The 260,901-nt window shown below is 36.4% G+C and overlaps 1 protein-coding gene and 4 long non-coding RNA genes across 6 annotated transcripts; 2 read left to right on the forward strand and 3 right to left on the reverse strand.

The window, feature by feature from the left end:
* The first annotated feature begins 8,198 nt into the window (after window positions 1-8,198).
* Window positions 8,199-21,372, forward strand: LOC138111628 (uncharacterized). The gene is made up of 3 exons (XR_011151405.1): window positions 8,199-8,284; window positions 8,807-8,953; window positions 19,237-21,372. It is a non-coding gene; the product is annotated as an uncharacterized lncRNA (long non-coding RNA).
* Window positions 21,373-45,805: 24,433 nt separating this feature from the next.
* Window positions 45,806-53,937, reverse strand: LOC138111625 (uncharacterized). The gene is made up of 4 exons (XR_011151402.1): window positions 53,773-53,937; window positions 52,067-53,253; window positions 46,602-50,979; window positions 45,806-46,510 (listed from the first exon to the last, which is right to left on the reverse strand). It is a non-coding gene; the product is annotated as an uncharacterized lncRNA (long non-coding RNA).
* A 97-nt stretch (window positions 53,938-54,034) lies between these two features.
* On the forward strand, window positions 54,035-84,574 carry LOC138111626 (uncharacterized). The gene is made up of 3 exons (XR_011151403.1): window positions 54,035-54,135; window positions 77,487-77,766; window positions 83,872-84,574. It is a non-coding gene; the product is annotated as an uncharacterized lncRNA (long non-coding RNA).
* LOC138111627 (uncharacterized) lies at window positions 60,456-75,981 on the reverse strand. The gene is made up of 3 exons (XR_011151404.1): window positions 75,875-75,981; window positions 72,611-72,728; window positions 60,456-63,180 (listed from the first exon to the last, which is right to left on the reverse strand). It is a non-coding gene; the product is annotated as an uncharacterized lncRNA (long non-coding RNA).
* A 23-nt stretch (window positions 84,575-84,597) lies between the features above and the next one.
* Window positions 84,598-205,665, reverse strand: PRKD1 (protein kinase D1). 2 transcript variants are annotated; one of them, XM_069017728.1, is made up of 19 exons: window positions 205,239-205,665; window positions 143,066-143,204; window positions 127,451-127,582; window positions 126,582-126,742; window positions 123,820-123,843; window positions 113,643-113,853; window positions 111,964-112,041; window positions 108,886-109,090; window positions 106,343-106,466; window positions 105,500-105,577; window positions 104,653-104,932; window positions 102,277-102,329; window positions 101,136-101,208; window positions 100,045-100,151; window positions 99,456-99,617; window positions 98,038-98,136; window positions 96,737-97,004; window positions 87,820-87,905; window positions 84,598-85,618 (listed from the first exon to the last, which is right to left on the reverse strand). In XM_069017728.1, exons 1-19 carry the CDS (start codon window positions 205,416-205,418, stop codon window positions 85,400-85,402), a joined length of 2,679 nt encoding a protein of 892 aa, XP_068873829.1. In that variant the 5' UTR covers window positions 205,419-205,665; the 3' UTR covers window positions 84,598-85,399. The 2 variants fall into 2 exon arrangements, with proteins under 2 accessions (XP_068873829.1, XP_068873830.1); XM_069017729.1 differs by lacking the exon at window positions 123,820-123,843 and having other exon boundaries at window positions 84,600-85,618.
* Window positions 205,666-260,901: the final 55,236 nt, after the last annotated feature.

Consider the following 260,901-nt stretch of genomic DNA (forward strand, 5'->3'; position numbering starts at 1 on the left):
TGTCTAGAAAAGGCTATAAAAAAACCAACAAAAAACCCAACACCTGTAATGCTAAAAGACTCAGGCTTTTGTCTGTTTCTAATATTACTTTTCTGCCTAATTGCCATCACTGCCACGTACATTAGGCCCTTTTTCAGCAGGGTTAAAACAGGGCCAGTGATGAATGGAAAACTGATTGTACTGCTGTCAAACTTGAATGTGAGGCTTATTCTGGAGATAGAAGTATGAGGAAAAGGACAGAGAATTGCACTTCATTAAAGCTCTACCAAGCTGATTGGAGTGGAGGAGGTAATTGAGATTTAAAGTGGCATTCCCATCACACTGTCCCTTTTTCAACTTAACAACTGTCATTCAAGCCACATAGGGCAACAATTGGCCAGATTTCCCAGCTCTTCTGAGTAATAAAACAGACACTCACCTTCTGGCTATTCGTTTTACTTACTTTGTTCTAATTTCCAATTCATGTGTCATTAGTGAACGAAGATTGACAAGAAATAGCTTTGACCTCACAGATTTGACCTTCAACCTCAGAGACCCAACTCTAGACTGAACATAGGTTGGAATATGCTAAGAAACACCTTTCCTTTGCACAAGAATGAATGGCAGTTTTTTTCATCATTGTACCACCCCCTGCTTGCCACTACATTTAGACTATGAGACATGTCAACTGCCTGTCACAATTACAATAGACACAGCAAATCAGAATTTTACCCAAATCCAAGGGGAACTTCCTGAACAAAGAGTAAATTTTACTGCACAGATTTTGGAGACCTCCAATTTGTGCAGGCATAATGAATGCAGCCAACAGACAAATAGGTAGTTGTTAATTATCCCAGCAATTTCTTTTTTTTAATGTGCTAAAAACACAGAATGTTAAGCCTTCATATTTTACACTGTTACCTGATGATCTCATCCCCTTTGAAAAGATGGTAATCTGAAGGAAGGCATTATTATTGTAAGTGTCCATGACAGTAAGTTGCATCAGAATAATCCTTATATTTTTTATCATTTAATAACGTGTCAGAACAAAACCAGATTCTACGGCATCTTTCACAGTGGACTGAAGTTGTCTACCTGTATAATAGTCTTTTTGGAGTAACTTAATCTTTTTGTTTTCTTCACGTAATTATCCCAAAGCTTGTGTATACTAATTTAGTGTCATATTACTTATCAGAGCATTTTGTGGATGAATAATAACCACAGGGCAAGACCTATGACCTTAATAAGAACCTTCAACGAATTTTGGAGCAATTTGTGCTGTTTGCATAGGGGTCTTTTAAAGCTCTACTGTTCTGTGCAGAAACTTGATCCCTATTGTACTTAGAACATTGTTTTTGTTCCCTCATATTTAGTGAATAAATATTTGGATGGTCCTGGTATTAAGCACCAATAAACACAATAATTGAATACAGCAATTCATTGTTGTTGGGTGTTTAAGAAGTTGATTGTGGTTGTTTTGTTTTGTTTCATTTCCTAAGATGAAATATTTTGAAAACACAGGCAGGCTTCCTTAATGCATGGACTTTCACTTTACCAAGATGTGCAGTCATTACTCTTTTTCTTTTTCCCCCTATGTAATATTAATTTTTCTATGTATAAAAGCCCCAACATGGACAGGTTACTGCATTGACTCCAGTCTAATGGGAGACACAGTCATTTTGTTTGCTTCTATAATATTCTTTCTTCTATTATAAAATATATTTGCATAGCTTATTGTGTTGCTCTCTGTTTTCTGAACTCCCCATTCACATTGCTGAAGAAAATAAGAATAAAATGTACTCTATTTTCTAACAGAAGGAGCTATAAACTTTTGTGAAGTCTAACAGTTGTCAGCATGTCATTTATAAATACTGTTACAATCCTCTACCTTCCTAAAATTTAAATACAATTCAAAGAACTGGCTTCTATTGAAAGGCTGTTATTAGCATATAAATACAACAGAATTATTTTGGAATAGTACACATATCCCGAGTATGACATGGTAAAGAATTTACTCATAATTATAAAACCCATGAACTCTATTGAGTGTATAATGCTGGTCTTTGTTGAAACCCTGTTACAATTGTGTGAGAAACATGCTTTTGTGTTGATGAAAATAAATTACTTTACATCATTCAGCTTTGTTTGTCAACTTAATTATTACACTGTTAAAATATTGCTTTGCATTAATCAGAGCAGAGCAGTTTCCTTTTATATAGTTTCCTTTTCCCAGGGGTAAATTTTAATGCTCTGAAAGGTCATCAGAGGTCAGGACTTCTTGACTATATCTCAACAGTGCATTTCTGGTCATCAAAAGAAATAAGCCTCTGACCACTGGTAGCTGCTGTAGGGGTTTCTTTTATCCTGCACCTGTGACAATTACCCTGTGTTAGTGAAGCTAACAGGAGTCAGGTTGTAGGTTAAGGGTCAGGGCACTGTCAAGAGGAAGTTAGTCTTCAGTCCACTAAATCTGTTATCATTTTCATCTAATGTGACATCCATCTGTCAATCAGGGAATTTAGGCGATTGTCTTATTCTAAGTGCTGCACTTTATGCCTCAACCAGCTCACATTTTACTGCTTTTCCTATAATTACATTTTTCTACCTTGGAAAACCCATCTGCAAAATAAACAGGGAAAATCTTACTCAATCATTTTGAAGATCCAGGCTTTTTATGCTAAAAGCTGTTTCACTTACAAAATTGAGTGATTCCTCTGCAAAGTTTTATATTCATTTAATTTTCATTGTTATGGCTTTTTAACACACAGAAAGAGAATAAAGCTCCTCTAACTACATGGATATCAAAATAAGTTTGCATGTAAAATTGCCTAATGCATACCAATCAAAAGGCCGTATGCCTCATACCTTTCTCAGAAACACCTTACCTCTCAAACACCACAAAAACAACATGCTGTAGGTTTGAATGGCAAGGATAAGTTTTTACAATGGACTTCTGAGAAATTATAAGATAACATATAGCTAAAATGACTACTAATAAGCAAAGATTTTTAATGTCTCCAGGTACAGAACCACAGAATGAAGTTCAAACTCTGTTAATTCGAATTCAGTGCTGGTCAATTTCAAGTACATGAACAGTGCCAGCCAGATACCAAAACACATAGCTAAATAGAAAGGCATAAAAAACCTAGGTGTCAAGGTAAATGCTCTGCTGAATATGAGTGGGATTGCTCTTACACCTCAATTGAGACATACTTTTAATTGCTTTGATGAACAAGAATCTAAATAGTTTGCCAAGCATAAAAATCGTGGTGTGGTTATATGATGCATTTGAGCCAATCTAACAGCTTGTTACCACTGAAAAGGATAGTAATGTTCCCCCTATTTCCTCCCCCTGCCTTCCCACCCCAGATTAGTTTTCTGCTGGGTTAGCAAATTTAATTGCCTCACCAAGTGGTTAGGCAAGCATGCAAGCCAGTGTAGGGACAGTGACAAGAGTATATGGCTGGAGCGAATGTTATTGGCACGCCATTACACAGATCCAGTCATATAATTAAACTGGAGTTTCTCCTTTCACTTTTCCAGAAATTTCCCTTTTTAAAAATTACACCTAACCAGTAAACAATTTTATCAACAAACTCTCTAGGACGTATGCTGCTACAATTTTGCTGACAGAAAAGGTGATAAATATGAGATACTCTTACAGATTCTAGAACGGAACCTGTCCCCATACAGCAGCAATATTAATATTAACATTAACTGCATTACAGGATATTTTATTAGCAGTGCTTGGAAGAAGATTAGGATTCTCTTGTATATTAGAGATGGGAAAATCAAGGCATTGAAAGGGGAAAAAAAGTGCCATAGAAGTGATTATAGAAATATAAAAGGACTCCAATATTAGATCCATTACGAGACTCTGTGCTCTAGGTGACAGTATTCTCGCTATCAAATTTGTCAGCTTATCTGTATATTGATAATGTCAGATGTTTAATTGCTCCAGAGCAGGCTGGGTTCCTCTCAGCACACATGCATTCTTGCACTCTTCTACTCTTACCAGCATGGTTTCCTGGTCTGTCCATACTCTGTGAACTCTCTATTGAAGGGTTTCTCTCCAACTACTCAAGGTTTTCCTTTTTGTAGGATTTACTGTACTTGTTTTCATCTAATTTCTCCAGAGATGAGTTAGATATGCTTCCCTTCCTGCCACAACCCCATCATTTAACTCTTCCTGACTTCTGGCTTTCATCATAGGCTTTTCAATTGATTCTGTAAGTGGTTTTTGATCGACTTATTTTTATAAAACCTTGCTTCAACCCACCATTCAATTCTGTTTCTTGAAGAAGCCAATGACTGCAGAATCCATTGCAGTCCCAGAATGGGTACACAAACAGGACTATTCACACAAGAGAGCAGTTGTGCAGAGCTGGGTGCAAAGAGGTATAGTTAATTTTAATATCTTGTCCTCACACTGTGGTCAGATTCTTGTTGGGTCATATACATAGATGTGGAAGTGGAGAAACACTTCTCCTTTTCTCATTATAGCTATAACTCTGTAAAAGTTTCAAGGCAATTGGTAGTTGTTAAATTACATGTCTATGTGGCTTGAGGGTGGTCTACCACAGTCTGGTCATCTTCTCACTTCAGAGCACCCTACATGCTCATAATTCCTTGATAGATTGAGTTAATCACATAGTAACAATATAGATTACCTTTGGTATTTGACATGCTGATATGGGATTTATGGATGAATCATGATGGAATTGTAGGTACCATTTAGAGCATTAAAATATATGTTTTAAAACTGTAGTAGCATTTTTTAAAATAACTACAGGCTGCAATTTCCATACTCAAGGCCATAGGAAGAACTATCCAAGAAATGTATTTCATAGTAAGTTAGCTTGTTTGTTGATAGTCAAATTCAGTGGAATATTTCAGAGTAAATAAGTCAAAATAAGTTCCTTATGCAAAAAATATACTGATAATAATATGAATCATCCCTATTAATACTGTATTTTGTTTACAGAAAAGCATTTTACAGTTTTGGTACTAGCCTGGTACCTCTTATATGCTACATGTACTACATAAGTGCAAATAAAATTATAGTACCCCTGCATGTTTGGATGTCAATAATTTTCCATTAAATTTCCAGGAAATCTCCTACCTGGTATCCCTGAAATACCATTTTGTCATCCTCTCTCTCTATGTCTCTTTTATGACTAAATTAAAACCACACCCATTTATGTCTTTTGCTGTAACTCTTTTGGAAATTAGTAAATTCCTTAGACAAACCATTAAGGCTGAGCAAATCCAAGTAGGCATTTTTTAATTTTTTGAACACTGACAGGGCCTCTTGAACACAGGGGCAGTGACCACCTCTCTAGGAAATCTGTTCCGGTGTTTGACCACTCTCTTGGTAGAGAAATGCTTCCTAATATCTAATCTGAATCTCCCCTGGCACAGCTTTGAACCATTTCCACACATCCTGTCACTGGATACCAGGGAGAAGAGCTCAGCTCCTGGTATTCCCTTTCCCTCCTCAGAAAGCTGTAGAGAGCAATGAGGTCTCCCCTCACAGCCTCCTTTTCTCCAAACTAGACAAGCCCAAAGCCTCCAGCTGCTCCTCATAGGACATGACTTCCAGACATTTCACCAGCTCTGATGACCAGGGCTTGAGCCTGACTCAAATATGGTCTATCACTCCCATCCTCAGCTGGACATGGAAAAGAACATATAAGGGGAGGCTCCTGCTTTGAGATAAGGGCCGGGAGTGGTTGCTCACCAATTACCATCATGGCAAAACAGACTCAGATTGGGGAAATAATTCTAATTTATTACCAATTATATCAGAGTACAATAACCGCAAATAAAAATAATTCTTAAAACACTTTCTTCCTACCCTTCCCTTCTTTCTGGGCGCAACATCGCTCCTGATTTTCTCTACTTCCTCCTGCCCAGTGATGCAGAGGAAGAGGGAATGAGGGTTGTGGTCCTTCATCAAGTGTTGTCTCTGCCGCTCCTTCTTCCTCAGTGGGAGGACTCCTCACACTCTGCTCCTGCTCCAGCACGGGGTTCCTATCGTGGAACACCATCCTCCATGAACTTCTACAATATGAGTCCTTCCCACAGACTACAGTTCTTCATGAACTGCTCCAGTGTAAGTCCCTTCCATGTAGCTCAGTTTTTCAGGAAAAGGCTACTCCAGTGTGGGTCCCCCGTGGGGTCACAAGTCCTGCAGAAACCCTGCTCCAGTGTGGAGTCCTCTCTCCGTGGGGTCACAGATCCTGTCAGGAGCCTGCTCCACCTTGGGCTTCCCATGGGGTCACAGTCTCCTTCAAGCATATCCACATGTTCTGACACAGAGTCCTCTAGGGGCTGCAGGTGAATTCCTGCTCCACTGTGGTCCTCCATGGACTGCAGGGGCACAGCTGCCTCACCATGTTCTGCACCACGGGCTGCAGGGGAATCTCTGCTTCAGCAGCTGGACCAACTCATGCCCCTCCTCCTCTGTCTGCAGAATTGTTCCTCTCACATATTCTCACTCCTCTTTTCTGACTGATGCAGGTGTTGCGTTGTTTTTTTCCCCCTTTCTTAACTATGTTATCCCAGAGGCACTAGCACCATGACGGATGGGCTCAGCCTTGGCCAGTATAAGGTCCATCTTGGAGCATTGGCTCTATTAAATACAGAGAAAGCTTCTAGAAGTTTCTCACAGAAGCCACCCCCATAGGCCCCCTGCTACCAAAACCTTGCCACAAAAACACAATACAACAACAACAACGTAACTAATACAAAAGAAAAAAACACTTATCCACTAACACAAATATTATTTGTGTTTGTAGTTTCAAGGTAACCACACATTTTCTATGAACATCTTATGTAATTTTTCATGGATTTAACTTTAATAAAAGAGTCTGATGTTTGGTAGACTGGTTCCAGTGTGTGACTAGTTTTGAAAGAAAGGTTTACAAGAGCTCATTCAAATTATCTTAACTTTCTGAACTTCATATTTGTTGGCTACTGAAGTATAATAGCTTATGAATTATTATTATTATTATTATTATTATATGAATAACACAAATATTCTACTATATATATTGGTGTAACTGAAAAGAAAATCTGTGCTAGATCTTAGTGGCTGTGAAGTCACAAAGTCACTTTGTCAGTGATAGCTTAAGCTGAGAAAGTGAAAAAGCACCCAACTAATATGAGACCAGCTCAGGAACACCATCACTTCCTCAGCTTTAGCACTTTGAGACTGCATATAGACCTAATGATTCCTATGGCTTGATGGAAAGTTGTGCAGCCTAGTTTTATGTCCAGAAGAAAAAAATTATCTAGAAATATATATGCACTAAGTCTTATGTCCATATTTGGTTGTCATAGAAGGAATAATTAAAATAGCATTGATTTGGCTTTTTTTGTTAGGTTCTCACTACTGTCTGACAACAATTGTATAGGAAGCCATTAGGGTCTTCTGATATCTGTTGTATTTGTGCAATTCCTCCAATTAAATGAGGAATATCTGACTACATTTAGCCTCCAGAAACTTTGGGACTACTGCATTTCCAAGCAACAGTTAGTTTTACACATTGACTTTTAAAATTGTGACTACCATGGATTTGCAGAACCTAGTCACAGGTTCTGTATTAATAGGTTAAAAAATAAGGTTTTAATACACGAATTCTTCATGGAAATGGTCTGTGACAATTCTGCCCTTGCACAACAACTGGCCTCACATTCTTTGATTTTTTACATTTAGCCAGTATTTGGAAGTCCCCAAAGGTACAGACTGTCTCATTTGTTTATTAATAGTGCATTATCTAGAGTAATTAGGCAACAATAACAAGAAAGAATAATTATAATTATCTCTGGCATAAAAAGATACTATTTATTCTCATATGTTTGGTTGGAGAGAGTGAAATTTACTTGTGATAATGTTAGTGTACACTTTAATGACTAACTTCATGACAAGTAGTAAGAGGTTAGATTTCTAAGAAGTAAGGCTAAGTAGTCAGAAAACAGTAGAAATTGCAACTAGGCTTTGAAATAGCTGACTCTTCAATGTTTTGTGATTAGGTTCCCATCAGCCCAGCAGAAAACCATCAAATTAGATGGAAATAGGATATGCTATCAGCTGCAAGTAGTCATCTTTTTATTAGCTCTGCAACAACCAATCAGGCACTTCACAGTGTGCAACTGTAAAAAAATATAAATCTCTTTTTTTGTTAGAAAGAAAACCCTTCTTTATGAATCTACACATGCCCTTTAATAAGCTGTAGATGTCATTACCAATAGCATATTATTCTTTATTTTTTCAAGTTTCTTTAAGGGAGCAGACTGTCAGGTATGTGAGGCATGGAAACAGAAGTCCTCAATTTATTCACTGAATTGTTGCACTGTATGTCTTATTTCCCTATCCAGTTATGATTGTATGCTAGAGGCAAGTGAGGGTAAGTCATATTTTTCCCATTAGAAATCTGTGTTGAGACTACAAGCAATTACAACAGTCATTACCTACTGTAATGATATCTTTTTAATTTTGCAAACACCCAGCCATTAAAACAGGACTGAAACAAAAAGTACTTATTTTACATATGTCTGCTAATGGTTGTCCAGAGGTAAAAACCTTGAGGGAAAGATTTTAAAATAACATGAGAATTAAAGGGTTTCAATTACTTGAAATATTCATATCTAAGAAGTTAACTCCCACTGCAAACAAAGAGGAATGTAAGCTGCTCCAACACAGCTTGGGCAGTTTAACTCTACAGCTGTGAGTCACAAGGTGGCCAAACTCACAAGGTAAGACCTAGACAATCATAAGTCTTACAAGTCTTATTATCACAATTCCTCCTCATTTGACTTCTAGTGGGAGGAAAAGTACATTCCACTTCTGTAGCTCAGTCTCCCTGCCAGGATGACTTTTTACAGTGGAAGCAAGTTACATTGACTGAAGATCCCTCTTGTTAATTTGGAGTGGACATTAGTGTCCTAAAACTTCTCTGGTATGCACAAGGTAGGTTTCTTTTCACTTCCATTTGACCATGTTCAATGCACATTTTATGCCAGCCATTTAGTTATTTTCTGTAATCAGTAGAGAATAAAATTATTCCAAAGAATAAATCATTCATCTGGCTTTGATCCTGCATGGGGAAAGAATGAATTGTACTCTAGAGATTTGTAGCCCTGCATTTTTGTAGAGGGAGAACTGACAAATTGCTTAGACAGTTTAAAGTTAAGTGAGATGAATCCTGCCCATCACTCCTGACACACACCCTCAAAAGATATATTTCAGCTCCTTGAAATCAGTAGGATTCAAGCCATCTAAATAATTTTTAGAATTTTTGTCATTCATCTTAAAATCTACTAGCTCTTCATTTGTGTGAACAAACGCACTTTTTTATCTCACAAGAACACTATGAATTTAAATGCAGTAAACACAGTAGAGCAGACAGTAATCATTGCAATTGAGGTCAGATACCTTGTGTAAATTCCTAATCAGTGGTATTTGGAAGAAATAAAAAAAAAGATTTTATATTTAAGCAATTAGTGAAAAACAGAAATAAGTTGTTTTTTCTTGGTGGCTTCATAAGTAAAACCTCTATGCATTTAAAATATTTGATCCCCTTCTGGTCTGAGCAACAGTTCTTCTCATCTGTGGTAAGGAGGATGTGTTAATACAGCCTTTTTTTGAGCCTTTGTGATTATCCTCTAATTATGACGCTTACCTATGACTCATGAGTGAAGGCATTTGTGCATAGATGATAGATATATATTAAACATTTACTTCTAGACAGTGTGCTACTTCTCATTATTAAATCAATGCTGGGAAATTGACTTAGGAGTGCACTGGCAGAAATAATTTCCACCTATAAAAAGATGTCACTTAGGAGGAAAAGTTCCTATTAAATCAAAATTTCCTCTGTTCTGGTTACTTTTGCTGAGAAGTGAAAGTCAGAGTCATCTTCATCCAAGAGGAGTAGGATTTTTGACTGTAATACTGAAAAGAATACATAAAATATGCATGGCAGTCAGGAACACTTGTTTCTCAGGAACTGTGTCTCTTTCCAGTCACAAGGTCAATGTTTGGTTTCTAAGCTTTAGCATCCACTTTCTTCTTTCCCTGCCATCATTTCCTCCTCCATTAATTACCATGTTCACTGGAATCCTAGTACATTTTTTTAAGGGAAAAAGTTTCTCTTAAAATTTCTACAGGCTGGCCAGCACTGAGAGAATAGTAGATAAGGAACTTAAACCTGGGTCCTCTGTATAACAGTTGGATTGCCTGACATGAAGGTTATCAGCTATTCCCTTTCTTCTTTCTCATACGGAAAGTTTTGTTTTGTTCCTACAGCATGAGAAGAAAAATAAATGAAATCTTGTAAAATTTTATGGGATAGAAAAATTTTGTGGCTCATTTTAACACTGATTAATTGTACCCATTAAATATTAAGTGGTTTATTTTTCATTCAATAACCTTCATATGATTATCACAAACTTATCCTTATATCATCCTTGAAAAAAATCCAGTACTTTCTGTAGCCCTTTGTGACATGCTATTTTCATGTATTAGGTCAAGATTATTGTTCATTAGGGAAGAGAAATGTTAATTTGAAATCTGTCTCCTCCAGAGCAACAGTGTCTCTATGAGACACCTGCAGAGCCCTTCAAACCTTATTCCATAACATGTACAAGTTTTGTTCTGAATGTAGATATGAATATACCTTGGGTATTATTTACTGAATGAAGCTCTACACTCATTACATGTCATTTGAACTACATTTATTTAAAAGAGGACCAGTAAATTTCCTACACAAAAGAATACACCTCCATATTTCAAGCTTTCATAAATTTAACTTTAGTTACAAAGTAGAAAATATAGTTCCTATTTGAAATAAATGGACTATTGTTAGTTTTAAAAAAATCCATTTATCCTTTCATATTGTTCCTCTTTATCTTGGTTGATTTCTTTTTTTAAGTTCTGTACATCCTCTTCATAATCCTACTGGAATTCCACTGCTACTGCATTTACAGCCATAGCACACTTGCAGAATTCCAAAAGGTCTATTTTCTTCCATTTAATGTAGCAAAAAGAAATCTTGCCTGAATATAAAACATATCTGTTTTGATTATGCAAACTGTTGTGTGTAATTTTGCATCTTCTTTTTATATCATGTCCATTGAATCCATTTTAAAGGGAAATCATTTTCTAGACTAAAATGTTATCCTAAGAGCAGCTCCACTTTTGCTGACATGATTATGATTAGGAAATGTAGATCACTGCATATGAATACATTTGAAAAGAATTTTTCATATCTAAACTCTACAAGAGAACAAAATAGACCACAAATAAATAATCAAGCAGCTTTTATAAGTTTAAAAATAAGTCATGTATTTCAAAATTTTAAAAAAAAGTAACCAGTTTGATCTGAACAAAAACATATCTAATTTATAGCGGAGAGAATCCAGCAACATCATTTTTTAATTGGGTAGTGGAAGTGTTGAGGTGACAGGGCTGAGAACAGGTAAATCATCTAGGAATTGAAATGCTCTAAGACAGAAAGCCAGCTGGTGTAGTGCTTCCTTTGTGTCAGTGATCCATGTTGCATTCTGTAATAGGAACTGTTCAGACAGTCTGTTGCACAGCTGTTCTTCCTTAGAAACAAACAGCCAGGTCTGTTAGTGGTATCACTCTGCAGGTATTATAATGACAGTAGGGTTTTTTGGTTTGGATTATTTTATTTTATTTGAAAGTGGTATTCAACTTTTCGAGGAGTATCTATACAAGGACATAAATTTAAGTTTCTTTATGTCACCATTCATGCTGGATTAATTACTTCTAATATGTCTGTAGAAGGAAAGTGTTAGAGGTTGTCTATTTTTTAATGTATTTTTAAGTGTTGTTATGATTTGTGTATATGGGAGGATTATTTTGGTGGTAAGTATTATGTAATATTAGAAATAATGCTAAAGCACCTGCACTTTGATGATTTTATCTGAAGTTTCATTTTCACAGCCCACATTGGGTTTCTTCTCCATCACTTACTACTGCAGTGGTGCAAGGAGATAGAGAAATCCCAAAAGACATGTTATGTTTTTCAAACTTACTAAGCATATCCAGAAGAGGAAGATGCTCCTAGGGTAACTCTGACTCTTCCTGTGCCTAAGACTGATCTGGATCATGGACTGCCAGTTATTAAGGCAGGTTTAGTCCAGCAGTCCAAATATTTTTAAGAAAATTGGCAATGCTCTACACTCTAAACACTGTGAAGTTATTTTCCTCCAAAGCATAGAATCAAATCATAAAGAATCATAAATATTTTTAAAGTCACAAATGAACTGTGTCACACCACTAATTAGCTGATTATTTTAAAAACAAACACAAAATTAATTATGCCTGCTAGTGAGAGGGGTTTTTTTCCCTCCGTGTAGTCCTTATGGAAGGAATCTGGAGAAACAAATTGTGATGATATTCAATAATGGTATTCTGGGACTGGGTTGACACACAGACATAGCTGTGTGTAAAATAAAGCTTAAAGTCATACTGAGATTTTAGTCTATGCTGGGGATGAAATAGGAATGTGTTGAGTTGAAATACAAGGTGACATGGTTGATACTGGGCTTGAAATTCTCTGGTGAAAGAAATGACTGACATTATTAGGACTGAAAGGAGTTATGGAGTAGGAGACATTACAGATGCTATTACCAGCAGTGACTACCAGTGTTAATCCACAACTAGACAAAATTCTGTTTGCTGTAATGCTTTTTTCTTGGCTTCCACACCACTAATGCAGACAGGATGTCTTCTTTGCCATTCGTTTGCCTCATCACTTTCAGACAAACAAACTGATCGTGTGGTCTCTGTGCTACACTTATGCCAGAGGCACCACTAAGTGGAGGCCACTGCTCCTTTTATCTAGTGCTCAGTAAGGCAGGAAGCAGAGCTGCCACAATCTCAGCCAGCTACATTCCAGGTGTTAGAACAAACTAGAAGAGTTGCTGGTACAAGCTGACACAGGATTGTCTGTCCTTATCCCTTCCACCCCTGGGGTACCTTGTTGAATATTCTTTTTTTGAGCGCTAAAATTGATACCACAGTACAGACTGGTGTTTGGACCCAAATTTTGGGACTCAGTACTATGCAGACAGGAAAAAATTTCTTAGGAGAAAGGACAGAAAAAACATATTTGCAGTTTAACTGCAAAATTTTCAATCTCCAACTCCAGGTGATATGTATGCATGTTCCTGATTTCACTAAGCTACAGTATGTGTACATCCAAAGTAACTCAGAATCTAGATCTAGGAACCCCAGGGAATTCATGCTCAAAAAATTTAAAATGTGGGATTTAGCAGGACTCTCACTTATTTTATAGCAAGTTTCTCTGCAAACATTTTAGTTAAAACTAGATTGCTGTTTGTGAAAAAGTTGGAGGCTTTGAAGAATCAGTTCTATGATCAAAATAGACAGCTGTTAGGTACGCCAACATAAAAAGAAGCCTCTTATACTATTGCATTTATTATGATAAAATTTTTGGCAGAAATAGGACAACAAGGATACAATATCTCACATGGTGACAGTGCTAAATTGTCATTAGCCAGATAGGAGAAATCATTACTGTTACTTCAGAAGTGAGAAATTAGGGATTTAATCCAAAACCAGCTTGAGCCTGAAAAACACTATTGCAATAAGCACGTAGAAAGGAACTTAAGGTGCAAAGTACCAGAGTGACACTGACGGTTTTGCAGAGTCAGTCAAAACAATCAATAATATTAGGGAAGTTTTGAAGGGTCATGAAGGAAGAGGAGAAGGTGGTTATTTCTTTTTGTTTTAAGTGTTGTTTTAAGAAGAAAGTGTTGATAGATGGATAGAATTAATTATTTTTCTTTCCCAAGTTGCCTGCAGAAGTACCATTGTTTTAAACCAATAAGCTGATCACCAAGGATCTCAAAGGAGATAACTAAAAATGTGCACTTGTGATGGGATGTTGATATGTAAGGAGAATGTTTATCTCAAGAGGCTTCTGATAGTTTAGAACACTTTGGTTTAGCTGTTATATGGCAGTGAATTTAGCAAAAATTGAGAAGGGAGTTCATGAGGCATTATCTTTCCTCCATCCCTGGGTATGAACCATGATTATGTAAAAAGTTCAATGCTGTGTTCCCTGTGGGTTTGCTAATTTAGTTTGCTATGGAATACACTCTAAATCCAGTTTCTGTGGCTTTTACATTTTTTACATAAATAATAGTGATCCTATATATGATAGGTAAAAACCGTTTTCTTCTCTATTTTTACCCTTTCACACATGTTTTGTGCAATTATTAGGACATGATCTAGAATGACATAGGAATGATATGAACTGTTTTCTATCAGCCACAAGGTCATAGTACTGAATAATAAAATATATTTGGAAGTAAAAGTTCTGTGTTTATTAAGTTAAATTCACAGTTGACTGGAGGTAGATAAAGACTATTACTTTTCTCTCTCAATACTCTGGGAATTTTCTTATCATAGTTATCAAGAATTAAATTATTCTGAGGGTAATTTTGATAGATGCTGTCATTTTTCATTTATTGTGTATTTGATTTATCATATGTAATGCCAAATAGAAAGTAAAAAATCTATAAAAAAACATAATCATCTAATAGGTGATTTAATTAGTGCATGTATGGAGAAATGTAATCTCTGGTAATTATCTATAATTATGTTTTCCTTCCAATTTAAAATAACTTGTCTTTTTCAGTAGGGAACAACCCTCTTTTTCACTTTTCACCACCTTCCCTAACATTGATTGCCTTTTTGTCAAGAAAGAGTGAACCACTTGAACTAGAAGAAATATCAAGGAGTTAGTAACTGGTTATAGTTATTCAGGGACAGAAATACTTTATATGGAGGTGAAATAGGTTATTTAATCAATGGCTATCAAGTAAAACAACAATGTAAATTATTAAAGAACATCTTCCCAACACCGAGATCTATTGCATCATTCAGAAGTCTCCTGTAGGAAAGTGGCAGAATCTTTAGTGTTTAATTTGTAACATGAATCTGGTGCTCCTGTTCATGAATCTGCTCTCTGACAGAGATGATGGCGGAAATGGAATGAGGACATAGGAGAAGAATTAACTTGGATTTGTACTGGGGAGACTTACAAGGCACTTAGGAGAATTTGCAAGGCTAGTAGGGCACAAATGTAGATAGATCTGAGTAGAATCTACAGAGGTGTAGTAGAGATGGGTTGAAACCTTGCATGCATCTGAGCATAATAACACACTAGCACAGATAGCAAAGAATTATTACAATTCTGAAAGAAATATGTGAGAAATTATCAAAATATGAAGAGGCGTGTCCAGCAATAGCCATAAAAAGCCTGCATAAGCATTTAGAAATATATGCCCCAAATCCTGCATTCACAGATATGTGAATTGTCGAACTTGTTACTGAATTCCTATAGTAATGGAAATGTAAAAAATTCAGTATTAGAATAAAAAGATGGAATATCAACATTTCAGTAGGTTTCAATTTAAAATTTTGTATTGTATTATTTATGCATTCCTATTTCAGCCTTAGACAATCAAAAATATTCCACCTGAATTTTCTTGGGTAATATAAGATTTTTATTTTCCATATAACATACAAATTCTCTTCCCTGTGATACTGCCAGAGCCCTTTATTTGAGCCTATACCTACAGTGGGTCTCTAAGCTTTTGAGGCATTCAGCCACTCTGAAAGACATGAATATTGAATGATTTCCATAAGACAATCTGTTAACAGTAAAACTAAACAAATACAAAAAACTGATGAACAAATAGTTACAAAAAGTGAAATAATATCAAAATCAAATAATTTAATTATGTGTTTCCTAATCAGAGACAAATATCTGGGGTTTGATTCTGTTTCTGAAAGTTGAATGATTTTCACTTTAAAAATTTGATTAGGATGGAAATATACTTTGTCTCCCTCTGACTGAATTGAACAGATATTCTGCTTCAATGACTGTGTTCTTGACTTATGCTTGATGTTTGGTATTAAGAGAGAATTTGTTGGGCATCTACTTCTAGTGGCATAGTATACCGTTAAGGATGAAGAGGTAAAGATAATAATGCAAACACCAGAGAAGAAGCTTGAGATTTAATTTTGAATGTGCTAGAGATATTATCAAGATAATACAGTTAAGAATAAAGGCAAGAAGTTTCTGTTTAATGAACAAAGGTATAGCAATAATGAATAACATATAGTTTACTTTTAAAAGTAGCTCAGATCACAAAAAAATTAGGATTATTAACTGTCCCAGAGTAAATCAGGGTGTTCATAGGCATAATGAGAAATTGGGCCAGTTAACATCTTCATGGTTTCATTTACCTCTGTCAGCCAAGAATCAGCAGTCAATGAGACAGGTGTGTCAAGACCAGACACTGTGTAAAGTGTTTCAACGACTACATTGAGAAAATATTCAGCAAATTTTCATACCCATATGGTCAGTGATCTATACTGGAGTTCTCCTCCCTCTGTTTCTGAAGACCCAAGAGACAGGCCATGGCACAGCGTGTCTAACGCTGGTTCTTCACTCTGGCCTCTTTCTTGACATAGTTTTTAGATGGTGTTACTCAAGCCAAGGCTTCCTTACTTTCCAACACTTTTTGCACATAAAAGTGAGATTGAGAGTCCTACAAAATCTTTTTCTGAAGAATTTGCAACCTTTTTAAAGAGGAAACCTAAGGGGAAGGGGTTGGATGGGTGAAGTGTTCTCAGAAAAGGCCTTTGCAGTAACTAGTTCTTAGGCAACAGGCATAGATGACTGCTATCATATATGAGTAAATGCAGCTTGAAATGTAACTCAGTTGTTTATATTGACTGGGATGTCTCTTTTCCAATATTAAGTAGCAGAATATTTTATCTGATGCTAATTTATGATTAGTTAATATTTTATGCAGACAACAGATCTTATCTGTATTATTGCCAAAAAAGTGTTATATTCTAACAGTTGGCTTTTAAGGAAAATAGGAACCTGATTTTGGAATATGTAGGACAGATTAAAAAATTTGGAATAATGAAAGATTGTAAAAGCTGCAGAGGGATGTTTCAATTTGACATCCAAAACTCTGCATAGGTGGTTGAGAACCGTTAAATAACAGTGCTCCTGAAAAGATGGCTTCAATCATTTTAGAAAAGACTGGTGCTTGAAATTCACACTAGAAGCATAGAAGATTTTTTTTTTTTAATTATTAATTCCTATTTTTCATGTTATTTGGTCATGACATCCTAAGATGTCCGGAGCATCAATTCAGTAAGTGTAGTGAGTTAAGCCTGGCTGAATGTCAGGCATCCAACAAAGCCACTCTGTCATTCCCCTTCTCAGCTGGACAGGGAAGAAAAAAATATAGCAAAGGTTCATAGCTTGAAATAAGATCTCAGAGAGAGATCACTCACCAAATACTGTCATGGGCAAAACAGACTCAGCTGGGAATATCAACTGAATTTTACTACCAACAAAATCAGAGCAGGATAGCGAGAAGTAAAATAAATCTTAAAAAATACCTCTCCCTCACCCTCCCTTCTTCCCTAGCTCTTCCTCCTCCCCACCAGCAGTGCAGGGAGATGGGGACTGGGGATTATGGTCAGTTCATCACTCATTGTTCCTGCTTCTGTTCAGGGAGTCCTTCCCCTGCTCCAGTGTGGGGTTCCTCTCACAGGTGACAGTCTTCTGGGAGCTTCTTCAACATGAGTCCATCCCATGGGCACCAGTTCTCCACATGCTGCTGCAATGTGGGTCACTCTTCCATGGGGTGCAGTCCTTCAGGCACAGCCTGCTCAAGCTTGAGTCCCCCGCAGGGTCACAGGTCTTACCAGGCCACCTGTTCCAGCATGGGCTCCTCTCTCCGCAGGTCTGCAGCTCTGCCAGGAGCCTTCTCCAGAACAGGTTTCCCCTGGGTTTATAGCCTTCTTTTGGGCATCCACCTGCTCCAGTGTGGGTCTCCTCCATGGGCTACAGGTGGATCTCTGCATCCCACGTGGATCCCCATGGGCTGCAGGGGCACAGCTGCTTCACTGTGGTCTGCACCACAGGCTGCAGGGGAATCTCAGCTCTGGAGCCTGAAGCACCTCCTTCCCCTCCTTTTCCACTGACTTTGGTCTCTGCAGCACTGTTCCTCTCACATATTCTCAACCTTGCTCTTCTCTGGCAGCAATTACATCTGCACCATATCTTTTTTTCTTTCCTTCTTAAGTATGTTACCACAGAGGTGTTACCGCCATTTCTAATTGGCCCGGCCTTGCCTGGCAGCAGGTCCATCCTGGAGCTGCCTGGCACTGGCTCTGCAGGACATGAGGGAAGCTTCTGGCTGCTTCTCACAGAAGCCACCCTTGTAGCTCCCTCTGCTACCAAAACCTAGCCATGCAAACCAAACACAGTAAGATTTAGAAATACTATTCATTTCTAGACTGAATTTACTTAGGGCTCATTTAGATCTGATTTCTGTTTTGCAAACATCAATTAAATAGTTCATCCTTTCCCCCGATACCTGAAGAATCTACAGATAAAAATTATTTTCTTTTTAACTTTTAATTTGCTTGGTTAGACAAACCAGCAAGGTCTTTCAATACTGTTTAGAAAAGATCAGCTCACCAATCATCTGTTCATCTACTAGTGTCTCCTTGCTCCTTTTCACTTTGAATTTACCTTTCCTGCATATTGGCGTCCAGAATTATCAATGTGTTTCACATGAGATTTTATATATTTATAATAAATACATAAATATGTATATATTTACATAAATATATATTTATATAAATCTATATTTACATAAATATATATATTAGTATATATTTATTTATACTAATTGCATTGCCCAAATTAGTGGAAATGAGGTCAGACTCATGTTTTGCATTGAGGGACAGAGATTATGAAACTCAAATATCAAACAAAAATTGTTTCTTCCCTTCATATATTCCAGGCATTATATATGAGAAACAGAATCACACCAAAGAAAATATATTAATTTACTGTGTTATCCCTGTTTGCTGAATTTCTCCCTAGCTACTTTGAGGTGCTTTTTTTTCTTGCTTTTGGGCTATGAATATCAATGAGTGTTTCATATTTTTATTTCTAAAATATCAGTTCAGTTCTCTGTAAATTTTCAATATTGTGCAGCTCATGTAATTGCATATAACAATAAATCATGCACCTTTATCATACCACTTATTCCTACTCAATGAATATATAACTGTCAAGAAACAACTATGCCATCATATTTCAGTTTCAGTAAAAAAAATCTTATTTTATTGTGGCTTTCACTCATTTCCAGATGTCCTCCCTTCCTTGAAAGAGACAAGTCTGGGCGATGCCAGATTAAGATGAAATATCATCATCGCAACATATTAATTTTTCTTCAAAGATCTTAAAATAGCTTTCTTATGCTTTTGCTGGAACATTTTTCATCTCGCTTCAAGGGGAAAAACATGGATAAGAAAATCAACATCATAACTTCAAATTGAGTGGTATATCCTCAAAATGTGGGCTGCAAGTTTAACTGCAGTGGCGCAAACACTGTGCAGAAGTAAACAAATACATCCTGTTATACTGGAGAAACATGTCCTTTTGGAGTCTGCACCCTTTTTACATAAGTAACAAGATGAATGTTAATAAGTAATATTTTCTAGGCATACTTATGAGATATATGCAAATAAGATAAAAAGGCAAACTTCTCTTGTGCACATTTGAACACTATATAGTCTTTTCTGAATAGGATGTATAATTTTTTAATTCTTAGAGATATATCAGCACAAATTTTGCTTGGAAAAAGAGCTTATAAAAACACTCATCTCATAATCACTGAAGTTATTTTCACTGGTCTAGTATATGACAGTATCTACTTGTCTTAGTTCAAATAAGAGAACAGTGTTAGACTAATAACACATATGGTATGAAGTTTTACAAGGTAACTGTAGAGACATTTTCAAACAACCTAAAATGCAAATAGAAGATCAGTGCTATGTTATACAGGAAGATTTTAGGATATATGAATGTATCTGTAATTATATTTTGTTCATATGAAATACTTTATTTAAAAAAAGGACTTCAGGCTGGGATTACAGTGCCACATAATTGAAAAAGAAGGAATTGAAAAGTGTTTGTATTTTCTGGCGCTTTCATTATCAGTCAAGATAACAGTGAGTTAGTGGAACACTACCAAGAGAACAATCAAGTGTGAGAAAGCAAACAAAAAAAACCTATGTAAAACCACATTGGCAGAGAAACACCAAGTTCTGTCACTCTAGGCTTTTTATTTCAATGCTGAAGAATGGAAATAGCTAATTTGGATTTTTATTTCTGATTTTTCTGTCATATGCAGAACATATAACAATTATAGTTAAAGTCTCTTGACTCATTTCAGCAGTTGTGTTCTGGCCATATCTCTCCCTGAAGGATCGCTCATTTTGTTGCTATAATAACCAACCTCAGACTTAATCTAAATACAGATTGGATTATTCTAATTATTTTTGTTAGTGAGGAGACTTTTTCATCATTAGCATACTGTAACTTGACATTATGGTGTGTTTCTCAAGACGTTCAAGACATAAACGTGCTTCCTGATATCTCACTGCAGACCAGAAAGCTCATGTTCTTGTGGCAAGTTTTGTCCCTCCTGGCCTCACTGGGGTCTTCACCTGGCCTGTGCAGTTGAAAAAGGAGGGCTGAGAAATTAATGTGGTACAACCTCCCAGTTTAAGCATTTGCCATTTTCATGTGTGTAGAGTAATTCACAATTAACTTTTTATGGTCAAGTGCAAATACAAGCATTTATTCATGACAGCTGAAGCAGACAACATGATTGAAAATGTTTATAGAAGACAGAAATGCTGAGATGGAAGGAAGAAAGCATATGTCATTTGCTTACACTAAGGATACATGAGGTGCATTGCTCTCTTTCACTTACCCAGCCAATTTTATGTCCTTCCTGAAAATGTGGCATTCAGGGCCATGGAGAGAGAAAGCTGCTGTCTGAGATTTCCATCAGAGAATGCTTTCAGGAGCACTCCCAAGGAGCCACCTTCAGAGGTATATTCACATTCTGGGGCTCAATTTCTGTGAGACATGATATTTAACTGCTCACAACCACTAAAAGTGGCAGAAAGAGGGAGAGAAGTATGAGAGTATAGGAAAATACTGCTTTTTTTCTTTTGGCAGCAGTAATCTGTTATGTCAAGATAACTGCCTTTGAGATGGAAATCTAATTCCTCAGCACCCTGAGATAGCCACATTTGGGAAGAGTATACTTGCTCATACAGTTCATCTGCTTTTTGAAGTACTACTATGATTCCAGAAAGTTTAAATTTTTTTTCTAGAATACCACAACTATAAAATAATGAATAATTCAGTAAAATGTCATAAGTAATAATAAAACCATAGATGACAAGAAAAATTATTAGCAAGTTGTGGGTGCAGGGGATTTTATGTGCCCTGAAATTTTATATTAAACTTAGGCATACAACACTTACATGGTACCAAATATCTTTTTCCTTGATATTCTAAAATTTTAGCATGCGGACACAAAGATTCATTCACCTCGAGAGTTTGCTAGACTCAATCCAGACGTTGTGTTGTGGAGGCAAGAATGGATGGAATGCTGAAATTACAGAACCATGTATGTGAATGATTGGAATCTGTTATATTAAGACAAGGTCCATTCTGTGCTACAGTGAAGAACCTCCCTTGCTATCACTGAGTTTACCTTTTTGCCATGACTGTCCAGTGTCTCTTGCCTTTCCCTTTCTATAAATAGTGTCCTCCCACCTACCTACCCACATGCCTGGCCAGGAGATACTTATCCCGTTCACTGCTTTGAGCTTGGGGGGTTGGTTAAAAGCCCAGCCAGGAAGCACACCCTGCTTTTTCTAACAGTACACATTGCTGTTAAATAGTTGGCATGCTAGAAAAGATGCTCTGCAGGCTGCACGAAGTCCTTGAGCCGTATGTTATGCAGGTCTGTTCTCCAACTCAATTTTGTTTATTTCTCTGTGTGTCAGTGGTAGGATATGGAACTGTGATCTCTTTTCTTATTTAAATATATTAATGTATTTCAAAGGCAGAGGGCTTTTAAAAATCATTATTTCATTGGTGTGTTATCACTTATTTTTAATATGAATTTTTATATATGGTAGTTAGTCATCTCAGAGTAAACAACAGATGTATACACCTATATTATGGTTTAACACTGACATTACTACTAAACAATAATAAGAAAATATGTCAGAAACTTTAATGATTAATAAATATGACAAGAAGAAGAAACACTCAAAGTTCAGTTCTGCTTTCAGAAAAATGTCTGAAAAAGGCATGTACTTCTTTTCAGGACATTCTAAAATGCCAAAATTCCTGATCAGACAAGTCTATATTTGCTGCTATACATGAAGACTAATTTAGCACAGATTTGACTTTTTATCACTATTTTCCCCCAGATCATGTTTTCCCCTGCTTCCAGGGTAAAGGAATAACAAAAGAAAAAGTTATTCCTACAGTGTAGCAGCTACAATAAAAGTGTATAGATTTAGTCCTGAATAAAAAGAAAGGCTTGTTAACACTTGAAACCAAATTTTCTTTGCACTCTAGGAGTTTTACACCTCACTGTTGCTCAAACCAATTTAGAGCATTACCTATAAGGTATGAAACATGACCTGTTACCTCTGCTAAAGGAGTTGAGTCAGTTCAGCCCTTGTCAGTGAAAACACAGCAAATCAGTGACTCGGATAAGGAGAAAGTAGCAGTAACTTAGGAAACAAGTGAAATAGAGTCGGTGTGGATGACTGTAGCACCTTCTAAGAAACTAGTGCAGGGCCAGAGGACAGATCTGACCATCTCAGGATATTAAGGGACATGTACTGAAACTTAACATATTAATAAAATTATTTTATTTCAAACATAGGCATACTGCATGGTATAAGTTTGGTAGGAGATAATCAAGGCCATCATCCATCAGGATGGAAGTAATTTTTTATAGCTGGTTGGAGATGATGGAAAACATTCCATAAATTATTGTGTGGTAGCTTACTGTCAACAACATACTCATGAGCACTTATGACCTGAATTGTTTAATTGTGTGTGTCAACCCACTAAGCAGCATGATTTAATACTTTCCAACATGATCTCTTTTTGTTCTCTGTAATCTCTAACAGAACTGTGATTTTTAATTTGACTATCTGGGCAGGGGTAACTCAGCAAAGAAGTAACTTTTTAATAATTGTGCAGTATAGGGATAACAATCAGTGTATTAAAAAGTTCTCTCTAGATATCTATATACATAAATATACACAACATTGGATTTATTAATTGAGAAAGATTATTTCAAAGTATTGCAGGACTGTAGAGGCATAAAAACCCCAAGTCCCGTTGATCAACTAGATGAAGTGTTTTATTCACTATAAGCAAGAAAAAAAGTTTACTTTTCACTTTGCAACTAACAAACCACAACAGAATAAGAGTAACTGGACTTAAGAAGCAGATAGCAGGAAACCTTAGCTATGGAAAGATGAAAAATATCTTATCAGCAATGTAAGGTGTTACAAACTATTTTCCTGTCGTCTACTCCATATTTGTATTCTTTCTGAGTGGTACAATGCAGCATAAAAGTGTGTTGCAGGCAATTCTTGCAGAGCATGAGAAACATAAGTTCAGAGGGTAAATCGTTCATCTGCACACACCCTTAATGCCTCTCAAGTTGTCCAAGTGAGGGATGTTTACAGATAAGACAAAACGATTATGTAAAAGCAAGTCCTATCACATCTGCAGCTGACTGCAGAAAACTTGCAGCCTGGAGCAAAGTTTAGCATCCATTTAGAATGAGACTACACCATAGAGATATATATTTTCAGTAACTGAACTCCATCTATGTTTCATGTTCTAAAACACTCTGTATTTTGTGAATTTTTAATATAACTCTGTTCCTCACTAATGGTTTTCCCCCATATGGCAGCTTCCGCAGATTCCAGGTTCCTAAAGCACAAGAAAGGTTTTAGAATTATATCCTACACCATGTATTGATACATTAAAACTATTTATTAGATGAATGAGGAAAAATGCTATTATAAAATGCAATTTCAAATCTTGCTTAAGCCTGTCAAGAAGGAAAAATAATTCCGAGTTGTAAGTGTAAGAACCACACCAATCACACTACTTTGTTGTTGTTTGCATTTTTGGCATGTACATTTATGTGCTTCCAATTTTGGTTTAAAATACATTTACAGAACAAAGGATCATCCTTTTGTTCTGACTGTACACATTTTTACAGTTTGGTAATTAGACTCTAAGGCACTTCAGCCTTGTGTCTTTACTCTTGTGATCATTTATCAACTCCCTGCTTCAGTCTGGTAATGTTTATGATGGAACAATGAAGTGTCATTCTGCCTTAAACACAAGGTACAATAGTACCAGTAGTGAATGGATATGATAGCTCTACTAGTGAGTAAATAACCACTGTCAGAAAAGTTATCTCCCTCTGCACAGCTCTTACCCCTTATCTGGAGGATGCGAAGGAAATCATTTAGAAAGTGTCAAATCAATGTTCAGTACTCGGCTCAGTATTTTTTATCTTATTCATCAATGCCTTGGATGAAGGTGCAGATCCCTCCTCAGCAAGTTCACTGGTGACACCAAGCTGGGAGGAGTGGCTGATACCCCAGAGGGCTGTGCAGCCCTGCAGAAGGACCTCAACAGATTGGACAGATGGGCAGAGAAGATCCTTCTGAAATTCAGAAGGGTCCTGCACCTGGGGAGGAATAACCCCACGCACCAGTATTGGCTGGTGGCTGACATGCTAGAAATCAGCTCTGAGGAGAAGGACCTGGGGGTCCTGGTGGACAACAAGCAGTCCATGAGCCAGCAGTGTGCCCTGGTGGGGCAGCAAAGCCAGTGGTATCCTGGGGTGCACTGGGAAGAGCATTGCCAGCTGGTATAAAGAGGTGGTTCAGCCCCTCTATTCAGCCCTATTGAGGCAATATCTGGAGTGCTGTGTCTAGTTCTGGGGTATTCATTACAAGAGAGACATGGAGCTCCTGGAGTGAGTCCAGTGGGGGCTACAAAGATAATTAAAATACTGGAACATCTCTCTTATGAGAGTAGGCTGAGGCAGCTGGGCCTGTTCAGCCTCGAGAAGAGATGACTGAGAGGGGACCTCATAAATATCTATCAGTATATGAAGGGAGGGTGCCAAGAGAATGGATCCAGGCTCTTCTTGGTGGTGCCAAGCAATAGAACAAGAGGCAACAGGCAGAAACTGATGCACAGGAAGTTCCACATGAATGCGAGGAAGAACTTTCTTGCGCAAGTGGCTGAGCATTGGAAGAGATTTCCCAGAGAGGCTGTGGAGTCTCCCATACTGGAGATATCTGAGATCCATCTGGATGCAATTCTGTGCCATGTGCTCTAGGATGTCCCTTTTTGAGCAGGAAGGTTGGACCAGATGACCCACTGTGGTCCCTTCCAACTCATTCTGTGATTCTGTTATTTTGTGAAATCAAATGAGCATTCCCAAAAGAGGGATGATTTAATGAACTCATCCTTGTTCAGTTTTAATCTGTTGTTATAACTTTTTCCATTAATTGTTGAAAAGATTTCAATTTACCTTCACCTCAGTACTTTACAACTAACTGGCAAAGAGGAGGTTTTAAACTTACTGGATTTGAGCTGCAAGTGACTTAAGCACTTAGGAGAATTGTATTATATAAGTTTAGGTTGATTTAAAATTGTGAAAGGAGTTTCTGAGATGATAAAGAATCTTTTAACTTTTGTATGCTGAGTGTGAACGAAGACTACTAAAGGCCACAGAAAGTCAGAATCCTTGTTGGCAAGCTATTTTTAAATAAACATGGACAGTATATTTCAAATTGAGACTGTAAAATTTGTTTTACTATACTCTAGGCATTTACCATTTCTATACATCTAAAAATGTCTATTTTCATGTGACACTATATTTAAAGAAATATATGTAGCTAATTTACATACATCTGTGCAGGTAATCCCAACAAATTTCTGGGTTTTGCATTACAGCGTGCATTATTAGAAAAGCTAATTGCAATCTAAAAGTTTATTTGAAGCCAGGGAAACTACTGACATAAAGGAAGTTAAAGTAATCAGTGATGGCAGTAACATATATATATATATATATATATATGATATTTATGAAATACTGATTTCCACTACTAAATAAACACTGCACACTTTATAATTTTTTTTCCAAAATGGATGGTAAGGGTGTGATGGTATTGGTAAAGGTGATTGTCCCATTTAAGAAAGTTTTTTCCAGAAATAACATTGCTGTGGTTGTCAGGCCCACTTGGTGAGGTACAGATAGGATACAATTCAGGTTGCCTAACTTTAGCAGCCTAGGAGAATCCATATTCCAACCTAAGGGGTGGCATCCTCTGTGACGAACATCTTCAGAAGGCAGCTGACACCTCCTTTCTCAGGTAGCTGGGGAATTACCCTTCTGGAGGTGGTTCTTCCATTGACTACAGGAAAAGCTTAGAAGATTTATGCAAACAAGATGCTTAATTTTCATATATAAAATTACATGGAATAAATGTCATCATCTGACACACTTTTTCCAAAAATAACATAATCGTCATAAGTAGTAGTTTATTAATAGCCCCATTTACAGCAGTAGGGTGATCCAGGTGCTTTAAGTGCAGAAGTGCCTAAATTTTTTGCTGGACCTTGGTTTAAATCTGCATGTTGTGAGCATCTTTCCTCTTTCAGTTGCTGAAGTTTACCAACCCCACACTGCTTTCAGTAGCTGCCATCCTTAGTTTTCCTGGCTGAGCTGCTGTTGAGATTGCTTTCTAGGCTATTAAAATTAAAATGAGCCAGCATAAACCACTGAAATAACAGATCGTTTCTGCTTGCCTGCTTTGCTAACCAAGTCACTTTGAAATAAATTAGGGAGTGATCACACAAGTAATTTAACCAGTGGATCTGGCAAGGCACTGTTCTCTGGCAAGAGGATGGCAACAAACAGTTGGGGGTTGGCTGGGGTTGGTAATCTCTTCAGCTGGTCCTGTGGGAGCAGTAATGCAGAAACAATTACACAAAGCTCCCAACTGTATCTTCTTTTGAGGGCCATCATTTGTTTTCATCCAATAGTCTTCAGTCCCCTCATTTAGCACCAGAAATAATGCTACGGTCTCCTATTTCTCATGTAAATATAGGCAAAAGAAAGAACTTCATATTCTAAGTAAATAAACCTCACAGGATATGACACATTTAGACACATTTGTATTAAGAGTATGCAACTCTAAATCATAAGGAAACAAGTTCTCAGTTTACAGATTGACTTTTTACTGAAGTTTTTTGTAGAAAAAGAATGCCTTAGAAATTCAAAACAGTGAGATACTATAGGAGAATTCCTGGAGTTGACATAGACTCAGAAAAATAAAAGAAAAACAAAAAGAGAAAATGCTTTACAACTGTTTTTTTTTTTTTTCTTGGCAAAGTCCTCTTGGATGTTGACGAGGAAAAATAAGAGTATATTTCTTTTTAATTCTTCCGATATAAAATGTTTAATAATGCCATTTATTCATTAAATTGTGTGTTAATAAGTCTATTGCTGGGAAACTTGTTCAAAAAAGAAAATCTATAGTTTTTGTGTTGGTAGTGTAGCTATTTGACATTATTTTTATTCTTGAAGGAATCTAATTCTTTGACACAAGAAAGATATTCTGTTCAGCTCTTTCCTGCCCTTCCAAGTGCCATCCTATCTTGTTGCTTTATGAATTGTGTGAATGTAATCTTTAGATGACTTGATAATCTATAAACAATTTTTCTTTAAAACCTGTTTGCTCAGATTTTAAAGTTCATAAGATATCATCTATCTTATGTGATAAGATATCATCTATCATAAGATATCATGTACCTTATCTATCAAGTTTTGCATGTGTAATTCTTTGCATTTTAGATAATTCATAATTTGCTTGGATTTTAAAATAGTGTTTCAAGTGTCTTGCAGTCAAGAGTTACACTTTTTAATGAATAAGTATATTTGCCAGCATACAAAATTTATTAATTATTACTGCATTAGGCATTTTTACAAAATGATTGAAATTTTCTGATATGACGTATAAATTATTTGGCAAATCTCTGAAAGGAATTCTACTTGACACAGCTGTGAAACTACTTTAGGACGTTAAATCACTTCCACACTTGCGAGGTCCTTAATTGTTTCTATCATATATTAAAATTGTTCTCATAATTGTCTCTAATCACACAGAAAATGTGAGCCATCAATTTGCTCAAACTAATACTAGTTACTTTTGGCTAAATGTTTTTGTCTTGTGAAGAGAGTTTATATAATTTTGTACTATACTTCTATGATATAAATTTTGCACTATTTCTAATTAATGTGAGCAGTCAGAATGCCACACTCTTTTCTCACTGTGGTGACTAGTCTTTGCTAGTAATTGAATGGTAGCCTTAAACAAGGTGAGGTCATGAAGCTTATTTATCTGACACCATGAATTCTATGCCTGTGTAAGAGGGAAAAAGGATGTTTTTTTGCCCTCAGGGTATTAGTCATGGTCCATAGGTTCGTGGGAAAAATGTAGGAAGTCTCAAAAGTTTGTTCCTATTATTTCAAATTTTCTTAGACTCCATTTGAATCCCAAAGTGAATTTTCTATTATTCCTTTGAAGGGTGCATAGGAGGGTACCAACAGTCTTTGAGGAGCAACACCTGCAGTTGCATTCAAAGGCATGACTTTTTCCAAGCAGTTTCTGAGCTGCCTGGTATTGTCCCAGGAAGGATAAAGGCCTAGGTTTTTTACCTGACTGGCAGAACATTCCACCACCAATAGAACTCTAAACATTGTTTTAGAAGTAATGAGTCCTGCTGGTTTCATCCTGCAAGACCTTGAAATCCCACAGGGCAATGTGGTTAGAAATAAAACAGAAGGCTGAGGCTTTTAATGAGTTTCCTATCCACAGATGCCATCAAGCTTTTATACTATTCATTTTATTTCTACAGCTTCAACAAAGGAACCCTGAGTTGTGGGCAATACTCTGACAAGTGCAGTTCACAAACTCGGCAGAAATCTAGAGTTTAGACAATAAAAGATCATTGAAAGAAGTAAAAGAAAATCAAAATAATAAAAAAAAATGAACTTAAATATGGGATACTTTACTTACAAAAAGTGAACATAGTGCAATTCAGACAAGCTAAACTGCTTGGAGCATAGAATGAGGACATGTCTACACATTTCCATGATGTTTACAGAGGTTATGATGACAAAGAAAAGTGAACTGAATAGGGCCAATGAGAGGTCAGTGTACGTTTTTGGGATGTTCTTAAAGCCATATTAAATTGACAATTCTCTTGAATCTGAATTCTCTTGGATCTGAACTATTTGAAGTCTTCTATACAGTCAGAGAAAATGAAGAATTTAATGAAGAAGCAGTATGTCTCTTACGAGATGATGAGGAGGAGAGCATCTGTACCTATATACAAGAATGTAGAATATGCATGTGTGGATTTGGGGTGCATTACATTTTATATTACTTTTTCCTCATTTTACCTAAGGAAACCATCCTTTTCACTTCTTTCAGGCCCTTCCTTATAGGAAGATTGCGGCCTGGAATCAATGTGAATAAAGAAATACATGGTCCATGGATCCCCAGTCCAGATTGAATAATATCATGCTGATTGTCCTCAATTTATCCCTAGTAAAATATGGAAAATTTTGTGCCTGTAGGATAAAAAACCTCAACATGGTGAAAAATGTGCCTTTCATCTTATCCTCTCAGCCTCTGTTAAGATACAAATGAAAATTCTTGTTGATAAGCACATAAATATTTTGTTCTCAGTAGTTTCTTCCTGCCATTGTCATGAACAAGTCTATGTTGAATGCTTTTGGGAGGATGGTCCAAACCAGTTCAAATGCCAGAAAATACTTTCACTGTAACATGAAAAGGGTTATTTTTTTAAGATTCCCAGTACAATTTTGCAGTCTTTGGAATTTTCACCAAAAGATATAAATCCGCTATAAAGCAAATATCCATCAAGAGTTTTTCTTTTTGAGACATGCACATCAATGATTTTTAGATGATAAACTTTTGATGACATAAAAAATAGACATTTCTGAAAACAATAACAGTATGGACTCCTTGCATATGTGCAATGCACTGTTCTCTAAATTTCAATATTTGTCTTTATTTTAGTTTTCATTGATACAAGAAAAGATGCAATTGGTAAAAAACCTTTATGAGTTGTGGAGAGCTATCAGAACAGATTATAAGTATGAGAATCTTTTCCTGTTCAGCATTAAATTCTGAAAATGGTATTTACTTCATATCTAGATTTATATGTCTATGATTTCAGCTGTGGACTGCAAACACTGAGTCAGACTCAGCCTATTGACTCAGTCATGGCCAAGTAGGTTGAAAAGAAGAGATGAGTTTGAATGCCTCAAACTTCTGTGTACATTCACTCTAAGAATTTTCCAGGGCTCTCAGAAGCACTTAGTATTTACAGCTCCACATTTTGGCACTTCTCAATTCTGAACATCTCTCATTCTGTCTTCTGTTAGTATCTTACACTAATTAGCTGTACAGTGTTTAAATTTTACTATTATTGAAAGGAGACTCTCATTCCATCTTCATGTTCTCTTTGAAATGTCTTTTTTCTAATATCATGTGTTTAAATAAATCATGTGATGCTGTCATAAAGACAGCAATGGAAGAATTGACTTTTGAAGAATATATATTGTGTATATGCTGCATAACCATATATGCATACATAGACATACGTACATGTACTATACATTACTATTACCAAACCTCATTTGTACTGAGCAAATTAATGCAGTATTGTAGTGGTTTACCTTTTTAAATTAAAAACTTCCAGCTGTTTATAAATTAAGCAGCACCTAACATATAATGCTGCCAGTAATGACTAACCAGATATCTGCTGGTATTTTCCAATATTCGTTATGTATTACAGCTTTTAAAATAAAATTGAGATTACTTAATATTAAATATATAGCTTGCAGTTACACATTCTTATCACACTCCCTAAATCCTTACTCCCATATTTCTGTCTGCAAAGCTTAATTCAACACTTTTTGAAATTAATTGGCACTTTTAGAATGAAATTTTGGCATTTCTCAAATCTGAACATCTCTCTGTTAGTATTTTCCTAACAATGAGCAAATCATGCAAATCATTGTAGCATCTAGTTCTGTACAAAAGTCTAAAATTTCTGACCTATAGCTGAATCTACAGCAGCATATGTGTCTGCTCGGCACTCCAGTTCCTTCAAGTAGGCTCTGGTTTGGTATGAGAACCCTGAGCTCAACATTTGGTTTTGACACTGGTATTTGGCGCATAGACCAGTTTTCTAGAAATGTCCACAGTGCTTATTATAATTTGATAACATCCTGAAAAAGGTACTTAATATTTAGTAATGTGAATGAAGGAAAATTAGTATTAAAGTAATAATGGTTAAAAAATGTTCTGCTTTGGCCTTATATGGCTGTTTCCGGTAAAGCCATAAAATTCCTTCTTTGTCTTTCAGTGACCTTCACAGTGAAATAAAAGGAAATAAAATATTAGAGAAGGTAGAATGACTAGTTTTAGAAAAATATGTTGTAAATTATGTTTTTTCTAGTTGAGTGCAAGTTTAGTGCTAACTAGTATTTTGAACACTTACCATGATATATCAAACAGCATGTGCTTTCTATTTATATTGGTTACCAATCTCAATATTCAGAGGAAGAGTGTATAAAGTTAACAAGCAATTATTTGGCAAATTAGTACTCAACAACCCTGAGTAAATAGGAAGTTTGAAACCTATCTGTTATACAGCTACTTTAATTTGCATAGCACACTGGTGTGTTTGCTTTGCAAATACTTTGCAATGAATCATCATTTGTACTATACAGTCCAAAGAAAAGCAATCAAAATTCACAGCAAGACAATGAAATTAATTATAACTGTTGAATTCTGTGGTGGTAATTCCTCCTCATGCAGGAAGATTAATTGCATTGCACTTTCCTTGCACTCCACTAAATGATCTGATGAATGTATAATCATTTACAGATTTTTCAAATGCTGAAAATTGATTACCTTTGATTAGCTCTGATCTGCACAAAGAGCTCTGACAGAGTATCAGTGAAACATTACAACATTACAGACAAAGTAACAAATGATTTAATTACCAGTGTGCTTATTAATGTTAGATTCCCTGCAGTGATCCTGGCAAATCAGGGACCTGTAATAGACCTGTGGGTTTCACTGAATTCCATTAGGGTTTAAATAATATTTCTCACTATTTCTCAAATCCTTCTTTTCATGGCTTCTTAATAACTCTAATTAATTCTAATTTGCACAAAAATCCATTGCATCTCCATAAACTTTTAATTAGATGTAAAGTAAGATAAGTCACTGCTGTCAGAGACTAGGGAAAATGCAAACTGTGGCTTTATATGCTTCCAAATAAGTTTTTTATTAACAAAAGATATTTCTCTGCAAAGCTTTTTAATGAAAGTTTAGAAATAATTTTGAATTAGGCGTGTGTTTCAGCTATACACTTTCAGTTGCAAACATAATAATAGTTGCTTATAGATGAAGCGAGTGGAAAAAACAGGATGGTAAAATGTTTAGCTGACAAAATGGTAAACATAAATTTAATACTTTTTTTATGTATTGCCAATATATACATTCACTCATTTTGTTAATTGTGGTAGATAAAACACTCTGATTAAGCAGCTACACTGTACACTGAAAGACTATTTGAAAATTAAATAGCAAAGGAACACTAGCCCAGTTACAGACCATGCTGAATGTTGCTGGCACAAACAAATCAGGCTTTTCTATGCTTATACTCGTGAACACTTAGATCAGTTCAGATTGGCAGCTTCTGTGGTTTTCCCTGGTTTTATGTCATTATATATGACATTAAATTATTATGAAGCAATGACAATGAAAACCCAGATGATCAGAGAAGTCAAACAGAGCTAAAATTAAGCTCTGTTTCTGCAAGTGTTTCTTAGAGAAAAAAAAAAACAAATGTAGGTAATTAAAAGCTTATTTAGCACTGAAGCACCAATACATAGACAACTTATAATAATATTTTTGTATTTCAGTTTTGTAGGAAAGGAGGGACTGTAATACTGCAGGTGTTACTTTGTCATTCATAATGCACAAGACGGAAAACTTAAAAAATAGAAATATTCAGCCCCCAGTGTGGATGATTACATTTATTACATTCACTGCTGTCAGCAGCTGAAAAGCTATCCATCACACTGAAACAGCGATGAGAGTCAGAAGTCTCTTTTTGTGGAGAAATATTGAAGTCAGATTGTTGATGTCAAAAGTCAAACTCTAGTTCAGCTATCTGTTTTATGAATCTGACTGAGACACATTGTGCCTGTGTTCAAACTGATATCTAGCAGAGCTCATTTTAGCAAATGTGTGATTTAGAAGTCAGAAAAACATTTGTACCAGCAAAATATTAAGAGGAAACTGATAGGGCACTCAACTGCTTTTATATTTAAATATCACATCATTCAATAATAATGCATCATTTATTTTTCACTGATTGTTATAAAACTTGCTGTGTATGATACAATGATGTTATCGTACTTGCATACAGTAACCACAAAAATATTTTGTGTGCACAAAAGCATTTGAAATATGACCACTTTTACTAAACTAATGTAGTTTTTCTGTTGATGAGAGTATAATTTTTTTCAATTTATTTTGGATACACATACATAGACATACATACACACACATACACACGTGTGCGTATATATATATGAGAGATGATACATTCAAGTAGTTCCAAAAGGCAAGCAGAAGACTTACATGGAGGTATACTGACATAAGGATGAAGCAGTGCACATATAATAGCTGAATGAGAAAATCCAGTGCAGACATGATGAGAAAAAAAAGAATGTTTTAAGCCCTTAGAGCCTGATTAACGTTCACCATTGGAATTATCTGTATTTGCCGACCGCAGCTACCACTGTACTTTGCTAGCATAGGAGAAATTCTTAGAAAAGCAATACTGAATAAAAATGTCTAAATGTACTTTCAACTCTCTAATTCTTCAGGTATGACTTCTGAAAAAGTGAATAAATCAACTGCTGCTTTTCATTTCATCAGAATTTTTAAAACAAATTTACAAATAATTGGGAGGAAAACAGGTTCCAGATAATAAACTGTATTCCATTAAAAAGCACTAAAAATAAAACAAGAAATGTACTCACAGCTTGGGGAGTACTACTTAATATGAGTATCTTCAGTAGTTTACATTGAATATTTTAAAAGCGTTTCTTAAGGAAGGTGCTTTCTAGCTGAGAGAAAAACGTATGCGCTACACGTTATTGAACTTGCTACCGTCACCGCAGATTTTGTTCTGTTTAACAAAAACAAGCACAGTTTGTGAATTCAAGTCAGGGAGTTCCTTTTATTTTTGCTAATTTCACCATCCTTTCTCTTTTTAAGCACAGCCCTCAGGGTACATGATGTAATGGTCACCATTATAGTACAGAACAGGAAAAAAGGGTATCATGAAATGCAGAATTGAATGGTATTCTTAGAAAAGAAAAATGTATGCCAGATTTTTTCCAAGGGAGCTCTACTCAAAAACAAACAAATATGCAGATACTGTAGAAAGCTTCTTGAATCATCATTAGTGGTTAGAAAAAAAATTGGCAGAAAGAAAGTGGACGGTTTAAAAAAAAAAAAGCAAGCCAAAATGGAAGGACTAATTCAATGATACCAGATGTAACACATGACTGTGGGGATTGAAGGGTCATGAGTTTGAGTCAAAACTCAACTTCGAGTTAATTGGCTGGCAGTGGGGCTGCACAAATTGCAGAGATAGAGTACTTGTTTCCTAGTGCAGGAGGTCAGCCTTCTTATGCATTTGCACCCTTTGCATGGCATCCAAGAACTAACACTTTTATTTGCTAGAAAAGAGTTTGCTTGCTTGTCATCTTTTTAAGGAGAAGAAAAAGAACTGGCTGAGCATAAAACAGAATGACACATTTAAAAAGATTCAAAAGCTGCTCTGTCTTGAACTACATGTATTTCCTTCTTCGTTTTTTTGTCTCTACAAACAATCCAGAAAACAAATGGTACACAATAGTTTCAGGGAATATTTTAACCCAGTGTTATGAATTCATTGATATGAAAACCATATATAAAATATGTAATCTTAACATATTTTCCCTTTGAAAAGACCAATATAGTTCTTTCCACCTTATCCAAGTTGAAATGTTATTATGCTTAAAAGAGGAAAATAATTGCGGTTACTGACTTTGCTGGGGGAAAAAAATATAATGTTCCTTAAAACATTTAAATGGGCAAGTGGGAAGAATTTTTTTTAAAAAAAAGCTTCTAGCTGTGTGCGTGGAAACTCTGGCTATGTGCCTGAGACATACAGCAAAAAACAACATATGGAACTCACCAGTTCCTAAAATCCCTTTCCACAAAATTCATGCCACTCCTCACCACAATAAAATGACTCACAGAGGGGTGTGTTTTATGCCTCCCAGGCAGAACTCCCTAGTCCACAATTAGTCTATCTATTGAAAGGCCAAAATACCTTATTGTTTTACTTGCTGTATAATTATCTGTTATGATGAACTGTGATTCTAAGGACTATTGTCCCTAGGCTTGGATCTGTGTGTGGAGCAGTTCCCTGGCTGAGACCCAGGAGTGGACCTTCCATTTAGAATCCATGCCTGAGTGATTTCTCCAGTCTCTCCCTGGCTGGCTGAAACAGGGACTGTTTCTGCATGATTTCTTGGGTTGATGAGACGCAATTATGCCTTAAATGAAGTCATTCATGTCTGCCATTTTGTTTGCATATTTTTCAGCATTCACCTGTTATTAGACCTGTTTTTAAACTGTAAACTAGTTTCAAGTAGACTTTTGTGTCTAATGCGGTTTGGTAATCAGAAAAAAATATATATGTAATGTTTTCTTCACAAATCACTCAAGCAGGAAATCTAATAGAGTGATTTAGAAGTAAAATAGCATTTAAGAATGTCCCAGACATTTCATTTCTGAAGTGATAATGTATAAAGATAATAATCTTGAGATATTAAGTAGGATTTTTAATGTGTATTCTTTAAATAACCTTATCTGGTAGAGAAGATTGCCAAAACAGTTACTTTACACCATTTAAATCTGGTAATGTTGGCAGTGTAAACAAAATACTACTTTAATATTTAAGAATATATTTGTGTGTACAGCAAGATATTGTGTGCCATTTTTCAGAATTCCTTTAATGTCTTTAAACAGCCAGATTTTCTTTTGCAAAGCATTTACTTCTGATTGCTCTTAAATTATTATAAAAATTCCTTCACTATGTATAGAATCTTCTAAGTAGTTAACAAATAATTTTCTGCTTTCATTCTCAGTGTCTGGTAAAGCTTTTCCACAAAGCAGTTTCCAAGGTGATGTTAGGTACAATGCTGATAAAAGGTAGCCATGCCATGAAAACAAATACTGTAGAAAGAGCTTTGTCAATTTGTATTAAGCTGGATATATTTTATGCTAATTTACCAAATCTTTTGTTGATTTGTCAGGCTTCTGAATGCTTTTATTTTTTTTAATGAAGATGAGTGAATTTTGATAGATGCAATTTATGTCTGAGTATCTCCTCCCAAGAAACAAATTGCTTTGTCACATTTTTCCCAATGGTAAATATAAAAGACAAAAAAATATGTAATCCTGACAGATCTTTATGTAATTGTAAAGCTTAAAACACAAACCAATTTTCAGATATTTGAAGGAATTGTATGTGTAGATCACTGATTAAAACTGTAAATGTGCTTAGAAAAAATTCCTCTTTTCATATTGAATAATCCCTATAGCTAAATATAATGAAATTAAACTGACAATATAATCTTTTTTTTTTTAAGTTTATATAAAACATTGGAAGGAAGTCGTGAGTACTTCTAAGTGCATAATTTATCAGGGTAGAAAAGGGGTTTTTATTGTTGTTGTGGGCTGTTTTTTTAGAAGAGACTTGTACTAAGGTGACCTCTACTGTTTAAAAAAAAGGCTTGCAAAAGCAGCCCTCTCTTAAATCATCCAACAATCCGAAATTGCCAAGACGGACATGGATACTGCTGTGCTTAAAACTATTTATTTAATTCACTGCCGTTTGGATTACTACAAATGATTTTAAGGTTTCTTTCTCATGCATTGGAAAGTTCCCCTGCCATTTACTTCCTAGCCATTTGCGTGCAGATTCTGCCTGTACTGGGATCTCTGCCATTAAATTTTCTTCACACTGAAGGGTTTTCTCTGCTCCTGGCGGGGCGAAGTCATGACCCAGAAAAAAATTGATTCATGAATTCTCAGGGTGCAACTAAAGAAGAGAGGAAATATGCCTTGGCTGAGCTCCTACTAGTGACAATTTAAAACCTGTAATTAGTTTGGATTCAAGCTGCAAAAGGAATCTGAATTTAAAATGCATTAATTCAAACTGATATATTAACTTTAACAAAGTAGATCAATTATTATGTAGAATCATTATTACAGTCTGTTTTGCTAACTGTTGGATTCCAGACTTTATTAACTTAGATTTTATTAGAAAATGCAAGTAATTGCTTGTGAACACTTTATCTATGTGATGGTTTTCTTGGTGAAAAAGAACTTTTTATTGGGGTTAGTTAGCTTTAACACCTCAGTTATGGATTCTATTTTTGTAAATTCCCATCATCCACATGCTGCACAATGGTTGAGGCCACTTACCCCCCGCTGATATCAGGACCCCACATCCCCTTTAGCTAACTCCCTGACATTTCTATGAACTACACAGCTGAAATGTTATACAGTAATTAATGTTGATCCTAGCACACACACAGCCTCCAGTACAAATTAGGATAGAAAAGGTTATCATAATATTTTGCTAGACTGTTTGGTAGACTTGAATTGCTCCCTGTGGGGGACAAACAAGAAAAGGTATTTTTAAGGTTTGCATGCTGGAGGAGCATCCAGGTATTCTTTTCAGATAAAGTAGAAACTGTTTTGAACATTTGGTCTGGGAAATGTTAGTCTTGCTATTGGCATGTTTTGATACTTGTGTGGTTGCAGTCCCTTAGGAGCAGTTTGCCTGTGGTATGTGTTTTCAAAGATGAAACAATGTATGATGACTAAAACTCTGAACCAAAGCTCTGTTATCTTGTGGAGTTCAAATCCAGGTACAACCAGCAGCTGGATCCTCTCGGACTGTCAGTGGTGTCTGAAAAACACTCAGAGACTAAATAATTTAGATTACACCATTCTGACCTGTATAATTGTTTAAATGAGTAATGCAGCCACTAACTGAAAGAGGTCAACCATCTGTAGAGGAAACATAGAATTTGGTTTCATTTCCAAACAAACTTTTGAAGCGCCATACTGTGGGAGGTAGGGAAAAGTCTGCTGACAGATCAATGGCTTATCTGCTACACCAAGGTTAAAACTTCTATCACTTGTAGAAAGCAATGTTAATAGAAAATGCTCCTGAGAGAGTAGGCTTAGCACAAATAAAACTTGATCCACTCAATATGCCATTAATTGTCTTTTTTAATTTTTTGTGCTCTACAATGAATGTGCTTTAAACAGTTGTGATTAATATTGATGGCTTCTCATTACTAAGGAAGACCACAACCTTATTTAAATATTTGTGAAAAATTAGATTCAACATGGAATTGCTGGGTAGTATATAGCCTGTCAGTTTTCCTTTTTTAGGGAAGAAAAAACCCTACAAAAATTGCTGTTACATTAGAAATTACAATTTCACATCTCCTCCGAATATGTGAAGAGAACAGGTTCCTCATCCAGAAGCAGGCATTTGTGCACGTGTCCTGAATTTTTTTATTTAGCCCATATAAGTGCATAATATTTGCCTTTCCACCTTGAAATGTCTATTTTCATGAATAAAAAAAGAATTTTGCATGCGTAAGGATATTTTTAAAAAATTTAAATCCCAAGGTACAATTTGCCCCACCAGTTTGTGCACAGCAAACTCAATGTGAAACATTCCCAATGACTAATGTCATCTCTGTAATTTTGATAGCATATATAGTGGCATCAAAGTTTTTCCCTGTCATTTCCTGTCTTGATTTTTTAATTTTTTTATTAGAGAATATACTTTATATGCAGGCTGAACCTCACTTAACACTGCACAAGATTGCAACTCGACAAACATATATTATTGAATGATGCCATTCATCACATTCAGAAACAGAAGTGAAGGCCAATTTCATTTAACAGACAGTGTGAGGATTGCTGCAGAATGCACAAATGGTACTTTGTAAATGTTGCACCACTCATTTATTAAGGCTCTCTTAAAAGATAACTGTTCTTTGGAGACACAAGACAGAGTAAAAGATTTCATACTGAAATTAAAGGAAACATGTTTTTCCCCGAAAACATGCTCAGACTCATATAAGCTCACAGAAACCAATACAAATTGATGAGTTGGAGAAATCCATTATGATTTCACACCCAGTGGTGAACTCTGTCCTTTTATATGGGGAACAGAGTAAAGTTTGGATTTATCCCAAAGCTATGGTTACCAATCCTCCTGCAAAATTCTTATATAGAGGAGGCTAGAACAATGTTCTCAAAACCTAATACAATAATGATAAAAAAGGACCATGTCTGTGCCTGAAAAAATATTCAACCTTTTCAGGTTAGGACCGGCTTACTCTGACCCAGACTATTCTAGTAGGAAATATTCATCACAGGTCTGAGAATTAATTTGTCCCTTTATTTACTTTATCTCTGAATTCTTTGCAGCTCAGTGCCCTAACCTGAAGAAGTAAGGACTAAATTATGTCCCTCCTAAGACTGCCTTGTCACTAGATGCAGGTTTAAATATAGGAGCCCAGAACCTATATTCTCTAGCTTCTGGTTAAATATGTTAGCCATTGTAACATAATGTATCAGAAATATTTTGGCCCCTAGAGATACAGTGAGACAAAACAGAAAGGGATAATTTGAGAGTCAGTGAAGAATGAGAGAATGAGCTGTAAATCTCAGTATTTTGTAGGCACCTATGTCAAGACTTTAGAGAATCTTGACAGGTGTGTCACAAGGAGTGTATCACAAATAGGTCATATGAGGCATTGACTGGGAGTAGGTATATTCCAGAGATGGACATACAATCCTTGTTTTCGTAAAGCAATGGTGTCTTGTTAATCTTGACAATTTAAACTCAGAACCGTTCTACCAAAATTCAGTCATTCAAGAATTGAAATTGAGTCACTGTCCTATAAATATTACCCCTCAATAATCTATATCTGACATTTCAGAGGAAGGTGAAATTCCAGTCACACACCGATAATTCATTTGTGTGTCCTGCAGTATCACCCAGGCCAGGCATTAGCATAGTATTATCTTAGAAATATTTGAGCCTTTTTTAATAGACCATTTTTCTGAAAAAGTTTTAGAAATGGGTTGTGGGATTTCAGCAATACTTTCTATAAGAAAATTTCAAATAGATATCCTTTTATGCCAATACATAGATCATATTTTTTTAAGTTTAAAATTTTGAATGTAAAAGCATAAAATATTACTTTATTGGCACAAATATATTATTTTTGCTACCATAAATATTCTGTATTACAACACACTAAAAATTATGTAAATAATCAGATTCTGCTAATTACATTATCTTAAGTTAGAGTCAGTTGAGATAGTTGGATTTTAAATAGTGTGACTGAAAAAAAAATCTATTCTTCAATAGAAAGCTTTTGTAGGTAAGCAGGAATAGTCATCTGTATAAAAGATAAAATAGGGGCTAAGCGCTTCAGGGAATTTGCAAAATTGCTGCCACACACTCTGAGCACTTGACAGCTTGAACCACCCAAGCAAATGAGGTCTAAGGAATGGATATCCAGCAAGTATAAAAAGGCAGCATGATCTTCAAAATGGGCCATGTGAGGGAAGCAAGCAGTGACAGGTAATGACGTTCAAGCAACAGATCTTCACTGCCTGTTCTTCATTCTTTCCTAAATTACTGTGTTTCAATAGAGTAGACAGATAGATTCATAGAGGTACAAATTAGGATTGAAATTTACAGTCCCCATAATGACATCTGTGAACATGAAGTTCTTAAAGAGTTCCAAATATGGCATTTAAATTTGGTGATTTGGTCTTTGCCAAAAGCAAGTAGATAGATGGTAAATAAGTGGCAGATTTTATCGTAAAGAGGTTTTTTGTGGGTTTTTGTTTGTTTTTCTTGGTAATGGTGAACATAAAAATGATACTAATGCTTTATCTGGTAACTAGTAGCCACAAATTAGATTCACCAAATTCACTCTTAGAATATGAATATATTTTCTGATCTAGGTAAGGGGATCTGCTGTAAGTTCCAAACAGAAAGCAGACTATTTAAAAAAATACATGCATCTTTTAGTTCTAGTAGCAGAAGTACATGAGCAGAAAACAACGTTTATTCTATTTTGTGGTACATTAATCTCTGCTAGTTTACACAGTTTCTGCCAGTTCTTGAATATGTGCATTCCTAAACTAAGGTTTATGAACATCATGAGGAACACATGCAGTGCAGCTGATGTTTGTCATTATCTGTTTTATACATCATCAAAATCATGATGTAGGAGTGTCATGTTATGGTACTATACTGCCACATTTAAAAGATGGATATTTTAAAAGATGGATCTTTTAGGATCCTTTAAAATATTTTAATAGATTTCCTATCTGTTAATTGATAAGCCAGTTTTCCACATCCTGTTTAGATGGAAAATCTCAGGATATTGATGTGACATGATAAGCTCAGTTTCACATACCACCTACTAGAACTGCTTTTCATTCCTATAAGCTTACCTGTCAGGTCGCATTAGAGGAGATGCAGGTTGATAATTCAGGGTATTCACCAGTGTAGTACCCACTTCATGGTTAGTTAGGGCATTGGCCATCTATTTTGTATTTTGAAAGGATAACTTTCTTTTAAAATGATGTGCAGAAATGCAAATTAAAATAGACTCATATAGTTGTGATGACACTTTTTCCATTTGTTACAGTCTTCGCAATATTTTGTATTTTTCTTCAAGCATAATTTTGGACACATTTAAATATAAGAGACACTAAACTGTCATTTAAAAAAAAGTGTTTTGGTGAAGTGCTGGAAGGCCTAAAAGACTCAGGCAAGAGTAGGCAAATGAAAGGAACCAAAACTTTCTAGTTTCACACAAAATATTTTTATATTATTTTAATTTAATGTAATCATAGTACTGGATTATTGACAGTGTGTACTAAGGGTACAAAGTCCTGGAAAATGAAGATTGCACAATCTGCTGCATAGCTCACATTGGTAAGACACCATTTATTTTTACAGTGTTTTATTCTGTAAAGATAAAAAATGAGTAATGATCTGGAGATTCTATAAGAGAATACAATTTCTTTAAAATCAATACAGCATGAAAAAGAGATAAAATTTAATTTCTAATGGGAAGAAATGCTGGTGTATAATTGCAGTATACATTTGTATTTGCTGCAGACAACATGCCTTCTCCTTTAAAGTATTTTAAGAACTGTTTAAGCCTCTTTTAAGTTACCAAACCTGGGACCTCTTGTACAAATCTGTGCCATCACATCAGCATGTAAGTGCACTCTGCATAAAAAAGGATGGGGATTGATTTAGGCCGCACTACGGAGCCAACCCCAGGCTGAGAGTAGCTTTATTCTCTGCTTGTTTTCTCAGCTTTTTATTCATTTGCAATGAGGGAGTGTGGTGCTTTTTTGAAAATGACTCTCTTGATGAGGCCTCTGATTGTAAAGTACTTTCAAACTGGGAACTTCACCACCTTTGTTGCTGAGTGGATAACTTTTCCATTAAAAAATATGAACCTGCTTTCCACCAGTCCCTTTCCTCCTTTTCATTATTGTTCATGTGCATCGAAAGCGACTTTCCATAGCAGACCACTTACAGGAAGCTAGCAAAAAAGATACCTGTGTTCCAGTGCAATTGCATGATAGCAACCAATATTTTCATAGCCAGATGGTACTAATAGCAGTTCTCTAAATGCAACTTGAGTATTTATCTAATCCACTTTATCTCTGCAGATCTCCTATAGGCTTCCCATCCTAATTTCATCTCCTTACAGTACCCGCACACCCAGCATGGAGATATGAAACAATTCAATGAATTTTAGTTACAAAAGTAACTGATTTAATGACAGACTTTTAGTGAGAATTTGTCCCTGGAAATGCTATCATTTCTGCAGACTACTCCTCACTACCCACCCTACTTCCGCTCTTTGGATGTTTCTGCCTAGACCGAGCCCACATTGCCTTACTCTCTTGCTCTCTCTCAGAAATCTCTGTTTCCTTCCTCATGAAAATTGGATGTTTTTTTCTCATCATGATTTGGAATTTACCTCTTCTATACACTAACTGTTCTTCCTACTATTCTATGGCTGTAGCTGTCAGATCTTCAAATCAATGGTAATTTACCAGTGAAAAAAGAGATAGATACTTAACATTTTAGCAAAAGTTTGGGCAATATTTAGCACTTGAGTGTTAAAAGAAGTGAGAATTCAAATTGTCAGCACTTAGCACTTTCATTCATATTCACTAATCTCAGGAAATTATGTCCTGAGAAACCGGCACATACTTAAAATTAAAACAGGCTGTTTAAAAAGGAGTCTGCATGGCATCATATTTGTCAGTATTCAAAGTAGAGATGATTATTTTTCTTGTCTTTATTAGATTGGTAGCTGCATCTCTTAATAATTTATTGCCTCTTTGTTTGCAACATCCCAGGACAAAATCTCTCACAACCCATTATTGGAAGACATTACCAAACTCTGTCAAATTTGGATGTCAGATTATGTTATACATTATAAATTACAGCAGCAGATGTTCTTTTAAAAAGTTGTGGTTTCTTTAAATGATCTAGCTGATGCAACTCTTTGAGTCACTGTGGTGAGAGACAAAATTGATGACAGGCTGATTTAATGGTGCACTTTTTAACCAACAGTTTGAAGAGATTAGGAGGTTGTCAGAAAGATATCAAGAGAGGTAAAGGGATTAATTTCAAAAGTAGTTTTAAATTTTAAAAAAAAGAGTTTATTTGAAAACTCTTTTATAGGTGGGAGTACCTCTATGGAAAATGGGCCATGAAGAAAATTTTTCATTTAGTATTTTCTTTTCTTTTTTTCTTAGGCAGATGATTTCTGGATGCTCAGTACCCTGCTAATTTTCATGGAAAAATGTAATGTGAACATTTCTTGGCAAACACATTAATCTGTTAGTTTTCTTAAATATTTCTTCATCCCTGGAATGTTTAAGCCTTAACAACAATAAAAGATATCAATCAAGTCAATAGACAGGAACGTGTTTGGTTTGACAGCTAAGTATTTTAAATAAAACGTGTAATTGTCATTAAAGAAATAGAACTGAAGATAGAAAATTACAATTAAAATATTTTCTTTTTAAATCTGTTGCAAAGTAAATTAATGTGCAGGAAATGTTAATTAAAATGTGTTTATAATTTTGAAAGAATTTATCAGAAAATGCTGGCATGGAAGATGGGATATAGAAAGATTGATAACCTGTGATGCAAGACAGTGAAGTTTCCAATGTTATAAACAAGCCCGTGCCTTAAAAATAATATCTGCAGGTTCACTGTTATTTTTTGGAAGGAGAAGGGCTACTCAAACATACAAAAGAAGAGGACTGGGAACTCTCAGAGAATTTTACTCCTGGAGTTTCCATGTAGTGGCTTAAATTGTATGAGTCATTGTCCCAGGTACTACTCCCAGAAATAAAGTTGTTCAATTCTTTTCCATTAAAAGAACTATTTTTTCAGCATGTTATAGCTTAGCCAAAATTTAGCAAACTTACCTGAACCCTACCCAGATTTCTATCTGAAATTTGACATTTCAGTATTTTGCTTAAAGCTAATTATATTAAATTATTTGTGTGTGCATATATGCATCTGCATATATATTAAAAAAAAAAAAAAAAATGAAGTAAAACAGAGCTGCTGTTTCTAAAATAAGTAGATGGAAAATAACCACCACAAGCCAAACACACCCGCACAGAATTCGGTTCATGTTAAAAAATTACTGAATCACTGTAGTTCATTTGTTCAGATGCTCTAGTACATAGCACCTCATGTACATTTAAAGTACATATTGAAATTTGTTTAAAACTCACACTGCTTCACTGACTGTGAAAAAAAATCTGAGTTCACACGTAATCAGAGTTCTCCTCTCTGGGCAGTCCATCTCCAACCTGAGAACAGAATCTGGCCTTCCAGACCTCTACGTATCCCTCTTGGTTGGCAGGCAATGTGGGCAGAGGTGGGTATGGCCTGACCAATGTAAGCATTTGCTCAAAATATGCAAAAATATAGCCCAAAACCAGAGGAAGTAGCAGAAGCTCGAGCAACACATTTACGGATGGGAACAGGATCCGTATGATGATATCAGGTAATTGCAGAGGCAGGGCTGAAGGGAGAATTGGATCGGGCATGACCAGGAAAAAGTGAGAAGGAAGAAAGGAAAGAGACAAAGGCAGAGTCAATTGATCATTATGTTCTACAGTTCGAGTTAAAAACAGATGTCCTGAGAGCCTCTCTCTACTGCAGGTAAAAAGCAGTTATGATGTTAACCATTTCATACATGGACCAGGGTTGGTTCACATAAAGAGTAGTTACTGTGTTGATGTTTGATACCAGAAATTCCATAGATTCAGAAGTCTTCTTCTTGACAGGAAAGTCCTTTCCTTTTTTAAGTTAGAAACTGAGACATGAGATACTTGCTTTCTCAGTTAATGAATCAAAACAACTAAAGATACTCTATTTCCTAAATGTTGCAATTAATAGTTTAATATAAATGCATAGTGATGCAGCCATTCACCAGATGATCCTATCCAATTTCCTCCAGAGTAGCCATATCTTTTTCAGTTAAACCAATAATTGCTTTATACCCAGGTTGTCACTTACAGAGCAGGGATAATAACACTATCTATCTTCACAGAACTTTGTGGAGATAAATTAATTAACTTTTTTATAGCATTCAGATGCTGCAGTAAGTGTATCAAAATACAAAAGGAGAAATTTGTGGTGAAAAAAAGGAGATCACTCTTTGAATAACTAGTCAAATACTGAATAAATAATCATTCATCAAAAGAGGCAGAGGGTGTACAAAAATAGAGAGGCTCAAGCAAAGAAGCAGAATCATGATACATGCATAAAGGGGCCAAAATAACAGTGCTGAAACTATTACAGTTTTAGCATTACAACAGTTTTATTTTCTTTTTATAACCTCTTTTTAAAACCTCAAGGCTATTATTCTATATGTCTGTCCCTGTATGAAGAACAAATAGGACCCACTATAGTAGAATACATGTTTTGGAATCTTCCTTTTATATATGTTTACATCATATTCCTGTGAGTTCAGAACACAGTTCCTATGTTTCTTTGATTTTACTTGTTTAAAGTTTCATGTGAATATTCTATAAAGTACAAAAACTACTCTGGTCTTCCTTTTCCAGCTTTCATGTACTCCATCACATTACTTATTTTGTCCCTGTTTTAAAGGAGTGAAAACTAGTAACCTGTAAAAGAAAATAAGAGTTGAAAGGTAAAGTACTAATACCAAGTAAGGAACAGCCATATAGGAATTGGGAAGTATTCCCTGTGCATTACCTGGGAAGTGATGTAATGCCTTGTGTTCCAGTCCATGCATGCACGTAGCACATTTAACAGCAAAGGAAAAGGGAGAATGAGACATAGGCTCATTTACCTATATGCCATTGCCCTATGCTTAAACACCAAAGATAGTAAAGTGCACCATTAAGTATGTTTGAAGTGATGCAGCTGTAAGCAGAGCAGTGCTCTTTCTAATAATATATCTGTATTCTTAAAATTATCATCTTCAGCCTACTCCTACTGCCATGCAACATCTACAGCAACTGTTTGAAGTTTTCATTAATGCAGAATTTAACAAACTTATTTGCTATAAATTCTACTGTTCTTTATTTTTGCTTGCATAATGCAACCTCTTTTGCATCCTGCCACAATTTCTCACAAAGACAATGTAAATGACTGCAGTGTGAAAGCAAGCATAATCTTTTAGTTCACTAACCAATAGATTATTTGGATCTCAACCTTACTTAATCACATTCAGATTACCACAGAATGGAGTCATAAATAAGGCTTTCAAATATTTTGGCAGAACACATGCTGTCCCATCCATTATAACTCCCAGAGTGCTCCTGTATGGCTGTCCCCTATCCTGTGCTGATAAGCACACCAAAGCAGAGGTTGTGCTGCCTCCAGAAACACACTCAGAATCATGAGTTGGCCCAGGGCCCCTCAGCCTGTGCTGTGCCATCACCCCACCACCACCGACACTACTATCGTTACCACTTACTGTTCTTGATATTTCCATACCACCTGACTTCACATACTGCTCAGTATTTTTTAGCACTCATCATCCAAATGCTGTAAAACCCACCATCCAAGTGCTTCAAAATATATATGCAATATACATATATATATACCCCCACACTACCCACAAAGGAGTAGCAGAGCTGTAGACAAGCAAAACTGAGACAGCCAAGACAGAATGACTGAGCGGAAGGCTGGGATGCAGAGTAAGAATCCAGAACATTCTTTTTGAATGCAGAGATCAGACATAGCCAGAGGTGAATCCTTGGCCAGAACAGTCTGTAGTAAAAGTGTTCTTTCTCCTGTACTTGCTAGAAATCTGTCCAGTATCACTGAATAGGATTGAAACCTTCATTTCATGCCTGGTAATAAGACTTACAAGTATCTCCAACTGATTCACTGAAGTTTCAAGTACCGTAGGTAGTCCTAAAACAATAGGTTTGTTGTAAAACTCAGATATTTCAAATATTATCAGCAGTGACTCTGAAGACTGTTTGGGCTATAATTCAGTCAGACTGTTCTGCTGAATATTTTTCATGGAAATTTAATGTACTGTGTCCACTATGTGAGGTTGTTTAGTCTAAGCTCTAATGGACATAAAATATAATGTGATAAATTTGTCCAGAATAGCTGGTATACTAGTACCATTTGGAGTTTAGAGGTACAAAGGGGTCAAGTGTGTACGTGTCTGTAAGACCTAATATTTTAGACCAATCACAAAAACTCAGGACCTGCAGCTCAAGGAATCTGCACTTAAATTGAAACTGCCTACTCAGGGTTTTGGCTACAACATCTATGGCAACTGTCAGTTTCTAGGGGTATTACATCACTGTTTCACAGGTGATACACATTTATTTGATTAGGACTTTAGCAAATGCATCCCAGAATAAAAAGAAAATATTAATAAAAAATATTTGCCTTCTTAATACTGCACTGCTGTTTAAAGGATAACATAAACTACTTTTTTTTTAATGGTGTATGACTGGTATGTAGCGTTCCTTAAAACTTCCCCCAATTCAGGTATAGACACCTTTTTCATTCTTTTAAAAATTTAGTTGGGGATAGGAGGGTTGGAGGATTTTAATTTGTTTGTTATTCTCAGAACAAGTGCAAGAGAGAGTAAAAAGAAACTTGTTCTGTAGTTGTCTAATCATGCTCGGTTCAAACTTTTTCATAGAATTTTCAGTACTCTCATATTAAGCTAAATTCTTATGGAATTAACAAATATGACATGGTTTAACTCCTGAGAAGTCAGTAAGCATGGTGGGTTAACTCTGAAATCTTAGTAGCTACATGTCTGTATTTCGAGTGACCCTCATTGTCCCTGCTCCACCTCTCTGCTGGAAATGTTATCCCATAATCAATTTGCAAAGCAACAAGAGTAGATGATATTAACTGGGGATCTGTTTCTGGGATCACAGACTCACTTGTGAAAAACTGCTGTGGGAAAAACCAAGGATATCAAGTGCAAGAGGACAAGAAATAAGAATCTGATCAGATTCCGTATCCAAAGCAAGGACTTTGTCTTGACCATCTTCCTAGCCAAGAAATCAGTTTCAGGGAGTCAGCAACAGTAGTTTTCTAAGTCTACAGTAAAACAGGATGCTACAGCATGTTTTCTGTTCAGAAACAGTAAGTCTGCTTCAATCGGGTTTTAAATGTCTTCCTAGTCCTGACATAATCCTAGCTGCAGGCTTTGTTGAACCAACTGGTGTTTATTTTGAAACTGACATCTTAATTCCCATAATCTGACTGCTCGTTGTAGGTCATTATCTCACCAGCAATGTGCTGACCACTATACAAAAAGGTGGAAAGAGTAAAGAACCTTCAAATGATATGTTAAAAGTCGTACAATTTTGTTTGAATTACTGTGAAAGTTGTATTCATGTTTCTGTTTTCAGCTCCACTCATCAGTTGTTTGTAACTATGCTAGAAAAGATTCTCTCCTGGCTGGAGCCCAGCAGATTGGTGCTCAGCTTGAGAGGAACAGTATTATTTAACTTTGAAAATATTTATTGATTCATGTTTTAATTAGCAGTAAAAAGCAATTTGTTTATTTTCAGAACACTTTCCCCCTCACATTTAAGGGCAAATTCTACTCGTTTTGTGTTTCACTTGCATAAAGGTGACATTTTCATAGATGCTTGCTTGGCACAAGGCAGAATCATGTACTTGGTATCCTGCCCTTGCTTTTTGAAAGATCCAGAATTGGCAGCTATGGTTATGCGTAGGGGGTTTTTGCTCTCTCTATAATTTGCTACCCAGATCAAATATGGAAATTTTTAACCCATATTTTGTGGCTTTATTGCATTTATGCATTTGTAGGTGTTTTTCCTGTAATATGCTTTGTTCTGACATTTAAACACAGAACAGATATGTTTGAAATGCTTATGCTTAAAATACTATTCATCATGTTTCTAAGTTTGTACAGTGCATTCCAATGAATAGTTAACATTTTGGGTCCCAAAATAATCTCTACAAAGCACCATTTAATGTAGAAGCCAGGAAAAATGGTGGCAAGTAAATTCAGGTTTAAATGATACTGTATTATTATCCAAAATCATGCATTTCATCTATCTCAGCAGCATTCAGATGAGGAACTTTTAACAATGTCACTAATGTTACTGGTACTTGCAATGAATATAAAGTACTGATAGAAAGTATTAATTATTATCATTGCAGGCTTGAAAGTTGAAGCAGTGTTATTTTATATGACAAATGCTTTGAGCATCCAACATTGCTTCTGAAACATTAGAACTGGGCAAAATACCCATGAAAAAGGTATCATTTATTTGTTTTCAACAACAGAAAAATAAAAAAATCTATTTTCTAATCTGCAATTGATTCAGAACAAAATAATGACATTTTCAAAATAGTGAACTTTCATTATTCATTATTTAGTTATTTTCAGAAACTTGAGAAATATGTCCTTCAATACCCCTGTTTTCACTCATGAGTACTTTAAAACCCTGATGAACTATATGGACACTGGGAGGTAGTAGGTTTTTTGTACATTAGAGTCATTCTTACCAGAAAAATATTTTTAACCATTCTTTATGCATTGGAAAACAGACGTTCAGACCAGTGAAGGCATATGCTTTGTATAGCACAAGTACAGGTACTCTGATCTTTTGTGTTGTGTTGCTGCAGTGCACAGCTGACTATCTTGTTTCTTTGCTGATTGTTTCCAGTGTAGAGGACATGAAAGAGAAGCTAATAGGTATGCCCACTGTCCAAACCACAACGTGCTGCATTAATTCATTGGTGGCTATTGAAGTGCACGTACCAGGATGTGAAATGCAAAGCTCCGTTTCACTGACCAGCTCCCCTGATGGGGTGGCAATCTCTAGCAGAGAAACACAGCATCTAGCTAGGGGCAATAAGGTTTCTTCCTTCCCCCACTGCTATGAAAAAGAATACAGGTGACAACACAAGGCTCGCTGGACAGCTGTTTACAGAGCAGATGTTAGGTGAGTTGAATGCCACAGTCTGAGTGACTGCAAAGAAGTTCCAGCAACCATGGGTGCATTTTTGAGAACCTTCTGATCATAAATGCCCATTCACAGGAGAAGATAGTCTCAGCAACAACGATGTCAGAATGTCTGGTATATCTTCTCAATCATCACTGCAACTTCTGCAAGAGAATACAGAACAAAAACCTAAGTGCCTGATGACAATCTTCAGAGGTCCTATACTCATAAACAGTGGTCTAATTTTCAGTAATACCTGTTATCTCATGCAGTTAGTTACAGGTTTTTAGTGCTTTGCTGAAAAAAAGTTTGTGAGTTTGAATTAATTTATGGATATATCACTCTCATTTTGACCCACTGGGTGAGAATCCCTGTGAAACAAATCAGTGCACTCAAAATTCTTTAGATTAAATTTATATTCTTTTTCCATAGACAGAGGGGAAAAAAAGAAAAAAATATTGCTATTTTCCTTATTTTGAAGGACAATAACTCCTCTTAAGGCTTTCACTTGCTCATCTCCCCACTTCAACCTCAGATATTTCTAACATTCTGCTGCTACCTTTGTCTAGCAGAGAGGTTCCAAAGCTGCCATTCAAAGTGTTTCTCTCCCCACAGATGGGAGCAGATCTATTATCCATAGCATCATCAGTCTTTGTCAGCCAATCTGTCAGCTATGAAGTCATAAATTACAGCATCCAAAAATTCTTTCTGTTCATGCTTCTTCACTATTATTTAAAAAAATATTTTTAAAATATTTATTTCAGTCAATATAAATAAAAATCTGCATTTAACACTTCTTACAGTAAGATTCCTCTTATTCCACCATAAATCTCTAATGGTGGTGATGGAATGGCATAATCTTGGGGATTAGAGCATGTCTGACTAGAAACAAATGCCGTGAGTTACAGTTTACAGTTTCCTCTAAGTGAAGAGTTTAGATGAGAAAAAGGGTTATTTTGTGTCTGAACGTTGCATGTTTTAGCCATACTGTGTAATTCCATGCAGTTCCACATCTACTAAACACAAAAAGAACAAACAATTTTCACCTACAGGCCTATACAGGCTCTGTCTCCATTAGTGCCAGAGTTTGTATTCAGTTCTGCTGCCATTCCTGTAAAGGAGCTTCAGAATCACTGTGTCCATCACAATGCCACCACACAGACAAGCAATATATATGTGCAAGTTTCTCAAGCCCTCAAAGCTGGCTAAGCAGCTTGCCTGCACTGCCAGCAGGGTGTTCTTGATACTCACACGTATTCCTGAACTGTTTGGGCCATCTCTCTGTACTTCATCTCTCTATACTAATCAAGGCAATCTCTATTAATCCCTTCAGATAAGATCCACCTCCAATCATTCCAGTAGTTCTCTTCAGCAGCTTCAGAATGATCTTATGTCCAGTGACTATGGATGACCACAGCTACACACAGTAGTAAAATGATCCTGTCAGTTTCTTGTGCAAGGGCATTCGCAGGTACATGGCTTTTCTGGAAATACGTGATTAATCCAAAGTTGGTAAAGGAGAGGATTGTCTTTGCTTTTTCATCTATCTTTTGGCAATGAACATGAGTCAATTAAATATAAGAAGTGTTTCTCTTCCTCTATTTTTTCCAGATAATGATTTATCATATATGTTTCATTACATGTCTCTAATTTCACTCCTTAGTATCTTGATGCAGTCCCATGGAACATTTGGATTATGAATACCTCCCTCTTTTGTCACCAGAAAATTTCAAAACAATTTTTTTTTTTTTTTGGTCAGTGTTATTAATGAAAATGTTAAGTAGCACCAGATCCTGCTCAAGTCCCAGGAAAAACTGGAAATCTGTTAGCTTAACCATTTGTTTTCAGACCAAGTAATTCTTGTCTCTCTTTTAGTAATCATACATCACTTTTATTCATTTTCCTCTTATGTCTGTCCAGTTAAATTAATCACTAGTTAAGATATCCTCAGATTGTTTATATAATCTGCTACATTTCCACATGAAAATGAGTGTGATGATTAGTTTGTTGAAATGCAGTGGCCTGAAGAAATTCTGCACTGTCCTTGTGTCTCACTAACCTTGTTTACTCAAGTCCTAGAAGTTATTGGTTCTTTGTTTTCTTTCCTCTACCTTCTCTTTTTCGATTGTCTTCCATGTAATTCTCATTAGATCTCTCACATTATTCCAGAGAGTTAAATTCTATCTTCTCAGTCTCTTCTTCCTGATTGTAGTCACATTTCTTTTCCATGGCAAACTCTAGATGATGCCTTTTCTTTCTGAACACAGTAGCCTGGTTAAACGCTTTTTATATCACAGAGAAACAAATTATTCGCCAAGTTTCTCCTCCGACATTGATGATACCTGAATTTTGTTCACGAAGCAATATACCTGAAGACTGCATGTGTTCAAGGTCCTTTAGGAGCATGATTAACTCCTTGTGGCACAAGTATTCTAGGGCTATGATAAATTTATAAAATTTAGGTCATTTATAAAGAATCATAAATGTTATAAAAATTCTTAAAAAATATTTTCCTGGTTATTTCTTAAGTCAGCAAATCTTTGGCCTCTTGGATATATACAATGAAGAAGGAAAAAATGCAAATTGACAATTGTCTGCATATATTTATACAGAGGCAATGCTCCCATGCATGGGCATATATATATATGCACATACATATACATATGCATATAGATGTATATAAATGTATAATATTCCTAAACTAGTTACTCCAAAGCAGTTAGCATGCAGATTTCCATGAGGTGTCACACTGCTTGCAGAGAACTAGGTAAGAGACTACTATATAATTCACAGCTCTGAAAGATTATGTAGCCAAAGAAAGAAGAGATCAGCTTTAACATGTCTTTTTAATTTTAATTTATATATCTGTTGGATATAGTTGCATTATTAAAGATCCAGCCTCTGGAAGGACACTTTTAATAAGAGTAAATTAAATATAGTTCAAGTAAAAGTTTTACCAATGAAATGCATGGTCATCAAGAAGACTCTTCAGAAATTTTGTCTCTTTCCTGCTCCAATAATGTCATTGTAACAGTCAGTGAATTGGGTTGTTTTATGCAATACAGCAGGTATCATTTTACCATGTAATTCATTATTCTAGTTTAAATGCAACACTGTTGATGATCTGGTCTGTAGTTAACTTGGAGTAAATCACCAAGGTAGCCACTCACCTCCCCTTTTGCTACTGAAAAAATAATTGGAAACACCTGAACCTTCAGGGTGAAATAGAAGAGCAAGGCATTGCCACCAGTAACCCCTTATCTGGAGATATTTCATGCAATGCTGCAACAGGAGGAGTCTACTGAACTTTGAGCCAATAAGTGAGTTAACTCTAAACTTCTCTGAGACATACAAATGAAGGTTGCAACTGCAATTAGAATATTTCAAGTATATGATTTTGGTTATTTTGCATTTCTATTACACAGTCAATATATTTATTGTGGGGCTTTCTTAACTTGGAAATATCTGATTTACACTGCTTAAGTTAAAATTTTTTGTCAATGTAGAACCTTTGGAAGGAATATCTGTATTCACTCACAAGGGATGAAAGGTGACTGAAAACATGGTGCAATGGCATGGACTTACTCTAGTGTGTTTATACCATACAAATTGAGGTCATGGAAATATTTTGAACTTGCTCTGAGTTACAATCTGAAAGCGCTGGCTAACAAATACATATGAAAATGCTGCTTTGAAAGAAGCAACGTGAAAACAATGTATAACCTTTCTCAAAGGGGAAAAAAAAAGTGTGGAAAAGAAAGAGCATGCAATATACCCATGTTACCAAAAAAAGCATGATTTGTTTGTTACCAAATATAGGGCAATTCTTCCAACAAGGTTTCAGACTTAAATTTGTTTTTACCAATGCCTCTTTCCAATAAAAGTTGGATGTCAAAGCTAGAACAACAATATGAAATTTAAAGCAGGTGTTTTCTAAAATAATGTTCACTGAATCCTACTAACTTTGTACTCAGGAGAGTGCACATATCCACACAAAGAGAACATATTTTCTTTAACTATCTTTAGGACTTTTCTCTTAATCTTGCAAGTATTTTTCACCCTGCATTTTCTTTCCATTTACTTCTCTATTGAAAAATAAAACTCAAGTTTCCACAGTATTTAGCTACACTATCAAAGCTGAGCTTTATAAGGTTTCCTGTATAATGCATGTCTCTTAAGGATTTCAGTTCTATTTTATACAGTTCATACTAACGAGATCTCTGTTTTGGGAGAATAGGGCCAAAAAGACATTCTTCTTGGTAAAGAAGGTACTTCTAAAGATACTATTTCATAATGAAATATAGACATACATGAAATACAGAATTTTACATATTCACAGAAGCTCATAATCAAAATTGGTTAATAATGAATTTATAATGATTTAAGTAAATTTATATTCTGAACCTGCCCCTACATTTTGAATATCACAACAGCTTTTAATATCTGATCCCTAACTATTTCCTCAAAGCTGTCATAATTTTATTAGACTATTTATTATTATATTCACTGAAAGGCAGCTATTTAATAATAATTAACATGTCTTCCAATATAAAAGATGAAAACATCTTTTGAAAAAAACACTGCTCTACTTTTATTCCATTGCAGTAGTCTTAAAAAGAACCATCTTCTTCCTCCAACTGCATATTTTTAAAATTATGGAAGAAAGAAAACAATGTTTACTACCTTTTTTTCCCTTTTTTGCCTGTTACATTTTTTTCATGGTGGTGTGAAAATTCATACTATCTGACATATATAATGCAGTCAATTTTTGAGAAATCAAAAATTATATTGGTCATCTCTCTTTCTTTCCTCTTTGTAATGAAGATGTCATTTTAAATCAAAGCTTTCCGTTTATAAAAGTAGTGATTTAGTTTTGATAGCAATATGGTGTCATTCAGAACACTTCTCAGCATTCCTACGGTGAATGCAGAAATTTATCTTGACTTAGTCCATAAATGCCCTCTGGTGACTATCTCAAAAAATGCAAGCAGTTTGTCCTTAGATATTACCTTTTTCAATCACCAGCACGGTAGTTCAGCCAACTAATGTTGAAATCATAACAGAAAATAAGAAAATAGACATTTTAGAGATAAAACTTCTATGTGTAAAAGGCTTTCTTTAATTTCTGTTTGGTATGTCAAGCCTGAGGTTTTAAGGGAAGAAATGGCAAGACTGACCTGATGCAATTCTCAGTTCCTGTGGACTTAAAATGCTGTTCACAAGAAAGTTATGATAGAAAACCTTAATTTACTTAAATAGCAATTTGAAAAATAGAGATGCGGCCAACAGGTCAAAGAGAAAGCAATGCTGAGAATTTAGAAATCAGAAAAAATGTCCATAAAATGAATATTAAAACATTTTTTGAACTATAAAAAGGTTTATATAAAGGTCAGACTAATAAATTGAACTGAAGCAGCTTTCCTCAAAATATCAGGTAAACTACAAAATTATTTACACATATTAGAGCTTGTTAGTTCTTTCTTTACCTGACAAATTTCCCTATGTATTATAGATCATTGTTCTCTAGATTGCAACAAAATTACTGAATTTGATACCATTTCATCACCTGTGCATAGAGAGCACTTAAAGTTATAGTTTGCTCTTACAGTGTGTCAATACTTCATCTCTTGGATTTTATCAACCTAATATAAATAAATATTTGAAATTTTCATTTGTAAAACTTATAGGATCAATAGAAAAATCTCCAGCTTATAAATATGCACTGCATACTATTTAATTTGCTCGCTCAATTGAAAATTTTCCTCGGAAGGGTTCCTCTATTTGACATCTCATTCAAGGCAATTCTGGAAATCTTTCTAAGAGAAGGTCAAGAAAAGCTTTCCAGGTTAGTCTGAAGATGCACAGAATGAAGGCAATAGCTCAGAACTGTCAGTAGAAAGAAAACTAAGAATTTTAGAAGTTGGAAAGGTAAGGGTAGGAAAATATGCCATTACCCCCACCTGATGGGCCGGTAAGAAAAAATGTACTGTGTCAGTTCCCACAACTCACTAGGACATTCCATAGAATGGATCAGGTGAATAAATACATACATGTTTTATGCTTTCCTTAGAAACATTCTAACCAAACACTGCATACCCTAATAGAAACTAAGAAAAAAAAAATCAGGTTACTCTATCCTCATTTAATATTTTTCCCTTCAAGCACTAGACATGTAATTTAAAACAATATAAAATGCATTGAATTTGCTGAGACTAAAACAAGATAGCCTGAGGGCATCCAGAAACATTCCAGCAATGAGTTCGTGGAATGCTTTTGTAACAGTTGGTTTAATCCAAAATATCTGTATTGAAAAATAATTTCAAATTTACGATAGCCTTAACCCCATTAAAATAATGCACTCTCATATGTTGGAATAAATATAAAAACAAAGAAAAAAGTCATACCTTGCAATTCAATTCTCTTTGGGGAATCTGGCCAAGAACAAAAAACCCGTTGTTGTTCCATAAGTTAGCAAAGAAATGCTCTTCTTTTACAATGCTCTGATAATATACCTAGAGAATAACAGCACTCAGCAGTCACATTGAGTACAGATTTCATTTGCTACATTATTTCAAATGCATCATTAAACAATGAAAATCATGTCTTATAAAGATATCTTAGCTGTGTCAACAAGTTAATCTTAAGAAAAAGGTTTCATTTTTCCTGTGTGTGACAAGATGCCAAACCATGATGTTTCCTAAAATACAAGATTTACTATACTCAGTGTTCCTAAATCTAAATATGTCCAGAAAACTAGTTTGCTTGACAAGCATAAGCACTGTCATGACAGACAAAAAACCCAATACAAAACAACAGCAAAAAACTATATACAAAAAAAGACCCAAACCCCTAAAACTGTGCCTATACTATTGTAAGTACAAATGGAAACATCGATCTTGTGTGTTAACTTTCACTATTTTAGAAGTTAGCTAAATTATCAGAAGGGCTAAATAAGCCTTAGTATTGATTGAATAAAAGAAAATAAAATAGGTGGTTTAAGTGCCCCATGACTGTTCCTTTCACTAAGAAATAAAAATAATTTCCTTTAGGACTCTCTGTGTTATCTAGTGTCAGGGCTTGGGACATTAAGATAGGTGGAACTAGATGATCATTAAGGTCCCTTCCAACCCAGGCCATTCTAAGATTCTATGATTCAGTGTTTGTGCAGGAGGCAATTGTAATAGGCACGTAGGTAGGTAGGTAGCTCTCTAAATCCTTCAAATGCACATAAAAGTAGCTCCTGTAGCCATGAGTTTTACCACTTTCATCTTCATCTTTCCCTAGTTTCTCATGTTTAGGTAAATTCACAAGTTGTAGAAATTTCCTTATAAGATGTTTGCAGGTTCTGTCATCCCTTCCTGTTTTTGTCACATATCTTCCTTAGGGTGATGCTGACAAATAATACTGCTTATTAGATATGGCAGGTGGAATGAAAATATTCCATGTAGACTGTACCCCCTGGAAATGATCAATAGCTTTATTTTTACATTGCATGTGTTTTTGGTGTGCCATTGTTATAGACAAAGGAACCCTGCCCAGTATGAATACCATACTTTTATCAAGATGAATCTGGAATGCTTCCTAGGTTATACATCTGCTTGCTCCATCTAATTTACATATCAGAAGATATGCTGACCAGGGGATATGGAGAGTAATTATATGTATTACAAGTTGTTAGGCTACTATTTCTACAACTGGCAAAGACTCATCACCACCACCCCCTAAATCTAAATAAGCTTCTGGTGATCTGGCTGTCAGAAGCAAGTTAGAATGCTTGTGTGCCAGATACAACTGGCTCTACTGTGTTTACATGCTATCGTGGACATATTGCAAGATTGTCACAAAGTAAACATTTTGCCACTGACCAGAGGACAATAGCTTTTAAACATCCTAACATTATATGTTGCACTTAAGATTCTTTATCCTTCCTGACAGCTTCCCATTTCTTTACTAATTGTTTTTCATAAGCTGTGTTCATCTAGTTGATGAGCTCTGGACAAAAAGCAGTGGTCGAGGCAGATTGAAAATAAATGAGTTGCCTTTAAGGAACAGTCTCTTACAGTAGCTGCTATAGCTGGTTGTCCTGTCCCTCCAAACACACAGGGACAGTGTCAAGACAGGAGAACACCACTGTTTGCTCACAGTGTGCTTCATAAGTGAAATGGCATATTAAAGTGAGGCCAACACTACAGGAAACCACCTAAGTTTTGCTACTGTGAATGTTGCTTGACACATGTCCAACAATTAAGACAATAATTATTGGGTAGTATAATAACTGGTACCTTAGTTTTAAAGAACTTTAAATTGGTTTGAATCTCAGCTGTCAAATGGTATTTGTCAGTACTCAGGTGAGTTACTAGAGAAGAACTAGGTTTTGCATGTTTCCCTTGAGAATCCAACACAAAACCTGACTTTTCTTTGTTTTTCCTGCTGTTCTTTGTTCTTCGTGCCCCATCAGGAATGCTGAAACATTAGCCCAGGTCTTTTATACACACACAGAGTAAGTGTATATCATTATACACAGTGTCAGATCCAGAATGCTTGAAAAAAGATTAGCAGGGAACACGCAATCTAAAGTAAGTAGATGTGTTGGTTAGCAGTGACTGCGTCTAAGGGGCAGACTGTCATTTTGTAGAGAACACCTTGGTGCAACCACTTAAACATGCACTTGTATATAAACCTTTTGGCATGAATCTGAATTTGCTCTGAATTCCAAAGGTCGAAATTCTGCTTGCTACTGACTAAATGAGAAATGTAAAATTAAAATTCTGACAGAGATTTTCAAAAGTATCCAGTATTTTTAAGTAGATCTAAATGATGATTTAGCATCAGCAGCTTAGCAGAAGGCATTGCTCCATCTACTTACCCTGCCACATGTTTCCTTCAGAGAAGTAGGACACTAAAATTGTCCTTAACTCGCCCTTAAAGGACTGGTAAGGAATGCAGGATGTCCAGCAAGAGATCTTTCATGTCTATGCTGTTGAAGAAATCAGGACAAAGTTTACCCCCGGTCTGGGTTCAGATAAGAGTCGACAATTTGATTTGATATGGACACACTGAGATTTCTTTGCTTGTTAAAAGTGTATGCTCAGAAAAGCACATTTCTTGAGAATAGGTTTCCTCAGTGATGTGCTAATACACACTTATGTTCTAAACTTCAGTAGCCACTTTTGAAAAATAGCCTTTATCTTTGGAACCATTTGTATAAATGTTTCAAGTTTGTAGGTTTGGCTTGTACAAAGAGAATGACAATAATAACTGTCACAGAAAGTCCCATAGCTATGACTTGTATGTAACAGTAGTCAATATTGAAACCTTGTATTAGTGGTGATAGGGTGTAGCTAGAAAACTTTCATTCATTGATTTAAGCTTTCGTATACATTAACGTAATGACTTCTACAGAGAAAGCTTATGGTAGTTGTTTAGTACAATATGTATTTAGTACATATGTTTCTAATCATACTTAAGAACCTTATTTCTCCATAACAGTTGTGAAACATGCACAATCATCTAAAGAGAGGATACACTATTCTGTTTGATAATGAAAAATGTCTTGAATACTTAGGTCAAAAGAAAAACATTATAAATTCAACATTGAATTAGGTATATTAAGTTCTTTTTATTATCTTAAGTAGTCAGAAATCAGTCAGAACCAAAGTATTCCAAAAGTTCAGGGTCCTGAGAACATTAGAAAGTAATTGATATTGCACTCTACAGTAGGTAAAGAATTTCTTATTTATCCAGTAAGTCACCACACTTCCCTTATCTAATACTTTCTGTATATACATGAAGAGATTATTGAATTGATTCTCCTGTCAGAGGTGGTGTGATGTCTGATCATGAGGTGAAAGAAAATTTGAGTAGGCTACACAAATTTGGATCAGATGTGCTATATAGCTCCCATAAAAGTTTTGCAATCCTCATGCTCACAAGCTTTTCTCCTTCTTGTTTTTCCTTATTAGATACGATCTTTAGAAATATGAGGTGTTCAGTGTTACCACGTGATCTTGTATCAGTACAACATCCAGCTTCCAGCATGGAATATCATTTTAGAAGCTAAGAAAATGTAAAATTTAATTTCCTCAGCCAAGTTAACCATGTGCTGGATGTTAGCAGACATCTATAAAAAGCTACCAATAATACAGAACTGGGTTTGTAGTATTGCATCTAGCAAGAAATTTTAGCTACTCTATTAGCTCTTTATAATTATAGCTGGTTTATTTGCTATATCTGGAGATTATTGAATATAGTACCTACATTATTTGAGAGCCATCCAATATGAGCAATCACATCCATTAATCTTTGAATTGCACAATATTAATCTAAAAAATATTAAGATCTTAGTCTAGAAATGGAATTTGGCTGTACAGGTGACAAATACATTTTAATGGCTAAAGTGCCTTCAGTTAAAAGAAGTCTTATTTCAGGCTTTACAGATTTATTTTTATTCTTCAATAAATAAAATAAAATATTAAGTAATTACAAAAATTAGATACAGTATTTCAACATTGTTTTCTGTGACTCTGATTCTGTTCCATGATTGTATTCCAGAGGCAAATTGTTATACATTATATTACCGTAAGTTTTTCCTTTTAACTTTGGAAAAGTTGTTCAGAAGACTTAATAAGATTTGATGCAAATAATTTGTGAGATACATTAGAAAGTTTCGTAATTGTATTTAACTAAATCCTCTTAAAAAAAGATCCCACAGCATTACAGATTTGCTAGGTATGGTCCAAACAGTTTTAGAATTATTTCCTCTTTATTTTTGAGAAAGTAAATTGCCCCACTATCTATACTGTGACAAGACACTGAACTGTACTGAACCTTTCTAGGATGTGTGTGTTAGTCCAAATAACTATAGAACTATAAACACTGATGATGACTTATTAACTGCTTCTTTGGGATGTGCAACAGACAGAAGTTGCCCTAGAAAAATAATTTTTTCTTGACAGTGATATCTAAAATATAATGCTGTTTATTTTAGTACAGGGTGCTCAGTGTGCATTCCAGATATAAAAGGCTTGTTGTTAAAAACATCCATTTACAGGTGTGCAATGATCTAAGAACAAGAAGTAGGGGTGAGACCATTCTGAAGGTGCAGACTATAACGAGAGGAATTACCTTTTCTCCTTCCGCATTTCTTTTCCTTATCAAATATTTGCAGTGCCTCAATTCACGTTAAGTATCATTTATGTCTACACACATATATATTCATATGTACTTAAATGAATAAAATGTAAGATATGATCACTTAAGGGAACAGGATACTTTAATTACAGCATTTTAGCGGTGTTAAAATTCTAAGAAACATCTGGAAGATCAGATAAAAGAGATAAATGTTTAGCTTTGTTATGAGTAACACACTAACATACAATTAGGTTTTAATGGTTGTAACTTAACAGAACTGTTGTATGAAATATTTTGTTTAGCATTCATTAAAAACTGCTAATGTACTTGTGGCTTTTCATGGACTATATTTTTATGCATATTATTAGTGGAATACAAATATGCAAAAACCAAACAGTTTGGTGCTATAACGTGAAAAGAAATTTACACCAATCTTATTTTTAATTTGTATGGGAACAATTTTACCACAAATTCCGTATTTTAATAATACTATCCCAACTCTATTTTTTAAACTCATTTTGTCACTGTTTTGTAACAGAAACACTGTAAATATTATAGATGTGGTAAACTATTATACTTGTTTTCTTATAAATGAAATGATCTGTGCCAACACTGACAAAATGAATTAATGTGTTACTAAGGCAACAGTCACATTATATGCTTTCTCTTTCACAGTATGCGGTAGAGCATATGGTTTACTCTTAATGGAACACTAGCTTCTCATTAACATACCAGTAGCAATGTCAGAACTTACAAACCAGCATAACAGAGAAATGGAAAAACTTATAAATTAGACCCTTTCAGTATTATTGAATAGAAAATGACTGATGTTCCAAGGTACAATATTTAGCTAATACAGTGCCCTTTTCTGCATCTTTCTTCTCAAAGGAAAGAAAAACAAAAAAATCCCAAAGCAAGAAACCCACAACTTTTTCTTGTTACAAATGCAAATATTGAGGTCCTGTTCTACTTTAAAGTGATTGACATTCTTATCATTTTTAAAAACATGTTTCAATATTTCTCTTTCTTATGCCATGTTTTACATAAGCTTTGTCTTCTCAAGAACATATTAATACCGACATCTTCATGGGGAAATAGAAGTGCTCACTTCTATAATGGATTATCCCTACAGTAGATACAGTAAAACAAACAGTAATTGTAAAATGAACTGTGAAGTTTCCTTGACCATTCAGGATCATGCAAAAGAAATGGATATACCAGTTCGTTGGATCATCCTGTGGGAACAAAACAATCCATGAGATTCTCATCGGAGTGATTTGGTGTTGGCTAACATATTAAAACCAGTTTCCCCAACTGGAAAAGTTACAACTAGTCTATGCACACTGAAGTATTTTATCTTTTTTGCCTAATGTCTTGGGAGTGTCTGTGGCAGGACAGCACTAGGGGGTAAGTGCGTGCTGTGAGGAGAGACTCTATAAATTTTTCTTATTTTATGCCTTTATAAAGAGATCGAGTGTGAATTCTGAGTGTGACTGACTATGGCAACAGCAGAATTAAAACTCCATGAGGAGGTACTTCTAGTTTAAAAATCCATAACAACTAATCTTTCCCTCTGGAAGTTAAAAAAACCCCTCCAATAATGAAGAAAATACGTATCTATACTGTATTTCTTTTGCTTCAGTACTCTTATGGCTACATCTCAACACATCAGTGATACAGACAGATGATGACCTGGTCGTAAGTGCTTGTCTTCTAAGTCACTGCAGGGGTAAAACTTGAACTGTCTAAGGCTGGGTCAGTTCAGGGTTCCATGAGAACTGAAATCTGAAGTTGAAATTCCAAATATTTGATACTACAAACTATTGAATCTCTAGTCACTTGGTAGGCTGCAAAACATACCAAGGAAAAGAAAGTGCCACATCCCACTGGATTCAGCATGAATCATTATTTTTCCTCACAGTGAAACTCTTACTTCAGCAGTAGCTGGTCCAGTGAATCAGAGAAATTATATAAAATAACTCTAGGAGGATCACCACAACCTTGTCCTCTATGTTATATTAGTTTAAAAATCATAACTATAGGTGCGTTTTAGAAGTTTGAGTGTTACACTGTGTTGAGAGCACAAGAAAATCTTGATTAAAAAATTATGTGTCATGAAATACAACTATACCATTTCAGACAGACATTTAAAGTAATGAAAGACCAAAAGTTTGCTCAGCTTAGTCTGATGACAATCTTTTTCTTACTTATTATCAATTAATTTTTGAACCCCCTTTTTCATTCTTATTCTTTCATTTGTGCATTTCTTTTAACTCTGCAAAATGCTCTTTTGTTGTTGGTGATGTTTCTACAAATAATATTTAATGACCTAAGCTCCTTAGAGTCAGCAAACAGTAACCACAGGCTGAGACCAAAGAAAGACAAGGCTCCATAGTCCGAAAGCAAGAGCTGTTTATACCCAGGTGCTTGTGGGGGTGTGTGTCTGTGTGTGTGTGTGTAAATAAACACAGTAAGGCATACTTCATTTGTGGAATCCTATTCTTCCACTGAGAGGAAGTCATCAACAAAAAAAGTGTAATTATCAGACTAGCCTAGCTTCTCTTTTTTTCAACTGTATTGTGTATCTGCACCTGAGTGAACCCTTATCTCACCTCATCGAGGACACCTAAGCTGAGTATCAGTTTAACGTCAATAACACAAATTGTTACTGCAATTAGTTCTACACTAATTTGGCAGTGATGTCTGTCCTGTATATATTTTTACTAATAGAAGTAGTACATCCATATCATTTGTAGAATATAAACAGGTTAAGGAGGAGGAAGCTTTGCAAACTACTTCAACTTTATGAAACAAAAAGATAATTTCCCTAAGTACAAATTGCTTGTTAGCTCTATTCTTTCACAATCAACCTCTGCTAAAGAAGCATTCATTTTTAGCATTCACCTCTGCACTTCAGCATTACAGGAAGTACACTACCATTGAACAGTAATGCTGCTAACCCCTTCCACTTCAGTAAAAATAAAATGCAATGGGTAGTTTATTATTTCAGTGTAGACTCATCACTTGATCTGGTCACTCCCTCACTGGACTATACCACTTCTACAGGGAGAAATGAGTGTTTGTGAAGAAGTTGCACAGTTATTTGTAATTGCTTTACAATACAGTACATGGTAATAAATGTCTCTGAATGAAGTAACTGATTCAAAGAGATAATTAAAACATATGTCTATCTGACTCCAGTTCCTGCCAGTTTTATGTGGCCACTATGCCGCCAGCATCTTTGTTATGTTTAGACAAAGAAACTCTGTGTGGCACTAACAATGAACAATCTATGTTGTTTTAACAATACTTAAGGCAATTGATGAAATAAACATTTGGTCCAAGCTGGAGAATTACAATACTCTTGTAATTCTGGTGAGGTGCATATACTCTACAGTGGTTTATTTTCCTAGGACAACATTATTTCATTGTCTTTCTGCTGGTGTTAAGACTTAAAGTCTTAGCTTAGGCATCATGCAATGCTAGGTATTCTCTTCAAGAGAGAAAATTAATTAGAGAGCAAAGGAAGCCAGCATGCTTATCATTTGATCAGGTCATTGACATAAGTGCTTCGCACCTTTTTAAAGCCAAAAGCTGTCTTGTACACCTGCTCAGAGGTCTCATCAATTTTATTTGAGCAAGGCAGTTTTTTTAAGCTTGTCCAAGGAAAAAGGTGGCAATTTTGACGGAGAAGGGAAAAGAGAGAAAGATGTGTTGCAAGCTCTTTATCTTGATCTCATTGTTTGTTTCTGCACTGATGTATGTAACAAAACAAAGAGGATTTAATCACGGCAAACAGAGGACTATTGGCACCCAGAGGGATCTCATTTTCTCTCTTACTAGTCTATTTCGTTTCAGGTTGCAACATCTTCTTTTCAGCCTATCCATGAGGCCGAGTTTCTTACCTGGGGCTTAAACTTGTGAGGCGTGAAGCTCTTTTGTTTTGACAGGTGCTCTTTGCTACACATCAGCCTGGCATTGGTGGCACTAATACACAGAACAAACTCAGATATGCTAATGACTGCAGTTATCAAAATTCTGTTACAATTCTGAGTTTTATTAGTTTACTTCAGTTTTAATTCCTAGCATAAAGTGGTAAAAACAAATTGTGCTGATACAAGAGTAAGAAAGATGGTTGTTCATTATGCCTTGCATGGATTTCTCTGGTTTCTAGAAAATCTCTGGAGTAATAGAAATATCATATACTAGTAAGAATCAGACCATATCCTCTGTCATAGGATAGCTGCATGCAAGGTGTTTCAAATGTAAAGAAAATGTGCAGAGGGAACTTAAAATAGTCCTATTATTGTATGGGTTTCAAACTATTCCAGAAAAAAAATTGGTTTTTGCTGACCAGCTGCCCTGAGCCTTACATATTATTTGCACATTTTGATCCCTAACTGGTGGAGTAGAAGGTGGTAATATAATATTAATATAATACCAGCAATAAATAATAACACATCTTTAAGAAGAAAAGGTGGACACGAAGGCCTTAAAGTTGTGAACCAATATCCTTGCCTTGCCTTGCCTTGCCTTGCATTACCTTCCCATGCCTCCCTCCCTTACAATGCCTTCCTTTCCCAGAATCCTTCATCACTTATATATTCCTAGATATATCTTAGGTACAATTCGATGATTAAATTCTAAATATTTCTTTTAATTTTTTCAATTATATTATGTGGAAGTGATGTACACCTTGTCTTTTTGTGGTTTAGAAGGAGGTTTTAGATCTCACACTGTGGGGGCAAAAAGCCTGAAGAAGCAAGGAATATCGGGCATGGACAAAATGTAGGAAAAAAGAAAAGAGAACTCTCTAGGTAGAGGATAGAAATTAAATTCAAGGTACAATATAGCAAAATTATTGGTAAACACTAATTCAATTACAATTTTTTTGATTGCTCTAGTGATTTCAATCCAGTTTTAGAAGAATGATTATCCCAGTGGTTTGGTAGGGTTTTTTTTTTTCTATGCTTTTCTTTGTATTTTGAAATAAAAATGCAGCTGTGGAACCTTGTGAAAACAAGAATGCATCACTTCTCTGGAAGCTATTCAGATCTTAGTGTATCTGAACTGTCTATAAGAGGTCAAAAATTTGGTAACTTGGATCTGATGTCATCAAAGGTTTTTATTTTTCTCACCTCTAATTTTATCCTATTAGTAAACTTTGGGAAAAGGTGACATTTCATTGTCCCACTACAACATCAGCTAGAAAGGTGTGTCTTGTCATCCCCATTTCAAATAACTATGAAAGATTATGTCATAGAATCTTTAAGGATGGAAACGTCCTCCAAGATCATCAAGTCCAACCATTAATACTGCCAAGTGTACCACTAAAACAAGTCCCCTAGTGACACATCTACATGTTTTTTGAACACATCCAGGGATAGTAACTCCACCACTCCCCTGGGTAGCCTATTACAATGCTTGACCATGCTTTCAGTGAAGAATTTTTTCCAAATATTCAATTTGTGTATACTTAAGATATTTATCAGATATACAATACATGTGTTTCATAATCTTGCCCCTTTTAATGAACTGGCTTGCCTACTATGATTAAAGCAATCAGAGAAAATCTAGGTAAACCTAAAACCAGTGTGAAGTACTGCTTGTCAAAAACAGTAGGGTTTCAGGCCTCAACTTTTTTTCTTGGAAAAGAAAAGTGATTTTTTTTTAATCTATCTGTGAAACACAAGTTTGTTAAACTCTCATGGTTTGTTTTTTGTTTTGTTTTGTTTTGTTTGTTTGTTTTGTTTATTTGTTTTGGTGGTTTTTCACTTGTGGTTTGGCTTTTTTTTTTGTTGGAAGGGTACTCTTGACACTTGAAAACAAAATTCTGCATAAACAACTGTTTGGATGCCAAATATTTGATCACTTTTATTTACAGCTTCCAAGAGCTACATTCATACAGACTCCTACAAGGGAGAAGGGGCGTTTATTAAGACTTTGACATCTGGAAGGGAAATTTTGCCCAGGACCACCAGCACAGTACTTGCCTATGGCTGAACTCCTAGGAGATATTTTAACTTAATGCTGGCAGGTGCTCCTCTTTCAAGGTTTCATCCTGATGCCCCATGTTTACTTATATTAGGTACTTTGGAAGGATGAAGAGTGGAGAAAATGCTGATGAGATTTGACCTGTGATTCCAGAGTTCTGGGTGTTGGTGATGTGCTTTTTAAAATAGGCATCAGTTTCTCTCAGTGAATTGGGCAGGAAGGAGAGAGGAAAGCCTTGCAACATTACCCCAGTTCTGTTATTTTCAGGCAGCTCTGTTTAAAGTCACAGGGTTTTGTAGCCTTGTATGGGCAGATGGACCTAAAATCTTGTAATCCAGATTAAAATTTACATCAAAATACAAGCAAGAAGCAGCACTAGTAAATGTGACAATTCATTAAAATTAGAGAGAAACTGAGCCTACTAGGCTTGTTGGTAAACAAGCCTGGAGTACAGGGAAATGTGCCTCAAAGTGTGTCTATGTAAAGCCTGGAATCAAAGTGTGCTTCAATGGCTTTCAGGTACAACTTGCACTACTGTTGGTGAGCCTTTCATGACTGTTAGATTGGTCTCCAAATCAGGTTTTGGCCAGGAATACAGAGATTAAAACTAATTGAAAAATAGTCCACTGTTCACCAATAAATGTTTATTTTGTTTGCCTGTTTGTTGGTTAGCTGATTTTTTACACTGAAGCTCTTGGATGCAAGTGCTTTCAGCTTGAGGGATGATTGAGGGCACAGCTGATTTGTCAGGCCTGAAGATCAGGGTCAGCAGAAGTGGAGTTTTATTTCAGAATGTGGAATGTTTTCCTTTTTTTTTTCTCTTCTAATCAACTCTAAAACATAAACATAAGGACAGGAAAAAGAAATGTATCAGACAGAAGCTAAGGCCTGAAGTTTGTGGAAAAGAGTTTTTCCATAGGTACTATACCAGCCAGCTTCCAGCCTCTCAATGAGGTTTGGGGGGGAGGGTGGGGGCTTGAAGTTCTGTCTACAATATTCAATCAAAAGGTTTTGCCCTTGATAGGGAGGATAACTAGGATGAGGTTCTACATCCATCATGTGGAAGAAATTAGAGTGGCTATATGTATCATTTCTTCAGGAGTAAAAAAAAAAACCCTATTGTCTTAATAAACCTTGGCCTTGTTCTTTTGTCCTGTTGTTTTCTGGACTTGTCATTGAGACCTTGCTTTTGCACTTCCTGCACACTACTGCCTCTCTGTTCCATCTTAACTCAGGCTAACGCAGCAAAGTCTCTTCACAGCAAGGTTGACCTAGTTGTTTCACAACCCTTCCAGATTTTTTTAGTATGCAACACAATACTCAGTTTGGTTTGTCTAGTTATAATTATTTGCTACTTTGATGGGGTGCTGTATTAATCCCATATTCTCCTTGCAAAAATGCAAATAATGTGTGAATCTATCAATGCATAATTTCCGGAATGTAAACATATAGATAATCACATTGGATTGCAAAACCCACCTTGTTTTCAAGTCTAAGATGTGTTTCCCTACTTTCCCTTTTCTACTTTTATTCTCAGGACCGTAGGCACAAGACCTGTAACTATAAGCTCTAGTTGCTCTAAGCAGTGGAGTCACTACTTGACAGCAGTTTGCTTGCAAATTGCAGCAGGTGGAATGAGAAGCTTGGAGCTGATGAGGCATTCTGCTGAGGGAAGGCATAGAGTCTTTCCCCGTCTTCCTGAAGACAGATGAATTTCCAAGATTTTCATAAATAGGGACAGATTAAAAAAAGGCATTATATTTAGGATATTTGTTCTTTTTCCAGAACTTTATATCTCCTCCCTTGTATTAAGTAAAAACCAATCCTTTTTTAAAAAAGGAGGACAAAACTTTTGCTACAATGAAAGTTGATTGCATCATTGATTTGGCACTTGAAGGGTTAAATTGTAAACCGGAGAGCTCACTTTTCAGAGAGATTCTAGGACTTTAGGTAACAATGGAGTTTGAATTTACTGCTGGGATAGGAAGTAGAACAGCAAGGTTCAGCTTTTCTGAGGGAATCTAAGAGTAAGCCAAGAGGCCAGAAGGTTAAAGGGCAGTGCTCAGGCTTCCCATCAGTTCCAGAGACTCCAAACATTCAGGCATTCAGTGGCTGGATTCCCTCATGACATTCAGATGAATGGCCAGTAGGAACGAAGAACTAAAACTGGTCCTGCTTTCAACTCTGTAACTTGTGCCCTCCCTTATTAATTTAAATGGAGTTAATAATCAAAGAATAATTCTGCTGAAAGTGATAGGCAAGAAAAAATAAAAACATATTTTTTCAAATAACTCTGAGCATTATTCCCTTTATTTTGAACTGCAAGCAGAAATGCAGATAAACCCAGTGCATGTACAGAGAGCTCTGACTCCATTGTCTTTGGCCATGAATGTGTGCAGTAAGGTGTATTTTGCGCTAAATATAGCAGTTTAGAGGATGTAGCTTATTAGAGTTTTTCAGAACATGTAGTTTAGAGGGTTTCCTGAAGCTGAGAACAAGGTTTAGGAAGTTACAGCAGTAAGACTAGAGGTTAGGAAAGAAGAGCTGTTGTAGCTCATCATTGTGCAGTAGAAAGACTGATTAATATTATAACATTTATTAATGACTCCAAGCAGCTAGGGACTATCCTGTGTGCTGCTTTTGGCTAGGATGAGAAATGTATTCTGAGTTCTTTTTCTGGTTGATTACAAAGACCATGCACAATTTTTTATTTCCCTTTTCGTTGTAGATAACAAAAAGGTGAGAACATCTTTGTTCATAATTCCATTTGCTTATCCAGCTGTTAAATTTTTGCCCCATTTAATTTTTGACAACATTACATTACATTTAGGCTGTTTCTTTGATGAATAAAATAGCACCATGCTGTAATTTTTCCTCCTGGAATCCTGATGGTCTCTACACTAGTTTACTTTTAGTCCCCCTGTGTTTATTTGGAATTACTATGCTCCTTGTATTATACATTCTGAGTGATTTTGTGTGTTTTGAGCAATGGCTTCTATAATTTCTGATTTCACAGAATCATAGTGTGGTTGGGGCTGAAAGGAGCTCCAGAGGTCATCTAGTCCAATCCTCCTGCTAGAGCAGATTGACACAGAACAGGTTGCACACCACATCCAGGCAGATTTTTAGTATCTCCAGAGAAGAGGACTCCACTGCCTCTCTGGACAATCTGTTCCAGTCACCCTCTGTGTAAAGAAGTTTCTCCTCATGTTCACACAGAACTTCCTGTGTTTTGGTTGGTGCCTATTGTGCCGTGTTCTGTTGCTGAGCACCACTGAAAAGGGTCTTTTGACACCTGCTTTTAAAATATTCCTATGCATTGATAAGATCTGTCATCAGCATTCTCTGCTTCAGGCTGAACAGGCCCAGCCCCCTCAGCCTTTCCTCACAGCAAAGATGCTCTAGTCCCCTAATAGGTTTTGTAGCCTCTGCTGGACTCTCTCCAGTAGCTCCATGTATTTCTTGATCTGGGCCGCCAGAACTGGACACAGCACTCCAGATGTGGCCTCACCAGGGCTGAAGAGAAGGGGAGAATCACCTCCCTTTCTGTTTTAGTAGAGAAGTTTTTGTACCCAGATTTCACATGGGCACTAGCATGCTTATAGAAAATTGTATGCAATCCTTCTTACAACAGCATTTTCATCAGAATTTTTAGTGCAGAGCAGTTCATTACCCCCTTCATGTTTTCATGGCCTGGTTTCTTTACAGTGAGACATATGCACAGCTCCTGACCTAACCCCACCAGAAAGTCAAAATTTGAGCCCTGCTTTTCTTCTATTTATTCAACCCTCTAAAAGTTCACCTTGCAACCAATGAACAAGTGATAACCTAGGTGTTTTATTCATACCTAGAGGGACTTCTATGACAGAGTTCGACTGTCTTGCAAACAGCTCACTGAAATCCTTGTAAAAATAGATTTTTGACAGCTTCTGGTTGTATTTGCAGAAGACAAAAGATCTATTCATAATCTCATATGCTGTGGCATATGAGAAACACAAGTTTGACAGCAGATATTAGTAACAAGGGATTTTTTAGTTCATTGTTTTTTTTGGCAGGAAGTAATGGGGGAGACAAAAAAAAAAAAAAAATCTGTAAACACCAGATCTATATAATGAATTTTTTAAACCAAAGCACATGAAATTTAGCTCCCTGGGTGCTGAAGCAATATGTATAAGACTAGTTACTATGATTCACAAAGAGCCATCTTGCTGCTTAAGTACACTTTCAGCTTCAGCAGCTGTTTTGATTCATAATCTGTTCTGTAGCAAGGTTTATTTTAAAATACCAAGCAGGAGACAGGGCATTCAAACATCAATTACTTAACCAAGAGGATTCAAACCTGAAGTGCTTAAAACTGAAATGAAACACATGGCAAATATTTTGCTTCCTGTCACACAAGGGATTTGATCCTGCAAGCTGTGTGAGTGCAAAGCTCCACTTCGTCTGCAGTTAACAGGTGAAATTCTGGCATTGTTTTCATCAACTGAAATCTTTATTCACCCTTCACAGGACCAATTCAACCACAGGGATATTCTCAGAGCAGGGTAGGGTAAGGTCTCAGAGCCTTTAAACTCTTGTAATTTTAAGTTGGATTCCCTGCAGGCTTGTAAACATAAAATAATTTAATGCTACTCTTTAGAGATGTTGGAAGAATGACAATGAATGTCATACCTTCAGCCTCTGGGAAGGAGCATCTGAATATTTGCATTTGGCTCTTGCAGCTGTGAGCTAGTCCACATCAGCCCTTCTCTGACACTGCATTCAGGTCCTCATGCAAGTTAGTGGCAGCCTATATATGGCAGAATAAAATAAAATTTTAAAATAAATAAATAAAGCCCCCAGCCTATTATATATGGATATATATTATATTCCTATAGCCCCTCAATCCTATTTCCAAATCAATATATACTTATCAGAGAGGAAAATGCTTGCCCAGTATCTCCTAGCCTCTTCCTGTGTTTGGAAAATCCTGATCTGCCAACCTAAGCAAATAAGTCACCAGTGAAGCAGCATGAAGGACCCTTTCACCATGCCTGGGATCACTGGCATGCGAGGATTGCCTGGATAAATGATTTGCAGGATCAGCTCAGGCAACATCTGGAATTGCCAAAGCATTCAGACATAGAGATGGTCAAGAGGAACTTATACGGGGCACTCAAATTATTTTGTTAATAGTGCCATCTCCTGGTAGCAATTTGCTAAGATAATCCTTGCCCCCACAAATTTCTTACACTTTCTATTTTAGTACCATAGCCCTGAAAAGAGGTAAACAAAGTAACTTAGATTGCTCTGTCTGCTAATCTTTGTTTTCTTATTTAATAAGGAATATTCAAAGAGGAAACAAGCTTTTATTAAACAGCAATGTCTTTTAGAACAGAACTTTCAGGATATAGGCCCAGTGCTTTTGGAAAAGATTGGTTTTTTCCTGCTCAAGCTGCTTTCATCTATTTCTTTCATAAATATCAAACAATATAAAATCAAGTTAGATGATGCTGACAGAAAGCAATGAGTCTGCATACTGATGCAGGTCCTAAGACACCACATTTTGGGGAAGCAATAGTGCAATTCAGAGTGGGTTAAGAATATTTGACAAAGGAACTGTACACTGGAAGAGACTGATGGCATGCCTAAGTCGATAAGAAATATGTCTTCAGATTTTGAATGGGACTAGTAATGCTTGAATGCAGTGTCCAGAGCCTTACAATGGCTCACTTTTCAGAAGATCTAAGAAATAAAGCATGGTTGAACTTAGAAATATTAAGACATCACAGTGGAATAAGTGAAATATACAAGTAATGGATCTAATTCCATGATACTGCTGGGGAAAACAGTTTTTCTGAACTTAGTCAGTAACTTCTTTCACTGATACAGAAGGATTAGTACAGTTGCATTGTGGCTAAGGTACTGTAAATTTGTTTTCTTTAGATCTCTTTCTGTTCTGGTGCTGCCAGACTAGGCTGTTACTGTGACAAAAGATGCTTAACTGAGATGCACCTCAATGCTTTATATGAACAGAAAGAATATATAACAGGAGGGATGGCAGTTTGATCTTCACATGACTTCTGTAAAGATCAATAAAATAAAGTCTGCAAAGTGCTTATATAGTGTAAAGTTCAGAACCACACAGTAGGTAACCTGTGATATAGTGCCTGTAAACTGGAAAAATTTTTAGTGAAGGTGAATTTGGCTTTTACTGCACATAGATTTGATACACAAATTTCTGTAGGATGACAGGTAAGCTACCTTTGCAGAAACAGCCTCATGAATGTATGGGTAACCTCCACTTACAAGCAGGAAAGGACATTTATTCTGTATAAGGACTTCATTGTTGCAGATTCCATTTTGATGTATTATTTGTTTTTCTTCACATTTCTATGCTCAGAAACCAGCATTAAACTTACTCCACCCAGTACTTGAACAGTGTTATCATACCCCAAAGTTTAATCAGCCAAAACCTCTGGTTTTTTGACTGGATGAAAGCAGTCTTTCATTTTAATTTGCCACCTATTTGTCCATGTCTTTCCATGCTTCCATCCTGTTGCCCTCTTCTCAATCTTCCCAGCCAAAGAGAAGAAGGAAATGCAAAGGTAATCCAGTTCCAAACTGGCCACTTCCAGACTGCAGCTGGTTTACCCTGACAAGTGTAAAGATGCTCCAACAGAAAGGCTCTGCTGGAAGTAGGTCCTATTCAATAAATTCATAAAGGAACCCAACTATGGCCAGTTTTGGAAGCAGTCCCATGAGAACCATGCTGGAAGATATTCCAGAAGAAGACACTATTTCTATTACCATGTGATGCCTAATGTGCAGCCAGCTAAAATGGTAGTAAAAGAAATAGGGAAAACGTTGCCACAAGTAGTGTGTGGATTACAACAGAACAATTTGCAAGCAAATGCAGAGGTGAACTGCACATCTACTGGGAAAGGTCAAATTATGTAAGTGGCAGAATTTTTACTTGGGTAACTCTAATGGTAGACAGATGTGAGCTATACATTAAATTACTCGGTACAGTTGGGTATCTAGTTGTGCAAAAAACAGCTGAAGAGAGACTTTCAAACATACTTAGGGAGACATTATAATCAAAATGTAAACTGTCAACATTTTCAATATATAGTAGGTGCCACATACTGGAAAGTTTGAAAGCAAAACATATATGGGACTGAACAGGAAGAATATCAAGAAGTAAAAAGTAAGCAGGTAAAAGAAGTCTAAGAGCAATAATCAGCTCATATCTACTTGTAGGTAGTTGAATATCCTACCCTTCTTTTTGTGTTCCCAAGTGTATCTCATAGTTTAGCTGTGGTTTTTAACTTGCATTTCCAAACATGCGTCTTTATTTCAAAGAAAAATCCCTTTGATCTAGAGATAAAAACACTTTGTTTTCCTTCTCTGGATAGAAATTAACCAGATTAATTTTTACTCATGAATATATTTTTTCTTTGCCCAACTTTTCTAAGGAACTTTCAGTATCTTATTTATAATCAACTTGTTTAAAGATTTTTTTTTAATGCAAGCTAAGCTTTTTACTTCACAGCCACTCTTTGCCCAGCACTAATTATCAGTTAAACTGCTAATCATTTAAATGAATGCATCTTACTACTGTCTTATGGATTAATGCTTTTGAACAGAAAGTGGGACATTCAGCAGTCTTCCTATGCAGCATTATTTTATAAGTTAGTTGGAAGTGGCTGCCTGTAAGTTGCTGGCAGCACTGCTCCATAACCTCTGCTGGCTAGAAGCTGCCAGAAGTACTGTAACTTCTAGCTGGTGGCATCTGCTTCATTATTTTAAAAGAACTTATAGCTTTTTTATGCAAATGGAAGGCGGGGGGGGGGGGGGGGGGAACGACGTTTTTGTTCTGAAACACAGAGTAATTAGCAGCAGTGGCAACTCCAAAATATTCTGACGTCAAACAGAAGGAGACTTAGTACCTACCTTAACGTGAATTACTGCGTTTTCGCATTAAAAACGTCCTGGTAGGCTGGAAATTATTACATACTTCTCTACGCCTAAGGCTTTGTGAAGACAGAGCGATCGCTGGCCTTGAGACCGGCGTGGGCCCCGCTGCGCCGGGAGCCGCCCGAGGCAGGTGCCGGGGCTGGCCAGGAGGTGGCGAGGCACGCACGGACACGCGCGGCTGCGGCGGCTCCTCCGGGCTGCGGCGGCTCCGGGCTGCGGCTCCTCCGGGCTGCGGCTCCTCCGGGCTGCGGCTCCTCCGGGCTGCGGCGGCTCCGGGCTGCGGCTCCTCCGGGCTGCGCCGGCTCCGGGCTGCGGCTCCTCCGGGCTGCGCCGGCTCCGGGCTGCGGCTCCTCCGGGCTGCGGCTCCTCCGGGCTGCGGCTGCTCCGGGCTGCGGCTCCTCCGGGCTGCGGCGGCTCCTCCGGGCTGCGGCGGCTCCGGGCTGCGGCTCCTCCGGGCTGCGGCGGCTCCGGGCTGCGGCGGCTCCGGGCTGCGGCTGCTCCGGGCTGCGGCTCCTCCGGGCTGCGGCGGCTCCGGGCTGCGGCGGCTCCGGGCTGCGGCTCCTCCGGGCTGCGGCTCCTCCGGGCTGCGGCGGCGCCGGGCTGCGCCGGCGAGCGCCGCGCTCCCGGCCGGGACGTCCCAGGGAATTTCCCCGCTCTCGTTTCTTCTCTGAGGATGGCTCCTTATTCAATATTACAGTTCAAAAATAAGGTCTGCAGTGGGTTGGGAATAAGAAGTTGTTAATATGTATCGATTAAAAAGAAAAAAAAAAAAAAAGAAAAAAAAAACAAAAACAAACCCAAACAAACAAACAAAACAAAAAACAACAACAACAACAAAAAAAAAACCAACCAAATCCACATCCCAAAACCCCTAAAGTATGAAAAGATATTGGTAATGGAGTAAAATCACACAACCTCTTATTTTACAATTATCATGCAAATCAGACAACATAAGCTAATGGTTACTGGATGGCTCAGAGAATTGGCAATGCCCTGGCATTTCTGTCTTTGATCACTGGTTTGAGTTCAATCTAGTATTGGCTCAAAAGAGGTTGCTTTGGTGGTTTCAGGCAAATGCATGGTTGTTCACATAATAAAATGATGACAGCTACTTGGCAAAGAGATTTGAAAGAGGAGGCTAAGGCTTTGTCTGAACAGTAAAGTTGGGCTACTTATGAGAGTTTAGTTCAAGTGATAATATTGTCTGGATCTACCCATACTTGTATACCTATTTTTTGTATGAGTAGGGATTTAACCACTACGGTTATAAGATACTTTTGTGCTCATATAAGAATGTCTACTTTAGAAGCTGTGCCAATAGAATTTTACTGGTAAAAGCCCCAGCTTAGCCATCAAGAGTGCAAATATTGAGAGAGGATTAGAGTAATAAATTAATTTCAACACTCTTAAGGCTATGAATACATGAATAAGTCTGCTTGAAACAAATTAAACCAGGAGTATGTGAACCAAGATTTTAAATATGTGTGATAGGAGAGCTATTAAGCATGCAGAATATTGCAGCATTTATAATACTAGTCCTGCATCCTCTGCAGTACCTTGCCTTTTCACTCTGTTGTCTCCTTCCCAGAATTAATATCTTCATATGCTGTCTGCTATAAGAGTGGAAGAGCTGGAAGGCAGTCTCCTTCCTTCTGTCCAAAAGCTGCCTGAGCCTCCTCAAAAGCAAAAACGTGTAGCAGATCTACAGTAAATGTGGAAACAGTGGGTCTGTGAGATGCAGAAGGCACTGGGTGGATGCAAGGGCTTGTGCAAGAGCAAAGCCCTGAAGCTTTTAAAGGAAGGGCAGGGAGGGCCCTCTGCCCCAGGAACTGGAGCCCAGCCACAAGATGCTTCCAGGGACAAACAAGGTCAGTTTTGACTGGAAGGTTGGGAAACAAGGCACAGAAGAAATTGTATTTCTAGTACAGTTGCTGAGAACTCTGTCCTCTTGATTGAAAGAGTAAATTATCTTATGTAACCATACTTTTTATTCATATAGCACTGTGAAGGATTTTACTGCTATCACCAATCACTGACAGACAAGTCTCTTTGTGTGTGCATTCATTACTACCTCGAGCTCTACATTTTGCACAGGGATAGGAGATGCATAGGTGAAGTTTAATCTAACATACCATGAAACTATATTCTGCTTTGTCACAGTACTTTGTTAGTAATGTGCTGAGAGATTTGTGCTAAACAAGGCTGGAAACCTATGGATCTGCCAGGACTAACTAGTGCCTGTCATTAGGACTTCAAGGGCTGTGCATTTATTGGGCAGTCAGCCTATGGACACTGTGACCTTTGAGGCAACTGTGGTTGTAGTTACAGGGAGTCTGTGTATTTACAGGTACTTCAAATGTGTGACAAAGATATTTTTTTGTAAATGGATTGTAATTCACACTTTATGGACACAGTATACCCTTTGTCTCCCACAGAACATCTCATATAAGGGTCTTTGGATGCATCTAAGTTAACTGGAAAGGTGAGAATATATCACTTAGTATGCCTGCCTTTTTATTGGCTTTGGGTTCAAGGTTACTGCTCTCTGTGCCCGAGTCATTCATTTACTTTCTTTGTCAGTTTGCCATCTACAAATGTAGCTAAATATAGAAACATGAGAAGCTGACTGAGAATATTGTACATTCCTGCATATTTTTGAATATTGCATTTTCCACGTGTCAGTAATCCACAAGAAGACTGGGATATGTTAGGTTAATATCTGTCTGTGTAGGTGCTCTTGTACTGAGACTGATTTTTTATTAATGGGAGCTAGTTTAGAGCAAGCCAGTTCATGCATTCAAACCTATGCTACCCCAGCTGTGAAGCTCAAGCAGTTGAATCCTTTCTCACAGGCAAGAGGCTAATAGTTATAAATTGTCAGAATATGTGAAAATATTGTGCATGTCAGTTGTTGCAAAAAGGGGAACAGGTATACTGGATACCCGGCAGTTTTGCTTTGTGGTCTTCCCAATTTCTATGTACGCATTCAGCCTCCTCATCCTAAAACTTTCTCTGAATTTCCTGAAATGTTGTGATCTTGAAAAGCAACAGTCTATGGAATTTTTCCTTCCTGTTTTACTGAGTTCTGAGAACGAGAAGGGCTATTTCAGCTTTAAATAAATACTTCCTGATGACTCTTTGCTTCAGTAGGAACTCTTCCAACTTTAATGTTAGTGTATACGCATATACATACATCTGCATTTTTTAGCCAAGAGAGGCTGTTTTCAGACCACAATGAATATGAAGAGGCCATTATCAGAGTCAAAGCAGTTAACCTTAAACTGGCCCATTTTCCAGATGGAACTTGATGTGCAAAACTTCCCATTAGGATAAAGGCGAAGTCAAGTTCAACCCAGGAACATAAAAAGTGCTCCTTATTAAGATCTCATTTCCCTAAGAAAGACTACAGTAATTATGTTTTACTAGTAGGTCTCATTTTGCCTATTAGAGGTTTTCCAGTCTGGAGCTGTGAGCCAAATGCCTACTCTAACTTTTCATCACTTAGTGCCATGCATATTCTTGATTGTACTTCCTTTTGGCAGATGACAGAGTAAAGCCTGTGGATACATACATTTTACGTGAGCATGTGGTTTTTAAATCACCTTAATTATTGTTTTTATTAAGATTCCTATTCATAACATATGCAGGGATCAGCTGTGGTGAGCACAGAGATACAATGCCATGAGCAAAAGTGGCAAGCTTAGAAATCCCAGCAGTGCCTAATTACTCTCTGAAGACCTTAAATCTTATTTCAGAAGAAATCAGGAAGCCTGAAACACCTAGAAACCCTTAGGGATTCATGCTTGCAAACATAATTCACTTTTGAGAAATACAGTTAAGCACTCTGATGCGTGACTTCTGGCAAACTCAGCTACAGTAGCAGAATGCCCTCAGCCTCCTTCCTGCCCTTTCCCAGATGTCAGAGCCAGCAGAATGAAGCATCACAGCTCTAATTCACAATTGGACAAATTAACTTAAACATTAAGATAAAAACTGTGCTTAGATTCTTCTGAGTGTCAACCAGAAGAGTCGAAATATTCTATTTTTGCTCTGCTATAAGGCCAGTAACAAACAGCTGGAGGCTGAGACAGTAACATCTTAAACTGCTGCAGCTGTTTACTTGGTAAATGTGAGCCATGTCCCTCAAGTCAATTTTTGTTTTTTTTAAGAATGTGTCAGTTAAGTTTCCATGTATTAAATTCAGTGACCTAACTGCTCAAATAGCTCATGTTTTTATATGCCTAAGTCAACAGAAGAACCAGAACATCTACTTGCTTTTCAAAGGGTAGTTATTAGGACTCTGAAAAAACAGTCCCCATTAAAAGTGTCAGAGGTCATTACCAGTAAGTCACTCTTCATTTTGGAAGTTATACAGAAAACTATTTAAGTTATAGTTGGCAAATGTATCATAAATTTATATTGAAAAATAGTTTGTCTTGATAGAAATACTTCAACAGAATCTGCCAATTTTTGTCAAATTTTGGCAGCACACACATGCTTACAGATTTCGGCATTTGCCTTAAAGGCACATTTTCATCATGCCTGTTTTCCTTGTAGCTCTCCTGGTTGGCACCCTGCCTGGCAGACTTCTGCAGCGTGAGGCCTCAGGTTCTCCAGACTCACAGAAGAGATAGAATTCCCTCAGTTTAGGGCCTTAGTGCTTGCATGCCCAAGCAAAACACTTCATTTCATGGAACCTTTCAAAAGAGCAAGTTTTCAGTCTGAAACTGAAGTAGACTTTTATTAAATTCTTATTTGTGAACAGCTGATGTTCAAGTTTGTAGATGTGCTTAGGCAGCAAAATAGTTTATGCTTCTTTTCATGTGTGCTTCCTGTTCTTCACCAAAATAAAACAATGATCCACCAAGAAGCACAGACAAATATTAGCTCACCCAGTAGACTCCAATTTCAGCATTGACTCATTCCAGTTGCTAGAAACAAGGTAATCAAAAAACAAGGTGAAATTGCATCCCATTCACATGCAAATTTGTCACCACTGGAAAGTGCCTGGTCTACTAAGACAGTTCCTCTGGTTTACGTTTGATTTGGTTGAGTTCTTTCCCATCTGGCTCATGGCATGGGAAAACCCCGGGAATACTAGATTTTAGTTCAGATGCCACAGGTCTGGTGAGGCAGAAGGTGGCCAATACAGTGCGTGCCTGCTTTCCTTTGTTGAATACATTATGGCCTATTTTTCTAGGGAAAAAAAATAGTTTCTACATGAAAGTAGCAAGTTTAGCTAAGTTTGGGATGTTACATAACTACAGGTACTAGTCTCTAGAGTATGTGCATGAAGTAGAGCTTTTCCAGGATGCCAATATTTTGCTAGACTAGCTGAATAATACTGCACCATAATCCATAACTACCCAACTCTGATCTTTTGCCCAGTCTTATGGACTGAAGTAGTATATGAGGGTTAACCTACCTAGTGATTAATTCTTAAAATGTGCCTAGTAGGTTTTTTCCTTTTTCCCCAGTTTGAAAGGATGCCAAGTATCTGTATCAGCTTGTTAACATTTTCCCCATCACCTCTACAACTTCAATGTCCAGGATAAATTCAGGATAAATGCAGAAAGAGGTGTTGGTTTACCCAATAATGTAAAACAAATAATCTCTCAAATAAAAAAGACTGTTATTAACACAAAATACAGATAGCTATTGCCTTGACATGAGAACAGGATGTACTGCTTTCACCTGGGGAGGTGAATCTCTAGGAAGGCTTTTCAGGAGTGAGGTCTAGAAGAGTAAGAAAAGGGAGGATGAAAAACAGGGAAGGTAGAATATCCAACTGGTTTTGCAGAGATCCTGCTAAGATGAGAATGAGGAGGACTGATATATATCTGAGACAATGGGAAAGAAAGGCATACTGACAGGAATTCCCTTCCCTCCTGTGATGTGAAGATGTGGATGGATGGATGGATGGATGGATGGATGGATGGATGGATGGATGGATGGATGGATGGATGGTCACACATGGCTGAGCAGCTGCATGACACTTGAGCTGTACAAATTGCACAAGTGCATGCTTTTGCTCGCTTTGTTTTAGTTAAACTACCTGGACAAGACACTGCATAAACTAAGTGTATCTGAATGACTAAGGATTGTAGAAGTGAAAATGGCAACTTAACATAAACCAGAAGTTCTGACTTCCAAGTATATGTTGGATACTTCTCTGCATTTCACAGCTAAGTTTTGACACAACACGTCTTCAGGTGTATGATAACCTGTGCACACGTGCTTGATATGCATAGGATATGGTGTTGCACAGCAGGAAAGGAAATACCATCAACAGATCCTCAGGTCAACACTTATATGCAGCATAATCACTTGGTTTTACTCCCATGATGCATGTGCAGGAACTGTTGGCCTAATGGAAAATGGTAAAGGCCATGGAAATATTACCACAGAATAGCTTACCATTCTCTTTTCCCAAGTAAAAAAAGCAAAGGAAAATTATACAGGACAACACAACCCCAGATTTGCTTCAGCACATTTTGATGCTGGTGTGTCTGGAAGAGCAAGTTTCCATTTAGGCTAAGAGTTAGGAATCAGTGAATTCATCTGGCTGTCTGAAATGCAAACAGTTCAAATTTCACAGTGCAACATTTTTGAACAGCAGCAGGGAAAATTTTAATGTTTTATATTGGCTAATGGCAGATCATTATTTGAAAAGCAATGAATAAGTTTCTTAAAGTGATGAAGCAAGCTTCAGTGCTCAAAAACCCCCACAAAAACAAAACAAGCATGGAGAGGAAAGGAAGTGAAATATTCCCCTAGTAATAAGAGTTCCTTGGAAATCATGTTAAGTAGCTAGTCAGAAAGTTTCTCAGGATAGAAATTCATTTATACTTTTGCCTTTGCTCTGTTGGCAAACAGTTTATCAAAAGTGCTCCATGACAAAAAGGTTTATTAACATAGCCCTGTGCTTAGCAAACCCATGTACATGCTGAGGATTTTGATGGAAGAAATCAGCAGACACTGGGGTTTAGCTAAAGTACTCAGTCGTCTTCTTCCTTCACTAAAAGTTGCACTCCTTTTATTTTTGTCACCCAGCTTCTTAAGAGATGCTGTTGCAAGTTGCAGTGGTTTGCTATCTCTCTTAATCTGTACACTACTGTCCATGCTTAAGAACAGAGTGCCAGTATGCTATTTGGTATTTCTGAGAATTCATCTGTGTTGCTAAAAACTACCTTTGCTCAAGAGCTGGTACACTAATTGTAAATGAAACCAAGTCACTAATAAAATCCCAACTCACCTGAATTTGTCAGTAGGAAAGCAGAGCTCTAAATCTGTTACTGATTGGGAATGACACAACAAAATTAAGGCACTTTTGTGAGTCCTGGCTCCTTATGAGCAGTCATGATATCAGCATCTGAACCAAGTCTATACAACTCTGGTAATTTTCCTAATTTCCTTTAAGAAAAATTAGTTTATTTGACTTGACCCCTGGAGAGCTCATAGAATGGAATATATATAATCTTTATATATATGTTGAGTCCACCAGTGCACCTGTAAGTGGACTTACTTTTAAATATACACAAGTACATACATTTTACTGATAGAAAATTTGATAATCAGCCCAAGTCTAATTTTATGTTTACTTTACAGTCAACTGATGATTAAGCTTAAGGCTGAAAGAAAAATAAACAATGGCCAATCATTAGCCAATTTTCAGTCTTATAGGAACTTCCTGACAGAAAATATAGACATGGCAGAAAATACAGCATGGCAGAATAATCAACACATTCAAACTTGCCCAACAAGAGCTGCTTCAGAAGATGTCACAAGGCCAGGATTATCACAGACCTTCTTTAAAAACTGAAGTAGAAAAGGATTTCTTTTTTTGGCCGTGGGAGTAGGGAAAGAAGGTAGGGAGGAAGGAGAAGATATTTATAAATAATTTTTCACAATACTTTTAAATTTTCTAAAATATTTTTTTTTTCTTAAAAAAATTTTCTTAATTTCCTCCACAGTACATACTATCCAGCAGAGGTGCAAAATACCTAGGAAAAATTCTTCTGACTTTCGTCATGTTATGTATCTGGGAAAAGTCTTCTCAGGACAAAACTCTTCTACGATGAAAGAATGGATTTATCTACTGAAGAGCTCATGATTCTAACAAAAAGCCAAGATTTGAGCAGTGGAGGTTTATCATATGTGGCTATTAGCTCTTATCTTTGCATACTTCTGCTTGCCATCCAATGTATTTTTACATTTTTAACCTCAGTCTTCAATACCTATACATGAACTGGTTTTTGCCAAGATAGACCATGGGGTAGAATAAATTTCAGCTTTTCTCCAAGTTACTCTGTCATGTGTTTTTATAGTGCAGCCTGAACATCTCTCACTGCTAAAACTAAATGGCTTAGTGTTGGCAGTCTATGTATTTGCTAGAAATGACGATTAGTATCTTCAAAGTTTTCAGGGGAAGAAGAGCAAGAAAGATCTGCAGTACCTTTTCAGTTCAGTGGAACTCAGTGGAAAAGCAGAAGCAGCACATTTCTCGAAAAGCTAAACTCCCTTCAATGCATCCTCAACTTCCCAACTCCCTCAGTATGCTTCAAAACTGACTGAACTTCTGATACAAAATCAGTCCAATTAGGTTCTTATAAAATATGTGTGATAGGTACAGAGGTTATCCAGCAGCATTTTCCCACCTACCTCCACACTGTCTTCTAAATGATGAATTATTTTATTCCATGTACTTCTGATGCCACTCCAGGAATACTTTAAACAAAAAGTTTAATCAATGAACCTGTTTTAACAAGACTTTTATTGAAAACATACACAAAGTCAACACTATTTAGCTTCTGAATGTACATATTAAAGAATATTCATATTAGAGAAGAATATTTTAAGAAAAGGGGAAATACAACTGACATTCTGCAGTATATATTTTACTAAGGCATTTAGGCTTAAGAGCAAGTTTACTGTGTGTATGCGTATCTACATGCACAACCACACAAATACAGGTTATCTGATTTGAAACTGTACAATTCTATGCAAATAATTCTTTTTTGCCTTTCCTATTTTTAGAACACTAAATAAAGCTTTTATCCAAATGGTAGAAGTTGTTCACAGAACAGCAGTTATAATCTACTCTTCAAGAGTTTGCTTACAATTACAATACTAACAATGCACAAAAAACCCCCAAGATCTTCACGGGAAAGTTCTCTCTTACCAAAATGAGGCTCAAGTAAGAAAAGCACTAGTTTGCAAAGGCACCGTGGAGACAGGTTTTAATACATTAAATACAACATGAATCATTCACAATAACAAGTTTAGTGTTTCTGGGAACTTTTGTAAATACAACACAGTTGGTCACACAAAAATGTTTCTGTTGATTTGTCTTGGCAACTCAGATATATCAACAGTGTAACAGCATAACAGCTTTGTTCCCATCTGACAGAAAATAATGGCAGTTCTGCAAGGCAAACGTTAAACCTGACCGTATGTATTTATTAATTCCACAGTGTTTTGACAGATTATAGGGGATGCAACTTAAAGGATGCTGACACGCTCACTGAGGGCTTTCATTTCTGTTTCTTCTAGCCTGGTGTTTTCATTACGGTTAGCACTTGGGCTGATGAGGTGTGCTGGATACTGCAATCCATGTTCTTCTGAATACTGTTCCCACCGGGAGTCATCACTTTCATGGGTGATGTAACGTTCCCCCATTTTACATTCCAGTTCCCTCAAATCTAACCAGGTTTGGTAGTCCTGAAAAAGAATAAAAGTATTACTTTTAGATTTCCTAAAATAAATTATATTCCCTTCTGCTTCAGTAATATGCAAAGTGCTATTAACTCAGCTATCTAGGGGTCATCTCTATTGCTCTAGAATGGAAAAAATCTTATAATACATAAACATGAAATCTGCCTAAAGATATAAATCTCATCTCTAGAGGATTTTTTGATAACTTAATTTTATTAAACTCTGTCACAAGTATAGTATTGAGATATTACAGGTTGTTTCGCAAAATGCACAGATATGTATAGATTGCCATATTGTCTAACTGAGGCATGGTGGTAAAGCAATTCCTCACACTAGTCACAAGACGAATAAGGAAGAAGAAACATCTTTAAATCATACATGTACATTCTAGTGATCTGTATCAGATAGTCAAGGCAGTTGAGTCTGCATCTCAGTAGATGTAGAATATAAATTCAGCTTGGGCTAGAAAAAACTCCATTTCCAAACTTGGGCAGTTACTGGTGTGCTCAAAGAAACGTATACATCTAAACATTAAGGTAGTTTGGAACTCCCTGTTGACAGTCAAATGTAAGGCTGAAGTGAGTTAGAGTCTCATGCTTTTTACACCATCATGCTCTGCAGCCTCCCATCTGGCAAAAGTATACAAGTTTAATAATTTCTTTTCTTATTCCCACCCAAAGCACACATGAAGCTGCAGTAATAGAGCCAATCCTAGCCCCATCCAGACTAATCTCTCCTCATGATCCTGTATCCAGTTTTTTCTCCATCTTGTCTCAGCCTAAGACACAATCCTGACCACCCAGCCAAAGCACCAGAAAGCCCAAACACTATAAATGCATAAAGCTTTCATCTTTAGTATCTCATATGCTTTGGCCCATTTCCTACAGTCATCCTCTCAGAGAACACCACTAAGTCCCACTGCCCTGTAACCCTGCCCTGTAAGGAAAAATAACCATTGTTATCTTTCCTTAGCCTGCAACGTAGGACTCTTCTAGACAAGAGGACTCATCCCATCCTTGGTCCTAGAGCTGCTGCTGAACTGCCTCATCTTAGCTCACCTCCATTCACTATTGCACAAGCAATAAATGTGGATGCAGAGGAGAAGGACACATGAGACAACCAGCATCCTTGCTGCAGACCTTAACCCAGACACTTCTGGTTCCCAAAGACTCAGGCAACTACATTCTGGAATGGTTGCCAGGGAGCAGAAGAGCAGTCTTGGAGGAAAAAACTAGTGAGGGACAGGAAATCTGAGATGAAGAAAGCAAGCTCCAGGTAAATGTCCCTGAGAAAGGTGGGGTGCAGCATGGGAAGTTACAGCCCTTTTGCTCCTATACCAGAAGGTCACCATACACTTTGAGAAACAGTATCAGCTATAAGATACCAGAGTAGGATCAGTTTTCTGGTTTGATAAAGATTCCTTTGGGATTGGGGATTATGTATCTGATCTACACCATGCCCGTGCCATGATTACATTCTTAGATGCAAACAAAGATCGCTTGGGAGATCTCACAGGCTGATGTATCTGTCTGGCCTCAGCCTATCCTCATCCTCAGGGAGGGACACAATGCCCTGGTCTGGGCTGTCCCCAGGCTTCCCTGCTCCTTAGGGATGGTAGGACAGGCCCCAGCTCCTCACTGCACTATCTTAGGCCTTGAATTTGCAGTGATTTGGCTGCTGCCAGGAAAAAAAAAAAATTACCATATGTTGAGCACGAGACAGAGGCTGCTAGCATCTTAGAAATTCCTTACATCTCAGTTTTTAGTTGAAGAATTCAGTTGAATGTAGCTAATGTATTTTCCTGGAAAGCATACAATTTCACTAGTTTTTGTGATGACTGTTTTTGTGATGACTGTCGAATAATTTTAATAAGAAGTGAATCAGAGTAAACTCCAGGCAGTGAAATAATGTAAGTCAAATGACTACAGGAGGTTTTTTTATATACATAATTTTCTCAGTAGACAAATATGATAAAATATTTTTGTAGTGTATTTTGAAAGCATGAGACTGTCTAGTATTGGAATCCAGTATTTCAGAAATTAATGAGAAACTATAGGTAAATTGGTGAATGAGCATGAGGTTCTAAGGATCTGAAAACATCTTCAGGTTTTTAGATTTTCTTAGATCCTGCTGTGCTTAAAGATGAAGATTTGTTATATATTTAGAGTCTAAATGCATAAGTAAAACCATGAAATTTGTAGAAATACCTGTAACCATGGGTGGCTTAACGTTTTATCCACACTGTAGCGCTTTCTCATTTTCACTTGCAACAAATTATTTATGAGATCAATAGCTGAAAAAAAATAATATTGGAAAATGTTAGTTTAAATGTATTTGTTTCAACTAGGACATGCAAAGAGAGAGCTACACAGACATCATAGTTGTAATAAGTAGGCAGTAAACAAGATATATGTATATTATTTCTTTGAGACTTTCAGTATCACTTTTAGCTGACAGCAGCACCTTCCCAGTCACTGAGTGGAGAAATGAGGTTTTGTAAATCACCAAGTCTTGCACCAAGTCTGAGCATTGCTTCTACATGCTAGTCAACAGACTACAGTTTCAGAAACTTCTTTTACAAATTTCATCATTTCTATGGTTTTGGAGTCATTGGTTCACTGAGGTTCACAGAATCACAGAATGGTTTAGGTTGGAAAGGTCCTTAAAGATCCAACTCTCCTACCATGGGCAGAGACACCTTCTACTAGACCCAATTGCTCAAAGCCCTGTCCAACTTGAACACTTCCACAGATGGGGCATCCACAACTTCTCTGAGCAACCTGTCCCACTGTATCTTAGAGTCAAGAATTTCTTCCTAATAAGCAACCTCTTCCTAATAACCAACCTAAACCTATCCTCTTTCAGTTTAAAGGAATTAGCCCTTGTCCTATCGCTACACGTAAAAGGTCTCTCCAGCTCTCTTGTAGCCTCCTTTAGGTAGCTCAAGGTGCTATATGGTCTCCCTGGAAACTTCTCTTCTCCAGGCTGAACAAACCCAACTCTCACCATGCAGGTATGTGTGCTGTGGTTCCTGAAGGGATTAGGCCCATGAGCCAATGAACAGTACATGGAACTGCAATGAACGACCCATTTGGAAAAATCTCTGGAATGAGACTGGTGAGCTTTGAATGCAATTACAAAAAACATTAAAAAAAAAAAAAAAAAAAAGAGGTTATCATGAAAGGTTAAATCCTATTAGGTGGTGCTAAATGTTCAGCATGTGTGCTGGTAGAAAGTTACTGTTATTACAGAACAACTGACAAGCCACAGGGAATGATAATATTCCAGCAATTTCTCCATTTCATCACATTATCCCTTGGCATGTCCAAAGCATGCTGGTTGACATCTTTATTTCTCTGTTCATATCATGGTGACAGGGAAAAATGGTCTTTAAAGTAACACAGACACATGGCACCACTGAGGGGCATTGGGTCTGAAACATGTCAGATGGGTATTGTCGCCAGCTGGGTATTGAAGGAGCTGAATAATCTTCTTTTCTGTTTTAAGATTACAAGATGGGACAGAATTCTTTGAACCAATTACCTCTGGGATTGTATTTCGTACAACAATATGGAAAAGCTTTTCTTTATTAAGAGACTTCCTCTCTGCAGGCTCAATTTGCCGTCTTGGACTTTATGTGTGTTTCTGCCACAGAGAAGAGCACAATGAAAACAATGTCCAGGAAAATGGAATGCACACAGCAGTCTATCTGAATTTATGCAGTTAGTTTGACAGACAAACCTATTCTTAGCAATAGGAGACTATCACTAAAGCAACCCTGACTTCCTGGTGATGAAAACTGTCTTGGAAATCAAAGCAATTGTGGGAATGAGAGAAAACAAATCTAAGGACTTTTGACAAAGAAAGCATTGCCAGAGGCTCAGAGCCACTTTTCCTGGAACAGATGGTCCTAATTTTACTTTTCTGTTGTGGACAAACAGATTCTTATCTACTGTCTCTTTTAGCATCAAGTACAGTTATGGTAAATTTTCTAACTCATGTTTATTGTGTTCCCTCTCAAAATGCTGGTGAAATGGATATGGGATAAGAAAGTCAGTGGATATCCAATAGGACCATTACTGACAGATGATATAATTCTTAAAACTCATTTGATTTCCAAAACAGTGCTGTTAATCTTCTTCTTTATTGGTAAGAGACATTCTCAACTTCCAAGCTATGGGGAAGAGATTGGAAAGTCAGTCATACATGACCGTTTTGATATCAAAAAGTAGTGACATTGGTTTTATCTGATGTTTTGAAGAGGAAAACATAGTCCCTTACCCACTACAGTATATCTGGGTATCACCTAACATCAGCATCTTCTGCAACTGTCAACTTACCCTAAATTCAGCAGAATTACAGTATGACTTCAGTATGTCTTTTGATATATAAGCCAGTGCTGAATGTGAATTTAGTAGGGCTACCACTTCTTTATTATTTTCAGTGGTATTTGGGTGTATATGATCTTCAGAGTTCATTTTTCAATCATTTACTATGAATCTCAGTAGAGTGAGTTTGGAATATAGGTCAAGAACTTGATGACAGGGTTGATTGTCCTGGTAACTGCTGCGAAGTAGGTGCACATATCCCAGCCTCGGTAACTGTCAAGTACCTACTGAATGTTCTTCCTGCCACTGAGGATTGATAATGTCTCTATTACGTTTCTTCTCTGCAACCCACTGGAAGCAGATACAACTGTGAGCCTTACAAGTGATGAAATTATATTTAGCTATTCAACCTCCCTCAAGTTACAACAGGATGAGGACCTCTTTGCCCCTTTTTTCCACTTCAGGACTAGGATGTATTACATGTAATAACATATTTCTTTGTATTCTTGGGGGAAATTGCCAATGGCTTGTTGAACAGACCAGAAAGGAACTGGTCTACAAAAAATCACTAGAGAAGGTGCACAAAAAAGGACAGGGAAGAAAACTGATGAGAGTGAGAAGGCAGCTTCACTGGATGGTTAGAATTGTCAGTATCGAGCAATCGAGAACAGTTTACATAGATAGTCTCTTTGTTTCACCACTGGAATATTGCTGTCTCTGTAACCAGTTTTGCTGTTTGTTTTTAGTTTTTTATCTAGAGTTCTTTTTGCCTGGAAACTTTTGCCTATCACTTGCCTCTCAAGAAATAAGCACAAATAAATATATAAGCAGAAGTGCAACATGACTACTAAAAGTACACATGAAGTAGAAACTCAAACTATCTGATACAATTTCATTTGCTTTATTACTCAAAGTTTTAAAACTTAGGTAAAGAAAGAAAACATGAGTTTCAACAGCGAAGAGGTCTTTGCTACTTTTTACCAGGAAATCATGCAATTCAAGAAATGCCACTTCTTGAATTTGTAAGAGTTCTGTCTGCGTAAAGTAAAGAAGAAGCTAGGAACTTTAACAATGACATTGTGAGTGCTGGAATAAAAATACTTAAAAGACATGTGGGAAGTTCCTGGTTTTTCTCTCTGTTTAAACTTACAAAACCCCCATCCTGTTCTGACAGTGTCCTGACAGCCACTATCTTACAAAGCTTAGTCTGGCTTCAGTTCACATAAAATTGATGGACAGTAAGATGCATGTTGACTCAATTTCTGAATTAAAAAAAAAATAAAAATCATATAATTGTTTGATGATTAAGTTTTGAGTTGTACTGCTTAAAAACACTGAACATAAAGTTTGGAAAGCATTAACATTTATTTTAGACATACAATTTTGGGGGACTAAATTTGGGCATCATCTGTTACAAAATTAAATACTCTGTCTAGGAAGATAAAGCAGTTTTGAGGAGAGGGTAGTAACTACATAGAATTTTAAGTATTTTTATGCATTTTGACAGATTTGGGTTTTTTAATCAGGTTTTAAAGTAATCCTTGTCAGACATTTTAGGAGCTTTATAAAATTTTATAGAAATTAAAATTTTATAGAAAATATTCCCCTGTAAAATCAATCATTAAATAAATTCAGAGCATTAAGAAAGATCACCAATGGTCTGCACACCATCTATGGGAATGTAACAGGTTATCACCAAGAAGGCCAACTAAGTGAAAGTTCTGAGAGGATTATGGAACTGCTTTTTCTAACACTTTTATGGGCTCCTGTTTACCTTTCATGATTTAAAGATACTGTAAGCAGTCAGCTGAGGGCTTATAAAGTTCCAGGAGCTGGAGACCTTGTTAAAGGGAATAAACTAACCAGGTACTCCAGTAGAATGAGTACCAGCCTTTTAGATAGGTGATCATTCAGCAGAATGCCCAACAGAAAGATTCAAGTCCAAACTTTAGAAAGCTCTGTATCCCTCTGATTTTAGGAAAGATGGCGCTCTAGCTTCAATACACTGGAAAGAACCTTCACAGTCAGGAGGTTCATGATTCTAAACTGCTTATGCAAGTTTATTAATATGGCAAATAACTGTAGTACAGACAAAGTCACAATTTTCACTCTAAGCATCAAATTACCACAATAATTACTTTTCATAGGAATGACTGCTTTAACTCAATTAGTATGTGACCCACACATAAATGCAAAAGTTTACAAAGTATCTGAAAACCCTATTACAAACATATTCATTTAGTCCTTCCCTACAGACTTAAAATTTTAATGTAAGTTATAAACAAGAAATCACCTTAAGGATATCAAAAATAGCAATCCTAAATTAATGATACATTTTTAATTGGTTCAGAATTTTTAAAGTACACCTAGAATATTACCTACTCTTACTGCCATCATTTGTAAAACTTTAAGCTGCTGCCACTAACACAGGAGGCCCAGGACTTCCTAAGCCCTGGATTTCTTCTAATAGGTTTTTTGACTAGAGGTACTGTATTTTCATACACACAAATCCCTTTCCTGCTGTTGGTCAATACAGCTTTGTTGATAAATGCTCTAGTGTACATGCAGTTATTTTAGCATAAAACAATCTTCAGCTGTCTGAGATTTACAGGGGCATGGATTCAGCTGTACTCTCAAAAGAAGTCCTTGGCCATTCTAAGCTGTATCCCTACACCTACTAATTTATCCTAGCAAATGTGTAAGTAGAGGCAAGACCTTCGTGTCGACAGCTAGCTAAACGTTTACAGAAGCAGAGAGCATCTTTGAGCTGTAACATGCATTGACCTCCTCGTACTCAATGCTCACTCATTCATGCAACTTTCTGATTAATGTGTCAAGCACTCAGAGTTTCTACTCACATTATGTTGTAACAAGTATAAATAAATACTGGCTCAAAGGCAGCCATGGTATTTATTTATGACTACAAAACATTGTAACAGGGACACCATGGTCAAATTTAATGCATGATAAGAATTGCATTGTTTCTTCCCAAATTATTTTAATAGTATTAAGTAAATGTGAAGCACCTAATCAGTGATGTGCACATCACACAGCCCATCAGGCTAGTAGTAATAGCTGTGCTGGTGGTAGCTGAAAAAAAAAAGAATTATGAATACAATGTTTTATGAAAATACCACAGCAGAATGAAACACACCATGCATAATCCAAAGCTTGACATAGCACAGTTTAGGACCATACAGTTCAAAAGAATAGGCACCACAGTGAAGACATACTACATAAAATATACTAACAGGTAGAGAGACAAAATTCATCATCGAGTTCTATCTTTATATTTCACAGTATTTCCTTCTTGTAACATGTAGCTAAATCAAAATAAATCTTTAGAGATTATGCAAATTTGGTAGACTGGAAGCTCAAAGTTGGAAACAACAGTAAAGCTGTTGAAAACAGATTCCATGTTTGAGAGATGTGAAATTTAAAGCTACAAAATAGATAAGATCTCTGTAAGTAGATTCCTCTATATCAATATCTAGCAAAACACCACAATGAAGACTAATTTAAATTCAAATTGTCATACAGCAATTCAGTGAATTTGGAAACAGTCTGGCTTGACAAACATTGAAGACAGAGCAAACTGGGCAATGGAATGCTGAATGGCTGTGACAAAACCTGGTTTTCTAAAACATACCCAAAGTACCACAAAAACTACCTATCTCCAGTAAAGTGTTAAAATTCTATTCAGACATCCAAAAACAGACTCAGGTTTTGAGATGCGTTCTTTCAAAATAGTGAAGTTACTGGAAAAAGATGGAAAAATGCAACCACCTAGGTAAAAATCAGAATTCCTTATGGAGAAATCTGAGACCTACAAAACTGAAAGGTCATAGTTTTCATAATTTACATTTTAATGTGGAAAAGGAAGGACAAAGCATTACACAAAAAAGCAAAATTTCTCATCAGGAAGAGTTGATGAAATCAATCCAGGAGTTATGACATCAGGAGAAGACTCAGTCAGTGACTAGACCATATAAATGATTGGCAGAGAAGACAACTGTTGATGGTGACTTAAAAATATTAGGCACTTAAAAAATATTATCCTCAAATATATTCTGTCTTTTTTCTTGTCTTGTGACTGCAGAATTTTAAGAATTGCTAGAAAATGCTACAGAAAAAGTAACTACCAAGAAAGTAAACTAACACAGACCACAATACTGCACAATATGACATGCTTTTCCTCCAAAATACAACTTACCTCCATGTACTTTTCCTCTGAATCTGTTAGACTTTAAGTATGTTATTTATACTACCATGCAGTTTAAACTGTTATGGGTCATGTGTTTTTTATGAATCTATCACCTCATCAGTGCAATTTACAATTTTAAAAAGCCAATTTTGCCTAAATGCCAGTAATTGACTAAGTAACATATAATGGGAATATTTAGGCTACTTTACCACTGTTGCTACCTTTCCAGACACGTTGTTTACATATGGTCAGTCTCATCTTTTTTTCTTTTAAAGTTTTGCTACCCTCGACCTTCCAGCTCACAAATCAGCATGTTATGTTTAGCAAGCATCAGGAAAAGCATGTAGTGTGCATTAAAACCAAAGTGGTGGTAAACACAGCATCATTCACTCTAATTTCTGCACTATCTATTAAATTCAAACAAATACATGTTTTTTCCTGATTACAATAAAAACAGAAGATGGCAATAACTAAGTTTAGCTATAAAACTTTTTACATAAGCAATGGTCTGAAGAGAGGACTGAAATAGCTACAGCTGCAAGAAGTTTTAGCCATTTGGCTCTCTGAGTCAAAATAATCATGGACAAGACACAAAAGGTTAAATTGCTCCTTAGCAGCAATTCCTTCCTTAGCACTTTGCAACAGGCCATGCAGAAGATCCTTCATAAAACCTTTAAAATAATGTGTGCTTCTCGCCTAAATAATTCCATCATTTGCAGCATTAATTAACATGACACTGTTCAGAATTGTAATCCAGATTAGATGTGTTAGGACAGCAGATACAGGCTTGCATTTTAGTCATGCTACATTGTCAGAGGTAACAGAACCTGGATGGAGCCAGCAGGTCCACAGGGCCAGCTCCTGCTCTCTCGCAAGTAGTGCAGGAGAGTGGAGCAGGACATGAGAAAAACATTCCTTTATTTTCCCTAAGTAATATGGAATTTGAGTTCAAATTTGAGGTCTAAAAATCAGCCTTATCACCTAATACTTGGACAGAGATCCAGAGTTCAACACCCTGTGTTAGACATAATGGAATCTCTTCAGATATTTTCTAGGTTTTCATTTAGCACAACAGAGTGGTTCATCAGCTAGCAACTCAAAATATGCAATAAAATCACAATGTATAAGCAGATTTTAATTTAGTCATTTGTTAAATGCTTTTCCCTCCCTTCTGCATGCTCGCAGCCTGGTATCCCTCAACTCTTAATGAAGGCTGTGATTCTACAAATGGAGAGATAACACCCAAGTAGGTGAGTTTTCTGTAGGTGCTCTACTGAATCTTCACCTCTGAGTGCAAAAATTGATCTTCTGTCTACCACAGTAGAAACTTGTGGGAGACAATTTCTTGCAGCTTCCCCTGTGTTGATTGCTGTTTGCTTATCTCTAGCGACAGATAAAGCATTGTTGCCAACAGATTCTGTCAGCTTACATATCAAAGTGTGTGGAGGTTCAGGAGAACTTCAGTGTGTAATTGTGCAGATTTATAGCTTTTTTTTTTTCTCCAACAGATTTCAAACTTCATCTGCCACTGAGATAAAATAACAAACAATGCTCTCAGAGCATTTTCAGAAGAGAATCTCACACGGCTGTAATATATATTACAGTAAGCATTAGGCGCACTGCTCTAGACTATGCTTAACAGGTATGTTAAACATATCACCTGAAAGTCAGATAAACTGTACTATAAATACCAGAAATTGTAAATGCTAGTATTGTAATTCACTTTGGCATATATTACAATTCAGAAAAGGATATAAGAATCTGATGCTTATAAGGTTTCTTTGCTTTAAGACTTATGAAGTAATCCTGCAAATATTCTGGACTAAAAAAAAAAATCCCAAAGAAAAATCAAGTTGCCTGAAAATGTTATGTACATGAAAATGTTGGTGAAACCAGAAGTGCCAATTTTGTTAAATGCCTTATTCAGTTGTGTTTAGAGACATCTCTAATAGAAGTAATTTACCTTCTTTAAAGATGTTCCTAGTGAACTAGTCACAACGTTCTTTTGTCTTTTATCAAAAGTCTTTAATGCCATTGACCAGAACTTGAGTTTCAAAGGTCTCACAGTTATTGCTAAGCCTCTTCCCCCTGCATAAAAGAAGTCTTGTATGACATCTCACACTGTTCCTGAAATCTCATCTATGGAATTCTTCACTTTTATCTTCTCCACACAAAGATATCAGAGTACACCATCCTATTGAAACCAAACTCAATTACTGGAACAAGTAGAATAAGAAACAGACTGCAGATGCAATAGAGCTGAATGATGAGGTACATAAATATACACAAGACCAATCCAGCAGCTGAAGCTCCCCACAGGTTCTATAGCAATCTCATCTGTAGGTGGTTATGTGCCTCCTTCAACACCTCCTGGAGAGATCCCATGCTAGAAGATTATACCATATGCAGTCTATACATGCTCTGTAGGAAATGCCTAAAGCAGCTGATAGCAAAAACCAGACACATTACATTACTTGGAATTTAAAAAAAAAAAAAATTTTTAATGTTATCATGTACAGGAACAAAATATAAAAGCAAAATACATCTACTCTTTTCAGCATTTATTTAAGAAGCCCCACAAACAGGTATTACCTTCAAGAGAAATTTCCTTCCATGGATTAGGTGGATACATGAAAGCAGCATTCTGGATTTGGTCATGTATGTCTTCATCTTCATTGAATGGAAAAGTACCACTGAGGCTTACATAAATGATGACACCCACTGACCACATATCCAGAGATCTGTTATAGCCTTTGTTTCTCAGAACCTCTGGAGCAAGGTAGGCTGGTGTTCCTACAACTGAACGCCTAAATGATTTCTCTCCAATGATTCGGGCAAAGCCAAAATCACAAAGTTTTACCTGTTTAAAGAAAAATGCTGTAGTAAGACATACATTATTTTTATTACCAAATACATACTTGAGGAACTTTTATCATCAATTAGTTGCAAGATGGATCTCTACTGTTCCTTCAAGGATACTTTTTTTAAACTCCTCTTTGAGAGGAATACTCTTATTCCACTGAAACAGTAGACCAGATTACCAGCCCATAGCATCTCTTCTATTCCTTAATTCCACAAATAAAACACAGTTTTGGACAGGCTTAACAGCTCATATTCCTGATGGAAGTAGTAATATATAGTAATACTTATTCATTCATAGCATAAGAACACAAAAAAGAGAAAAATTTTTTTACCTATGGCTTTTTCCTAAAACAAGCAACTTGACAGAATTTATTTCTTAAACTTCCATTTTTATTTCATTGTGGACCCAGTTATACTCTTCCTCTCTGCAAACTTCCTTGTCTGAGTTCTACAAAGTAACAGATTTAGCTGCTTGAAAATTCTCACTTACAACAACTCAGTATAGATCCTCCCCTTCCAATTATTGATATTATTTAAAAATTATCAGTATTGCCCTCATTTTGGATATGGGGCAATTTAGGGAGATTATAGATGAACTCTGAAGACTGAAGGAAAGAGAAGCTGACAAAAATACCTTTTAATGAGAAATACAAGACAGAAAGTATATTTAAATATCCTGTGATCTGCCTGGCATTTAAATTCATAAAATTAAAGAAGAAGCTCTGGTTCTTCACGACCCCTACCCAAACTTTCAGAAAAATAACTTTCTTTCTGGAGAAAATTAGAAATGATCATAACAAGCAGCTATGTCACACTTGAAAATCTAGTTCAGTATTTTAGACAAATGACAAGAATCAAGGATTTTTGAACATGACTTCTTTATAAAGTGGTTTGAATAAATGATCAGCTTTTTCGTATCTAAAGGTTCTATGCAGACAGGCTACTAGTAATTTTATTTATACATAAAATAAACATTGCTAACACTTATTACTTATAACAGTTTATCTTAAGGAAGGGCATTTTCTACTTGCCTGTGGGAAAGGATCAGCTGATGCCAATAACACATTTTCTGGTTTGAGGTCACAATGAACAATATTTTTGAAATGAAGATGTCTTAAAGCAACAAGGATCTGTGAATAAAAAAAATCAAATTATGGTTATTTTATATTGTTTGCACAGTATCAGTGACCAGAGAAGCAAGGACTGGTGTGAAGAAAAACAATCCAACAAGAATGTACCTTTTACAAGAATGTCAACAATAAAAAAGAAAAACCCAACAAAAACCAAAATGCTGTGTGCCTTGAGTTTTCTTGATGTTTCACTGCATCAAATATGATTTTTCCCTCTCCAAGAGTTTACATTCTAAAAGTTTTTTAAAAACTGGGTTCTAAGTATTTGTTTACTTTTTTGTATGTGAAATCTTCAAACGTAGTAACATTTGCAGAATGACCTTTCATATATAAATTCAACTAAATTCACAGAAATATTATATGATCCAATTGAAGTGTTTTCTTGACAAGAGAAAGAATGGAGAGTCTTGTATGTACTTCTGTTCTGTTATATACACATGAATATAGCAACAGTATAACAGATATCCATCCTTTTTTGTGTAGCTTTAACTCAATTCCTTTTGTTTGGTCAGGGGCAGAATATGCCACTGTAATAGAGCAGTGGATGGTGAGTAGGCAGAATGAACCTGTGGACAGAAGAAATCAAATTCTAAAGCTGGTGGCAGTTTTGCCATTAAAACCTGGAAACTAGGAAACCTGTTAAATTCTACCCCAAATAATAAATTTATAATAATAAACACCACAATAGTGTTCCTGCATCTTTCTTTTATCCTGACTGCTGTAATGTGGGGTTCTCTGACTGTGAGGTGGCTCACTACTGATGTGTCTATCTAAATTTAAACCAGTATTTCAGGCAGCCAAAGAAGCAGTATGATAATATTGCAGGAATATAACAACAAGAAGCTCAAATAAACCCCAGAGCAAATTGTTAACAGAAGTCATAGTGGAAGCCAGACTCAGTCACAAGTAGCACTGAGATCCAATCTCAGCACAGAAAATAGGTGTAACAGGGCATAGTATGAACTGCAGTGGTTTGATAAGGAGCAGTTCAAGAGGCTCAAATTTCTTTTTGTAGTTCAACAGTTTGCTTTTAGTGCTTTTCTTTCTTGTGCTTAATTCTTCAATCGTATGAGAAACTGTACCTTGATGTCCCCTCCATCCAGCAGCCAAATGCTCTACATGTGTCTAGGTTTCAGTCCTCTTAATGGTTTACTATCTATCAGATAATGTACAGTAATGTAAAGAAACCTGTTTTACCACCCCTGTTTTACTCAGACTTTCATAAGCCAGACAGGTAAATTATGTCAAAAGGAAAACATAAGAAACAGTGATAATAATTGACCTCAAATCTCCTTCTAGGTCTGTAAATAATTTCTTACCTGAGTAATTAAAAACTTAGTTATTCTCTCTGGCAGTCTGCCCTTTTCACTTGACAAGATCATCTCCAGCATGTCTCCATGGAGTTTTTCCATAACTACAAAGACTCTTTCTGGTGTCTCAAACATACACTCCAGATTTACAACCCCAGGATGATGGAGATTCTATTAAAGATAAATACAGCACTGGATTTCTCAATATGATCAGTAGCTTTTATCATTACATATCCACACTTCAGACTCCCACCCAAACCAGACAATGTTTCAGTATTTCATTATTTAAACTGTGTGCCTAACCTGTAGGCAACAGGGACAAAATTTCCAAAAGCAGTACGGGAGAATATATGAATGTCAAGTTAGTTTAACATACATTTTCCTTATTGTGCCTGGTGCTTAGAACTGCAGAAATTGTAACTCCTAGCGTGACATTGCCGATACATTTGTTCTTGGCTGTTTATGGAGAATAAGCAGCAAACATACTAGTATTTTTGCAAAATCATTAGTGATAATAAATTGAAATAATTATATTATTATCTGGTATTTACAGAAATAAATAATGGAGCTAATACATGAAAAAAGAACAGAAAAATACCTGTAAAATGGCAACTTCATTACGAAGTTGACTTTCCTGTTTAGTTGGAAATCTTAGTTTATCAATTATTTTAATAGCAACATCTCTTCCAGTTTTGCGATGTTTTCCTGCATTAATAAAACAAAAGCTCTCTATCAATTAACATGATTAATTATGAAAAATGTTCCCCTTTCATGGGTTGACAAGTGGCCATAACCAAGTAGTTCTCAGAGCTGGCTTGCAGATACAACATTAAAAATTTTCTGTCATTTCTTTTCTTTCCTCCCTTTGACAACAGAACTTTTCTTACTATCTCCTGACAAAGCCATTTAAATATGTAAGAAAAAAAAGGTATGAGAAAGTCAGCTCTACATTTCAACAGTATAGATTCAAAGTTAATTTTCTCATACATATATATATATATGTGTGTATATATATATATATATACACACACACACTAACTGCAGCTGCATTCTGTGCAACTGGCTGGTTGTAGGCTTAATCTTTCACTGGTAGGTCCAGACTAGCAAATAATGAAATGTGTGATAGCCTTTAGGCATGTTAGTGCACGTCCCAGCTTTATCAGAGAGTCAGAGATACACCTCAGTGAGAAATTTGTTGCTAGTTCTCACTTCACACTGTCTCAAACAACAGCTGTAACTAAATACATCCCCAAAAAACTGCTGAAAAAGGGAGAAAAGAGAGAGGAAAATCAATACGAAAATAAAAAGAGAAACAATGCTAACAAGCTACTGAAAAAACAATAAAAAAATGCCTCACTGGAATATGTAAAGAAACACAGAAGAATTTTTTTTTTTTTCATCCATTACAGTTCTCAAGAAGAACAGCTTTCTTCACTTCAGGGCTTGCTTTATTAGAACTTACAGAGAATATGAAGCTATTGATATACACTGACCCACTACTGGACAGAAAGCTTCAATCTACAAAATTACTTCACCAACACAAAACATAAATACATACTTTGTTGAATGTATGCTTCTTAAATGGAAAAACAGCTAATTTCTGCAACAAAACATTTCAGAGTCCAAATACTTCCCCCATTCAAGAAAATTTTTATCTCAAGCACAACTGTACAACACCCCAAGCCTTACCTCCATAAACAATACCAAACTGTCCTGATCCCAATACTTCATCGGGGAAGATCTGGTATACAGTGCTAATATCCTGTTTATATAAATATAACAGATATTAAGCCCTAAGAATATGCAAAGAAAATTTGTATTTCATTTGCTTTTTCTAGTGGGAAGTAGCATACTTTTAGTACAGTACCTTTTAAAATATATTATCTGCCAAAAAATTCAGGTGTGTTTTCTTACAAGTCATATTAACTGTAATTGCTGTAAAAGCTGATGAATCTTCAGTGGGTTCACTGAGAGGGGTAAAATATTCCATTTGTGCCAGAGAGGCAGTCTCACGTCTCACTATTTCTCAGTGTTGTAACACAGGCTAAAGCACAAGCTGTTAGCAGATTCATTTGGGAGACTCAAATAAAGATCAAATCTTGCACCTCAGTTTTATTTTCCTGATATTAACCAGCAGCATATACAACAAAGAGTAAAAGAATGCCTAATTCATAAAGGCTATCTTACTTTTTGTTAGGAAACAAACAGACACATCCCTAGCAGGCAATCTTTTTCTGACAGCTACCAGAGCTGTCCCAAAGCTTTAGCTGGCTGCAGGGAGTATCTATTTTTTCCCTCTGCCATGGGACAGAAAGCAAGCAGTGTGACTGCTCAACTTGACCACATGACCTGTGTCTAACTGTCCTAGAGTAAAAGAAACCCAGAATTCTCTTTGTGTGTGTTATGATATATGCAACTCTTCCTTTGGATAGAGTTTCATCTTCATGCAAGAGAGAATATCTGATCTCTGACATATGACAGGAAATGGTATATTTATCAAGCCTTATGGTCAGTTTTACAAAGTTCAGCTGACCAAATTCCATGAACTAGTAATTTCTACACCTCGCTTTCCATTTGGTGATTAGCATCCTACACAGGTCCACAATTAAAGTCTGTGAAATTACCCATACATAATTCTTGCATCTCAAGAAAAGGTGCCACAAAGATGGTTTTTGTCAAAAGTTAAAAAAGCTAATTGTTTGTTAATTTCTTCAAAGTAAATGAGAAATGGCTGATGGGAACTCCCCTAACATTCCTCTTGAAAAACAGATTAATGACTTTGCAAGCTTAATCATAGCATGTCTAGCACCAGCATACAGAGAACACTCACCACATTTTCTTGGACTTGGCAGTTTGACACAGAAATACTGATGGATATATCCCCTGGGGAAGAAAGCAAAATATACTTTAGATTGCTGTGCTTTTAGTCCAAACATGTTGTAATAGGAAATGACATTCACATTACATCAGTATCTACTGACAGCTCTAGAAATTGGACCAATTAGGTCAGCTTGCTTGTCTACCAGCTAATATAAAATTATACCAGCCCACAAATATATGAAGTGACCAACAGTTTTGCAGTGTAGAAAAAAAACAGAATTATACAATTCAATATTTTCTTAATAGTGAAGTCTCATAATTCCCATTTATAAGATTCTTATTGCTTTTTTCCATTCTGTTTTGAGGCTTTGTACCTCATACAAGTAACAACTGCAACTAAACTGGTTTTATTTAGTGGATTTAATAATAATGTTGATTTATTTAGTCACCTACAACATATTTGATGTTATTCAGATGAAGGCAAATACACATTCAAATTAGACTGCATTCTGTTACAAGTAATACCCATTTCAACTGGCTTAACAGACATTATTAAAAACTTAAAAATTAAAACAGACATAATGGAAACAAAATCTTGCACTTGTGTTTTAAGACAACAAACACCAGATCCAACTTCTATCAGTTCAGAGCTTAGGATGCCATAAGCATGTCATAAGCATTTTGAACTGCAAACTTACTGAGGGGTTCAGTAAAAATTCAGAATATGCCTACTGCTAACTGCATTACACAGACAATACTTTGGGAAGGAAAGAATGCTTCCTCAGAACATTGTCACTTCTGCCTCCTACTTCTGTGTAGGACCCCATTCATGCTGACTTTCCATTTGTTCAAGTAAAAATTTTGAAACCAGTGTCCCCTACTATAAGGCCTGTATCACACACTGAAGATACTTGCTACTACCCATCAGTACCAATCCCAGGTGCAGTATGTAACATGAGTAATTTCTGCTTCACATGGCTTATTCCCTTTCCTTAGGAAGACTGCTTTTGGCATAGAATGTTTGTTATAGAGAGGCTTTTTTATCATTGCCAATTTGTTTTCAAATATATGTACTGCTGTGTTTACATGAAATAAGGACAAAGACATGGACAATTCTTGGACTTTGAGCAAAAGAAAGAAGGGTGCTATCATTCTCACTGTCCACACAAAATTGTTCTAAAGGTCTCAGATAACCTTAATTTTTGCACGTATAACCCAAAGATAACGACTAACTTATGAAGAAATTTTTCAAACTTCCCAAGAGGGAGAGAAGACAGCTGTCATGCCCAGTCCAGCATTTTAGGTGATTTGTTTGGCTACACTGGACTCAAACCAGGGGCACTAGGCAACTAGTCTGATGGAAATGACATCCAGAATTTGACACTATTTTATACAGGATCCCAGTCGAGAAAGCAAAGGACATTGCTGATCTAATCTGATATGTGAGCTGTTGTGCCTGGAGATACAATGCCACAGCCTGTTGTATTACTTGGTTTCTGAAGGGCTTGTGGTCTCATTAGCATTTTATGCTGCCTTAATAGCATCCAGATGTCAAGTGCTAAAGTGGGTGTATATTACAACAAAAAGTCTAATCCAAATTGTGTAGACATATTCAAATTCTCTTTACACTGACTAGGCTGAACAGAAGTACAGAGCAACCACAGCAGCACATGGCCAGTACTGGGGAATTGTTTGCTCTGTATCAGTACCCAAGCTAGATTTAAACAGGTCTCGTATTTGGTTTACATAAACTGTCACCTTTGCTAGAGAATTACACAAAGGTATGTAAACTGGAAGCAAAGATATATTCAGTCCTTTTGGTCCTGGATAACACACATGCCTTGTTGTGCTTAGATTAGCTGTTCTTCACACTTGAGCTCTTTTCATCTCAGCATGGGACAATGTTTCAGGCACCTGTATAGCCAAATATGATGAAAGGGAGCAAATCATATATGCTGCAGTGGCCCAAAGAGTGAAGAGCTGCTTCTGCAGACAGCTAGAAACATAAATTACAGTCAGGATGGGAAAAAAAAAAAAAAATCTATCAGTTCGGAACTGGAGCTCAGAAAACTTCATCCCGCTGCACAAGGAGGCCATTTCTCACACCAGCAATGCAAATTTGAATTAGAAGCCTTACTAATTTCATAACTATTTTCTCACTAAAATATCTGCATCTTGTATATTAATACAGATGTCCTACTATAAACTGTAAACACATGGATAGGAAACTGAGGTGTTTAAATTAATATGGAAGACAAGTGATAAGCCATGACAGAATAGCCTTTACCAGTTGTGCAATACATCCTTTCAATGTGGCAGAAGACTGAGCAGTGTCATTTGAGATGTGATTCTACTTATCTGAAATGGAGGTAATGAACAGACTTACTGTGCAGGCTGGGTCCTGACCCAGTTGATGCCCCTTTAGGGATGACAGGCATCAGGGCGTGCTGGATTGCCATCTCCCACATTCGTGCCACATCAATGCCAACACCACTACTGATAACACTGTTATTCAGTGGAACGCTTGAGAGGTTGTCTATGTTTTCTCCAACATAATAGACTATATTTGCTGTGCTTATTTCAAAACAATGAGCATTGGCTCCTTGAGGCAGCAAAGTGAAAGTTTTTGCAGGTTCCAGAGACAAAATTTCAGACAATGGGATTTCCTAAAATGAAAAAACTATTTTATTTTCTGTGTAAAGATTATCAATATATAAAACTTAAGCATGAACTTTATTTGATTAGTTTATTATATCAACTGTTGCCTTTTACCATGCTTCTTGTACAAACAAAAAGGCTCTTGTAACCTGAAACTCTGTGACACAGAAGACTGTTGATAGTAAAATACTAAATGTTTCTGTCCAAGACTAACTAGAACTTTAATTATTTAACTGAATTTATCAGAGAGTAGAGAGGTTCCTTCAGAAAACAACAGGGCCATCCATATATCAAGAAAACTCCATTAGAAAATAAAACCCTGTTGACTTCTCATATAAAAATTTTTCATTCCCACAACACATATTTTATAGGTCCTTGTTAGCTGACACCTTGCTGATCAGACTTATTTGTGAAAGGCAGAACACACATATGCAGCTTAAATAATGAGAAAAAAAACCAACAGACCAAAACCTAGATAGAAGTTATACTATTGTTGTACTTTTAGTAAGCATCAATTTAGAAATTTAGTCTTTACATTCTGCTGGTATAAAAAGAGGTTGGAAAATATTCCTTACTTTGTAATATTTGCTTCCAGTATCATTTTGAAAAAGTGTAATGCATTTGCTGTCCAGCCTCCAGTAGTGTCGCTTTCTCTGCAATGAAAAACAAGCAAATTAATGAAATGTTCATTTCACAAAAGCACCACTGCCAAAATGTTTCTTTAGTTTGAAGAGATGTACTGTGAACGATAAAGACCCAATTGCTATTACAAGATTTTAATGAAGACTTTAGAATTGAATTTAGAAACTATAGAGCTCTTATTATGCTCTGCTGTTTCAGTAACAGCTCTGTTAAAATGTACAAGTTTTAAAAATTTAAAATGTCATTTTGATGTCTGCATAACATTCAGCACAATTTGCTGATATATATGATCCTAAAGCAATTACAATTTCTTTTTGTATCCCTTGTAACACCCCAGTTCACTTTTGAAGCTCACATACTGAAGGCTTTATTCATGTTTTAGCAGGTTGGAATGAAAATAGCCTTTTTCTACACTAAATCTACTCTACAAAAGTCTCAATTCAACTGCCAGTATCAGGGAGAGTGTAGCTGGAAGGTAAAGCTACCTTACAGAACCCCTCAATGTTATGTTTCACTTCCTTCAAAATGACTACATTTGGCTGCCTATGATAATGCAACAGATATAATCAGATGGTTTTTGCGTGTTTTAACTGTCTACTGTTCTTACAAGCAGTGCCAGTCTTAGTTATGATAAGAATTGGGACTTTAGGAATCACCAAAATTGCAAAAAATTGCGTTACATGAGTGTCTGTAAATTATCAGAGTATTGCTGGAATTTGACTCTGTACTATAACATAACATGTGCTGGAAGACAGGTCTTCCATAACAACTCTTACCAGTGTGTCCTTGCTTGTATAGTGAACCATCCAACCCTCCTTCATTACTGTGCTACTTCTCCGTTTTGTGTGCTTCACAGACTGTACCACTCTCATTAATGGAATATTGTTGCTGGTTGAAGGGCTTAAGAATAAATCATTAGAGGCTTTTAAAAAGAAGATAACTTTGGACAAAAAGAAAAAAAAAATCTTTAAAATCAGAATATATGTATACATACACACACACACACAATCCACATTTATTTTTATCATCACTAGCAGATCTGGTTTGCATACAATTTTGTTTTGTCATTCCAAATATTTTGAGATTACAAAGAAAAATAGTTTGTAATGCTATACCATGAGAATGTCAGAGACCTTCTGAAGGCCTACACACACTCTTCCAAATGTATTTCTAAAGATGAGCTAAGAAAATGGGCAAATAACTAGTACGATTCAGAGCAGTATTGATCTTTAATCTCTCATAATCTAACACTGTCCCTCAGATTACTGTCCTGTGATCTTGCTTGGGTTCAAACACACAGTGGAATGATGACAGTTTACAGAATAGAAAATGTGCCCAGCTGCACACACCCTGGACAGGCACAGCAGAGAATCTGCTGAAACCTCTCAGAGAAAAGAGGTTTAAGTTATTCTACCCTCAAAGATTTAACGTGAAACACTATTGCCTTGTGGGGTACGCACACTGAAACTTTTATCATTCAGCTGACACACAGCAATTTGGGAAGGCATGGGAATGTGACAGCATGCCTGACAGCACTGTCTGGAAAAATCTGGTAGTAACCAGAAGCAAACTAGCCCATCTTCCTTGCTGTTAGAGTTAACAATCCCGAAAGCAGATTCTGTGTAATGGAATATGGACTCAATCCGCTTCAATCCTAAATATGAATGCTTAGTTATTTCTGGCAGAAATTTAAACAGTGATGCTGCATTGTATGTGAAAACAGAGCACAACACTGCTCTTGTATTCTGCCCCGCTAGCAAACTTATTGGTGCAACAACTGCAACAAAAAAGGGCTGATAGTGTTTAGGAAAAGAATAATATGTTAAGTTCCCAAAGTTGTTGTGACTGTATATGTCTGCAGATGGCCCTGCTTCACTGTAATGCATTCTGGAAATAAGTTTTATGAATTGGTAGTTTCCCATCAAAATGAAGAAAGTGCTGTCTGAAAGTTTAACTAAGTATATATGTTACATAAAGTTAACATCTCTTTTCTGCCTAAAAATGATCAAACCATCTGCAGTTCCTATTTAGCTATTCTTATCTGTACTGACAAAAGGTTTACTTTTTATTTGCCTTTTATAGGCAAATAGACTTAAAAAATATCCATGGATTATGGAAACTACCCTTAGAAATAACTGAGGAGAGGTACTATTGGAAACACAGGAATATCCCTTAAATAAGGAAAACATGTACCTTAGTTATAAATATTTTATTAGCACAACTGGATATTTTTATTTTGAAAACTTGCAGGGCTGTCCACTTAATAAAACTTGGAAACTTAAAATGTTCTGTGACAATGATTTTGTCATCTAAGCACAGGCTCATATTCCAATAATACAAGGTACACATATACATCATACACATCGTATCTATGCAGACAAAGATGACAGTAGGTCACTGCTGCATGAAGTAAAACTGCATATTGTTGAAATGGATTGCTTTCTATTAGTGCAATGGGTGTATGACAGTAACACAGAAATAAGGGGAACATATTACTGAAAGAGACTCCCAACAAGCAAAATAAAAGAAGAAATTGCAGGTCAAACAGACCTGTAAAAGAAACATGTTTTATGATTCTTAAAGGTATAGATCCATCAGATTTCCTAGATGCCTCTAGGAAATTACAGCTGAAATTACCTTTATTCATTTTAGGTTCCCTGACAATGAATAATCCCTACTTTTTCCCTGCTATTCAGACAGTTCCAATAAGTGAATAATGTTTCTTCTCTTGATACACTTCTGAGGTACGTTGCACAACTCAGTTCCTCTTTTCCTTCCCAAGCAGTCATTTCAAAGCACTAATCTATTTTGTAACTTGTTTCAAATTACTACTTTAAGTTTGTCAAACTTTCCTTTTTTCTAAAGGCATCTAAAAATACAAACAGATCTAGATCTGATCACACCATAGCTACTTACTCATTTTGTTTGTTCATTTATTTAAATGACCCGGCATTGCACTGTTAAGCCAGGGAAAGAATGGCTTCAAAAATAAGTAAACAATAAATAAATAAATAGTTTACTATTGCTTATGCACAAATAGTTTCACATCATTTTCATGAGAACAGACCTGCAAGAACTACTTTTGCATCAGTTTTCACATGCTACTTCAACTTGACAATAAGGCTTCTCTTAAATTACTAATACATATGATCAGTGAAGCATTCTCACTGCAGTCTCAAAACCACAACATTTCACCAGCACTCCCCATTCTAAATGAGTGAGAATAGTGCCCATGTAGATTCCCCCTTGAGCCCTAGATATGCTACGTACAAATAAATACAAAGAAAGATGGAAGGTACACTCACTCCCCCCAGCTCACCTGATCATCCTGTTAGATTCATCGTGATCCAGATCAGCATCCTGCATTTCTCCACTGTCACTATGGCATCCTGTCATTGACATCTCTGAATCATGAGCCATAGATTCTTCCATGTCATCTATAAAGCCACTGTTTCTTTCACTGTCGTTGTCATCACTCCCTTCTTCCATGACCACATCAGACTCAGCCCCAGGACTAAGAAGGTCTGGAATATCATTTCTCAAGTTATTATCTGAAAACATACAATACTCCAAGTACAACATCCTGGCACATTTTAAGTTTCAAAAAACTCCAGTTCTCTTTGGAAGTCCATTGCCTAGACAATGTAAGTAGAAAATTACTTATATGAACTGAATGTTCCTTTGCACAGGAACAGTATTTTCTATGAAGTCTGCACAAAGAAGCACAATAATCAATACCACTGAAACAATGTTCCCTGCCATTAGAAAAGAAATACTAAATAAGCACCAAAACCAAAGACTTGGGATTTAACTTAGTTGACTGTGGCATAGCATTAATAGCATCATCCAGCTTATATTTAAATTATATTAAACCTTCCGGTTTCCAAGTTAGATACGCCTAAGCAAGATCAAAGTAAGAAACAATTTTTCATTGCATTGTTGCTTGTGAATGGATTTATCTGGAATACAAAATCATTAGTCCAGCCAGAGGGTAAAGACAGCATTAGTTTTTCCTCAGATGTTGTAGTGTTTCAGAAATTTGAAATAAGGTTAAAATCACATTGAACTCATCGAATAGCTTCTCCTAGCAACTTTTGTCTAATTGTGTGGAGTAAGGGTCTTGACAGTCAATGTAGGCAATGTACCACAAGAAAAAGCATATTGAATTGTCGGACAGCACAATGTTTGGAATTGATGGCATTTCACTGAAATTAGAAGTGCACAGCTGAAAAGTTTGTTTTCATGTACAGTAGTCTTTAAGATATTTGGATATAAATTACTGATGTGTGATTAAGAGACACATTTCATCTCTAGCAGAACCAGTCATTCAGTCATGAATGATACTTCTCAGTGCAAGGCTCTATCTTTCCTATTTCTACAACACTTTTAAAATCTCTATTTTTAATAAACCTACAATCAGTTAAAAATAACTCCTTACATTTAGTATATAATGCATTTACTAATGACACCATGCTTGGAATTTCATTGCTTCAGCTCTTCTTTCACTTACTATTTTAGGGAAGATGCATCACACAGCAGATGGACAAGATGACAGATATTGTATTTTGTTTATTAAGTTTTGAAATAATGTCAACCAAATTACTGTGAAAATACAAATGACATACAGGATGAAATTGACTTTGAAAATCCTGAGGATCCTCTATCAGTCATTCAGGACACACAATTCAGGGTTCTATGAGGATTCTATGTATACCATACTACGAATATTACGTGGTGTGTAAAAAAAAGCCATATTCTATACATTTTGAGATTGCAATCTTCAAGGAATATACTTGGAGTAAGCCCAGAATATGTGTTCTCACCCCAAGTGACTCTACACAAGCTTTCCTGAGACAAACTATCACTTCCCACTAGCCCAGCATCAGATTCACATGTAAGGAGGAAAGTCCAAATAAAAGTAGCATGTTGCTTGTGAAGCAAAGGTAGGGAGAGAGCAGAGGGGGTGTGTTGGAGGGATGAAACAAAGCTGCCTTAGATGGAAAGAGGGAATTTGGAAGAGTAATTCAGAAACAAATATAAATTTTGCTCATGTAGTTCAGTTGTGCAGAAGCAAAGTTTACATCCCTTCCTGTCTTCTCACAGCACTTTAGATCAATCACTCCTCTCTAAAACCGCATCTATGCAGGAAAAAGTTTATCATTTATAAGCATATTTAGTTAATTTCTCTGACTGCAAATCTCAGGGAAAACTTTACACTGCTATCAATGGAATTAACACATCATGGTGTATATTTTAGCTTTTGAAAACCAAACCACAATTTACCATTGGCAGTATTACTCACACTCCTGAAGAAATAGTTGTGTTGTAGGATCATTAATGGTCAAGTGAGGTATAAATGGTGCAAGATTTAAAAAAAGAAAAAATAATAGTGGTTCCAAGAGTCCTGTGAGAGGTCCATCAGAAAGGACATTCAATAGGAACACATCATCTATTTTCCAGGAAATCATGCACCTTGTCACATTTCAAGTGGGATACTTAGTGTCTGTAGTAATTTTCCTATTAAACATAAAAACTTAGTAATGATACAGAAACACTACTATGAGAAATGCTATGAAAAATATTAGTTAGCATTCCTAATTTTGTAAATTCTTGATATGTCTTCAATAAAGTAGATCATTGGTTTAAATGAAAAAGAATACATCATAAGGTAATACTTTATTAACCGCAGAAGCAGTTTAGGCTGACAACTTAACACAGTAATATTCATCAGAAACTGAGCACTTCACCACACTTCTCATTCCCTTATCACACAGGAAAGTGACATTTTCAAGGCAATCAACAACTCATCTACAACCACTCCTTTTTCCTCTAGTACCGTCTGTCAAGCCTACCCCATACACCCCTATACTTAACACAAAACCAGCAGCACATGCATGGGAAAATTGGAGGACAGTCAAGACTTGATTTCTGGCAACTGGTATGATTAGTTTTATGCCGTCAGTAAACGGTGGAATTTTTCCTGAAGGGCATTTCTAGTTCTTCTAGGTACACTTTTCCTTCTCAGGAAGATTATCCATAACCACTTTTTTCTCCCCTCACAATTTTGTGCTTCTTATAGGTGAGTGCCAACTTCTCACATGTGGCTTTTGGCTTTATCACAGGGCCATTTTGCTGCTGACATCACGTCTGTGGCACAGCTCAGCCTGTCTAGCAGTGCTGCCTATTTGGAAGAAACACACCACCAACTGATGGTGTACGAGCCACTCGCAGCGTTCCTCCCACACTTCATCTTCAACATACAACAGAAATATTGCAGAGGAAAGGCCACTCCCAAATAATGGAAAAACGTGTGTTTGTACACGTCACAGTTTTATATTTCTCTTTTACTTAACTGATGGTTTAAACAATGACAGGAACAACTGTTAATGCAACTTACCTCCATTAATGGCAACTTCCCCCAGGCAGTTATTTGGCACTTTAGGAGCACAGCGTTTGTGACAGTTGAATCTACAGTCTGTTAAGTAAAAAAGGGATACAGCCAAATTATTTTTCTGTGACACATTTTTACTTTTTCCTGCTATCAGCCTATAGAAGTCAAGCCCTATCATTTTATTAATCCAAGTCATATGCCCAGAGAGGGTCCGCTAGCCAGGCTGCACGCTGCCTGTCAGTGGAAGGGACAGGATGAAGATGCTAGGAGCATGTTTCTGAGGGGGGAAAAAAAGCATTTCCAAGGGTATCTGGGTGGAGCGGCACTACTGCAGCCAAAGTGGTGCTCAACTCATCTAGGGGAGTGATGAGGGGACACAAGTGCTTGGCTGCAAAGCCAGAGCTGCTTTTCCAATGAAAGAAGCAGAATGGGCTGCAGTGTATCAGCTGCAGTTGAAGAGACTGACTACATATCAAATACTGATGATTGAAAATTGAAACAGGAGAACCCTAGCCAACAATTTTAAGTGAGAAAATATTTGTTCTTTACATCTCAAGGCAACTTCTAGACAGCTTGGAACTGCAGGTTCCTTCAGTCCACCTATTTTTGAAATACTTTTTTCACTTCTTTCATTTGTGTACATAGCACTTCATTAGATGCCATGTGAACTATTTTCTTTTGGCTGATGAACACATTTTACTTAAACTAAGAGCTGTAACTTACACCAGGAAAAGCAAAGAGTCAGGAAGGAAAAAATATACTAAGGTTGTCTATATCCTTGTAATTATTTAAGATTGATCCAAAAACCAACTAGAGGTACTGCAGTGCCAAACTACAGATAATTGAATTTTCTTTTTTTAATTAGGTTAATATTTTCTCGGGTCACCAGGATTCAAAATGAACTGAAACAGGTGATGCCTTGATATTTTGCTTTAGTTAAATTGTATCAGAATCACACTTTAAGTTAAACAAATGCAACTTTGAAGTTTTGCAGAGTTCAAAGAAGCAGCACAAAGTATACTGATTAATTTTATGATAATTATTTATTGTAATAGAAGGAAGGTAATTTTAAGCATCCATTAGCCAACAATCCAACCTCATAGCATGCACAATGCTTTGTATTAACAGGCTAAGGTGAGCCAGGATTCTAGGCTATGATCCAAGGGGCCTGACTCACTTCAACACCTACTGAGGTATTCAATGCCATGAGACTTGAGAGCACATTAGTCACACCAAAAAAATGTGGGTTTAAATTCTCATATAAGCCCATCTTATTTTACTTCCATTAGAACTTCCCCAAAATGCTGAACTGCTGAGGCTCAGGCATATGCTTCAATTCACACACAGGACTTTGAAGCTTGAAAACAATAAAAATATATAAGAATACAGTAACTATTCTGCTGTAAGCACAGGTTCACCTATGCCAAATACAAGATCATTTACACCTGAATGAAAAATGTGAGCTACTGCACATACACCAAAGGATAAGAATGAACAGCCATGCAGCCAACTCCTACAGAACACCAATTACCGCAATTTTGACTGCAGCTTAATCCAATGTAATTGTACATGTGCCTACATGTAGATAGTTTAGTAAGGAATAAAGCTACACAGTAACCACTCAAACACTAATTTATTAATTTTATTATGCTCAGCTTTTATGTTCCTAAAGCACATTTGCTTACCTTTGCACTGCAAACCCTGTCTAAAAAGCCCTTTGAGAAGCTTCTTGCAGTACTGGCAAACTGTTGGACGTGTGTAGGAGTGGATGACAAAAGTGTGAGGCACTTTAACCTTGGACAGTAAAATCTTGTCTAGTTGAATAGGTCGTCCAATGTAGGACTGTGAATTCGACCTCTTCTCTCGCCCAGTGTATGATTCTGATGGTGTCTTTTGCTGTAAAATACATAAAAAGGAGTTTTGTATTCATTTCTAAAAGAATATCATTTTCATATATTCCCTCACTTGAATAACTGTCATATGTCATAAAAAGTCATGTAAGTGCCTTTAAACACTAACAGAGCATGCATCATGCCCCTCTCAGACTACTTTTGAAAAATGTGAATGGTACTGAACAACACCTTTGCCAACACTACTATCATACACTTCATACTGTGACTGAAACAGGCTTTTATTTAAAAAAAATTATTAATCAGAATTAAAATGCTCATTAAAATTTCTCAGAAAAGCATTGTACATTCTCATTAAAAAAAATCATTTTTACCTCTTATTTTCTGTTTAACATCAAAAGTACCTTTGAAAGGCTGTATTTTTTGAATAAACTTTAAGAAAATTATTCCTTTATTCTATGTGCATGGAGGCTAATGATAGAAAAACTATTAGTATTTTCCATCCCCTTTATTTATAATTTTTGCTATCGCTAAGCCTACCACATTTAGATTATGCACAATAGATCTCAATAGGTATGTAAATGTGTGTGTGCATGCATATATACATATACACACACACACACACACACACACATATATATATACACACACGCACACACATTTAAATACCTAGTATTTATATATGAAGTGAGACACACAGTCTAAGGTATGAAAATCCAGAGAATTTCTGGAAGAAAAGTTACCTTATTTTCTCTACTAAATTCATCTAGATGTATATATGATAATTAACCCAGAAAACAACTCACCTAGAAAACTGCTTTCTCCTAATACTCGCCCTTGGGAAACAACCAAACTGCACTCAAAATTAACATCGAAAGGAGAAAAAAAAGTGAGAAAATGCAGCTTGATTATTTAAAACTCAGTACCTTCTCACTATCATCTGAAAATAATCTGATAACTGAAGGCTGGAAAACAAATCATTCAGAGTGAGCCTGCACTGTTCAAAAACTGTAGTAGCTGAAGCTTCAGACAGATATTAACTTGAAACACTGCTTAGACTCAAACACATAATGCTATAGGAAATCCTCCATCTGAGAAGGCTGACTGATTACTATTTCCCAGTCACAAAAATATAGAAAAATAAACTTTTTTATGCTTCTGTCTGAGACTTTTGGAGTAAAGAAGGATTGAAAAGTCATTTTAATGGCAGAAGAACCTATGGAATTAGTTCCAGGCTTTGCCTTCACAGTGTATCTGCCAGGTTGAAAAAAAATTTCTTCCTTACAAAGTTCATATGGATTTCTTGCCGTGAAGATAAATTCTTTTGGTTATACTGTAGAATTAGGTGTCTTTTCCAAGAAGCATAAAGATCAACTGTACTAATGCAGTCCTTTCAAAAAAAAGAAAAACATGCAAAATACATTGTATGAGCCAGGTACATATGGTCACCAAAGACACTAGATTGAAAGAAGTATAAGAAAGCATCTGCCTTTTCTTCATCACAAATAATATTGGAAAAGTCTGAGTACATACTCTGATATTATCGGTTTACTTCCTGAGGTTTAAATCTTCATGCTCTGTAAAGCACTTATACATATAAAAAAAACCCCAAACAATTAATTAGTCTCAATTTAAGATTAAATTTATTTAATATTTGTTAACTAGCAATAAAATTTGCCTAATATTTCTAAGGCAGATTGCACTAAGTCTTATGAAGTCAACATGACCAGGCCTGTAAAAGAGAAGGCAGAAGAGCATCAGGACAGAAGAATGAGCCACATATTCTGCAGAAACTGCATTGCTCAGCTAGAGTGAGCCACCTAGAAATTACAGCCCTCAGTGTTTGTGGACAGGGCAAAGCTCACAAAGAGCAGCCAGAAACAGAGATGAAGTCCTCTCAGTTTTATGCTTGTGTAGAATAGGAAAAATTTTGGTCCAGACTGATGCTATTTCATAGTCCTAGTTCAGTGCCTTACAAGTTACAGCCTCAACCCTACCCCATGATCAGATACTTAGCCCTGAGTTTGCTCTTCAGTGCCCACAAGAAGAGTTTTACTTGTGGCATACTCCAATTTAATGTGTATATTTTCTTTTTGAATAAAATAATACCTAAGGGGTTTGCCTTAATTCTAACCACTGCTTGCAATGCATTAGTCACAACACTATGCTCTCTCTTTCTTGAATCTGGACCTTTGGTGGACTTTTTGCATCTAGTGATGCTAGTCTCTTAAAATGAAGTTTGATTGAAAAGGAGTGCAAATATCTAAGGGAAAGAGTTCTATTGCTTGGTTTCATTATGTCACTGTAACAAACTAATATTTCAGCTTACCATTCTTACTGTAGAGCCATTTCTTGACAATCTTACCCTTGTCTGCAGTACAAGTGATTGAAATATCTAACACTTTATCTCTCTTAGAACCCTGACTAATACCATCTAAATTAAACCTATTTTCTATGATCACTCTTTGCCTCCATTTTCTAAATTATTGCCTAATCAAAAAATATTTTGGCAACCGAATACTGCTAAAAGCAAAGTCCAAATTACTTATAGCTAGGTGACTTCATGCTTAAAGGATTTTAGAAAGCTGTTTTGGCCCAGTTTTCCTCACCAAATGCCTTGCAGGTTTTAGAAACTTCAGTAGTGTTGCTGAAATGTACTGAGACTAATCTTGGGCAGTTATGATTAACAGAGAGAGACAGTCTTCCCTACAGCTTTGGTTCTGACCTAGATGTCTGATCAAATCTCAGGTGCAGTAGCTACAGTACAAGTGTGGGAAAAATTATTTGCTATATTTTTTGCTCAGATTGCTGGCAAATTTTTCAGTTTTAATGTGCTGGTACGTATTTCTGAGAAAATGTCAGGTTGAACAAAAAGTGAACTCTAGATGCTCTAGCTTGAGTTGATTGTTTCTGAGATAACTCTGAAACAGTTACTCACCATAACATCAACCTTGATCAAACAGAGTTACCATTAATAAAGCTTTTGTCGTGTTGTTTGGTAGGGTATTTTTCTCAAAATTTATATTAGTCAATGCACAGTTATAATTTCTGAAATATTTACTTCAAGTCTCATTTCACATGGCTGCCGAGTTGTGTTCCGGAACAGACAATTAAGTAAGTTTCTGTTAGTAATTCGTAAGTGTTCTCTACAGCTCAAGCAGTAATGGATACTAAACAAATGACAAAACAATGGAAAACCTACTGTAAGATGTCAGTCTTCAAGTCCAATTTACAGAGAAAAGTATTTCAGCTTGTCTTTGCCATTCTACAAGCGCTGGGCTGCTACATGCCAGCAACATAGCACACCATGTAATGCACCAGCAATTCTCAACTTACAGTGCCTTCACGTCAAGAGGTAAAGCCCATGCTAGAAAAGAAATCAGAATTTGTGGATCTGGTCTCACTCCTGGCCTGATATGCTTGACTCCACACCCTTCCTCTTCCAGCCAAAGGCAGTGTGCCCCTTGGGTCCTGCTCAAAGGTAGGAGGGTAAGGGAAACTGGTGACAGATAACTCATGGCAGCAGCAGCTGGAGCATCTTCACCACACCTCTGATGACTGACAGATTAGGAGGAGTATCTCCTCCCTCTTGTCAGATAAGCTTCTCCTCCCAATATTGTCCAAAAGTCCTGTCAAGATCCCTCAACTCTAACTTCCAGCACTCCCGGAATCAGATATGCCACAATTTTAAGCCCCTGAAAGCACAGGAAACCAGAAACTATCCTATTTTCACTGGAAATGCAAGAATCTCCTCCACAAAGCACCTTCCCCTTCAGCTAGCATGCCTGGTTTGCTAGAAAGATAAATGAGTTTTTCCTGGTAGCCAGCCAGACTACTGACTCAGCAAGTCTGGAAACTTCCCAGGAAATGATTGCTTAACCAGATTACACCATGGAAACTAACAGCCTCTCAGCTCCAAATACTAAACAGTCCTTTAGAACAATCATCCCGGCAAGGTAATCAATACTTTAACAGCTCAAGAGTATGATTTTCCAAGTGACAACAAACACCAAGAAACATGTGCAGATACTCAACTGTCCAACCAAACCAGTGACACTGATCACAACCAGATACTTCAATTATGCTTTAACTGTGAGAATATTTAATAGTTTGATAACTCTAATTTTGAAAAAACAAACAAACAAACAAACGTTCGGTTTTTTTAAATCCAAGAAGGCAGATGTGCCAATCTTTCCCCAACATGGGGCATTCCTCATGACTTTTATTTAACTGATGCCTTGTTTCTCGTTCTTGTTCATTTTCTTTGAATTTTTGGAATGCACTGAAGCCCCTCATGTAAGTTCCGGTGAGCTTTGTTGAAATCTATTAGAAGACACAACAATTTGTCTACACTAGCCAGAAGCATAAAGTCATTGTACAGTCATTGCAAGAAGAAGACAGTCCCCCAAAGATAAAAATGGCTCAGCAGACCTTTCCTATCTTTTCTAACGTGTCCAAATACACTGCAAAATGCAATTACAAAACTGAAATAAATGCCGATTCCCACCAATGGATTCAGCTGTTCTTATTACCTGGATGAGTTCGACTGTCTTGTGGCATTCACATCTATTATTCCCAGGCATAGAAATCAAAGAAACTGTAGGGAGATGCTGAAGGGACTAAGGGGAAGCAATAAAAACTGACTGCTTGGACACAGAGATGGCCTCTTGGGAAGAAAGACAAGGACCAGCTCTGAAATCCAGCTGCATGGGCTAGTCTAAAACATAAAAAAGACTGCTGTTTGCCTTATTTATTTAAAAAGGTTTTGACAGCCTCACTAAAAATGTCCCAGGGGTACTGACAAAACTTGACCAAAAAGCTCCATGTTCTTTAAGAGTCAGAAAGCAACTACTTCCATTTTGGTAGTCATGCTTGCGGAAACACACTCAAGCCAGTAACCTTCACTCAGAAGAGAGCAGGCTACACAACCTGTACTCTCCTAAATATATATTTTTTTCAAAATTTACACAAAGAAGTGCTAACCTTTTGCAGGCTTAGTATCTAAGAAGTGTTGCAACATTATTCCTGTACTTTACACTGAGATATTCAATCAGAAATAACAAAAGTATTCCTACAATTTTGAAATGTTTGCCTTAACAAAAGAATAAACTATTATGATCTAGGGTTTTTTATTTACTTGGACAACAGAAAAAAGTGATGTGTATTTTAAAGAACCAAACAGCAGTAACTGTTTGCATGAAGTTTCATTTTTAGTGTTGAAGCAGACTTGTTGAAACATGCATTTCCTTCCTGTGAGGATAAAGCTGTAATATGTTCATACACAATTTCTTCACAGGAAGCTACTGTCAAGTGAGGTGCTAGATATCTATGTAACCACAGGAACTCCGTTTTTAATGCAATGCAAATGTTGACTTTCTTTTACAAATTAAACTATGTGACTGTAATTAAGTGAATTCAAAGAAACAAATCTTCAGTTAAATATACTGAAATACCACACTTAGACTGCAATCAACTGTGTTGTCTTTCAAGGCTTCTTGCACTCCTCTCTTTAAGTCAAGTGTATGATTTAATCCTACAAGCACCACAGTTAGATAGCTATGGTCTGAAAAACATTTCACTTTCACATGTGTAAACACATCAAAGAACTGACTTCAGTACAAGCTGTTAATATTAAACTATCCACAGATGGAAATTATGTATGCTGTTCTTCTACTCAGACATCAATAGCAGCAGACAGTGGTTTGAATGCTCTGTCTGTAACCTGCCTTATTTTGAAAAGTAGCAAGAGAAGATTACTGGGTTTCAGCAGGCATTGCAAGACTCTGCTGACTCCTCAGAACCAGGGAATTCCCAAAACAAAAGCCCTTTCTTTTTGGACTTGCTAGTACCAGCAGCCATAGTAGGACTTACATACCACAAAGCTTTTTTTCCAGTATCTTCCAGACACAAGCTCTTTCAAAAATATTACATTTAGTTTGATCTTGTATCATGCACTTCATAATTTTAAGTATATTAATTAGTAAGTTATTTTCATGGAAGTATCCTGCAGTATTAGAATGCCCACATCAGAAGCCAGACCTGGCAGCTTTGTTATGCCTGCTGAATAAAGGGGGGGGGGGGGGGGGAAGCACACACGATGATACAAAGGTATCATAGCCAAATTATAATTCAATATAAAACCCTTCAGATAGCTTTGCACAATTCTGATTCATCCCATCATATATGAATCTTGCCTTTTTTATTTTTTTTCCCCAGCGTCTATATAAATGTGTCCCATGTGACACTGTCTACACACCATCCTTACCAAATCAGGGATAACCAGCAGGTCTTTAGGCCTAACCACAGACACTGGTTTGGAAAGTTTTGGCACTGGACAGAGGAGATCTAGACAAACCTACGTGGTGAGGCTTGAAGTAAGCTTGGGGGCAGTACTGTGTTACCAATATAGAAAAACAAGATTACATATCAGAAGAGAGGGAAAGCGCCACTGAATACACCTGGGCCATGTAAGAGGAGATAAAAGGTTGCGTTGATTGCCATTATTCCTCAAAATGCAAATAACATTTTGGGATCTTGTACCAATTCACAATACCCCAAAGGATCATGAATGATATCAGAGATACTGCAGGGAAGTAAAATGCGTGCTGCAGCATTCAGCAATTTTCAGTGTGCGCAAACCCTTTTGCAACTACTTAGAAACAACAAGAACTTAGCTCCTAATTTTCCGTAGAGGTACCACACACTCCTAAAGAATTCCTACTGTTACAGTCACAGAGTTTCTATGAATCCCCAGTTTAAGCCATGGTGACTTAGATGTAGGGTCATAAGCAGACAACAAATAGGTGATTTAAGAAACAAGTGGCAATTACCTGATGACAAAACCAACCTGAATCTCTCTCCTCTTCCAAGCTGAAGAGTGAAATAATCATAAAACCTCTGGGATCACTAACAACTGCACTCAAAAACATCAGCAGACACAGCACATATGAAATTTCAGAACATGTATATCCTTAAGCTGTTTGGCATTTTCCGTTCTACCTACCTTTCTAGATACTTAGAAAATATTAGGTGCACAACTGATGCAATATTTAATGGTTTCCTAAATATACATGTGTAACTTGAAATTATAGGCTTAATCATCTTCTATATCTTACCTAGCTGTAATGAACCTCTGAAACTATCATATTGGGGCAAACTATCATATTAGGTCAGAAAAGCTCTAATGTAGTTTGCATTAGTTACACTTCTAGAGCATTTAGTGCATGGCAGACAGTACTAGGACTACTATTATTTTATGGCACAGCAGTGTGCAAAGTGAGCCAGTCCAAATTTACCTTCTGTATCCTAAAATGATTTAATTTGGGGTTCAGCTGAACTTTGAATACCACAGACATGCAACACTTAAAGAAAAGAGAACTACATTTGAAATACTTTTTGATTTTGACCCTTAGTATGTTCTATTTTAAATTATTGTAAAAAGGCAAGAAAACTAAAAAAAAAAAAAAAAAGGCATTAAAAATTGTGCAATTAACTTAAATTCCTATTTATATATTCAACTTTCAATGTCAGATTCACTGAGTTTTCAATTCTTAGTTCTGTTTAGTGCATGACCCTATATTCACCTGGTGGATCTGGCACTAGATCAATGTGAACATTACTTAGGATTGGTTAAATTACTCAAAGCCTCTATTTTACCTTCTATTATTTTAAAATAAACTCTAGCTTTTGGAGCAAATTCCAGGAGCACTACCCAAAAGAGCATAGGGGGTTTTATTAAACATATGAGCACACTGAAAGCAAGTTCCCACTAAGACAAAGAAGAATGCACAGTGTGTATCACTGGAGCATGGCAAGATAACTTGAGTGTGACAAGAGTAAAACATAACAGAACGGTATTAATTTACAGTCAACTCAAGTGTCTTCAAAAGAAAATATTAATTCTGCCTCTGAGGATCTTCAGTCTAATGAACTCTACTTCAGCCATTAGAAAAGGACTTGTAATTAGAAGTGGTTTAAGGCACCAAAATGCTCTCAGCTGCAACACCCCAGCTCTTCTTTAATCCCTCCCTCAAGGGCCCTTTTTTTCCCAGTTCAGTGAGCTGGGGACGCATACAAGACTCTACAGGGACTGGAACTAGGAAAAGGAGATGCATCTTCTGTAGGAGTGTGGAAAACAAAGGCTTCTTAGAGTGGCTATTTCTGAGTCACTGGAAACAAGGACTCCTTATTTCAGTGGGCTATGACAAAAGGGCATCTGTATTAAGTGTTGGGTGTAAGGAAAGAAAGAGAAAATGGCCACCTACGACTCAAGACAATTCCCTCCCAGAGAGCCTACTGTCCTAGTTCTGCAGAATCACTCTTCTATATATAGCTAAAAAGCCTCAAGCCAGCTCTGCTTATAACAAATCTACAGAGGCAAGCAACACCTGGTGCTTTGTATTCTGTCAGTGATACACAGTCTTTTTAACTAAAACTATTTATATTTTAAATTTTAAATTATTTAGCATAAATAACTGCAATTCCTGATTCTTCATCAAAAAGCAAAGATAATATGTAACATAACACCTATGCCCCATGAGACACATCATTCCTATTTTAAAAGCAAAGCTCAGCTAGACTTTTTCTGAAAAATCACTTCCAATGTGTTTATAAAATGACTTGACTATATCAACATTCATTGCTTCTAGAAAACAAATAAAACTTACCAAAATAATGGAAACATATATTAAAAAATAGAAATAAAATTCTATTGTGTCATATGACTGTATTTTGAGGCAAAACCATTGATATCTACCACATTTTCTTTTCACAAGAGAAATACAGTTTTGTTTTTCCTCCAAATACCTTCTTTTTTTTCATCACTACCTTTAATTACTGCTACTTTAGGATAATCCACCATCATGCAGATTGAGGGATTTATCATTTTTCAGACAGCACCATACTTAGAATAAAATTATATTAGATATTACAAAAACTGTGCTTTATATACACCTGTTTGTATTGCTTTATGGATATTCTGTGGAGCTGGAATTCTGCATCACACAGTAGGAATGTATGTGTTTCAGGAGAAATACAAACCTCATCCCTGGAAGTGTTCAGTGGGCTTTGAGCAACTGGTCTAGTGGAAGATGGCCCTGACCATGGCAGGGAGTTGGAACCAGATGATTTTTAAGGTCCCTTCCAACGTAAACCATTCTATGATTATAGGAAATAAAGTTATTTCTTTCAAAGAGATAAGATGTTTGTTTGGCCACGGAAATCTTCATTTTAGCATAATGAAATATTCCTCAGACTGACTATGTAATATTTCTAAAATGTAGTATTTCTAACATTTGCAAAGCCTGCTCTTCTCTGGCTGCATCCCAAATACATGCTGCAAGGGTAGGTTGCCAATATTTCTTAGTTTCAAAAGCTTTGAAACTTTAAACACAAGCCAAACTTCTTTGGAAAATCCATACTGAAAGTCAAAGAGAACAACATTTGACATGAATCACCCACTTGAAAAGTAACATTGTTTTCTCATTTAGACCTGAATTTTTTTCACATAGAGCTGTAACTTATTTGTACACTGTTCATGGCTATTTCCACAGAAATACAGAATCCTAGACTATTTGGGTTATTTGTAATTCAACCACAGTCTGAAAGAAAGATGTACCATAATGGTAGTATGGGATCAGTTTACTGCTGGTGAGCACTTGAATATGAGTTTTGTTCAGCTTAAAAAGAAAATGTTTATTTTCTACATTACTCCAGCAAATTCTCAAGTCCTGAAAGTCAAGGTAAAATTTTTTCCCATGCGTTACTACCACACAAAATAGGGCTTCAGTCTAACCAATGAGTTCTATCATGCCTAAGAAAGGAAAAAGTCACTCTTGTATTAAAATATTTTTATGTTCACTAATTTTACTGTTTAGTCTAAGAATTATGACCCTCACTTTGGAATCTGGACTTTACTAGTCTGATTTAATTCCTGTATGCCGTCAAATTCATACTGATAATCACAAAAGAGGATGTTGCTGATAGCATGGTACAGAGTAAATTCAGTACATACCTCATAGCCAGGGCTGACAGGAGACTGACAGGAAGTTGGAAAGAAGAAAAAACAGAACAAAGAATTAAGGGGGAGAAAAAGACAGAAAATAATGTTATTTTAGAAGCAAGCATGAATGTGGGATCATATTATATTCTCATTCTTTGTTATAGAATACATGCAGAAGAACTGCATTTGAGCTGAGACATATAAAAATCTAGGTTGCATTGTATCCTCCTAGTTCTACTTTGTTTTTTACCATTTCCTTTGATGAGTTTTACACTACTAAGTTAAGAATCAAGAAAAGATTTTATTCTTTGGAGGTAGATGTTCAAAGCTTTAATCAAATATAGTCCCCATTAAATTTTCAGTTCAAATGAAGTGCTTTATTGGCTGATGAAAACATTTATACTCGAACTGACACTGTTTCTGTGCGTGATGGTTCCCTATGCAAGGATAATTAAAGCATAGGTACATTTTGCATGATTCCACATTACCCTGTGTCAAAGATTTTTAAATGACAAAATCTCGAAAGATAGGGCATAACTTATTCACTTTATAAGTGTTGTTTTCTAGAAAGCAGGCTTACATGCTGTGTCTCCTATTAGGCGCACACAACATCAACAAAAAAAAAAAGAAACACCTCAGTTTAATAATTACATCTATCAAGATCCCCAGGAATTATTCTCTCTCAACTGTTCTGACTCTATATGGTAATTAGGGGTAAAAATACATTTATTTTAGTCCTATTTAAAGAACTGATAGATATAACAGATTATATTTTGTTAGCAGTGATTCAAGTAACACATCAATATTACTAATGAATGATATATTTTTATGAAGAAGGGTAATGTTTTTCAGTATATTCACACAGACTGTAGAAAAATGAAAGACATTCATTCCAAAGTGCATGGTTTGATTGGCATCACCATATAAACTGTCATAAAACTTATCTCACAAGTACTGTGGAAGAATTGAGTCCAAAGGACAGATCTGGTACATGAGAACTGACAAAGCTTATGCCACTTAAAAAAAGCAGGGTGGGGGGCGGGAATGGAAATACATTCAATGGAAAAAAAACTAAACAGAACAAAAGACACATAGAAGCTGTATGCGAGAGCATTCTGAAAATCTAGTAAACAATACCATGACTTCATGAAAAGAAAGTGAGATAAGAAAACTATTTGATTTCTCTAGGCTAATGCCCAACCCTTTACCTATTGTAAATATATTTTCTTTGTGCATGCACATGTGATGTTCTGAATCATCAGCACAGGGAGACCAATGTTTACAAGTTCTTAGAGAAGTATAGCCTGCAGTATAGATGACACTGCATTTCTCCACTGTTAGTTTTAAGGCTTTCAACCGTTTTGAAATATATAGCTTTGCAAAACAGGTATTTCGGATAAGAATGTATCAGCAAACAACACAGTCATACGATTTAAAATGTTTTCAAATTGCAATTTTTTTGCTACATTTTAACTGTACAGTGCAGTGAATATTTATAGAGGATATACCAGGATGCTCACACAATTTTTTTAACCAAAATTTCAGAAAAAAAGAGATCAGAATGAGGGCCAGCCTTCCTCATAATTTTCTGTCTTGGCCCAAGTAATTTCTGAAACAACCTGCTGAGAATTATGATTAATCCGTAAACATTTGTTGCTGTAGCTTGCAGAACTTAAGCACCTTACTCATTTATGCAGCTTTTCAATTAAAAATACAGATTCATAATGTTAACCTTAATTTCCAAGTAGCTTTAGACTAATGATAATCAGTAGCATAAGTACATAATTATGGTTCATAGATAGTACTGCATCTAACACCAGGTCTACATAATTTGCAATAGTGTCCTTTTAGTATGTCAAGTTTAATAACTTTAATATTCTAATTGAGAGGAAAACACGATAATTGTTGTGTGTACTTATAAATTCTTTCCTCTCTTTTAAACCTTAAGGTTTTCAAAACTTTCACTTAGGAGTGGATTCATTTACACACTGTGTAAAATCTTAACTATTCAAGCATATTATGACCATGAGTGCTTAAAAGAACAAACATGCTAAAAATAAAAAGTAGGTATCATTTTGATTTATTCCAATCGACATTTTGTTCTCATAAGAGTTGCTTTCATTTTGGAAAACTAATATATTAATGAATACCCAACTACACCATATAGTTACGTGCTTTTGTGTATACTGTACATATATATATACACACATCTACACATATATATACAGACATACACATACATGAACCACAAAAAGCCATTTAAGGATCTAATGGAGATTTCTCCTACTTTCTTCTGAACACTTAGAAATATGCTAAATACGCAGGCCAACTAATTAATGACAGCCTTGACTGTGACAGATACTCAGTTTAATGCTGTGGTGTCTGGGTCACAGTGTTCTAATGAGGCGAATCTTTCCTATTTAATAAGACAAGGGATATAATGGTCTGATACAGAAGAAATTAAACATCTAGTTCCAGAATAGATCCTCCAAGATCCAACTACTTATATTAGCATGGGTGGCAGTTTTAGATCTTAAAAATAACCTCATTCTTGACAAAGGAGGAGACTCCCGGGAGTATCAGAAGTGACACATACCTTAAACCCACATACCTTAAGCTGGTGACCTCCCTTTCACGTCAAGATGCCTTCTCTTACTTTATAATTTACATACCACCCTCCTCTGTAGTCTGTAACAGGCAAAACCAGATTCTATAGCACTAAGTGATAGTTTCCCAGCTCCTCCCATGGCCTCTACAGGTAGGGAATCCCATACCAGAAGGGCTTCATCCATCATGCTGGGTGAGGGCTCTGCAGAAACTGTACGAATGGTACTCAGTCCTGTTAGGGACACATTTGACAGGCGTCTTTTCCTTACACCACTGCAGTTGTTTGGAATTTTAAATGCACATCTCTTATGGTAGTTTAGACCACATCCTGAAAAGAGAAATTTAAAACTATCTGATTATGGTTTATTACTCAAAAAAGCAAATAATTTTGAATTTTTTCAAAAACAACACAAATTCAAAAACACCAGCCTTATTTTTGATTAAACTTTTTCCCTCTACTCTGCTCTTCTACCAAATTTTTAGAGACATGATGTTATCACTTCCAAATAGATATAGAGATATATAGATAGATATATATATATATATATATACACAACCAGTGTTTTTTCTCTGACTTTTCAAAACCTATGGTCTCAAAGTGCAGGGAATTTCTACAACCAGCACTTGTGAGGCAAGGAATGCCATATTCTGCTGGATTCAGTTTACCAGAAGTCAAATAGGTGTGACAAAATGAGAAAACTTAGCTATTACAACTTCATATGGCTTGTCAGTAACTTCAGTTAAATAATCTGAATTAGAGCAGTACAAAAATGATACAGGCTCATTAAGAATCATAAGGGAAGAGTAAGACTTTTCTTAAAAGTACATATTAACCAAACTTTTTATACTCAAGGTTACAGAGCCATATCTAAGAGGCCTCAGAGCAGTCAAAAAGACAAGTTCTTTAATCAGTTAATTACTTTGATAGTTCTTACTGTCTCCAACCAATTTAAAAGCAGCATTAGACACAATACACAGAATTGGAATGGAAAAGCCTCTTCTTTAGACTGAAAAATTGCATCTCACTGCAGCTTACCTTCACATTTGAGTCCCTGACGCACCAGTCCCCACAGCATCTCTCCACAATGGTCACAAAAGGCTGGAGCTCGATATGAATGAACAAATAGAGCATGGGGCCGGATTTGAAAGTCTTCAAATGTAGCAGAAGCTGTAACAGTAAGATCACAGAATTAGTAACATAACTAATAATCTCCACTTATGTGGTACTTCATCACAGAACAAAGCAAAACTCCTTCTGGCCACTATGATGCTGAACCTTGGATTTGGAATTGTTCACTGTATAGTATTTTGAAGATAAAAAGAGTGATAATATACCTTCATACTACAGTGACCACTGGAAAAAGCATAAAGCTGCATTTACAAACCTGCAGCAATGACGTCTCTGACAATATTCTTCCAATCAAACACAGGAGTATAATAGCGTATCAACATTTGCCAAAATTGTCAGAGTTCAATCAAACATCAGAAATTTTTCAAAATACTCTTTTACAGGCTTGACTCACTACACCTGAAGTTATATGTACATAAATTAAACTGAACGTATCCAGTAAAGAAATACTGCAAGGTTTTTCTGACGAGTAAATGAAAGTGTATCTAAAACTTCTCCTGATCATTTGGTGTAATTAATTCAGCAGCCTATGTTGGTATCGGTGAACTGATCACTCAAATTAAAAACATGTATTAGAGCTTAAAAACAAAAATGTAATGATATACCCAAATTTTCAAAAAAGAAAAAAACCTTGAAGAGCAGCCTGGAAGATGGTTGTGCATTTCTTGAAGTACCAAATCCTTACAAAGTGACATGAGCCTGCAACTAGTGTAACAGCTGCAAAAGTTAGAGGGGCTAGTCAAAGGCATTAGTTCAAACCATAAAAATAACCAACTAAAATGTTTATAGAACTATTTATAATACAGAGACAACCAGTACCACACTTTTAAAATCAGACTTAAATGAAATATTTTCATTTTCTTATTAAATATCTTGAACATGTATCAGATAGTCTAAAGAAATATCTGTCAAATGTTGTTAAACACTAATCACATACGCAAACATTTGATCTCATTCAGACTGCCATTTAAACAAGTTATTTGTGTGCTTACTCTTCACAGATATCAGGATGACTGCAATAGGTATGTAGCCACTTAAAAGAAATACTTCATCTTTCAACAGAAATACATTCCTGATTTGCAACTGACAGAAAGAAAGAAAAAACCAAAACCAAAACACACCCCCTCCCCACAACCCTGTTTTTTAATGGTTCAATTCAAAGGAATTCTTAAAAGATCCAAATACCCCGGCTTGTTCCTTGTCTGCTAATGAAAAGATAACCAAAAAATCTGCACACCGATCAAGAAAACATTTTTAACTAACTAGAGGAGGGTACCAATAAAGACCTATGCCCAGGCCTCAGCTGCTTCTCTGTAAAAAACTGCTACTCTTTTCCAAAATTGTCCAAAGAAAAATATGTTTCTAGTCTCAACCAGTTTTGAGATCTAGTAACAAAAGTATTTAGAATACTATCACAAAAGTAGGATCCAATGATTCCAACAATATCAAACTTCACTTTTAAAAAAAAATTTTTACTAGACCAATCCAAACCATTTAACAGCTTGTTTATTTCAGGATTTCCCTTCCTTCTCCCAGGATTATTTCATAAAAAGCCATGCTGAAAAAGCTTACTTAATTCATAACACTAGGACTTCATAAAATAGTCCAACGCAGACACATCCTGGAACTAAATTAAATAGTTTTGTATTTATCTAAAAATGTTAAGTCAGGCATATTTTCCACTCAAGGGCTTTCAAACACTTGTTCAAATATATTATTTTTCTTTTTTTTTCCATACTACAGTGGTCAAATTCACTGTTAAGACAACATTTGCCCTGTAATGACAATGCTCTCCTTGGTCTACTAAAAACACGACTCATCACAGAATGGGTGGGAATTGGAAGACACCACAGTGGGTCATCTGGTCCGACTTCCCTGCTTGAGCAGAGTCATCCTAGAGCACACATGGCACAGGATTGCTCCAGATATCTGTTGAAAATCTCTGGTGAGGGAGACTCCACAGCCTCTCTGGGCAACCTGTTCCAGTGCTTGGTCACCTGCACAGTGAAGAAGTCCTTCCTCATATTCAGGTGGAACTTCCTGTGCATCAGTTTTTGCCCATCACTTCTTGTCCTATTGCTTGGCATCACCAAAAAGACTCCATCTTCTTGACACCCTCCCTTCAGAACACATTTTTAGATGTTGAACAGATCTCTTGTGATTTTACTTCAGGACTTCGAGTTAACTATCTTTTTGTGCATATTGCCAGGTGTTTTTCTGCAATTCCAACCAAATGGAAGAGTATGTTGGAAGAGTCAAGCACTCAAAGCTTTAAAATATATTTTGATCTTATTAAAATACAAATATATATTTATATACTTCACTTGTACAAAGAGAACCAAATACAGGCATATAAACTTTCCTATTTAATTTCATATTGAAGATAGGAGTTTGGACAACACCCTCCCAGTAGATCATTGGTCTGTGAAGTTCAAGAAGGATTTATTTTTCTGGGCCTCTATTATCACCAGCATGCAGCCACAGGAGGAAAAGTTGTCACAGTCATGCAGCAGACATCTATATGGTCCTACCACATATGGGTACCAACTGTGTTGCAATAGGTCAGCAGCTGGATGAGATCAAATTATAGATGCAAATCGTACTGGCCCTTGATAATTCACTTCCTCTTCTCTTGCCTGGTCTATGAAATCATGATATATATGTGAAGACATGATTTTCAGCATTTTGGAAACTCCAGCCACAACACACTATGACATGCTATAACGTATCTCCTCAGCAACTCAGACAGCTATAAACACAGCACTAAGCCTTCCCATCTTTCTATTGGTCTCCTTCAGACTTTCCATCTGGAGTTTAGAGCCTCATCTCTGCTGTTCCAGACTTTTGTTCATGGATTTTGCATATTTACCTACAACTTTATGACGAATACTATGATTAACATTTCTGATTCTTTGCAAAATGAAATGATCATGGAAAAGATACGTATGTATGTAGGAGCCTTTTCAAGAATACGTGCCAAAACTGGAACACTATGCCCTACCAGCTTCCAACAGAACTGCAATGTACACTTCTTTGCTATTGTGTCTCTAGCTTAAATTTGCATGTGCAAATACAAAATCAAGAAGCTTATGAAAACAAGATACTCAGTATGCATTTCTCTCCTAGGAGAAGACAACACCCTCAAGACACAATAGCCATGAATTTTGGTAACATATATGTGAAGTTTAGAGATGCAAACTTTTTGTTTGTAGACTTTCCTGAGGTTGTTTCTAGAAGCATACAAGTAATAATCAAACCACTATTAAAACAAGGGATATGTACAATAAGAAGTCTGAATCTCAATCTAGCAAAGGATTTCTGTAACTAAGTTCATGACAATTGCTTTGCATAACCTAACATTACACACGTATTTAAGTTCTATTTTGCGTCAATGATGCTTACTAAATTGGAAGACTGGAGAGGAGTTTTACATTGATTTACTGGGTAGTTTTACAAATAGTTTGAACAGTGCACCAAAACCACAAATAGCCTAATAAAAATCAGTAACTCAGTTAACTTTAGTTAGTTTAATAATTTAGATAATGGATTGAAAATATATTACCTTAAAATGGCTAAAATAACCTGGGGATTTTGCAATTTATATATTATTTTCTCTGTAGAAGCAAACCTGAAATCAAAATCTCCCACAAATAGTTTTGCCTTAGGAAGTGATTTATACATTAGGTCCTCCTTTTAAACTTCTTCCTACCATCTAGTCAGTCAACTTTTTAAAATTACACGTCTAGGAAGCCTTTCATACAGCCACTAACACGCAAAGCTTTAACTTTCAGAATATTCCTGTTATTCACTGAAAAAAAACCAAACCAAAGCCTTGCTGATGAAGAGGAAGATATGTATATTTTTTCCAAATTAAATTGAGGCCTTTCTTGGTAATAAAAAGCTGTAATCAGACTACCCTTTTGCTTTGACAGAGCACTGAAGGGGTGAAGACAATTTTGTTCCTGTATGTTAAACTGTGCTGTAAAAAAAGGGGGGGCCTCCAAATATGGCTATAAGCACATCCTAAAAAACTTAATTACTCTGCAGAAAAGTTTGAAATATTATGTTCTTAATATAACACCGTTACACTGTTAACTCTCAGACTACCTTGTCATCATCTATTTAAGCTTTCCTAGTATCACCAAAACACAGACACTGAAACTTCAACAGTTTTGACAAGACTATTTCATCAGATCTATTAATGACTTGGCTGCTAATGGCTAGTACTCCTTGTTCTGGGCTCAGTAGCAGATCTATCATTCAGCACAGCTGGAAAGGACACTGCACATCAGAGAGGCAAGGTAGGTCTTGCTTTCAGAAAGAGGCAAATTATTTACTTCATCATTTTGTGTTCCAAGTCCAAAAGGGCTTTGAACTATAAGCAGAAGTGAGATCCTGCTCTTATGAGTAACAGAGCTTCACACAATGAGCACTGTCATCTTGCATCCATGCCTCTCATGGCAGAAGAAATCATCTATCACAAGACTAGCAATATGTTGCAGCTATGAAAAGCAGGCATTCTCCTGCTACCTTCCACCATTTGGAATGCATTTAAGAGTAACGTATCCTGTTGAGTTCCCACAGGCATTCGTAACTTGAGTCCTTACTTACAAGAAGTGCTGGCATCCATCACTTAAAAAATTAATATAACCCACAACTATATACTACTAAACTTCAAGCACTGCTTAAACCATAACAATTAATGACTGTGTATACAGTTCAGCTGGACTAAGAGAAAGGAAACCATTTTATTCTTTTCAATGTTCCAGCCCTGGCAATCAAATACAGTTTGAGTTTCTGGAGTTTCATTTAAGTTAGCAGAGTTCTGGCAGCTCATACAGGCCAAAGACTCCATCTCTGATCACTAGAAATAATCTTTTCCTAGAATCTATACATGTACGTATTTATAATCATTCTGTTTCTTTCTTTGCTCTGCTCTGAAGTAGGGAAACTTGGATATGGAAAATTTGAATCTACTAAGCTTTCTGGATATGAATGTATTTTAGCACTCTAAATTATACATGCCAGGAAAAGCCTACTAATACCATAAATTTGATTTCATTTTCTTTACCTATTATTGCTTTATCCCAATGCTTTACGTAAAACCAGTTCCAATTAGGAATGATAAGTTGACATTCAGGTAATTATCTGTAGGAGTTGGGACAGAGGGAGAGATACATTTTCAGAACTGAATTTGGAACTCTTGAGCAGAAACCTGCAATTGCTAATTGCAACTGGTACTGGCTAGTTGCAATATTTTTATAATACCCAGACTAATCAAAAGCTGCATGTTCTCAATCCTCCAGCAACACAAAGATACAGGAAACTGAATCACCTGCCATGAGGCTGAAAACATGTTGTGCTTCTGCACCTGGACTATTTAGTTTGGAAACATGAGCTTGAGTGTCCAGAAAGCCAATGAGAGGGAAAAGAAAGGTCCCCCAAAAAGAAACAGTCATGTCAGAAAGAAGGGGGGCTGGAAAGGCAAGGGTAAAAATCCTGCATAGAGGTAAGATGCTAGAAATAGGGGAAGATCCCATAGATCAGAGAGAGAGGGAGGCCAGAGAACCTCCAGGCATTTTGATCAGTGATGGCCAAGGCTGGTAGCTCCATGTGGTGGCACAGCACGAACAAACAAGACTTTGTGCCCAGCCTTCCTTGGCCAGCAGCTACCTCCTTACTGAGGCAAAATGTAAGGCTGGGAAGCGAGCAAATGAGCCAGCATGGGAGGCATCCAAGTAAGGATCTCATCTCCTTCCTTCTTAAAGCCCAGTATCCAGATTCACTATGGGCTGTTGTTTACAATGTCTCATCAGTGACATGAGATTTAAGTAATAAACTAAGGAGACAATAAACCATTTGCAATCATTTGTCCAGTGCTAGCTCAGAATTTAAAGGAGTGTTAATAAAAGATTAACATTTATGAGTCAATGTGCTTGATTCATCTGTACACTCTAAATTTTTAAAGTTCAGTTCTGATGTACTTCTATATATTTGTGAATGATTCCACAGTTTCAAACCTACAAACTATACAGCTCACCGTGTTTAAGTTCATTTGAAATCCCATCACACAATTGTTTCATTATGAATTTAACTATTTTTCACACAAGTGGAAAAACCAGCAATACTTTACTTCACAGCTTCAGGCCCTGTTAATCATAAAACACTGCAGAGGTATAAATTTAGCATAGTAAAAAAAAAATTAAATACTCTGCAGGTTTACTGGAGTTATTGATGCAGTGTTCAAAACTGGTTCTGACTAGTGGCACTAAGGAGCAGCCCAACATGAAAAATAAAGTCTCTTGCTCCTTTTCCATGCTCTGACCAATCTAAATTAGTATCTTAAAGTAAATGTTATGAGCCCTTTACATCTTTATTTCCTCTGACTTTTTTTTATGTTCTTCAGTGTTCTTTTCCAAGGATTCTGAAAAAAAAAATCTCAAAAAGAAGAGGTGCTCAAAAAGAATTAATAGCACTTGCAAAACTTATTTAATTCCCCCAAGTTTCTTTCATAAAAGGTCAAGATTTTTTTTTGTTATATGGTGAATAAATGCTACTGGCTAAAAGTACAATGGAATTAAAAATACAATCTTATATTAAATTCAGTAAGGAATGAAGGAACCACCGCTGCATACATTAAATTGTTTTTAACAAACTATACTGTTAACTATCCGCAAAAGTTTAGATATCTTTTAGAATTACCCTAAGAATTCATAAATATATAGCACTACAGAATAAATACAGCTGGGTTGTTTTGGGGGTTTTTTGCAGAGTTTTATCAGATGTCCACAGGCCTGGATGGGATGCACGCAGCAGTACTGAGGGAACTAGCTGATGTCCTTGCAAGGCCACTCTCAACAATCTTTGAATTATCATGGTGATTGGGAGAAATGCCCAAATTCTGGAGGAAAGCAAATGTCATTTCTACCTTCAAGAAGGGTGAGAAAGAGGATCCAAGGCAAATACATGCCAGACAGCCTCACCTGAAGCCTCTGAAAAATGATGAAACAACAAATCCTAGAAATATATGACCAGTTCTGGAATACGCTTTAGTGTCCGATTAATAATGCTTTCTTAAGGTCTCAGATCTTTGATGAGACCACCAGAGATATGTAACAGAAGCATGACTGTATACAACCATTCAGTTTTCTCAGGCCCACTTGAATCTTTCTAGGATAACACTAGAAAAGGGAGAAGGGAAATTAAAAATGCTAAAGAAATGCACAAGGTGACATAACCTTGAAGAAATAAATTAATTATTGTTCTGAATTGTGGTTGATTTTTAAAAATTGTTTACAAAAATTCAATAACGACTCATCATAGAAACATCTCCAGTGCCTGGCCAGGTAGATGAGAAGGTCAAAATTATATAAGCAAAATGTTTAGTTGCTCACTAAAGAAGTGTTCTACTCAAAACATGTCTACCCAGTATTTCTCCCACACACATAACTAACTAAAAATTAACACTAGGAAATGGTGATACTAATATTCCCCACATGGCATTCATTCTGTGTTCAGTTGCTGTGAACAGCTGTGACAGATGAAGAAAACCACTAGAGGCATGGAAGAGACTTAGATATAAGGAGAGATTAAAAAATTGGAATGGTTTTGTTTGGAGAGGATATGAGTAAGAGTTTACTGGACTCAAGAAGAGGAGGAAGCAAAAAAACAAACCAGGAAACAAACATAATTGCTGCAGAATAACCTTCTGCACTACCAAACTACAGTGATAGAAGTCTTCATGTCCTAAGAAGCAGGAAAGCTCTCCAAACTTCTTTTTGGCAACAAGTCACATCTTAACTATGTTAACAGAAACATTCTTGGGGCCTCTTAAAAAGCCAGAGTGAACCAGATTCCAGCTGGAATGACAATGTCTCCAGGCCTGAGTCACACTACCATCAAGATATAAAAACTAGCAGACTGCAACCTGTGGCAGTTCCTGTGTATTTTCCTCCTTAGTTGCCATTTCAAATTGTTATATTCCCCAAGGGAAGTAGGTTTGCTTGTTTGTGCTCAGACCTCTTTTAGCTACAAACCTCAAGCACTTCCTGAAAGAAGATGTGTATCTTACCACAAAGGACTGCAAACATAATTTATTGGAAATTACCATGAGACTGTGTATTTCTATTTGCTCTTTCAAAATCAAAGTCAGCAGTCAGCCAATGGAAGTAAATCCAATGAGTTCAACAGTGATATTGAAAGATATATTTTTTTACATAAGCCATATTTAACTTGAAGCCTACTGCAGCACCGAGTTATTGAGACCATAACTTCAGAAAGACTTGAAAAAGTAGAGAAATTCTCCAAACACTAGGTTTTTTTCCTGACACACATCTGAGCAGTGTAGAATACACTGTTGACCATGTATATAAGTTGTCTGATAGGCAAGTTATTCCAAGTAGGTTACCCTTTATTTTTCAATGTTCTGCATCATTTATAGCTACTCTCTATTCAAGACCACTACTATCATTTAACAAACGCACTGATACAAATGTTTCATCAAGCATGTACTGGTCAAAGAAACTATTAAATAAATCTATTAAACAAAACGCTGTATGACAAATCAAAGATTTTTCTGCTTAGCTTGAAGCAAGGCTTGTTCCCCATTAAATTTGTAGCTAGTGAGAATGAACTGGGGAGGCAATTATTTGATGAAAGTGGATGGTGTCTGGTGAGGAAAAGAGAATCCTTTGAGTGGTGGCAGTTTTATAATTAAAAACTGTGTTAGTAGCAAAAACAACTGACAGAACATGAAGAACTGTGAAAAGGAGAAAAAAATTTAATTGAAGTTTTCTTACTCAAATATTAAAAAAAAAATTCATAAAGAGATGATTTTTTTTTTCCTAATATACAACTTCAAGTGAAACTATAGCAGTGGTCTCCGAAGTGAAGTGCACACACCCCTGGGTATACAAAAGACAATCCATTAGGGTGCAGAAAGAAAATATTAGCACTTCAGCTATATATATAAATTATAAAGAAATAAATACACATATATTGAGGGTGTATGCGTGAAGATTTTTAGTGATAAGGTGCACAATAAAAAATTTGGACTTTGCCACTATATCTTTAAGAAAAGCTCAAGTGCTATTAAAGACACAGCCTGTGAAATAATTTATAGCTATACCCAAGTTTCACACACCATAGATGTAAAGAAAGACTATGAAGTAAATAAATTTGTAAAGCAGTAAACAGAGTTGATATATCCTTTGATGAAAATATGTTTTTGTCTTATCTTCCACTTTTTTCCATAAACGCATTTTTAATTATAAGCCTTCCATTTGATTCCTGAATGCTAATCAGATGATAGCATTGCATTGTAAGTCTAAATGAGCACACAAACATCCATTAAAATATTGGACAACATACTGCAGACTCCAAGTTTCATTCATCACCTCAAGTCTTTTGAGAAAGGATCATCTGACATGGGGGCTGCTGAAGTATAATACTTGAATAACATATTGAGTTACTGTTACTAAGAGGATTGTGTTAAACTCAGTCAAAATGACAGTATCTAAAATCTTTTTTAAAAGGGTAAATGTGAGATATATCATATTAAGAAAACTGAGTAAAAGTTAGTATCTGAAAGAATAGAAAAGAAGAAAACTGAGTAAAAGTGCCTCACTGAGCTAAGAATATTTCAAGGAGAAAAAGGGTTTTTTTAACTCCAGAGGCTTTAAAATAAATATAATATCCAAAGAAAATAAAGATTTAATTTGGTCCACTTTGGAAGCTGATAGGCATTTTTTAATGCATTAACTGCAATTAATGGTACTTAATCAATTCCATCTTTCTTGGAAAGCTGGCTGTACAACTTACTGGGGTGAGGCCTGTTAAAGTGGTGTGACATGAAATATGTCTCTTTTCAGTGAAATCATGTGATAAGAATACAAAAGCATAAGAATTACTGGATCCGACAAAAATCTACTAAGCCTGGAATCCTGTCTTTGAAAGAGGACTTCTCAAAGCAATATCAGCATTCTCTGAAGCAGAGAAGGTGACAAAGGTAGAGCACACAAGGGCAGTGACACTACAAGCCATTTTCTGTTTTGTTGCTACACCTGACACTTTACTAGTCATGCTTTCCAGATCATTCATGAATGTATTTAACAGCACAGACTTAAGTACCTTGCTGGTAACCTGCTTCCACTGTGAAAACAGCATGCACTCATACCCTTTGTTTCCTAAGACATAAACAGTTATTTATCCATTTAAGCATTTACCCTGTTCTCTCATGAAAGCATAGTTTCTTTATGAGCATTTGGACTGAAAGTGTTTGCATTAAATCTGGAAAACCAAGTGAAATATCTCAAATGAACCGACAATTTCATTAAAGAGCACACAAACCGAAAATGTGCTCTCGCAAAAAATCAGACCATTAAAGATGTGTAAGGTTGGATGTTTGATCTATTAGGTTGCAGTGGAATAGTGACCTCTCATATATAGGCACTGTCCAGAAAGCAACAATTAACACAGTTATATATAGAAGAAAAGACAATGAGGCAAACAAAGAAGGAAAGAATCTTTGGGTCCTGAGAACTTCAAACACAGTCATCTATCTGCAATTCATGACCCAAGAACAATGTGAGACTAATGAACCGTGAGGGACACAAAATCAAACAACTTTAACCTAATCACAATTGAGCCTTACCTCTATAGAAAGAAGAAAAATGACAGCGAGAGAAAATTGCAAGGACATAGAGGAAGAATAATTGTTAAAGATATTATCTTAGACAGAATAAAGATATTTGTATTTCTCAAGACACCAAAAAACAGCGTGTTACCATAGCCATGAAGGCACCAAGAGAAGGATGCTCTTCAATCACAACAAAGCAAAATCACAAACTGTGACCAACTATGTAAGTACTATAAAATTATGTTCAGAGATATAACATCATAGGGTTTCATCTCAAGTTGAACTAACACTACAATCCAGTTATGTGTTGATACATGGCATTTACTGTAATTGTATAGCTATCCACAGCTTTTATTCGGCTCAGTATATTTTATCCTAGGCAGTATAAACTGTACTGAATCAAAATAAAAGGTCCACATCTAACAACCAGGTGATCTACCATCTATGTGATATTATAACAGAAACAGCTTCTTAACAAAAGCAGTGGATCAATTCCTGCCCTCATCAGCTCAGCAAGGGAACATAAAATAGCTGCTATTTGACTTTCTTGCCTCAGGAATCCTGCCAAGTTGAGCACAACTGCTCACAGCAAGCAGTTGAAGTACATTCCACTAATTTGCACAAGATGCTAAGGTTTCATTGTCTGCTTTCCAGCAGCAGACAAAAACCTCTTACACCTCAATGTAACTTTGCCCAGTAAAAACAAGGTAGAATTTTTATAAACAAACCCATATTAAAACTGTAAATATACAATTTTTTTTCTCTATATCATGAATAGACCAGGCAAATTTACACAGCAGTTTTTAATAAACTTCATGAAAAAGGTACGGAAGAGGACAAACTATGCTGGCAAAAACAAGTCTAAAGACACCTAAAGTAATTGTTTCCCTGAAGTCCTCAAAAAACAGAGCTTTAAAAAAAGAGTACAGATGTACAACACCACAGCAATTAAGGGAAAAATGGCAAATACAGTTATTCTGAAAAAAGTCACAGATACACAGATGAAGGGTGGCAATTGCATCCACAGACAGCTTAAAATAATAACTTCGACATATCATTCATTTCAGAAAGGGGCTAACTCATCTACATTCCAGATCTCATGTAACAACTTAAAGTAAAAACTTGTTAAATAGTTAACTAACTTCTCTGCGAAGAAAGAGTATGAAGGACAGTACCTATCATTAATATCAAGTGATTGGCATCAACAAATTGCAGTTGAAATAAATTATTTTTACAAGCTAGTCAAAACAACACTGAAGGTCTCCAAAAACCTAGGAGTTAACTTCAAGAAGAGAGTTTATCACAGCAAAAATAATCCATTCTGTTCAAATTTATTGTGATTTTTACATTATGCTATTTTGTTAATTCATGTTTGCATCCTTTCTTTCATGAGTGGAACATGAAAGTAAGCTTTTCAGAGGTCCAGTTGAAGACTTCAGCAAATACTACTTGATCACATCAAGACTGAAGAACATTTTTCAGCTTAAACTCACTTCACATAAATATGCTTCCTTTTCTTGAGCAAACAGTAACACTACATTTTAGAGAGAGATCTAAGATGTAACTTCTGGTTTCTTTTCCTTTCAGTGTTTATAAATGACTAACTACTCATCTACAGCCATCTTGGACTGAAACTTTGCAACTTCTGTACCTTGCTTCCTGATTTTGGGTTGCCTACTAATTTTTGATGGTATTCTAATAAAAGGAACCCTTCATACAAATATACTTTGAAAAAAAAAAATCCTTTCTCTGAAGATTCAGACCCTTTTCAGTCTCAAATGCAATAGAACTATGTAGATGTTGGATTCAGTGAACACATTAGTGAAGACTTCCACAGAAGTAGTAAAAAATTTTCCTCTTTTGTGCATCTGAAGATGAACTTTCCAACATTTTGAAGAAAAAATGAAATAGAAAATGCACAGCTAAGAAAACAGAAACATGGTGAGTTGTGTTACTGCCAGAAGAGTATTAGTGATACTGTTCAATGAATGCCCAGCAGCGCAGCCTAATAAACCAAATGTGTTCACCGTACAAATTTTTTGTTCTAATACATTTCTCAAGTGTTCCCATATTTCTATACAAACTCTTATCAGAATCCCATAAATAGTGTTCAAACAGATATTTTAAAAAAACATAAAATAAATGGAATACTGTAACTAAAATAAACCCATATTTATTAGGCTACTACAATCATAATAAAAGTTCCCTTTTCCTCTTTTAATGTGCAGCTGACCAAATCTGTAACAACATACTCTTTTGCTTCCACTCTTATAATAATGCTCGACCTTTCAATTCCAAAATGCCAGAATCTATACTGGCACTGAACCACAGTTCATCTGGCTGACTGCAACAGCCTGTGCTTATCTCCTCTGGATGAGTCATCAGACAGACACACAACATTTGTCCAGCACACTACATGATTGTCGCGGTCGCATATTGCACCAATGCAAAACGCAAGTAATAATGTTGAGTTGGAATAAAAAGCACACTAGGTGCTGCAATATGAGCTGAGTAAATTTCTTGTGTTTCACCAGAAATCTTTAGCTCTAACACAAACTGTTTCAGTTATATTGCAGGACATCTGCAGGTACAACTTCCTTCACTAAAACGGACTAAGGTGCTCAGCTACAGTGAGCAAAACCTCTCACCTGTAAGTTTCTGTAGATAGTTTTCAGCTCTTTCAAGAACTTGTAATATAAGCTCTAAGCCAAAAGACTATCACATTTAATAATCCTTAAACTGCCAAGAACAGAAGTGTGGCAAAAAAAAAATCATCACAGGTGGTCCAGCCTTTTTAATAAAGTCTTAACTACAATGAAAAATAGAAAATGCATACTACTAGGACATGAACTGATTGTATAACCCTGAATACAAGGACTGACAATTCATCTTTCGCTACTCTGACCAATATTGACCTGAGCAATAAAAAATGAATGCAGTCGATCAGTACAGCTTTTGACATCAGATATCAGGGCCTCAGGGGATGCTGACCCAAAGCACAAGGAGTTTTCAGCAGCAAAGCCATAGCAGTAACAATGTGTTCTACTGCCCCTTTTGGACATGACAGTCAAAAACAATTACCATAACATACCTTGAATTCACAGAACTTTAGAATGTATATCCTGTTTAGATCTCTATAATGAAGGCTAGAAATAAAACACTTCAATGAGTTCAACATATGCATCTGAAGACATACTGCATTTCATTTGTCCTTCCACCACTCAAGCACTCAGTATCATACACTGTAGTGCTAAAGGCAAATCTCTTCTGTTTTCAGAAGGTTTTTTTAATCCCTTCAAAATAAATTTTCAATGCATATTATTAAACATCCCAAAAAAGACTTCTTATGGCCCTGTATTTAGGCAGACTTTGTCCTTTAATTAAAAAGAAAAGATAACCCATCTACAGCTACTTTGATATGCACTATTGCAAAAATCCATAATAATTTTAAACTATGTCTGAATTTTCAATTAACAACTGCCTGCATTAGTTTGAATAATTCCCTAAACACTACAGACTATTTGTACAGTTCTTTTTCTTCTTCAGTGTTGCAGAACTGGGAATACTTTCCCCCTTTACATGACACAGGAATTGTCTGCGAAAATTAATTGCTGCATTTAGTTTAAGCTCATTTGGGGGAGGACACTAATGCTTTCAGGTGTTTATTATGGAAACGTCTTTAATTTCTTGTATTATTTGAGACATCTAACTGAAGGTTTTAATTTGTAATAGTGCCATGAGTCAGGCCATGACATATTAGAAGTTTTATGTGCTGTCCTTTGCTTCTAGAGATTTAAACAGCTACTTCCCTAATTTTGGCAACTAGAAGGCATCTGATCTACACTCCAAAAGCATATAAACAATATATCAAATAAAGCACTAAAGTCCTTGTTAACTTTTTTCACTGCATCCCAGTTACTGATGTGGAGTGATTATTTTCTGTGGGAAATATTAAGTTCAGATTACTAGTATCTTTTTTAAAATGAAAAACTTATTTCCTGATATGGAAAAGATGAATGATGACTTACAGGAATGACATGCATTATTCCTTATTTCACTTTTTCCTATTCTAATCAAACAATATGGAATAGGCTCCTATACAAGAAAAAAACATGTTCTTAGATTATGTGACCTGACTCTTCTACTCTTTTCAGTGTCCATTAGGACTTGGCCCTTCTCTTCATTAATCCTACACTCTTCTACAGCTGCAATTTTTACTTTCTTATGGCATATATGTCTTTGTATTTTTAAGCGGTTTTCCAGATGCTCTGTGTGTTCCAACTGCAAAAAAAACCAGCCCTTCCTTCATCCATCTTCCAAGTTTTACTTGTCAAATAACACCTTTACATCTTTACTACTGCACACCCATGTAAACTCTGCACCATTCCTAGTCACATAACTCATATCTTCTTACATCTAAGCTTTTGACAAGTCCTGTTGACACCTAATGACATCCTCAGACTTCCTCTCCATTTGAGTCACATAATTGTGTTCTCCCCTTCTTATAATTAAAAAAAATAAATCATGTAAAGAGTCAGAGCAGTCTTGGCAAGCATAATTATGCAGGACTTTGAAAAAGCAATTACTCTATTTCCAGTGGACATTTTCATGGCACTCTACATAAAGCAAAAGGCTTATTAACATTGACCTGTTGCTTAACTAGTAATATGGATGAAAGAGGTTGTTACAAAATATACAGGGCAACAGAAAAAATAAGTAAAAGGCATAATATGCCTATATACATCTGAGAAAGGAATCAAGAAAAAGGAAATTTTCCTTGTATGGACTCTCACCTATGCTGGGTCAAAATCTAACTGGGAGAATACTACCCTGGGTATTTTCATTCACAAAAAGAATGATGGTAATTTTCATTGGTTTTTTGTTACCTGATAAGACAACTTCAACTAGGTCTCCCTCTTGGATATCTGCAGCTGATTTCACCAACTGGAGAATGTTTTCAGAGGTAGGGTCATGGCGGAAGAGCAAGATTTTGTCGTACATTCCATAGAAACCACATTCGGGAAACTGCAAATACAAACCCATGAGAATTTACTATGCTATAAAACACATAACTGTAAAATACAGAACTGTAAAACACAATTACTGTATAATGAAATTTTGAGGGCAGACTGGACCACTTCTCAGACTGGTACCAAATAGGATATATCTTTTTACATCTATGAAAATATTTATCCCTATATTCTGAAAATGTTTTTTCCCCCAAGCAAGTAAGCTCATTTGCCTTTTTCTTCCTGTGAACAATGCAGTATCCACTAGGAAATGAGACAGAAGTAAATGTGTCCCTCAGCCACTGCTGGTAACTTTTTCTCACACAAGTTCCTGAGTAAAATGACTTAATTAGACCTGGAGCAGGTGTTTGGACCAGATGTCCTCTGGAGTGCCCTTCTAGTCTATATTATATTATTCCATGATTCTATGATCTCTCCCTAGATGTCTGCCCAAGAGACGCTTTGAGGCCAAAAGAAATATATTTCAGCTCTGCCTAAGATGCAGGGCCTAAATGATAACTCAATATGAAATATCTATTTTTTGAGACTGAAGATACCAGGCACATAAAACAATGTTTCAAAACTTAATCATAATCATTTGTCTCAATGCAGAGAAATTGGAGCTTCAAAATCAGATTAAATCCTGTTTAAACTAAAGGTTTTAAAAACTCTGAGGTTATAAAATGGAGGTATTATCTAGGTAACTTCCTTTCCTTTATTTTTTTTTGTTTTCTGCAGCACAAAAATGAGCATTTTTTTCATGCTCCCAGCCCAAAGAACTAAGACGTTGTTCTGAAAACACAACCAAGAAACCCTTTCTCTGTTACAAAAGAATCCACTCAACTTTACATCAATGCACTACTCCATGTTTTAGCAACATGCAATGAAAAAAACACAATGACAAGTACAGCTGGAGAAATAAACTGGTATGTTTTGAGGTTATACACAAACACAGTGGCATTCCAAAGAATGTTTTTTTATAGAGGCAGTGAAACATTATTCTTCAAAATGGGAACTACTGATCCTTTTCAAAAACTGCAAGGTTTTTCTCATTTCACTGGATTTCAGAAATACCACAGGCATTTCCCTCTAAATTCATTATGATTTAAATTGTTTGCTCTCTCTTTATATTCCCATTCCATTTGCTCTTTTCAAATAGTTCTACTTTTTCTACCTAAAAAAAGTTATTTGCAATATTACAACATACTACGTATGTACGTAGAAATATGTGTATTGTGAGGTATAATTTAGTATATTCTGCAGAAAAAAGTAAATTCAATTGCAGCATTTTTTGATAATTTATATACAAGAAATATCTTCTGTTTGAATTAGTTTTCCCCAGATACACCACTCTCACATCAAAACAGTCATTTTGATGGGGCGATTCTTCAAACATTTTACAAGGACCAACTGTTGCAACAGTGACAAAAATTCCCTCAGCAAAGCTTATCCCTGCCTACAGTAATGCTGATACACACAGACCAAGGTAAACAAAAAGCAGCCATGATGTTTGGTACTACACCACCATAAAGAGCATTCAGTTTTGCTAAACACGAGAAAAAATAGGGGAACCATGGTATTGGAGCTAAATTCCCCAATACTAATAAAAGGCCTAATAATAATATACTAATAAAGCCTAATAAAATACTAATGATAGCTGCTTAAAGTGAAGTTAAATGGTCATTATAATTGCCATAATGAGGAAATGCAGCACATCTGTAAGAATCAGGAGTGGAAGACTTCTTACATGGGGTTCAGACACAGGATGTATTTCTGGCTGCTTAACAAGTCATCAGTAGTCATTAAGACATCGAAGCTGTCCATAAACACCTTGTTTGCCTACTCCAAGTGAGAAGTAGAATGAATCACTTCAATGGCCTTTCAGTGTGGTTCAGTCAAAGGTGCATTAGTTTACAAGTGAAACCAGATAAATGACCTTTACAGCATAATAACTTGCTTAACTGCCACACTTTAGCTGTGTATTTCAAATGTGTCCTGCCTCCCCCTATTTAGAAATAAAAATATCAGTTTTCTAACATGATCACTTACCAGAAATTCTAGGTTCCAGATTTAAAATTTAGCAAAATTTCTAAATCAACTCAAGTCTATCCCCAGTCTCGATGTTATTTGTTACCCTCCTGTTTTGGTTTAAGAAAATTTAAAGGAAAACACTCTAAAATGAGTTCTCCCCCCTTGTTTTAACTAATCCCTTTCCACCAATAAGGAGAAACAAAATACAAGTAGATATAAGTGAAAAAATAAATCTACTAACAAGTGAAACTGCAACAGGCAATAAATGACAGTAAATAACCATTAGATAGAAAATCACTTAATATCATGAACTCCCCCAGAACAAAGAGAGCCCCAAAAAGGCTCTTTTCAAGATGGCACCCGCCACGGGCAACCACTGTGGGGAGAGAAAGGGAAAATGGCATCAGACCCTGCCCTTGAGATGGCATCTTTGCAGGCGATCACACGGTCTGGGAGACAAAGGGAAGGGATGGTGGCAAACCCTCGGGAGAGCAGGAGCTTATGGAGCAGTTCTAGTGGCAGATGAGAAGTGCTGGCGCTTGTGGGGTCAGCACCACTGCCTGCCAGACTGACGATGTTGGTGCTGACGTTCTCCCAGCTGCAGGTGTGCTGTGGGGGGAGAAACCGGTGTGTCAGCACTGACACGGGGTGACCGGGCCCCAGCGACCGGCTGGCTTTGCAAAGTTCACTCCAAAACAGTTTTTGATTGCGACGTGCAGATTTTTTGAGTGGCTACTATTGGAAACCCAGAAAAAAACCAAACCAAACAAACAAAAAAAACCACAACCACCCAAAGCAACCCCCTCCAAAGTCAACCCTTCACCTTCAGCAAAGGCTAAAAGGAGAGAGAGACTCCATCCTTCCTAACTCCAGCTTGAAAATGGACCTCAGCAACGCCCCATTCCCCCGCTTCTGTTTTCCAGCTGCCGGGTCCTAAAAAGTCAGTAACAATTTTTGGGCACAGATAGATATGGAATACAATAACATTTTGGGTTACCTACAACACTTCCAGTGTAGAGAGAAGAAATATTGGACAGTACATTTGGTCTGAGAATGAAAGGCTCAGCGCAACTGAAGGAAGTTCAACATTTGGCTCACTATAGACACTAGAGTTTGGAAAAGCTGATATAATTTCTTTAATAAAATCACTTAGGAAAAAATATAGTATGAAAATACAAATAAGAAGGAATGCAATTACTATTGAAGAGAGTATCCAACATGCGATGTGAATCCCTTTGAGGCTTTATTTCTGCTTTCCCCATTCTTTGCTACTTAAGGACAATTTATTAGAGATGTATAAGACCATTAGGAAGATACATCATTATTAGGTAAATCCTCCATAAACATGAAGGTTCTTTAGCCTAGATGCATTTCATGTCTGAGACACAAGCGTAATCAATTACAGTCTTGTATGTACTTAAAAACTGGTGCTAATAGGAACAGAATAATCCTTTTCTCCTCTGCGCAGAACATTACGGATTAGCAGATCTGAAATACAGGAAGGGATAAAATACAGGGAATTGGACTGAAGACAAAGAAAGCTTTGCACAGCTAAGAAATTTTTTTAAATTCTTATTTGCCATCCTAAGAGAATATCTATTACTGGAGAGCTTTTTTTAAAGGTTTTCAAACAAACATATTATGGAAATGTCAGGAACTTGACAGCTGATCTTTCTGTTTTGGATAGAAGATTAAAGTAGGTAACATCACATGACATGAAAAATTTACTGTCTAATACAAATGGATACAGTTTTGATCAATGGTATGGCTAAATGTGTTTTGCTATTTTTAGTTTTATTTATTACCTACTGTAAGTCTGTCCGTTCACAAGCAAAGTTAAATCTTGCATGTGGCGATCCAGAGTGATATTAGGCCAAAAAAAAGTGCTGAACTTGGCATGACTGTTCTCAATAAAACGGTTATATCTTATAGAGGACAGTCTGTACTATACATCCACAAGTTCCATTCATTAATTTACGAAATCAAAGGAATTCATAAAATAGTTTGGGTTTTTTTTAGTTAAAACACACTATCCTAAGAAAATGAACAAGTATTCTATTTTCTACAAGAGCAGTTAATGTTGTCCAGCCTTGCTTAGATCCCATTTGTTATTATGTTTATGACCCTGCCATAGCCTTACAGTGGGAGCCTGGTGTAGTTCCCTAACTCTGTATTACTGTCAAGCAGCCTGTAATGTACTACCAGAGGGATATTAGAGGATACTGTCAGAAAACTGCTACACCAGTTATACCATGTATAAACAACTACTAGTCCTAGAACAAAACTATTGTCTAATCTGTAACATACTCTTCTGCAGAAATGTAAATACAATACACTGTTTTTCCTCATATTGACAGTTGCATTTAAAAAAAAAAATTATTTGTTCCTATGAAGAAACAAAATTCTGGAAGTAAACTGATTTATTTACCACACTTAAAACTTCTAGGAAGATCCAGTTTCTGTGTCCTGTAGAGCTGCATTTATAAAGCAGACAGACGTAAGTTTGCAGGGTAAAGTTTTTAGAGGAAAATAGCATTCATGTAGACAAGTAATTATGTCACAGTACAGCCAAAATAATTTCAGCCAGCCTGATGAGGAAAACTTGTAATTTAGACATCATCTCCATTTAAAAATCAGCATTCAGGGATAGCAGATGGGGACTGCTATCTAGCTATCTGCTATCTAGCAAGAAGGTGTTTCTGGATCAAACTGCAAGTTATTTTTTTACTTTCCCACTTTAAGGTGAAAAATTAAACATTCTATTAAGAAGAGTATTCATTACTGTGGCTTAGAGTGATTACAAATGTATTCTGAATACAACCCATTTACTACTGGATAGTAGTGATTTAAATTTGTTAGCTTTTAAGCTATTAATAGTTACTGAATGTAGATGCAGCAATCATTCACAGACTGTGAATACTACTTTAGTACTACTTTAATCAATTACATCTCCACAAGAAGCAAAATGCATGTCAAAAGGTGTGATTACCCTAAAATTTTCTTCTAAGAAATTCAACAACAAAAACCTAAATGTTAGTTTTCAGTATTCCCACTCTTGCCTTCCCAACAATGTTTGTCTCATATTATGCCAATAATTTTTCTTTACATGTACTGTAATACAACCACAATAAAAGCATATGATTTAGGAAAAGCATAACAGACTTTTATTCCAAACACTGAGCATTAAAAAAAAGCTGTCTAAACATTCATATAGAACATGTCTTACATAATATTGTAGCAGCTTTTATGGTAAAAAGAGGAAGTGCTACTAGCATTTGAAGTCACCTGTAATAAGCACACTGAAATTGTGTGCTTCTTTCATTATCTAGAAATAATACATCACAAATGTCTACCCATAAAACCTTAAAGAAATAAAAAATAAAATTAATTTTTGAGATGAAAAAGACTGCTGATCAGGATCTCAAGTAATAATTTGTCATTGCCCATATTGTGGGCACTTTGGCAGCAGATTGTCCGTAAAACAGGGTAAAAGAAGCCTCAGCACTAATCTTCCTCAGCAGATACAAAACAGAAGCAAGCATTAAAGTGTTTTTACCCTTAGCAACTGTAAACATCTCAAGAAAATCCACCAAAATATTTCACCAATAACCAAAAAGAAGCAAAATGATTATGCAAATTGTGGATTTTCATTTAAAAAGCCTTCAAGTGATACTACAAAAAAATTTGCAAAGTCAAATTACAATAACTAGAACTTCTATATATAAGTATTCAATAATTCATTTAATCCACTATCCATTGCATCAGTCAGTAATTTCAATGGCATTGGTCCCTCCACATGCAAATACAAGCTGAACTGTGTACATCCTTAACTGTGCGGTTATTAACAGTTGTTCTCAAAACAAGGATCAAAGAGAAGCTGACAAAAGAAAAGATTAGTTATATTTCAGATTCTATTTATTGTGACAGTCAAGCGGTTTTATTATTAGAGAATGGAACTTTACAAGACCTGATGTATCTAAATACTAACATATCTCCAAATTGAATTGTGAAGCTTTCAAAACTTAATTAATAATAAAAAATCATATACACAATCATCTGAACGGACAACCTACTCAGCCTCCTTCTTTTCTGGTAAACCACAATTTAGAATGGAATATAACTTCAAAGAAAGATAAGACTGTCTAAGGTGAAACAACTCTTCACCAGTTTGGTTTAATAATTATGTATTTGGAAGATTAGCATAGTAGATATGTCAAATGAAAACCAGACGAGAAATAAATTTCTTCCACATGAAGAACTTAACTTGGAAGAACTGGAAAACATGTACTCCAAACAATGATGATGGTTTCATTGCAATTAGTAATGTAGTCCAATAGTCAAAAAAGTCTGCTGCTGTGATAATTTTGCAAAAAATACTTCTTTCAACATAGTAAAATTTTAACATACAGGTAGACAGATTCTCATTGCTAAGAGTGGAAAAGAAAGAAGAAGTCATCTTCCTGTCTCTGTCTTTTTGTATGTTACTACAATTTTGCACATCTCCTGTAAGGGTTAGTTTCTGTTGCTTTATTCTAGGAAGGGATAAAAGGTTTTTTTTTTAATTTTTTTCAGTCATCATTGAACTTTTCCTTAAAATTAAATTTGCCCTTTTTAATGATGACTTCTTTTTTCTTCTAGACTAGTCAGATTTTTAGAAGCCCTTAGTGATTACCATAACAGCACCTGCAACAAGAATCTTGATAAAACCTAGAAGTCTTTTACAGCACAAAGATATTGATCCAGCACACATAAGGACTGTAGGCTAGACAGCATCTTCAGAACATGTGGAGACGTTGAGTCACACTGAATTGTTAACTGATTGTTAACTTGATAAAGCACAAGTAACCTTGACCTAACCTAAACAAGACTCTTGACCTGACCCTAACATGTGATACAACTGTTTTGGTACAAAGATATAAATGTGCAAAACTTTTGAGACAATCACAATAACCAAACTGAAACATTTTTCTTTTATATTCTTAAAATAACAGTGCATTTTGTTTTTAGAAGCCAGAATTACCTTTCTCTACAGAGGTCAGAACACAGCAAAATTATGACACTGAAGAGCCAATGTTTCATCAAGAGGACTGCCTAAATTTTCACTTAGTTGTGGCAATCATTATTAACTCACTTGCAAAACTCAAGAGATTTTTAGAAGGCTCTACTTTCCAAGCACAAAGCTATCATGAAAACTTTAGCCTTATGCATAAAGAAAATACCACAAGACTTCATGGGTTTTTTTGTAAGAAACATCCATAAGTATTCAAAGACTTCCTTCACATATACATTAGTGCAGTTACTACAAAATAACACAAACTCTGAGTTTAAATAGAAGTTTACACTATGGCTATATAGAAATATGTAGCAACATCTGGGTACAAACAGGAGGTGGAGCTTGCTCCAGCAGTGGTGGCATCTCCATCCAGGATGTCACATTCTGTGCCTGAGACATCTCAGAAATGGTGACTCACCCTAGACCTTTCCTTTGCATTTGCACTTGCTAGGCAGACAGCAAGGATAGGCAATAAACTATTTCCTTTCCCTTCTTTCCTTCTTTTTTATTTTTCCCAGGCAGTCTTCAGTTATACAGGAAGGAAAAGGGTCAGAAAATATAATGAGTAGTACTGATCAACTTGATGCTGCCTATGTTGCTGTACTACCCAAGACAGGCTCAGGTCAAGCCCATTTGTCACAGGTTCAGAAAAACAGACAAATGATAGATGAAAAAATATCTTGATTTGGAAAGGCAAAGGTGCAACTGAAGAAATCTTGAAAGGCGAGGAAGAGATGACCAGAGCAAGGAAAATACAGTTAGAAGAGAGGCATGGGAAAGACCTAGATTGTCTCATGACCCTTGAGGACAGCAGCCAAGAGCCAGATTTACAAGGGTTAAAGTGGTGAATGGGAACAGCAATATAGGTCTTTGCTCCTTTTTTGGCTTTGCATTCCTAGAAAAGTCTTGGAAAGTTTGCTTTCAATCTAACTGCTAAGTGAAACAGACAAGTTACTAAGAATACACCAGCTATACCAGCCAGGAACCATTTTCTGGATCCACAGCTAAGTGGCACAGAAATGGCTCACTGCCACATAGATGACCTCTTTCCCCAGAAGCAGGGAGATGACATTCCCACTCCTTATTTTAAACACTCTCTTACACATGCTAGGACCCAAACTGCCTGGGCATCATCTGAAAGAATGTGATTTGGCACAGTTCAAACTGTAACAGGAAGCATGCAGTTAAACAACTGAAAAGTTTATGTGATTTTGGGCCAGTACTTGAGCCTGTATTCTCATTTTTGTTTATCTATATTTTTAGATATAACCTCAGAGAACTATTACCATTTGGTACATTCCTAACATCCAGTTAAGCTTAATGCTTTACTGTAGGCAGTGTTATTCCTTATTTACATTATTCATTATTCCTTTTACATTTTTATTACAACGCTTGATGTACGTACATGTAAAGGACTTGATGCCTGAAGAATAGAAGTTAGTAAGCAGTTTCCTAATGGGCCATCAGAAAGCAGCAAGCTTCTTATTGACTGCTTTATGACGTAAACAAGTGTTTAGATAACAAACACGTACATACAAATATTTCACTAATTTTGTTTGCAGCAGTGATCTGCTGCAGAAATCAGCTTCCTTCATCTCTCTCAGATTAGGAACAGAGTATGTTGCCCACACACACTGACTTGGACTGGCTGTGGAGCAATGAAGATCCACAGAGTTAAAACACAGCTGAGCTCTTTCACAGAACTATCCATGAAAATGGAAAAATATGGCCATGGTGAAAGATAGAAATATGGCCATTTTGGAGACAGCCTGAACTCTGAACAACCTACTCATCAGCCTTTTTCAATACAGGTTGTTTCCTGCGGCCATTCCGGGCAGGAGTTGTTTCCTTTGTATTCCTTTAAACAAATAGGTTCTCTTGCTACCTATGCTTCCTGCCACTGTATGTCAGTTCACCTTTTGTCACTCAAACTGTTCGCTGCCAAAAATACTGACTATATACCACATTACTCATGCTACTTCCATGCAGACTGAAGAACTCCCAGTTCAGGGCAAGCAGCCCTGGGTCTTCTCTCCCTGCTCCTGAATTGAGTCTGGCAAGTGGTTGCTGGCTGGGGTCAATCCACCACAGCAATTAAACATGAAAAATCTAAAATAACAACACTTTTCTCTCAAACAGAGAGCATAATTAGTGTAACTCTATTTGTTCTATCACAAGACACCAATACAGCTATCTCCATTTCCATAAAAAATACTGGATTTATTTTTCATTGAAACTTCTACGGAAGTACTTTACTCTGAATTACTATATGCAATGGGTTACGAAAAATATGTTGATTATATGTTGGAAGTTGATTTTCCTTAATACTGTGCCAAGACCACCTTAATTTATAAGAGCTTTTGTCTCTCAAATATAATGTATCTTCTCCAAGACCAATCTTTTTTTCTATTATTTCTTCAGCATTTTGTGAATATTCTATTACAGCTTCCAATGCAATGAAGATGATGCAGAGACAAGAACATGTAAAGAAAAAATAAGTTCAATAACTCAGAAATTGAGAAAAGACTCAAAATAATTTTGTCACACGAAAATTCTAAAAGTTAATGTGCCATGCAAATCAAAGCAAACTTGTATAGCTGACTGCTCTACCATGCAGATTAAGAGGTTAATTCAATAGAAACATTTAGAAAAGTAATAATAATTAAATCACAAGAGTCAGAAGATAAACTGGTTTTTGCATCCTGTTGGTGGCAAAAATATCACATCTACCACATCTGCATATGCTGCATTATTTCCCTGAAAATTTTCACAGGCAGAAGCACTGAGGGGGAGCACTAACAGTTTCTGTCTTCTCAGTTGTTTCATGCTGAGAGTTTGAGATCTACACTGATCCATTAATGCCACATTTCTCTAAGACAACAGGGGGACCTCAGCAGAAAGGCTCCCACAGTTCCTGTACATGTTCTCTGTGCAGCTCAACATTGTCCACCCCAGCGCAGAATTATGGAGCTTCCTGTGAAATGTTTAGGAGAACGTGACAACAAGTGCCAGATTGTTGACAGGCATCCATTTACGTAGATACTTCACGAACAGATTGCATTTCTCACCAAGGAGGTTGAGAAATGGAGCAGAAACTTTCATGCCCTTCAGCAAACAGGCAGAAAAAGGATGATGAATCACTAACAAAATCAAGATTTTTTTCTAGTTCCTTTAACATAAAAACATCTAAAGAGCCCCTTGCTCACATGTATTGACTGCTTCTGAAGCTGTAGTCTTACTAGTTCTATGCCATATACTACATCTGGGAAAACAGATCTCTAATTTAATAAAGATGAAAGGAAACAAATTCAAGAGCCAATTCCATACACTACTAATAAAAAAACCAAACCAAAACAAACAAAGCTCCAAACATCCCATTTCTGTGAGTGTGTCCCACCAGGTGCATTTCAGCATCATTGATGCACTACATCAATTCAGGAGACACAGTCACCAGTCACGTACCTCACTCAATAGACTACACACAGATGTAGAACAAGTGTCTTTGATCTTTTTACAGACTGCACAACACAAACTGCTTACATGCAGTCAAAGCTTCTGTTTTTGAGGTAAGAGATCTAGAAAGATCTAATATAGGTAAGAGACCTACAGATCACTCTCACTTCCTTATACCTCTGCTCTACTTTCAAAATCAACTTCATTTCCTTCAAGACAGATGCCAGTCTACATAATTGCTTAAAAATAATTTTTGTTTTGCACAGAAACAGAAAATAACATAACTCTGATCAAGAGTACTAGTGTAAATAAGGTATTCTCAAGTATATAGTTTACTCCTGAAAAAGCAGAATTCCCTCACATTTCAAGTAAAATATTAAGAGAAAAAAATTAATTACTCTTTCATCCACTCCCAACATTAAATCTATATTCTTAGAGTATTAGGAAATACACTAAGAGTCATTTGAAAAATACTTATAAAGGGCTCTCTCATACTGCATTTGATAGAAACGTGAACGCTTAACAATCATACTGGTTCTGGATTTAGTACTAATAATTAGTTTACTCTTCAGTCAGTTTTCAGTTTTACTTCCATTTATTACTAACTAGGACACCACCAAGTAACAGGATTACTGGGCTCCCTAATTCTGCAAGGAATATAATCAGGAGGGAATTCTAGCAGAAGGAAAGGCTGCAGGCACTCATGTTGGACACCAGTTTAGCAGAGCACCCGTACCTAGAACCAGGTCTGTATTGAGCATCAGACAATTAACTTAGAAAAAAGAACTCATAATGCTGTGTTATACGTACTAATTCCCCATTCCAAAATACTAAGAGGAAGCTGTCCAGAAGACCTAGTAAAAAACATTAGAACAAAAGTGCCTGTAAATTATTGTTTTATGTAAATTTAGCATTGCTTTGTAGCTCTGAGTAAGCCATGTCATGGGAAGTTTGGGTTTCATTGTCTAGAACACCCAAAAGGATTTTCCTTGCCAAACACCTGCTTAGGGATAAGAAAACAATGTGATTTTTTTCCTTTTTTAACATGACAAAAAATGGCGGCTTCTATATAATAATACAAGAGCTATATATAGGCTTCTAGAGAGTGAATCACTCAGGAAGACGTCATTTGGTTTCCTGGCCTTCCTACCTGAAGTTTCAAAAGTGGCCTGTACAATTTTTTGAATGCACTCCTAATCATGATACTAGGACATGGTCAGTAAAGAAATGGAAACCACTGAAAGGAGAATGGGATCACAAGCAGACCACAACAAAGTTTCTGTCTCTGTAATGGGACCATTTGCATCCAGTGCTTCCTTTAATTGCATGTATTCACTGCAGGAGCATACAGGGGCATAAAGATTCAACATATGTCTAAGCCCTCTGTGAATCTATAAACACACAAAATGAAGACAACAATTTAAAGATAAGTGAATGAATAAACCTTAAAGATAATTAATTTACTTTTTTTTATTGCTTTCAAAAAAATAACTGCATTAAACACATTTGCCAGGCCGCAAAAGGAGCTTTAAAGTATGTCCCCCATCCATATAGAATTATAATGTTCAAAACAGAAACTTGATAGCAACAGATATACATAGAAAATTAACAGTTGTAGAAAACCAAGGAAGAAGACCAAAGTAATGTGGAAATATCACTGTCAGCATACTTAAACCACATTCAAGGCTTTGCTAATGCTTTAGGAACAAAAAGACCTTCAACAATTCTACCACCCACAAATATTTATCAATCACTTTCTCATTTGGCGAAAATATATTATTGAATATTAATGAATAAACACTTTGTACTCTAACATCAGTTGATATGGATGCTGAAAAGGACTCACAAAAGCTGCACAAATACTGTCAAGTCCAAAAGCAAAACTGAAATACCTGAAAAGTCAATGGTTGGGTTCTGGAGTAATCAAGATGAAGAAAACTAATTTGCTGCTCTTGATAAACGGACACAGAGCTGTAGGCTTCTCAAAATCATAGAGCAAATGAAACCAAGAAGGACAGTATTACTATTTAACTACGTTGGCTTATGGAAAAACCAGATTACTTGGTTATGTAATGAGGAAAATGCACAAGCACAGCTTAACAGCGACACAGGTTCAGACTTTGCAAAACGTTATTTCAGACGTGTGGAAACATGGAATACAAACTGCTCTGTAGTAAAAGGGACTCGATTCTGAAAAGCAACAATGAAATTTAGCCAGTGTAGTAAATCACTGGGGAATATCAAAATAGTTTTAAACTGGGGAATATCAAAAGTATATGGATTTACTAACTCTGCTTTTGGCAGCAATATAACTGCAATGGGAAGTCTGTTCATACCTAGCATTTAGAATTCAAAAACCTAGGACATTGGCAAAAGGATTCAGGGAGGACTAATAGAATAATTAAGGAACTGAAAGACATACTCTCCCATACATGGCAGCAGGGGATTAAACGATTTAATTTCTAAAGGCAGGTCAGGATTTGAACATTTTTGATAAGCATCAGTACTAGAAAGTGAAATCTGATTTTCTATTGATTCATCTGCCTAGCAGACAAAGAAACTGCAAGTTCCAATTTCTAGCAGCTGAGACTATGTAGAATTAGATCACACAATAATTAATTTGCTGGTCCAGCTTCTTCTTTTGCTTAATTTAAGTATCCAAAACAAGTGCTTACTGAAAAACAAATACGGCTGTGCTATTTCCACATTATAGGATTTTTGTTTCTGATAGAGACACTCTATTTAAAAAGGAGTTAATTCAGACAACTCCTACGGCTTTTTAATACAAAAAAGTATTAGAACAAATTGCCATAGTGTCATATTCTTCAACAAAACTGTCAGGATAAATTGGAGAAGGCTAACAGATTTCTTGGGACTCTTCTCAGAACATCTTTTTCTTTCAGTCTCAGGACATCAAAAGAGGTATTTAATACAACAGGTATCTGAAATTATCCTAACACTCATTTTGGCACTGACAAGTCCTCAAATGTAGCAGTCTAGTTCTGTGTGTCCAAAGACAGTCCAAGGACAGCAGCAGAAAAAGTTTTGCAGAATGTGCTATAAAGGCAAGATTTAAACAGCTAACCACTGACTAGGTGAAAGAAGATAGACAGAAGGAGACTTTGACAGTCTTTATTTCTGCCTCTAGATAGGCAGGAATGAGTAAAAATAAATAGAGGGAACTAAAGTTCAATATTAAGAAAAAAGTATAGTTTAACCAGCAACGACTTTTCAAGGGAGCTTGTGATACCTCCATCACTGGATGTTCCCAGAACAGGTTAGACAAAGAAGGGTGCAGACAGAGCTGAATGTGACTTGAAATAGGAAGAAATCCTTTTGGATCTTTTGAAGTTTATATCTACAACTGTCCTGGACGACATGAAAAAACCCTCAACTTTCAGTTCGAAGTAAGAAAACTATGTAAGGTACATTCCTGCAGTTTAATGATCCTTTCTGCAAGTCACATTCCCATGACTTTCATTTCAGATATCTAAAATTCCCATTGTAAGTTCAATTGGATAAATGCTTCCCCATTTTTTATCCTGAACGGTTGCATAGAGCTCCTAAATAGCTGCCACATTTCACAAGGGAAGTATTTGCATCTCAGTGTGGGTGAATACATGTCCACCCCCATTCAACTAGTACTGACAGATTATTTGACAGTTTAATTTCAGTCAGACCTATCTGCCTCAAGAATATTTTTAAACATCAAGACAAAAGTTGTCTTAGAGTTTAATTTGTCTGGGATGTGCATCTTAGAAATCATATATCTAACACATGAAATGAACACACTGTCAACCCTAAACTCCTGCATGGGTTTGGTTGTTCAAATATCCACTTCCATATTGCCCTACTTAAGTATTAAATTTTTCCAGTACAGAATGTCACACTCATTAAATTTCACTTCTTCTCCTACAACTGAGAAGATATTTGACAATATTGTTCTCAGGCACAACAAGGGACTGGATTTTTTCTCATGGCTCTGCCCCTCTGATTTTGGACTTCAAGTAGGTTCCTCCCTATTGCTTTTGATGAGATGGAAGTTCTCCTGCTGCTAAAAAAATGGTAAATGCTTTTGTGAAAAGATATTGCCTTAATCATGTCTCTGAATATTTAATTTCAAGTGTTGGCTCCTGCCTTCCCACAAACTCCACTTTTTAAGAGTATTTTTAATGCACTTTTCATTCATTGAGCAGTGTTACAATTTTCAGTTGCAGAACTGTGTTCCACAATTGATGGTAGAACTTTTTAAGAAAGCATCTTTTTTCTTCTTTTATAGTCATCTTCCTAAGAATCGCTTAAACAAGCCCATAAAATAAAGGAATTTTTTTTCTTACTTAAAATCAGAATGGTTAACTTATAAATGATGCAGAGAAGAAATTTACACTGAGAACATAAAGGTGAATCAGCTCCTTGAAGCTTCTGGTTCACAGGGTATTTTCATACAGAATACCATATTAAAAATATATTGCTTACAGTAAGGAAATTATGGCTTCCTGCCTTTTATAGAGAAATTTAAGTCTTTGGCATTAACTACAGTATTTGAAGAGCACTACAAGCAAAGTCAAAATTCTGTTCCTGCCAGGGGAAAAGCAGCTGTCACAAACTAAGAAAACTTTTTAGACCTTCATTTAACATATAAAGAAACCCTTCTAAATTCTAAAAACAAAAGAGTCATTGTAAAATAATCTTATTTGCTTGAAGTTGCAGCCATTTGGCACCCACCCAGCCAGGGTGAAAAGACAGACACTTAATACACAAAGATCCTAGCAACTAGAAGTCTGCAGGGAGCAGGAGATTGTATTGCCAGCAACTGAGAGATCAAGATCTCATATATTAAAAAGGAATATACAAAATTAGGTGTTCATGGGCCACCTTAGTCTTTTGGAATAGACCAGAAGCAGGAAGATGGGCAGTAACAATCATAGTCAAAGGGGGCAGACCTGTATTGTCCTGTAAGCTGCATGACCCTACAAATGTGAGTAAAAACGTTAGATTAACTTCTGACAAAAGGAAAATAGAGGGACCAACACAGCTAGCTTCATTCATCACCATTTTAAAAATCTAGTAACTCCGTTAAGCTGCTTGCATTTTCTTCTCAAAGTTGAGACACACACCTATCCTGGCAAGACAAAAAAAACATTCTGAGTTTTGTCATCTGAACTTCTCCATTTCCCCCCACCACCCCCGCAGAAGGGGCAGCAAGCAAAGTGGCAAGTTAAGAAAAAAAAAAGAGTAATGTTATTTTTTTGTTCAAAAGTAGTGGTGGTTAATCCATTTAGCTCTGACCACATGCATTTTACTTGCGTGGCAGCAAGCCATGAATTCTCAGTGCCCCTCAAAAGGAGACTCCTGGCCCATGGCTTCTGACAATATGCCAGAGTCCAAACCAAGCCAGACCAGCTGTAGCTGGGTGCTTCTGCTGTACATTCTTTTACATGTAAAACCCAACAGTGTTTCCCATGCCCAATACTGAACATTCAAAGTGCTGCATACACAAACACCAACTGTCACATGCTACCTAACACCCTAAGGAGCCAACCAGCTCCAATATTTTACTTTCTCCTCAAGCACTGAAGGGGTAACTATTATCATAAAAACATTTTAATTATCTTTTAGAAGTACAAACCTAAGTATTTTCCCATGATATGTTCAACTGTTTTGATTCTCTATAAGTGGCAGTGTTCTTACTATGCATAATAAAACCATGAAATAATGGATGGATGTGCTATTATGACAAACAAATCCCTTTCATTGTATCAGATCCTCTGTACCTCCACAGAGAAAACTTGGGGGGGTTCTCCTTGCAATGTTTACCAAAGTACTCTAGAGGTAATATTTGTGCTTTGTGAATGGTTTCTCTTTTTTTCCTCACACCAACAAATACTTTTACTCAACTAATTACATATTATCAGCAGGTAATTTCACCTCAATTATTTTTTGCCTCTAAAACCAGCAAGTGCACAACTGTGAGAACAAAGCTATAAACATTTCAAATGAGCACTGATTTGACTGCAGTGATCCAGCATGCTGAGTTGAACTGCCAACATGTATGGCTTCAATAATAACAAATGACATTTCAAAACCCTAAAGCAGTCACTGAAGAATACTTCGTGGGTTATGCCACCTTTATGCAATGTACCATTTGAAGCATACATTGGTCATTAATTACTATGCTTCAATAAGGTAAATGAGCACTTGAAACTGGATACTATGCACTGACAGACCAGTGTTTGACTTTCTGGAATTTTCAGCAGGGTAAACTAACAACTGAGGCCATGATTTTTAAAAGCATCAGGTAATTGCTCGTATGTATCTAAGTTAAAATAGACCTTTAGGAACTAGATTAATTTGGTTTACATTAATTTCTTATTGCTGTGCTAAGCACTTGTAACCTGTACCACACCAAAACTTAAAATGTAATAAGAAAGCTAAAAAAAATGTCAAGTGAAAAGAATCAGACCTGTCCATTAAATGGATGCATATAAGCAAAGTTTCTATGTATATTTGATGACATTTTCCACCCCAAAAGATTCACCAGCATCATCATTTCTACCACTGACAACTATGCATGGAGGAGAAAAGGGTTTTTAACATTCACAAATAAACTCAAAACCCAGTAAAATGAACAAAAATTAACAAGTAGCAAAAAGAAAGCTTAATGAAATAAAAATAAAATGCCTGTACTGTTATGTAGAGGGGCATCTGAATATAGACCAAATTTCTAGGGCCAGAAACAATTTTGCATGCACAGACGTGGCACCAGAGGCAGGTGCATATTTAAATTACATGCACATGTACATTCTTGGTTTCTGACCATTCCCTCCCTTCCCGCCCACTGGTCCCTCTTTGGACACATCTGATTAGAGACTAAGATCATCTCAGCCCACAGCCACAAACCTGGTTGCAGCAAGAAGTTCTGTGTTTACAGCCTACGAAAATCTGTGCAGATAATCTCCCTCAAAATGCAAAAAAATACACCACTCTAAAAAAGTTACATTACAGAGAAAGCCATAATAACTGAATACTTACAATGATACGGCAGAAAATACAGATACACAAGGTTTGAGTAGTCTAGAAACATTCTAGAAATATTGTTTGCAACCATATATTTTTATTTTCTTGTAAAGGGAAGTAGACAAAATGTTTAATGTTCTTTAGTGCAATAATGCATCTGTCATTCCTCACCATTACTCAGAATGTTTCCAGTTTGCAAACTTGCCTATATTTTGCTAAATCTTATCCTAAATACAGTCCAGTTCCCTTTTTCGTTCTAAAGATTTTATAACCATGTAAGTGGACAAAAGTGACCACTTTGCAGGGGTTGTCTCATGAAAAAAAAGCTGGGCAAATCACTCACAGCTTTGTCTGCCTACTGGGTATAACAACCAAAGAGTCCACGCCAACTTCACCACATCACATCAGCCTCTTCCTCCCTTCCCCCTGAACTACAGCTGGATCCAAGAAAAAAGCATCTGATCTCACCCAAAAGTCCACACAGCCAAAGTAACGGAATCATCCAATCCTGAATGGAACTGGTTGTGTTTATGAAAAAGCTGAAGTAAAAAAAAAAAGAATGATTTATGCTGTTAAGATTAATTATTAAACAGAAAGAGAAGTCTTCACACTGGTATTTTAAAAAGAAGAAAAAAAATAAAAATTTGCCAATGATTACTTCTGCCAAGCTGGAAAAATATCCTTTTTGTTTGAAATGAAATATGCATAAATATACAGGAGTGACAAAAGGCTATTTTTTTTGCTTTCAGAGCACTATAATTTTACTTAAACGGTAGGTGTTCTTTCTAAACAGAATGGCATTTCAAAGAGGCACCCAATCCTGTATTTTAAATGCAACAGTCATCTCTGAAATAGGGTCTTGAAGAAAATTTCAAAATAGCAAGAAGCAAATTAGCAAAAAAACAAACTTATCAACTCTACTTCGAATAAAAACATAATCATGAGGAAACAAATGTACCTCTCCCTTCCCCCCTTCTCCTTCCTCTAAAGTCTGTGCCTGCACAAAGATATAAGAAGCCACTAAACCACAGCGTCCCACGCCTGCCAACCGCAATGGCTAAATAACTCACCATGTATCAGCAACATTTTACATGAATGTATTCCCTTGAGATTTTGAAATAAAAAATGTATACAGCAAAATGATCACTGAAATTAAATGAGAAAATTTTAAAATCAACATCTTTTAACAATTAATTGTTCTTTACTAAAAAGGGTGAGTTTATGTATTCATTCAAACATACAACACATCTCTTTACAGTGGCTTGAGTAGGCAGTCAGGTCAAAGAGCTTTTTCCCTAGTAACAAAAATAGCAAACTTGCTACACAGGTTATTTTCACTAATTGATTCTGATTGATTAACCTCCACAACTATGATTAGAGGAAAAAGAAAAACAAAGGAATATTGAAGATGAATTTAAATAACAAGAACATTAAGTTTGGTCAATGCCAGTGAATGAGTGTGATGAGAGGAGAACAGGGCGCAAAATTCCTTGAACACTGATTTCAGAATGACAATGAAGAAAGATCTTAATCTCATATTCAACAACTACCACTCTCCTACTGCTAAAGAACAGCAGAAAAACATTTTAGACTCTGTCTTCCAACTGGGGCTCTCTGCAAGGCCTAAGAACGTAAAAGCGAATGTATTTCACATTTCTATCCACAATTATATCAAAGGCCACTGACAGTTCAAATTTAAAGACTTCTAAAGTTGACACTTATTTAGCTGTTTCATTTATGCCATGCTTACTCCTTTTAAAATAGTAGTGATTTCCTTTACACATTGTTACCTACTATATGAGCTAATGTATCTTTTCAGCAATAAGACATAAAAATACTCTTTAACTGTTTTTTAATAGAGTGGTAAAATCATAGCATAGCAGACCTGACTAGGCAGTGGTATCTTTTGTATGGCTCCTAGCAGCTACGAGGAGTAGCAAATATCCTAGGAATGGATGAGACAAAGGGAAATGAGAGGCTAGAAACTGGGACAGACATACTTATGTACTAAATCCAAAGATTTCAACACCTGTACCCTGAGTTCTGACACATGCTATATATAATTTTTATTTCTACCATTAAGGTTTTTTAAGTTTCATAATTTTTATAATTTGAGAAATGCAGTGGAAAGCTGGGCTTCACTAGATTCTTGCTGTCATCTCATATACTCCACATGTGTTACCAGTACATTGCAGAGACACTGCTGTCCCCTCTATCAGGACAAAGAGAAGTTATAAAATTCTGATTTAGACTGGCAACTCAAAAATGAGTCAGGTCATGTCAAGTAATCTCTTTCACCCTCTTTTGAACACATCATAAACTCCTTCAGAAACAACTTTTGTGTACACAATCCCTTACTAAATTAGACATCAGCATTCTGCCTCATATCCAGCAGAAACATACTGTTACACTGTAAACAATGGCCAGCTGACCTCACCTTCAACAGAAACTTAATCATAAAAGAATGTTTTGAAATAGATTTTCTAAGTCAATTAGCAAAGATGATTTCCACAGAAATAAAAGTATTTGTGTTTATTTATAGCAAAGCCAACCCCAGAAAGAACTACCTCTCTTAAGATATGCTATTTGAGGATACATGGTCCTGTGTTAATTTTGTTAACTCATGAAGTTACCATGAAGTACAGTGTTGCACTTAACCAACCACAGAAGCCAAGTACCAGAATGGAGGTGTGCCTCTACAAACAAAAATCTCTTCCTTTGACTCTTAAGCATATTCAGCAGAGAGTGATCTATTCATGCTCTAGTAAAATGCACAGGTAAAACTCAACATAGGTACGACGCATAATCCCTACACTCCACTGCCAATAAATAAATAAATAAATAAATAAAATATCAAATAGGTTACTTGTAAATAAGATAAAATGAACAGAACTAAGGAAATACATAATGTATCTTATGGGATGAGACAAAGTTTTGTTTGGTTAACCTGTCTCAATGAACTTGAAAAAGAAAGTAGGAGAAGCTTCCAGAGATATCAATCTAGAACAGAATGAAAATAACAAGAAAACCCAAGATACAGCCAACAAAAGTGACTATCAGGTGACTAGGAAGAGAATCAGGCTGCATATTTTAAAATAATTCTGTAGCTCCAAAGAAATTTATCTTTCAGATATCTTTCAGTTTTTCCAAGTAAAGCCCCAGGGGCAGAAACCCAAATCTTCTTAAAGTCAAGTTTGACAATTTTATGACAAGTTAAATGATATGACTGTCTGCCACGGCAGACAGTAACACAGGAGATCCTTGCCAGCCCTAGAATCCTGTTTAAGAAGGAAAAAAAAAACCAAAAAAAACCAACACACCCACACTGCTATTAATCTTACCAAAATACTAAATTATTACTAATCTGTTAATCAGTTTTATCCTCTTAGAAGTAGGCATAAAGAATAAGCTGCTGAAGCAACATAAAATCTTCTGAACCACGCCAATATTACAGCTGAAATCTGCTGAAATCTCCCAGAGCTAAGTTTTCAGGTTTTATACTAGCTTATAGCAAAGAAATAAAGCAGAAAGCATTAACTTTTGCTAATGTGCAAATACTTTTAATACGTATGATAAATAATTCAAACAATGCAGCTTTCCTCCAGGAAGTTCTTAAAGATTAATAGAAATATAAACCCATACTCATTAATTCTACTGTCATCACCCCAGAAATTCTTTCCTCTTGATCTGAGAACTTTTGTAACCTTTTCGTATATATCTATCTGCATCACATTATAGTAATACCTAATATAGATAAAATGTGTCTATTATATTCTCTCTGTTGTTCCACTATCTATATACTACATGAAAATTTAGTTTAGGTATTTTTATAACAAGCTACTTCTGTTAATAGTAATGTTCAAGTGAGTTTTTTGTACACAGATTATTTATTTCTGAGGTGCCATCTCACAGGTGAACTGGAATCCCAAATTGGACTGACTTATCAATGCTGGCAAATAAACTATTGTCAGAAAGAAGGGAAGAAAAATAAATTAGTGCTGCAGTTGTGATGATGTAGGAATTCAAACAGTTCTCAGTGTTGTAAAAGCAATAACTACTTGTTTTGCTCTTTTTTTTTTACACAGGCTGACAAACTTACTGCCACTCCCTTTGCTAATATTTCTCTCTGTCCACAGGTTCCAAGCTTTGTTTCACTGAAACCTGGACTAAGATAACTAAGAAAATTTCAGAGAAAATATTCCCAGGTGTACTTACTTAGTTGTACAGCCACCACTGTTGTTTTAGCCCTAATGAACGGCTGATGTTTCCAAACATATCAGTTAATGCACACACAAAAATGTTACCACTTCCTACCACAGAAGTCAAAGACCGTAGTTATAAATGTTTTCTGCCTTTTTTTTAATTTTATAATGAAACTACATAAATTTTCCCTCATACTTTGGAAAGCCTTCAGCCATTACAACAGAGGTGCTCTCTTCACCAGGCTTAAGTACTTATTTCCAATAAGGCTCCATTGCTACCACAGACATTTGTTCCTTCTGTGGTATTTCAAATATCATTCCAATTATCATTACTTCCAACTTTAAGTTTTATTCTCTTCTAGTGTGACAGTATGGCTTTTTCAATGGGTTGGATGTTGCAATTTCCCATACCTATCAGCAATAGTTACAAAACTCTGATTAATGCTTTCTGCATTCTTCATATGAGAATGATTAAATCTGCTTATGCAGTTTATAATTTTATATTTTCTTTTAATTTGATTCTAATTTTAATAATTTAGAATTTTATAATGTACATTTATTTAATATTTTAAAATTATTTTTCCTATCTAATTATTGTAACAACCTCATATCTTGCATCTCCATCAAGTCTACTGAAAACTTCCTCGCATGCTTATCAACTATAATCTAAAGAGATTCAAAGTAAACTAATATGAAGCAAATTCATTGGGACTGAGGGTTGACAAAGCTGCATCACTGCATTTATTCACACATCTGCAGAATCAGGTCTTAACCTCATACTTGAAAAGTGTACACACAGTTAAAGAATGATCTACTGTTTATTTTTTAAAAGGCGGTTTTCTGCATTAACACCATCTTAGTCATACCTTTGAAAACAGTCAAACCAAACTTAAAGAAGGAGGCTATAGTAGCACAAACACATCCTGTATTTACACACAGTGAATGCAGACATGCTTAGCAATACCAATGCACAGAAACAACAAGCAGCATTTTGTCACAACTTGAGAAACAATAAGGGGTATCAATCTTTGAGGGGTTTACACTTCTTTATGGGAATTCAGTTAATACTTTGGGTTTTAACCACCTCAAGCTAAAAGGAGGCTGCAGTAACATCACATAACTTTTGACTGCCTTCTGAATAAACAGTGTATTTATTTGCCTGCTAAAGCTACCTGACACAATACCTAATCACTTATTGAAAGAAATTCCTCCCTGTGGGAACTTCAGCCTTGAAGCAAACAAAAGGCAAAGCAATCTTGCATTTCAGTCTAAGAAACTAAAAACTGAGTTTGAATTTCTAGACAGTCAAATCTCCCATTTCTCTTATAAATTAATATGATCTCTAGAACATCCATGGTGGTTTAAGAAATTTTCATTTTGCAAAGGCATTTGTACATAGCATCACAAGGAAACCAGAAACCATGGTTATACAAAGTCCTCCCTGTTCTTTCTCTTGCTCCTCAGAACAGGGTTACCACAGCAACAAGTGAACATCTATCCAGCAGCTAACACCATCAGTGGATGTGTGCCATTGGAGAGCGGAGTTCACTGACACTACATTCAATAATTTAAGCACCATCAGACAAAAAGAGCTATAGGAAAAGTAAAAATAATTTAATAAGAACTTTAGCTGACTGACTACATGATTTTACTCGACAGACTATTCCAACAGCAAACACACCCAGGGGAATATTTGCAGTTAAGTTTTAACATCACTCTCCTCAGACCTCTCTTGTGGATGACAAAAGTTTAAACATTGTTATATATATATATCTACACACATATATGTATGTACTTACATCTGAATGCATGCTTGTATACACAAAATTAAAATAAATTTAGGCTTAATATTTGTAAGCATGAAGAGAGGGATGAAAGAGATGCCATTAGCACAAGACTAGTATTTTCCTTTGGTAAACCACTACAAACCAGAACACAACGCACAGTCCAACCTCCCTGAGACACCTGCATCTCTCTGGTATGCCATCACTTAGGTCTTACTTCACACAACAACATAAAAATTTACATTGATAAGAAATATAAATGTCAAGAAGTCCAAGTCAGAAGGTTCAAACAAGTTTCCTTAAGAACAGAAGGATGGAACAGTAGCAGAGTCCTGCCTAGGAGACAGCCTGCAGCCTGCAGCTTAGGCTTGAGAAAAAGGAAAGGTGAGGGTTCTTTAGCCACAGAATACTGGAGGAAAGCACCAACTCCTGTTATTCTGTCTCTGCTGTATATAAACAGCACACTGATGGCACTTCCTGATGTCTCTTGCTGGCTACATCTTTGTAACCAAAACGGACCAGCACTCTCACACCACATCAAAGATTGGGGGAAGAAGAAGGGTAAAGTTCATGGGAAAGCACTTGTGTTATCTGGGCAGAATATTTTGCTGATGACCCATCCACCAGCTGCCTGAGAGACCACAACATCAGTCAGTACACATCCTGGTAGTCCAGTCCTTTCTCACCTGTCCCACCCACCAAAGCAAGTGCCCACATAAAGACTCACTGAAGTTATGCTTTCCACACAATTATAAATACTTGTAGAGTCAGATCACCAGTTTTTCATGTTATTACACCAAAGAAAGTCTTTCAAATCTAATGCCACACGAGAGCTCATGGTCCAAGCTTATAATGTCCACAGCCTCACATCATAACCTTCTGTAATATATGTAAGTCTCCACAGGGACTTATGCTGCTTGGTACTTATCAGAGGCATCTTTCAACAGCATGACTGGGATACAAATAGAGAACACTAAGCTGTGAGGTTTGCCAGGACCCCTTTAGAAGGCTACACTATTCATGGTGCATTTGTTGTAGGCAGGGTCTTGTCCTTGCTTCATGTAGAGGTGAAGCTCTATAGAACTCCATTCTCCAGTTGACTTCCTAGTGGAACTAATTACAACAAATAGCCTTAATAGTCACTAAGACATGATAATGACCTGATTCATGGAACACACCAACACAGAATCTTGCAGGTTGGAAGAGACCTTTGGAGCTCATCTAGTCCAACCTCCTGCACCAAGCATGATGGAATGGACTAATGAATTACCTGTTGGACCACCTGGTCCAAAACCAGTGCAGTAGAATTTTAAAATAAAAATCCATCATCTTTTTAAGATTCATTTTGCTAAGACAAGAAAAAGACATCTGCATAATACTAGAATTCATTGTAAGTCATCATTCCACTATTACATTTCTGTTCGTATTGGTAGCTGGGGAAAGCATTTATTACTCCCTTTTTGTGTCAGTGATAGAGATAACATACCTCACTTGTAAAACAGCTTTTAAGTCTCACAAAAATATAAAGTACCTTGGAAGAATAAAGTCAGTTCTATAAGCCAACAGCAGAAAACATGGACTGTTAAAGCACAGAATTTTAAAGCTGAATACACAGGCAACACAATGTAAATATTCTGGATGAGGAAAAAAAATTCTTATTTCCTTCACTTACCAAAGTCCCCTCTCAATGGTCTGACAAGTATTATCTTTTTGTTTTTAAAAGCACAGTCCAAGATAAATTATGCATTATACTGACTACTTCTCCTGCAAGCTTGTCCTCTGTATTCCTTGCTTTCAAATTTTAACCTAGTATTCTCACAAAATCAAGTGCCTAAAAATATCAGAAATATCTTTATCCCAAAGTAACGGCCAGAGATCAAAATATATCTTTTCTCTGTAGCAGTCTTGAAAAATACTATACTATATTGGTAAGTATATTACACTACCAAATCTCAAACTCACCTAAACTTTCAGGTTTATTAAATTTAAGGTGGCCATTAAACAGGAATGTTTTATCATCAGTCAGCCCACTTCTTAGATATCTGCTATTGAAGAATTAAAAGCCATTTCTGAGTGCTTTTATACAAAGACAGGGTACATCTGAAGAACAGACATTCAAAATCCCTATGAGCAATGCAGATGTCATTAAATATCTCTTGTAATGGAAAGTATTGCAAATTGAAAGGTTAAATACTACTAACTTGAAGATGTGAATACATGATGTGTAGCTATATAACAAAAATCCCAGATGCTTTCAAGGCACATGGTCCAACATCTACTAAAAAAAATTACGTATGCAATCTATAAACATTAAAACAAACCAAAACAAATTAAAAAACCAATCACTTAACTCCACATTGTTTTCTCAGGAGGGACAAGGAATAAACATTTTGCTCAATTTTAGTATCATAACAAAAATCTCATCTTGCATTCCTGCTCTAAAACTGATATAGGAAAAACAAACTGCTAAAAGAAACACTGTGTAAAATGTTAAGTAACTTGAAAAGTTTTAATAAATATTCATGTTGGACTGTCCCTTGCCACAACAAAAAGAAAAAAATATAAATATGTTTTCAGCATAAAACAATCATTAATTTCAAGTGGTACTTAATTAGTGAGTCTGGAACAAATCTACATAAATTCTCATTACCATATAAAGCACATTTATTTCCACCTTCTAAGTAAAGCTAACTGTAGGTAAATTAAGGGTTTGACCTTCCTATGTCAGCATGGTGGTTAGTGCTTCATTTCCTGTTTTCCAAAGTTTCAGTTTCCTGACACTCTACTTTCTGCAACAACTTTTATCTAGCAAAAACAGCTACATTTTGACAAAAAAAAAAGTCAGTGAAGTCAACATCTTTTAACAGAAATAGTAGTTTTAGAAACTAATGACGATTCTATTAGTTACAATTTTCACAAGTTTGCATTTAAAAAGCTATGTGATGCTATGCAATTCCACATGTTACTCCGCCATCCAGGATAATTTAGCACAATAGATGTGTATTTATAGTCCCACAGTGCAAGATTCATTTTATACTTGCTAATGTTACCAGACAGAGGATTCACAGACATGCCTTGTATTTTAATATCTGAAGCATTTTATTGCACAATTTTAGCAATTTTTGATTTGTGACAGGCAACCTGTGCCTTGCCTTGCATTGTCCAAACTGCAGCTTCCAGCTATTTCTACCTTCCCCAACATTTTCATCCTTATTAGTCCATTACCAATACATTAACAATTAGACAGAGCTGCTCCCTGCACATTTAGCATCATATGCTGTGTTGTAACACAGTTTACCAGAACAGTGTTCCTCTACATAGCTTCTATCACATCTTAAGCAATGCCTGCATCTGCCTCCCTGCTGGGATTGCCCAGGACCACGCTGCCACGTGCCTTGACCCACCAGCTGCTCTGTCAAAGTTTCTACACTATATTCCAATGACAGCATAGATCACGCAACATATATATAAAAAATAATGTTTCATTTCTTAGTTTCGAGAAGTTTAAATTTCAGTTATCTGCACGACACCATCCCATATGGTGAATATCACTGGAATATTTCAGGAGGATATAACCTAATACTAAAGGGTAGCATCTTCCCAAGTGCAAGCACAGAAGGAGCACTAAAATTTGAAGCATGGCTCTTCCATCTTTGCTGATCTATGTGGAGCAAATAAACAGCTGGAAAGCTAACAAAGTGCCTGTGATGTGGCACATCATGGAAGTTGCCCTTACTGTAACTCCTCCATTGCAAAAAGGGGCACAACACTTCAGATGTCCTCAACGTTTTTGTCCCAATATATTATTTTACAGAAGAAACTTATCTAGAAATATGTACAAACAGCTTATAGTACTAATCTATTTTGAAGTACGTGTGTTGTTAATACACTTATTTATCCATGCATGTGACAGAAATCCAAATTTCATCTTTAGAGAAGGTATTGAAAAACAGAAAAAAAGAAAAATCACCAAAAAGCTCACAAAACTAAACATACCCAAAAGAAAAAAACCAAACACCAATACCACTAGTCTGACTCTCATGTTTCATACAATTTTTTGGGATTTTTTACTTGTTTTATCTTCTCTGAACGTTTCAACAACTATATCAAAATATCAAACCCTAAAATAAAGTCAAATCTTTGAAGGAAAGCATGGTCACCATGAAAAATAGCTAGCCTCTGAAAGAGAATTATAATTTAGCAACATGTTCTTGGCAGTGATTAATATCCATTTACTGTGAGCTTTCAATACTTGAGTGGCTAGTTTACTGTTTGTACTTTGTCCTATAATAAACTGACACAGAATTTTTTCATTTGTTTCCTCATAAAATTTTCCATTTCTCATCTGGTACCAAGGACAGCTAAAAATTTGATAAACTGTTTTGCCAGATTTTGTACACAAAATCCCATCTTCACTGACACAGGTTTATATCGACTTATTTTCACCTCCTGCACAGCTATGCAGATTCTGCTATATATGTAAATACATCTTGTGACAGTTTTACACTTTGGCAGATTGCAAATGCTGTCAGATTAGAGTTGGTGTCTTTGATAAAGTAAATAAGTTACAGGGAATTACTACAGCAAGGGGCAGTGGGTATGAATGCCCACATTAGTACTTAATGCTGAAGCTCTCAGCAGCTGAACATTCATGCCTAAAGGCTAGGTGTTGCTGTTCATCATATTAAAACTCTGGTTTACATCAAGCAGCAACATATTTGACACTTGCTTTTATCACTTTTTTAACCCCTGTACAAAGGTTCCAGTAGTTCCCCAGAAGGTATATAAAACAGAAGAAAAAAACCAACTCACAGTATAAAAAAATCCATGCATGCAAGGGTAGGAAGTGTTACTAGATCACAAACAAGCTATTTCTGGGGCTCATTCTTTATTCTTTTAATACCAAACTCATTGTTGGCCCATAAATGTAGCTCTGAGAATACTTTTGCAAACTGGCAAGTTTTGTATCATTACAGATTGTTGTTAAGATTATGACAGAAATATTTATAGCAACAGACAGGAGACAAAGCAAACCTCCTGTGACAGCTCCAAGCATTAGATCTTCAATGGGTTAAAGGCAATAAAAACACAAAGAGAAAGAACATATATATATATATATATGCACACACACGTGTACAAAAAACCACTAAACATACTGGGTGACAGTTTACTTAATTTCAGGAAATGTATCTAACAATTTCAAACAGTGCTTAAAGGTGGCTGCTATGAACACATTCCATGCAGTTATCACCAATACATGCTAACACTTACCTTCAGCAAATGCTGAGGAAAACCCCTAAAACCCACTGGGAGTAAGAAAAAGCTGCAGACTTAGAACATGGACAGATGGATAGGTGTATTCAGAAATTAGTTTCATGGACTTTTAAACACAAGAAATGGCTCTACTGACACACAGAACAGCCTGAGAAGAGATCTCCATATAAGCAGCTTTATATAATTATACAAGAAGGCCACATTAGGGAAAAAGAGTTGTGAGCATGTGCATGAAGAAATGGTGACAAATCAGTATTCCCAAATGGTCTGCCTTCATGCCGCTTACCTCCCCCTACTTCTGGGATTTCTTTGTAGGCTTTGTCTTTTCTTTTCCACAATACCTAATATGGCCTGTTTCACAGACAAAAAAAAAAATATTTCAGAGCTCTTCATTTGTTTGTACTTCCTGTAGTTGTACACTAGCTTAACATTCCTTACCATCTTATTCTCATCTTACACGACTCGCTTCCTTTCTGCTTCTACTTCTCCTCTCAGATTTCTTTCAAACAGTTGCCTCCCTGACCTGGACCCTATCATTTTACCTCACTTAAATGTCTCTTGAGATCACTTTTCTTCTGTTCTCCACAAAAAATAAACATTTCAAGTGGAAACAGCAAGCTCCAGATGCAGGTAGGTCCTCATACTATCAGTAGGTTCTTCAATTCCACCACCACTTCACCCAAGAACCACAGCACCACCACGGCTTCCTGCATTTCCACTTCGCAGAAGTAATCATTAGAAGAAAACCTTGCTGATAGTGAGGTTGAAGATGTTTCAAGTCAGTCACTCAAATTCTTCTTATAGGAGAACTCTGCTGTAATTAACATCAGAGTAAAGGATCTACAGAAATTTTACGGTGTTGCAAAAACATTGTTCTACTGCTTATATTATCTTCTTATCCATCAACAGTTAAGACATGAGCCAGAAAGATCATCTGTTGATCCATCCAAAGAGCACACTGAAAGTTACAAAACTCTCTGTAATAGAACATAATCGCAAACCATGTGGTTTTTATACTGTTCCCCAAAAAACACCACCCTCCACTGAAACACAACAATATTCATAACAGGCCAGCAAACTCTAACATCCACCTTCCTATTAACTGGAGTTCTTTTCTGTTTTACAAACATCTGGCTACTGCTGTTCTCAAGCAAGGAACTGTAAACTGTTGATTTTCAATCAAGAAAAAATTAATTTCGTTTTAAAATATACAGTTTAACATCTTAAGAAAATTCAAGTGGAAATTACACCAAATTAGAGAAATCGATGTTTGGTCCTGACACTAGTTTTGAAATTGTACGCCTAAGGAAAACAAGATGTGACCTGTATGAAAATAAGAACTTTCTAAGAACGCATTAATTTTAATGCCAGTGTTCAAGCAGGTCTACAATTACTATTTGTTCACTCCACGTAAATGACTGGACAGGAGGGAAGAACTGGGTGAAGTCACTTTAACAGCAGACTTTATCAGTGCTTTAGCAAAATGTTCTTGCCGAGGAACTAGAAACAAACCATTTTCATTTTATCTAGCTTTATAAATTCTCAAGTATTTTTTCTCTCTGCAGCAAAATAAACTTCAGATCTTACAGAATTTTACAGAAAGAAAAATATGTATCTGACACTAGAACATCCAACAGCTATTCACCAGCACTTTTAGGGGGGTTCAGCGTGCGTTTTGGCCATAGTGCTCCCCAACTCAAATAACAAATTCCAATTTGTTACTATATGCCCACAGTTTTTTTACAGTGCAATTCCTTCTTGCTGAGCACCATTAATTCCTGGGGTTTGTGTCTGCTGTGTTAGGGGACGAAAAAACAAAACAAAAAACCCAAACCCTCCCTGCAAAAAGAAAAGAAAAGAAAGAAAAGAAAAAAAAAAAAAACCCAACACACGAAAACACACAAAACCCCCACAACCCACAACACAACTCTGTCTAAATCAGTGTAAAAATATCCTTAAAAACAGATATTAGAGTGCAAAACCATCTGTCAATTATGGCACAATAACAGTTTGTATTGATAACTGCAAATAACAGTTCTGCATTTGGGTCATTTTTCACACATTTTGATGCCTTCTATCACACACACTGGCAGGCTTGAAAGTTGAAAGGTACGACAGCAAAGCTTTAGTGAAATAAGAGCCGTCTTTCATTCTGCAGTTTTAGGCCTACTAGAGACAGCACTAAATGCTGATCTTCCCTAAAGTTCATCTACTAATCAGGAAACTGCAAGCAATTTTATTGAAGTCCTGCTAGTCTCAAACCCATTTTTAGGTACAAGAATTTTAAGTAATTTATGAACATTATAGGAGAAATCTGGGGCTTCATTCTCATTAGTAACTTTATTTGAAATGTAATTTCCTTAAAAGCTAATGAAGAAAGTGGAACTATTACTGCCAGCCATTTGCTAGCAAGAGGGTCGGCTAAACACTTCTTGAATATAACATTAATTTTAACTACTTTAACTTCAATGTTAAATGCATGTAGAAGTAAAGGTAAGTCATGGAATAGTTACCAGATTTTAGATTGCAAGTTTACTATTCATTCAGTAATAACACTGAGAAGCTTCTTTAAATGAAAAACCCAGTGTTGGTGAGAAACCTTTCACATTTCAAAACAGTGACTCTAACCAATAGCTAGATTTTCTAAAAGAAAAAAGCCTATTTAGTCTGCATAAAATTTCTTGCTTTGCAGGGCAAAATCTGAAATATGTCTGTACTAAAAAAAATAAGAAGCCAGAAAATTCTTAACTGGAACCAAGTCACATCTACAAACATAAAAAAACATACCATAAAATAAAGGACTACTCTTGGTTTTCTTCACTTACATCTCACACCAATTTAGTGTCAGAATCAGTACTTATACAACAAGTACATACTTGTAATCATTTACTGTGAACTAGTGCTGAGAACCATCTCAGTGAATCCAATTCTTTGTATATTTAAGGGTATTTATTCCTTGACTCTGCATCTACCAGTATCTAGCTCATGGATTATACTCACAGTCTTCTCCCATGAGCACAGAAAATGATCTAGTGTTCTGGATGAAAGATTTGAATAAATAATATATAGTTGTTTAATGCTAAATACTCATTACGTTCGAGACGAAGAGTTCAGTCACAAGGCAGATCAAATTTACTAACTCCAACAATTAACACAATGGCTTTACTACAGTCTTTGTACCTCACAAATCTCACAATGTGATGATCTGGTATCACTGACAGTCACCTGCCCATCTTAAATACCAGCAACGTAGTTTGCACCTTAATAATAAAATATGATATTCTATAACAGGATTCCTTCTGTAATTTCCAATTTCATAGTAATGATTAATATTAAAAATAACTAATGCTCCTCCTTCAGAAACTTCTGTCATGTTGCCTTCAGTATTCTTCTGTAAACAAGAATGCAAGTAAGATCACTCCAGTAAAGATAAAGTTAAAAAAAAATCTTACAAGATCTTACCAAAAATTCACCTTGATTGGTAAAATTGAGGAAAAACTCAGCCGTGACAACAGAATTCAGTAAACCATCTAGTTTGTGCTATTAGTCATACAGCTAGCATTTATACAAAATGTATATGAAAATTGAACATCTGAACTCCGAATTATGTGGTAGTGCCAGGTCTTTCCTTTTTTTTCAAAAGCCCGTTCATACCTGAGAATATTAAGCCCATTTTTCTCTATTACCAGTTTTATTACACAATTAGTATTGAGCAGGGTTATACCAAACGCCTGCCAGTTCTCCGTGAGCAAATTCCCAGCACACACCGCGAGCAGCAATCAGAACAAGCACAGCTGGGAGTCCGTGCTCAGGGCACTTCAGCCATTTAATCAATCCATGTGCATTTCAAGCGAGTTATCTGCAACAAGAATGGTGGTATAGTCCCAGCAGTGCTTATAGTGTTATTCTGAGCAAACAACAGAGAGCAAAAAATGTTTTCATATTAGAGAGAATGTGAGGTATGGATAAATTGACACAAATTCTCTTTTTTAGTTATTCTTGTTATGTTTATCAGTGCTCCACTGACACTCTGCTGCCTCCAATTCCTCTGTGCATTTAACTCGTGGTCAGTACTGGATGTGAGATACAGCCAGTAATAAGACACTTGGCTTACAGGTTAACAATAGAAATCTGATGTATCTGTACCATTGTTTCCAGTAACTGCAGCTGGACTGCTCAACAAACAGTGAAGCTTAGCTTTCAGCATGCTGCTATTACATAATCTTAAATTTGGAAGCAGTGCAAAAAATGTCTTACTTATCATATTCTTTTTGCTTGGAGATTTATTTTTTTAACTTATCTTTTGCAGTGTTCCAGACACATGGGTGAAAATTCTCTACTAGGGGCAAAAACATTAACAGTACTAACCATTTCAACTCATATTTGAGTACTTAAAGGGTGGGTACAGTGAGGACAGAAACTTCCCTCTTCACACGGAGCCATGCAGAGAAAACATGGGCAACAGGTAGAAGCTGCATGAGGAAATGTTCCACCTCAATCTAAGTGGTGTCTACAGTGAGAGCAGTCAAACTCTATTGGGTTTGCATGGCCCCGTTCTTGGAACTGGGGGAGCTACAGGGGTAGCTTCTGAGAGAAGCTGCTAGAAGCTTCCACCATGTCCAGCAGAGCCAATCCCTGATGGTTCTGAAGATGGACAGGATGCTGGCCAAGGCTGGGCCAATGAGAGATGGTGGTAATGCCTCTGTGATAACATATTTAAGAAGAAATCATAACAAAGGTTGTTGTGCAGTTTTAATTCCAGTCAGAGAAGAGTACAGTGAGAATATGTGAGCAGAACAACATGGAGACACCAAGGTCAGTGGAAAAGGAGGGGCAGAATGTGACCCAGGTACAGGAGCAGAGATTCCCCTGCAGCCCATGGTGCAGACCATGGTGAAGCAGCTGTCCCCACAGAGGTCCATGGGGATGCAGAGATCCACCTGCAGCCTGTGGAGGAGCCCAACACCAGAACAGGTGGATGCCTGAGAGGAGGCTCTTACCCCATGGGAGACCTGGGGATAGAGGGGCCCTGCTTCCAGGCTGGAGCAGCCTGTCCATCAAGGACTGCACCCTGTGGAAGAATGACCCACAACACAGCAATTTGAGGGGAACTGCTGCCTGTGGGATGGACTCACATTGCAGCAGTTCGCAGGGATCTGTTTCTCACGAGATGGACTCACATCAGGGAAATTAACAGGGAACTGTCTCCCATGGGAGGGACCCCACGGTGCAGCAGGGGAATGATTCTTCTTCCTGACCAGCAGGAAAAGCCTCAAGTGATGAAATGACCATAAACCCCATTCCCTGCCTCCATGTACCGCTGGAACAGGAGGTAGAGCTGGGAAGGAGGGAGAGATGGGGGGGAAGGTGTTTTTAAGGGCTTATTTTACTTCTCATTATCCTGCTCTGATTTTGTTAGTGTAATAAAAATTAAAGCATATCTCCAAAGTTGAGCCTGTTTTGCTCGTGATGGTATTTGATGAATGACCTCTCTCCCAGACCTTATCTCAGCTCATGAACCTTTCATTAAATTTTCTCTCCTCTGTCCAGTTTGCAGAGGCAAGTGAATGAGTGGCTTTGGCGGGTGCCTGGCATCAAGCAGGCGCCAACCCATTGCAACAACCTCCCCAGGTACGAGTCGTTATCACTGGAGGTTTTCAAGATGTGATTGGAGAGGATGCTAGAAAATGTCACCTAGGCTGCCTTTACCACAAAAGGTTGGGCCAGATGATCTTCCAAAGTTCCTTCCAACCTGGGCTGTTCTATGACTGTGCAATATGAAAATCAGAAAAACAAAGGAACATACACAAAATATCATCAGTACTGCTAACAAACAACCAGTAATGGTTCTAAAGTAACATTACTGGTAAAAAGAAATGAACAAATAAAGCAATTTTTCATGTCCTCTTTGTGACTAGAGAAGGGTAATAATAATGTTGCTCAGCGCTTTTGGGTTTACACATACTGGTTCTTTTCCGCCTGCAAGGCTGCTCTGTAGCTGTCCTCCATCAATTTGAAATGTACTGGAACCATCACGTTCTGCAGGAACCTGCTCAAATTCAACTTGAACTCAGAAAGGCTATAATAACAACATATGGAGACTCTTTTTACTATGTATCATGGAGGAGAGGCTCACTGAGAGAATTTTTATTACACCAAACTAAGTCAGAAAATTAAAACATTACTGAATGGCCTGTCATTCCTGATTTTAAAAAAAGTATTTTGTAACATACTCAACTGCAGTATAGATAGCTCCTATATTTGAAAGTAAGCTCTGTATCACTTCAGACTTCTAGCAACTCAGACATAAGCCATTAAAAAGATTATTTGGGTTGGCTTTATTCTGCATAAAGAATGTATTACAACTCTTTGTTGATTTCTCATTAAAGTATCTGTGCAGCTTACTTGTTTGGAGGCAAATGACTTACATCAGAAAAGCCACTTAGTTAACTTAAATATTTCTTTAACCTAAATATTTTAAGAAGCAGGGCTTCTAGCTTGGTTTGCCTTAAGTTAGCTAAATCAGGTAACCCAACAAGACACAGATCCAGCAAGTACTGTTTGCTATTAAGAAAAACATTTATAGCAAATTATTTTAAATTAAACATATTTTATGCTTACTTTTAAGGATTAAAAATCACATGTTACAAAGTATTCAATAAAAAGATATTTTTGTAAGAGTTACAATTACTAAATTAAAGCAAATTAAAAATACTGTCCCAACTGGCAGTGAAATAACCTATCTGCCAAAACTGTAAAATTCTGAGTATCTAAACAAACAGAAAGAAGCTCTACTTAAAATTTAAGTATGTTCATTATTGTCCAAAATTTGCTAATGAGTCCTTGGTGATCATAACTTGTACTGCCCTCCTAGTTAAATAAACAAACAAAAAAGGCCTCTCATTTGGATACTCTTTGTTGTTTTCAGAATTCACATAAAGGTTTTATTTATAGACACACACATATGTATGTAAAATATTAATGAAGTAACAATGTTATATGCAGACACAGCCTACTTTGTCTCTTTCACTGATAAATAGATTTTAAATGAACTAATGGAGACAACACATTTCCAACTGCAACTGCTGTTGCTTTTTCTCAGCTTTTAGTCACAATTCAAATCTTAAAATAGCTAATCTACAGCATTCTGGGGATAATCTATGGATACTGTACTTAAGAGTGCATTGTTTGAGCATCTGGAAAGCTAAAAATCTACTAAATATCCAACCCCCTAAACATATGATTAGAGAATAAAAATCTGTCTTAGTCTGTTCATAGAAATGGTTTGTAACAGTGTATGTTTCAAACTGCACTTATTTCTGCTGAATACCTTTTTTAAAAAGTATTGATTTTACTTAGACCTATTTGAAATCTGGTCTGGAAAAGGACATTCACCTCATCCAATCTACTTGCTGAAGGTTACCAAATTATTCCTGTTAAGAAACTATTTAAGAAATGTGATTTTTAAATATTAATTTAGCTCCAAGAGATTTTATGGTATCAGTCTGCCTTGGTAATGTCTTTTTGCAGAAAACCATTTAAGAGGCACCAAAATATTAATTTCCAGACATCAGCCTATAGTCAAGGTTCAACTAGTTATTACTACAATAATAACAGTGCTTAAAACATATTATACATAGATTGTTTAAAGGTTGGTGAACATTTTAAAGAAAAAGCATATAATTAATGTTTTATTCCTTTGAAACAACAATGTTACTGGAATAACTATGGAGAATTGGGTTAGCACTGAAATACAGCTGAAGAAAAAAATCTCTCCACAGAGATCATAATGACAAGACAACATACATTTTATTTAAATTTTTCTTATTGGGACAGCCTCATGAGATGCATATCTCATTTAAATGAGGACATTTGGATGACAATTGTAAAATTTGACTATGAAATGCAATGAATAAGCTCTAAACTGCATGAACTTACAGACATAATTATTCAGCATTTACCATACAGTATAAGAAAATGAAGTCAGAAGACATATTAATCAAGTTTAAATACAATGATAATGTGGTACAAACGATACCCAGCAAGTGTTAGAAATAATATTCTGCAAGAGTACAAATTAAACTGCTCTGTGATCTAATATTACTGAAAAAATTCTCAATATATTTAAAAGAGTTCCTAGTCATTTGATAGGACTCAGTCCTACCACCACCAGCTGCCCAGGAGGGTGACTATATTAGAGGTAATACAGGCCATTAGGGCAAATCCTAACAGGTACTCTAAATTATATTTCTCTGAAACTTCCTTCCCCTTATCACTGTGCAGAAGAGCCCAGTGTATTTTAAGTATCTCTCAAATATCCTCCCAGCCCTACCATGGACCTGCTTACAGCGCTACTAGGACAGAAAGCCTGTTAATTGTACTACTATTTTAATGTATTTTAGCTTATTGCAGCCTGACATTACAGTATTATCTCTGCAGACATGAAAGGAAAAAATTCACACCAAGTAAAAAATTTGGTTAGCCTCAGGAGAGAAGTTCTGAAAGTCCTACCAACACCTTTTTAGTTTTTCTGATGTATATTAATTCTGAAACAGTGGTTCTTGGCTTTCATCATGCTAACTCCATTTTACAACAGACAAAAGCACTGAAGTCCTTATCCATCTGATTATAATTGAATATAAGAAGCAACCTATATTTACTATGTGTACAAACATATTTTTAAAGAACATATACAAAAAAGATTGGAAGACCTGTTAACTGACTTGCTGACGGAACATTTGCTTGACTGTTTACATAAACCATAGCTAAAAGACAGAGGAATCAACGAACCCAGAAGACAAATTTTACAGTTAATTTCAATTTCAGTGATAGCTGGTTCTAGTCCCTATGGAGACAAGGCCCCTGCAGCAGTCATGATTTTCAGGTTGACCTGTAGCATAATTTTATGAAGCAATGTTGGCAGTTTACCTCGTTTCTTTTTAAACATACAAATATCTTCATGATTAAGGAATCTGCTAAGAAGCTGTGAAATTAGCATATTTAGTTTCCATTGAAAACATTAACATGCAAATTGATGAATATCAAATGAGAAAAATAATGGAGTTCACCTTTGTATAATCAAACATTCTGCAAAAGACATTCTTTTTCTCCTCAAAAATGGAAAAAAAAAAAAGAAAGGCAAAATAGGAACAAGGCTACCATCAGTCTTCCAATACAAGTAAAAAATGTAAATCAAATAAATTTACTACTGATTGCCTTTAGCTGTATGTTACATGCAAATTATAATATCAAATAGGTACAAGATTTAAGTTCTGTAAGATAATTTTAATGGTAAAATCTGAGAAAGCAGTTCAGATGTTGAGCACCAGATTTAAAATGCAGTACAGTTACAAAGCAAGCCATCAGTAAACAATATACTCAACTGCTCCTAGTCCAAATCTAGCAGGACCAGCAATGATGGCTCATATTTGGAAATTCACAAAATGTTCCTTCTAGGAAAAACAAGACAAGGTAATCACAACACATCACCACACAAAAATCTAGCAAAACATATGCAGGGAAGTCTGCACAGTGAGGGGGTGGGGGGGAATCTCAAAAACTCTTTTCACTATGCAAGTAAAATTAATACTGAAAACTAAAGTTATTGCCCAAAAAATATATAAATGAAATTGATAAAATACCTTTGAATATATCTCCTTCCTGAGTTTTGCCTTTAGCAATAGCTCATGCAAGAAAATGTGCCCTTTACCTCCATTTTTTCTGAACTCTGTCGACTATGAGTTGTTTTTCAATTCAGTTGACTACTGAGGTTCTCCTCAATTCTCTCACCAGAATCTAGTTTGCTATATATGAATGTAAAATACCATACACTATAAACTCTAGCTATAGGAAATCCTGTCTCTCTCTTTATATATATACACATACACATTTGCATAATGTTCTATCATTTACACTTCAGGAATCTAGGCAGTGCAATAAATTGTCTTCAGCAATATCCTTCAGCAATAGACACTCAGATCTATAATTTATCCATACCTTGTATAGATCCAATATAATAGTTGTGTACATGAGAACAACAGGTAAAAAAATACATAAGTATTCCAAAACTATTTTTCTCAGTGAATATGGCTGAGCATGCGTAAAAATATCCTAACGAGTCATTGCTTTCAAAAGAAAAAAAAAAGGTGACTACAAGAAAAATAAAGTAATTGCTGGGAATATGATCAATATTTAAATAGTGAAACTGAAGAACATCCAACATCCAAAATCCTCACTATCTACTGCATCTTTCATTTTTCACAAACTGTGAACTAAAACTACTGTTTTGCCTGACAAGCTAATACCTACCTTTCAAACTTGTGTCACTATTTAGTGAAGTGGGGGGCTGGAGTGGGACAGGAATGAGATAAAATGAAAGCGAAGACTGTTGTTCATACACATGTTGCTTAGCAATACACCATGGGAAACAAGCAGAAACGGCGACATTGGCCCCCAGTTGAATTTACATAAACCCTAAATGTGCGTCACTGAAAGAGTTGTGAATGCAAAGTGTCAAGTACATGACCTAGGACAAAAAGAGACTTGGGAGCACAAAGATATATGTTAACATTCCAAAATCTAAACAGAAATGTCACTTGTTTATAGTAAAGCCTAAAGCATCAGTCTCTCCCTTTTATGATCTCAGAATTGATATGAACTAAAATTCAAAGTATTTTTTCCCTGATATGCACCACAACAAATTAATTGTATTCCTATAAGAATGATTAAATATACATCTTTCCAACTCCCATTTTCTACATATAAACTTTGCCTGCATAGCACTAGTTGTTTCTGCACACTTTATTAATCACCTGTTCTTATTCTGAATAGAAATAAATTTTTTTAATAGTTAATTACAAGTACTATTACCAGTGATGCTCCTGTAAGCTTTGCCCATTGATCTCAAAGTACACAACTGAAGAAAGACTGAAATATAACTGTACTTTCCAAATATGAATAAATAGAGGCACAGAGTGATGCAATGACTCCATCACTTACGTGAAAGTGTCAAAGAGTAAAATTTTCACAACAGAGACAAAATACTGAAAGTAACAGTAACTTAATGTCAGCACTTGCATGCCACTTTTCACACCACAGTCCATATGTAAGGTCAGTTCTATCTACAGCAGTATGTCAAAACAGAGAGATCAAAGACTTAGGGAAGAAAGGCTTATGTTTTGAAATTTTTACAGGTTTTAGACACACTTTTAAACACATTAGCCAGACACATATAAAACAAGTGTATGTAGATTCCCTTCCTCATTTAAGTGCAATCTTTAGAAGACAGTTAAGGAAACTTCCTAAGGAGTTTCCTAAAATAACATATGTAAAATAAATATTCTTTACCAAAGGAGAGGAGAGAAAAAAAATTGGAAATCAAAACAATTTTTAAGAGCTTCAATATAAAATAGTATATGTTTTGAACCCAGTAATGTGCAACAGCCAAAAAAAAAAAAAAAACAAAAAACAAAAAACCAGTAATTTCATATTGAAATGCCTTGTTGCTACATAGCCAAACTTTTTAGGAACAATCATTTTTCAAGCAAGTAGTGATTCAAAAGCTGAAAGATCATCATATGACACTAATTGCACAATAAATATACAAAGAAAGAATGTAATCTACACAATGAAGAAACAAATACCACTCTATCAGTAGATAAAGTTCATTAACTTTTAAATTTTTTTTTATAAAAACAGTGTTTGAGTAGGGGCTTATATTTCAGGATAATGAAAATCCATATGCTCTACTTCTATTTCCACTTACTGTTTTTACATATATAGCAATTAGTCAAACAGCTGAAAACCAAAACAACCTGCCAGATTGTCTTCTCCAGGTGTGGATCCCTACTTGTACAGCACATGCTGCTGAGTATTCAGTCTGATAAGACAGATGTAAAAATTAACTGGTGGTCTATTTGGGAGATGAGGGCAAAGAAAAACACAAAAAATCTTGATAACCGGTCCAGTGCCACTTACAGTGTACAGTTATCTTACCACCTTGAGAGCAGCATATATCCTCACTGGCCTTCAGAAGGCAGATCTCTGTATTACTGCAGCATAGACATTATCCTTATTTCCTCATCTGAAAAAGCTGCAATTGTCCAAGTCACTCTTTTTTTGACAGCAGATCAGCTGAGTGGGAAAAATAACGCAAACTTGAAATATGTCGGGATACAAAAAATGCTGCAGATTATTGTTCCATCCAGAAACTTTCCTTCCTGAACAATTCAGTCTCTAGTCTTTACCTACATTAATACATCTTAAAGCAAGCACATTTGCCAGCGTATAAGTTCAGTTATATCTATTTCTACATCTTCTGAATTAGGATGCCTTAGAGATGCACAAGAAAACTCAAAAATTCAAAGAAACATTTAATTTACAGCCAGGAAAAATACTAAGATACTTTGACCATGCTTCATTAACTGTGCACACTCCAGCTAGCTCATACTAAATCAACCTAAGCAGACTTACCTACTCTTCAGACATTTATGACTATCCTCATACCCTACTAGTAGTGTCCATCACAAGGCAGAGGATGACTGCATTTTTGCCCACATTAAAACTTGTGACTCTTGAACATCTGCAAGGAACTCAGGGTGCAAGGCCCAGTTTTGACATACCAGACTAACGGATTTGGCTGCATTGACCTCTCACTTTGTTCAGGCCCATAGTTCCAAAACCTTCTGGTGTATTCCCAGAATACAGTGGAAAATACTTAAGAGGACTGTGAGATATGAGAAAACTGTTCCTGATGGGAGAACAAGGTTTACACACACAGCTCTCAGCGTGTTCTATCTGACAACCTTTTCCCTCTAACTGGAAATACCACTCTAGCAAGAAATGCCTCAGGTTCCTTACACAGAGAGCACACAAGGTGTACAGAGAAGTTCTAAGCTCTTTTTATAGAGATCATACAGGGATCTTCTGGAATTTATGTGAAGTGTGGAAGCAGAAGCATCAACAGAATCAAAAACATATTACACAAACAAATGGACCACAGGTTCAAAGCTGATCCTGAAGTAAGAATGGATATGCCCTCTAAAACCACTAATAAATGATAGGGACTTGAGGGGGCAGCATGAGAAATAAGCTCATAAGAGGGAACCAGGCATGAGAGGCCTCCTTAAAGAGCTTCTTCTAACTATTGCTGCTGGAAACCAGTGTACTTGGCTAGACAAACAGCTAGTCTGACTCATGAGATTTTTGATGTACTGAAATCCTTATGTCCAAGAGGCAAATTGGTGCACTATGGAGACCAGAGGAAAAACAAGGTATCATTTTATAAAATTTAAAGACCCAAACAAAACATTTTAATTGTTCACCACCAGAGTTACAAATGTGATGGTCATTTCAATCCATTTCTTATGTTCCTCCCTTAAGCAAAAATAAGTGAAGGCAACTGAGGAGAAAGGAAACAGAACTCCTGCTGCAGATGTTCTAAGTAGAAGAATGTCAATAATAGCATCCAAATTTAACATTCTTCATGAGGCAGGCAATTTTTTAAACCTTATTCCAGGTACAGAAAGTATTTGCCTCAGTGGATCAATTTTAAAGAAACTTCCAAGACCTGCAGAGATTTGCAGAAGGGATAGTCGACACATCTAATTGCCTAGAAGAAGTAAATTTAAATGCACCATGTAGTTTCAAATCATTGGAATGAGTGATGGATGGACTTGACCTAAGATTATGAGGCTGAATTCAATTTACTATGCTGCTCATTAGCATTAGTTATGATACACTGGGAGAAAATTTTATATAAAATACATTCACTTAAGATACTACTGCTCTTAAACCAAATGCATACAATATACTTCTTAATTAGAGGACCTAAATACAAATTAGAACTGTTTCTGAGTATGAATCTGATTAATGTACATAGTGTGTAATTCGTAAGAACCATATGACTTGATCACAAAGTCTTTTTTCTGGCACTGTTTTTCTTCTGCTATACTGTTCAACAAATGACCCAGTAAAAGAAAAACAAAGTTGGATCACCTGAACTACTTACCCAAAACCAGTTTGGCAAAAATATTTAAATACATTACTATCTCAGAATTTCTCTAAATGTTAAGCATTTACAGATATTTTCTAAACATAGAATATTTCATCACCTGAATGTGATGATATGACCAGCTGCAGGATGAAAACAAAAACATTACACATATTTCTCTGGATTATTAGGTCAACTGGCAAACTGTAAGAAGCATTTCAGTTTTTCAAATCTAGTGATAAAGCACATAGACTTTGGTACAAATAACTTCCATTCCCTTTGTATGTTTCTGAATCAGTATAACTGTATATACATCCGAATACACACAAAAAGATGTTTAAGTTTGCAAAGCCAGACATTTTAAAATTCTAAGTGCCAAAACTAAGGCTGTCTATGAAAACTCCATCTGCTCTGCGGGACCACTCTACTGAGTCACTACACTTATAATTATACTACTTGTGATGCCTCCATCAATCCGTGCCTGGGATTAATTGGTTTGTTTTCTCTTTACTGTTTGGATACAGTATGGAGTAACTTATTTGAAGACGCTGATCATTTTTTTAATAACAATTGAAAAAATTTTCTCAATTACTTTTGTATGATACTGTTTGTTAGAGTATATTAATATTTTAAAAAATATTGTCATGATAACAGGCACATGAAATGAGAAATATGATGAGGTCTGTGAATTATCAGGAACTTAGTCCAAGGAAGAGTAAGCTGCCTGTGCCCAGTTTGATCTTCCACGTTTGTTTGCCTTCCAAAGTACTCCCCATTACATGTAGCAAATGCAAACTGAGAAACTAAGGTGGCACACCCTCTGTAAGGAAGGGATGTGGTTAGAGCCACAGCATGAACAGTAAGGGAAAACACTTTTTCATATAGTTATATAAATATACACATGGATATAGAGATGAAGGGCAACAGAGGGTAATCAAGAAGATAAAGCTGCAACTGTTTGCTCCCTTTTGCTCCTTCCCTACATGCAAAATAAGTCTGTATTTGTTATATCGTGTTTAATTCATTCAAAATGAAGCACTTCTTAAAGAAGCAGCTGCAGGCTCTAACACTTTAGCAAGCCAGGTCTCATGGATTGAGCAGACAAAGCAACAGTGCAGTATTACTTAAGTTACTTGACTTGCTCCACAAAGCAATTTAGCAGCAGATGTGGGGATAAATACAAACTCAAAAGATGAGTTTATAAACTTTGTCATTATATAAATGGCAACTTTATAAACTATGCCATTATTTCCTCTCTTTTTTCAGTTTTTTTTCTGCCTTATTCACCAGATACACTTCAATATTTGCAACAAATTGGACTGGAAAAGAGAAGGCTGCATGGAGACCTACAGCAACCTCCCAGTATTGCAAGGGAATCTACAGGAAAGCCGGAGAAGGATTCTTCATCAGGAACTGTAGCAATAGGACAAGGAGCGGTGGGTACACACTGAAAGAGGGGAATCTTAAGAGTGATATTAGAAAGACATTTTTCACTGTGAGGGTGGTTAGACACCAGGAACAGGTTGCTCAGGGAGTTTATGGATGCCTCGACCCTGGCAGTGCTCAAGGGCAGAGTGGATAAGGCCTTGAACAACTTGGTCTAGTGGGAGGCGTCCCTGCCCATGGCAGGGGGGTGGGACTAGATGATCTTTAAGGTCCCTTCTAACCCGTTAACATTCGCTGATTCTGTATTTTCATGTTGGCAACAGCCTCCTTCATTATTCAGTCCCAGTTCAACCCCAGAGCCACAGCCCTAAAATTAACACACATCTGTATAGCACTGTGTGTGTTTCAAGTTTTGGTTTAGTCTAGTACTGAGGTTCACGATACTGCTCTTCTTCTGGAGACAATTCTGCTCATCTTCTGTTCATTAGAAAAAAAAAAAAAAAAAAAAAAAAGAAATGGGAATTGCTTTCCTTACCAGTGAAACATCTAGCATGGACCTATCACTTTAAATCTACTAGATATTCACTACTTCAAGGTATTTGTGCAGTGAGCTGTACAAACATGACTTCCTGCTCTGCTATTGCAAGTAAATTAGAACATAGCATGTAAGTGGTTCCAGATACACATGTTGCATAAAGAACCAGATGTCAACAGTTTTACAGCTCTGCCCTAATTGTCTTCTATTTCTTCAAAGGCTAACCTCAGTTTGTACATTTTATAGAGTATCTTATTCTCAAGTTTAAAAAAAAACTAACAGATATTATTATTAAAATTTTAAAAATTGGCTACACTTCTTCATGCACTATTTCAGTCAGTAAATTCCACTATGTTCTTGTTCCCTAGGTTTCATTCCAAAAATCCTATTCACTCACCCAATGCTGGGGAGAGGCTCTGAAAATTTGTTTCTTCCAAGGGTTGGTTTTTGCAGCTACAGGAGCACATGCACTGACTAGTAAGAACTCACTCACATGTTAGTTGTATCTCCTAAAACTGATGTCTAAGTATTGCTACAGCTCTGAAAGAATTGTTGGGCTTGCAAGAAAAGAATCCTTAAAGTAAAAGAAAAAACTTCAGGTTCCCCAGGAAACAGATTCCTTTTGTAGATACACAATCTCAAGTGCCCTCAAGTGCTGGCTGACATTCAGGGAGCTATGCAAGAAGCATGCATGTGCAAACAGTTGATGGAAAAACAAACACAAAACAACCTAACACTGCAAGTGTACGGCAAATTAAAAAGTTCACAGGCAACTATTTCTCCAGGCTTCAAGATCAGATCTAAATGACCACTTCCATCCAGGCTCAAGTATTTATTTTATTGTTGCTTAATTTACTTTAAGGAATGCAGGAGACTATCCTCCTCCTAACAGAAACAGAAAATCCGTGGCAGCTACAGAGAGCATTAAGGACATTACCATGCTTATAATCAGTAAGAGACTTGTTTTAAATATAGTGATATTCTTAAGATGTAAAGTCAAATCACAGTGAAGTTTTACAGCTTCAAACTCTAAACAAGATAAAAGTGTAGCATTTTCCAAGTCAGTTTAAATCAAATTTGTTCTCCTTGGAAAAACACAGTCAAAATTAAAACACAAGATGCCTTCTGAACTAAAACAGTGCACAGCATTTCCTTCTACATTTTTTAGCATACTATTTCTAAGTTTAATTATACATTGTACATTGCATGAAATGTAATATTTATGCTTGTCTATGGGAATAAATTACATCCTCTTAACAAAAACATGTAAATAAAAATGTAACTGATACTCTTCAGTTATGCTCCTCATATTGAGTTGTAAAGGTTTTTTGAACTAAACTAATTGATAAGCCGAATCTTTAATTTTGTTGCAGAACTCTTCATCTGCAATCCCTTCTCCATAAAGACAAACCAAAATACTCCAAAATGCACCATTATCTAACCTAGACCTGTATTTTTGTAGTTTCTGTAGTTCAAAAAAATAAATTGCCCTTGCTCTCAGTTATAAATATTCCCAAAACATAAACACATTTCCAGGTATTTTTTCTCATCTTGCTCCCTACTTTTCAAATTAAGTTATCTCTTGTAATGCATTGGTCACTGCTTACCCAACTGATTTCTTACCCAACTGTCATGACAACACAGCTTCTGTTTCACGATTACCCCAAGAAGGTCACACAAACTGTAATTCCATTTTTAATTAGAGAGAAAAAAAAAACGGGTGCAATCAGAAATTATTAGAAACCTTGCGCAGATTCCCTCCACATTCCATGAGACAAAGACCAAAAAAATTAGGTTTAGTATATGATGAGCAAAAGCACACCCTTTCAGCTGCATGCTCTTTTACATAAGCATTCATGCATACTAATATCATGAAAACAAAACGCTTGACAATAACTTCAGAGTATCTAATTTTTGCTCAGATTTATGATTATAAGCACAAATAAAGTGACCAACGGCTTGAAATTTACATTCTACTGCTATATCATTAAGCGTCCAATATATGCAAAACATGAACCAATTTATCCTATTAAAGCATGGCAATTTTCTGCACGTTTTTAAGACATGCCAATCAGTTTAGATCAGAAGACTATGTTAAATCACTCCAGCTTGCTGCTTTCAACCAGAACCATTTTCCAACCTTTTAAGAAGCAACCTCACAAATACAAAAAAACTTAACTCAGTTTTCAGCTGAAATACAGTATGTCTTATTATATGCAACATATCTGCACCTGCTACCTTATTGCAAAGTCTAACTGATCTTGGAGACATCCTAAATATTTTAGCAAAAGTCAAGGCTACACTTTTCTGAATCTTGTCCAATAGGAAAAAGAGACCACTTAGGATACTGAGAGACAGATTTGATAGTTTTAGGATGCAGATGCCAGGCTGCCTAAATAAGCATTGTTCAACAATCATCCTGTTTACTTCATAGCTCCTACAAAGAATATTACTGATGGATAAGAAGTTGTCACTGAAATGTCTTCATGTAGCCCTCAGGCTCATTAAACTGATTTTCATTTTCTTGATTTTGGGGAGGAAGGATCACATTATAATTTTCATACGTATGTATGGATTTCTGTTGATACACCCTAATTACATTAAATCTATTTTTAAAAGGCCACTAGAGAGATTGTACATAATATCATTGAAAAAGCATGCAAAATTAGCAACTTTTCACATTTCATTAGTACGCAAAAAGTTCTGCCAGATTTTACTGAAAAAACTGTAAGCATTCTTCAGGGAAAATACAACTGATTTCCACATAATCCAGAAAAGATAATCTACTGTTTCAAACGATCCATAACTTCACTCAAATCCATATATAAAACCAAGCAGTGGAAACGTGTGGAAAAATATGAAATTCATCATCTTTTCTTAACTCCTTCAGGCTCTTTTCTTGGTCAGTTACAGTGAAATAGAGACTTTTTAAATTATCATTTTTATTAAGAAAAGGGTCAGCATAGCCATCGTGACACTTGAAAAAACTGCAATAATAGGAAAAATAACACAAGACCAATTACATCCAATATGCCTTCAGATTTATGAGTCACATTTGATTCACTTGTAGTAATACATTTTTAAAATGGGTTGAAAAATAAAATTGAGGAGCTGTAGGAACTTTTAACAAAATACAGCAGCGTACACATTTCCAAGTCTTATGCTTTTTTAAATACTATTAATTTATGTGTTTGACTACTTTTCTTCTCTTTGGATAAAGTGATTACATGCAGATCACTCTTTCATCCTCCCAGAAACAGTCCGATTAATTTTTAAAGCACCATTTTGTCCCTAGTTAGAGATTTGGCAGAAGAAAAGACAGCTGAGACACATTAATGTAGTTTCAGAAAGCAGAGGATAGAAGATAAACAGTGTTTGAAACTGTGCGACATAAGCAAGCCTGCATATAAGGAAACAGAAATGTGAAAATAAATACAGGTAAAGTGTTGTAAAGATTTTTTCCCCCTGTCAGAAGAAAACAAGTATCTACTAAGACAAATAACCACTTCCAAATTATGGTCCTGTTTCTAGAGCTGCTAGCTGAAATTTGTCCTTGTAGCAATAGCAGCTCACTTACCTGGCTGTACTACAAACTGGCACATAACTGAAGATAAAGAGCAGATATATACGTATTCCACTAAGAACAAATGAACAAGTGTGCTACACTTTTTTTCCTGAAGAAAAATTCAACCAAAAATAAAAAAACCTCTTCCCCACACCACAAGTATGTATTCAATGCTTTTTGGTTTCCTTTTTTATTTAACAAATATTATCAGTTGATCATTACCTCAAAGCATGAACAACAGTTACCAATATGCTGTTCACTTGCAGTAAAACACCTAATCAGGGAAATCTTCAGTGGCCATTTATCTATCTATCTTTCTCCACACAACTGCTACCCAGAGCCACCTTGGGCTGAGTGCACCAGACCTCATTTGCACTTGGGAAGCCCTGTACCTGGCCTAAACACTACTCAGAAATCCTTGACATCATATGTAACCCAAGTAATTAAAACTCAGTGAACATACCAGTGAAGATACCAAGTACATTGGGGGGTAGACAGGGGAAATGAGGGAAGCCTAAAAGTAAGACAGTAAAAACTGGGAGTATTGCCTAGAACAGATCACTAACTTAGATCTTTAGTAGAACTTTTAGATCATTTATTAACTTGAAAGACTACTCTTTCTAGACCTCCAGTTGGACTAAACTGATTTCAGAATTAAACTTTCACACACTGCAGGTATCACAGGAAAGCTCAAAAACTCTATCAAAACCTGCAAGAAGTTATATTTCATCTTTGCATCACTGTACTATCCATAGAGCAGTCCTGTAAGCTGAGTAAACATGCAGTGTTGGGTACAGCAGCACATTCCCCCAGCAGCCCAGCAATGTCATGAAAGGCATTTATAACAAATAACTAATTTAGGAAAGTGTATTAATATTCAATCAATATTTAAGAATTTACATATAACTAGAGAACCCACTAACAAGCTTCTTTAGTGCTGTCTGCTGAGGCAAATTAGAATGCAAAACTAAATCCAAGGATTTGCATCCATTTAACCTGGTAATAATAAAGCTTGATTTCCAATGTATTTGTCTCACAATAGTTTGTAAATTCTGACACTATTTTTTCTATGCTTAAGCCTCTTGAAATGTTTGAATCCCATATGAATTCTCTCCAAACTAAAAAGCCTGAAGTCCAAGGCAGCCTATATTCAGTAAGGTTGGCCCCTTGTTTTACCCAGATGTTGGCCCCTCTGAAAAAACAGAACTAAGTTTTCTTTGCTATTACTAGTTTTTCATCAAATATAACTGAACTTGTTAATATGAAAAAAACCCTGGGCATGAGAAGGCAGAGATGAAAGAATAACAAGCAACTTAAGTCTCAAAACCAAGATCTAGTTCTTTCAACAGTGTCCACCCAATTCACCTGTCATTTGCTCCCATTCCCCCACTGACATGGAGAAAAAGAACAAAAATACAGATTATTCTAATTTAAAGCTTCATATATTTTCAAGTTGTCACAGAGCTGGTTGATCATCATTTCATAAGAATCTGAATGCAAACTCTGGAATCAAAAAATAGCATCTTTCTTGGATTAAAAGAAAATAGTTATTAATATTTATAAATGTAGTTATCGTAAGGTGCAGTTTTAATGCTTTTTTTAAAGTCTTGTCCTATTGTTTATCTATACTCATTTAAGCACCTTCTCAACATGTCAAGTGACATTTGACATTCACTTTTTTTGAAACACACATGGGAAAGAAGGGGATAACAATCAAGCCACACCAGAGAAAGATTTTTAAGCATTCCTATTCAAAAGATACAAGTTAAGGTTTCACTTGCTCTTTGGAAAGCCCCTCTTGTTATATAATGATTTTTTGTTGTTTTCAGAATCTCTCTTGTACTGCTAAATAGAGGGGGGAAAGCAGTGACACTATAACTCAAAAACTCAGTTAACAGAATAAAAATATGCTTTCTAAATTAAACAACGTAGCTTCACTCACCAGCAATTGATGGAGATGTACTCTGTATTTTAGTGAGACCAACAAACAAGTTTTTTTCCCCTTCAATCTTTTCCTCATCTCCAAATATATTCTATCAAGTTTTTACATACTGATTATTTACCTCTTGAATAAGGAAGCAGATATTTGCTGACCTTTTAGATTGATGAAGTTTTTTGTTCTTAGGCCACCTTTGAACAAACAGGTGTGATTTTTCAGTAGCTTTAAAAAAGTTTAAAAATTCCTGTTTCAGACATCAGTCTTCAAAAGGGTTTTCATACTTAACTCTCTTAGCTATATTATACCCAAAAAAATGAGACTTGCTCAACTGTCAGTAAAACTGACACAAATTTATTTTTCCCTTTTTAAACAAAATAATGATTTTACTTCTGGGTAAACCAAGGTATTTAACAAATCAAAATCGTGTGAGTGCAGTATGAAAGAGTGCTCTGAATGTTACCAAGTGTTAACATTCTTCAATTTAAACATACAATTGCACATATGTGCTAACTGTGAATGCACAGCACATTAAAATATGTTGAAAAATCAGCAGCCAAATTTTAGCTTGGACTGCATGCCCTTAAGTTTACTCAACTGTCTACCAGTCCAGGATATTAACTTTAGATGCCTAAATTACATAATGTGACCAGTCAGTAAGAGCCTGTTAAGAAGCACAGGAAAAATGAGCACAGGTGAAAGAGGAGTTAAAACAAGAAGCAATACAATAAACATCAATTTTAGCTTGGCTGTTACCTTGGTCTTCCCTCTAAGCCTTAACCGCAAGGCTGTTAAATAATGCATCTTTTGTCCTGCAAAACATCTCTAACATGCACGTGTCCTCCCTGCAAACACAGATAAATCAAATACGCACTTATCGGTTCACTTCTCAAGCAGTGCATCATCTTCCTTCCTTGAAAAGTTGCACATTGTTCCATTTGAAACAAATTTTGCAGCAGACGAGCGTGTAACTTCATTGTATCAATCCTTCCTTTAATCTCCGCACAGACCAACCTATCACCATTCCATAACAACAGGTAACTCAGCAGGCCATTCCTCTATTTTTTATGTCTAATCTGTAAGATTTTAGGTCTTTATTTCATATGGAAAGGGTTGGTGTGGTTTTTATTAACAATTCTTCCCTAAAGAACTACTCTGTTTTTGCTCACAGCCTAATGGGTTTCTGACATGAGTTTTTTTCAACGATACTGAAAATAAACTCCTGGGTTTATAAGCTGAGATATGATTCCTTGCAGTTTAAGATGTGGTCCTATCACCAGCTGTCCAGTACACCTTGACTGCAAAGTACTGAAGGGAGGGACTGACTTCTTCCCTGTATACAAAAATATAGCAATATATAATAAGGTCCTATTATACTACAGGCCACCTAATATCTATTAGGCATTAATGTAACAAATGGGCAAATATAAACAAATATTCACTGCATTCTCTGAGAATCACAGAAAGATCAGAACCTCTGAAAGTTATCTAGTCTGACTTCTCTCATAGCTGAACTATCATCGACACAAGGTTTTGTTTACCCAAGTCCCAAAACAAAGGATGAAGTTTCCACTACCTCTTTGGGTACCTGTTGCAATACTGCACTACTCTCCTACAAAGGAGTTTTTTACCTAATGTCCAACCTGAATCTTTTTCAAACCATAACTCTCAGTTATTCTTGGTTTCAGCCTCTGTCACCAGCTGGAAGAGTTTAGCTCTATCACCTTTGTAAACTCTTCTTAAGTACTTACTTAGTCCACATAAAGAATCAATTTGGCACCAGAATACAGTTCAGAACACCCCCATTTTGTGAGAGTTGCTAAATAAAAGTAGTCAAATGAAAGAAAAAAAGAGTAGGTTTACATTGGATGATCATTTAAGCTAGTTTAAGAACTGAAAGTCAGAACACTGGCATTTCTTTGTAAGGTTTGAAAAATGTGTCAATCTCTGGGTGAAGTCCACATGGCATGATACATGATAATAAACACAGATTAGAGATATACTAGAGATACATTTCTAGATGTAGAGGACAAGTGTTTTTATTTTCCAAGCTGTTTGATTTTACTGTATTTTCTGCCTGACAGTCTGTTACAGTTACCTGAACTCTTGTTATGACGATTTACCAAGCCCCTTGTGACAAAGTGGCCTGCAGACATACTGCCACATGAGAAGGATAACATAGAGACAGCAATATTTTGTTTTCCTCCAGAAATCAGGAAATCACAGAGTTTAAAATCAAGAGAGCTTTTCCCCCAACCTAATTCCCTCCACCCCCATACAAACACACACAGACTTTGACCAGATTGTTTCAATTTTCATTCAACCTTGTTTTTTTTTCTTTTTAAGTGTAGGACAGCCAATTCTTTAGGAAAAAATGCAGTGAAAACTGTGTGGGTTTGGAATTGAGCAGACTTCTACTCATATTCTACATATTTTGCTGCATTCCTTCTATTTAGAGGTAAGTGTAATAAATACAACAGAACAAAAGGCATGAGTTCAACCTTTCAGATATCTATAACATGTGCGCTTTTTATTATTCTGGTATGCAATTTTCACATTTTCCTAGATGTAGTTGATTTTGGGCGGCAACATGAAACCCTCAGAGAGATAAGATCAGCACTTACAATATTAAACAGCGTGGTCAGCACACCTAGAGTCCTGTCACATAAACAGACAGCAAATCTGTAACCCAACCCTTAAAAGCTGATGCAGAAGGGGCTGAACTTACAGCAAAATGGGAAAATTATTACAGCTAAACTGAAAACATCAGCTCATACTGTTGTCTCCTTATCAGTGAGGTTCCACCTGACACAGATCCCCACTCCATGGATTAATAACACAATTTAAGAAGTTTAAGACTTTGCAGCCCAAGGTTCTATGAGGCTTTCAGAAATGTTTCAGCCTAAATACAGACCCTAGCCTCGCACTCATAAAGTACAGTGCTGCCACGAGGGAGAGCAGGGTATGCTTGACCACTATGGCCCACATACATTAGTAATTTCTATTTTTATGTAAAGGGATCTCTCAGGAGGAAAGATCAGGCAATAGGTAAGTTGATGTTTTTAAGGGCAAGCATCTTTCAGGCAAATTGCCTCATAGCCAGAATGTTTCTCCCGGACCCAGCTGGGTCTTGCCTGTGCTTTTGCATCTGACAAGATGTTGACAAAAACTATTTCTAACACTTGGGAAAATAATTATTTCTCAAGGTCGACTTTTTTAAAAATAATTTGAAGACAGAAGAAATAGAACATGCTTTCAGACTACACAGGATACATTCAGATACAGCTTTTCAAAATGTACAAGGCAGAGGTTTAGAGCTGGTAACTGTGGTCATGGTTTGCAGCTTTTCTTAGTAGATCTTTGTATACACCTTGTGCCTAAAGTCACATTGGGAAGACCTTTTTATGCCCACCAGTAATAAAAGTCTCCAAACGCCTCTTTTCTTCGCTAAGGAAACAGCCAAGAACCAGATCAGATGATGCACATTCATGTTTCTTAATTAAAAAAAAATTAGTAAATTTTTATCAAAATAATTACCTATATTCTATCTTGAATGTCATAATACTGTTTCTGATGTGGTTCTGACTGCAGAAGAGGCACACACAACAGGCTCTGTAAGAGATACAAATCACTACACAAATATACGCACTGTATAGTTGGAGAAGTGAAAGCTTACCTCTTGACCAAGTTTTCCTCAGCTAAAGAAGAAAACAAATACAAGGAACAACAAAAAGGAAGCCACAGATAGGTGGAGGAAGAGGAACTGGACAGCAGAGATATACACTGGAATTTATGCTTAATGTTTTGCCTATGCATAAATCACTGCAATATATCCACAGTACTCTCTCAACATAGTGTGATACATTATACTACCCTTCCAATCTTACATGTTGCTTCAGCAGATAAAACTAGAAGAGCATTTAGAAAGCAAAAATCTGCTTCATGAAGTAGCTGACTTGAGGTGCATACATCAATACTTTATACTCTAATAGATCAAAAGCTGATATGCACAATTTATTTTAATCATACCCATGGTTTTTGAGTGACAACACGTCTGCCATAATTTTAGACCATTTCCTGGATAGAAATACTTGAAAGAAAAGCCTCAAAAAGCAAGAGCTCATTTAGCAGTAATAAAAGTATATGAGGAGGAAAAAAGTTGAGAGCCTGTGGAAGAAATCTGATTTGTTCTGCAAAATCCAGGACATTCATACTAAAACCACAAGCCAGAAAAATGTAAACAAAGGGGATGTCAGAGCAGAGCAGATTCTTTTGTAGCAAGTAAGACATATAACAAAATTAAGGTAGCCTTTCTAATAGAACCTCTACAATCAACCCTGCAAAAGTGACACTCAAGTCTGATAAAAAAAAATGAAACAATTTTTTTCTCACCTCAGTGCCTGGCAAAATCATGGAGCAGCTCCTCTTGGACACTATGCTAAGGCACATGGAAAATAAGAAGGTGATTGGAGACAGCTAACATGGCTTCACTAGAGGCAAATCATACCTGAGAAATCTGGTGGCCTTCTACAAAGGGCTTACAACAACAGTGGATGAGGGAAGAGCAGTGGACATTATATACATGGACTTCCGCAAAGCATTTGACACTGTCCTGCATGACATCCTTTTCTGGAAGCTGGAGAGATGTGGATTTAATGGATGGACCTCTCAGTAGATAAAATTTGGCTGGATGGCAGCACTCAGAGTTGCAGTCACCAGCTCAATGTCCAACAGAAAGCAGTGACAAGTGGATGTTCCTCAGGGGTCGGTATTGGGACGGACATTTTTAACATCTTTGTCGGTGACATGGACAATGGGACTGAGAGCACCCTCAGCAAGCTTGCTGCTGACACCAAGCTGTGTGGTGCAGTGGACAAGCTGGAGGGAAGGGATGCTGTCCAGAGGGACCCTGACAGGCTTTAGAGTTGGGCCTGTGCAAACCTCAGATAGCTCAACGAGGCCAAGTGCAAGGTCCGGCAACTAGGTCGAGGCAATCCCAGCACAAGTATAGGCTCGGCAGAGAGTGAATCAAGACTAGCCCTGGGGAGAAAGACTTCAGGATGCTTGTGGACTGAAAAGCTCAACATGAGCTGCCAACATACACTTGCAGTCCAGAAGCCAACTCTGAGCAACCTTACCCATTCTGTGATCTTTAAGGCCCCTTCCAACCCCTAATCGTTCTATGATTTTACCAGAACACACCCTAAGGAAGACTTTACAAATGACAATTTGACAGTATGCAAAAAGCATGTAGTAGCTCCAGAAGAAAGGTAAGTCCTCCTTCCAAGCAGCAAGAGACATACACAAGTCAACTACTAGCACTGACTAAAGATGTACATAAAGGTATACTATATATACAGCCACACTCTTCTACAGGGAAGATTAACCAAGTATTTTATAGAACAGTTCACCTACACTTTGGACAAACACTTGAAAGAGAGATTTTAATTATATACTTGATTGCAACTATGTAACTGCAACCACATTACATAATGTCAACATAAACACGTCTGATGCCAACCAGAGGGCAAAGTCAAGAAGTCAGAGATGACCTACACCATTGTGATTTTTAAAAAATCAACAAACAATGCATGTGCTTATCACAGGTTGCTTGAGATATACACTGAGTACATTGAGACCAAGAGTTGTGTCTACTGTAATTTTTAATTCTACATAGCTACATCCTAAAAGTTCTACAGATGTCCTCAAAATAATTGCTAGCATAGTCACTAAAAAAAAAAGCAAACACACATTTGGGAGAAGTTTTTAACTGAAATAGTTTCATATACAAAATACAGTAAAAATAAGAAACCAAAAGTAACACTATGCAGACTTCACTAAGTGTGTTTGTTTCCTTGCAAGTAACCACAGCATAAACATATTGTAACCGTACAGGCAGATTTCTCCAAACACAGAGGAGGCAAAACAGTAACTTGTTCTTACCTAGATTGTTTCAGACGTTTGTGAGAGATTTCCAGAAATCACTGTCAAAGTCTGCACAAGGCCATACAGGGATTTGACACATACCAGGGTGTTTCACACAATCCACAGCAGAGATCATCTATGTACAAGCATAAGCCCATCACACCTTCAGGACACACTGGGCTTTCAGTGCCTTCTCAGGCCATCATGTGGTTTACACCCAGTAAGTCTTCTATGGGACAGACAGTCAGACCTTGGGTATTTCAAATTCACTGAGCACATGCCACACTATGTCCACATGGCACTTCTGTCTGGGAAATGTTGCAACTTCATTCAGCAAATTCCATCCTTTCTCGGGCAACAGAGCCGAATCTCATGAGCAGTGAGAGAAGCATCTCATATGCCTATTCATTTTCTACTTTCTTTAAATCATTATCAAAATTATGTATTTCCTGGGGAAAGCATCAATAGAAATAACACAAGATCAACACACTCCTTTTGTAATTCCTTTAAAAATTAAGATGTGAACTGCTTTGGTTACAAGCCTGTCCTCTATCTAGAGCTCCATCTTATTTTTTATTCTATTACAATGCATTCAATAGTCTTTAATCATTAGCTAGGAAATCCTCAAATCCTCTACACAGGTTTGTCGTATTAGAGCCATTTTCCTTATCTGGATGCATGACAGATTACATAACAAAGTTAACATTTCTTAAAAAGCCCAGTTTCTTTAAACTAATTCAGATGACTCCCTTTCACTGAAGTTATGTTTTTACTAGCATCTTCTCTGATATGGTCCAAAAGTAACTGTAACTAAGCTACAAAATCATGTTACATACATCAACTTACAGTTTCCAGGGTGGAGAACAAAAAATGAAAAGTCAATAAAAGATTAAACTGTAAACATCAAAAGTCTCCCTTGAGTTTGGTAAATGTTTATGTGCATAAAGACAAGGCACCTTGCATTCCTCAAATTCTATTTAACAACTTAAGTACTTCCATAACACAGGTAGAGGAAAGCATTTGGTGCTGAGAAAAACTCACTTTATGGAAAAAAAAAAAAAAAATTAACACTTTGTTACCAGCGTACACCAGTAAAAGACATCATGAGAATTTAACTGTCACAGATAAACACCACATCTGTAATAACTTTTCTAGAACATATAAAGACTGTGACTTCAAGACAACAGTGTTGTGAACACATGAAATGTTTACATTTGTATGTTTGAACAAAGATATATGACTTTTGGTCAGCATGGTAAAACCTGTCACATTTCTCTGTTTATCCTGAAGCTAAAAATCTCTATAGCACCCTGTTTACTGAGTCCCAATCCCACCCTAAAGGAATTGATTTCATTATCACCAGGTAACAATAAACAAGAGTTTATTTTAGGAGAGTGTGTAGGTTTGGGGGGAAAAACAAACAAAAAACTCACCCAAACAAAAACCACCCACAAACAAACAAAACCCCCATCATTCATATAAACAAACCCCACATGTTTTCCATGACTGCTTAAAAACATTGCAGAAAAAGATAAATATATTCTCACATCAACCTTTGGAAAAGGTTTTCTCCTTTCTTTGCTCAGACCACAAGTTTAGAGATTCCAGCCTGGGAAAACAAAACTGAGTTCATTTTTGTTTTCCTTTTTTATTTATTTAAGAATAAGTTATAGTTTCCTTATAATGACAACCAGAAGCAAAAGTGGATGCATACCTGTTCCTAAGTGTGTTTGGTTCAATTCTCAGGAATGCCCTTAAAAAGGCTCTTGATTTGATTTGTAGCAATTCTCCAGCAATTTTAATTAAACACCAGATACCTTACATAAAGATTACTCTGGGCACAGTATTCCAGTTGCAGTATGCTACTTGAACCAAGTACTTTTCTTATTTTGCCTTTCCCAAAATGGCCTCTCTTTTTATCACTTTTTTTTTTCCCTACAGTAGAATTTCAGAATTATTCAAACAACTGACCCATCGACAACACTAGTTTTACAAATCAATCTGAACTACACAGCCTATGCAGCTCAAATCTTACTTTCTCTGTTTCTCATCAAATTTTTTTCCTGTGTTTGTTTTATCATTTTTGCATTCCTCACAACTTCTAAGCCTTCAAGTGCTGAAGGCCTAGCCAGCACATGATCTTAGCAGCTGACTTAAGGGCTATTTTATAAAGCACACATTCTCACGTCAAATAACACTGCATTATGTACTCAAAGTTTGCAAAACTTGGCAATGCCACTAGAGTACCCCAACTCATCGTGAGATATAACGATGACAAAGAATTTCAGTAAAAACAAAATACAAGTAATAACTAATATCCCCTTTGAATTGAACTTGTATGAATTTGTATTAAAAAGCTGTATAAAGATTACTTTCTTTGTCTTTTTAGTATAAAAATTCTTGGTAACATGGTAATTCCATATAATTAAAGTGCTCCTTACATTACACTTTTGTCCTGGAGAAGTGGTTTTATTGTGTGCAGCTAATTCAAGAAGGGCAATAATTCATAGTTTTTGTCTTCAGAAAACAAAGATCATATTTTACAATATCCTCCCACTGTTCTTGCGAGGGAGTCAGCCTAGAAGTCAAACACTGGCACATATTTTAAAGTTGATCCTCATTTCTTGTCAACTACATCATCATTTAAATGCTAAAGTTCCATTTTAACTGAAAAAAAAAAACACCCAGCCCCACACTGACAAGTCTCAGGGTTTTCACATCACTGGTTCTAAGCAAGACAAACAAAACACACAAACTCAAAGGAATCAAATTTCATTGTCTTCAGAAGAGTTCTTAACAGATTTAAATGTGTTAGAATTATGTCAGAAATCAGTATGTAGCATTTCATCTTCTGATCTGTAAAGGAAGTGTCTTTACAGTTATCTCAGGATAAAATTTCTGAAAGAATGTCTCTCATGGAAAATACAGAAAACAAACCACACTTTGCTCATTCCATTTTTCACATCATGTACATTAGATTATCACTATAATTACACTCACTACCAAAATTTAAAATCTAAACAGCATCTGAAGTGCAAAAGTTAAAGTACTCTAATGTAAATAAATGCAAATACGTGTTTATAAGGAAATATAAACTCTAAATTATACATAGCATTACATTTTTACACACATGAACCCATATGTATATTATTTATATATACACATAAAGATACAGAAATATGGAGGGTCTATACATATATACACATACACACACTGTATTAACCTCCTACTCAGGCCTACATATGATCCACTCTGCACACTTTGACACGTTTATTTCAATTTAACGTAAATTCTGAACAGGAGTAAATTAAGCAGGTGTATAAACCTGTGAAGAGCAAGGGTCATAATCATCTCAAATCAGGTATGCCCACATTACCAGGGAATAGGCTCCCTATAAACAGATCATCTGATTCTGATACTGAAGAAAAGTCAGCACAATCCTAAAAATAAAGCTGTGTGCAAAAGGACTGCTTAAATATTTAACAGCACACCACAGACACGGTGTTGATTTTAGCAGTCTAACATGACAACCATTGAGAAATACAAAACCACAATTTCTCATCCTTATATACTGCTTCAACAGTCCAGACCAAATAGAAAGTTTGGAAGAAAATTGTTGACCACTACTCTACAGACCCAGAAAAACTTAAAAAATAGCATGAGATTGCAATATAAAATTCTTCACAGCGTAGTCTCCTGCTTGACTATGATAAGCAAATACATCTTTGTTATCAAATCTAGAGTAGATAATATTTCAAATCATTTCAGGAAAAGATAAAATCATGAACCTACAACACATAAATAACTACCTCATAACAGTTCTAGATATCACATTATTTTTTTTAAAGTCTCTGCCAGTATGCCAAGTAACTTTGAATATGCAAACAATCCCATCAGGTTTAGTGAAACAATTGTGTATATAGATACACTTGCAGGCTTAAGCTTAAAATGAAGACTCTAAGGACTAAATAACATACAAATTGCTCTGTAGGGTGGAGGAGGTAGAGGCTACCACTTAACAAGAAAAGAAAGTAAAAACAAACCAAAGCCTTTCTTCCAGTTTTCCCTTTCTTTGAGCCACTTCCCTCTCGACAACCTTGGGAAAGCAGATATTTCAGCTCTGAGAAACTGTGACTAGAGGAAAGTTCCTCATTCACGTGTGCCTGCAGAGAAGCATCTAAATGATGCTCTCTTTTATGCAATTAAGAAACTGCAACAAACAAGTGTTCAAAATTTTTATGTCAGTACTCACGAAAGTAAGTTTGACTTTTTGAGCACAGGCCAGCACATTTAGTTTTCTTTACACAATGGTACATTGTTAGGAAATGAGGTTTAAAATCAAGTTTATAGTAAGCCTATTAAATTAATAAACTACTCAAGAACAGTAAATAGAAACAATGAATACAACAATCTTAGCTTTTCCATTCTTGCTAGCACAATAATTTCTGAACAGTAAAATATGAAAAGTATTCAATCTGTTTCAGACGTGTATGTGACCAAGTGACAAGTGTTGGCCTAGCTTTGAAAACAAATATGGTAACGTGAAATGGTACACCTTTCTACAAAATTTAATTTAAAAAAGCAGGTAGCCATTTCTTAAACTATGAAGAATGCAAAATTTAGAAATAAGGATGCATATTTTATATTTTTTTGAAAACACTTCATTAGTTGCTCTTCAACAAAAAAGAAGTTCCACTATTTAGTGAAGTCCAGATTGATGACCTACAAAGAGATGTAAGGCAAAGCAATCAACTTTAAAAAAAAAACAAACAAAAACACCCCACTCCTGCCTGAAATTATTTTACCTCGGTAAAAACAAGGGGGAAGAGGAAGACAATTTTTTTCCATTAAAATCATCCTGAATATTTAGGCTGGCTTTTTTCTCCTTTGCAATCACTATGATAGTTTTACCTGGGTCTTTCACACAATAAATACAGATAAAGTAAAACTTTACTTTATTATACAACACGATTGTTAGAGAAATCGCAAAAGGCAAAGGCAGCGGTGGCTCAAGCAGAAGCCCCGTGGATTTCGGCGTATTGAGCGAGGTTTATCCAAGTGCAGGTGAACTGTGCCTGACAATGGTGTCTCTCCGGAGGGTCTGCGGTGCCACCCCCGGCCGCCCAATGACCCACCGCGGCCAGCAGCAGCCGCCAGCCAGGGCTGACTCAGTTCCCTCCCGCTCCGCGGCCACCTGCCAGCTCCCGGGGCTGGCCCCCGGCACCACCCCGCATCGCGCACCCCTGTCCCCGGCGCAGCGCCCGCCCCCACGGCCCGGCAGCGGCCGGGCAGCACCGCGGGCGCTGCGGGGCCCCGGCCGGCGGCTCTGCCGGGCTGCCCGGCACAAGGAAAGGCGTGCGAAGCGCTGCGCGCCGCTTTGAATCCTGGGCTGTCGGGGTTGGTTTTTCCTTGTCGCTGTTTGCCTTTTTTTTTTTTTTTTTTTGGTGGAAACTTTCCTTTCCCAGCAGAGGCCGGTACAGCGTGAACTGCCCCGGCGCGCCGCGCTACCATCACAGCTGACAGCTTTCTGCCCCCCGCGCCCCCCCCCCGTTCCGCAGCACTAAAAAGCAGCGGATAGATCCGGCCGGAGTTTGTTTTTAATAACGGCTTTCAGTTCGCACAACCACTTGCATCCCCTGCCAGCAAAATAAAAGCCAAGCTCGCATACGAGCATCCCGCACAGAACCTCCTCCACACCGGGGTCGTGGGGGGCACGGTAGAGAGACAACCAGGACGCCGCGGGGCAGGAAGTGGGGACGGCGGCAGGGAAGTTGGGATGGGTTTTGTTTATCCCTGGAGCAGAGCCGCCGGGAAAGGAAAGTTCACAGCCAACAACAGCGCCCACGAGCAGCGGGTCCGGGCTGGAGGGAGGAGGCTCGCTTTGGGGCCTTCTTCTTACCTTCTGGTCTACGATGGAGCAAGCCATTTCCCGGACGTGGGCGAGGCTGAAGTCGCCCGAGGAGTCCTGCAGCAGCAGCACCGGCTCCCGGCTCAGCCCGATCTGGAGGTGGAAGGCGACGCCGCCGCCGCCGGCAGCAGCCCCCGGCGGCGGCAGCGGGCTGGGCGGCCGGGCGCTCATCGGAAACTTCCCGCCGGAGCCGCCGCCGGAGCCAAGGAGTCAGGGACGGAGGGGCAGAGTCAGGCACCGCCGCGAAAAGTTTGCGGCCGCCCCGGAGGCGCCGGGCGAGTTTCCCCGCGAAGTTTCAGGAAAGTCCCGCCGAGCTCCTCCCGGGTGAAAATGGCGGGGGGGTGGCGGGAGGACCGGGGAGGATGCAGACAGGAAAAGGCGGCGAGAAAGACGCGCGGGGGGAGCCCAACCCAGCGCCGCCGAGGTGGTGCCGTCGCTCGGGCTGTTGGCGCCGTGCGCGGCGCGGGGGCGGGACGGGCCGCGCCCTCCGCCGGGACGGGCCCGCGCCCAGCTGGGCTGGGCCGGGCTGGGCCGCGCAGGTCCGCCACCAAACGGCGGCCGCGTCCCCGCCAGGCGGCCCGGGCAGGAGTGAGGGCAGCGGGGTTGGCTGGTTCCCCATGGTGGAGCGAGGCTCATCTGGCTCCGGTCTCCCCACCTGGCCCAGTCAGTGGGTTGCAGTGCTTGCAGGGGTGAGAGCCTCCTCGTCCCCCGTGATCCCCGTTGAGCAGTACCTCAAGAGGCAGGTGGAGGCAGAGCCTGAGGACAGTCGGGGGTGTCCCTTGCTGGCAGGCAGCATGGTGGCCTCTCCCGGGCAAGGCGGCAGCTGCCCTCGAGGACGGAAAATAGTGCCAGGGAAGCGGGAGCTCCCGTCTGGCTCCGACTCTTCTGCCCGGCCTCGGCCGGCCGCTCCAGTCAGCATCGTGCCTCCACCTCCAGCACACGCCGCGGGTTTTGGGAAGAAGTAAGGGACAGGTCGCACCCATCTCTTCTCTAAAACAGCTTGCAGTTTCAGGTATAGTCTGCGTTAAGGAGGAACACCCTGCCAAACCAAAACCAGGATGAGTTACACTTCCCAACTCTTGGGATCGCTGCAAGACCCACACGTTTGCACAAGCAGCACTCATGGCAAGGCAACATTTAGTCTAAAAAACCTTCTCTTGAAGATGTGCAAAGGCAGTGGAAATCTGAGCTGTAAATATTTTAAATACCAACGGAAAAACTCTTAAGCTAGGTATATGTGGCACGTGTAGGGATGACTATTACATGTGTATGTTTGAAAATTCAGTAGTTGGTCTGATTTACAACTTGTTTCATTGCAAATTGCTTTTTTTGGACCAAAATTTACCTCTGCAGCGTTGTTTTATTTTGATCCTGTGTTAGTAGGACCCATTTTACTGTTGCCAGCCGATTTCCAACCTGGGAAGTACTGCAAGCTTCCCATGATCCCATGGCCTAGCCAGCTTTTCTGTACAGGAGTCAACGTAAACATACTAGAAAAAACATACTAGAGAAACATATTAGAAAATCCTGCAGCCCTGCTTAATTATTGAATCTGAGGTTCAGAGTGGACCCTCTTACTTCCTAAACTCCCAATGAGAGCTTAGGCGTGGCTAGTTCAAATCTTTAATTCAGACATGGCTTATATCTTAAAGGATATAAAAGAATACCTAAAGCACTCAACAGAAGGGTCTCCCTTACACTTTTGTGTTTTCATTCTAGCTCAATTCTAAATAGATTTTCCTTTGCATGTTTCATCCATATAGTAAGTAATAGAGTGAACCTTGCCATCAGACTTAAAGTTGTGCTTTCACAAATTCATATCAAACCTACTTTTGCTGATGCGTTTGATGGCAACTCTTCAAGAAACCTAAACCACTCATTCATGACACAGCCCTTTAGCAATTCATCAGATAACTAGAGCAGAGGTAGCAGTAACAGCATTGAGAATTACATGTCCTTGGTCTTCTCATGTATGTGAAATCAAGTGATAGAGGTGATATGACTTACCTGCAGCTCCACATCCTCTGTACAGACACAACTTTTTCTTCAAAAAGAGAGGTTACATTATTTTTTTTAAGTTGTAGGTTGCTGAGTTGTTTGTTAAGTATGGCAGCTGTGTTGAATACACCTTTGTAATCAGAATAGATTAGGGCAGGATTTCTTCTGCGCTGTGCCAGCCAGTCATATACAAATGTCGTTTATGAAAGGATTCAGTGGCACCACGTGATGTGATCCTGAGTACAACCCGGCCTGTTGTACATACTGAAATGTCATCTATGTCATGATCCTCCCAGATCAGGGCATTGTTATGCTGATGCCAGGGAAAGGAAAAAATCGTTCACAGCAGTATCCGACCTCATACAGTGTGCGTGCCTGGTTGCTAATCTGTACGTGCACAGGTGGAAAAACCACTGGAAGTTTAGGTTTCACTGTGCCTGTACAGATCAATTTAGCAGTACATGAACTGCTGCCTCGAAGTTGTGGGGGGAAAAATGAGTTTGCTACACACAGTTACACAGTTTATGCATCTGGCCATGTACAGGAAGAGGGCAGTCAGCAGAGGATGTCACTGTAACATCACATTATGAAAGCATCTCTAAGCTGCCCTCAAGGTACAATTTCTGTAATGTTACCTCTAATTGCTCTACACTGCCAGACTATGAAGGGTGAATAGTAGTCTTTGTATGTTCTCATGCATTGTATACTTGACCCTCCACTTTGGTGTGTTTCTGAACCTGTGATCTTCTGTTCTTTCAGCTTTCTGCATTGTATAGATGGAATTCTGTTCTATTCATTGGGAGTGAGTAACATCCCCTTCATAAAGTTTTTATTCCTTTTTGCTTTTCTCTATCTGTGATATAACTGGTCCTTTTTTGAACAGACAATTGTCCACTTATCTTCCATCTTTTCAACAGAAGCAATTTTATGGCACATATGTTTTAATTAAAAAACAAACAGACAGCAAAGACTAATGCAGAATATGCCTAAGCAATGGAGAGTATTCTGTAAGTCAATTTCTTTGACCTAGATGGTGGTAGTTTCTAGGTTAAAGTTGTTGACCTAAAATTTAGTTCCTGTATGTTTACAAAGAGAGAACACAGGTCATTACAATGTTTACTATGGGTTTTGTGAGGCAGATAGTGGAATATCATATCTCATTCTGTGATCACTATTTTGAAAAATAGGTTGCTTGGCAATATGCTCAATAGTATAGTGTATCTTGGCAAGGAGAAAATAATAAAAGAAAAGCAAATAAAGAGTAAGAAGAAGCAGTCACTGGAAACTAGATAGAAAGTGAGACTGAAAATAAAGTTTAAATTTTAACTGTGAAAACAAGTAGTCATTAGAATGAATAAGCCATGAAAGTGACAGGTAGCCTTTTCTGATGTTTGCAAGTTTAGAGTGAGTGTTTACTCACAAGCTTTTTGGGCTCAGTACTGTGGTAACTTCTTTGGTTTCCCAAGGTAAGAGTGGAAGACATCTGCCTTTAGCTGTTTGTTGTGTTCCTAATGAGATCCAGAAAAGACGGACCACATGAATTCAAAGATGTAAAGATAGTAATTTTTCTTTCTCCCTTGTAAGTAATGTATCTTTTCTCAGAAGGAAAGCATCACCTGTCTAGGAAGAAAGTGATTTGGCATAAAACCTTTGTGCCTTAGGTCACTTTCACATGTGCACTTCTGCTGGACTCCATAAGCACTTCAACACAGAGCAGAAGCCTGTAGAAGAGTTTACCTTCCAAGCCACTGCTGAAGATAACGGTTTTTCATCCTTGAAAATTTATCTCTTCTACGTGCAACAGATCAAATGTTAAAGTAGGCAAAGACACTTCATTGCTGAATCAGGCCAATACCTATTTTTGCATTCTGACACTAAAATTGTTCAGTTTCTTTCATCTAACACATTCTCAATCTACTCACGCACCTCTATTCTAGAGCAGAAACCTCAAATTTTACAAGGAGTAGCTCTCATGTCTAGAGGTGGTTTACATATTCTTTATATAGACTTAGATTTTAACATTGAACATTCAGCCAAATCTGTTTATGTCAAGAATAAGTGAACATACCTTGTTTCTACAGTTGAATACAGACTGTGTTATTTGCATTCTTACTAAACAGCAAAATGTGCTTTATTAAAGATAGGTCTACAAAAGTGAAAACCTATTTTCTTTCTGCTGTTTTCAGGTGCTGAAATGATGTTTAAAGTAGACTGCATGCTCCTGTAATTTCTCTCCTGAAACAAAAGCAGAGCATTGAAAACTAATTAACAAAGGAAAAAAAGAGTAAAACTGACCGGTAAATACAATGGAATGAAATTTGGGAAGAAATGTGTAGACTATGATGGAAAGTAAAAGGATTCTAGAGTTGGAAATGCAAATGTCACTGAATCTGGAATTGATATTGTGTTAGGGCTGAACTGGTAAGTAAAATGGCGCTGGTATCTGAACTACTGACAACATAGTTTCACAGATAAGCTCCTGGGTATTTTTTGGAGAGAAGAAGCAGATGTTAGCTGTACAACTGGTTAGGGATTTCCTGATAAACTACTTATGTCTGTGAGAAAATGATAACATTTCAAGATCTAAATGGTTGTTGTGAATACTGTCAGTAAATCTCCCAAATTTTTTGTTTGTTGTTTTGGTTTTGTTGTTTTTTTTAAAAGAATGTTTCCAATTGTTGAAAGTGCTTCATCATTTCTAAAAGGAAAGGAGTATTATCTTCCATGACTTTATACTAAAAGTAGATTGTTAGGACAAAACATTTAAAAACAGTAAGCTTAATATTTTAAAATTCAAGTTTAAAAATCTGATACAACTCAATGTAGTATTTTTTTTAATGAATCACAAAAAAAGTCTCATTTTTTTCTCTTTTTATGTCTTGGAAATGAAAGTTAAGGTGTGGTTCAGGCTGGCAAAACTGTTTGCTGACTATGGAAGCATGTCACCGGGCAAATGGATCATGGACATACAAGGTAGATAACATTAAAATAGATCTGAAATTTTGCAGAATAAAGCATTTTTATGCCAAATATCTGCATACACTGTTTCTTTGAGCAAAAAGTGTGCTGCTTTGAGAGGGAAAAGGGTTTTTTTTTGTTTTCTTTATTCTCTGTGCACCAAACTGACCTCACTATACTTGAAAAATTCTGGGAGAGGGCAGGCTCTGTTTATCCCAAAGTATGCATTGAGGATGTTTGTTATGGCTTGATGATAGAATAACTGATACATTCAGATAAGCATGAGTATCTTGGCATTGTTTGTGCATATTTGTACAAATTGTCCTCACTGGCTCTCTGGTTCTTAGGAGCACAGTATGCCTGGAACAAGATGGTCGTTGCTGCTAAAAACTGCTGAGACACTCTTCCCATTCTGGGGATACTGAAGTGAGGTAGTCATTGTGCCTAAAGGAAGATACAGCACAGGTTTAATTCAGTAATTTCTTAATTCTATGTCTTAGGTGATTTCTGAGTATCCTGTGTGAAGGACACCTTTTTTATCACTTACATACCACCATTTCACTAAATAGTCCTGAATGGTACTGTCTTACAATTCTACAGTGACCTGATATTTATGGGTCCAAGAGCTATATGCTTTCTAATCGTATATAATATGCATTTCCTCTTCAGAAATTATTGCATGATTTTCACTTTTTAGCTGGGCATAATTTTCAATAAGCAGCTAGTGTGTTTGCTGCATTTGGTAATTTTCTTCAAACTAGATTGATAATCCCATTAGTAAAATATGTATGCTATTGAAAATCAATTATACAGTATTTTAGGGTTTTTTTATTATTATAGCAAATTTCTTGAAGTACTATTCACTAATTAATACATACGAACATAACCAATTTACAAATGTCTTGGTTTGAAAGACAGGTGTCTGCTAAGGAAGGCAGAAGCCTCCCTTGGAATGGTAAATGCAACTCCCTTCCCTCCAAGTTATTATAATTTTGAAATCAAGGGGCTTTTAGGCAAAGATGTGGGAAATAGGGATAACAGTTCTTTACTATTATATATCTCTATATATAATATATAATCTATGTATAAGCAGTCAAACAAACAACAACTCTGGCAGTAACAGCAAACACAAACCCAGTCCCAGCCTTCTCGGCTGTCGGGCCCTTTCCCCTCGGGTGCAGTTCCGCTCGCAGCCGGCAGGGGCGCTGGCGGCTCCCGGTGAGCAGGGCAGGTGCGATGGTTCCCCCGCGGCTGCAGGGGGCGCTCCGGAGCGAGCTCGGGGAACACGCGGCTGCTTTGGTGCCCTGGGATCCCGGGGAAGGGATGGAACAAAGGCTTCACAAACCCCTGGGCAGCCGATCCCGGACTCTCGGGAACAGCAGGCTGGAACAGCAGGGACAAGCACAAATCCTGGATGGCAGACGAGGTGTATCCAAATGGGGAACCCCCCGGAGGTCTGGGCAGGCAGGGCGAGCAGGGCTACAACGCATCGAAGGCTTGAAGCAGCGGCGGGGGAGGGCAGCCACAGCCCGGCTCCTGGCGGGGCAGGGAATGCGGGCTTTGGGATCCCGGGGCTTCTCCAGCAGAAGGAAAAGCTGCCGAAGAAAGCAGCTTCCCTCTCTGTACCGACTGCCCACACACACAGGTGAAACAAAAAGAGCAGCCGGCTCTTTTGTTTTTTTTAAGTATCCAGCTATTTGTTCCCCTAGCAACATGTATGGGGGAAAATTCCTTTAACAGAAAAACAACAAAAAACCAGAACTCCTAAAACCCCAACAACAAACTTAGTTCTTTTACACACCAAGAGGGCATTATACTGTTACTTAATTCTAATATTTTTGTGTCTACTGTCCAATTCTCCTTGTCATTATCATTGAAGTTCTTCATCAGTTCAAAAGGGACCTTCATCAGGTCCTGGGAATGAAAGTACTGCTGCTGCAGAATCAGATATGTGTGGTGTAATTGATGCATGATTTTGACCTGTAGGAATAGGTGTCATTGTTATAGTATTTCTGTGAGTGGATACAGTGTGAAGAAAGAGTCTGTTAACTATCCATCAACAGTTGTGTCCAAAGCTTATGGAGCCAAAGTAGAGAACAAGCAGAGTGGCCAAGAGAAAGTAAGGATGAGTGTCTTATTTGTGAGCTGAGCAATGTCTGGTAGTACAGAAAGGACACAGGTTTACCAGCAGTTTTAAAATTGAGCTAGAAATTTATCTAACTGCTAGATATGTTTGAAATGATTACTGACTTTCTGCTCTGATATTTTAAAATATTGCCAGGTTGATTAGTCCCTCTATGACTAGTTTTAACATACTTTTATGTGGTTTGATATTTTTATTTGATATTTATATATTTACAACATCATTTTTTCTCCAGTGTTATCTGAATAAATTAAATTATGGTTAACCTAAATTATTTAATGATTGTTGCATGAATAATAAGACCACACACAGGTCGAGGTAAAACAGGTGGGATTGTTGAGACAAAGATATAAGACAATCAGTAAACACTGTTCCTGTATTCTTAAGTGCAAGTTTCCTCGCTTGTAATGATTTAATGAGTTAAGAGAGACTGCCTATAGGAATAGGGAACCAATAGATTTCTTACCTAAATTATCATTGATCTTTTAATATTTATTGATGTTGGTTACTGCTGCTGCTTTGGTTTCACTGCATGACACTGAAAAGCCAGAGCTGAGAATAAGCTCAGTTATGGGGGAACATAGTATTTTACACAGGAGGAGAAAGGATGAAGGAATGAAATGATGCAGGGGATCACAAGGAACCTGTAGAAGAGAGGAAGGTAAAAATGGAAAGAGAGAAGATTCACAGAAATTTATTGCAAGGTGTACTACAGTTATACATCATAGTTTCTTACTTGAGAATGTTCAGATTTAAAAATTTGACCCTAACAGTTGAGCAGACTCTGTTCTAAGATAAATAAAACTATATTTTGCCTTCATTTACAGCCACTGCCTTGCAATGTTAACTTTACCTTATCATAGTTTTTCAGTTTGGGGTTCAAATTAAGAAACATTTAATTTCATTTTAATTTTCAACTAATGAAAGACTGGTAAACACACTACATGCTGTATGAACACAAAAAGTTGTTCCATACAAGGCTTGAAAATAATGAAAGTTCACTCTAACGCCAATTGTATCACATGTTTATTTAGGATAACCTCATAGAACTAAATACATGCAGAAAACAAAGCCTCTGTTCTTGTATCTTACTCCCAACATAAAAAAAAAACACCCTACACATAAAGAAGACTTAGTTGGTGAACTTCTTCAAGTAATAAAAGGCTCTTTCATTTAAACCGTAATTTAGGCTTAATCACAGGGAGAAAAAGGTGTATCTTTCCCTGTTGTAATAGACAAACGTCTCAACATGAAGCTCTACACAATGCTGCAGCATTGTCACCCTGGGTTATATAAACAAGGAAATCGTAAAATAGAGTGGAAAGACATTTCAAACAGATTTCTATGTTTGATTATGCTCAAATTTAATGGATCTTGACATGATGACGCATGTGAAAAGAATCTTAAAAGTAACTTGATTGGAATAATGTTTTTTGGGGATATAAAAGAATGTGGCAATTTGAAGTATAGATAGACAAACAGAAGCAGTCAAAAAAAATGCATAATTAGTCTGATCTTGATCATTGTTTATATTATCCAGAATAAAGGATTTTTTAGGGGGAAAAAAAAAGTTTTTAAAAAAACTGCATGTGGAAATCAAACATAGAAATAAGTCACATTTTTTAATTTTTCCCCTTGGAGTTCCACAAAGAAAGTCAACAAATTTGTATGTGGATATCTTCCAAACATGAGTTCTATGTGTTCATCCTCTGCCACGTGAATACACCACTGGTTTTGAAGTATATTTTTACTACAGCTTTACAAAGCAGAGCAAGACTGTTATTTCCATGTGGAGTGCTATGGAATGGAGCATATTTTTAATTCACAATACTTTGTGAAAACAAAGGTATGCAGTCTTGATTTAAACATAATATATATGTAAGATTTATACTTTTGCAGTTAGCCAGCTAGAGACACAAATTAATTTATTTAAAGCTGAATTTCATACCAGTGCACTGTGCTTTACAGCTGAGACAATTTCTCATAAATTATGGACCACATCATTCCTTAATAGGGCAGGGAATTTAATTTAGATATGACCAATATCAAATTAACTCAGTAACTACTTGCCCCCCACCTGCCTCCTGCCTAGAAAGAAAGAAAATGCTCTCCTCTGAGGAGGAGACTGTCCATGCTTGTTTGTTGGGGTAAACCTTCAGCTGCTGCTTTCCCTTCAGACTTGAGCACACAGCATTGCAGAGAGCTCTTTATATATGTCTGCATAAATGTGTTACAAGTTGGAGCTTTATAATAAACCTGAGGTAAGAAATTTGATGAAATAATAATTTTAGGTAACTCTGTATCTTCCTTCTTTAAGACACTGAGATGTGAAAGTCCCCACAGACACAGCAAAGAACAGGCATTTGTCTTAAGCAAGGTTCATTAAGATTCTAGGTGGTCCTGTTTGGCTGATCCATATTAATTGCAGCAATGACATTTGGGGTCAGGGGATCATGAAACAGCCGCTCTGTATTACTTTGACCTAGTCTCAGGTGATGTGATTTAGGAAATAGTTAATTACATTTTTTCAGTGACTCACATATTTAATATTAGGGTGGTTGATCTTTGTGCACTGTAGACCCTTGCAGCTGTTTCTCATCACAAGGTTCCTTCTCTGTATTCACCACGACACTTAAATACATTCAGTTAAGTTTCATAAATTATGACTCCTCGACCAGCAACATGGTATCTCGAAGTAAGCAAATATAAAGCATACAGGTACAAAGCTCTACTGGAAACTCTAGGGACCTTGAAGGAAAAAGAGAGAAGCAAATTATCAGAAAACATTTTTTTCTCATTTCAATCAACCCAAAGCCCCCTTCCTCAGCCGTTTCAATTAAAGTTTAGAGTACGTTACCTTTTTAGGCATTTTGCAATAGACAAACCATACAAACCAGGAACTGAAAATATCAGTTATTAAGATAAAGGTTTGAAGTGCATTTAATATATAGCACCTCATTGAGTCAGTAGTTGGTAGATTACATAGGTACTTTCCAATGAAAAATTATCTGTTTTTCCAAAGCCAAAATAATTCAGTGTAGAATGCCATATGTTATATTCATTACAAATATTTTTGTTAATTCAAGAGGATATGAAAAGTGTGGGGAAGCTGGGAACTTGAATTTTATGTTTTTCACAGCACCTGTCACTTAACTGCATTGTAGCCAGCAGCATATCCTTAGAGCATTGATCTAATAAAATTCAATGCCTCTGCAAAGGGGCTCAATGCCAATGGCTGTGAGAACCTCAATTTTATATTTCCTTGAGTCTGGCATATTTAAATTTTCATCTATAACACTAGATTAAATTTAATCTTTATGTTGAATATATGGTAAGAAACTGGATTAAGCTCTGAATTCTCTAGTTAACACTCACAAAGTGCTTCTTGTAATAATATCACTTGGAGTATTTATCCTGTATACTGTTCATGAAGATAGATGTCCAACATTTCCGCCAGAACTGTCAAAAGTTTATTCTTCCCAGGATAAAGTTCAGCTGTTTTCACAGAAGTGTTTCATTGCAAAGGTCTGAGACCACTTCCCTTATTCCTTTCAGGAATACAATAACAAATGTTTGGAGGGATAGGATGTTCGTGAACATTATCCAACAGATTGTTATTTGCAGAAGAGAGAAGGGGTTTTATTACCATTTTGAAAATGTAGTTTCAAAGTTTTAGATGGGTCTATATAATTATATTTTCTTTTTAAGTCTCACTGCACTGAAAGCTCTACATAAAAATTAGACAGGGATTTCAAAAATATTTCTTAAATTTATTTTAAACTTTAAATAAATTTTCATTGATATGCATACCTATTCTGTTCTTTTTCCACAGTACTATGTATTTTTAATGACAAAAATATTCACAGAGGATCAGTAAACTTCAACAATCACAGTTGTATGTGCATGTAATATAATTTACAATAAATTCATCCAGATAGGATTTATCTTAGGTATCACACTTAAGCAAGAATTATGGGTAGCAAATTTTAATGTCTGTTCATGATAAACTGATGTTTAAAAAGTAGTTTGAAAAGAATCATTAGGTGATCTTGTCTAAAGAATAGACTGGACTTAGCTGTAGTCTACTTAAAGACATTTCCCCAGACAAAAATCTTTCTGCAAAGAAGAAAATAATTTCACAGTTCTTTGAGATCTTGTAAATATTCTACACTTTAAAACTGTAGCTTTTATACCAACATGATTCATCTCACATGAGATTCTGGTGTTTATGTACACTGTACACTTTTATTTTTGATACTAAAGATTTCAAAAGTTCTAAGCAGGTGACCTTTCTAATTCAGATATACGTGTTGCAAAGAAAAGCCTACTCAGGGTAGCATTTGTCTGGCAGTTTGTTCTGTAAATTCACCACTTTGCTTGCAGTGAATTAAACTGTAGAGATACAGAATAAAATTAAGAACCACCATATTTCCTGATCAAAGGTTGGTACATGCATTGCTTTGCATCAAAAATCTCCATAATACTGGTATTTCTGCCTTGGGGGAAATGGTGGTTAGAAGTAAAAAGAAATTATAATGAAGGCATATCAATCATATGTTTTGCAACACTCACTCATATCATTTTTACATGCCATTCTTAACTAAAAGAGCAGAGATATTTTTAATTCTTTTTGACTGCGCCCTGACCAAAATAGAAGATACAAATTGGGATCCTGCCCACTTCTGAAGCATAATCAAAAAAACCAGCATTGAAACATGTGGACTGAAAAACCACTGTAATAGAAATATTCAAGTATGTCACACTCCAGCCTATGACACTTGAGATTCTATAATAGACATAGGAAAATTTGTTAGCATGCTTCACAGGAAGAATTGACTTAATGTAACACAAGACATGGTACCTGGATATGGTTATCCTGGAAATTTTGAAAATTTAATTAGTTACAATCAGGTGACGACAAATTTAATAGGTTAGTTTATGTGCAAAACCTGCAGATTCCAGGTTTATGTCAGAGTACTATGACCTACAGACAATTTACTGCACTTTAATGTAAGAAGAGAAATAATTTCATTGACTTTAGTTTGCAAGCAATTAATTCAAAATTGACTATTATTTTCTCTTTCATTTGCTCCAAACCTACTCAACAGGATCACTTCCCTAAGTTAGAGGAGTGTTACTCAGTGCTAAAGAAACAGTTATGCCAATGTGTGTTTCACAGCAAAATCCATGGTGATGTGATGATTAAGGCAAATAGGATTTCTATTCTCAAAGAATAAATGCATGGCCAGGATCATCTGTAGTGATTTTAACCTCATCCCTTTGTACTGGGTTTGTGTGGCAAGGTTTTAGTGGTGAGGGGGTCTACAGGCATTGCTTCTCTGGGAAGCTCATAGAGGAATGGATGCCAGCCAGCTCCAAGAGAGAGCCACTGCTGGCCAAGGCCAAGCCCACCAATGACAGTGGGAGCACCTCTGGGGTAATATAGTTAAGAAGGGGAGGCAAAACCTGCACACCACCAACAGAAGTCAGAAGAGAAGAGTGAGAATATGTGAGAGGAACTCTGCAGACACCCAGATGAGTGAAGGAGAGGGAGAAGGTGCTCCAAGTGCCAAAGCAGAGACTCCGCTGCAGCCCATGGTGAAGACCATGGTGAGTCAGGCTGTGCCCCTGCAGTCCATGGTGAAGACCATGGTGAGTCAGGCTGTGCCCCTGCAGTCCATGGGGGTCCACAGTGAGTAGAAATCTACCTGTTGATCATGGAGGACCCCACGCTGAAACAGGTGGATGTGGCCAAAATAGGCACTAATTTCCCCAAGTCAAGCCTGTTTTGCCTGTGATAGTAACTGTCTCTCACTGTCCTTATCTTGACCCACAAGCCTTCCCTTATATTCTCTCTCCTCTGTGCAGCTGAGGAGGGAAGTGATAGAGAAGCTTTGGTGGGCACCTGGTGTCTAACTAGGGTCAGCTCACCACACCCTTCAAATGCCTCTTTTCTTCATTCTGTTATCTTTCTCTCATATGAAAAAAATCATTGAAACATTTCAGGAATGTGAATATTTGTCCTCATTTGTTGCTCATATATAAAATTTCAGTCTTTGTAATATCAAGAAAATTATTATTTCTCTTTACTCTCTCTTAAAAGCATCTCTGTTCTGGAAAAGTTTAACAGTGACTTCAATAACAATTGAATTAATAAGATCCCAGATATCTAAGGTAGTGCACATTAAGTTAGTTTGTATTTGAATTTTTGCTTCAGTGCTCCTCTGTTCCAGTGCCATTGAAAAGTTATCCAAAATCCTGTATCTGGTCCACGCTGCTACTGAACAACTTTATGTCCTTCCCCTTTAATTTTTTGAACTCATCAAATTAGAGATCCATTTGTCCATTAGTTCCAATGAATACCATGTTTCTCAATGCACTTAGCAAAGGCTCCTATAAGAGGATTATTTTAGGTGCCTTATATAGTAAGTGGTGAGAGAGGCACTCTGTTTTATGAACTGACTCACCCTCCGGGGCTTCTTGTCTCTCTCCATTGTCTATACAGGAATGTTGAATAAACATGTTCTCCAGTCCTGTATTCTGCTATCATTGTGTGGGGAATTCGTGCCAGCATTCATGCTTTTTAAAAAAAATTTTGGTGTTTTCAAAATGGCCTTGTTAGTCTGGTCACACTCTCAGTTTCAGCGAGAGCTAGCTGCTGTTTTTCAAATAAAGATTTTGAAAATTCCAGTAAATTTCTACTTCAGAACCTTTTTTGCTTATAATTCGATGACCTAATTTCCTAATAGTGATAGCTACCACTTCCATGCATGTGTTTGTGATTAGATTTTTGGCCTAAACCTCTAGAGAACAGGAAACTTGTTTTTGACATCTGCATGTAAACAAGAAGCCCTGGGCTGCTTTACAGCTCTCTCTGGGCAGAGCTTCTAGAGGTAGTGATACTCTCTGCTGCATTTGTCACTGAACAAGGGGGAAAAATGATTAGGCCAGGCCCATTTCCCCTACACATGTGTAGCAACTCAGGTCTTTTCAGTTAAAGATCTTGCTTGGAGGGGAAAAATTTCCTTGTTATGCTCTGCTGACAGAACAGGTGACAAAAGACTGAACTCAGTATTTCAGGGGAAAGAAGGTAGTACAACTCTTTGTGCAATTTTTCAGTAAAAGGACTCACAATACTGACAACCATGATTTGCGGGTTATTTGCAGGTTTGGCTTTTGCATCTGCTTTTGTGGGAGTTGTGGTTATTTGCGGTTTTTTATCCCTAGATTGCTAGTAACACTGAGCAGTATCCCATTGCAGTTTATTGAAACTACACAAACAAGGTAATTTCTGTTTTTTTTCATTGTTGGGTGGTTTTTTTTTACAATTTTCAAGAATTTTAAAATCTCATAATATTTGCTGAAAATTTACATAGCAGTATATTTATATTGAAGTACACAGGATATTCCATAAATTATTTTGGCTTCAGATACTCCTGTTCTCTTTTGTGTTAGTCTTTGTCATGTGTTGCTGTGCATGTTCTATGGAGCTTACTGCTTTATATATTAGTGACATATTGAAGATTTCCATTACAGGAGAATTCTGCAATTTTCTGTGTTGTGGTCCTGTTGTGTGGTACTATCAAAAAGAATAAAAATGTGATGGAAATTAGTTCCTCAGAAATACTTTGCAGGTGATAATCAAAGGGAAAGCATTCAGGGTACATTCACTGCTACCATGCTGCAAGAGGAGTGTAAAAAAAAAAAGTTATTGTTGTATAGTGTTATCCCTAAATACGCATTCAAAGCTTTAGTTCTAGATCTGTTTGACATATTTAGAGCATGTGACAAGATCTTCAAAAATTTTCCACTTTCTCAACTAGCCTTCAACACTTGTGAAATAAACTGACTACAGAGTGCCATGTTAAAGCTCCATTCTCTCTTTTTTTAACAGTAATATGTTCACAGGGAATAGATTCAAGGCTCTGGACTGAATCAGGCTGACAAAGTCTTGCAATATTATTAGGTAGTGAACATTGTTTGTTTTGGCCTGCTTTCTGAAGTCTTTTGTTCTTTTATTGCTCACCTTTTTTTCTATATTTTCAGGGAGAGATTATTTTTCCCAAGTGAAGACAAGCGACCAAAAATATGGAAGATGGCTGAGGTTAATGCTGCTACTTAATTCTAATGAAAAATCATGTCCTTTCATCATCCCTGAGTGTCTTTATTATCCAAAAATAAAACTGTCCTTTTCACATTTGAGTGGTGTCCTTTTGTTACTTTGCGTAGCCTGTACATATGTAACATGTATATGCAGTAACCCATTTAAACACAAACTGATTAGCTAGAATTTTTAAAGATATGTGCAAACTCAATTTTTTTCAGCTAAGGAAGTTCCACTTTTAACAAGCTAGGATTGGTTTCACATTCTTGTAGAAGTGGCTACTGTCTGAGGACTTAAGCAGTTGTGGTGGATGTATAATTGGTATCTATATTTTTTATTGTATTTATAATTAGAGGAAACATCTCAGTGTTTTTTAAAAAACATATCTGAAGGTGGATTAATTAAGTGATTATATTGCATGTTATGTCTACGTGTGTGAGGGGACAGCAAAATGTATCACAAAAAAATGAAATGATACAGAATCCCAAGCTTGGAAGCCGCTTTTTATTCTGATTGGTAACTGGGGCAAGGCAGCCTAGACAAAGGTAAGTACAAAAGAAAAAGTTTTGTTCTTTTGATAAATAAAAAAGGTTGCATTAAAGTCATAATTGTCTTCACTAGAAATCACTCTCCTACTCAAATAAAAACAACTCTTGTGATCCAAGTTATGACCTCAGTGCAATGGCCAAGGCAGGAAATAGGCAGAGTGCAGATGAAACACTGGGAAAGGTATGAGAAGTGTTTTTTCTCGAAGTTATTGCTACCTTGTGCTTTCTATGAACACATATTAAATGCAGACCTGGTTATCATCACCTGTTGTTAGTTTTCTACTTTTTACTAAGGTTACTTTTCTATTATCTGTGTCATAGAACTTTATTTAATTTATTAATTTCACTGAAGTCTTTCATATTTGGCACCGGCACAAGAATTTATTTTGTTTAATTTTGTAATTCAGCCAAAACTAATTGCATGGTTTCCAAGAATGAAGCTGAGGAAAAGAACTTTCCTGATCTTTTCCTTGAAAAACTTTGCAACTCACATATTTATAAGTGGAAAAGGAGATTTGGCAGCATTTGATTCATAAAAAAGTCTTCCCATTTCTTTTAAATAGGAAAATTGTTCAAGCAACAGGATTCTAGGGAGCGTCACTGTGCATGCTCACTAGATGTTTCATAATGTTCAATGTTGATTCCATCACTACTTATGTCTCTCACACAACATAACATATTACTGACAAGATTGGACTTTTGCCATCTTCACCTTGGGACTGAGCAGGCAAACTTTAGAGTACATGACAAAAGCCAGGTTTCCTTGCACGAGCTTCTTCATTTAAGCAGAGAGTTAATATTGGGTGCTGGACTGAAGAGCATAACAAGAATTGATATGTTCATGATCATGTCTTACCAGTTTATTTTGTGATGTGGTGTAATGCCTTGTGTTGTGATTTTCAGGCAACAGATATAAGGAAAGCATCTCATTCAAGTCTGGCATCTTAGAACTGGAGTGAAGGGACTCAGAGCTCCTAAGTCTAGAAGAAAGAGTAAAGGCAGGAGAAAGGATTCAGGTGTCCAAACTGTGGAATGTTGAGATGAGCAGTGAATTTCCAAAATGAAAACAAAGTCAAAATCAAAGTCAAAATTGATTACATAGGAAGATTGAAACAAGATACCAACTATATTGTTTTCAAGGAAGGTTGGAGGAGGGTTAAGAACTACAGAAGATGATTTGGCCTGACTTGGATGTGGAGGAAGAAGTTAAATAGTCTGGCAGATAGTTGGACATAAGAAGCCAGGGAGAAGGTTGGATGGAAAGAAAACTTAAAAAGCAATGAATGCCAGTATTGGTTAGAGGACAGAAGAGTTAACTAAGTACAAAGATAAACTGACTGAAATTTAATGAGAGGCAGCTGGGGGACATGAGGTCCAAGACAGGAAATAGGCAGCATAATTAGTATTCACATAGTGAGTTTGAGATGAGAAACCAAGGACAGTAAACATGCTGCTGGGATTACTCCACTCCTTCTTTCAGTGCTGTATGACCAAAGAGTGGACAACTACAGAAAGCAACTAGAAAGTAGGTGCTGTTCTCTTTTGTGCAGAAGATGTCATGAGGCATGGAATAGTAAGAACACAAGATATAGTTTCATTATGATAATGGCGAAACCTGCCTGAAAAATTGTATTTAGATGATGATTTTAATGGCAGTCTGTGTGTGATATTAGTCTTTTCCTTTAAACCATCCATCATAGAAATTCTCACTAGTTGTGCAATTATCTTTGTTTGTATTCAGCTTGCACTCATGACTGAAAAAAAATTAATAAAAAATCATTTTAACCTATTTGTACTATTATAATGCTTAACATGTACCACCACTGCCAAAAAACATCAGACAATCCAATGAACATTTGCAAATGTCTTTGATGCTAATTTCAGAGCATCTCTGTCTCCCCCTTTCTAAAACAGAGATGATATCAGAAAGCAAACTAACCAAAACTTGGTCAAGAAAAAGTGGCATTCATGACACTATTAAAGCAAATAGCACACAAAACGTTCAGAGTGGTTTGAAGTTGTAGCAGTGTGCAATGAACAAGGCATGGAGTCACATACTGAACAATGGAAAGAAAATTAGAGGTTTTGTTCCTAATCTGTAACTGTATATTAGCTGTTCTGTGCTCTGAGAGAGGAGGAATTCCTCTGCTTCAAGTAGGATTTTATAACTCAATCTTGCAGTAAAAAAAGAGTCATCATTTTTTGTGTATGTTATCTTGGTTTAACCAACGTTACTGCTTGAATCTCTGAATTTAGAAATGCTTGACTGTCATAACATGGTTCTTAATTTTTCAGTGACACATAACAGAAAATTCAAAGTTCCTTTATGGAAAAAGATACAAATATTGCTTTAAAAAGATGCAAATTTATGAAAAAGAGAAATAAATATGAAGGTTTTTTTATTTTAAGTTCCTACTGTAAGTTTGCCAGTTTTGGCTTTTATTTTGTTTTGAATATTATTCTAAGCATTCTAGTTTTCTGTCCATGTTCTTCAGTGTGTTCTTTCTCTTTTTATTATTTTATAATTTGTTTTCAGTACTTAATGTGTTTGTATTAAACATTTCTTTTCATCTTGGCATATCGTCGATAATGATATTAAATGTAAAAATATATGCATATGGGAAGGTTGTATTATAAGTAAAATTTCCCAGATAATAGCATATTACTGTTTAAAAAAGTGAAGAGTTTTATGACTTTTAAAAAGTTTGAAGTACTATACCTGCCATCTACTGGAAGTACAAGGACAATGCATTGAAGTTGTATCATGTTAACTATTCAGCCAGTACATGTACGACTCTATTACTTGACTTCTTTCAGTGAAAAAAAAAATTAACTTAACTTAAACATGCATTATTTCATTTATTGCTTTAGTTAGAAATTGAAGTCTTAAAATTTAACTCAGTTTTTCAATTCCTCAAATTTCACAGATTGTTAATTAATTAATTTTAAATTAATCTAAAAAAGTATTAAGAATCAAGTGTAAGAAAAACCTTTGCCATTTTTCCTGACCCACTCCCCATGACCATCCATTTCATGGTCTGTACAATGGGTACAACTGAATGTGGACAAATAATTTTCAGATACTTATTTTTATACATCTTTAGAAAAGAATAGTTATAGTATTTTAAAATTACACTTGCATAAGCAAGTGGTCTTGTTGCTGTTAAGGTGGATTTTTCTGATGTGGGTCTCATTTTGAAGAGACTGGTAAATTACATTAGGTCCATTTTCATCTCTTCTTGACTTTTATTTCTGGTCCCTTAAATCACAGTAATTTCTTTCCAGCATGGTCACTTGGGCTGCTTGAAAATCAGACAAAGTCATTAAAGCATGAAGATGTGCATTAGTCTTTTGTTGCCTCTGGATTTGGACAGTCTAACTAAAACATCGTTTGATGTGGTTTACTAATTCAAAAGTACTTAGAACAGAAAGAAAAAAAAAAAAAAAGAGTTGTGGCTTCCAAGAAATAAGACTTCCCAAGGTCCATTTTGATATGAGAAACAGTATTTTGCCTGCATATTAAAAAAAATTCTAATATCAATTGTTTGGTAAGCTAGATTTCCATCTGATCAAACTGTGAAAAGGAAGAGAAATAATTGTCTATTTACCTTTTTTAAATCTATAGTTAAACAAATCATGACAGGCCTGAAAGGAAAACAAAGAAGGTCAGTAGTCGTCATCGAGGAAGTTTTGCTGAATTCCTAAAAGATTATTATGAAAATAAACCTTTTCAGCCCAGGGAAGATTCTTTTACAAAACTGTAATACTGAATACCATTTGATTTTGGCTAATACTTACTTTTATTGTCCATTATTAAGGTACTCTCAGAGTATTACATTCTGAATAATTTATGGCTAAAATTGCCATGCTTTTCTAGAACTGTTGCTAAGCAAGACATTATATATGTTTATTCTTCTCTGTTTGCTTTCTTTTAGTTTCATTACCTATATCAGTATATTTTGTCACTTTAGAGAAAGAATGATTAAGCAGTAAAATTAATTTTCAGTCCCTTGAAAATTAAATTTCTTCTTTCTCACACTGGGATAGAAAACATTTGAAATTTGTATGCCATTAACAGACAGAGTTGGACAATAGTTATTCTCTCTGGAAAATATGAATGCTTTAGGCAGAGAAGTTCTTGAACTTTTGCCTTCTGTTTGAACTGTATATATGCTAGTTTAATTTTGCAAGCATACACAGCACCTGGATTTTATATTAGCTGTTTTCTTATTGAAGTAAAATTTATTTGTTTATTAAAATAAACTCATTTATTGTGAATTATAAATACATTTTAATAGTGTCATTTATTAATAAAATATGTAACCTCCCTTCTGAATAATGGCAAACTCCCTTAATTGGAGAAATGCAGTTAGGCCCCATGCTGAGGCTGGGATTCCTCTGTACAAAGCTAACCATATGCACCTAAACATCTGTAAACCATAGACATCTAAGATACATTTTCCATAAATGCTTTGTGTATGCTCCCCTGATGACCTCTAACTCCAAACTCCATTGTAAGGCATTCCTTACAATTTTAGTACAGGTAACCCTAAGGCGGCTAGGCTTCTCAGTAGGAACTACACACTTTTTTACCTTTCACTGCACATTCCAGGAGAAAAATAGTTCACATAAGAGACCTTCATATTTTCCAAAAATATTTGTACTCTCTCTCCCTTTGACTTTAGAGAAGAAAAATTTGAAGGGCATTAGAAGGGATTTTGTTTATGGATGTTTTCCCCAGATCTCCATAGCTCAAGGCCAGACCTGGTTAACCATTACCAGTTTAAATTAAATACTTCACATGCATAATGAAAAACAGGTCTCCTGTGTTGCTGCTGAAACAGAATTGTTCCTTTATTCTACATGTGCTTTGATAGTATTCCAAATTCTAAATCTTTCTGCATTTAGATATGTTAAATGCTGCCTGAAGGATGTTTCGCACATTATTCCAAGCAGTAGTGGGTAGTCCACAACAAAAGAGGAAATATTAAAATACGGTTTCTATTTCTAAGGAAAATGTCATCCCAAGTTTAAAATCCATGTGGAACAGACATATGCTCATTCTACATAACCCCATCAGAGCTGCTCTTTTACTTTATGTCAGGCAGATTTCTGAGCTATTGGCTTCCCCACAGATGTGCAACTTCTGCCACCTAATAGAAAAAGGGCTCACCACTGTCTACTCAGTTGATTCCCCACAAATATTCTGTAGAGGTTCTGTAATCACTTTGTTCTATAAATGTCTGAAGTTACTTTTTCTTCATGGAGACCTAATGTGTGAGATTCCTAAGCATGCCTAAGCATGCAAGGGTCTTACCAGTTAGATTTATTCAAATCAGATGAGAAGCAAAACAAAATGCTTCCATTCGCTTCATACAGGTAAATTTTTATTTCTTCTGAATGAAAATATACTGAACTAAGTTAAAATGTGTGTCTGTTCATGGAGTGAATAGCTTTTTTCATTTCCTTTCAATATTCTAGGTTGTCCTGTTCAGTAACTTTGGGGTTGGATTCTAGGAAAAAAGCATCAGTAGGAAAAAGCAGAGTTTTGGTTTTATGCTTTCTACCTTTAACCCTGTAATTCTCAATGGGTTTTGCTAAGTTACTTTGCCTCTGACTTAAAAAAAGAAAAAAGGGGATTTCTTGAGGTTACCACAGATTAACTCTTTTTTAAAATTTCTTTTTGTTTAGGGAGTTGTCTAACAATATTTCCTAAATAAATATTGTTGTTACTTAATGTAACTAACAAAACAGCATGAAGGTCTTCAATAACAATCTTGTTTTCTTGGAGAAAGAAACTGGGGCAGTGTGACAGGATTTCCTATAACCATTTCAGTTAGTGATAATCCACCTCTTTCTTTTTTTCTTTTTGCAGAGGTTTTCTGTATTAAATCCTCACAGGATAGAAATAAGAGATTATTGGTATCTTTTTTAATAGAGGAAGTTATAAATTGAAAATTGATTTATTCTCCAAGGTGTAAATTCTCATACTAGAACGAGCTATGTATTGGCTGGAATGTATGATCACACTATTTTATTAATTGAAATGCCTGGAGGAGCCTTAAGAGCACACTGCTGAGAAGTCTGGTACCTGCAGTGCATGACTTCTTTGGTCATCCTTGACTGAAGATCTGAAACTCCTCTAAGAGTTAAGAAAAAACAGAAAGGTACTTAAAACTGGGATTGGTCAAATTAAAAAGAAAACAAAAAGCTACTTTTAAAGTATTCCAGAAAGACTTTGGTAAGAATTCCAGAGTCATAAATTGGTGAGAAAGTTGTATGTAACAGATGTGATAAACAGATTAAAGGATAGTAGAATAGATTAAATCAGATTTTGGCCTCACAGTTATGCCTGTAGAATATGCATTCTGGACTGGCTCTACAGAAAGGATTTTTTCCTGAGGTACCTAGTAGAACATAATCAGCCTTGTCTGTGATTTCTCCTGTTGAGGCCATTCAGAACCAGATGCACTTCTGTCTGGTATGTGCTATCTATAAGATGATAAAAGGATAAAAATCTTATTGATTCCATGCGCACATTTCACCCATTTGTGTAGGTGATTAAGGATCAAAGAAAATTAATGACTGCTAAATAATCTTTGGAAGTAGCAATGTCGTCCTGGAACAGCTGCATTTACCTGGTTAATAAAAAGGCGTAAGAATAGAAGTGAGAAGGAGCCAGATGGTTGTGGTGGATCACAACATGAAGCCTACATGCCCAAACTGACTTCCAGGTCTCCCATACATGTGCGGCTTTGAACACACCAGTTAATCTTTTGTTAGCTCCAGCTTTATAATATCAGTGATGATGATATTTTTCCTATCTCTCTGGAGTTTCTGGGGGAATTTTGTGGTAAAAAGTTCTATTTGAAAATTACAAACAAAAATGTTCAAAATGCTTTCTGTCTTTAGCCAAATAAGAAGTAGTGATATTTTATCATATATATTTCATTTCTGTCTAAAGCATTTTTTTAAAATTAAGCATAAAAACACTACCTGGAAAATCATGTTTTGAGTAAATAATTTACGTGTCTATACTCTTATTAATCACCAGCTTAACTGCTAGCCAAAATTTCTGTTTCATTTAAGTTGATTATTCATTTAAGGTATTTATTAATGTGTGTCACTTACTACCAAAAAACAAAGAGGAACCTAATGTTTTTCTGCAAGTTGTACCTGGTGTCCTAGAAAACCAATTCCTTCTTCAAAAAGTATTTCATACAGAAATAAGATTTCTTTCAGCAGTAGTGTATCTAAGATGAATGACACTTTCCATCTCTGTATTTTGTTGGGTACCTAGGAATAATATAGACACCCAGCATCTGAGCTGCATGTGAGCTTTTACAGAGAAACGCCTAAACAGAGTGAAAAGATCATTAACAGCCCAGATTTCAATCTTCTTTATGCAGCTCAGGTATCACATGAGTAATTTGCTGTCCATAGCTTTGAGAAGCACAAATATAAAAGCTACAAGAGACAGGATAATGGTATCTTGGTGATTACGCTGTTTTTCTAACTACTTCCAAGGCTTTTGCTTTCAGTTCTGCCTTAAAAAAAAAAAGATGAGCCTGAAAAGAAGCCAGGTCCTTATTAAAAGCATAACAATTTCTAGCATGTCTAGCAAAAAAAAAGTCTCACTGTTCAGATTTATGTCTTTTGGCAGATTTATGAGGTGTTTATGTATAGGAGATTTGATCCCATGGACAAATGCTAAATTCTTTGCTTAATTCCCTACGTATTATGAAATTATGACTAAAAGAAGTTCTTGGTAATAATAAGATTGAATTCTCAGTAACAACACTTTTCAGGATCAAAAAAGGTGGAGCTTTCACCTTATTACAATAAGCATGTTTCACAACCACAGCTGGAAGGGACAGCCAGTGAGAAACAGGTGTGTTATGTGCTACATCAGTTCAAACTTTGACAGGCCGTTGCTCTAGTGAACATATAATTTATCATTATTTTTTATTCTGACATACGCTCAGTAGGCAGTGGGATAAGATCATGAATTCCAGACAAGTAGCTGCTATAACTAGCTTTGTTATATGGAGGAATTTATTACAAGTGTCTGCTGAAATGATTTTAGATCACGGTAATTAAACCAGGATCAGCTCTAAATGTTTCATCCAGATCCTTTTAGCTAAGAAGAACAATACTTCAGGGACTTACATTCTAAGCAATCTGGATTTCAGTGAGTATATGGATGCTCAAGTGAAATAATTCAGAAAAGGAGGACATGTGAAGTGTATTAATCCTGCAATGTACTGCTTTTGGTCGTTTGCCACAGGAGAACCCTTTCATAAGTATCTTTGGTAAAGGTTGCAGAAATCTTGGCCTAATCACGTGGTTAAATGGGTACTTGGCACAACAGATACTCAGAATGACATAACAGAAAGATTAAAATGTAACTTGCACTAAAGTTTTGCTACAGTCCTAAATTTCAGGGTTAGTATTTTCCATGTTTTAATATTTATTATTCTGTAAAGACAAAAAAAATGCTTTTAGATATTATTCTTCTCATACAGTGACCCAAGTCACTGATTTTCATCCATTTGGTAAGCTTGAAGTTCTAGTGTAGTGCTGCAAATAATGAAATGGAGACTCCTCCCTGGAATACCTTATTGTTTTTAAAAGCTCATACATTAATCTGAATTTTCAGATATGGATTTTCTCCTGATGTCTTTTTTATGGTATTTCTTTCCTGTTATTGTTGTCTCTATGTCTAAAAATAATGATGTAAACCATGAACATCTTCAATACGCAACTTTTAAATCTTAATAGTTCTAGCATCACTTAGAAAAAGATGTGGGGGAAAAAAGCATTCAAATGCCTTCATTGTAAGACAGTTTCAGTATTTCAAATAAAATTCACAGAGAAATGCACAACAGAGATGGCCACTAAGGCAACATAATTTCACCACAGTGTTATTCCATTATATTACTGTCAAACACTAGTATTCTTTATCATGCAAACAAATCAAGACCCTCTTCCTGTATATAATTAAATGTTTGTAGAGAATTGCAGTATATAAAACATTTATTTTTTCTGTTTTCTTGTATTGAAAAAAAAACAAATGGCTACATAAGGAATGGAAGACAGAAAGGGTTCTGGCTAGCAAGCATTTTTGACTCAAACAATACTAGCTTCATAAACCTTCCCTTTGCAGTTTTTACGGAAAAAGTCATATCAGTAAATTATATCTAAAACATTGTAAGCTATGCTGTATTTCTCCCTTCCTCTGCTAACCCTAAACTTTTCTAAATTTAGTCTGTGTGGTTGATAGAAAACTTTCCTACTCCTCTGTCCTCTAACACCATTCCTTGACATCTATCATTTATCTATGTAAATAGATACACTTGTGTTAGTAATGGTTTCACCTTACTATTTTGTTCTCTGCTATGATAGGAATCCACAGAAATTCCGAAGTCTTGGTAACAAAAAACATTTAATTTCTCAGCTTAATCTAGTCCATGTATGATTTCCCTAGTGTAATGCTGTGGATGTCTCTACCAGTTTCTCAGTAAAGCCAGCTGTTCATTTAGAAGCAACTGAAAATGTGCTCTGTTGAGAGATGATACTTGGATATCTTACATAGGTATCTTTCTGTTATTTGCTGTGAACAAATTATTATTATAATTACCATTGTTATTATTATTTATTATTGTTGTTGTTGTTTCGTCTGTTTATGGTTCTCTAAATGTCTCTAGAATGTTAATGCAATTGTCTAGAGAAGTAGGAAGAAAGCCCTGATCTCAGTGCAGTAAATGGGAATTTGGAGGTTTAGCGAAAATGCAGATTTTATTTCTCTTAGAAGGAATTTTTGTGGCAGGAAGAACATTGATAGTTGCTTAGTGATGAGATATTGGCCTGAGAAGGCAAAGGTACAGTCAAGATAAATAAAGCTGTGTAGTTAATTAAAAGTATACACAGCGATCACAACTCACAGGTACTACTGTTAAAATTACAGTGGCTTCAGAAGAATTTTAAATATTTTGCAAGTCTGCTGTTTTAGAGGTAGCACATTTCTTCTTATAGCCTGCATCATCTGATGAAATTTACAATCTTTGTGATCTTTTCTAAATTGATATCATTTTAAAAAGAGATATTTTTATTTGCAAGTTACCGGTATTAAGCATTAGAAATGACGAGGCTCATAATAAACCCAGACTTCAAAACTAGGGTTATAGATCTAGAGACATTCACCATAAACTCAGTCATCCTGGGAATTTTTCTCCTGTCCAAGAACTGAATACTCATCAACACCTTTCTTATAAACTATACTGAGTAACAGATGAGCAGAAGTTCAGGGACTAAACTGAGTTAACTTCCGTTATGCTGTTGATGCTACCAGTAACAACATTTATTATAACCAATGTTGATTGGCTATAAAAATACTCAAAAAATCCATCAGGTTTATATGTCACCAGTGTCTAATATTATAAAACTTACTTATAATTGTACAGTCACACTGAAATTTAGTTTTTAAATATCTGTAAATATTTTGTCATAAACACTTTATATTGCAGCTAAAGCAATGTGCTATTTCTTTTCTTTAGCAGTGCAAGTCACAAAATTTACTTTGCATATTCAATGTGAGTTGAAACAATTGGATTTACAATGAGAAATACACACTGGAGTTTGCAAGTGAATTCCCTGAGATGTAAACTCTTTTATATGTGGTAAACTAGGTCCTAACATCTGTGTCAAATGTCACCGTGAATTATAATAATTGCAATTTATGGTAAAGACTAGAGTAAGGTTTGAAACGTGTCGGCACATATCATGAAGTAGAAATAAATTACAGCTTGTCAAAATTGACAGATTTCTGTTAGGTGCTTTCTTTCACTTTGACTGCATCAGACCTTCATACACCCAGCAATTAACTTTATTTCCATTAATATTCAGCAGTGTTGACAAGACTGACACAGTAAGACTCAGTTTGTATAAAAGTAAAGACAGTTTGATGTAGATTTATTATATTGTCTCATAATTCACTGTTGAGAGGTAGATCTCTATAAATGAAGAACAAAGCTATTGACTCTGGTGTTGACTTACTGTGCCAAAAAGGATTCTGATTTTCTGTTTCTCAAGGTACACAGATTTTTGTTTGGAAATAAACAGTAATTTTGTCTAAAGCCTTAGTAAAACTAATATTAATAAACTGGTATCACCCTGCTTATTATTTCCATATATTCCCTAGTTCCCTAGATCGTTTTGGAATATTTAGAAAAATTGTGATGATATATAATGTTAAATAAGGCAAAACATATATTAGAAGCATGGTTTTAACTTCTCTCAGAAAATAAAATGTGTATTCTACTTCTACCCCTGCTAGGTTACAGCCTCACAAAAGGAAAAAATAACTTTTCAACTGAAGTGGGAAAATAACTCCTGAAATCAAAAAAGTCAGACCAGTTGGTATATCCATGATATATTACCTTACCCAACAAGGAGTTAAATCATGAGTAAGAGCAGGTTTCCTAGTGTTTAAAGGAAGCTTTACAGATGTTAAGAGATTTAACAGCTGCTCTTTTTAAGTTTATAACATTTACTCAAACTGCATTTACAGATTTGTTGGTGCACTGTTGATGCAATTACACAGACACAAAATTTAAATTAAAGTACAGATACAGGCTTTCATTTGATGCCACTTTACTTTCATAGCATCTTTTACGGAATAATCAGGAAGCCCTACATTCACCCTTACCTCAGGTATTTCAGCTAGATAAATTAGATATTACATGGCAGTAGTTGACAAAGTGATTTCTGTAGATGTTATTGCTGAGTGTGGCAACCTTTCTCGACGGGGTCTCTAAATAGGATGAAAACAGTAAGAATTCAGACCAGCATTGCCTATAAGTTTAAGCTGTTTTCTTCCCTGTTCTTTTACATTGAATCTGGAGACCTGGAGGAAATTTACTTAAAAGCAGTGTGGGTCACTGCTGTGCAATAACCCTTCTATAGCTGCTTCAATATAATGAGATTGCAACACAGGAAAAACAAGAACATATCTGAGAGCACTTGTAAATCCTACACAATGTATTTTCCTGTGTAATGGACAGAAAGGAGGTAAATGTCATGGCAGAATGACTAAAACTTAGCTTATTGCTATTTCTTGTGTCAAAGGGTTTTCCTGCAGCAAGACTAGCTGAGAACCAATTGAAGCTGCTCCTAAGATGTTATAATGTACACCAACTGTTCTTGTCCTAATAATCTACTTAAAATTGTCCTAAAAATCTACTTAAAATCCATTATGCTTTTCCTTTCTCTTTCTCATTGTTGGTTTATTTGACAGGGAACTGGGTTTACTTTCTGTACCTTTTAGGGAACCTGAGTAAAGTTGGTCCACCCTTCAGAGTTAGCTGGAATGCTGAATCTGGGAGTTGCAGATTTTGCTACTGATTTTGCTGTCCAAACACACAGTCCTATTACCTAGAGGTGGAGGTGCTTTTCAGCCTGGATGACCTCCCCTAAAGAAGAATTTGATATTGAGGGGAGAGTGCTGATGGCATTGGTCTTACCTCTATGAACCCAGGATGAACATGAATTCTTTGCTCAAGGGAAATTTGTCCCTTTGCTTCCCAGAAAGAATAAATATGTCAACATTCCTCATGAGTCTTTTTAATCTAAGGTGAAATGTGATTTTGACTTAACTGTTTGTTGAATTTATAAATAGTTTTGTGGTTAATTATATAAATAAATGATGACTTTATGATAAATTTTTCAGATCAATCCTTTACTACAAATGCTCACAAACTTATATATACATTTATATATTTATATATTTATATATTTATATTATATATATATATATAATATATAAATATATTTATAATATAAATATATATATATAAATATATAAATATATTTATATATTTATATTATAAATTCTGCCTGAGATTGCTAAGATTTCCTTTCATGGAAAAAAATTATCTTGCTATTTTTTAATCTCTCATTTCTTTGCTATTATATCACATTCACCTGTTCTCATTTCTCTTGCTGAGTTTAATCATAATTTTTACCAGTGCTGAAGACCTTCAGAACTCACTCAGACTTGTTTGGAGATGTATGCTGTGAAAGTGAGATTTGCAGTTGTGCTCGTGAAAGAGAGAGACAGACAATTGCAGCTTTTGGCTCTCAGTTGAGTTCACCGTACAAGTAATCTATACAGTACATAGTTGAACTGGAATTGTGGGAGCCAGCAAGAAAACTGGGGCTTTATCTTGTCTACTTAGGGATCATTAGGAGCCACACTGAACTCTATATGAGTTCTTGTTTGCTGGGAGGTGATTAGATTTTATCACCCCTTTTTTGAATGAGGAAAATTAACTGCACTATTAAATCATTACCAATGGTGCCCCTGGGGATAGGAACATTTATTTAAATCTGTATTCTGGCCACTTTAGAGGAAAACTTTGAATACAGGTCCCTGGAATATGGACAAATTGTGTGGCTCCTGCACACTCTTTGATGAAGTTCTCTCAGTCATTCTCTTTCTCTCTTTTTTTTTTGCTTTAATGTGGATGTATGTTCACACCTGACTTCCTGTGGCACTGTAAACATTTCTGATCACTAGAGGATAGAGATAACCTTCTGATGTTCTCTACTTTGTCCAACAATCAAAAAACGATTGATCCACAATGAAAGTTTGACCCAAAATATCTTATAATCTCAGTAGATATTCTCTATGTGCACAGAATAACAGAAGTGAGCGTGAGCTGCTTAGATGCAAATTCTGATCTCACAGGTCTCCTCTCTGATAAAATGAAATCCCTGACCATCCACTGAGAAAAGCAGGACAACCTTATTGCTGTCACAAATCTTGTCCTTGGGCTTTAAGGTCTCATTTTATATCTGCATTTTGCAAATGTCCTTAAATGTCACTTTAAGTGTTGAGTTCCACTTTGGGTCCAACCTCTCTGTGTCTTTTGGAGATTACGAGGAACTGAAAGACAGAAATATTAAGCACTGGATAAACCACAGATTCACAGAATGGGTCCATTTCTACTTCTGTGGGTCCACTTCTACTTCTATGGGTCCACAAGCAGGGTCATCCTAGAACACATGACACAGGATTGCCTCCAGGCAGTTGTTGAATATCTCCAGTGAGGGACACTCCACAGTCTCTCTGGGCAATCTGTTCCAAATGCACACCTAGGGGGGGAAAAGAAAAAAAAGATGGGTAGACTGGACTGAACTGCTCTCAAATTTTCCATATTGTACTGGTTGTTAGAGTAGTCCTTCTAAACTTTTCACTGTCTATTCTGCGCGTCTTTTGATAATTGTCAGAATAGTACTGCCAAAAAAAATAGCTGTGAAGGAAGAGGACTTTCATTTGGGTTTTACTCTATTAGCAACATTATAGTGATGAATTCTGAATGAGTATAAATGCTACACATTTTAATTATTATCCAGCTGTTATGCCAACAGGGTTGCCCATATTAAAATCCAAAGAACATTGTTGGTATTCTGTAATAGTGTAAACCTTAGAGTATAGTGTGGCTCTTCAAGAGTATCATCAGGAGTTATTCAGTCTTTCCTAACTTCATTAACATTAAATCTTCATTTACATATTTGTACATTGATTCTAAAACACATAGACTCCTATATTTTTTCTCAGATTTTCCAGCTCTAATCCTGTCCTCCGGGATTTGAATGATTGCCATAGCTTTCTAAATGTATTCACTCCCTTAACTACAGCACCTGCCTTAGAGCATATTTGTGTGAGAATTGTCTACCTGGCTGCTTTCTTTTCCACATCAGGGTAACTGCAAAGTAACAGCAAGACAGACCTTTTCATAGCTTTGTCCCTGCTGCTTGATGCTATGCAGCTTGGTTCACCTGTAGAATGGTAAAGTTCTCATTTTTGTGATTCCCTGCTGTCAGTGGTTGGGTATGGCTGTTGTAAAAAAAATCACAAAGATCTTTTTATCCATTCCTCCTTTATCCATGATACTCCTTTATCATCAGGATATTGTTGGCTAGAACTTTTTTTTTTGTAGCAAACTGATTAAGCTGTAACTTAGTTAAATTTCATAAACCACAAACTGGCTGCAAGCCTGGAAATACTGAAACTTTTGCCTAATTGGAACCAATTGCTTCTCTGTTTATACTGGATTACAATGATATTGGCTCAATTTAGTTTGTGGGAAATAAATTGTTGATGGTTTGGCTGAGCAGCAGTAACAATGAAAAAATGCAAAAAAAAAAGATGCGAAGATAACAGGCACAGCCTATTTAGCGTTGCTAAAGCCATTGACATTAGCATGGAGAAGTGGCTTAAAGCCAAAAGAAGCTCATTTGGACAAGAAGGAAGAGAAGAATTGTGGAATGTTACTGAACGTTGCAGATGCAAAAGATATGTTTACGCTGTCACATTGGCCCACTCCCTGTTTATTGCCAGGGTCTTAATCTACTATTGTTCATGCTGCAGTGATGTTAATGTGCATGCAAACTCTGTTCTGGGATGGACTAAATATTTGTCTTGAGGGGAAACCTACCCATGTGATCTCTGTGGCCATAGAGTATGCTGATTTCTTAACCCCTCAATGTGCACCAAGAATGTAAGACATGCTAGCTACCCTTAAAGGACCTCTTTGCATGAATTTGGAGAGATCTTATTATATTTCTAAGAGTATTAAACCCATATGCCCATCCCCTGTGCAATGTTATAAGAATAAATTTCCATCAGCCCCAGCAAGGAAGAACTTTTAACAGCTTACTAAAGGAGACAGGTTGGTTTCTTCTTTCCCTCTTCATCTCATCAGTACTTGCTAGAACTCTCTTTTCCTGCAGTCCATTAGAGTTCTAGAGGAATAGGAACACTGATCTCAAGGCTCTGCCTTCTGACTTAAGTCCATGTATGCTTGCCAGTAGCTGCTATATCATCTTGGACCTCTTTTGGTAATTCTTCTCTAGGGCTGCAAAGCAATAGATATATCTGGGCTTAGGCAGTCAGACATTTGCAAAGTTTACTCAGGGTTGGCTATGGGGCATCTGTTGCGTGTCACACGCATTGCTTTCTGAACAGCAGTGCAGTACATCATGTGTTAACAGGCATATCATGTCATCAAACACTTCCAAGAATCAGTGTATTTGGTTTTTTTTAACTCCAATTACTGATAGCTGAAAAGCTTGAGGTCTGAATGTTTTAAGACTAGCTATTATAGTAAAATGCAGGATTTGGCATCAGTAGGCTGCCTGCTATAAGACCTGCTGACAGAACAAGGAAAATGTAAGAGAAATCTTTCTCACTCAGGCTAGAAAGATCTGGGACAATAGAGACAGAGGTTGAGAGATAGCTTCAGAGAGTGCAGGAAAAAAATATTACCTATGTGGAGGTGGCCTGGAAGGCAGTGTGGTTATTCTTCTACACATGGCATAAAGTCTTTCTTGAGGCAAGCTGGCCCAAGTGATGTGGATGGCTTTGAGTGCAACAGTGCCAAAGCCATCCCTGAGGACCTGCCCTCCTGCTGCCAGGCAGCTGGGCTCAAACCTGACCTCTCTCCCTAGACATGGTAGATTAATGGAGTGCAGGTCTCCCTCTGATGGAAAATGACCATTTTTCAGAAAATAGGAGTGTTATGTATCTGAAAAGAATGTAGTAAACCAAGAATTTTTGACTATTACTGACTGTGGAAAAAAGCCTCAAAAAACCAATAACAAAACCAAAAAAACAATCTACATCTCTGGCTTGAGCTTTCAGCTGAGGAAAATCAGACACCCATACAACAGGACATACGTGCTTCTTTGCTTTGCTTCGCTATTGACGCAATGGTATATTCAGATTTCATAGGTTTTAACCTTAACCTTCAAAAGAAACCCAAGCTGTTGAGGTTCTTTCAAAGCAAAACATAAAGTAATGCAAACTGTTTGCAGACAGACTGAAACCATGACTGCGATGTATGAGCATTTCCCATCTGTCATTAACCTCATTGTGATATTTAGCTCTAAAGCCTGATGATGTTCTGTTAGCAACCATATTCACTGTCTTAGGAGTGATTATTTTAGTGTACATACCACAGAAGGAAAGGAGGCAAAACTGTTGGGAGATATGGAGACCTTTTCATTGAATAAAATATAGAGGGAATGAATGAATTAGAACAGAAAAAAACATTCGTAATTGAGAAAATATAAGAGGAAAAGAAAAAGTAAATATAACTGTAACTTGTAAAATGAACCCTTTTCTCACAGGGATCTTGCATGTCACATAAAGACAGCGCACAAAGGTAGCGACAAAAAATCAGTCTGATATTTTCCTTAATCACTATGCTTGTTGCTGATATTATAAAGTGGTTCACTAGGAATTGAGAACAAACCTGAATTCATCTGTAGCTCACAGGAAACTCAACTATCACCTTAGAAAACATTCTTGTCCTAGTCTATCTGACACACCAACACTGCAAGAAGTCTTTGGTTTCCCCTGTATAAATTAATGTGGTGGTCTGTGAACTCTGATTTTGATTGGCTAGATGCGAACACTATTAATTGCTCATATGCTGAAAGATGCAGAAGATATATTTATCAAAAGTTTTTATCCATGCAGGACAGCCCTGCCATTCACTCTTGGAATTCCACCCACCTAAGCAAAAGTATTAGAGAAAAAAGCACAGAAGAAAGCTTAGGAAGTGAGGGGAAAGTGCCTCCTTTTATGTCTCTTCAACTTCCTCAGGAGGGGAAGTGGGAGAGGGAGGCACTGATCTCTTCTCCCTGGAATCCAGTGACAGGAAATGTGAGAATGGTTCAAAGCTGCACCAAGGGAAGTTTGGGCTGGATAACAGAAACCATTACTTTATCAAGAGAGGTAAAACACTGAAAGAGGCTTCCCAGACAGGTGGTTGATGCCCCGTCAGTCAGTATTTAAGGGACATTTGAGCAATGACCTTAATATGTGCTTTAACTGTTGGTGAGTCCTGATCTGGTCAGGCATTTGGGCTAGATGATGCTGCAGAACCCTTCCAACTGAAACAGACTATCTATTCTATTCTATTTTTGGGGGGGTGGGTTGGGATTTTCCTTTTTTCTGAGACATTTCCTGTTTTCTCTGTAAATGACTGCTGGAGTTCCTAAATCCAAATTTGGGCATGCCACTGAAATGAATACACCCATTTACCCAGATGAGAACATAAGTAATGGATATCCATCCATTTTCAAGTGTATCAGCTGCAAGTATGACCATGAATACACAGTGGTTTGATAACACAGTGATTAACCAATCCATTTCCATTGCACATTTTTTATTGGACAGAATTTTTTACAAAAAATGGGGAAGGCTTTTAATTTTACTGAGTAGCATCACAGCTTCTCTTTACAACACGTGTAAAGAAGGTAAATACATGTACAATACATGTAAATGGTAATAAAGGTGTGACCAAGAAATCTGAGTCATTACTTCAAATATCAGTTTGAACACTTTTTGTTTCCAAATTCTAATGGATAATTTGCCAACAAAGATGTCAGCTTTCAAAGTACTGTAGGAACAAGAGTACATAATCAGATAAATTACGTGCATTTTTCTAACACCTTCTCACTAAACTGATTTAATTTACTATAATTGAAAGCTTCTTTTCTTTCAATAACTTGTATTGAGATGTACTTTATGTGCTGGTTCTAGTGCCTGTGCATTTCAGCAGCTGAGGGATAAGTCTCTAACATCACACTGTCGCACTAACAATTATTGGAAAAAAGGAAAAAATAGGATCAGACAGCATCATGAAGCCCTTCTTCGCTTGTCTCCCCTTCTCCCTTCCTTCCCCTTCAGCCAATTAACATGCCCTTGAGCTTGCTAAATAAATATAATTATATAAATATTTATAGTTATATTGACTGCTTGAAAAAGGCATTCAAATCAGGAAACTGCAGATATGTGCTAAACACTCTGCAAATATTTACTTAGTATCTATTTAAGAAATTGTTACTTGGGACAAAAGTGACACCTTGTCTGCTCATTGTTTACTTTTACATCTTCAACTATAGAACTTGTGATAGGACCCTAAACAGACTCTGGTCTGGACATTCTGTCACACATTTACTCAAAACCCTTTAGCCCACTGAGGATGCCGAGTTTTGTAAAACCATGTTTTATTAGATTGTTAGAAACAGCTTTTGACACAGAGAGGACTCATACTTGCTAGGTGGGACCTGTAAGAAATTCAAAACCAAAACACAGTGTGACACAAATCCTCCCCTCTGTGGCTGGCTTACCTTCCTCATGTCCATGCTGCCCCAGCTGGCTGGACAAACTCTGTTGCTGACAAGTAGAAACAGGTACTAGTCCAGCAAATGAATCATTCCTGCTCTGCAAGGTTTAATGGGATGTTCTCTGTGGGATTAGGCATTCAGCATATGCACGGTCCTTCAGGAAAAGATAGTTCTCTTTCTTTCCTTGTTGTGATTTATGATGTGGCTCTTTGTTCTCTTGGCAGTTTAAATTTCTTGGTTTCTAGTCAGGAAACTGCTGTCAAATAGATGAGATTACCTGTTGCTGCTAAATCAATCTGAAACATAAAAATTAAAGGTACCCCTTTATTAAAAATTGCTAACCACCACAGTGGGTCTGCCAAAAAATGTGGGGCAATCTTTCATAAAAAAAAGTGAGAAATAGAAGTTATAGAAATATAGAAATTAATATAGAAATAGTAATTAGAAGTTTCATTCAGCACCCAGCACATCTTACATCAGCATATATTTACTAATTCAGAACCTGTAAAAATCAGGAATTTCCTTTGTTTTGTCAAGTTTTGGATTACAAAGTTCAGTAACTGGGTTTTATCAAAAGAGGAGATTTTGGAATATAGAAAATTTAGACCTTTTTTTTTTTCTTTTTTTCAGTTTTCACTAATTAGCAGTAATAAATGAAAAACCATTTTTCTTCCCCTGAGAACATAACTGCCTTTCTTTTTTCTCAGAATTTGTTCTAATTAAAAACTCCACCATATTTTATATTAATTCTTTACATACTTTTATGTAACAGCCCTGCTCATTTTGCTTGTATGTAGCAGCTGAATCTCACAGTTTATCAGATAGGAAGGAACATGAGATTTTTACAGCTAAAGAAAACTAGATCTGTGTGGTTGATTGGTTCTTGGCTTCAGGAAAGAGGCTGTCCTGGAGAGCAGAGAAATTGCAAATTTAACAAACAACTTATAGGAAAAGCTTAACTGTCACTGAAGAGAAAAGTGAGAGGACAGTAAATAATAAAATCCTCTCAGTAGTCTGGCATAAGGGACGCCTGTTAGTTGCAGGATGAGAATTGCAAGTAATGTTACCACTAACATCTGTTTTCCCTGCAGAATGTAAGTTATAAAGTTTAATTTATTGTTTCTGTCTGGTTTAACTCCTTTCTTTATTCTAGTTTCCACTAACGATCCTTTTACTTTATTTACATATTTTCATTGTACAAAATTTTAATCTGCCAGGTGAGCCAAGGACTAGAAATGTTTGAGGTTTTCTGTTGTATTTCTTTCCAGGCCAAGCATGAAACTCTCTTAAGTCAGCACCATTAAAATAGCCCCAGTTTGTAGAATCATAGAATCATATAATAATTTAGGTTGGAAGGAAACTCTAAAGATCATCCAGTCCAACCCCCCTGCAATGGACAGGTATATAGATCAGGTTGCTCAGCGCCTTTTAAAACCTGACCTTGGATTCTCCCAGGGACAGGGAATCTGCCACATCCCTGGGCAACTTGTGCCAGTGCTTCACCACCCTCATAGTAAAAATAGTTTCTTCTAAATCTATAATCTTTTTTTTAAAAGCACTAACCCTTGCCCTATCACTACAGGCCCTGCTAAAAAGAATGTGCCCATCTTTCTTAGAAGCCATGTTTAAATATTCAAAGTCTGCTATTAGGTGTCCCAAGACCCCTCTCTTCTGCAGGCTGAACAAGTCCAGCTTTCTCAGCCTTTCCCATAGGAGAGGTGCTGCAGCCCTCTGTTCATTTTTGTGGCCTTGCTGTGGTCCTACGGCCATGGGTCCACAGCCTTCTTATGCTGGGGCCCCCAGAGCAGAGTGGAGGGGCAGAATCCTCTCCCTCACCCTGCTGACCACACTGCTTTGGATGCAGTGCAGGGTAAAATTTAGTGGAAACACTAAGTGCTGGCTTGCTCAGGAAGTCATTTAAGGATGTGCAAGCGAGCAGTGTCATAAATAGGTCTTTGTAACTTTTGACCATTAGGCAAAACATGAAAACTCATCACCTGCCCCTTATGTTGTCTTTTAGTGTTTCATGTGAATTAAAAAAAAGTAATTACAGTAGATTTTCAGAGAAAGGTGCAGAGTGGTACAAAGCCTTGCTACATAATTTGAACATTCTGATTTATGTTAAATATGATGTGTCTGTGAATAAGAAGACTAACAGGCTAGTAAATTATGTCCACTCTGCAACCAATCTCTACAGGTTTTTGTTTTGTGCTTGCTATATCTAAAAGATTTTTTAAGTAAACTTCTCCACAAAGGAGTAAAAAGTGTAATTTGGATACATTGTATTTTTAGATATAAGAAAAATGAGATATCTTAGGACATTTAAGTTTTGTAGAAAAAAGTTATGATGCAGTTAGAGTTTTCTGATGGGAATTTTTTTCCTGAGTGCTCTTCTGCAACCGTGCGCCAAGCACAATAAAATTACTTTGATTCTATTGAATATTCGCTTTTGTCAAATGTTAATAGAGAGGTTCAGATTCAATCAGTGTAAGAAGCTTTTAGGTCCAATGGATTTCAAGTATGCTTTGAGTTTGTCAATGGAAAGGTATGAATCTCACTTTGGCCTTGAAATAGCATTAGGAAGTTTTTGTTGAAACCTTTGTGCTTAACAAAGTTCTCTGTATTCAAAATGTCACATCTTGAGATCTGTTCAATTTTCCTTTATTTTTGTCACGTACTTTTTCTCCTCTGCAAGACATACACAATGGGAACAATAGTTGGAACATGAGAAAATTTGAGCTAGGATTTCAAAATGATGAGACCAAAATGAATCTGTCAAAACAAAAGCTTTGAGACCAAACTAAACACATCGCAAGCTTGATAATGAGTATATGTTGTTATGAATAATCACTGAGAATTCTCTGAAACGGTATAGATGGTGTTTCATGTTTGCTGTTGTGAGTCATGGATAACAGCAGGACCTCTGACATTGCATTAAGCTGACACATTTGTTAAGCTATTGTTTGCCAACTGCCCTTCATATCACAGCCCATATGAACCCAGGATGATCATACATAGTTGTGTGCAGTAAAATGCTGGATTTGCGTTTGAATCCTGCACAGACTTTTTAAAATTTTTTAATAAACTAAATATTGTTTGTCTTTTAGAGTATGGGTATGAGAATTGTTTATCTGACTGACCATCTATAGCCAAACATCTTTTGAGATTTTTTTACCAGAGTCAATCTATTGAAACTTAATCTACAGTTCTGAATCACAAAGACTTCTTTTTAATAGGGATGTAAATCAGACAAAAAATGAGAGCAACTGGAGTTGAAATAGAAATGCATCAGAGCATAAATAATCTGCTTTTCTGGTTAAACTGAGCAATGAGAATTTTTCTACACCAATTTATATAGAAAAATATTTAGCTGTGTAAAAAAAAACAAGACACAAAATGTTCTGAAGGTAGAAATAGATAAAATCACTGTAAGGAAACAGCATTGAAAAGAATAAAACCAAGAAAAGTTCAAGTGTTTAACTGAGTTCTGAAGAAGCTCTAAGCACTCAGCAAGATCTTGGGTATCATGACAGACATTGCAGTGTAAACCTTTTCTTGTATAATGTTCTTGTTTCATGTATAAATGATTAAAAAAAGTGCTAGCAACAACATTTGAAAGATAAGTTCGGGTTTAGTTCGGACATCTACTTTTCTGTTTCCTAAACTTCCCTCAACTTTTCGCTTTATGTTAATATGATGCTGCATAAGATTTTGCCTATCAGTAGAAAGACCATCAAAATGTCGTAAGTAGCATTTTTATGCTGTGTTTCCCACTCATGACACATCTATGTTTGTGTGGGTGGATTTCTTGTCAGAGTTGGCTTTAATGTGGCTATAAATCTTATCTCAGATTATCTGTCATTTCATGAATCAGTAATTTGATGATTTTTAGGAAAAGCTCTTAGCTTCTCTGAACACATAGCAGCATACCTTTAGAACAGTCTTTTAAGTGATGCTGAATGAGGACACCAAATGTTTTAAGAACTGGAATTTATGGTGTGCAAGCAGATAAAGGATGATGAAGTTCTGAATGTTAGATGACAGAGGGAAGAAAATGAACCTCTGGTAAGGATCCCTTGCTATTCAGAAGTCACAGATCTGAAGTCACTGTACCTACAGTGGGTAACAGTACTTAGTGCTGTCTACCCAGGAACTGCAGAGTTCTTTGTTAACACTGTGTGTTGTGTTTTGACACAAGTGTTGAGAGCTCTAAATATATGAATTGCCTGTGTTAGCACCATTAACTTAGAATATTCAAATCTGTGACACTTTCTATAAGAATGAAATCTTGCAGAATTGAAAATGGGATAATACAGAATCTCCACTGTTGGTCCTTTAAAATTCTTGCTGTCTTTCTACATGTACAGAAGTATGAAAAATTAGATATCTGCAAATCAATCAATCAATCAATCAATCAATCATTTTTAAGCATTTACTTCAGTGGGGAGATTCCTCCATTATTGCAAAAGGACAGGGTTTTTTCTTGTTCTTTTCTTTTAGATTAATCCTACACAAAAATGTCAAAACTGATCCAAGTGAAACAGGTTCCTGTAATCAGTATTATTTTATTTTATAGATTCCAGAAGATTTTAATAAGATTATAAGGGTGGTTTCATTTCCTTATTTGACAATGTGGACCATAATTAAGGTTTCTTTTACCTATTAGCTAAAACAGGAAAGCAAGCAAGGATAGAAGTATTGACAAGCAGCCTTAGAGAAACGCATATGTGCTAGAGAGGCTTAAAATCAATGGTGAATAGTCCTGTGCGTGCCATCCATTACATTGCTATTTATAGTAGAATGGTTTCAGACCATGATAAAACATTTTCCAGACTTATTCCTACTTGATCCTAATCTCTAAATCAAGGAATTTAATATATTATGAAATATATTCTCTTGCAAAGATGGCTTGCTGTTTATCAGTTTAATTATCCCTATTTCATATAATTTCATTTTATCCTACCCTAGAACTGAATGATGAAATCTAAGATTACAGATCTTGATCTTTGCTGGCTTTTAAAGAAGCTAGGAATTTTTTTTTAATAATAAATAAAAGTTAACTAGACTAGTGTGGATAAAATCTGACTCAAGAAACATCGATGTTTGAATAACTCAACGAAAGCAAAACCACATAATAAAATTAGAGGGTTTTTTTAATACTTGCAACATTATTTTACAACACCACAAGTACAACTCAGCCCCATCAGAAGGCAAGGTTAGGTTCTAGAAGATGAGCTACACATGTAATCATTTCACCAACTGCAGATATAAGTGTTATTGGAATCTAAAACCAGCAAGGAACAAAAGATAGTTTGTTAGAGATTCACTGACAAAAAAGTGCAGATAAAAACCTTTTGTCTGATAGAGGTGCACCTCCCAAGTACTATCATTGAACAACAGGCAGCATGCTAACCACAAGGAAGAGCTGTTTGCATTAGTAGACTTATAAAACATGAGCATGGCCACCCCAAGCTTTGAAGACACAGATCATCAATTATTGCACTAATTGTTTGTTCTGCTTGTGTCTCAGGCTAAAAGAAAAGAGTCACTGAAGCAAAAATGAGACACAGAGAATTACAACCTCAGTGACAGTTCAGTTTCACCATCTCATTATTCATTACTTGTTTTGCTGTGCGTGTGTGACTTTAAGTTGGGTGGACTCATGTATTCTCAAAGATGCACACTGTGCAACACTGGAGAAATCATTATGTGCATTATTCTGCAGCTCCAGGCATGAAAGCTTTTTCTTAAAGTTCTGCCAGCTTCTTTCTTAGCTTTTGTTTCCAACGCAAGTAAGAAATACCAAAGGTACCAATTTTAGGTTTTGGGTATCTCTATTTAGATTTGAAATCCAGGTGTTAGCAAGCACATTTCTAGGAGGAAAATACTTCCATCTGAGCAAGTGCATCTTGTGACACAACTTAGAAAAAAGATTTTTTTTCAAGCCATGACTCAATCATCTCTCTGAAAATGACCCAATTGCAAGATCTTAACAGTAGTATTGCCCAAATGAAATAGTGATCTAAGAAAGTTCAAAAAGGACATAGCATTGATAGTAGAAACTTCCTCAAACATGAGCAAGAAGAATAGTATGGAGACATAAAATTTAACATTCACATACTATACTTAACCTTTTTTTCTAATATTATAAAAAGTAATTTTCACAATATAATATATTATAAAAATTATAATATATACCAAATATGTAGAAAAGCAGTAATAGTGCTCTGGTAGCAGACTTGTCTGCTTTGCTATCTCATAGCTGGAGAGCTGTGGTCCTTCACTATCATGTTGATATCATGGTCCTTCACTAGCAGTGCATCACCTTGACTCTTAGCTTCCATCATTTTTTTTTAATTATACTTGACTTTGAATCCTACAGATTTTTTTTAATTCCCCAAAACTGGTTAATTAATAGATTAAGTCTTTAAGTAAACATACCTAACTTTACAACATCTGTTCTAATGATTATGATAGAAAGACCAGGGAGTTTATGGGAACTCCTCTGTGAGAGACTCTTTCCCTCTCAAAAAAACCCATTTTTTAAAAAGCAAGGACTCTTCTTGCCTACTTTTATTAGGTGAATGAAAGCCTGAATTTAAAGAGTCGGTAGTGATACTTCTGTATATAAGAATCCTTTTAGTTGTCCCTTGCTAGTACTAAAAACACTTGTTTGAATAATATCTGAAAAACATAAGTTCTATCATATTCAAATTGTATTCAGCTTCCAAAGTGTGAAGAAAATGTTTTCTTGCCTCTAAGGTCCTGTTGTTTCTTTGCAGAAGAGTCTTTAGAATGAATTTTTAATTTAAAGAAACGATATAATATTGCAAATATGCAAAAATGTTATGTTTCTCTGGTTTTTATTTCAACTCAGCAATTATACCAAGATTTTAAATGTGTAAATTCTTTGCAATTATATATTCAATGTATATAATTAAATTCTGATTGTACAGCTCTAACTATGGATTACATAAACCTTTTCATGTATAATTTAGTTTAAAATATTTCAAATAACAGACATACTGGTGACCTATGTATTTAGAGAGATATAAGAATTACATTCAATAATAGCTTTATATTTTATCATATATAATGGTTTGGCAATATGAGAGGTATTACCATCACTTAAATGTTCAGAAAGAATTCATAATTTGAATAGGTATTAATTCTTCTCTTTTTATGACAGTAAGTTAAACTTTTTGACAATGTGCCTACATTTCAGTTGTGAATTGGAAAACAATCCTACAATTACTTGAAAGACTACTATCTTTAATATTCCACGTTTCAATTATGTCCTAATATGAATGAAAACTCCAAGTGAAATGTCATTTGTGATACACACCCTGATGTATTAGGTGTTTATTTTTTATTTCTCATGTACTTTTTGAGGCAAAAGGTAGGGGGTTTCTAAATGCACAGAACTAAATGACATGGATCAAAACAGTGTTGACAGACCAGTCATACTGCATCAGACCAAAGTTTCTAGTCCTCCTTACCTGCTTCTGTCTGGACCTGCACAGCAACTGGGGTTCCAGGCAGAGCCTGCTGCTGAGTCCAGGCCAGTCTGGGAGTTCTCCATCACTTGTCAAAAGCACTGAGCAGTCAATATCAACAGTAAGAAGAAAGTCTGAGCTGGTTGGCTGCTCCTCCAGGAGCAGGGTTGGAGTCTTTAGACCAAAGGTACCTGTTGTGTGCTAGTAGCAGTTCATTGATCTGAAGGGGAAAAGAGAACTGGCTAAAGGACTGTTTGTGGAAAAACAACAGGCGAATATGCATCCTCATAATTCCCTTCTTACAGTGTCCCAGACTGAAATCCTAGGGGATTTCCTGAGCATGATGCAGTTTGTCACGGTGGTGTGGTTTGGCATTTACAGAAGTGTGAACATACTGATAATAGAAAGTTTGTGGAGGTGTCTGTGACAGTGTTGCTGGATCAAGGAACTCTGCAACAGAGAGCAATGCATAAAGAGAAAGCTTATTTTTGTGTTTACAAATTTGGAAGCTCCAAGGAAAAACATTTTTACTGGATTATACTTTATTTTGAAGTCATCCTACTCCTGTAGGTTTGTATTAACTCAGTAAATATCATAAATAGTCCTTAAACATGATATTATACAATGTAGTCGAGATTGTCCTCTGCATAAAAGAAATGTAAGGTTCACATATGTATGTCCTAGTAGTAATAATTCAAGGTATAGTTTATCAGCATCAACTGAAAGCCTTTTACCTTTTGATAATTGTATATTTGAAAAAAAGAGCATACAATAGTAGTATAGGATATACAAGTGAAAATGTTTACTTTTCCAATGAAAAGCCAGACTGCAATTTTTTTCTGAATTTCCTGAACAGTAACCCTGCATAAGGCTGGGGAAAAAAAAAAAAAAAAAAGCCACACAGAGAAAATATTTTTGTTAATCTCTTAAACATAATTTTCTGGGAAAGTCTAGCTCCTCACAGTTTGTCTATATTTACTTGTAATTTTGTGGTGAGGGTCATGGTGGTAAAAGCCAAGTGACTTGCACCAACCATATATAATTGCACTCGAATCCAGCCAGTGGCTATATCTCTGTTCATATAAACCCACAGAAAAAAGTCCTTAAAGTTTGTATGTACAAGGAGAATATTTTTATTCACTTTCTAGTGGACCATTTTATGACACTCCTGAAGATAAAGACATGACAGAAAAAGAAAAACTGACAAAACAAACCCAGAGAAGATCTAGGGGCTTTGCTGGTAAACAGGAAGCTGCCTTTATGCAGGTTTCCTACAAAATTACTGTCCTGCCTTGTTTAGCTTTAAGTACATAATCAATGCTTCTGGGCGCAATAAGTCAAAGATGACAGACTAGTCACACTCTGTAGACAAAATTTTCAGTTGTGTTTAGGACTGAGAGGGTTGTTTTCAGCAGCTAAAAGTGAGATTTCTGCATTTTGACCATGACAGCTTTTTTCATTATAGAGCCACAAAGGAACCCAATTTCCCAAATAGGAATAGGAAATAATTGTGCAGAGAAAGGCAAATATTCTGTTCTTCATCTTAAATGACACAAAAGTAAGAAAGAAACCATGGTGATTAGGGGGTATAGGCAAGAAAATAAAACTGGTGGAAGATCAAACAGTATTTACAAGCAGGAAGAGTCTCTGTGATTCTATGGCTGTTTCACTAGCCAAAGTATTCAACATCTCTGCATCAAATGTTGCTAAATTTTCTGAAAACTCTTTCCAACTGGAATGGGCAGGTGCCATATTATTTGAAGCAGATTTCTACTAGCATACAAATGGGCACTTATAATGCCTCCCTACTCCGTGTGAACCTTGCAGATATCATTACTTTCTACTTATCATTTTGCTGAGGGTTTCTGCTAAACATTTTAATGACTTTTAATCATGTTTCAGAATTTCCCCTCCAGCATGCAATACAATGATAATATGAAAGAAGTAGTGAAAAAGAGTGAGTAGAAAGTTTAAAGAACAAAATGAGAATATACACGACTTAATTTTGCTTAGTCTATTTTGTGCATTTTCGTACATAGGTGACTTTTAATTGTCCAGCCAGCAAGTGAACAATTTACACATTGTGTGTCAGAGCTTTACAAATAAATACTTTTTCTTGGTTTGCAACACAATAAAAAAATAAAACAATAAGGTAATAATAATAAAAAACCCCAATAATATATAACCTGAGAATCACAGAATGATTGAGGTTGAAAGAGGCCTTGCCTGACCTCCCCATGCTCCCCATTGAGGCAGAAGTCTGGAAGAAGTATATTCTGCTCTCCCCTCATAAAGGAGTTCAAACCCATTTCACTGACTTACAAGAGCAGAACTGCAGGCAGCTGGATTTAACTTCGGGATATTACCAGTGTCATATGGACTCAGTGATCTCTTCATCACTGTTAAAATTTGTTAAAAGCTGTTAAGCACTGTTAAAAGCTATTAAGTATATTTGATTAAGGTAGTGAACCTGGTATGTTCCTAATATGTCAAATGTCTTCATTTGAATTCCTTTACTCTAACTCATTAAATAATTAAGTAGTGCTTGCAAGATAGAGCAAATAGGTCAGCATGAGAAATGTGATAAACAGTCCTTACAGTGCAATATAGTGGACAGAACATATTGAAAAAAACTCTGAAACCCTCCGGAAGGGCCTGAGGTTCTCCATATATATTTGCATATAACATACAATAATTGGACACCTAAATGAATGACAAACTATCATCAATAAAACAAACCATTATGAAGTGTTTATGACACTCTGAATATGAGATGTTTAAAAAGATCTTTCACTTGTGTTTGAAATTGAAATACAGGGTTACTTCTGTTTCCTTTTAACTTGACCAGTAATTTTGAATCAAATTTCCTGAATAATGTCATTGCCTTGATTTTGTTTTGAAATAGAAGTATATTTTACTTACAAGTTATGTCATTCTTTAATTTAAAAGTTTATTCATGTGTTTTTTTAATTACACGCCATTGTAGTTTGTTATTACTTCCCACCTGCATTATTTTTTGCTTGCTCTTAGAGGTGTGATTTTAAGTGTACAGAGCTTGGCTAAAGGAAAACTTCTGCTATGGTTTTACTAGGCCTGAGTTGTTTCACAGTTTCAGTTGCCATCCTTCAAGAACAAAAGTAGCACTCAAGCATTCACAGTGTAAAAAATAATAGTGAAGATAAAACTCTAGAAAGCCAAGACTGGTCTTGTTTCTGGTTGACTTCTGTGAATCTGAAACACTGAGATGGACATTTCATAAGAATATTTAATATTTCTTCATAGATTAAGTAAATAGCATTTGGGTGTAGTTGTTTGACATTTCTAATTGCATTCTTGTCTATAAGCAGTCCATTCAGTAGTCAAGGAAAGGAAGAGAACTTAACCTTTCTTTAAAATATCCAGTTTTTTATTTGGGGTCTATAACATCAATACTGCTCTTTTCAAACATTTTCCTTCCATATTTTACTGTCCCTTCATTAACCTATTTTAATTCTAGCTCTGCACAGCACATATGTCTGTGATTTACCACAACATAAAATGGTCTTTACCCTGTCAGTAGGGCACAAATTATATCATTTTTAAAAAATTTATTTCTGCAACGAAGGAAATGAAAGAAAATACATCAAATGGCAAAATAAGTACTGATAGACTAGAATGCAGACTAAGAGACAGCACACAGAAATCTTCAGTGTTGTACTTCTGATAGATTTAGATGAATTCTGAGGTTATTATAAACCAAATCTTGAGGCTTATTAGAAAGTAAAGCATGGCATCCTCAGTTCATCATATGGCACATCTTCACAGAGAACACAAGCTTTTCAGTAAATACACTGACTTTTGCAAACTGTAAATCATCTGCGAGCCACTACTGTTCTACTAATTACAGCAAGAAGCTGTGCTCATTAGCTGTTCTCATCTGGTTCACTGCACGAGCTAAATAGGCCGTAAATGAGCTAGCAATTATTGCTGTATTACTGCTACCAGCTCTGTTCATATCAAAATATCTTCACCAAATGTTGTGCTTCTTGGTATTATCACGTTAAGAATTTCACAATTTCATGTTGAAGCAGTTAATTGGGAGGTTGTTCTTGGAAGATGGAGGAGCTTCTATAACTTCCATGAATGACTGCCTCTCAAAAGTATCTTCAGCCCATTTATGACAGCCTCTTAAACCAGGCAACTACATGAATACATAAATATTGTACTTGATGCACTAAGGAAGAAAATGCACACCTTGCTATTCATCCTCAGTTTTCTTCTAACAGTAAACCTTATTTATATAGTAGATTAAAAATATTTAATTATGAAGGAGAAGTTTATGGTCTTCATAGCCATGTGATAAATTAGTTATATAAGAGTTTTTAGAGGTGTATGTACTGCATTAGGTAAAAGAGAAAATACAAACTTATTGTTGTGCTCCCAGGGTCACCTTCTACAGTGAGATTTTTAAGAAAACAACCTGTATGCCAAACACAGCCTGTATGTCCCATCCAATGGCCTGCAGGTGGGTTTTCAGATGGGAAGTTGTGCTTTAGCCTCAGAGGGATAGCTAGGGGTTATGAGCTTCCCTTTTCTTACCTCCAGTCTCACATATATACTAAACTGTAAACATTTGTCCCCTGTTGTTCTGAGTACATCTTCCACTATTTTCTCACTTGCTTTAGAATTTATACTGAGTCTGTTCATGTCAGTCAAAACTTGCTCTCCCCATTCTTATCAATGAAGTTCAGACTTTCTTCCTTTTACTGACTATCTGGCTCAGGAGAGTTCTGCAACAACACATAATTAGAATCATTTTTCACATGGGACACTTTTTGATGTTGCTGAGAGAGAAAGCATTCCAAGAGGAAACAAATATTGATCTGAAAGATCTGATTTGTCTCCCAGTGCTTGCTGAAAAGGCAAGCACTAGAGCAGCAGTTCCTAAACTATAGCATATTTCATGGACCTTGCAAACTTGATTTAAATAACCTAGTGGTAGTAGGATAAAAAATAGTATCTGCAATTTCCCAGATGTTTCTGTAAGAATATATGAGGCTGTGAAATTATTTGTCCTTTAATATGTGAGAGTTTCTCTGTACAACTTCAAACACAAGCACCATTCATTCAACTGAACTGGCACACACAGATGTCTCTTTCTTCCTAGTTCTGGGCTTAATTCTGCTGGTCCAAGGCTTAGGAAGCCAGGAGCACTAACACATTAAAGGAGAGGCTACTATGAGTAGTCACTGGACAATTACATTTACATATTTTCAAAACTAGCTCCACGATCGTAGTGTGCATCCCTGAGGTGCCTTTGTAGTGACACAATGAGTGATGCCTTTCCCTACCTGGAAAGTAGGACCTGCCTGGCAGTGGCTGCTTGTCCCACTGTAGCTGCTTATCAGACAGTGATGTTAGGCATCAGGAATACTTCATGTGCAGTCTGGGACAGGATTCTTCCAAAGGACCTTATGGTGAGTGAAGAGAGAATGGAAGAAGAACATCAGGAAGTGGTCATTTCAAAAAAGAAGGAGGAAGAAAGTATTTCGAAATATAGCGGTGGAAATACACAGGCTATTGAGGTTCCCAGGATTCACAGTTTTGCAGAATATTTATTGTCTTCTTTACATTTTGGCAGTCAAGTAAACCAAAGAAAGATCACTGAATTATGGTTGTGGTAGCTGCACTACTCTGAAGCATCATTTTAAAAGAGGATTAACAAGGTGAAAAAAAACCCCAACGTTCTACAAAATTTGCTTTTTCCTAATTTAATCATCCTGCACTTGCAGTAAAATTATATGCTATACATATTCTGAAGCCACCAAGTCCCACCCAATAGAAATAAGAGAATAGGTGGGAACCAATCTCATGGGTAGCATTCAATTGTATGCTAATCTAATATTGGTTATATTATCCTAATCCTCAAACCCTCTGTCCTTATTTTCATTAAAATACAGATAGACTTACAGACTGGGGACCAATAGTTGTCATCATTTCTTTCTGTGGTGAACACAAGTGATTTTCTTGGCAGTTTCTGTAATACTGTTTTAAATCAGGACCTGACAGAAAATTGAACTTTTATCTTCCAGATACTTCTGAGGCTTGTAAAACTATTTCATCCTGCATTAGAGAAAAACCAAACCCTTCCAGAAACAGCATGAAAAATGTAATCTGAGCAGAAGAGGTGCAAAGCAAAGAAAAGAGAAGACTAGAATTTAGGGCATCTATTTGGATATGGGAATCCTTATGGAAAGTCTCACACTTAATTCTCCTGTAGAAATTATATATATATATAATTTATGTATTTATAATATTATATATTTATATATATATATATATATTATCTTTTTAAATTTAAAGCTTTTTTCACTGACACACACTTCTCTGATGATAAACATGTTGTCAAATTATTCCAGTGCCCCCCTGGTTAGGATTTCTTTGTATCAAGTGATTGTCCTGAACTTGTTAGACATTTTTACACCTAACATGGTGAGTTGACCCTGGCTGGCAGCCTGCCTGGCTGCCAGGGAGTAACTTCTGTCACTCCCTTCCTCATCTGGACAGGGGATAGAAAATATAATGAAAGACTCATGGGTTGAGACAACCTTCCTCTTGGGCTCTGCTTCACTCCTGATTTTCTCTAACCTCTTCCCACCCTGTGGCATAGGGGAATGGGAAATGAGAGTTATGGTCAGTTCTCGAAATGTTCTCTGCTGTTACTCCCTCCTCCAGAGGAGGACTCCTTACACTCTGCGCCTGATTCAGCATGGTTTTCTGCCCAGGGCTGCAGTCCTATAGGAACAGGCTGCTCCAGCATGGGTCCCTCATGGAGTCACAAGTCCCACCAGCAAACCTACTCCAGTGTGGGCTCCTGTCTGCATGGGGCCACAGGTCCTGCCAGGAGCCAGCTCCAACACAGGCTTCCTACAGGGTTACAGCCTCCTTCAGGCATCCACCTCCTCCACCATGGTCTTCCGTGGCAGGGGAGTCTCTGCACTAGTGTCAAAAGCCTCTCCTCCCCTCCTTCTCCTCTGACCTGGGTGCTGCAGGTTCCCCCAGCCCACACTTTCCCAACTCTGTTATCCCAGAGACACTGCCACTGTTGCTGATGGGCTCAGCCTTAGCCAGTGCAGGCCCACTGTGGCATTGGCTCTATAAAACACAAGGGAAGTTTCTAGGAGCTTCTCACAGAAGCCCCAATGGAGCTCCCCACTTCCAAAACCTTGCCACATAAACCCAATACAAAAGTAAACTATCACAAACTACTAGCCTCTTAAACTGACTAAGTAGCCCAATTTTTCTTTTAAAAGGGAGTTTTTGGCAAGATGTGATGTAAAGATAGCTTTGAAGCAATTTATCGTTCTCAGATGAAAAAAAACCAGATGCAATGCAATACTCACACTGACATCTTTTTTAAAAATTTAATCAGAAAATCATCTGTGGTGAGTGTGTTATGTAAACACTTCTTTGAGAGAGTAAAATCCACATTTTATACAATGAGTTATTTTTCACTGTTTAAAAGTAAGTTACACCTTTAACTAACTGGCTGTTCTGCAGAAGAACTAAAGCACAATTGGTGCAAGTCCATGTAAAAGGTATTTTCAGCCAATAAGTAGTCATCTATTTCAGTAAAACCCTTTTGGATTTAGCAGCATTTTCTCTCATTCTTCATTTTAATGAACATAGTTCATTCTTGTGAAAAAAGTAATCTAGTTTGGAAAGGTCTTTCTTTTATTGTCGTTACAAGCAGCAACAAACAAATCAAGTAAGAGGGATACAAAATCAGGATTGCAGTGAAGCAAAAGGTCATGTGCTGATGTTTCGTGTTGATTCTGGAGAATTATTAGCTGAACAGCAACTGGCTCACTTAACAGTACCTTCATGACTCATTTGCCAGTCACTGCAATTATTCCAGGTGCTGCTGAGGAAGTGACTCTCAAGTTTTAGAGAAGTAATCAGCATATAAATGTTGGCAGGATAAAACCTCCAACACAGGCTTCAGGTGCAGTACTCAGTGCAGATGGAACCACTTCAGTCAGTTCTTAAAAGCAATGGTTCTATTTGGCTGGAGAAAAAAAACTTGTTCTGGTGGAACCTTGGTTTTTATCCTAGTCTTATGTGAAAAATGGAACAGAACATAGATCTTAAGAAATATTTTACTATTTGAAAATAAAGAACTGATTTTTTTTAAACTAAGTCCTTTGTGTAAGCAAATAAGAAATCAGAATAAAGGATAATGGAGTTGAAGGGGGCAGGCTGTGTTATTTTTGTTCAAAGGAGTGACTTGCCTCATCTCTCTAGTTTCTTCTCTTCAGTAAAATAACCAGTGATGCTAATGTGGTTCAGGTCAAGGGAATACAGGCAGCACTCTGTTGTTTAAGTCTTGGCATTTCTGAAATGTTCTTTCTTTTCCAAAAGGGTTTGAACCCATTTTAAAAGATAACATCATAAATACAATAGAGTCAGCCAATCTAATAAATGTCATTTACATAAAAATATAACAACTTCCAAAGAAAGTATTTTCTGGGACTTAATGACTGAAAAGTAGGATGAAGGGGTTAATTAGTAAAGGTGCCAGGAATGTTTGATCGAAAATTTTCCTCTCGTACTGTTAGAAAGAACAATTTGACCTAAATGAAATTTTACACCCAAGAAGTACTTTCACAAGATTTTAAAAGAAAATGCCTGATATCCAAAACATTGACAATGTGGAAAAATTATATTGTCATTCTGTATCCTTCTTCCATATTCATTGGAAGTTCCAATAGTTTGTCCCATGCCTCTATTTTTCTTTATGGTATAGATTAACCAGATGAATCTGAGTTGAATTAATTGAGGTAGACATTACTTCATTTCAGAGTATGGAACGTCTTAAAAGAGATTACAAGCACCTAAAAACAAGTTTGAAATTTAATCCTTTTTGCTTTTTTTTTTTCTCCCAAAATCAGTTATTTTGTCTCTAAAAATAATTTATACAAATTATACTCATTCAACTATGTAACTCCAGGAAATAACATAGTGCCACTATCCCTTAAACAAGATTTGAAGGTAGCTATAAATCAAAGAGTCATTCGTTTCTTTTGCTGAACTGAGATTAATTCACGCATAGTCTTTTCAGCTAGTAACTCTTAGGTTTGGAAATTAACTTTCATTTTCTTTTAAAAAAGCATCTGAAAGAGTATATCTTTAAGTATACTTACATGTCCCTGGCTCATCCGAGAGAGTAAGGTGAGATCATGCATCTGTTGGGTTCCCATCCCAGCGCTGCATAGCACTAGAAACCATATATGGCACAGTAGCATTGCCCCACTACTGTTAGAAACCACAAGGCATGGTCTGTTAATTCAAAGTACTGGAAGAAAAACTTTATAGAGGAAAGCATTTACTGACAAATGAAAAATTTAACTGGACAGAATAGGAAGAATCAAAGAGCAGAGTTCTAACATCTCTGTGTGGCATAGGTGACCTGGTCCGGTAGGCCTGAGGTCTGCTCCTCTCTACTTGCACAAGGACTAAAAAATTTTTTTCTGTCTTTCTAAAGCTTTAAATTATTTATTTGTTATCTTTGTGATGCTATCTTCTTCACCAGTCATAAAATAATATCATCTGCAGTCCTGGCATGTAGGGATTCTGTTGAGGGAGCACATTAAGCTTCTGCACAGTTTTGGGGTTTACACTGTACTGCGCGAGATATGGTTTTGCAACTGTGGCCATATCTGATGGGACAGCCGCAAATTCAGTACCTTGAGTGTTGCTAAGGTTCACTCATTTTAGTGGCAACAACAAGGGATCCACAGACTGGATCAGCAGCTTGATGACTGTCCATGCAACGGCATTCAGGAGCATTGTAACTACCAATATTTTTCAGACAAAGAAAAGTGATGTCAGAGGAATGACTTTTGCATTTCACTTAAATACTTTAAAGGAGGTGTCTATTCCAATTGAATTTTTTAGAAATAGTCTGAGTTGCAAATCTATTACCAAAATCTTGTCACTGTCAGGGCAGAGCTGTCCACTCTGTGACTGGCTGTTCTATGGAATGCAGCTGTAGTAAGGTTGAGCACTGTACAAGAGATTTCTTGGCCATAACCTGGACAAACCTTTCTTCAACAGACCTTCATTTCCTATGCTGTTCTGTATTCTCTATCAGTCACTTAAGAAAAATCTTCATTTTTCTATTAAAAAAATTACTATTTTTATATTTTCAGTTCTGAAGATGAACTCTCTGAAAGCTGTTCATGTGTCTGCTTACACAACAGTTATGAAAGACAGGATAACCTGTCTACATGGATGTAATCATCTAAACACATCAATATGTTACAGCAATAAGAACCCTATTAAAGGCAGTTACATCCTCACAGTTTTACTTCTGTGCAGAGTTAAAGGACAAGCAGGGATTTTGCAGTTAATATAAAATATGTAAATGGAAAAAAATGTGAACCACAATGTAAGTTAATTATAAACTTAACACAGGAGGACTTTGAGACAATGCATTTGTGTAGCTCTTCAGTTCCTACAAATTGTACTGATTTTTATAATTAATGGATTTACCCTACTGCTAGAAGCATCTACATTTTTAAGTGTTAAGAGTTTGTCAACAATGACAAAAACTGCTAATTATTCCGTTTTTTCATTCATTACAGGTTCTAGTGGGAGAAAAACATTTGGTTGGAGAAGGATTAAGAACCTAGGGTGTCATTTCAAAATACTTGGAAAAGTTGTGGAAGTAGAATGTGAAGCTAGTATTGACAAGGAGACACTATGAGACTGCTTCTTAGCATATGATGAAAACTGCCTTATATTTTCAAAGTTCACATCATTAATTAATAAACAGTTTAAGTGCCAAAACAGATAAAGCCAAGTCAGCTTCAGATTTTCTACACTCTGAAGGCTGATCAGATTACTGTAGGTTGAATTAAACCTGTCAAAACAATGACCTTTTTTAATGAAATGACATTACCTTGTCATCTTGATTTGCTCACAAAGAAGCTAAATTTAGTAATTTGGATCAAATTTACATGGTCTTTTTTTCCCTCTACTGCATTTCAGGTGTGCAATACTACTGGTGTCTTTGAAACCACTCATTATTTCAAAGAGATCTTCAGGAATAATTAGGGTATGGAGCTAAAACAAACTATTATATATAAGTTTGTGTTATATATATATATATTATTAAATTATTAATATGTAAGTTTTCTGAAGTACTTATCTAATATGAAACCTCATAAGCGTTCTAGAAAAAAAAACATTGTTTTTTTCTCTCTATGCATATAATTCTCTCTTCTAGTTTTAGCATCTAAAGTAGAGGCTCTTCCACATTCTCCCCAAGGGTAAAAAGGGAAATATCTTCATTAATATGGTCTTCTATGAAATCTCCTCAGGAAACTCTGGAAAATTTCCTTTGCCTTTAGCAGATTCGTAAAGAAATCACTGAAGTATATTAGATTGCCAGATAGCTTCCCAATTAATATAATGATTTACTACTAATATGGCTTTTTAGATGCATAAGTAAATGGTTTTGTTACACTTAAAGTGCAAATTTCTAGTTATGAAGTAATGAATCTCTCAGATTACTAAATGAAAACTGCACCAGGTATAAATGATATTCAAATATTTTATTTCAAGAAACCTGTGATAATTCTAATCATTTTGTAATAAAGAAATACTCTCTACAATTTATAACTAAATTTCCTTCACACTAAGGAAAGACTTTAGAGCAAAACTGTAATATTTTTTAGTGTACAGCAGCCACCACTAGCAGCTGTAGTTACTAATAACCACCACCGGGAACAGCCTTTACTTCTGTATTGAAAAAAATACCTTGTGTGTTAGGTACCTATTTTGGGAGCTGCTGCTACAGAGATTTTATAGGAGTATAATAGTCACCATTGATATTTTTAGTCCTGATAGGGTATTTTACTTCTGTCTAAATACTCTAGGCAGGACTAATTAATTTTTCATCTTGGTAGGATATTTGTACTTGATAAAACTAATGGGAAAAGGAATGACATAAACTGGGACTACTTTCCACATCTAAACACTACCTGTTATTTCATTTTGAAATTTATGGGAAAAACCTAGAAAGGGAGGCACTTAGTTTTAAAATAGTAGAGAGCATAGCCTCTTGATGACAATAATCTGTGAAACAATTCTTCTAAAAGAACGGGATTATAAGCCATTTTGAGAGTAACACACAGGAACTGCTGCACAGACATTTTAATTTTTAGAGGTTAAATCATCATCTTTAAAATCTAGAATTCCAATACAATTTTTAATTTTTATGTGGAATCAATAAATGTTGTTAGTACAGAAAGGAATCCTCTCCTTAACTTAATGGTCTGATGCATTGTGAGGCCTGAGAGGGATAAAAAAATGGCGCTTACATTTACATGGCATTCCCATAGAAAATTTGTGCACTATGTGGATAGCACACTAGAATATATTTAATGTATAAACATGTACACAAAATATCAACTCTTGATCTTCTGAAAAAAAGAAAAGAAAATAGGCAGCATAACAAAGCCACTTCCTAGTGGTGGCAGTATTGCTGGGGAATGGGAAAAATGTTGGTTAATTGAGAAGATCGGGTATTTATTTCTGCTCACACAAAATAGGAGTAGGTCAGTTTAGAGAGATGAGAGTATGAGACCTAGCTCAAAACTTCTTCTGTGGCACAAAACCAGCATCCCAAAGTATTCCAGTGAAAAAAAGTTTAGCTTTTTTCAGAGATCTTACACACTAACATCTAATTCTGAAATATAATTAAAGTTGAAGAGCTGTTTTTTTATAAATACTTGACATTTACTAGTGTGTAGCTTCTCTCATCAGGACTGCTTTCCTCAAAATGTTTGCAAGCTGAACAGGAGCAGAAACATTAAAATGCACCAACATCTAAATGGTAGGAGCCAAATAGCTTAGGGAGCAACAACATGAATATTAAGAAACTTTAGGACATTTGTACAAAGTACAAACAACTTTTTAAATATCCATCAATAATTTTTTTTTTTTTTGCAAAGTGTAACGCAAAAGATACATAATCAAGAATGAATACATTTCATTAAAATTTTCAAAAGAATAAATTATCTCTGCAAAAACTGTGATCTGTTTGTCCCTGCCAGGACTCTCAGCAGAACAGGAGAGGTAGATCCTTACCAGGAAGACTCTTCTGTTCAATCTCACAAAAGTCCTTTCCTTTTTCCTTTCCTTTCCTTTCCTTTCCTTTCCT

Source organism: Aphelocoma coerulescens, chromosome 5, assembly GCF_041296385.1.
Source record: "Aphelocoma coerulescens isolate FSJ_1873_10779 chromosome 5, UR_Acoe_1.0, whole genome shotgun sequence".
NCBI lineage: Eukaryota > Metazoa > Chordata > Aves > Passeriformes > Corvidae > Aphelocoma > Aphelocoma coerulescens.

Excerpts from the sequence above, each read along its gene's own strand:
- PRKD1 (XM_069017728.1), bottom strand. The coding sequence starts at position 205,418 with ATGAGCGCCCGGCCGCCCAGCCCGCTGCCGCCGCCGGGGGCTGCTGCC. Across the intron at positions 112,042-113,642 it reads ACAGGGTTTGCAGTGCAAAG|ACTGTAGATTCAACTGTCAC; the intron begins GTAAGCAAATGT and ends TTTACTTAACAG. Across the intron at positions 105,578-106,342 it reads ATACAAGCAAGGACACACTG|AGAAAGCGACACTACTGGAG; the intron begins GTAAGAGTTGTT and ends TTTTCATTGCAG.